Source organism: Mus musculus, chromosome 10 (genome assembly GCF_000001635.26).
Source record: "Mus musculus strain C57BL/6J chromosome 10, GRCm38.p6 C57BL/6J".
In the NCBI taxonomy this organism is placed as follows: Eukaryota; Metazoa; Chordata; class Mammalia; order Rodentia; family Muridae; genus Mus; species Mus musculus.
This window is the reverse complement of record NC_000076.6, coordinates 52,032,385-52,320,742: the sequence shown is the minus strand read 5'-3', so window position 1 is coordinate 52,320,742 and position 288,358 is coordinate 52,032,385. Positions and strand designations below refer to the sequence as shown.

Below are 288,358 nucleotides of genomic sequence, written 5' to 3'. Positions count from 1 at the left end.
TGGCTAGCCTTGAATCTCAGCACCCTGGAAAGGCAGATTTACTTAGGAACACTGTGCAGTAGGCTAAGCCCTTTCCTTAGAGAAGGTGGTCCCTCAGGATGCAGCTGGGATCCACGCAGGCCCCAGGACACTAGGCTGCCCTACCTCTCAAGGAAAGTCTAAGAAAGCAGGCTGCAGCTGCTAAAGTCAGATGTTTGCTTGCATAAATGGGCCACCATTGCTAGCAATCACCTATCCTGGAGTGCTTTACATGTTTCAAGTAATTTCATTTCTTCCAGGAGACAAAGCGGTAAAAATGCTTTTACTTTATCAAAAAGGAAAGAGCCACAACAACCAACGAGGTTTTTAAACAGACCTGCTGCTTACAGCGTCAGATAATCAAATACACTGAGAAACACAGGCTACCGCTATACAAATCCCGTGTTTTCTCCTTAAGCCCTGTGTAGAAAACAAACACCGCAAACTTCGTAATGTTAATTCGTGTTAAATATAACTGTACAAATTGCACATTTTACAGCACAGCATCACAGTTAAGACAAATGAGAAAAGTCCCCTTGTTCTAGCACAACAGAAACCAACTGGCTCTGCAGGAAGGGTTGGAACTAAACCAGCTGCACAGTTCTGTAAACAGTAAGTGAGGTCGTCTCTAGGATCCTGAAGAGTCACACATGCACGCTTGCACATTTCTTCCAGTGACTCGCAGCGGTGCGCGCTCAGTACCACAGCAGGTTTCTTTCACATTGGGTTCACAAAAGAGCAGTCATGGCCGTCTGGTTGAGGGGCGCAAGACCGTTTCTGGGTGCCGAATAACCATCATCTCCCCCGGAAGTCATCTGTGACTGAGAGGCTGGGTCTCTGCTGTCCAAGAAGCTGCTAGCAGCAGGCTTGTCATAGCCACCACCCACAGGCTTGGGGCTTGCTGGCCTCTGATAGCTTTCAACCTGGGTGGCTCCTGTAGCAGGAGGAAAGCCTCCAGAGGAATGGGAGTGTTTGTGAGTGGGCCTGGGCCCAGGGACTCGGTAGCCGCTCTGTGTGGAGAAGGTGTGAGCTCGCAGCAGGTGCCGCTCCACGATAGGTGTGGCATACTCAGGTTCTGAGTGCGTCAAAGGCAGTGCGTACTCATGGCGGCCCGGGCGGTGAGGACAGTCATAGTGGCCGCTGGCCTCAGTGTTCACTCTGACCTCCTCAGTGTCTGTGTCCATGGGTCGGAAGGTAGAGCCCTTTCTCGCGACTGTGCCTGTGCCAATCATGAGAGGCTGCTGATAATCTGAAACCAAATGGACATCATTAGTGCACCAGTTGAGAGCCAGGCAGGCGGTCGCTGCAGCGCATGCTTTCCCTTCCACTCCATCTCCATTGGTGACTAAAGCATCTCAGGGTCCATGAGACATATGAAATGCAAGTCAGATGCTGCAGTTGGGTCTTAAAACCCCCATAATATCGCCTGCTTCAGGAAGCCGCCAAGGGCCATAAGACCTCGGAGACTGGATTGATTTGGTCTAGAGAAAATGTTTTGTAGAGGAGGGGCATTTACTTACAGATGGTCTTGTTATGCAACCCCAACTAGACTTGAACTTGTGGTTTTTCTGCCTCTAAGCCTTTGGTGTCCAGGGCTGACCACAGACATGCAACTCCATGCCCAGTTTAGGGGTGACTTTTAGTTGGTGCTGGGATTATAGGTGTTGGCTATTAGGCCTGGCTAGGAGTGACTTTCAAAATTTGGAGGTGGAGAAAAATCCAAAGAGGGTGTGATGACCACCTTTGTGTCAACTTGACTACATCTAGAATTAATAAAACACAAATGGCTGGGCACATGTGTAAGGAATTTTTTTTCTTAATTACATTAAATCATTTGAAGTGTTAAGATGGATTTCTAATCTAGTTCTACGCCTTTAGTTGGCAGTCTATATAAAGGATATGGAAGAAGAAGGCTTGCTCTCTCTTTGCCTGTTTGCCCCAGCCAGCAAATCCATGCCTTCGCTGGCTGTAGAGTCTGTTTCTTTGGAATTCTGCACAATACTGAAAGCCAGCTGAGACATCTACCCTCAAGGACTGAACAATTACTGGAGTCTTGGACTTTCCATTGGTAGATAAGACATTGTTGACTATCTTCATTCTAATAAATTCTTTTCCTACACAGAGAGAGAGAGAGAGAGACTGAGAGAGAGCTTATTCTATAAATTCTGTTACTCTACAGAACCCTGACTAATACAGAGGAGAAAGAACTATGAAGACAGTTTGATGTGGCAAGAGAATTAGGGGATATGGATAGTTAAATGGATATGAGAGATAAGCAATAGGTAGTGATGGGCATTCAGATAATGCAATCATTGTTAAGACTGAAACAATTCAAGTCTTTTTTGCAATGAGGTAGTCAGATTACAACAGGAAACAAAGTAGAGGGGCACCAAGTGACTTCCCTCAAATCACACAGCTGCCAGGCAGTGGAGTCAGGACTGGAAGCGTTTCTAGCTTGTGTTAGCCATCTGTCTTAGTCAGGGTTTCTATTCCTGCACAAACATCATGACCAAGAAGCAACGTGGGGAGGAAAGGATTTATTCAGCTTACACTTCCATACTGCTGTTTATCACCAAGGAAGTCAGGACTGGAACTCAAGCAGGTCAGGACGCAGGAGCTAATGCAGAGGCCATGGAGGGATGTTACTTACTGGCTTGCTTCCCCTGGCTTGCTCAGCCTGCTTTCTTATAGAACCCAAGACTACCAGCCCAGAGATGGTCCCACCCATAAGAGGCCTTTCCCCCTTGATCACTAATTGAGAAAATGCCCCACAGTTGAATCTCATGGAGGCATTTCCTCAACTGAAGCTCCTTTCTTTGTGATAACTCCAGCTGTGTCAAGTTGACACAAAACTAGCCGGTACACCACCTGTTAGATCATGGGGAGTGTGGAAATCTCACTCACAACCTACATACAAGCTGTCTAAGGTTGCCCTGGGGGCAAGCTTAAGAAGACTGACAGTCAGGAAATAAAGCTGGAAGAGAGACATACTGATGCTTTCTCAAAGATACTGACCCATTGTGACCCTGACTCTAACTCCCTCCCCTCAAAGACAGGACATGTATTCATTCATCACTCAATTAGTCTTTCTTGTCTCTCATTCCCAGTACTTTAATAAAAACCTGAGTAGCAAACATGAATTAAGAGCTTCCTCCCAGCACTTGGGAGGCAGGGGCAAGCGGATGGATCTCTGTGAGTTTGAGGCCAGCCAGGTCTACAACTCGAGTTCCAGGATAGCCAACGCTACACAAAGAAACCCTGTCTGGAAAAAAAACCGACCAAACAAAACAACAACAATAAAAAGTTTGCAGAGACTAGCAGTGCTGTGGGGCCCTCATTATTCATCATTATATGCCCTGAAGGTGTGGTCAGCTCAGGTGAAGGGACCATTGACTAATATCTTTGTGTTAGCTTGAAACTCTTCCGAGAGTACTGGATGGGGGGCAGAGGGAATAGAGGAGCACACTTCTGCTATAATAAAGTATCTTACTTAGCCTCACTGCTGTTCCGATTCATGTCTCCCACAAGCAGAACCTCCTTAGAGCACTGCTGTCCCTGGGTTATGACACTCACCTGCCATATCACTAGTGATGAGATCCAACTTTTGTGTCATCTCTTTTTCATTGTCATAGCTGATGGTAAATTCCGTCGACTGATGCCTGGCAAAGGGATATTTAATCTGCTTCCAACAGCCTGAAATCAAGAGAATATGAAAGCAGGCATCAGGCATGTAATTCACATACCCATGTGCTCTTCTTTGGTATGTCAGAAGTCAGTCTCTTGCAGGATGCTGACAAACCCACAGTCACAGCTCTTTGGTTGTGTGCAGAGCACAGCATGATAAGTCAGGCCCTTCAATACACACATTACCCATCGCTTTATTTTTTTGAAATAGGGTCTCTTTATATATCCCCGGCTACCCTGGAACTCATTATGCAGGCTAGGCTAGCCTTGATCTCAAGGAAATTTTCCTGCTTCTGCTTTTTGAGTGCAAGGATTAAAGGTTACACCACCATGCCTGGCTCCCACTGATGGACAAGCGGCTCGGTGGTTAAGAGCATAGGCTGCTCTTCCAGGACTCCATTTTGTCTTCTAGCACCCACACGGCAGGTCACAACCATCTGTAACTCCAGTCCCAGAGAATTCAACACCCTCTTCCTGACCATGTGGACACCAGGCAGGGACATAATTCACAGACGTACATTCAGGCAGACAAAACAACCACACACATAATTAAATAAATTTCAAAAAAGTGGATGTAGCTGGGTGTGGGAAATATTAAAAAATGAGCCCACCAACTCTCTGTGAGGAGAGAGAAGGACAGAGGAGGGAGGAAGAGGTGGAAGGAAGATGGAGCAGAAACATGTGGCTTGGAGAAACTGCAAGTTATATGGGATCTCATAGATGGGAAATAGGGTAGTATAGTGGTAGATCTGCCCAATCTAGGCGGGTAGCTTGTATTCATATCAACTGGGTTGTGATTTCTTTAACCGGGCTTTTTGGGTTTGAGATTTACCACAACAGTAGCTTCCAAGCCCTGGAATCATCTGGGCACATTTCCTGTAGGCCCAGCCTTTCCTCAGCATCTTCAGGCCACTGTATTTTCTGGGAAACTGAGGAATGGACCAGGTAGAGTCCATGCGTTTGTTTTGAAGAATTTTTAAGACTCAGGTCAGTAGTATTCACCTGCAATCCCAGGGGATTAAACTCGGGGGCCATCTCCCTAGCCCTGACTGTATTATTTTGATTCTGAGACTAGAACCCAGGCCAAGCATATGTTCAGCTCACAGACAGGGCTGACGTCACTCCTCAATGACAGTGTAGTAATCTAAGTTCCAGTACACATACACAAATGAACAGCACAAAATTTAAACAGGATAAGGCTCATGCTAAATACAGATGTGGCGGCATGAAAACTCGGAAGCAGAATATAAACTAGATACGATAAATTTCTTCCTTGTAGCTTTGCTAATTCAAAGGGAAAGAAAATTATCTTTTTCAAACCAGACAGTAGTCTCCTCTTACCTACAGCTTATGTTCCAAAAACAAAAGGGACCATGGCTCAAAAATATTAAATAGGAAAATTCCAGAAGCAATTCCTGTTTTAGCTGCATGCTGTCCTCGCACAGGAACCATATGAACCATCCTCCTGTCGGGTTCTCTGTCTGCTACCCTCCTGGAAGGTTAGTGTTCCCGACAACTGGACAGAATCTACACTCAGCCGGAAAAATGGGCATGCGATGGTGGCAACTATCTTGACTGTATTAACTAAGGTGGATTTGCATACCCAGCCAACATGGTAGCATCCTTTTCCTGCCTGGGAGCCTGACCTGGAGAAGGGGAACTGGGCAGCAGTCTGCATTCATCCCCCTGTGTCTTCCCATCGAGGATGCAGTGTGACCAACCAGCTTGCTTCAAGCTCCTGCCATCTTTACCATCCACCACCAAGGACTAGACCTTGCACTCTGAGTATAAACAGTCCCTCTTCTTTAAGTTGCTTTCTTTCAGATTAGTTTATCACAGCAAGAGGAAAAGAAAGTGAAACACTCCCCTTTAGTCACTTTATGATGCACTCAAAGCAAAACAATGGCTATGTGGCCATTCTACTCAATACAGTTGTCCTGTTTTGCATTTTTTAAAAAAAAATCCCTCACCATGTCTAATACATAAACGACATTTTTTCAGGGCTAGGCATATAAAGACTTTATGTACATGGTTTAGTTCTAGTTACAGTCTTGAGCAGTCCTTAGTGTCTTGGGTCATCACTTACAGATAAAGGGATCACAGAACCCAGGATCTTGTACGTATTAGACAAGTGGTCTACCATTAAGCTAGGCAGCACCCGTCCTACAAAATTGACAGACCTCAGATGTACTGGCTAGTTTTGTGTCAACTTGACACAGCTGGAGTTATCACAGAAAAAGAAGATTCAGTTGGGGAAATGCCTTCATGAGATCCAACTCTAAGGCATTTTCTCAATTAGTGATCAAGAGGGAAAGGCCCCTTGTGGGTGGGACCATCTCTGGGCTGGTAATCTTGGGTTCTATAAGAGAGCAGGCTGAGCAAGCCAGGAGAAGCAAGCCAGTAAGTAACATCCCTCCATGGCCTCTGCATCAGCTCCTGCTTTCTGACCTGCTTGAGTTCCAGTCCTGACTTCCTTGGTAATGAACAGCAGTATGGAAGTGTTAAGCCGAATAAACCCTTTCCTCCCCAACTTGTTTCTTGGTCATGATGTTTGTGCAGGAATAGAAACCCTGACTAAGACATTGGACTTTCCCCCTGAAGACAGAATAAAACCGTAGATGGAGTTTTTAACCAACCTGTTTTCTGAGCGTCAGCTGACACATATGGATTTCCTTTCTTTTTCCTCCTGTCAAGGCAAAACAAAGCTCTACTGAATATTCGTCAGCCAATTTGTCTGCCTGTGACCTCATATAATACGAAGATCACAAGTACTTACCTCATAGGTGGTTCTGAAAGCGGAATTTGCTAGACACTGTCATATGCTTAAAAAGCTCTGTGTGTGCGCGCCTATGTGTGTGTATGATCATATGTAAATATATCTTATAAGTAAGGTCACATATGTTCATTGAGAGAATGAATACTAATTTTATTTTGTATATTAGAAAGCAATGCATTATTGCTTGATTTTTCTCAATGGCTCAGAAAAACAATAAAATCCTTAAGTAATTTGTAAGGATAATTTTTATATTCCTTTTTTGTTTTTGTTTTTGTTTTTATGAGACAGGGTTTCTCTGTGTAGCCCTGGCTGTCCTGGAACTCACTCTGTAGACCAGGCTGGCCTCAAACTCAGAAATCCGCTTGTCTCTGCCTCCTGATATTCCATTTTTTATAAAGTATAAGTTATAGGTGCCTTTAAAAGCAATTAACATTATCAGTTATGTTGAAAGTATACAATGATTCAACATTCTAGTCATACTAATGTATATACTTATACGTTCTAAAGCTTTTTAAATTGTAAAAGGAGAACCTGAGAATATTTCTTATTTTTTTGTTTAAATCTAATTTCTATCATTTGTCATAATAATAAAAATAGCATATAGAGTAATGAAAAAGATTCAGTGCCTATCATAGTGAATGTCTTTGTTCCAAGAGAAAACAGCCACATCAGACATTGCTAAGCCATGGTGGGAGCCAAACCCAGGTGCTAGATCTTCTTTCTAATACAGTCTCTACTGGGTGGGGGAAAAGGGAGATTTCACAGGGAACATGTCAGCTCCCAGATGTTGGTCCAGCAGTGCTCATATGGAAGCCAGAGAATGTAGTGCTGCATAATTCCTATGTTATCATCTGGACCAAAATTGCTTGTAAATATCAACATTTCATCTCCAAAGAAGGCGTGCTGCTTCTTTAACACATATGTACCAGAGGAGTAAACCTTTGAGGTTTATGAATGTTAGTTATGATCATTCCACTTGGTGGAAAAGCACCCCTGGGTTTGTCTATAAGCATGTGCCTAGATAGGAAGATCCATCCAAGTCGAGAATGGTACCATTTCCTGGGATGGGGTTTTGGAGCAAATAAAATGAGAATGTGTTAAATGGCAGCATTCCTCTCTTCTTGATTCCTGCAGATCCTGACATCCTACAGATGTGATGTGAGCAGCTACATCACACTCTTGCTACTGTCCTCCCTAACTGTGATGGGCAGATTGGGCAGACTGTATGTCTTCAAACTGTGAGCCCAAACAAACCCTTCTTCCCTTCCTTAAGAAGCTTTTGTCAGAGTAATGAGAAAAGTCAACTAATAAACCACTTATGTATATAATTAGAGAAAAATTGAAAAAGTTTAAATTCACATACTTTCTACAGATTGCAAAGATCCCCATTCCAGTCAGAAGGAGGGCGATGAAGATCACTGATGGAATCGCCACAGTTGTAATATTCATTCCTAGAGGAGAAAGCCACCGTTATAACACAAATATCACATAACTCACAAACATATACAAAACTCAGCTTCAGAGCTGAGTTTAGTGGTGTACAATATTAGGCCCAGCAGCCGGGCGTGGTGGCGCATGCCTTTAATCCCAGCACTTGGGAGGCAGAGGCAGGCGGATTTCTGAGCTCAAGGCCAGCCTGGTCTACACAGTGAGTTCCAAGACAGCCAGAGCTACACAGAGAAACCCTGTCTCAAAAAACCAAAAAAAAAAAAAAAAAATATTAGGCCCAGCACTTGGGAGGCAGAGACAAGAGGATCTATGTGAATTCTAGGTCAGCCAAAGATACAGGGATACACACAGTGAGATGCTATCTTTTTTTTTTTTTTGGTTTTTCGAGACAGGGTTTCTCTGTGTAGCCCTGGCTGTCCTGGAACTCACTTTGTAGACCAGGCTGGCCTCAAACTCAGAAATCTGCCTGCCTCTGCCTCGCAAGTGCTGGGATCAAAGGTGTGCGCCACCACCTCCCAGCAAGATGCTATCTTAAAACAAACAAACAAACAAACAATAACAACAACAAAAAACAAAATAAGCAAAACTGCTTTGTGCACAGAGAAAATGAATACATGTTTGCCTATGATGTTACAAAGTAAAGTCTGAGCTAAGTTTGGAACAAAGTCATTCCTCTACCCTAAAATGGCAGCCTTTGTTCCATGTTCCTCAGGATTAGCTCTTACTCTGAGCTTCTTGCTGGGTTCAAGTGAATTCCCCAAATCAGAATTAGACTGGTCAAGGGAGGAAGCTGCACATGGTGGGGTGAGGCTCTTGGGCTCAGGTCCACAGCTTGTGTGTGTGTGTTGGGGGTGGGGGGACATAAGGGTGGTTGACAGATAACTGTTACCAAGGCTGGGAAGCTGTGAGGTTCTCATTGTCCAAGCTGTGGTACATTAACTGAAGAGGAAGTTCTGCCTCAAGTTCTGAAGTTCTCAAGCAGCGTTTTACTCTGCTACAGAGAACGCCATGCTTCTCCACTACTCTTTCTGCGTCAAATGAAGAGGCGCTCCTGACCCAGAAGAGGCTCCTGGCTGTATAAACTATTAACAAATGGAGGATATCATTCTGCATCTCTCTTTGTGACCCTTGGGAAGAAAATAAAGGACAATTAGAAGTGAAAATGTCTGCTGGACTTGGTGATGCATGCCTTTGATCCCGGCACTGGATGGCCACAGGCAGGTGGATCTTTGTGAGTTTGAGGCCAGCCTGATTTACATATCTCTTTCCAGGCTACTTAGGGTGCCTCAAAGGACTACATAGTCTTGGGGTTTGGGAGCCTAAATTCTCACTGTAGACTTTAAAACAATAAACTTATAAAAAGCACCATCCTTACCTGGGGTTGTAAAAAGAAATCGCTTTTCCGACAAAGAACCACTGAAACAAAGAAGACAAACAGGAGGCGTGTGAGAGAGGGGCTTTGATAGATACTGGAAGCCAGCACAGCATAGCTTCATATACCTGCCACCACCCTGTGCAGCAAGGATCACAATCCTGATGCCTTTCTCCTACCATTTATACCAGCATCTTAAGGGTCAGCTAACTCAAAAAATAAATGACATAAATTAAAAAGCAAAACAACAACAACAAAAAAAACAGGTGACAAAGGTCGGACTCTGAGGCCTGACCTTTTCTAATAGTATGCATTAATTAAATGCATTTAACCATGACATTCTCACACACATACACAAGGTTACTTCATATTTACTCTTCATCATCCTCATTCCAAACTCTCCAAGGCTTCTCTGAGTAAAGCCATCCATCCTAGTGTTTTTTCTGTTACTGTGACAAACAAGCATCTGGAGGGGAAAAGGTTTGCTTCACTTCATAACTCTTCAGACTCCATCACCAAGTCAAGGGAAGAACTAAAGACAAAAAGCTGGAGGCAAGGAGTAATGCAGAGGACACGCAGGAATGCTGCTTACTGGCTTGCTCAGCCTGCTTACTACACCAGGAAGGACCATCTGCCCAGGGCTGGCACAGTCCAGTTGGCTGGGCCATCCCATATCAGTCACCAATCAAGAAAATCCATCACAGTCATGCCCACAAGCCAATTTGATAGAGGCAATTCAACTGAAGTCCCCTCTCCCATGCTGTTACCCTTAATCTTGTTATGTAGCCTGGGCTTTCTGAGTCCTCACTATACAGGTGAAGCTTTGCATAATCCTCTTGTGTTCCAGCTTTATCTTCCTGGGACTCCCTAATCTTGCTGAATATGATGATCTGTCGGTCCATTCCCCTGCAAACACCTCAAGTTCATCCGGAACAGAATTCCTTGGTATGTACCATCTTCTTTATCCATTCATCTCTGATGGACATCTAGTATGAGTCCATCCATATATTGGGAGTAAATATGGACAGGCAGGAATCTCTGTGATATGCCGGTAAAAGGCCTTGGTTATATACATCCAAGCATGGTATAACAGGGGTGTGGAGGAGGAGTCTTAGAGTTTTTTTTTTTCCCTTCAAACTGAATATTTGTATTGATTACTTGGGAATTTCACATCATGCACCTCAGTGTCACTTACTTCCTTTTTGAGAACCCTCAGGAAAAGGAACATACTGTTGGGACTAAATTTACAATTCCTCACGATCCTCTCTTTTATCTGATAGTTTCTTTTTTCTTTCTCCTGATGTCCCAACATAAAGGACTACACAAGCTCGCATCAACCATGAACACTTAGGCTTGCTCTCACGGCCAGGAGACACTATAATAATTACTTTTATCTTTTTGTTGTCAATCAGAGAGCATAAGTGTGGAAGGGTTAACTTTTGAACATGAAGATATGGGTCTCAAGAGCTGCTCAGTTGATAATGGGTCAATTGAGAGATCCCTGAAACCCACGCCTACAAACTGTCCTCTGACTTCCACATGAATGCTGTGGCGTGTGCATGCACATGCATGCACGCACACACTCACTCTTAAAATGTAATAAAACAAAATTTTCATCCAAAAGCACAGACCCGAGGGATAGATGGTTCTGCTAATGACTCTCTGCCTGACTTTCCTCCACTCTCAGCTGGCTTCTGATGACCACTTCACACTGTTCAACTAACTAAATGGGACAGAGTCACACTAAGAGTAGACAGACCTTCTTAAAAGCTACCACCTAGGGGAGGACAGGGCTCTGAGGTATCCACAGTGAGGTAAACAAATTCCATTAAATTACAGGAATAAGAAGCCTCCCCCGGGACTCCAGAGACAGACAGTCTGGAACAATCTGAGGTAAACACAAAGGAAAGGCTTTCCCTTCTGATGGTCAGCGCCTCCTCACCCTCGTCCTCGTCCTCCTCGGGATGAGGTCAGTCCTTCTTCCTGATTCCATTCTGGCCTACTCAAACTGAGGAAGTGGTCTGACCCCTGGATGAATCCCAGCAGAGTCTGGCTATTTCCTTTAGGGACCCCTTCTTCCTCAGCTGCAACACTTCCTTCAGTGTTGTTTTTCCTGAGTACCAAGCCATCGTGTGTGGGAACAGAAGTTCAATGACCGCAAGTTCGTTGGTTCCCCAAGGGCAAAACATCACAGATAAAAACAGCTGCTCCCTGAAGATCTGGGATCTACACAAGTAGAGGGGGCTGGTTTCACACACAGTTGACTCCCTGTTCAGAACAAGGACCAGGGAGAAATCACAAGAGCCAGGGGGAAGTACAGTCCTTGCTATAATTCTGGGCTTTCTACTCCCACCAAAATCAAAAAACAAGAAAATTAGGTCAAATAACTACATGATATACCGCCAATTCCCTATAAGCTGCTAATCATTTACATTTAGGTACATCTTTGGTATGCAAATTTAACTTCAAGTTAATTCAAAATTATATTTATTCATTAACTGTAACTGCTACATAGCTAATTGAGAGAATGAAACCTACTTTTTAAAATTCAACTGTTTTCATGTTTTTTTTCTTCAGTCTTCCAGAGTTTGAGGTAGATATGTACGTAAAAATATATGTATGGACAGGAGAGATGAAAGATGGCTCAGTGGTTAAGAGCACTTGCTGTTCCAGGGAAACAGCGTTCAATTCCCAGAAACGACATAGTAGACCACAACCTTCTGTAACTTTAATTTTAGGTGATCCACTGACTTCTGACCTCTTTGGCCATGAGGCATTTACATGGTGCACATACGTGCATGCAAGCAAAATACTCATATACATAAAAAATGGGATAAAATGCCCCAGTACAGGGGAACGCCAGGGTCAAGAAGTCGAGTGGGTGGATAGGGGAGTGGGGGGAGGGTATGGGGGACTTTTGGGATAGCATTGGAAATGTAAATGAAGAAAATACCTAATTAAAAAAATAGGATAAAAATCTTAAGCATATATAGTTTATGTATACACATATGAATTAGCTGAGTGTGGTGGTACACACCTTTAATCTCATCGCTCAGGAGGCAAAGGCAGGCAGATCTCTTTGAGTTCAAGATCAGCCTGGTCTACATAACAAGTTCCAAGCCAGGACTACATAGGGAAACTGTTAAAAAAGAAAGGAAAAGGAAAAGGAAAAGGAAAAGGAAAAGGAAAAGGAAAAGGAAAAGGAAAAGGAAAAGGGAAGGAAGTATGGAAAAGAAAAGGAAGAAAGAAAACGTGTATATATGGTATAATTTCATTTGTTTCAGTGATGACATCAGAAGCAGCCTGCTGAGCATGGTGATACTTGCCTGTAACCCTAAAAGCTTGGGAAGAGGAAATAGGAGTTCAAGGCTAGCCTGGCTAATAGTAAGCTGCAGGATAGAATAGGCTGAGACCCTTTCTTAAAACAAAACAAGGACTGGAGAGATGGCTCAATGGTTTAGAGCACTGATGCTCTTCTAAAGGTCCTGAGTTCAAATCCCAGCAACCACATGGTGGCTTACAACCATCTGTAATGAGATCTGATGCCTTTTTCTGGGGTGACTGAAGATAGCTACAGTGTACTTACATATAACAAATCTTAAAAAAAACAAATCCTGCCGGGTGTGTGTGTGTGTGTGTGTGTGTGTGTGTGTGTGTGTGTGTGTGTATATGTAGCAAATGGGACCTCATGGTGGGCGGGGCGGGGAATACTGAATCTAAGTCCTCGTGCAGTGTACAGCACACACCCTATCCTCAGTGGACAGTCTTTTGTGTATCGCATCCCTCAGGGCTTGCAACTGTCTCTCCAACTCTTAGATCAGAACACTTCTATTAGCAACCACTTCCACCCCAAATGGGAGATGGTTTTCTTCTTTCTCCCTCAGCCTCTTACCAGCCAGCACATATGGTTACAAACACAACAAGCTAACAGTCATGTCTACTCCTCTCTGGCATTTTTTTCTCAGCCTCTGACTCTGTCTCCCCTAAGCTTTGTTCCTCCCTTTGGCCATTATCCATGACTATCACATTTCCATATGTCACATAACCATCTTCTCCCCTAACCCCAGGTGCTCCTTAAAAACCCTACTCCCAAGAGCCTGGGCCAAGCCCCGAACCTGGAAAAGAATTTTAGACTCAGTTTTTACTGTAATTTCTGGAGTGAATTTTTTTTCTTTTGTTTAAAATAATGTAGACTGCATTTTTCTGTAAAAGCAATGTTGTTGGCTCACACCTTTGTTAAACTATAATACATTTATGTACTTTCTTAAAATGACATCAGATTCAAAAAACCCTGTGCTAATTTGAGAAACTATCCACTATTGATAAAGTCCACCTCTTACCCCAGGTTTTACGATACTGGGTCTGGGTATATACAGCTCAGGCTAGCCTAGAATTCACAATTCTCTGACTTTATATGCCCAAGTGCTGGGATACCATACATGCTTGTAATAGGCTTCCTACCAAGCAAGATAGTCCATACTCTTATAAGGATTGTCTTAGTCAGGGTTATTATTGTTGTGATGATACATCATGACCAAAAGCAAGTTGGGGAGAAAAAGATTTATTTGGCTTATACTCCACATCACTCTTCATCATCATGGGAAGTCAGCATCATGGGAAGTCAGTACAGGAAATCAAGCAGGGCAGGAACCTGAAAGCAGGAGCTAATGCAGAGGCCATGGAGGCTCAACCTATTTTCTAACAGAACCTAGGACTACCAGCCAAGGGACGGCCCCACCTACAACAGGCTGGGCCCTCCCATGTCAATTACTAATTAAGAAGATGCCCCATAGGCTTGCCTACAGCACCATCTTATGGAGACATTTCCTCTTCCTCCTCCTCCTCCTCTTCCTCCTAAGGATTATTTATTTTATGTATAGGAGTACACAGTAGCTGCCTTCAGAAGAGGGTATCGGATCCCATTACAAATGGTTGTGAATCACCATGTGGTTGCTAGGAATTGAACTCAGGACCTCTGGAAGATCAAGTCAGTAATCTTAACCACTGAGTCATCTCTCCAGCCCCTGGAGACATTTTCTTAATGGCGGTTCCCTCCTCTCAGGTGACTAGCTTGTGTCAAGTGACATCCAGTGCAAGGATGGAATAATGAGATAATAGTCTTGAGTTTCCTGTGTGCAAGAGAGGTCTGGGATGCTAGGGGAGTGGCTGGGAAGTTGAGAACGTGTGCAGCATACACAGAGCTCTGGATTTGATCTTCAGCATTGAATAAACTGGGTGTGCACTTGCAATCCCAGAACTTTAGCGGCAGTGGAAGGATCATGTGTTCACAGTCAGCAGAGAACAATAATTACAAATGGGACTAGGGTAAAATAGTAAGGCTAAAGACTGCCATGTAGAAGAGAATCCTGATTGATCTCCTACATAGGGATCACAAAGTGTGTGCCGCTTCTGTCCTGAGCCTCATCTTTGGGACTAAAACTGTGGAAACTTGTTCAAAACACAATCACAGTAAAAGGAAACATCTGCAGGGACCTATAGAGTACAGGGGAGAACTGGTAGGGGTGGCTGGGAATGATGGTAATGGGTTAGGGGAAGACCTGGAGTTTCCAGGCGCACGTCTTCCTCACTAACTACCTATCTTCAAGGAGCCTCCTTCTCCACACTGATTACTGCCTCTCAGGTGTGTGGGCATCTGCAACTTGGAGCCGCCTATGTTATTAAGCTTTATTAGCAGTTCTGCACAGAAGGATATCAGAATGTAGACAAAGCTTAGTGTGCAATGTTTAAATCAATTTACATATCCCAGCCCCATGAAGCAAACCGAGACAACTATCACACTAAGATGTTAACAGATAATAAAAGCCACTGCTATCTATCTATCTATCTATCTATCTATCTATCTACCTACCTAGTATCTATGTATGAACACATGTATGCATCTATCTATCTATCTACCTAGTATCTATGTATGAACACATGTATGCATCTATCTATCTATCTATCTATCTACCTAGTATCTATGTATGAACACATGTATGCATCTGTCTGTCTGTCTGTCTGTCTGTCTGTCTGTCTATCATCTATTGCAGGCCCCTTTCTACTCTCAAAAATGGTCTCTAGGAATCCTTGAGGGTGGGGAGCACTCAGTGGTTCTAGGAATTTTTCAGTTCCCTGTACCCTCAGTATTAGGTAAAATTGGAGATAACTTCAGTAATTTACTGAAACTACAAAAAGCCAAAAGGAATAAGCATTTATTTTCTCCCGCAGGTGCAGCTGGGACTGCAAGAAATCTCCCACACCAGGGCTCAGGCGTCTGCCATTTTAACTCACGTGCCTACACAACCAGAAAGCTCTCTTGATACCACATTTATTTCCCACATAAAGACAAATGCCGTTGAAACTCGCACATTTTAAAGGGTTTGTTTATTTTCTTTTTAAAGAAAACACATAAGTGTTTTGCCTTAATGTATGTGCACCACTTGTATGCCTGGTGCCTGAAGAAGAGACCTTAGAATTAGAACTCTCATCACAGATGGTTGTGAGCTACCAGCATGGTGCTGGGCATAGAACTTGGGTCCACTGGGAGAGCAACAAGTACTCTTAAGAGCTGAGTCATCTTGGTAGCCCCCATATATCACAAGTATTTTCTCGGCCGTCTGCCACTTGGCATTATATCCCTGTTGTCCTTTCAAAACTGCAGGCGGATTGATTAATTACGGGCCTCAGGGCTTTCTCCTCTCAGAACACAAGCCAAGTACTTACTGCCGGGAGAGCACGCCATTGGCCAGGAGTCCTTCATAGTGACTTATCCCTTTGCTCTGAAGCAAGTTGATGTGGCCACCTAGTTCATCTGTGATGATCCCTGCGTGGATGGCAGCTTTGCACAATAAAGAGGTCTGAAACAGAGTGACATGATTATTTCAGCACTCACCTGTTTAAAACAAAGCTGGACTTTTCTATTTTCTACTTTTGTTTGTTGGGGGGGGGGTGTTCATTTGTTTGTTTCTTTTTGTTGTTGTTCTTTAGAGACAGAGTCTCATTATTTAGTGCTGGTTATCCTGGCACTCACTACATAGACAAGGCTGGCTTTGAACTCACAGATCTGCCTATCTCTATCTCTGGAGTGCTGGGATTAGAAACATATTCACTGTGTTTTCCATTTTTGATTGCTTAGTCATTTACAGTAGTCCTCTGCCCCCATGAATAACGTCTCTAGCATTATTATGTTAACTCCTAGCTGCCAAATCTGAACCGTGTCAAGGAGTTTGCCTTGTTCTGCCACAGTTCCTGAGGCCCTGCTAACTGACATGCATGTTAGTGACATGCACAAGGACTCTTCAGCGCCTCATGAGCAATTTCAGACTAGCAGAGCCAAAGAGCTCATCTGTCAAAACCGCTCACATGCTCATACGTCACTGAGCTCAGGGTAGGTTGCTATGCAGAAAAAGATAATAGGGTTTGTCTCTTAGACTTGGTTTACAAACAGACAGTCTTAAACAAGGTGGAAAGCAATCTGGGTAGTATTCAACGTACTGCAACTTCACGCTAATTCTTTGATTTGGTACAACATCAAAACCAAGATGGCTGACAGTTGCTACATGGAACAGCAAGTTCCATGTGGAATGATCCAACAAACAATCAAACAAACGAAATCTCAGCATTCATGTCACTTTCTGAATCCTTGCCTTCAGTGAGCCCAAAAGCCGGTGACTGCTGGGCTAGCTGCTCGTGGGAGCCTTCAGACCCAGCTATATGCTGTTTAGGCGAATTCGGCAAAAGCAAGATCCAGAGGCTGGCTCTGATTAAGACAGGTTAGGGGGTGACACTGGCTCTGAAGAGAAGTTATGGAATGTCAAGACTGTGAGGTGACCAGGTCCAAAGGTCCGCAGAAAAAAATGTGGATGGGAAGACAATAGACAGACTTGGCATTTGAGCCAAGAAGCAATTCTAGATAAAGTTGAGCTGTGTGCTCTGCATCTTCCATTTAGCTAATTCCAAATCCAAGAGGACAGAGGGTTATGCTGTGTCTTAATCACTGGACCTAAGTAGTTTTCTAGGTTCATGAGAACATTGATTACCTGAGTCTCAATTCGAATGTTTCCTCAAATCTAAGTTACAACACATGCAGAAGCAATGGACGGTATTTGTAACCAGTTATCTGGGGGTTGCAGTAACACCAAGGAATTCTGTGACTTTTTTTTTTCTTTTTCATTTTCCTTCTTTCTTTCTTTCTTTTTTTGTTTGTTTGTTTGTTTGTTTGTTTGTTTGTTTTTTCGAGACAGGGTTTCTCTGTATTGCCCTGGCTGTCCTGGAACTCACTTTGTAGACCAGCCTGGCCTCGAACTCAGAAATTCACCTGCCTCTGCCTCCCGAGTGCTGGGACTAAAGGCATGCGCCACTACGCCCGGCTGTTTTTAATTTCTCTTAAGAGATTTCATATTTCCCACCTAAGATCTGGCAACGGAAGTCAGTTCTGCAATAAGTTATGTCATCGTTACAAACAGAACATACAAAGAAAGCGAAGCCCAAAAGAGATGCTGACAATACTGTCCCCTTTGGGAATAGGGGACCTAGGACAATCTTGTCCTCTAGAAGGAGACAAAGGAAGATGGCCGATAGTGGAGACACATCTTTCTTTTGAAAAAAACTTCCTGGAATCTGCCTTCTGTAGGAAGCTTTCTCTACGGTGAAAAACACTGGTAACCGCAGCAATTATGAAATGGAAGCACTCGGATTCAAGGCGATTTCCAGCTATTTAGCAGCTTCCAGACCAATCCAGATTACATGAGACTCTGTCTCATCAAACAAAACAGGATTGGGGGATGCTCAGCTGATCAAGCATTTGCTGAGCCAGTGTATGAACCTGAGCCTTCAGATCCCTAGAGCCTATGTAAACCCAAGACATTGCAGTGTCTGTAATCCCAGCATGCCTAGGGTGGGAAGGGAAGCAGAAATAAGATGCCTGGAAAGCTAGCTGAAGAGACTACCTCAAACAAGGTGAAAGTCAAGGGCAGACTTGAGGTTGTCCTTTGTTTCTCTTTGACCTTCAAGTGTGCATTGTAACACACACACACACTCCATACCCCTCTCCCCATAAAGTCAGTGGGAGGACTGGAGAGATGCTATTTCAGAAGACCTAGGTTCAATTCCCAGCACCCACATGACAGCTAACAGCCACTTGTAACTCCAGGTCCAGAGGATCCAAAGTTCTCTTCTAGTCTATGCAGGTACTGTACTCACGTCATGCACAATATATATGTAAGCAAAATATTCATACATGTAAACTTTTTTTAAGTCTCAAAAAGTAAAAAAAAAAAAAAAAATTAAAAACGGGTAGGAAAATGGAGGTGAGATGGTCTAGTACGTAAAGGATCTGCCACCAAATCTATGACCTGAGGGCAAACCCCAGGAGCCAATGAGAGACTCATCTCTTGTCAGTGTTTTCTGAACTCTAAACTCTCACTGTGTGCAGTGCGACTCTCAGTGGTGGTTTGAATGAAAATGGCCCCCATAGGCTCAGATATTTGAATTTTTGGTCTGCAATTGGTGCAACAGTTGGGGAAGGAATAGGAAGCGTGGCTTTGTTGAAAGGGGTGTGCCATAGGGCAGGGCTTTGAGGTTTCAAAGGCCCACCCACACCATTTTTAACTAGATCTTTCTCTACCTCAAGGTTGCTGGCACAAAATGTAAACTCTTAGCTAGCATGCCTGCCCATCACCACACTCCCCGCCATGATGGTCGTGAACTGCAAGCGAACCCCCAGTTTAATACTTTCTTTTATAAGTTGCCTTGGTCATGTTGTCTCATCACAGAAATAGAAAACTATGATATCCCCCCATAATAATAAATGAATACTTTATATAAATAAATACAATAAAATTATTTTAAAAGGGACTATATATATATATAGCACAGAAGTGGAGCACTTGGCAAAACCAAAGTTCAATTCACAGCCCCATTTGCACAAAATTTTAAATAATTAATTAAAATTATTGATATAGGGCTGGTGAGATGGCTCAGCGGGTAAGAGCACCCAACTGCTCTTCTGAAGGTCCTGAGTTCAAGTCCCAGCAACCACAGGGTGGCTCACAACCATCCGTAAGGAGATCTGACTGGTGTGTCTGAAGACAGCTTCAGTGTACTTACATATAATAAATAAATAAATATTTTTTTAAATTATTGATATAATTATTAAATTATAAATAAAAATTATTAATAAAAATACAGTTTGCACTCTCACGAGTCTACCTTCTTTCTTTCTTTCTTTTTTTGTTTTTGGGTTTTTTTTGGGGGGGGGGGTTCAAGACAGGGTTTCTCTGTGTAGCCCTGGCTGTCCTGGAACTCACTCTGTAGACCAGGCTGGCTTTGAACTCAGAAATCCGCCTGCCTCTGCCTCCCAAGTGCTAGGATTAAAGGCATGCGCCACCACTGCCCAGCTGAGTCTACTTCCATTAAAAAGCTCTCTTTGTGATAATACACACCTATAACCCCAACATTTGGGAAGTAGAGATAGGAGGGCCAAGAGTTCAAGATCAGCCTCAGCTACATATCCAGATTGAGGTCACCCTGGGTTGTATATGACTGTATCAGAAAACCTTTCCATGGCTAGGAATCTAGTCCATGGAGGAGCTTGCTCAGAAGGTTTCTGTTCCGGACATGAAGTCATTTCTCTGTTCTGGCTTATTTTCCTAAATCAACTGGACAGCAGCAAGGGTAGACTAGCCTCTCTAGATTATGTGGTATCCACTCTGGATGTCTGCCACCTTCTGGTTCTAAGGTCCACATAGACCTGTTCCCTCCCCACCCCCACACCCCCCCTCACCCCCCATGCCCCAGAATAGATGCAAATTAGTTGTGGTCTACTGATCAGATATTCCAACTGCTTAGAAGAGTTTCTTCCACAGAATTCTACCAGTAATGAAGTGAACATTCCAGGAGCCATGTGCTCTACAGAACTTGCTGTGACGGACAGAGTAGATAGAGGACATTGAGCAACAATGTCCATCACAAAATATTCTGGTTTACCCATGGTCCAGACTCCTATTAAGTAAGATTTGAACTGTAGGTTGATTTCCCTATATTTAATGCAGAGCATGGGATACATATTCATGAGACTAGCCACCAGATCTGTCCATTCAATTATTCTGGTTAATAACCTTCTCCACAATTATTTCTTTATTAAAATAAAAAAGACTTCCTCATCCTACAATTGAAACATAATTCATGCTTATGAGTGTGTTTTTCTCCCCTGGTATCAAGTTTAAAAATTCAACTTCATTAAATCTGATTAAAACAACAACAACAACAACCTCCCCTTTGAACAACTAATGGTTTGATTTCCTTGGTAGTCTGCAGTGCAGATGTGGCACAGTCTAAGTCAAATGCATTATGGGCAAACTATATTACCAGTGTATGTTGATTAGTGATTTGCCTTAGACAATATTCATTAATTAACTCAGCTGAAACAACAGCATTATAATTCCTGAAGGAGCTAGGGGAATACATACACATTTTTATTCTTTAATTTTTAAATGTATATTTATGTCTATATACTATTTGCATATATTTAGGAAATATGAAAATCACTCTCATCACTGTCCAGTTGACAAGAGAGTTTCAGTTTCAAAGTTGGCCTGGGCTACACAGAGAATTCAGCATCCACTTGAGCTATAGAATCAAACACTAACCACCTCCCCCCCAAAAAAAACAAAAACCACCATTTACCACACTGAGCTGACTATGCCACAAAAGTCCACCAAACACAGCAGTATGAAGACTCACAGGGTTGTACAGATGATCAAATCATACCAGCACTGTAGCATTTTCTTAACATTCCCCTAAAGAAATGTCAACAGACTGTCAAAAGTATTAACAATGCTTTAACCAAAATAGATACAAAAGTAACCATTCCGGGGACTGGAGAGGTGGCTCAGTGGTTATAGTGCTTCTTGCTCTGGAAGAGGCCCAGAGTTCAATTCCCAGAGCTCCAGCATGGCCTTGATAGGGACAGAATGACACAGTTCCTTGAGGGCCTCAACAAGTGTCATGGCTGCGGTGGGAGTAGTAAGGCTTGTTTGTATAATATTGTACACATTTTACATTTCTCCTCAAAGGAATGTCCTCTCAGTTAACAGTAATGACTCTGTAATAATCAGAGATAGTCAGGAAGGGGAAGATGTGGCTAGCACATCAGCAAAATAGTAAATGCTGGGACTTTCAGAATAGCCGTTAAGGCTGTCTGTGTAAGAGAACTCAAACACATGAGTACAAAAATATCTAATTTCTCAGGGCTGGAGAGATGGCTCAGCAGTTAAGAGCACTGGCTGCTCTTCCAGATATCCTGAGTTCAATTCCAGCAACCATATGGTGGCCCACAACCATCTGTAATGGGATCTGATGCCTTCTTCCGGTATGTCTGAAGACAGATATACATAAAATAAATAAGTAAAGTATATAATCTATCTATCTATCTATCTATCTATCTATCTATCTATCTATCTATCTATCTATCTATGGCATTGGGCTATGCACAGCAGCTGAACCCTGGGACCCAGTGGTGATAATTTACCTACATGGGACTGAAGGAGTTCTCTCATGTCTCCTGGAACTCTGGCTCCTGTCTAAGTTACTGCCCTCCCTGCTCAGCCCCCACAAGAGAAGCAGGGCTAGAAGTCAAGCTTCTGACCTTCAGGCTAAACTCCTTCCCAGTTACCTAGCAACAGTAAAGATAACCCACACCATATGAGGGGCTGTTTGGCCCCTCCTTGCTCCTTTGTTCTCTAGCTCTTCCTCTCCTCTCCTCTCCTCTCCTCTCCTCTCCTCTCCTCTCCTCTCCTCTCCTCTCCTCTCCTCTCCTCTCCTCTCCTCTCCTCTCCTCTCCTCTCCTCCCCTCCCCTCCCCTCTCCTCTCCTCTCCTCTCCTCTCTCCTCTCACTCTCTAGCAGTTCTTCTTTCTCTCTCTTTTCTACCTTCTCTCTTTCCCCCAGCCTTTCTATAATAAAGCTCTAAAACCATAGACTGTCTGTGCTCATCCAGGCCTGCTGTGCTTGGAGGATGGGATAGGCTTTCTCCTAAGGAGCTGTTTCTAATCTCCGGATGGAAGGCCTTCCTGTGCTCCAGCTAAAGTTCGCTGCGCTCACTCTCACCTGTGTGGGAACCTCTCTTCCCTATGCCTTTTCTCCCATAACCCCAGGGCTACATGGTGTAACCCTGGGGCCCCTTTTGGTTTCGAGGGCTGCCCCTTGTCTACCCCCCCCCCTCGTGGAGTGGGTCAGAGGCTTGGATGCCCACCCCAGGCTGAGTGGAAAGCGTAAGGCAGCCCTCCCGCATCTGCCTGTCCAGAGCATAGGTGGAACTCTGACCGGATGTGGGCTATCCTCCCTGCCCCCTCTTTCCCCTGGGCCCCTTTTTAGTTCATATATATATACCATGTAAGATATAAGGATGCAATATGAATTCTGTAAGGAGATTCAAAGATCTATAGGAACAGAGGCAGCTTCGCTGTGAGGCAACTTGTCAGAAAGATACTGAGGAAGGAGATAAAGAGCTTTAGGGAGTGGTGATCTAAGGAGATCTTTCCCAGCTAGGTTTTTGTTTATGCTTACAAGGGCAGGCAGACTCCTGAGTTCAGGGTCAACCGGTAACAGAGCAAAGTTAGGCTCAGTCATGGTGGAAATGGTAGTTTTAGGGCAGGGTCCCACCCAGTTAGTTTATCATCTAGGGTTCACAGAGTCAGGAAGATCTCTGAATCCTTTAGCAGTGCTAAAAAAAAAAAAGTGTGCATGGTGGCGCATGCCTTTAGTCCCAGCACTTGAGAGGTAGAGGTCGGCGAATTTGAAGCCAGCCTGTTCTATAGAGTGAGTTCCAGGACAGCCAAGGCTATACAGAGAAACCCTGTCTCGAAAAATAAACAAAAAACAAAACAAAACAAAAAAGGTGCTGTGTCTCCTAAAAATCAAAGGGCTGGGTCTCAGAATGCTGGTTCAATGTTAATCAAAAGGATACCTGGAGTAAATGACTGGATTGATAGGTAAAATAAAAGACTGGGTTCAAGATCTGCAAGAGATGAGAATTTTTAAAATAGCAAGAGAGAACTGCTTGGAGAACAGGCATGAACAGAACATAGAGAGCGAGCTGTCTGGACATCTCCGAGGGGAGCAGAGCATAGAGGAAGCAATCTGGAAAGCCATCTCAACAGAACATAGGTCATCAGCTTGGACCCACGACTTGATCTCAAGTCATTTGTTTAGCCATTCCCAGACACCCCTTCCTCAGAACCCCTCTCCAAGGCTGGTCCTTGGCACTTCAGCTCCAGGGGGATCTGACACCCTCTTTTGGAGCACCTGTACACATGTGCAAATATGTACACATAAATGTATATATAAATATAAAGTAAAAAAAAATCTAAAAATAGAATAAGCATTTAGCTTGCAGTTAATAAAATTTAACTAACAATGCCAGTAAGGTGCATTAAGTAAAGCATGTGCTGAAATGGCAAGATGGGAAGTTATAAAACACAGTCTAGGGAGAAGGAGGCAAGAGAGTTGCAAGTTCAAAGCCAGCCTGGGCTACTCGGGGAATTGAATGTCTTCTCCAACTACAAAATAAAACACTATCTTAAAGAAACAAAACAAAAGAAACAAAATGAAATAAATTTAATCACCAGTCACGTGGCTTGTCCCTATGTGCTTCATCACAGTTCCTAAAGTCTTTATATTGGTGTATTTGTAACATTTTTTATAATCCTATAGACATTTTAGGAAATATGAAAGGTAAATTGTAACTATGTAGAAACACCTATTACTCATTTTTCCCTAGCTTTTTTGGGGGGTGCTTATCTCACCCCCTCTTTTTTTTGCCTAGTCCAAGACTATACTTTTAATTTTTCATATTTCTTCAATATTTTTTATTTTTGAGATTATAGTCACATAATTTCTCCTTTCCTTTTCTTCCCTCCAAATCTTCCCCTATACCCCTCTTTGCTGTATTTCAGATTTGTGTCCTTTCTTTTCATTAATGATTTGTGTGTGTGTATTTACCTGCTCATTCTGTATAATGGTATTCATGGTTCTTGTCAGGGCTGATCACTTAGAGTCGACTAATCAATTGGTGTGTTCTACCCCGGAGAAGAATATTTCTCTTGCTCTCAGTTTCCTGTATGTCTTTGTGCAAGGCTGAAGTCTCCTGGGCTTGCCGGGTCCATTTGGGGGCGTCTACTGTTGTTCTTGTTTAGCTCATGTTTGGACAGTTCCTTGAATACTTTTTGAGCATAATTAATTTGTAAAATGAATTAGTTAAGGGCAGCAAGATGTCCCAGTCCTAAAGGTCCACCAAGCTGCCAAGGGTTTACTGAAGCTCAGTGGTGGTTTGAATAAGAATTGCCTCAAAAGGCTCATTTGAATGTTTTAATCACCAGGGAGTGGTACTGTTTGAAAGGATTAGGAAGTGTGGTCTTGTAGGAAGTTTGTCCAAAGCCCAAGCCAAGCCCAGTCTCTTTCTTTCTCTCTCTCCATCTCTCTCAGCTTCTACTCCAGCACCATGCTTGCCACCATTCTCCCCACCATGATGATAAAACCCTCTAAAACTGTAAGCAAACCCTAATTACATGCTTTTCTTTTCTAAGAGTTGCCTTGGCCATGGTGTCTCTTCACTACAATAGAACAGTGATTAAGATAAATTCAATCTCTGGAATCCATAAAGTGAAGAGAAAATCAGCTTCCATAAGCTGTCTTCTGACCATCACTTGTATCATGATAAAGAGTGCCCCACCACACAAAGGAAATAATAATAATAATAATAATAATAATAATAATAATAATAATAATAATAAATTAGTTAAGTGATATATACCATTGAAAAGCAGATATACCCCACTACCAGAAAGGTAGAAAGGTCAGCAACAGGATGGTGGACCTCATGGCCTACATGGCCTCCAAAGAGTAAGAAACCCTGGACCATCCACCCCAGCAAGGACACTGAGAGCAAGAGAGAGGCCCTTAGTTGCTGAGGAGTCCCTGTCCCAACTCCGGCCCCCAACACTGAGCATCTCTCTCACAATTTCCATTCCAGAACCCCATAATAACAGGAGGGGCCTAGGGAGCTCTCCCTACTCTCTTGAATACTATCAATAAGTTTGCTGTACACCCCCCCCACACACACACACCCCAAAAATAAGGAAGGAAGGAAGGAAGGAAGGAAGGAAGGAAGGAAGGGAGGGAGGGAGGGAGGGAGGGAGGGAGGGAGGGAGGGAGGGAGAGGGAGAGGGAGAGGGAGAGGGAGGGAGAGAGAGAGAAAGAGAGGAAGGGAGGGGAGGGGAGGGGAGGGGAGGGGAGGGGAGGGGAGGGGAGGGGAGGGGAGGGGAGGGGAGGGAAGGGAAGGAAAGGAAAGGAAAGGAAAGGAAAGGAAAGGAAAGGAAAGGAAAGGAAAGGAAAGGAAAGGAAAGGAAAGGAAAGGAAAGGAAAGAGGTGAAAAGGTGGCGAAGGAAAACTGTCCTGTGGTCAGAACTTAAGGAGAAGCCCAAAGCCCACACTGCCTTGGGCTTTGAAAACAGCCACTTGAAACTGCAAACAGAAATAGAATGGATGCCTACATTGTCAGTTGAGGCAGACCCCAGAATCTTAAGGACTCAAAAAGGCCCTTTTAAGTTCTTCACATACAGCTTCTGAATTCCATTCTGTCCCCATCCCATTGGCAGCGCCACGCACACATTCTATCACCAACAACTGCTTGTAACATCTACATATTTCTCTAAATAACATACTGTACTCTATGCTATTTAATTATTCCTTTTATGCAGCTGAAATGGGCATCTCTATATTTATCCAGGGATCCTGCTGCTTTTTAGGGCCACACAAAATGAAGCAATGCCTTTTCTGTGATGATACCTTTAAGATCACATATTCTCAACAAACTATGTAATCCCCCAGCACTTGGAAGATGGAAACAGGAAGAAGACCAGGAGCCTGGGGCTACAAAGGATTCTATCACAAACAAACAAACTCAAAGATACAATCTCCCTCAAGTCTGAATCCTTCTACTTCACTGACTCCACAAGTAATTAGTTTTCCAGATTTTGTTTTGTTGATGTACAGGATGCTCTAGTTTTGCAAAGAACCTTCCAAAAAAGATTTGTTATATCAAATGTACTTCCTAAGAGGAAGCTGCCATGGAGTAGATTCTAAAATAACCCCAAGGATCTGCCTTCTGGTAATCCCCCTGGTAGACAGGAAGCTGTGACATTCTATTAATAATTCATAGAACACGGCAAAAAGGTGGGACGTCACACCTCTCCACTCTATCTCATATGAGTATGAGATGCCTTCGCTCATGATTCTCTCTTGCTGGCTTCAGGGACATGTGCAGCCATGTTAGGAGGACACATGGCAAGAATGGAAGCACCACCAGCCAAGATCCAAGAATTCAAGGCTTTCTGTCCAGTGACCCTCAAGTAGTTGAATGTGCGAGCTTAGAAGCTGGCCTGTCACTAGAGGAGCCACAGAGGGGCTGTAGCTCCAGCTGACATTTCAGCTCTATCCTTATGAGATCCTGAAGTGGGAGCCCAGTCAAACCCTGCTCAGATTCCTAATCCACAGAAGCTAGAGATGGGCCAGCAAGGTGGCTCAGTAGATAAAAGGCTTGTGTGGCAAGTGCAACCACCTGAGTTTGATCCCTGGGTCTCATCATGGAAAGAAAGAATGAATTCCTGAAACTGTTCTCTGACATCCACACTGCAAACAATTACCTGTATGCACAGGAACACACAACACACACAGAACACACACAAAATGTATTTTAAAGAAAAGAAAAGAAAAGAAAAGAAAAGAAAAGAAAAGAAAAGAAAGCTTGATATTGTGTTGTATGTCTCTGATCCCAGCAACCAGGAAACAGAAATAAGCAGATTTGGTCTATAGAGAGTTCCAGATCTGCCAGGTCTACCAGGTGAGACCCTGTCTCCCAATATATAAACATATAAATATAAAAAGACAACTGGGGATAACAGATGAGGTTGCTTCAGCCATGGGGCAGGGCACATTGTTATGCAGCTGCTAAGTATCTAACAGATAAGGGGAAGATACTAACCAGACTTCTGTAAAGAGATAAACTTTCAAAAGCCAACAGTGGCCAGGCATCATGACACTCCCCTTTAATCCCAGCACTTGGGAAGCAGAGGCAGACAATCTGTGAGTTCCCGCAATCCCTCCCAGGAGAACAATAAAATCTTCCCACTGACAGGGAAGAAACTCCATTTCAACCTTTGTCTTCTAGTTAATTTCCTGGAATCATTGAGGAATAGCTTCTCTACTTTTTTTTTTTTAAAGAAAGATAGGCAAGATAAATATCCTGTGTCCAATTTATAAATGAAAGAAATACAGAAAAGAGGAAACAAAAAGCAAAATCAGGATGTGCTAGAAGAAAAAAACAAAATAAAATGTGAAGAACAGCCTACAACAAGATTACAGTGGAGTTGTCTCTCCTGCCAGAGGCAGCTTTTCCATCTCTACAGTGTATGTGAGAGAGACAGTTCTCTTATTTATTTATTTATTTATTTATTTATTTATTTATATTAGATATTTTCTTCATTTACATTTCAAATGCTATCCCCTTTCCCAGTTTCCTCTCCAAAAGTCCCCCCACCCCACATTGATGGCCAACTAGGCCATCCTCTGCCGCATATGCAAACTAGAGACACAAGCTCTGGGGGGTACTGGTTAGTTCATATTGTTATTCCTCCTATAGGGTTGCAGACCCCTTCAGCTCCTTCATTGGGAGCCCTGTGATCCACCCAACAGATGACTGTGAGCATCCACTTCTGTATTTGCCAGGCCCTGGTAGAGCCTCACAAGAGACAGCTATATCAGGGACCTGTCAGAAAAATCTCCATGCATGAAGATATGTCAGTAATGAACTACAGATGCTTCACATCCTAACTAAATCAAGCCAACTCTTTCAACAGTCAAATGCAAATTCAACTATTTTAAATGGTAATATAAGCAGAGTGTGTGTGTGTGTGTGAGAGAGAGAGAGAGAGAGAGAGAGAGACGGAGAGAGACAGAGAGAGAGAGAGAGAGAGAGAGAGAGAGAGAGAGAGAAACCTGTAAGTAGAAACAAATAGTGGATTACATATTAGGAGACAGGACAAACAGATTAGGAAAATAATCTTCTGGGCTTTATTTTTTTCTGGGAAATATATATATTTTCCAGATAGTCCTCTTAGACATAAAAATAGAGGTGGGTGGGCAGAAGTAAAGCAGATGGCTTTCTTCTGTGATGTGACCAGTAATGTCACTAGCTCTATATAGAAGACAACTGCAGTACTATAGAACTAATGCTACCAGAACTACTACGGCTTGTTAATACTAGCAAGATGACTCCTGGATGACAAACTTGTCACCTGATGATGACAAGTATGCCCAGTAGCTCCAAACTGAGAGAAAAGAGAACTCTGACTCTACAGAGCTACAGAGTTGTTCTCTGACCTCCATGTGTGCCACATCTACATATGCACATCACACATACACACACACACACACACATGCTCGCTCGCATGTAAAAGAAAAAGATGAAAGAGAAAGAGAGAGAGGATGAATGTTTAAGTATATAAGTATAATAAGTATACAAATCTATGGCCTTTTGTAGAAATTGGACAGGTGTTTGTTTGGATCTCAAGTCTCACGTGTTTTTTTTTGGGGGGGGGGTTGTTTTTGGTTTTTTGAGACAGGGTTTCTCTGTATAGTCCTGGCTGTCCTGGAACTCACTTTGTAGACCAGGCTGGCCTCGAACTCAGAAATCTGCCTGCCTCTGCCTCCCGAGTGCTGGGATTAAAGGCATGCGACACTATGCCTGGCTAAGTCTTATGTGTTAATAAAACCTAATGTCCAGCCCGTAGCACTATTAGGACATGGGAGAACCTTTAGGAGGTGTGGCCTTATGGGGATAAATTAGATCACTAAGAATGCGCCATTGAAAGGGGCCATGGAATGCCCTCTTCCCTTTCTCAGTGGTCTTCCCAGTGGTCCTTGGGCTCCACCTCAGACCCAGCAGCAAGCAGGCTGGACTGAAACTCTCAAATGTGAAATGAAAACCAACTTCTATACTTTTACTGTAGATTTCTCTCAGGAATTCATTACAGGAAGAAAATGCTGAACAATACAACAGAATAATACTTTTTTTTTTCCGAGACAGGGTTTCTCTGTGTAGCCCTGGCTGTCCTGGAACTCACTCTGTAGACCAGGCTGGCCTCGAACTCAGAAATTCGCCTGCCTCTGCCTCCCAAGTGCTGGGATTAAAGGTGTGTGCCACCACCGCCCGGCCAGAATAATACTTCTTAAGTGCTAAAAATATCTCTGTCTTTTACTTCTACTACTCCTATTTGGAAATGCTGGAAGTAAAAATGAGTGAGTACATAGATAACTTTGATTTCAAAATTATTGCATTTTACTGTCTCATAAAATAGCAAAGCATATATCTGTGTGGAGTTCTGTATCCTGTTTCACTTGATTTTACAATTAATTCAGGCAAAGCAAGCAACACTACTTCTTTGATATCACCCTTAGTTACTTACATCTCTGTAACCATCTTTTGTATTCCCAGAAATATCTCCTGCTATGTCTCTACAGCCAGCTGGGCAGAATTTGCTGGAAAAAAAAATGATATGGTATCAAATTACATTGAAAGAAGAAAAGCACTAAACTACACTTCAATTTAATTTCCGACACACACACACACACACACACACACACACACACACACACACACACACACAGATATAAAAGAAAAAGGATGGATCCTGAGTTCAAGGAAGGAGAGAGAGAGAGAGAGAGAGAGAGAGAGAGAGAGAGAGAGAGAGGAATGAATAAGTAAGTATATAATCTATGGCTTTTTGTTGAAGTTGGGCAGGGGTTTGGATCTAAAGGCTCTACAGTTAATAAAAACAAATTCCCTGACCATGGCCCTATTAGCACATGGTAATTCTGGAAATAAAAATGAATGCATAGGCAACTTTGAGTTTTTTCCTCCTCTGTCATAATATAGGCAAATAATATCTTGCTTTAAAGACAAATGAGAAACTTGAGTAAAGAAACACAAACTGATCTAAAATGCTAACCGGGAAAGAAGTTTTACACAATGGTTATTTGCTTTCTGTAAGGATTTATCATGTGTAAAGTATTAAAGCTGCTTCCCTAATACACTTGGATTCTAAGGTGCCTAAGAAATATTTTTAAGGTAAAAGGAAAATTTACCTAAATAATATTACCTTATCCATATTAAAGGAAATGTTTAAAATATTTGGATGGATAAAAAGAAGAAAAAAAAAGCAACACTAGTAAACTCTCTCTTGGAGCACAATTTTGGTGTTCATGTACTACAATACCTTGTTATCTAAACTATAATGCAGAAACAAAACAGAAGTCATATTTATAAATTTAAATATTCTAGTATCTATATTAGGAAAAGTAAAAAGAAACAGGTAAAATTCATAATATACATTTAACACAATATACCTAAATTCTGTTAATTCCCACTTATATTGAAAAAAAAAAAAAACCAAGAATCAAGGAGAAAGTTTAACTTTGTTTTTTTTCCTAGTACTGAGAATATATTTTACATCTGTAGTACACTTCCCCTTGGACTTGCCATAGTTCAAGTACACAGTCACCAGGGTTACTGTAACAGATACTACTGGTGCAGGTAAAAATAAATGACCCTTACACTGAAGAAGAATGCTTTAAAATTAGGGTTTAGTCAGGTCCCATCATACAAGCCTGTAATCCCAACAAATCAAAAGGCTGAGACAAGAGGGTCATATGTTCAAGGACAAGTTTGGCCCACATTTATCATGTATACACAGGTATACACATATATATACATACAGATAAATGCATAATAAAATAGGGCTCAATTTATTTAATTTGTCTTTCAAGAAGCTTTCCAGGAACCCATCACGATGGTAATGTGATTGAAGGGTGTGGTGGTTTGAATATGCTTGGCTCAAGGAGTGGCACTATTAGGAGGTGTGGCCTTGCTGGAGAAAGTGTGTCACTGTGGGGGTAGGCTTTAAGAGACCTTCCTCCTAGCTATCTGGGAGTCAGTCTTCTATTGGCCTTCAGATTAAGATGTAGAACTCTCCTGGATGCTGCCGTTCTCCCACCATGATGAAAATGAACTGAACCTCTGAACCAGTAAATCAGCCCCAATTAAACGTTGTCCTTATAAGAGCTGCCTTGGTCATGGTGTCTCTTACAGCAATGGACACCCTAACTAAGACAAAGGGTCTCAATCTAGACGCTGGGTGACTTACTTGGCTCAGACCAAGGTTAGCTAGCTGAGACCCTGAACACAGCATATAAACTCCCTGTGGTTCAGTCTCTTCTCTCTCTAGTATCTTGAAGCATCAACATATCAAAGACAGCTACTTATACCTTTGAAAACACACACACACACACACACACACACACACACACACACACACACACACACACAGAGCCAATGTATAAAAACATTGACAGCTTTGAAGATGAACATTGTATGTCCCTGTTTCTATATGACTTGACAACCTTCCTTCCTTCCTTCCTTCCTTCCTTCCTTCCTTCCTTCCTTCTATTATAATCATATCATTTCTTCCTTCCCTTTCTTTCCTCCAGCCTCCTATATGCCCCTCCTCCTTGGTCTCTTTCAAATTCATGGCCTCTTTTTTCATTAATTGTTGTTACCTATGTGTACATACATATATTCCTAAATATATACATACAACCTGCATGGCCTTACCACTCCTACTTGTATATATGTTTTCAGTGTTGACCACTTGGTATGAGGTGATGAGTGGTTGCTCTCAGACTCCTCCCTCCCTCAGCTGCCTTTAGTCTCTGAGTAGGTTGAGGCCTGTTTACTCCTTTTATGTGACAGATTCCAAAGTAGCAGTTTTTTTTTTTTTTTTTTTCTCCCTTCCATTCACTTTCCTCTCACTGCTTAGAAAATTACCATGTAATGACAACTAATTATCAGACGACCCAAATAAATGTTTCATGGTTCTTTCCTAGGGCCTTCGTGGCAGTAGTAATCAAGGAACCGAGAAATAAAAAACAACCTCCTACAGGCTCACAGGTCCTTGAGAGAAGAATTGCTTAGTGCCAGATGAGCCTCTGAATTCAGACAGTTTAGGATTGCAGGAAACTGAAATGGTGCCAATGATGGTTATAATATAAGACCCCCCATGGAGCCCATGCATGTTAATCAAGGGCTGTAACACCTCACATGGAATGCATGAATAGTTATAGTTAAGTAAAATGCAGAAAGACTAAATAGCCTCCTGCTAATGTCAAATGAATTGACAATCAAATGAGTAACAAAGAACGCCCAAAGGTTTCTGTATTCCAGAACTATGGGTGAGAGGTGTGGGCCTGCATCAGTGGCCATACTAAAGCACTGCAAAATGGCTGGCCTACATAAATTGGAACTAATCTGTCACCATAATGTCACACAGTATCTTTGAATACATTGTCCTTTCCTACGATTCCCAGGGCCCTATCACCAGTGCACTGGAAACATGTGGCTGATAAAACTCTAGTGGCCATTAGCCTCTGTATTCATGGGCTGAACCATGACCTTACAAAGCAACATTTACTTTCATATACTTGGATTTCTCATGTTCCTTAAATACACTTAATATTAGCTAATATGGAAACTGATCCTGCACATCAAACACTCACATTGAGAATGTCCAAATATCTGAGTTAGGGACGTGAGCTCTTAAATCTAGCTCCCTGAGCACACTTAGTGGAGTGACTTAGTGGTTTTGAGCCTCCATTTTCATGACGTAACAGAAGCAACCTTCTGGGAATGCTAAAATATCAAAAGAGCTACTTATGTGCGTGGTATAGAGAGCTGCACAGGCCATTAAGAAAGTACTCTATAAAGTTACAGGTTTTTGTCATTGCTATTGGCATTGACTTCTAGACAGAAATTGCCCGCTGGAGGTGTTTTCATCCCCTAGAAAACATGAGGCATTGTGTACAGACAGTTGTGTTTGTTACAACTGGCATGTGGACAGTAAAACCCAGGGACGGAAGGCATTCTCCAATGCTTAGGATGGCCCTACATAATAAAGAATTGCTGAAAGACCATCCCTATGATTAGGAGTTCCGTCTAGACCACATCACTTCCTTGATGGCTGAGGAGGAAATACATATCAGCAATTAAGTAGACTCAAGGTTAAGGTCAAGATGAACTAACAACCCATATCCTTATTCTTCATAGGCTTTTCTTTAGGGTAAAAGACAAAAACCCCTATGAAAGGATTATACACCTTATTTCCAAATACCAACCAGGGAAAAAGTATACTCCAGACTCAACTGTGACTCATTATAATATAGCAGAACTAAGGGATTAGAAAACTATGGACCAAGTCCTCCTCCTCCTCCTTTTCTTCTTCATCATCGTGTGTATGTGCATGTGTGTGTGCGTGTGTGTGTGTGTGTGTGTGTGTGTGTTTCATACAGCCCAGCCCAGGCTCACTACTGAGCATCTTGCCTCCAGTTCTCAATGACTAGGACAATACAGGTGTGCACCACCACACTCAGTCTGCACCATCCCCACTCTCCTGCTTTATTAAATGCTATTTTGAATTTACACACTTAAATCATGTGTATAAGTGGGTATTTTTGTATGGGTACGGGTATGAGCACATGATTATGGGTGCCCAAGGAGGTCAGAATAGAGCCTTAGATCTCTTGGTGCTGGAGTTACCAATTAGTCGTGAGCTTCCTGACGTGGGACCTAGTGGGACCTAAAAACCAAATTCAGGTCTTCTGCAAAAGCAGTGTGCATTCCTGACTGCTGAGCCATATCTGCAGCTTGGGATTGTTCATATAAACAAATCTTTATAATGCTGACTTATTTGTTTTTATCGTCTACCTTTGCTTTTTTGCTTCAACCACAACAGAGATTGCATGAGTCAGGGCAATAGGGACTTTTGGCCTATTAAAAACTACAGTTATTTGCAGTGCAAAGGGTTTGCAGATTCTGCCTTTTGGGAACATCTCAAATATTCCTTATTGTTATACATGAATAATTTAGTACACATATTTACCTGTATTTTTCCTCGAAATAATGGCTGCCTCGTTCCAAACAGGTTATTAAATCTATTACAAATAAAGAGAAGTACAATGAGCAGGGGAGTGGAAAACAGGCCACCTGTTTCTAAATATTTCTTTTCAGTTAAAAAAAGAAAACCTTGAAAGCATTACCATGTTATTTGAATTTTCTTGTCTACACATAAATAAAATCGGGGATTATAGTCTCCAGAGTTTAATCAGTTTCTTTCTTATTTCCTATCACCATTGAGGAGTTTTCAGTGCTACTGTCTAGAGAACAATAACAAAAATCTACTTCTAACTGTAATACTATACACCTACAGGTTTCTTTCTTTTTTTTCAAAAAAGATTTATTTATTATTATACATAAGTACACTGTAGCTGACTTCAGACTCATCAGATCTCATTATGGGTGGTTGTGAGCCACCATGTGGTTACTGGGATTTGAACTCAGGACATTCAGAAGAACAGTCAAGTGCTCTTACCCGCTGAGCCACACCTCCAGGTTTCATGTGCACAATATGCTTAACAGGAGAAATACCATTAAAAATCTTATCACAGTTCATGGAAAACATTCCCAGGAACATTTTTTTCTCCCCTTCCCCCCTTTTTTTTGGACAGAGTCTGAGGTAGCCCAGGCTAGTCCTGGTCTGACCATACAGGTCACTATGTAGCTGAGGTAGCCCAGGCTAGTCCTGGTCTGACCATACAGGTCACTATGTAGCTGAGGTAGCCCAGGCTAGTCCTGGTCTGACCATACAGGTCACTATGTAGCTGAGGATGACCTTGAGATGCTCTCTCTGGTCCTCTCAGTTCTCCTCCCTGAGTGCTGGGATTACAGGTTTGTGCCACTACAACTGGATTTTTGTGGTTCTGGAGACAGAGCCCAGGCTCCACCAATAGTGACATACTCAGCTGCCCAGAACATTTTAATTTAGCCAGTGGCATTCGGGTGACACAGGGACAGTTTAACTACAACACCGACATGGTAATCACTGTTGATCAACAATCAATCAGGAGCTAGCACCTAAAAAGGAAGGTCCTTACAGCGGAACATATTTAGTTAAACTGGCAAAATAGTTCCCCAAATAGCCCATATTCTCGGCAATAGCTCTTTCTTCTTCATAAACCAACCAACCAACCAACCTTCCTTCTCTCTCTCTCTCTCTCTCTCTCTCTCTCTCTCTCTCTCTTCCTTCCTTCCTTCCTCTCTCTCTTTCTTTCTTTTCTTATTTATTTATCTATCTATTTTATTTATGAGTACATTATAGCTGTCTTTAGACACACCAGTAGAGGGCATCAGATTCCACTACAGATTGTGGTGAACTACCATGTGATTTGAACTCAGGGACCTCTGGAAGAGCAGTTGGAGCTCTTAACAGCTGAGCCATCTCTCCAGCCTTTTCATGAATGTTTCTTAAGGAGCAAAATAAGGTGAACACAAGCCACAATTGCCTTCATATGAGTGGCACGTCCCCTTTCAGACATAATTCTTCCAAAGCTGACTGGCGGCAGGAACACAGGGCATCTTGTGACTCTGGATAGGCACGGAGCGGGTGGCAGGGTGATGACTCTGCCCCTGGAGGCTGAGGAAGGAGCTGGCAGTTTCCCTCTCACCAGGGCCCCATTCTTTCCCAACTGTGGTCAGGGTGTCACGTGACCCTACGGTGTCTCTAAGCTGGTGTGTGACGTGGGTGAGGTAACTAGTTAAAACGTTTGCTTCTTAAGCAAGGAAGGACACTAGGGCAGGGCTTCAGAGAAGCCAGATCACACCAAGATTGGGAAGATTTCCCCAGAGATGGGGTACTCAAGGATCATAGTAAACAAGATTCATTCCATCCCATACACATCATGGGATCCATTCACCATAGGTTCTAAAAGAATGCAGTACCAACTACTTACAAAGCTGTTCCCCTCTGTCCTCAGGCCCTTTCCTCTCCTCTTCCCACAAGACAGGGTTTTACTATATAGCCCCGGCTGGCCTGAAACTCATATGTAGACCAGCCTGCCCCTGGCTCTGGAATGCTGGGATTAAAGATATGGGCCTCTGTGCCCAACTTGTTCTCATGTTTTACTGTTGTGTCTGAGATCACAATTATGCCCAGAGGAAGAGATAAGGAGCAGAAGGCAGATAGGCTGGATGATTTTTCTGTTGTACCTGGATGGTCACTGCTGGCGTAGGTCAGCAGAAAGCCCCGGCCAGAAATGTGAGATCCACTCTTGAAGAGGACAGTCACTTCGTTTGAGTTCAGCCGGAGTTCTTTGGGAACAGCCCAACTCCCACAATATGGACCTGGAAACAAAGCACGCGTCGGGTACATTTGAAAACTTACAAAGAACAGAGGATTTTCTTTCAGAGAACAGATATGCCCTATAACACATACAAAATTTTAAATTCTTATCCATCTGGAATTTTGTTTGACGGAGACCAATCTGTAAACCTGATTGGACAGCTAAGCCTGGGGTGGAACAGCCTACCCACCCCAGACAAGCAATAGTTTAGAAGTTGCTCACTATGAACAACCCAGCAAATAGGAAAACCTAACAGAACAGATGTCAAAGACACTAAGAAATAATTTATCAGAGAACATACTCTGGGATCCTCCTAAGAAACGGATTCAAAGAAGGTTTCTGATGAAAATATATTGCAGAATGCAAAATGATTGGGTGGTTAGATGGCTTGGCTCAGCAGGTAAAGGTCCTTGTCACCAAGCCTTAGGAATGGTGCCCATGTGGTGGGAGGAGAAGGCAAACTCCTCTAACACCCGTAATGTACAGAGAGTTCTGTGGCATGCATGTACCCACACACATACAAATAAATAAATGTAGCCAGGCAGTGGTGGTGCACACCTTTAATCCCAGCACTCTGGAGACAGAGGCAGGCATATTTCTGAGTTTGAGGCCAGCCTGGTCTACAAAGTTCCAGGATAGCCAGGGCTACACAGAGAAATCCTGTCTCAAAAACCAAAACCAACCAACCAACCAACCAACCAACCAACCAACCAACCAAAACAAAACAAAAATCTCCCAAAACAAAAACAAAAACCAAAAAAAGAAACCTGATTATAAAGCTGTTTCTAGACACCAGGCATGGTGGTGCATGCCTTTAATCCCAGCACTTGGGAGGCAGAGGCAGGCGGATTTCTGAGTTCGAGGCCAGCCAGGTCTACAAAGTGAGTTACAGGACAGCCAGGGCTATACAGAGAAAACCCTGTCTTGAAAAACCAAAACCAAACAACAACAACAAACAACAACAACAAAAAATTTCTAGAGAAAACTGCTTGAAAAGCAATAACAACATTGGTAAATTTTAAAGAGAATACATAGACTAAGCATAAAACAGAAGCTAAAACCCTTCCTACAATGATTTAAATAAAGTCCAATGAAACACTGCATTCCATAGAGTGCATGTGGAGGTCAAAGGATTTTTGGACTTGGTTCTGTGACTACTGGGAACATACTCAGGTTGTTGGGACTGACAACAAGAACCTTACCTATACAGCCATTTTGTTAGCTCCCCAAGCAAGTTTTTTTTTTTTTTTTTTTTTTTTTTTTTTTCTCCCTTTGTTGTGAGACAGTCTCATTGCATAGTCTTGGTTGACCTGGAACTCACTATGTAGACCAGGTTGGCCTACAACTCGGAGAACCATCTGTCCCCGCATCCTTGGTGCTGGGACTAAAGGCATCTACCACCACGCCCAGTTCCACAAGCAGGTTTTGGAGAGAGATTCTTCACCAGTTTCTCTAAGAACACTAGAGAGGCAGCCAATAGCAACAGCTACAACAATCAGACTAAGTAGGAAGAGGTTTCGAAAGAAATGACCACTCTCACTCAGTAGGAATCAAACCTCATTGGATCAAATGATCTTATTCAATAGATCAAAAACCCAAGTAATCAACGTCCTGACCTGGGATGTGTGTGGTAAGTGTGTATGTGCAAGTGTAGGCACATGTGTGCCTGTGCATAGGGAGAGAAAGCAGAGGCCAACCTTGGGTGTCTTCCTCCACTGCACAACTTATGTGCATGCCTGGTACCTGCAGAGGCCAAAAACGGGTTTTGGATCTCCTAGGACTGGAGTTACGGATGTTTGTGAGCTGTCATATGGGTTCTGTGAACCGAACTTGGTGCACTGCAGAGTCCTCTTAACAGATAAGCCATCTCGAAGGCCCTGTAATATTAAGTTTTTGAAACAATCCCTCACTGAACCTGGCGTATGTGGATTTTGGCTGGGTTGTGTGGCTAATGAGCTGCAGTGCCTCATTTTATTTAGGTACTGGAAATCAGAACTCAGGTCTTGATGTTTGTAGGAGGCAATCTGCTACCTGAGCCATCTTCCCAGCTTCCACTTCGGCCTTTGGAAACCCTCATCATACGTCAATAGTTCCCCAATGTAACTTAGAATAGCTCATATACTAAGAGCCATGCAAGTGCTTCTTCTATAAATAAATAAATAAAATGCATATCTTCTCTTTAGACTGTGTCCACAGAGCAAGACGGTCTTGTGTTTGCTTCTTCATTTCTGGCAGAATGCAATTATTGCTTGTGTTGAAATGTTCTTCTATTTACCACAATTTGTAAAAAGCTAAACCCCAATAAAATGTCACTTGGACCATTCCTGAAATATATTCACTTTAAATACAGTAGAAAAGAAGTGAACTGTGCCAAAGTAAGAAAATGATTGTATAATACAGCTGGTTCATGACTGAAATCTTGAGAAACACTTGAGGAGGCAGAAGGGTTTGTAATTCAAAGGTAGCTTGGGCTGCATGCTAGGGGCATGTCTCAGAAACCTAAGGGCTGGGCATGTATGTAACTCAGTGCTAAAATGCTTGCCTAGCATGTGCAAGCCTGGCATGATGGCTAATAATGATTAGCCACTAACTTGGCAGAAGCTAGAATCCCTTAAAAGGCAAGTCTCTGGGTGAACCTATAAGAAACTATCTAGGTCAGCCTCTGGATATAGCTGAGGGAGTATCTTGATTAGGTTGAGATGGAAGACTCACCCTAAAGCTGGATAGCACCCACTCCTTGGCCTTGAGTCCTGGACTACACAGAGGTTTCCTGAGCATAAAAGACCCGTCATTTTCTGCTTCCTAACATCAAATGCAACTTGACCAGCTCCCTCAAGCTCCTGCTGCCAGCATTTCCCTGTCTTGATAAACTGTATCCTTGAACAGTAAGCCAAAGTCAAACTTATCTCCCTTAAGTTGCTTTCATCAGAGAATCTTCCCAGAGTAAGACAAAAGTAGCTAATAGACCCAGCAAGCACAAATGTTATAAATTAAAAGTTTTACAAATTTTAACACTGTATTATGAATATTAAAGACAGGCAATTTAATCTGTTGTCCTTGTTAGGGTCTTCTTGCCAGGGTAAAACAGTGACCAAAACCTAGTTGGGGAGAAAAGGGTTTATTTTATCTTACAAGTTAGAGTCCCCTGTCAAACAGAGATCATGGAAGGATGGTGCTTGCTGACTTATATTCCCCATGGCTTGCACAGCTTGCTTTCTTATACACCCAGTTTACCTGCCCCGAAGCCGCACCACCCATAGTAGGCTGGGCCCTCCCCCACTGATATTAGTCAAGGAAACTGGCCACAGACCAATCTGGTAGGCAGTTCCCTGAGTTCTCTCTTCCCAGGTGACTCTAGTTTTGTTGACAGAAATTAACCAGCACAATAATGAAGTATCATAGGCCTCTCTGTAGGTGAAAGAAAGCCAGTCATAGGCTGAGCATAACCTTCCCAGTTTGTTTTACGGTTTTGTAAAGCACTTGCCCTTTGCAGAGAGGTTAGTATATAAGCATATACGCCAAATAGTAAAAAGAATATAACTTAGAGCAGTTAATAAGCTAGGATCTTTTTCTACCCGAGTTTCTGTTTGAGCACTCCTCTCCAATTGTGTTAAGTACTAAGTCTCTTCCTAACTTTCCACAGCTTCCGAATGAATTCTGATTAAAACCTGGGTAAACGAATGTAAATTGGTAACACAAAAGAACTCAATTTCCCCCTTTCCAAGTTCTCAGAATTGCAAATGTTGCAAAACTTCAGGCTTATCTCACAAATAGGTAAGAATATGGGTCACTACACAAATTTGTACAATATATGATTCCCTAAATGCCAAATACATCGGGTAAGTTCTCTCTGGTTTTATCCTGCCAAGCACACAGACATTTCTAGGAAAAGTTTAAAGAAAGCCAAGGCTGCCACTGCCCTTTAGTGACCCTGATGCCCAACACCAGTCTATCTCAGGCTTAACAGCATGCCACAAAAGGATACATCCTCAGGGGAGTATGAGAAACCTGTATCAGTGTCCTGTAGAATGGCTTTCCTTATTTCCTTTGTAGCTTCAGTGTGAGTGAGCCTTTGTTCGGGATGGGGATGAGACTGGAGCCCTGACTGCATTGCAGCCTGTTGGGCAAGGCACCCAAATTATCACCTGTCCCAAAGCTTGATAGATTATTTAGCCATAGATTCCTTTCCTCAGACTAGAAGCTGTATAAACGGATGACACGTCCATCCAAGGTATAGTTAAGTGGAAGGTTTTCACTGTAGATATGAGGGAGAAAATAGTCAGAGGCATCTGAAAGAGTCCAGAGCAGAATAATGGACTGAACATGGCCACGAGAGGAGAGTAGGGAAAGAGCAAGACATGAAGAGAAAGAGTGGACCAAGAGCAGGAGACAAAAAGGAGGGAGCACAGGTGAAACAGCAGGGTTATAAGTGAGAAGGCTAGGCTGACTCCATGTCAGGTTTCAAATTGGCAGTAAAGAAGACTAAGCCTAAATCTGTTTCCACGAACTGGGCAACACCCGGCAAGTCCAGGCCTCAGAAGCTGGCCCACCAACTGACTTGAGGCAAGGACAATGGGTCAGCAGCAGTTTCCAGACTTCCTCAGCAGCAGTTTCCAGACCTCCATAGCAAGTTCCCAGCCCCACACTCAGGTACTGAAATGCCCATGAGATGGACCCAATAGATTAACATAGAGGGCACCTACCCCAGAATTCCCTAATGTGCTTTAAATCCGGCCTGCAAACTCACCTGGTTGTCTCTATTATGGTAGTGGAAGACCCCAACAGGCTGGACTTCTGCAGGATTAAACACTCTCTGCGTTTGCATACTATTTGAGTCTGGGCTATCATTCTTCCTCGAATCATGGACCCTTACATAAGGAGAATGGATAGCTGGGTGAGGGAAGCTGGAGGAAGTTTGGAAGGGGTGAGACAGGCTGAGAAAAGCCAGGATGCTAGCAAGCTCACAGACATGTCTACCAGGTACTTGGGATTCTGAGGGAGCCTGGAAGCCAGCATGAGCTTTGGTATGCTAATCCCTTACTTCCTTCTTCTAGGGAAAGGGGAAATGGCTCAGTTGGTAGATGGGAATCAGCTTCAATGGAACTGCAGCGTCTGGAGGAAGATGGAGTTTCCTCTGGACCCAACAGAAACGGTTTTCCTATTGTCAAAAGGGAAGAGATATCCAATGGGAACTAGTAACAAACCCTGGCTGCTCAAGCAAAGTTCTGTTTTCAGCCAGGCTCTTTCAAGGATGCTAACCCACTCCCTCCACAGTGTGTTACTGAAGGACTGGGGCCTCGCATGGGCTAGGCAAGAGCTCTACTCTTTGGGTTATATATCTCTAGTCCTCTTTCGTGGTGTGCACGTGTCCTTCCTCCTGCACAGATGAAGATTCACACCAGGCTGAAAGGACGAAGGGGGGGGGGGTACGGACAGGAAGGGGTGGGCGTGCAGGATCCCAGTCCAGGTGGAAGTTAGTGCCAGGGAGGAGAGAAGGCCTTCTCGAAGGACTTTAAATGAAATAGATGATTTCTCTTGGATGATCTTAGCTTGTGCACATACCTTTATGTGGGGTGAGCTTCTATATGTATTCACTTTATTTGGAGTGGACAAGGGCTACAGATGAACCTTGGAGAGTGGGAAGGAGTTTTCAGAGGGGATGAAATCATTGGCTGGGGTTAAAGTGCTGTGAATGCTTAGTTTGCATGGAGAGGCATTCCAGGAATCCCAGGTACTTGCTAGGCCGGCTTTTATCAGCAAAGTAGTTGAACTTGAACTTGTAGGTTCGCCAAGGACTATTTGACCTTCCCCAAGTACAGGGTGTGGGTGCTCCGGTCCCCAGACAAGGTCAGAGAAGGGGAAGCCTTGCAGGTAAAATTCATTCCCCATTTTGCGCTGAGCGCAGAGGAGCCATCTGGACTTGGTAGAGGATGACCTTAATTATCAGGGCTTTCCCACAGTCTTTTCACTGTTTATTTTATGACTAGCTTGCTCGACTGGCTGTCGTTAGCATTTTGTCTAAGCTCCGCCCCACAGTTACCTGGCAAGTGCCAGACATGCCTGACTCACTATAAAAGGGGCGGCTTGCTCTTTCCTCACTTTCTTTCTTTTTCTTTCTCTCTCTCTCTCTCTCTCTCTTTTTTTTTTTTTTTTTTTTGTTTGTTTGTTTGTTTTTCGAGACAGGGTTTCTTTGTATAGCCCTGGCTGTCCTGGAACTCACTTTGTAGACCAGGCTTGCCTCGAACTCAGAAATCCGCCTGCCTCTTCCTCTGCCTCCAGAGTGCTGGGAGTAAAGAAGTTCGCCACCACGCCCAGCTCCTCACTCTCTTGCTTTTGCTCTTTTCCTGCTCTGTCCCTCTCTCCCCATTCTCTCCCCGCTGTCCTTCCACATGTTCGTGGCCCGTGGCTGGTATCTCAGGGGGTAGGGATGATAAAGCATGGGCCAGCAGAGGCATCCCCTTCCCCTACACCATACCTTGCCTCCTCCAAACATATCCCTGGCTTCTTTTTCTTTTTTATAAAACACAACACTTGGGGCTAGAGAGATGACTTAGCAGTAAAGAGCACTGACTGCTCTTCCAGAGGTCCTGAGTTCAATCCCCAGCAACCACATGGTGGCTCACAACCATTTGTAATGAGTTCTGATGCCCTCTTCTGGTGGGTCTGAAGACAGCTACAGTGCATTCACAAACATAAATAAGTCTTAAAAAATAACCACAACACTTACTGTATCTACTTTAGAGTTGTGTGTGTGTGTGTGTGTGTGTGTGTGTGTGACCTCATATAATATAAGCTGATCTTGAATTCACGATGTAGCCAAGAATGATATTATGGACTAAGGACCTCAGCTAGAATAAGTTAGACATTCCTCCTTTAAAAAAACAAAATCCTCAAAAGAAGCCATGTTGAAGGCAGGCATATTGGCACATGCACCTGTAGTCTCAGGACTTGGGAGACGAGGCAGGAAGATAAGAAGTTCAAGGCTCTCTTTAGCAATTTGTAAACCAGAATGAGCTACTACATGAGGCCCTATCTCAGAAAACAAAACACAAGAAAATGGAAGCCATGTTGAATGACTGACTTGCAACATTTTGGCTTGAATAAGTACATTCAATGTTCACAAAACTCAGTTGATTTCTCAGTGGAAGAAATTGTCACATTCATTTTCAGTGAAAGGGTTTCTAAAGTTCACAGAGAATCACAGAGAAGCAGGAAGCCCTAGGCCCCTCTCAGCTCTAGGTCACCTCCATCTCAGAACTTTGAGTTGGAAAGTAGCAGGCAGTCTGCTCCAGGACTTAACCCATGGAAAGAAAAGGGGGCAGTCCCAAGCCCTAGAATATTCATTAGAGGAGGCTTTGCATCCTGAATCAAGAGGTCGAGAAATTTGGGAAGGGAGACAGCTCTGTACAAAAGGGCTTGAAGATCGTAACTATCTGTGGGAAAAGGGGGCAGGAATTGTCCTTCATTTGGGGACTTCTTTCTTCGTATTTATTTCATGAGTATGAGTGTTTACCTGCATGTATGTATGTACATGATTGTACATGGTGTATGCCTGGTGACTGCACAGGGATCAGAAGACTGATGGTTGTAAGCCACATGCATGCTGTGAGCCAAGCCCAGGTCTTCTGCAAGAGCAGTATGTGCTCTTAATTGCTAAGCCATCTGTTAGGAGCAGCCACATTCCAGAACTAGGTAGGTGCACCTTCTATCTGCCTTCAGTGATTCAATATCCTCAAAGCCATCAAATTGGACACATTTCCACTATCACCAACAAGTCAAGTTGTGTACCCCTTATAAAGCTCCAGCCATCACAGCTGGTCCTCTGTCCCTTGTTCCACTAAGAGGCAGCCTTCTCCCCCAGTCCCCAAGAAATCTCCTGCATGTAAGGGTCTGTTTCATGGTATGATGTTTATGGTGTTTTTAGGCCTACCTATAGCCTCAAAAATCCTAATACCATCTCTCCAGCCCCTCGGTTGGGGACTTTAACAAGCACTATCTCATGCCAAACAACACTCAGACATTTGGACTCTTCTGTGCTGGTGCCTTTTCTGTGGAACAGTTCAACAAATGTTTTGCTTTTGCACATCTTTTAAATTCATCATTATTACAGAATGGGGGAAGGGTCTTATTTCTCATGTCCAAGCCCGGCCCTGCTGTTAAGTGTTGCTTGACTGCTCTTCACTGAGTAGTTTCCACTTGATGTTTAAGAGGAGGTTCTCCTATTCTTAAGCATTTGAAAAAGTAAAATTTTACTGTCAACACAAATGAGAGTTCAATAGCTTCTCATTTTTGACCATCTTATTATACCACTTAATTTGGCTGTATTGGTTATACTCTGTCTCAGGCAGTGTTCTTTGACTGGCAAACTTGTTTCCATTTCAAAGTCAGGCTGAGCCCTACATTTCTAAAATTGGGGCAAACACTTTCTAAGGATGTCTGGTTCTTGGCCAACAGTGTTGTGCATGTCACAGCACTGAAACCCAGCATCTAAGTCCTTTGTTACTGCCTGCTTCCTCCCTTCTCCCTCCCTCTTTCTTTTTGCTTTCTGAGTCTGGGTCCCACGTAGCATTGTCTGGCCTAGAACTTATTGTGTAGCTTCGGAAGCTCTAAAACTTCCTGCCTTCACATCCCCAGTGTGAGTACAAGTGTGCTCCCCCACACCCAGCCCAGCGATGCTAAGGAAGCATTCGAACAACCAAAACACCTCCCTAGCCCCATAACCTCTACTCTTATCTGTGGGTCAAGTTTCTTCTTATGTTTCAATCACAAGTCTCCAACTGACTGGGACAGGACATTAAGTGGGTAGGCAGAACAATCGGGGAAGAAATCATTTTTTACTTCCCGTAGTAATTGGCAGCCATGAATCGCGGAAGAGCTATTTAGTGATACTAAATAAATAGTACAGCATTGTAGCATCTGTCAGCAGACTTGAAAGCAAGTCCTCGCAGACCACGACAGCAGGAGCTTCCTATCTTTAGTGCATCCCTGGTCTGCTACATCCGCAGCTGGAAAGAAAACCCTTTATTTCTGTGCATGAACAAAACAGAGCGGTGCTATCAACTGCCTGCTCCAGGCCAACCTGGAATCCGGGCTTTGGCATCTGTGCAGCTCTTCTCCACAGACTGCCCTATCCTTGCAGAACTAGAAACAGTCCCAGCTCGTTTCGGGTGGGTATGTGGTTTTGATTTTGGAGCTCAAAGACTAAGTTGCTGGCTATCTTATGGGTGAAAGGGCCCCCCTGAACCACATTAAGAATGCAGTCCCTTCCTTCCCCCTCTAAAGCCAGTGTCAATGGGAAAAAAAAAAAAAACCAAAAAAAAAAAAAAAACACGGGCACCAAATCAAGACCTACCTTCTTTGAGGCTTGTCACAAATTAAAAGGAACAAGAGAGATGCCTCCTCAAACCCCACATTAGCCACACAGAGCCCCTTCTGAACTACATATATAATTTTCAGGACAGATAAGAACATGCCTGGTGGGGCTCAGTGGCCTTCCCTGGGAACACCACTGGCAAGGCTAGCCACTTGGCACACTGTCAGCTGCCAGGAAAGTGGTACCCAGCGTGGTCCAGCTTTGTGCTGAAGGGCGCATTGATGAGACAATCACCAGAAATACTGAAGCTGTACTTAGATTTCTGCCCATTTCTCATTTTGGTTTTCAATGCAGTCAAATAGCAGGGTTTGTCCAGGCTCACTAATTGCAGTAAGGTCATTGTACAAAATTATAGAATTTTCAGAGCCATTTTCTTTGAAAAGGAGAATTAGCATGAAAAAGAGACAGTCCTGAGTTGTGCCATTAAAACCAAAGTCAAAGAACAATGTAAGCGGTGCCCCCTGGTGAAATTTTGGTCTCTGATACACAGACAAGAATCAGTTAACACAGGACAAATGAGCCAGACAGATTCCTAGACAAAGGTGCAGCTTTCTTTCCTTGGGGTTCAGGGATGCGAGAGTGAAGACTTGCCACCGAGATCAGCGCAGCACCCTACCAAGCCATCCTTTACAAAGGGTGGCAATGGAATCACTGTTTCCAGGGAAGTAGCTTTTCCTCCCAGGAGGCTATGCTTATGTTAATGAATACCAGAGGGGAACGTTTAAGCAAATCCAGCCTTTTATATGCTGGAAATTCTTTTCAAGGTTCTGTGTTTTTAACTTCCAAAAGTTTAAGAATTTTACTTTTTTACTCCTGTGGGTCCAAAAGGAGAACTATTTGTAAAACAGTGGCTTCTGAGTTTTTTTTTTTTTCTCTCTTTAGAAGTAAAACCAAAAATCAAGAATAATAATGACAAGATGCTATTGTAGTATGCTAAATCCCGGACACTTAGCAATTTTATGTATTTAAAAAAAAAAAAAGACAGTTCCTACTTTTTCCATTTATCTTGTTTTTAGTGTCTTATAAACATGAACAGATAATGTAATGATACATGTAACTCATTGATAATGATTAAAAATATAGCCGGGCGTGGTGGCGCACGACTTTAATCCCAGCACTCGGGAGGCAGAGGTAGGTGGATTTCTGAGTTCGAGGCCAGCCTGGTCTACAAAGTGAGTTCCAGGACAGCCAGGGCTATAGAGAAACCCTGTCTCGAAAACCAAACAAACAAACAAACAAACAAACAAAAAAACCAACCAAACAAACAAACAAAAATATATATATGTATGTATATATATATTGGGGGTGGAGATACAGGAAATGGAGACCGATCTGTGAACTTCTTGATTTCCTATGGCTCAAAGCACTGAGCAAAACAGGAATCCTCCAACTGATTACTGTTTCCTTTCACCACAGACCACCCTGGCTTCTCAGAGTAATCCTACCAGTCAGCTCTGTGACTCATTTCTCAAGCAACCTTGTTTGGTCCTAGGATGTCCTCATGAAGATTCCCCTTGAAGTGCCATTTCCTCCAGCAAGAGACACACAGATGAGTCACAAGCTGGGGGTGTAACACACAAGGCAAGAGCTCAGATGGCCTTTGTCACACTGAACTGGGATGGTATGGTGCCTAATTAAGAGCACACTTGTAGGGTCAGCTGTTTCACTTGAATCTTAAGTGCTAGGCGAATTTTAAGCAGATTTCTTGAGCTTCCTCCTTGATCTTCCTTATGCACAGTGGTAAGCTACAGAATCCATGTTATAGAGTTATTCAGGAGAGAATTGGGATCAAGGAGGTTCTGAGTCCTAAACACACACAGCTAGGTGTTGGGCCACATGTATCGCTTATCCTGTTTATAGATTTCCACACTGAAAGTGAGCAGAAAACCAAGCTGTTAAGTTTCAAACAGGGATAAGCTGCTGAGGTGCCTATTTAACATCTCACAATTGTCTCTCCCTGCCTCTCCCCTCCCCCCTCCATTCATCTCTGCCTCCTTATCTTCAAGGAGACTCCTTCAACCTCATCCTCTAAGACTGGAGAACTCATGGGAACTGTTCCCGAATAAACCTGTTTTTATACTTTTTGTTTGGCTTGAATTGGCCTATTAAACGTTGGTGGAAAACCCTATTAGAAGGTTCTCTTAAATGAGGATATCTGCAGACAGTAAAGTCCAGATGGGATTCCCTTTGGTGTGAATACAGTGTCATTCAAATTTCTCTTCTGTAAGAAGTCAGCTTTATGTATTTGCTGAAAAATCAAAACTACATGTAAACATGGTTTGAGCAACTGGAATGGCAGGGCTAAGCTAAACACTCAAGGATAAGAAAGGATGGCTAAAGGGTACCCCCTCACTCAAGACATTCACTCCCCAACACCTCTGGTAAAGGTGAAATAATTGTCCAAATCTGAAATAGGTGTCTGCTAAAGGTTCAGAGCAGAGTGCAGAGGGAGAGACCGGAGCTGCGGGACATCAGAGATCTTTCTATAACAGGGGATCCTTGACTGAGAATTTGATAGGTGTAGGGCGTGAGTGTGTGAGTGTGTGTGTGTGTGTGTGTATGTGTGTGTGTGTGAGAGAGAGAGAGAGAGAGAGAGAGGGAGAGAGAGAGAGAGAGAGAGAGAGCACAGAGACAGGAAAGCCAGGGGAAGAGACATCAACAAATATAAAGGGCACAAAGTTGTATGAAGTGATGAGTGTCTTGGTTATGAGATGGATTTCCTGAGTTTGCGGAGGCTGACACAGGACAGTCTTGGCTTGGCAAGCAATTTCAGGAAGGACAGACTGCAGGAAGACAGGTAGCCAGCCCCCCACCCTGCAACAAGTTCCTCATTCCCAAGCCCTTCATCCCACCCTATAAAGGCTCCTAGTCGGCTTCTTTTGGGAGGGAGGGGGGGTTCGAGACAGGGTTTCTCTGTGTAGCCCTGGCTGGCCTCGAACTCAGAAATCCACCTGCCTCTGCCTCCCAAGTGCTGGGATGAAAGGCTTGCGCCACCACAGCCCGGCCCTAGTCTGCTTTTTACCTAGGCAGATTCTTAAATTTCCCGGAAACTCCCCGACTCCCCTTGCTGCCCTGCCCCTTCCTGTGTCTACTAATTATCACAGTCTTGTCTGCTTGTCTGTTGAAGGTTGGACTCTTATCTTTTTCTGCCTTGTCTTTTTACAATGCCTCAGAAGTCTAACATGATGCGTTTAGGGGGAAAACATAGGGATAGGGATAGGGGTGAGGTTTGGAGATAAGGCTACACAGAAGACTGGAGAGTAAAAAGCCTGAATTCCACACTACCATGTTTCTGCAGATGCTAGAATACAATGATTGATAACTGATTGATTGACTGATTGATTTTTAGGTTTTGAGACAGGGTTTCTCTGTGTAGTGCTGGCTGGCCTGGAACTCAGTCTATAGACCAGGCTGTCCTGGAACTCAGAAATCCATCTGTGTCTCCCTCCCAAGAATTGCTGGCATTAAAGTCGTGTGCCACCATGCTTTGCACAAAACACAGTTTTTAAAATTAAAAAAAATTATGACAACATCTAACATTATTTGAATGGCTTAGACAACAGTGGGAGTTGGCAAGGAAAGAAGAGAGTCGATTAGTTTTTCAAGAAGGAACACAGGTTGATTCTCCCCTAAGTGCTTGGGACCAAGTTGTCTGAGGCTGGGAAGGCATCTGCATCCTACTATTTGCCTGGATTCCGAGTGGGTTGCTCATTCCTCCTCTATGTTTCAAGGTCAATGTATTCATTTCCAGAACTGGCCCTGCTATCTGACTTGAGTCTCTACTGTTTTATAAGCATAAATAAAATGAACATAAGACGAGATGTTTTTCTAAAGCTTTCTTCTAAAAAGTCTTCCCCTTCCATCTCCACAGTTCTATTTGGAAAACAACACATACTGGTTATTGGAAGAAATCTTGTATGAAATACCCCAGAATTGGGAGACATATGCCACTTACAGACCCTGATGTTGAAAAGTGCTATAAAGATGTCTTCTAAAGATTACAATCTATTGATTTATTTTATTTTTCTGTTCCCTTGCTTTTTGAGACAGGATTTTATAGTCCACAATGGCCTCAATCTCCTTTTGTAGCTGAGGATGACCTTGAAGTCCAAGTCTCTAGCCTCTACTTCAAGTCCCAGGATTAAGAGCAAGCACAAACCGGGCGTGGCGGCTCACGCCTTTAATCCCAGCACTTGGGAGGCAGAGGCAGGTGGATTTCTGAGTTCTAGGCCAGCCTGGTCTACAAAGTGAGTTCCAGGATAGCCAGGGCTATAGAGAGAAATTCTGTCTCGAAAAACAAAAACAAAACAAAACAACAACAAAAAAGAGCAAGCACAAGACACCAAGACTACTTTAGAGAGCAGTACTTGTTAGCATTTTGTCTAAGCTCCACCCCACAGTTACCTGGCAACAGCCAGGTGTGCCTGACTCACTATAAAAGGGGCTGCTTGACCTCTTGTTCTTGCTCCTGCTCTGTTTTCTTGCCCCTTCCTCACCTCTCTCCCCATCAGCTCCTTTTCACGTGCTCATGGCCAGCCTCTATTTCTCTACTTCTCTTCTCTTCTCTCTCTCTCTGCCTCTACTACCCTCTTAACTCCCCTCTCCATGCCCTGAATAAACTCTATTCTATACTATACCATCATGTCCCTCAGGCGGAAGGATGGACTCAAGGAGGCACCCTCTTCCCCACACCTCACCACACCTCCACCAAACATATTCCCCTCTCTTTATCCTTTTATAAACACATCAGTACTATGCCAAGTGTGGTGGCTCTTGAATGTAAATCAGAGAACTGGGGAGACTGAGGCAGTAGGATTGCTGAGTTCAAAACCAGCTTGAGCTACACAGTTAATTCCAGGCTAGCTTGATTTACAGTGAGGCTCTGTCTCAAGACAGACAGTGATGGTTAAAAATGCAGTATCTGAATTTAATCACAAGGGACATCAAAGCAACCTAAACTCACAGGCCCTGTACAAAATAACTGGGTAGCACTAGTCAAACTGCACAAAAGACAAACACAGACAGAGGAACTATTCTTGATTATAGGAGACCAGGGAGCCACAGCAGCTAAATGCTCCCCAATCTAGATGAGAAGAGGGACATTATCCATCATTTCTCCTTCCTTCCTCTTCAGACAGGCTCTCACTATATAAGTCTGTCTGGATTGGAACTGGCCATGAAGACACCAGGCTGTCTTGATTTCTTAATCACAGCTGATTCTTCAGCTCCAGCTGATCAGTATTGATTAACCCAGCAAAGCAAAATTTCACTTTAGTGGGCGATGGTCTCTTAACTCACAGTTCTAAGTCACAGAGCTCTGCCTGGTCTCTGCTTCTGAGTGCTGGGATTCAGCACATACAACAGTGTGCCTGTTTTGTCCTCGTGTCTCAGTTAACTGTTGCAATTTTTCACTATTTCAAAGGCATTTAAAAAGGTCTCTCTCTCTTTTTAAAGATTTATTATATGTAAGTACACTGTAGTTGTTTTTCAGACACTCCAGAAGAGGGTGTCAGATCTCGTACGGATGGTTGTGAGTCATCATGTGGTTGCTGGGATTGAACTCAGGACCTTCGGAAGAGCAGTCAGTGCTCTTAACCACTGAGCCATCTCTCCAGCCTGCAGGGTCAGTCTCTTAACACAGCAACAGACAATACCGTGCTACTTTGCTATTTTGTCAACTTGACACAGCCACAGTTATCTAAGAAGTGGGAACCATTTCTCAGAAAAAAATGTCAAGATAAAACTGACTTGTAGAAGCCAGGCAGTGGTGTTGCATGCCTCTAATCCCAGCACTTGAGAAGCAAAGACAGGAGGATCTCTATGAGATCGAGGCCAGCATGGTCTACAAAGTAAGTTCCAGGACAGCCAAGGCTACACAAAGAAACCCAATCTTGAAAACAACAACAAAAACTGACTTGTAGAAAATTCTGTGGGGACATTTCCTTAATTAGTAGCTGATATGTAAGGACCCAGCCCATTTTCAATGGTTACACCCAAGGCCAGATGGTCCTATTATGTATAAAAAATTAGGCTGAGCAAGCCAGTTCCTGCCTTGGGTTCCTGTACTGACTGTTTTGAGTGAGGGAATGTGACCTGAGAGTTTTAAGGCGAAATAAACCCTTTCTTCCCTAAGCTGCTTTTGGTCTTTTTTTTTTTTTTTTTTTTTTTTGTAAACTCACATCAATAGAAATCCTAAGACAGAATTGGTATGAGGTTCATGGGATATCGCTGTGACAGACCAACCATGTTTTGGGAAGAACTATGGAAGAACTTCAGAACATTGGATTGGAAAAGCCATGGAGTCTTCATAGCTTAATGAGCTTAGAAGACAAGAACATTGAGAGATATGCAGATGACAGAGACCTGGCTTGTGAAGTTTCAGAAGGAAGTTTGAGAGTACCTTGAAGTCTCTTTCAGGGACACTTGACATTAAATTAATAATCTGTGATTCCGGTCAGCGGGGATGGAAGAACTGGCTGTGATTAACAAGAGACAACAACCACTAAAGTGAAACTCTGCTTTGCTGGGATGATTGGTACTGATGAGCTGGCGCTAAAGAATCAGGTGGGATTAGGAAATCTTTGGGTAATGTTTCTACTGGGCCAGAATACAGAAGCTTAGGGCCAGAGTCATGACTGTATCTTGTGCTGGCAGCTTAACTTCTTTTTCTTTCTTTTTTAAGATTTATTTATTTATTTATTTATTTATTATATGTAAGTACACTGTAGCTGTCTTCAGACACTCCAGAAGAGGGCGTCAGATCTTGTTACGGAGGATGGTTTTGAGCCACCATGTGGTTGCTGGGATTTGAACTCAGGACCTTTGGAAGAGCAGTCAGTGCTCTTACCCGCTGAGCCATCTCACGAGCCTGGCAGCTTAACTTCTAATGTATAGAGAGTTTCCCAGGTGGTACTGGTTTTAAAGGCATGACGGGGTCATGATGAGAAGTTGAGGCTTGGCATCAAGTGGCAGGCGTTCCTGAAGGGAGTCCAGGAGAGGCTGTTAGTGAAGGTACAGCCCAGTTGTAAGAGAGACCCAGAATCTGAGATGCCAGTTCCATGGAATGGATCATCAAGAACAGCAGATCACAAAGAACAGCTGTGGAGTAATATCAGCTTGAGCCTAGGAGGCAAGCTGTGTGTGCTGCAGAGAGTGGGGCAGGAGAAGTGGCCCAGGCCCTTTGGAGACTAGAGGACAGTGATTGGATGGCAGGCATCAAGCACTTTCCTCTTTACACTGTTGGACTTTGGTTTTGATTTGATTTGATTGTGACTGTGAACCCTTGAAATAAGGTGTTTAACCTAGTTTTTATTTGTTTTATAAGAATGTAAGGAGAATTTTGGTTTCTTTAAAAAACATACAGATATGTTTTCATTTTAATCCCAGGTGTGGGATATAGAGCTGCTTCAGATTGTCCAGAGTAGTTGACCTTAAGGGACATGATTTTGCCCAGCTGCAGTTTGTGCAGTTGTGTGATGTTTGGAATTCCGAGAGCTTTTTACAGAGTATATAAATGCTAGGGCCCCAAGAGACTGTGTGTGTGTGTGTGTGTGTGTGTGTGTGTGTGTGTGTGTGTGTGTGTGTGTGTGTGTGATGTTGTTGGTCTGTGAGCTCAAGTCCACTCCACCGCTGGACAAGGCTTCTTTAGGGAGTCTGAACTCTGGGAGTGTGACTCCTTATTCCATGCCAAAGCCAGACTGGGTGCTGGGCTATAGGGAGGCACTAAGACAGCGCTTTGGGGGTGGGAAAGTGCAGTCTTAGGGGTGTGGAAGCTGGAGCTGGCTCAGGGGTCTCCAGGCCTGCGACAAGGCCAAGGCCATGGGGAGTTCTCAGACTCTTGGACGGAGTTCGGGACTGAGGGCTGAGGACAGCATCTAGCCAGGGCTAGGGGGAAAGCAGAACTCTGGCTTGTCCTAGTGGTGATTGTCCTTAGCATGGCAGAGGAAGGCTTGGTGGCGGTTGTGGCTGGGAGCACAGAGAGGCCTTCTACAGGAGAATTAAGCTGTGGATCTGTAGTCGAATGCCTTTTCCATGGCTCCCCACATGTTCATGGCAGAAAATGGATGCATTTAATACACCCTACCCACTTCTCATGGTGGATCTGAGATTAAATACCTTTTGCAGGGAGGACTGGCTGAGAAGGGAAGCTTACTGGCTAAAGCCCTCTGGGCCTCTAGGTACCTCACTAGCATGGAGAACTCTGTTTGGGTCTATGTAACCATAGGACATGTTTCTTTTATGTGAGGAGCACAGCAAGTGTTTCAAGTCAGGAATCTGGCAAGGAGGAGCAGGGAGCTGTCTAAGTCTCGGGGAGCTGTCTAAGTCTCAGGTGTGTGCCCACAAGTGTCTGGGTCTTAACCAGCTCTAGCTTACCAAACTTCCTGGCATGTTTTTACATCCCCCATTGGTCAAGGTTTGTTAAGTACTCATGTGCAAAGAAACAAGAAGAATAGATACCCTGAAGGTGGAGATCAAACTTGCCCCAAGGAGCTCAATGTCTTTAATCAGCAGGAAGAAGTTAATTGATGTCACCCGCCTTTCCAACTCCTGACTTGATTCAGGAATCTTTTCTATCATTTTTATTTCTCTTGCCTAGTGTTAAAGGATTGAAAGGGTGGAAGAAAAAGTATATATCTGTGTACCATGTGCATGAAGAGGCCAAAAGAAGGAGTCAGATCTCCTGGTACTAGAATTACAGATGGTTATGAACTATATCCTGTGGCTTCTGGGACTTGAACCCATGTCATCTGGAAGAATAATCAATGTTCTTAACTGAGACATCTCTCCAGCACCAGATTATTTTAGAGAGACTTTGAACTTTTAAAGAGACTTTGGATTTTTTTTTAAAAGAGTCAACTTTTAAAGTATTTACATTTTTAAAGACTGTGGGACTTTTAAACATTGGAATATTTTATATTATTAGGGACAAATGGGAAGGGAAAGGTTATAAATGAACAGTGATGTGTTCGTGTGTCAGGGTGAAAGGGGAACAGTTGTCCTGGTTAGTTTTTTTGTCAACTTGACTGTGGTGGTTTGAATATGCTTGGCCCATGTGAAGTGGCACTATTAGGATATGTGGCCTTGTTGGAGTAGTTGTGGCTTTGTTGTAGGAAGTGCATCACTTTGGGGGTGTGCTTTGAAGCTCCGCGCAGTGGGAAAGAGACCCTCCTAGCTGCAGGGGCGAAAGTTTGTTCCTGGCTTCCTTTGGATGAAGATGTAAAATTCTCAGCCCCTTCAGCGCCATGCCTGCCTAGATGCTGCTGTGAGTCCTGCCATGATGATAATAGACTAAACCTCAGAACCGATAAGCCAGTATCAATTAAATGTTGTCCTTTATAAGAGTTGCCTCAGTCATGGTATCTGTTCACTGCAATGAAACCCTAAGTAAGACACTAACAGAAACTATAATCATTTGAGGAGAACCACAATTGAGAAAATGCCTCCATAAAACTGGTGTGTAGGAAAGTCTGTGGGGGATTTTCCTTAATTAATGATTGATGTAGGAGGTGCCAGCCTACTGCGGGTGGCTGTGTGGTCCTGAGCTATATAAAACAGCAGGCTGAACAAGTCATGGAGAGCAAGCATTCCTTTCTGGCCTCTCTGCTCCAACTCTTGCCTTGAGTTCCTTCCCTGACTTCCCTAAGTAAGGAAATGTGACCTGAGAGTTATGCAGAAATAAACCTTTCTTCCCCAAGGTTGCTTTTTGGCCATGGTATTTTATCACAGCAATAGAAACCTAAATAAATACAAATACCTTCTAACTGATGACTGAACTGGAGGATCAGCCATAGTCATAACACACCCCACCTTGTCTGCATAGGTCTTTTAACAGCAACAATCTCCAGTGTGTATCTGAAAAATTCCTCTAAGATGGAGGGGGTGTATTCACACTCATTGACAGTTCATCTTGTTGCAAAGAACATGGTGCCCCCCCCCCAACATTGGTGTGTGTGTGTGTGCCTGCCATCGAGAACTGCATTCCTGAGTGTAAGAGGTGGAGAGTTTAGAAGCCAGAGGTTGATGTTGAGATGTCTTTCCTTGATCACTTTTACACCTTCCTCAAGTTCATTGAGTTATACTGGGTGGCCATCCAGTTCCTCAGGAACCCCGGCTGTCTCCACCATACTGGGGTTACAGGCATTGCCTCCATGCCTGCCTTTTACATGGGTTCAGGGGATCCAAACTCAAGCCTATAAATTGCTTGTGTGGCAATTACTTTACCTACCAAGCCATCTTCCCAACGTTCTAAAGAATGTTAAAAATGCCCAAGGTATGATTCAAGCAATGAACCATCAAAAGTTAACTGCCCACTAATGAATCCTGTCCAGTTTGAGCACATTCACAATAGCTAATGTGAGCGCATCCCAAGAATGTGGACTCTTGGCATAGTTGGCCAACACCCATGCCAGAAAATGTTACTCTCTTTCAAAACATTAACCCCACATTCAAAATACCAACTACTATAAATCGTAATGTTCATTACCAGTGAGTTTTAACAATTAGATGGCCAATGAAAGGTACTGAACTGTTTGCACTCAAAGGACCCAGCCGTTTCTGTCACACACGAACCTGTTAGAGCTGACATCTTTCAGAACTGCAGGAGTCATTCCAGAACATGTGGCCCCTACTGAATGTACTTCTGTGGCCATTCTCAAACACGGCTATGGGTCTCTGGGACCCTGTGGTCACACAGCTGCAGAAGCCTTGAACCTTCCCAGGGATGGAGCAACAGGACACAGAACTGGCCCTTGCCTAGGCTCGTGTTTCTGCCATCTCTTCCTGCATTCCCAGGGGAAGTTCAAACTGACCCGGGGTCTATTTTAACTCAGCTAAAGCATATGCCTGGCCAGTGGCTTCCATCAAAGGGAATCTTTAAAGCAGCCACAAAAGAACACTTAACGTTGCTAACTAAATTACTACTTATTCCTTGTGTTTTAGACAAAATCACTGCACAGCGTACTAATGGGCTGCTCCAGCTCAGAAGACAGGGCTCATGCAGCCCAAGGCAGCCTTGAACTGAGTATGTACAGAAGGATGGCCTGATCCTACTACTGCCACCTCCCGAGTACTAGATTACAGACCTGTGCTGCTCTATGCCGCACCCTCACCCCCCACCTCCCATTCACTGGCTTTGAATGATAGAGGGAAGAACAATAGATAACTGTGTCTTTGAGCCACAAAAATATAGAAACAAATTTTTCTCTCAGCCCTTAATGATCTAATTGTGTAGTCCTGATCATGCTACCGAATCTCAGTGTGAATCCATTTATCTGTCGAATAAGAAATTAATAAGAGCTACCCAAGGGTGCGTGTGTGCATCTTAGAAAATGAGTCAGGGCTGCTTATGCCCAACACATTGAATATGCTCATTTTTATGAACACAAATCCTGTTTGTAAAAGACAAATACAACTTTATAAAGAAAACAACTTTATAAAGAGTAATAATTATCTTTTATCACTATATCAAATCAGAATTCAGTACCCATTTCTCAGTAAAGAACCCACATCTTAAAAATTTCAAAACAACCTAGGGCTGGAGATGTAGCTCAATTGGTAAAGTGCTTACCCAGCATGCATGAATCCCTAGAGTTGATCCCTATAACCCCACTGCTCCACAGTCAATGAAATGGATGGATTATCCTTGGCTGCAATAAATTAAAGAGCAGTCTGTACTACAGGAGATCCTGCTGTCTCAAGTGAAAAAAAAAAAAAAAGTCAGGAATCTAAACATGTAGATGACAAGATTTGTTCAAGATTTTTGTCTTTGGCTTCCAATTATCTAACTCGAAGGCGTCTCATGGGGCTTAGGATCAAAAAGCCACCAGGATGGTGGATTAGCTACTTTGCTGTTGCTGTGATTGCTGACAGAAGCAACTTAAAGGAGAAAGGGTTCCTTCTCGCTCACAGCTGAAGCTAAGTGGAGTGGCAGGCAGCTGGTCACATTGCATCCGCAGTCTGGAATCAGACAGGGATAAATGCTTATGCTTGTTTTTTTTTTTAATTTATTTTTTATTTTTTTTATAAATTCAGTGTGTAGTTTGGTAAATTTTCCCACCGCAAGGAATTTTCATGCCCAGAAATTTGTCACCAAGGTGATTCTATATTCTGTAAAAGTTGACCATCAATATCAACCACCAGAGATGATTATCTCAGGCATAATCGGAGTGCCATAGCACAAGAAACTGAATTTCAAAGGTTATTTAGGAAAACTCCCTTTATGCAGTTGTCCCTTCCCCTGTTCTTCCCTCACTTCCTCTGTGTCTCTGCTCAGATGTTTGCATACTGGAAGGGCCCACCTGACCACCCCACTGACATTATCATAAACCAGGCTCCTCCAGCTATAGGACTCCATCTTTTTCTTTCTTACAATCTGTCTCGTTAAAAATGCATTGTCTTTTCTCCAGGGGTAATCTCCATGAGAGGAATTTTGTTTGTTCACAGAATATAACCCAGTTCTTCACAGAATGTCTAAATCACAGTCGTTACTCCCTAAGTACTGGCCAAATAAAGGAATGTGTATGTTTTAGGCAAACGCTACATTTCTGATTCAGTTTTCAGCAAGGGAGAAATTGAAGAGAATCTTCTGAGACACATGGGGCAGACATATAGTATCTCCTTAATGGTTAAGCTTTCCAAGCAAGTGCATCTAAGTTAGCCTGCATGCAAGTTACCCTGAGAGTTTACACAAATCAAGGCTCTCTTACAGATCGCCAGGCTATGAAGCTAACCCAACACACTTCCTCCCATCTCAGTTCTTCCATGCTTACAGATCCCCCACACCCCTTCCTTACCATACTGATCTGTTGCACTGCTGAAGAGGAGATAGTCAGAAGCGCAGGTCTTGGACTCAATGTTCAAATCTCCCAACCTCAGAATAAGTCTCTTCCCCTTTGGGACTGTGATGATCTTTTCACACACAGTGTAATTGGGGTAAGTCCCTGGATAATTCTTAGATGTCATTGTGCCACTGTCCTGAGAGGTCACTATGTGCCCACAGCCATCACCTGGTAAAGAAGAAAGAACACAAGATGTAACTGTCTCCTACAAGAGCAACACTCTTTGTCTTGAGTGTTTCATTTCGGTTTTTTGTTTTGTTTGTTTTGTTTGTTTTGTTTTGTTTTTCCTGAGGGAAGGAAGGGCTAAACAACAAAGCCAGAGCATGAATCATGGAGTATCTCATTTAAAACTATTCCATCATTGGTCCCTGGTTTCATCTAATGAACTCAGTGGGTCTCATGCTCTGAATTAAATGCAGACCTTAAGAAACACAATTTGAAGCTGGGCAGTGGTGGTGCATGCCTTTAGTCCCAGCACTTGGGAGGCAGAGTCAGGCGGATTTTTGAGTTCAAGGCCAGCCTGGTCTATGGAGTGAGTTCCAGGACAGCCAGGGCTACACAGAGAAACCCTGTCTCGAAAAAACAAAACAAAACAAAACAAAAGAAACACAATTTGTTTTCTGGTTGTCTACCCTATTCAAAAGACCCTGGCCTTTTGCCACACATTTGTCAAGCCACTCTAAATCCAATGAATAATAATTTATAACTTACTTCAGAGTGATGCTGATGGGTGAAAGATGCTCCTGATAAAATTTATACTAATACAGAATGGATTTTGTTTAGATGCAAGGCTCTTAACTGAGCATTCTAGCTGGATACTGTTGGGGACTTACAGTGGGCAAGTGTCTCTCTCCTCCCATTCTCCTCCCCACACTCTCCATGTGCTCATGGCTGGCCTCTACTTCTCTATTCTTCTACTCTCTATCTCTCTCTGCCTTTCTCTGCCTCTACTACCCTCTTAACTTCCCTCCCCATGCCCTGATTAAACTTTATTCTATACTCTGTCAGGTCAGGTCAGTCGGTCATGTGGTTGGTCCCTCAGGGGGAAGGGATGCCCCAAAATGGATCAGCAGAGGCACCTCCTTCCCCCACACCTCAACACACATCACCCAAACATATTCCTCTCCCTCTTTATCTTTTTATAAACACATCAGGTACAAGACTACAGTTGACCTGAACTGGTATTTTATAGCACATTTGTAGGGTAAATGAAGTGCTTCACTAATGCTATGCATATTAAGGAAAATATTAGTTATTTCCTGACATATGGGTTTTGCCAGGTGCCTTTGTCTCCTGCTGGAGTGGAACTAAGACTCGGGCACTTATCTGACTTAAAAGCAAAACTCATCATCTTCAAAACAGCAAAATCTTGATAGCCATGATAAGCTCTACCTGCTCTGCTCTTCCAGTGTGATATAAAGGAAATATGGGGATTGATTCTAGAACCTTCCCTTCCCTCCACTCCCTTCCTTTTATCAATTAACCGACAGATTGCACCAGCTGATATAACCAAATGCATGACACCAGTATCTAAGGCCTCAGGAACCAAGCCAGCTGCAAGGTGAATAGATTGCATTTGGGCGACACAACAGCTGAAGTTGTGGAGCTCAAAAGAAAATCAATTTTAAGAGTGCTGCATAACTCCAGAGTTTATCTATCTTAGGAGCGAGCCTACAGTGGAGGCCAGAAGGAGGGCCTGACACGCAGATTGGTTTCATTGGAATAACACATGAATCCGTGCCACCAAAAAAATGTTAGAGTGTGAAGATGAAGAAAAAAAAAACCACCATTGAACCTGGAGGTCTAGGAAGGTGAGCTGGTGAGTAACAGAGCTACAGAACTTTCTAAGTATGGAGCACATGAGAGTAGATGACTAACCAGGTAACATACACACACACACTTGGGGAGTTGGGGCTGCAGGGTCATGAATTCAAGGCCAACTTGAGCTATACAGTGAGTTCAAAGCCAATGTGGGCTATAGATTATGACTGTCTCAAAGCACAAACACAAATAAAGAACAGGTATTAGAAAAAAATGAGCATCCTAGCTGGATACTGCTGGGCACTTACAGTGGGCAAGGGTTTGAGGAGTGATGAGAATGCGAAGCTACAGGTTAACACCTCGTGGTTCACATAGCCACACAGAGGAGAGAGGAGGAGACAAAAGGATAGTTTTGTATCCAAGTGACTGGAAGGCTGAGGCAGCCAGGAAGGCAAACACAACGTATCATTTTGGTGGTCAGCTTTGGAGTGATTGCTAAATTATCTGGGTTCTTGAGCAGCTGCGAGGATAAAACTGAAAATTATACTTGAGAGAGGTGTATTATACAAAAGCATATAGTAAATCGCGCTTTGATTTAACATTTGAATTATTTGCCTGCTTTCAAAGGTTTTAATGGAAAACATGCCAATCACATGATTTTATAATGTGTATATTCTCACAGGTCTAGAGAAATAATTACTCTCCCTTTAAAGGGGGTCAGCACCCTAGTCCCCCACCACCCAAGACCCCCACTACTCATTTTTATTCATTAACCTTACCTTTGTGGGTTGATTTTGAGCACACAGAAAAGTAACGAGCGTAGGAACAAACAACCAATCATAATGAACTAAATTCAACTAAACTTGTCAGCTACCGAGAAGCAGCCTAGCCAACCATTTGAATGCTCAAGCTTTCCATGTCGAAGAGGAGAGGAGAGGGGAGGGGAGGGGAGGGGAGGGGAGGGGAGGGGAGGGGAGGGGAGGGGAGGGGAGGGGAGGGGAGAGGAGAGGAGAGAGAGAAGGGCTGTTAGGAAGGCTCTGTGTAAAAGCACTGACTCCCCAAGGCTGTCACACACACACACACACACACACACACACACACACACACACACACACAGAGGGGACACTTTATATACACATAACAGGAAGAAGTTCTTAAATAATAATTAAAAAAGGAAGAAAATACCATTTTTTACAGACATCTACTGATTTATGTAGGGCCGAAATGACATGCGGTTTGCCTTAAATTCTTAGAAGTCTAAGATTTGCCTTAAATTCTTCACCCAAAAGGGAAGAGGCAGGATGAATGAAAAGATGGATGCTGTGACTGGCTGGGAAGCTCACACAGCGCTTCCCAGAAAGAAGCGATCAAAGTGACTGCGATGGAGCTCAGCGGTACAGTGCTTGTCCCTTGGCTCTGAGCTCAAACCCCAGCACACTTTAACAGAAAATGTAATAAAGTCGATGTTTAAGAAAACCAATAAAATCAAAGTTTTATGATTAAATTTCACAGAAGTGTTGGAGTTGATCTCCCCAGGAGAGAGCTGAAGCAGGCTTGAGTAGTGGTGACAGCCAGAATGAACTGCCACCTGCCTAACTTCAAAGCAGACAGGAGAAAAAGACCGAGGAAGCATTACCACAGGGCATCTGTCTGCTCTTCAAAAGCTTCCGAAAGAAAATGTTTCTCTTTTCCTTCCTTTGAACTGGAACTTAATTGCCAAGGCACCGGATGACCCCAGACAGAAACTGCCTTCCCACTACACAGTATTTATCTCGTAGTGGTCCCTTTACTATAGGCCTAATGTCTGGCTACCAGTCACAGAAGCTGCTGCACTGGGAAAATGACCAACCATTCCCTTAGAAGAATTTACAAAATAAAACCGACTGGGGCTGGGAGTTCAAGGCCAGCCACAGCTACCTAACAAGTTTAAGCCAGCCTGGGCTCGAAATAGAAGATGGGAAAGAAAGATGTTAAGATGAGGTGAGAAAGGGAGTTAGGAGTAGATACGAGCAAAGAATAAACAAAAAAATATCCTTTAGCATTTTTTTCCTTCTTCCTGATCATGGCTAAAAGATGACCCAAAACAAACAACAAGACCCAGCATGTAAGGACCATAGATAGCTCCTGTAGCTGACTCTTGCTAAGTGCACCCTGTACAAGCACAGGAACAGGGGCCATTACAAAGGTCATGGTTGGAGCATAGAGGGCGCAGCCCTAAGCATCTTTGCTGCTTCTGTGCTACCCAGGCTCTGCAGCAGCTTTCATTACTCCACATAGCAGGATGGTCTCCAAGGACCTGCTGGTGGTAGCCCACAACTGCCACCAAAGCCCATGAAAAGAGCTGGTTACCTATGGCTGGAAGAATTATATTCTGGAAAAAAATAAAAATAAAAATTACACTCGATGAAAAAAAAATCACGGCTGGGTGTAGGTGCCATATACCTTTAATCCCAGCACTGGGAGAGAGGCAGAGACAGCTGAAGTTCTGTGTGAATTCGGGGCAAGCCTGGTCTATAGATGCATTCCAGCCAGCCAGGGCTAATAGAGAGACCCTATCTCAAAATAAAAATAAGTAAAAATTACTTATTTATTTCTTTACTTGTGGAGATGTGCTTGCTGCAGGACATGTGTGGTGATCAGAAGATAATTCTCCATCGTCAGTTTTCTCCCTCCACCACGTAGGTTCCAGGAATTAAATTTAGGCTGTCAGCCTTGGTGGCAGGCTTCTGTACTTGGCCAAGTTATTTCATTAGAACTTTCAAAGTGACCTGTACACAGAAGTACATCCTCTCTCTGGACACTTAGAAACAATGCTCTTTAAAAAGAGGAAGAGTTAAGGGCTGACAAGATAGCTTGTTGTGTAAAGGTGTCTACCCTACTGCCAAGACTGAGGTTTGATGATGGGAGAGAACCAATTCCCTCAAGTTATCCTCTCACCTTATAAGGACCATCAGTACTTAGGAAGTGGAAGCAAAAGGACCAGGAGTTCTAGGTCACCCTTGGCTATATAGCGAGTTTGAGGGAGTTTTGTCTCAAAAGTATGTGTGTATCTGTGTGTATTTGTATATACAATATATAATATGATTGTATAGCATAAGTTTCCAAGTATTTTTAATTTATTTATTATTCATTTATCTTCTTACTTTTTTTTGGGGGGGGTGGTCAAGACAGGGTTTCTCTGTATAGCCCTGGCTATCCTGGAACTCACTTTGTAGACCAGGCTGGCATCGAGCTCAGAAATCTGCCTGCCTCTGCCTCCTGAGCGCTGGGATTAAAGGCGTGCGCCACCACGCCCAGCACTCTTCTTACATTTTTTTACAATAACATATTTATTGGTTGTGCTCACATGGCATGGCACATGTCGTGGTGTTGAGATCATAGAACAACTTTAGGGAGTTCTTTCCTTCTACCATTTGGAATCCGAGAATCAAACTCACATCCTTACGCTTAGCAGCCTTTACCGAGCCACCTCATTGGAACCTCATCTATTTTAATGTGAACACATCTAAATCAGGAAAGTAATATGAAAAGTCCAAATTCAATCGATTTCCTTGTAACAGTTAAGTCTACTTTAGCATGAGCCAAATAGTATAGGTGGCAAAATCGCTCCATAAACCAGTAAGCTAAGATGTCATTCATTACAAGTTCATGCCATGGCTAGGAAGGATGACGCTCTCTTGCTTCAAGGCGTTCATAGTCACCAGGGAGATATTAACAAGACATTTTTCTTTTGAGTCAGAGTTTTACACATCTTAGACTAAACCTGAACTCACTGTAGAGCTGAGGATGGTCTTGAACTATCATCCTCCTGCCTCTACCTCCTCCCAGTGCTGAGATTATAGGTATGCACTTTGTGCATGCTAGGTAAGCCTGCTGCCAACTGAGCTGCACCAGCCTTACCCAGTAATGCTTGAGTAAAGCTGTGAGTTCAAAGCCATAGATGCAGACTTAACATCTCTCTATCCTACCTAGGGCTAAGAGCAGTGGATATAACTTTTCATCATCAGCACAAGTTATTCAGGAAGAAGTATTTTCTAAATAAGCTGAACCCTAGATCCTTGTCTACAGGATCCTTTTATTTAGTCTATTCTAGTTCCTCCCCACAGGAAAGGAAGACAGTAACTTCCTTAAACAGCTTCTTCCCTTTTGGTAAGAAACATGTTTCACAAACAGAAAAGCAAAATAGGAGACACCTGTGGATCAGATCTACAATACTAAAAAAAGAGAAGGAGGTAGGATTAAGAAGAAAACTTGGTGGCTAGGGAGATAACTCAATCAATATAGAGCTTGCTGTGCAACCACAAGGCCCTGAGTTCAGATTCCATGCACCCAGCTAAAGCTGGCTATGGTAGCTCTTATCTGCAATCCCAGTGTTGGGTGGATCCCTAGACTTCAATGGTGATTTCCCTATGCTATGACCCCTCAATTCAGTTCCTTATGTTTTGGTGACCCCCAACCATAAAACAATTTTCTTTGTTACTTAATAATTACAATTTTATTGCTCTTATGAATCATAATGTAAATATCTGTGTTTTCCAATGGTCATAGGTGACCCACCATCCCCTCCCCCCAAGGGGTAGCAACCCATGGTTGAGAACTGCTGAATGGATGAGCTTCAAGTTCAGTGAGAGAACCAGTCTCAAACAATCAGGGGTCTGACACTATACACTTGTCAAAAGCCCATGAACAGAGAATCATAAGCCTAAGCCTTCAGGCAAGGGTAAGAGGGTTGGCGAACACTATTGACACTCTACTAAATTGACAGCTTGTCAAATTGCTTTCTAAATGCTTAGAAAGTATAGATGCGTGCTGCTCTCAGCTTTGGTGACAGAGGCCTCTTTTTTGCAGTGGGCAGTGTCTAAAGTGCTGAGAATAAGTGTTTGTTTCATGCCCACTCTGAAAGGATCATCTATTTCACTACCCCCAGGGTTCAGGGAACAAAGTGAAAGAGGGAAAGGAAAGAATGTAAGAGCCAGAGGATGGCCAGGAATTCTGCAAAAGGCTGTTTCTAGACAGGACATGGCTGTTACAGTCATGAACTCACATCTCTGATTACCTGTTGTGGTCGTTTGAATGCGTTTGACCCCCATAGATTCATAGGGAGAGGCACTACTAGGAGGTGTGGCCTTATTGGAAGAAGTATGTCACTGAATAGTCCAGCTTTGAGGGCTCCAATGGTCAGGCTCCGCCCAGAGTGGATAAGAGTCTCCTCCTGGCTGCTTTCTAATAAAGATGGAGAACTCTGCTCCATCTCCAGCCCCATGTTGGCCTGTGTGTTGCCATGCTTCCCACCATGATGATAATGGACTAAACCGCTAAAACTGTAAGCCAGCTCCAATTCAATGTTGTCCTTTAGAAGAGTTGCCACGGTCATGATGTCTTTTCACAGTAATAAAACCCAAACTAAGTCAGAAGTACAAGTTCTACACAAGATGGAGTTAATCAGCATTCCAGTATGGGTAGCAGAGAGGCTTGTGAGGCCCCTTGGATAAGGAGCTACTGGCAAATGATGGCTGCTAGGGGAAGGGGAACCATTTTTCTTCAGTGATATAACCCTGGTAAGAAGCCTATGGTGCACTACATAACGGCCCTCCCCACATATACATACTTATGCAAGCTACTCCAATTAAAGTTAGTGGGACACACACACAACACACACATATGCACATGGAGTGAGAAAGAAAAAGGGGGGATTCCAGAAAGCAGGAGGGAGATGAACGGGTAATGGGGATGAATACAATCAAAGCAAAAGTAAAAAATTGTCAAGAAATATGTAGCCGGGCAGTGGTGGCACACACCTTTAATCCCAGCACTTGGGAGGCAGAGGCAGGTGGATTTCTGAGTTCGAGGCCAGCCTGGTCTACAGAGTGAGTTCCAGGACAGCCAGGGCTATACAGAGAAACCCTGTCTCAAAAAACCAAAAAGAAAAAAAAAAGAAAGAAAGAAATGAATATGTATCTTTACAAAAGGTGGAAGCATGACATAGACATTTAGTTTGCACATATACATGCACATAAGTGCACATGCATTCATATGCACACACATGAATATATACTACACATATAGGCATAGAAAGCTTTTCATGACTTTGTACTTGTGGAAGAATTATTTGGGTAATGGAGAATGAATATTGCACAAACACTTTCAGATCGATTATTTAGTAGTTCCTAGACTAAAACCAGAAGCCTATTCGATTATGACCCAAATAGATTTATCACAACCCAGGTACACACACACATGTACATAAACCATACAACAAACTTTATCGATCCAATTCTTCCAGTAGATGTAATCTGCTGTCCTGCTTCCCACTTGGCAACTCACTAAAAGCATACTGGCTTTGGCTCCTGAACCTGCATTACTGATGAGTTCCAACCAGTAATTTGGGAAAGCGCGCTCAGAAATACTGTGAGACGGAAACCACGTCTAGAGACATGAGTTCATTATGGCTCCATCTGGGCTCCTCTAATATTCAAGTTACGACAGGTCTTCTCATACACAATCACCCGTGTGTGGGTGTGAGAAAACTGCTTCCCACGTCTGAGATCAAACGAGCTCTTGATGGCTGCAATCTTTTCAACCACAAAGGCGAGCTTGCAATCATTACCACGCTCTTTGTCTGGTGGTGTGGCGGCCAGATTCCCAAGGTATCACTAATTCTGCTGTGAGCCAGACTCTTATAAGCATTGCTGCTGTACAACTGTGCTCAACTGCACTTTATGCACTGCCAGGAGAAATGGAGAAACGAGACTAGCAAGAACCATAGCGCTTCTCAACCTATGTGTTGTTACCCATCGGAGGCGGTCGACTGACCCGTCCTCACAGCTTGCCTCAGATCACTGGAAAACACAGATATTTACATTATGATTCATAACAGTAACAAAATTACAGCTATGAAGTAGCGACGAAAATACTTTTATGGCTAGGGGTCACCATGGCGTGAGGAACTACATTAAGGGGTTGCACCATGAGGAAGGTTGAGAACCACTGGCTTAGCAGGTAAAGGTGCCTGAGGCAAAAGCCTGATAAGCTGAGGCTAATCCCCAGAACTCAGGTAAAAATGGAAGGACAAGACTCCACAAAGCTGCCTTCTGATAGCCACAAACTTGTGGATGGCAGGACACACCCCTCTCTGGCAATAACAATACTTAAAATCTTTTTTTATTTTTTAATTTTTAAGAAATAGAAGAACAAAGGCAGAAGTGCTTAAGTGGCCACATGGGAATAAAAAAGTTTAAAAAAAAAGTTGTGACCATAAAACAGAATGGTTACCGAGTCTTTAGTTTTTCTGAGCAGAAATGGGTGCTGTTATTACTATACTGAAAGACATCACAGCTATTGGCTAGAAAACCTGTGACCGGGTTCTTCTGAACTGTTTGGTAAGTCTCTCCGATCTTATTCTTACCACAGATGAAACTGATGCTAATATTCTGAGGCAGTCATACTACCTTGTTTTGTTTCGGCGGCTTAAAAACATTTGAATAAACGGGATTCATCAAGTGTCCCCTCTGTGGCTACTGCCCTCCAACAGTGCTTAGCTTCCAGTCCTTTGGAAGTGTCTTACCCTCCTTTCCAGAGTGAACCCAAATCCAATGAGTTCTTGATGCAGGAGTATAAAGATTTGGCCACAATTGGAAAAAATTTCATATGACTATCCCAGCTGCAAAATTCCCCTGGGATCAGTCACAGCATGGCCAAACTTCTTCCCAATCCTTCCCAGGAAAGCCAAAATCATGGTTCCACAAATTCCTTCTGCTAACCTTACATCCGCTTCCCAGTGGTGGTTGCCTCTCTCCTCTTATTTACATTTTAGAAACTTAGGTCCTGGTTCACTGCTGCTGAAAGCTGCTGTAAGATCTTAAGAATGGGTTACTAATGAACAGAGTCCTCATAGGGATGAGTTTTGTTTTCTGACTCTCTTTTCTTCTACCACAGGCCCAAATAGCCCTTCAGTCTTGGGCTTTGAATCCTACTGAGTGGTAAGTGAAAGCAATTTACTTTCTTTATGTATTAAAAACATGGGGGAAGAGGAGGGCCTAAAGAGGCTGGAAATGGAGCACAGCTAGTAGAGAGAGTTTGCCTAGGCATGAAGTCCCAGGTTCTCTTCCCAGCACCACATAAAACAAACAAATGGACAAACAAACAAAAGCCAGTATCTATGTCAAATGCCTGTAGTCCTAGCACACCAGACACCTGTGGTTACACAGTGAGCTTGAAGACTGCCTGGCTACACCACACTGTACCAACACCAAACAAGCAAAACAATTAAAATATCTTCCCATAGAAATGATCAAAAGCAAACTGTATCAATAGAAAGATTCACTGGACATACACCATGCAAAAACAAGCAAAGCATTTCCAGGCCCATAAAGCACTCCCAACTGCCATCCGTGGTCTACATTTCTGATATTTACAAGACCAGTGCTCTAACCCCTGAGCTATAGGGCCACCATTTCTGATATTTAAAGAGCTTCGAGTTATGGACCACACCCTTAAAACCCTACAAATAAAGCCAGCAGCAACTCCAGCCCCGGTCACTCTCCAGTCTCTACTCCTTAGGTTAAAGGCGAGTGATGTGAGGGTGGAGGAGAGCTGTCTTCTTAGTTCCCATTTGGTTCCCTTCTTAACACACAAAGGACTTTGTTTAAAAGAAAAATTATGGGCTGGAGCGATGGCTCAGTGGTTAAGAGCACTGACTGTTCTTCTGAAGGTCCTGACTTCAAATCCCAGCAACCACATGGTGGCTCACAACAGTCCATAATGAGACCTGATGCCCTCTTCTGGGGTGTCTGAAGACAGCTACAGTGTACTTACATATAATAAATAAATAAACTTTTTTTAAAAAGGAAAGAAAAATTATATCAGATGTCATTCCCACAGCCTACTCCTAAAAATAATTTTCTTTAAATTTTCAAAAATATTGAGCTGGCGAGATGGCTCAGAGGTTAAGAACACTTGCTGCTCTTCCAGAAGACCTGGGTTTCAATCCTAGCCCCCAAATAGCAGTTCACAACTGTTTATAATTCCATTTCCACCGTCACACTGTGATGCAGGCAAAATACCAATGTGCATTTTATATATTAAATACATGCTTTTTAAAGAATCTTAAAATATTATTGTGTGTGTGTGTATCCATGTTCAAATGTTTTGGGGGTCAGAGCATGTCATGGTGTGTGTGTACAGAGCAAAGGACAAACTCAGTGGAGTTGACTCTATCCATCCACAGTTCATACAGTTTCAGGTTGGCAGGATTGGCCGCAAGCATCATTTACTCACAGAGCCATCTTCCTGGCCCATTATTTTTTTTAAAATTTCTTTTGTTTTATGAGATTATAATATAATTACACCATTTCCCTCTTCTTTTCTTTTCTTTTCTTTTCTTTTCTTTTCTTTTCTTTCTTTCCTTCCTTCCTTTTTTCCTTCCTTCCTTTTTTCCTTCCTTCCTTGTTTGTTTGTTTGTTTGTTTGTTTCGAGACAGAGTTTCTCTGTAAAGCCCTGGCTGGCTGTCCTGGAACTCACGCTGTAGACCAGGCTGGCCTCGAACTCAGAAATCTGCCTGCCTCTGCCTCCCAGATGCTGGGATTAAAGGCATGCGCCACCACTGCCTGGATCATTTCCCTTTTCTACCTCCAAACCCTCCCATTGCTCTTTCCAATTCATTAACTTTTTTTGGTCTATAGTTGCTACACACATAATGTGTATACATAGATATCCCTAAACACATAAACACCGCCCGTTCAGTCTGCACAATGCCGTTTGCTCCTGTGTCTTCAGGGCTGGCCTTTTGTTAAGCAGTTGGTCTGCTCTTCCTTGGGGAAAGCTGTTTCTCCTACTCTCAAGATTCCTTAGTTACCTGAAGTTCTTTGTGTAGGGTTGAGGACTCCTAAGCTCTACCAACCAGTGTTAGCATGTTTATTTGTGTTCCTGTTCAGCTCAAGTTTAGGCAGCCATGTTGGTGAGCTTTATGGATGCCTATAATTATTTTTTAAAGCAACAACTGCCTTTGTTTATAAAGGTGATAAAAATCTAACACCTAAGGGAGCTTGCTGTTTTTTAAAAGGCAAACAAATACATGTGTCTCAAATCTCATGCTAAGTAACTTAAAATACCCAGGCAATTGTTTGCATTAAATTTACCATTAATAAGTAAAAATAAAATCATATTTTCAAAAAAAATTACAAAATATCTTTATTACAGCATATCCAAGAAGCTTACGTAGTGTCATTAAGTCAGTAGCATCCACTAACCAATGCCAGGCTGGGAAGGTGGCTTTACCCAGGGGGAGAGCAGAGGAAAAACACAAATGACTTGATGTCTTTGATTGCATTGATCAACACCAGAATGCCAACAAGTGCAACTACCATTGCAGGTATTTTCTCATTGAAAATGCAAGTTGGGTGTGGCGATGCTTGCGTTTAATTAACCCCAGCACTTGGCAGGCAGAGACAAGAGAATTTAAGGCCAGCCTGATATACAGAGCGAGTTCCAGCACAGCCAGAGATATACAGAAAAACACTGTAGAAGCAACACCACCCCCCCCACACACACACACTTCCCAGTACTTATCTAATGCCTAATTGATGCCAAGTTAGCATATCCGCAAAGTACTAGTATCTCTGGTTCTAGTATTTGGGACATTTTTTTTAAAAAGATTTATTTATTTATATGTAAGTACACTGTAGCTGTCTTCAGACATTCCAGAAGAGGGAGTCAGATCTCGTTACGGATGGTTGTGAGCCACCATGTGGTTGCTGGGATTTGAACTCCGGACCTTCGGAAGAGCAGTCTGGAAGAGCAGTCGGGTGCTCTTACCCACTGAGCCATCTCACCAGCCCTATTTGGGACATTTACATGGAGGTCATACTACCATCTCTGAAGAGTACAAGGCCAGACTGTGTATCAAAACAAAACAAAAATCAGTGTAGCAACAGCCATACATTGAGAAGTCAGGCTGGGTGTGCATGGCAGCACATATATGTAATCCCAGCACTGAGATAAACTAGCTTGCAGAATCCCACCTTCTGCTTTACCACACACATGAAAAGGCTCTAACAGTGCTCAGGGAAGCACTGATGGGCACAGGAGCCTGCAGTAGTTCCCAGTGAACACTTTCTTCATTGAACATCTCGGGGACCAGAATTCTGCAGAATACACTGGTGACCTCCTGGATGAGGCTCTCACACTGAGACGGGCAGAGAGATGCCATAATGTGGCTTCTGGGGTTAAAGGTCCAGTGTGGAAAAGTGAACTTTTGGTCTTTAAGAGTTCTAACAATGATAAAAATTGAACTATGTGTATTGGTATCAGGACCTCCAAAACCTGTGACATCACATAGGCAGGACATAGCTGGAAAGATCGGTGATCTTGCAGAGAACCTGAGTTCTGTTCCCAGCTCCCACATGGCTGCTCACAACTGTCTGTAACTCCAGTGTGAGGAGATCTGATGCCTAGATGTGTATTCTAGTCTGTAGATCTGTTGCCAAGGCAACAGCCACCATATTCCCAGAATCCATTTGGCCCACCTCCCATCTTTACCTGTTATGTCATCACCCATATATAAAGACCCCTCTGATCTATTTCTCTCTTCTCCCTTTCTCTTTCTGTGGCCACCTTGCCCCACCCCCTCTCCCAATAAACCTCTTACACATGGAACTGCTTTGGCCTGGTGTGCTATGTTTAGATGCAAGCTGCTATTGTAACACATCAATGTGATGTGACATTCAAAAGCAAGACTTTTCCTACTGATGTTACTAAGTTACAAGTCTTTGGAAACATTCGCCAAAGTTAAAAAAGTAATAAAGTGCAAGAAGTTTCTTAGTTTTATGGATGAAATTAAAAGAAAACAACTTTTGTTTGGCCAAAAAAACAACAACAATAACAAAAACAAAAAAAAAACCCAACCAAAAAACAAACAAACAAAAAACCCAAACCCTTTATCTTATGCATATGAATGTTTTGCTTGCATGTATGTACGTGCACCACATCTATTCCTGATGCCTGTAGAGTCCAGAAGAGGGCATCAGATCTCCTCAGACTTGGAGTTACAGACAGTTGTGAGCAGCCATGTGGGAGCTGGGAACAGAACTCAGGTTCTCTGCAAGATCACCGATCTTTCCAGCTCCCAAAAACAACTGTTGTCTCTACACTGCATAGTCTCAGAGTAAAAAAGTCAAGGAAAAGAGGCAGCTAATTTTACAAATATTACAGATCATTGATGTAATGTTAAACCTGCTGTTGCTTCAGTTGAGGACTAATTAAGGAATCTTGACCAGATGTGATGAAATGGGCCTGTAACTTAACACTTATGAAGCTAAAGGAGGATTGAGAGTTCAAGGCCAGCCTGAAAAACAACTGGAGGAGGAGGAGGAGGGGAGGAAGAAAGGGTAGGGGAGGAGGAGGAAGAGGAGGAAGAGGAGGAAGAGGAGGAGGAAGAGGAGGAGGAGGAGGAGAAAAGCAGGCAGGAAGACAGGCAGGCAAGCAAGCAGCATATAAGTATGCTGGGGATGTGGCTTAGTGGGCATAGTGAAGCATGCAGAGCCCCTGGGTCAGTCCCCAAAACTGCATAAATGGGTATGGTGGACAGGGACTCACATATACAACCTCAGTTCTTGAATCAAGAATATTAGGATGTCCAGGTTCCAGACTATGTTGGCTATGTAGTGAGTTCCAGGAGATTTCTAGATACATGAGATCCTACATCCAAAAATAAGTAAATAAATAACTAAATGGGGGGGTGTCTCTGGAACATGCTTTATTTTTCCTTTTTTATTATTTATTGTGACTATAGGTGAAAGTCAAAGAAAAGCTTGTGGGGATTGGTTCTGTCCTTCTACCAAGTAGGTCCCAGGTATTTAGTTGCTCAGACTTGGTAGCAAGTACCCACTGTTTAGCTCACAGCTCAAGAATATGCATGCTTTCTAATGTTGATTTTTTTTATATACCAAATAAGATACCAAAAAGTGTTTCAGTGACTTTTTCTGATGAATTTAGGTATCCAAATATTACCAAGCACAGAGCTACTCTGGATTACAGAGATTTTAAGTGTCTACATTTATCTTTCACACATGCAAGTGATATTCATTTTGTATTTATAATTTTCAAAAAATAAGTTAAAAAGCTGGGTGCAGTGCTGATAGCTGCAACTCTGTCCAGCACTTGAGGGTTGTCTTAGTTAGGGGTTGATTGCTGTGAAGAGACACCATGACCAAGGCAACTCTTGTAAATAGGAAACACTTCATTGGGGCTGGCTTCAGAGGTTTAGTCCATTACTATCAGGGTGGGAAGCATGGCAGCATGCAGGCAGACACGCTGCTGAAGAAGGAGCTTTAAGAGTTCTGTATTTTGATCCACAGGCTGCAGAAGGGATACTGGGCATAGTTTGAGCATAGGGAATCCAAAGCCTTCCCCCACAGTTACAAGCTTACTCCAACAAGGCCACATCTCCTCATAGTGCCACTCCCCATGGGCCAAGCATTCAATCACAAGAGAGCCATATCTATTCAAACACACATAACAACACAGGATATACAGGATTACTTTACCAAAACATAGGGAAGGAGCATAGTGAGCCCCCTCTTTCAATTACATCTTCACCAGCCTTCTGTTTACAATGCTTTCCATCACTGCTTGCCTATCCTGAAAGTTGCTCTGCAAACCAGGCTGACCTTGAACTCAGATCTGCTGGCCTCAGCCTCCAGATAGCTAGAATTAAAGCGTGTATCACCACACCCTGACCTCAACTGTTCTTTAATTCCTTTTCAATGGAAGGAATCTTGGCTCGGCGGGGTCTTTCCAGGAGGTCACCACTCCCTTTATTCTATTTCTTAAGCTATTTATCTCCTTGAACAAAGCACTATTCCACTTTTGGGTGCCCCCTATCTTCTCAATCTATATTTTGTACTTTTCCTTGCTCAGTTTGCTCCTTTTCATCAAAATGTTTTTCATAAAAGTGAACAGTAGTAACCACAGTACAGGGTCTTTAGTAGGCTGTTTAGAGATTTCCTTTGCCAATGGAGATAACCTAAATCTCTTCACGTTAGCCACAGGCACACTTCAAACAAGGACAAAAAGCAGCCACGTTCTCCACCAAACTATCACAAGAACATTCTCTAAGGCATATACTAAAATTCTTTTCCTCTGGAACCTCTAGAGCCAGGTCCCCACAGTTCAAATCACCCTTAGCATCACTGTCTTCCATGACTCTACTAGTATAGTCCATTAGGCAATGCTTAAAACATTCCACTGCTTTCCTAACCCATAGCACCCAAGCGCACACTCCTCCAAACAAAAGCATGGTCAGGCCTATCAAGACACCACCCCAGTCCCTGGTACCCACTTAGTTACAGTCTTATTGCTGTGAAAAGACACCATGACCAAGGCATATTTTATAAAGGAGAAGAACATTTCACTGGGACTGGCTAAGTTCCCTTGGGGAGGTTCAGTTCATTATCATCACGGTGGGAAGTATGGGGGGCATGCAGGTAGACATGGTGCTGAAGGAACTGAGAGTTCTACATCCTTATCTGAAAGCAGCAGAAGGGGACTGAGTGCCACACTGGGTGTAGTAGCTTGAGCATAGGAGACCTCAAAGCCCACCTCCACAGTGACACACTTACTCCAACAAGGCCACACTTCCAATTAGTACCAGTCCCTATAGGCCAAGCATCAAACACATGAGTGTACAGGGTCCACACCTATTCGAAACCATCACAGTACGTGTAGACACAGGAGGATCAGGGGCTCAAGGCCATCTTCAGTTACACAGTAAATTAAAGGTCAGCCTGGACTACATGAGACCCTGTGTCAAAAGACTATGTAGAGCCATTGAGATGGCTCAGGGGGTACAGGTGCTTTGCTGGGCAAACCTGATCTCTGAGAACTGGATCTTTGGAACCCATGTAAAGGAGGAATGCGAGAAACAATTCCACAAAGTTGTCATCTGTCTTCCTTCAGGCCTCCCCTTCCCAACCATAAAAAATAAATACAAAAGCCGGGCGTGGTGGCGCACGCCTTTAATCCCAGCACTTGGGAGGCAGAGGCGGGCGGAGTTCTGAGTTCGAGGCCAGCCTGGTCTACAAAGTGAGTTCCAGGACAGCCAGAGCTACACAGAGAAACCCTGTCTCAAAAAACCAAAAAAATAAAAAAATTAAAATAAATAAATAAATAAATACAAAGTTTTAGAACAGCAACAAAATTAATAAGAGCAAAAAGAGAAATAGTGGGGGAGGGGGGACAATCACAAAAAGAATAGTGTAGGGGCCCTTGCCAAGAACCAGAATTTACCATGTAAATTCTAAAAGATGACAGAATATTCTAAGGATGCTATGCTATAAGTCATTTTAATCTTTGTGACAAATCCTGTTGATAGACAATGATGGTTCACTTCAGATGCATAGACATACAACAAGTAATATGTCAAATATCCAACTATACACTCCATAATCTCAAGACTACTTCCAACAAAACTCAGATGAAGCCCCCAAGACCCTCTTTACCACAGATCCCTCCCATCGCCAGTATTTGGTGTGTGAGGTAGCTGAAGTTTTGACCAGCATAACTGAGCCCATGCGACTGACAGAATATGAACCCAGTTTGACTCCAAGACCGCAGAACAGAATCACTGTACCTTGCAGCCACCTTTGCCTAAACTGCCTAAGTTAACTGTGAGTAACTGGAAAGAGGTTTAAGAGGCTGCCCAGGCTCCCAGTCAAGGATTCAAGTTCATGTCACATTTTGTAATTTGCAGTTGCATTCTGGGTCTTAAAATGGAAACAAGCAGCCAGGCCTGTAGCCCACACCCACCATCTAAGCACCTGGGAGGCTTAGGGAAAAGGATTGCCATTAAGTTTGTGGACAGCCTAGACTACATACTAAGTTCTACCCTAGCCTGGGCTACACTAAGAGGCTGGAGCTCAAAACAAACCAAAACAAACAAACAAAAAAAATCAAACCAAACCTGACAGACAAAAAACAAAAAAAACCAAAAAACAAAAAAACCCTGTGGAGAAAATAGTCATGTTTAATTCAGGGTTTCTTATCAAAATTACATGAGAAATTATTACCCTTCCTTTTTAATTATTCAAGTCCTCTTTCCTAGATGAGTCAGGAAATTGTCTACTGAGAAGCATTACGTCACCTCCAACAGAGGTCCTGCACTTTGCTTCCAATCATGTGGTCCCTGAAAGGTGCTCTGAAATGATGGGCTTGTGGGTTAGGGCACTATCCCTCGTGGGTTAGGGCACTATCCCTCGTGGGTTAGGGCACTATCCCTCGTGGGTTAGGGCACTATCCCTCGTGGGTTAGGGCACTATCCCTCGTGGGTTAGGGCACTATCCCTCGTGGGTTAGGGCACTATCCCTCAAGCTTCAGCCCTGACAGTCACCTGGAGAGCTTGCTAAAGCTCAGGCTTTGGAAATTTTACATCTTGAAACATTGTTTGTAAGAATTATCCAGCTGACCCTGCCAAATGCGCTCAGAGAAGGAAGAAGAAACTTAAAGAGTACTCGATATTAATAGGGATTTGAAATGAATCTTTTAAAAATGAAAAGTAGCTAGGCAGTGGTGGCGTATGCCTTTAATCCCAGCACTTGGGAGGCAGAGGCAGGCAGATTTCTGAGTTCGAGGCCAGCCTGGTCTACAGAGTGAGTTCCAGGACAGCCAGGGCTACACAGAGAAACCCTGTCTCGAAAAAAAAAAAAAAAAAAGTATTTGAATTACCAGTCTGGTGTAGCTTTATCCTCAATTTCTATCCCTAAACTTGGAACACAGTATTGTCAACTTGCTAATACTTGTTTTGACTCTGAATATGTGATGTGTAAATCAAACAAAACACAAACACCAGGATCTAAGGTCCAGAGCCACTCTGCTACCCATGAATGTCAACTATGGGAAAAAAAAAAAAAAGGATGTGACTGTTTGTCTGAGCAGACATAAATAACGTGTACAGGGAAAGCAATCAGTGTTGCCTGACCAGAGAACAGCCTATCAGTGGGAGACACAGAGAATCTAATAGGGTATAAAGCACAAGGCTCGAGGGGAAAATAAGCCTTACAACACATTCCTGAGAATGTGCTGTCATTCCACAGTCCCGAAAACTGCATGGCCTTTGTGTATTCTGTAATCTGAATTTATCACAGTGTCACAGAAGCAAACGGTTAGCTATTAATTAGGATTTTCTAGAGTCAACGTGATTACCCTTAAGAGAATGCCAAGGCTGCTCACTTAAAGCTTGGTTACACAAATTACTCTCTGGCTTCGGGTTCCTCCAAAACTTCTTTAGGCAGCTCTCCCCTGGGCACAAGCATACAATGGCTTCCTTGTGTTGAGTAGGGACCATGTGAAGGCATTTGGGATTGTTAGCAATGTCCCTGCATCGCTTTTTACACACACAAAGAACATATGCCCAAGATAAAGGACTCCATCTTTCTAAATCTCAGTTCCTTTTATTATAAGCTTTCAAAATTACTGTAATTGAATTAGGTTGAAAAAAAAAAAAAACCCAAAGCTGTTGAATCAGGATACAGGAGGGATGCACACCTGTAATCTCAGCACCCAGAAGGCTATAGAACCGTGGCAGGTTGAAGGCCAATGAGGCCTACAGAGCAGACCCTGTTTCAAAATAACAAAAAGGGCCAGCCTGGAGAAACATGCTGGAAATCCTGGCACTGAAGTGGAAGCAAGAAAATCAAGACTTAAGGTCACCCATGACCACATGACCAATTCAAGGCCAGCCTGAGATACATGGGGCTCTATAAAAAGGCTAATCATTTTATTGTTCTTCATAAATATTTTTTATTTGCACTTTGTTCCACCTAATATTTAACAAAAATGAACACTAGACAATGCAACTCCATGAGAAATGTCACTAATGCCTAGTTATTACCCTCACATGACCTCACATGTGCACACATCTATGGTTCTTGGGGGAGCCACTAGTTCACCTGCCCTATTCCCAGAGTGGCAAGCGCCTAATTCACAGCAGCTCTCCCGCTGTTGCCTAAAAGACGGCTCTGAAACCTCAGAACGTTCAGAGTTGAACTTTGCTATTTTCTTGAACACAGACATGGTGGTTGTGGAACGGATGGATCTGCAGTGTCTATCAAAGCTGGCTGTTGGAGGCTTGGTCCCCAGTGCAGCAGATGAGCTCCTGTGAACGGCTTAGAAGATAAGGGCTCTGGCCTCATCAATGGATTGATCCATGAGAGAACTCATAGATTAATGATCTACTGGAAATGGCAGGAACTTTAAGAGGTGAGGTCTGAAGGACGCAGGCTCCTGGGCCTTGCTTTCACAGGGTGTTATGGTGCCCCTGGTTCCTCGCTCGTTTGTTTCTGCCTCCTGACTGCACTGTAAGCATGTCTGCTTCACCACACAATCCTAAATTCTGCCTTGTTACAAGCCCATCAAACTACCCAGTGGGTTAACCTGAGACTGAAACATTTAAAACCACGAGCCAAAGTAAATCTTCCTCATTTAAGTTCTTCCTCTCTCGTCTCCTGCTGGAGTGGTGGGGGGCTGGCACACAAGTGTTTCTTTCCTAAGGCTGTACAGACAGCACCATATACTAAATAATGCTATTGAAAATACCTTTGTGAATTTCATTCTTTCCCGCTTCCTTCCAAACCTCAGCTGAGGTAGAGTAACTGCCCCAGCCAGGCACTGACCCCGGAAATAGTTATCTGGAGCAGTTATCTGCCAGAGTCTGTACCAGGTACTGTGGTAAAATACTCAGACTTGGACTTATGAATGTGAGTGACTTCTCCAGCCAGTCCTTCACCCCTGGACAACTCAGCCTCTTCAATCTTCACTCCCTCTTAAAAGAAATCACAAGTCTTGCTTGGATCTGGATTCAAGTGAACCAGGCCTCAGGGGTTCAACTTCATTTCTATTCTGAGTTTTACACACACACACACACACACACACACACACACACACACACATACACACACCCATCAAATAAGTGTCCCCTACCACACAAGACAAGCAACCACATAGTTTTAAACATATACAAAACAAGAAATTAATATCTGGAAGATAACATCAATGGAAGTCTTCCACTGTAGGAATTACTTCATAGTCTAATTTTTAAGAATCGTCCTAGTCTCTAACAGTATTTAGCCTTTCACCCTCAGTGCCAGACTTCTCACACTTGAGCAAGTTCTTTTTCATTTATTTTTGTGTGTGTACATCAAGGAGAGCAGGCCATGCTTGCCTTGTTGTACATGCGGAAGCCAGAGAACAACTAGTTCTCTCCTTCCACCATGTGGATCCCAAGGATGGAACTTGGGTTGTCATGCTTGGTGGCAAGCAAATTTACTAGCCAAGCCATCTCACCAGCCTGGGTTCTATTAAATCCTTACTCTGAGACCATTTACCCACTACTAACAACTATTGATTCAAACAATCTCATTATTTTTCTGTGTTTGGGTTTTGATTCTCAACCAGTCAGTCTGGGACCTCAGCAAGAGGCAGGTATATGATTCTACCACTTTCTCACCCCATCCTCAGTGAGCTCAAAGCCCTACTGAGCATGTTCCAGGTACTGTTCAACATACAACCTTCTCCTGGACCTTACAGTCCAGTAGGAGGAAAGACACACACATTAATAAAAATGTAAATGGTACACTGTACTTGAAGAAGGCAAGTGCTCTAAATAAAAAAGGATGGAGGAAGGGGATATGCGGCTCTGGGAATGGGCTAGGGCTTCCAGTATGTGGTGGTTTGAATATGCTTGGCCCATGGGAAGTGACACTATTAGAAAGTACGACTTTACTAGAGGAAGTGTGTCACTGTAGGGGTGGCTTTGAAGGTCTCATTCTATGCCCAGGCTCCTCCCAGAGTGGAAGACAGTCTTCTGGCTGCCTTTGAATCAAGACATAGAACTAACTCTCAAATCCTCCAGCCCCAGGCCTGCATGGATGCTGCCATGCTTCTAGCCTTGATGATAATGGACTGATCCTCAGAACCTGGAGGTCAGTTCTAATTAAATGTTTGTCCTTTATAAGAGTTGCCTTGGTCATGGTGTCTGTTCACAGCAATGGAAACCCTAACTAGGACACAGAGGTTGGGAAAGTCCATACTGATGGTAACTTCTAAATCGAAGGGCAGGAGCCATGGGGATACTTGAGGCTCCCAGTTGCAAGCAAAGAGAACAAACAGTGCATGCAAAGGCTCTGAGGTAGAAGGGGCCTGGCATCTTGGAAAAGCAGAAAGAGAGTCAACTAGTGAAGCTAGACAGACTAGAGTATAGATAGGGAAACACAGCAGAAGAAGGACGAGAAAGCTTGATTAACTGTCAGGTTAACAATACAGACAGGAACAAGAATAAAAGGACCATGCCTTTAATCCCAGCACTTGGGAGGCAGAGGCAGGCGGATTTCTGAGTTCGAGGCCAGCCTGGTCTACAAAGTAAGTTCCATGACAGCCAGGGCTATGCAGAGAAACCCTGTCTCGAAAAAGAAAAAAAGAAAAAAAAGAAAGAAAGAAAGGAAGGAAGGAAGGAAGGAAGGAAGGAAGAAAGAAAGAAAGAAAGAAAGAAAGAAAGAAAGAAAGAAAGAATAAAAGCACTAAAAGAAAGGAAGGAAGGAAGGAAGGAAGAAAGAAAGAAAGAAAGAAAGAAAGAAAGAAAGAAAGAAAGAGAAAGAAAGAAAGAAAGAAAGAAAGAGAAAGAAAGAAAGAAAGAGGAAAAGAAAGAATAAAAGCACCTAGTGAGCACTGAGGCCCTGGCTGTGTGTGGAATGCAGTGTCTAGTAGGCATTACCTTCGAGATAAAGCAACCAACCCCCCTAACAAGGACAAAGTGGGCTCACAACTTTCATTAAAGCTTTAGGATCTTTAGAAAGATCAGTCCAAACCTCTGCAAGGTGCGCGTCTCTAAAGACTTTGTTGTTCCTACCTTAACAAAACTAAAATGTCTGTGATTAATTCATTTCCCTATGCATCTTAAAAATACATGAGGGCTAAATGTGGGGGCACCTGCCGGTGATCCCAGCACATGTTCTACAGAGGGAGTTACAGGCAAGCAAGGGCTTACAGAGTGAGCCCTTGTCTCAAAACAAAACAATCCCACAAAAAGCAAACAAACAAAATATATATAACAACAACAATACCCAGCGGTAGTGGTACATGCCTCTATTTCCAGCTCTTGTAAGATAGAGACAGGGGGATCAAGAGTTTAAGGCCATTTTTACCTAACAAGGGAGTTCAAGCCTGCATTACAAAACAAACAAACAAACAACAACAAAAACAAAAGTCAAGCAAAACTCAAAGAAATGCACCCAATAAATGATAAGAAGTCTAACTTTCCAAATGTGGGTTTTTCATAATTTTTAATTCTACTTTATACCACAAAGTTAACAAGTTCAAATTATGAAAAATTACCAAAGTGTGTGAAAGATTATTCAGGGTTCAAGTCCTGCTGTAAGGACATCCTGTGACTTGCTGGCTGGCTTCTTGAACATGGCTACTTTTGTTCCCAGATCTGAGGTACAGCTATGTTTCTGAATACTGCAAATCATTTGTTTAACCAGTGCCAAGAGCTTTGGGTAGATTGTTCTGCTGACACATTCTTTTCTGTGCTGTGCCTGCATGTCAAAGGCATCTTTACATACAAAACTAAGCATGCCAAGGGAGCTGGGCTTGGTAAACACAATTATTGAGGTGAAGCAACAGGTGGTACTTGTATAAAAAACTGTATTAATCTTGCTTTTGCTCTCTTTCTGCTAATTAGGAAATGATTTGAAAGTATCTCTGAAACACAAGGAGATTGTTCAGTTCAACTCAGAAATATTCATAGAGTGCCTCTATTAGATGCTTACGACAAGGATGACAGGGAAGGGAACTTAGCCTGCAGAGCTGGCTGAGCCTGGGGGATTGGGAGCTGTCCCCTGGACAGGTAAGATTCAGAAATGTCAGCATGAAGGCATGATGGTGCAGAAGGTGCCAGAATAAACTTGTACTTACTTTTTTAAAAAAGCCACTTCCCTAAAACATCAAATACCAGCAGGTCACATGTCTACTCAAATGAAAATTACTGACGAAGATTAGACAATAACCATACAACAGCAATGAATCTTGAGTTGGCCGTGCCATTTGTAAGCATCCCAAAGTAACAACTGCTCGCCTCCATTTTTGCCAGTAATTAAATCACCAGGGAGAAATCAGTACCCGCCCCGCCCCCCATATGCACATACTTTTGGTGAATCGGGATTTTCAGATTTCATCGCAACAATCAAGGGCATTTTGGAAAGAAATGTAAGAGCCGGAAAATGGGGAAGAGTTTTATGAAATACTGTCTTCTGATCATACCATGCATGTCACAGTCAAGAACTCAGAGTAGCCGTGGCAACCCTGCAAAAGACCTGCACTAGAGTGAGTCAGGAATCGTTCTGGGTTAGATAATAGAGAGGCTTCACCCCTAGTTAAGGAACAGTCGGCAGGTGGATGGGGGGGGGGGGGGGAGGAGTCATTTTTCCTCAGTGGTGTATGTGCTAGTAAACTGCACATGTTCCAGTAAAGCCTACAGCCATACTCACCCAGGCAACACTAAACTCGGTGGATTCAAACGAACACGTTAGCTACAAGGGGACTTGCTGGGGGGGAGAGGACAGAGTTAGTAAGAAAGGACGATGGGGGTGGAAATGATCAAAATACAAGACATACCTGTATGAAATCGTCAAAGCATAAGTTCAGAATGCCTTTAAAAAAAGGGCATTTTACTCTCTAGAACTGAGATAATAAGGCTGGACTAAATCCAAGCATCCAGATTGATGCAATCAATCAATACAAATCAATACAAATGAGCAATTTATCTGTCATATTGTTCAAAAATTTAAAAATCACTTGAAACAATTTATGGGAGTACAGACCCTCAGGAGATTGAGTCCCAGTGAACAGGCAAAAGAAAGGGATTGGTGCTGGAGAAGGTCGGATTTTAAGAAACTGAGTAAAAGCAGCCGTCATATAAAAGAATCAGAGCAGCGCCAGGAGGCCACCAGACCCTGATACAAAGAGCTTTGAATAATATCATTGACTAGCATCACAAGTAACTTAGGTGGAAACATGGTGTGGTGGCCCGTGCCTGTAATGCTAGCATGTAGTGGCAGTCCGAGGCAAAAAGATCAACCACAAATCTGAGGCCAGCCAGAGCTATAAAGCCAAACCTGGGCCACACAACCAAACCCCTGGGTGGTTCTTTGTTTTGTTTGTTTTATATTTTCTTTAAAAGGTGCAAGTCAATACGATTAGGGAGCTCCAGATGCAAAGCTTCCAGGGATATTGGCAGCCAGGCAGATCCAGGAGACTGTGGACCCAACCAGGAAGCCCCACACTCCAGGAGCAAAGGTCCAAGTCAACGTTGAGCATTGAGAGCAATGATTTCATACCTGACACTGTCCAACTGTGGTGGCTTGAATAAAAATGGCCCCATAGGCTCATAGGGAGGTGTGGTCTTGGAGGAAGAGGTGTATCACTAAGGAGTAGGTTTTGGGGTCTCAGAATCTCAAGTCAGTTCACTCAGCTCCTTCTCCAGCACCATGTTTGCTGGCACACTACCATGTTTCATGTCATAGACAAAACCTCTGAACCAGCCCAAATGAAGTGTTTTCCTTTATAAGAGTTGCTGTGGTCATGGTATCTCTCCACAGCAATAGAAACCCAAACTAAGACACCAACCCCATAACTTAGACCCTGAAGCAAATCCCTAGACCTAAAGTCTGTACATTTACGAACACTTGAAAACCCGTCCTACCATGTACTCCGGAAGACCACAGCTGTGAAAACGCCTTTAAAACTTATAGAAGCCATATGTGATAGTGCAGGCTGCAATCCTAGCACTTGGCAGATGGAGCAGGAGGATTAGGATAGGAGCTGAAAGATCATTCTTGGTTACATAGCAAGTGTGGGAATAGCCTTGTTACATAATGAACCCTAGGCCATTCTGGGCACAGAGTGAGTGAGACCTTGCCTCAAAAACAAAAAACAGGGCAGATAAGATGTAAAGGGGTTTGCTGCCAGAGGGGTTTGTGGACCTGAGTTTGATCCCTAGAGTCCACTTGGTGGAAGGATTCCTGCAAGTTGTCCTCTTATCTCCACACATATGCACACAGTACACAGACAATAAAAAAATGAGAGTTTAAAGAAAATCAGCCTAACAATACTCTTTCGGTAAATATCCCAAACTTAAGTTTTACCTTGGGTGTGTGAATTCCCATACTTGTTTATGTAATCCAGACTAGCCTTAAATTGGAGGCAATCCTCCTGCCTCTGTTTCCAAAGTGCCTCAGCTAGTGGTGAGTGAGTGCTCATTTATTTTAAAGTCCCCAATACATAGGATGTTCCACGCTAAACCTAATGGCAGCACCGTCCATCAGTCAAAGGCAACAAGGTCTAAAATCTGAAGCTGGCTAAGAATCTAAACAACCATCTTCTGAAGTCCTCCCTTAGCCCAGGCTAGCCTTTTCACGTGGTGGACCTGCTGTGAGGCGGACTCACAGACTACAAAGCCAAGCGCCTTTCCACCACTACAATACCATCTTCAGAGGCTGAGGAAAGAGCATCAGGCATCCAGGCTAAACAGAGAGTTTGAAGCAGGAAGTCTGCAAAAGATCCTGTCTCAAACAAATAAACAAAAAGCAAGGAAGGAATATAGAAAGGAAAAAAAAATAATAATGAGCTGTGGCAGTTAAGAGACGCTATAGCTCCTGCAGAGGACCGGAGTTCAGTTCTGAGCATCCAAAGCAGGTGGTCACAACTGATTCTAGTCACAGGGGGCTTCTGGGCACTCACATGCCCATACCCACATTCCAAAACATAATCTAAAACAAAGTAAAAAAAAAAAAAAAAACCTTTAAGAATAGGCAGAAGCCAGAAACAAAACAACCAACTGAGCTGGATACAGTGGCACTCCCAGCACTTGGGAAGCATGAAGAGGTTTGCTATGAATTCAAGAGTGGTGTCTCAAACCGCAAATATTAATAATAACAAGAAATTCAATAAAAATATGTAAAATGGGGTTGCAAGGATGTCTCAGAGGTTAAAAGCACATACTGTTCTTTCAGGCTCACTTCTGCCTGTAGCTGCAGGTCCAAGAGACTAGTTGCTTATGGTCTCGGTGGGTATCTGCACTCAACGTGTACATCTCAACCCACACACAAATACACATCACTAAAACTAAATTTTCTTTAAAACCCACACCAAATAAATGTAGAATGTTACAGTTTCAAATATCGACTTGAGAAAGTGTCTTCAGTTATTAAGACATCCAATGACTGGAATATAGTTTGGTTGTTGAAAGGCTTGCCTTGCACAAGTTCCCGAGCGCCGCCAAAACTCAAACAAAACAGCATGTTTATAAAGCATTCATAAAACCTTACACAGTGCAATTCTAACACACGTTAGACTGTGTTACCGTAACTCTAAACAAAATAACTTCACTTTTTTTTAATGCTATCAACTTGCTGAATGTTTGGGTGAACGAATACATTGTTCAATGAAAAAAAAAAAATCCAGCGATGAGTTTAGCTTCGATTTCTGTTCCCCCAGAAAGCATAGCGGGGGCGGGGGCGGTATTCAAGTATTCTGCATAAACTCACTGCCATTAATTAACCCCAGTTACAGAGGAGCAAAGGCAGGAGGAGAGGAACAAAACCCGAAAAGGGTGGGGGGTGGGGGGGAGAACCCACAGAAAGGTGGCTCGTCCTATCCAAGGAGAACTAATTAAAGCAGATTAATGGAGTAGGGCCATGTAGGGCTGGGAAACCAGTTTCCTGCCTTAATCTGGTGGTCTGAGAGAAAATTCGGTGGCGCTGGAAGCCAAAGATCAGCTACCGAGGAAAAGCAGCCTGGGCCGCAGTCGACTCGCTCAAATACCCTTGAGGGACCAGAGTCGCAAGGTTCCAACTCCGATCACCACCGGACACGCGTGAGGCAACGGGGGCCCTGTTTGCAGTCGGCTCCGGGGCAGCCTCGCAGAAGAACCCCCTCTTGCAGGCAGAGACTAGGAGCTGGCGGGGCAACGCCGGGCGAGCACCCGGGGCCAGGCCACTCGCACCCGCCGGGAAGGGTCGGGAAATCTGGGAACTAAGTGGCCGGCCGGGCGGGGACACCGCGAAGGCAGCCGGGGAACAGGCGCCAAGCTGCCGGGCTCGTTTATGGGGGGGAAGGAAAGAGTATCGGGGCGCGATCCGAAATGCACCCTCTGACTTCAATCCATCCCCCGCCTGGCGGAGACCGCCCGCCTCTCGCCAGGCTCCCCCGAGGCCCACAACACAGCCCTCCCGGAGCCCCGAGTCCCCCACTCACCCAGCTCCTCCGCCTGCAACCGGAGCGGAGCACACACGGCGAACAGCAGCGCCAGGACACTCGGCCCACCAGCCCCGGTCCCCATGGTCCCGCCGGACTCCAGACCCGCAGGATCGGCCTCCCGGCCCGGCTCTACACTGCCGCTGCCCGCCTAGGGCAGCCTCCTTCGCGGCCCGGCCCGGCGCGGCGCGGGCACACGGCACAGATCCCTCTGGGCGGCCCGCGCCCGCGAGAGGGCGTGTCCTCCCCGCCCTGCCCCGCCCCGCCCCGCCCCCTCCCCGGGGTGATCAGCCGCACCACCGGTCTCCCAAGGGGGGCGCCCAGTTTCCCCCTCACCCCACCCCGCCCCCGCGCCACCTGCCCGGATTCACTAGAAAATGAAAATCAAAAATTCACCTGGCACGCAGGCTCGCCAGAGCCCGGGGGTTCACCGAGACTCCGCCCCTCTGGCAGTTTGTCAGCTCTACCCTAGAGCTGGTCTGCCAAGGCTATGCAAGGCATCTGAAATCTGATGGGATGATGGCAGTTCAAGTCCATTCATTCATTCATTCATTCATTCTCTCTCTCTCTCCATCTCTCTCTCTCTCTCTCTTCATTCATTCCGTTGTTTAACTCAACTTTCTACGCGGCTGGGTGCTTAAATTCACTCGGCATTTGCAGAGCTTAGAAATAATCGCTCACTACAAACTGCAGTCTGTAACATGGACAGTATATTTGGAGCACATTTGGAGAGATCTAATTGGATGGTGAAAAGGCAGCTGGGAGCAAAGCGAGAGTAAAAGACAGAGAGCTGAGTTCGTGCCCAGGTTGTTCAGAGGATTAAAGGGCGGGAAGGGGCCAGTTGGAGCTGAAGCTCAGTAGACAGGTGGGTGCCTGGCCAGATGTGGGAAAAGACGTGCAGAGTAGGACCAGTAAGAGATATGTAAACTGCAGAGTCCCCAGAGCAGTCTGGAAAACTTCAGACTGAGCAATGTTTGAGGCGCTCTCTGAGGTGGTGGGAAAGTCTTGAGATTAGGTTCGATGGACCGCGGAGGAGTTTAGAGCCCATTACTGGGTCGTTCAATTGGAGTCCTGGTCGTCAAATTGAACAGAGAAACGGTTAATACTCGTTTTAAGGACTGTCACCTTTAGGTCCCCCCCGTGACTTTCCTCTGCGTGGCCACAACCTTAGCTCTAACTCACACACCACCTCGTGGCCTCTGGGAATTATTACATCTAGAGTGCGTCGGGGTGGGGTGGTCTCGGCAGCTGAGGAAGATCAGACCCTCCAAGGCCAAGTGACCTTTGGAATTTTCTCCAACTCCAAGCCTAAGCTGACAGGTAGGATAACTTTTTGCCTTAAAAATGTTTTGTTGTTTTGAGATTGAGGTTTATCGTCTGTGTTCTGAGGGCTTCTCTTGTCTTCCTGGCTGGTATTGAGTAGTTTGCTAAGTAGCCGGAGGCTGACCTTGGAACTCCTGAACCTTCTTCCCCCACCTCTGAGATAGGGGAATACAGGCAGGCCTTCATATCCTGCCTGGTTTACACTTTAACTTTTGAGATTCCAAGTGTGATTTGGCAGTGGACTTTGCACCTTCCTTTATGGCAACCTCAGAGGAAAGACTTACAGCTTTCCAACTGAGCCTTTCTTAGATCTGAGTGTAGAGCCAGTCTCTGACTGGGACACATTCGCTTGCCTTCATGTTAACTCTTCCCCAGTTGTCATAGAGAGGAAATAAATATGTATATGTCCTGGCTGGTTTTGTGTCAACTTGACACAGCTGGAGTTATCACAGAGAAAGGAGCTTCAGTTGAGGAAATGCCTCCATGAGATCCAACTGGAAGGCATCTTCTCAATTAGTGATCAAGGGGGAAAGGCCCCTTGTGGGTGGGACCATCTCTGGGCTGGTAGTCTTGGCTTCCATAAGAAAGCAGGCTGAGCAAGCCAGGAGAAACAAGCAAGCCAGCAAAGAACATCCCTCCATGGCCTCTGCATCAGCTCCTGCTTCCTGACCTGCTTGAGTTCCAGTCCTGACTTCTTTCAGTGATGAACAGCAGTATGGAAGTGTAAGCCGAATAAACCCTTTCCTCCCCCAACTTGCTTCTTGGTCATGATGTTTGTGCAGGAATAGAAACCCTGACTAAGACAGTATATAAAGATCGGGAGTGTAAAGGATGTACTTAAACAGTAGGCTTATCTTCAAATCAAAAGTAAATATACTTTTATGAAAATACTGAGTATCTTCATACACACCGTAAAAATTTACCTCAATAAGGAAACATTTGCTAGCTTCACCTTCTTTTCTTTCAAAAAATATTTTTTTTATTTTTTATTTTTTTATTTGGGACAGAACCTAACTATGCAGCTCTGGCTGCCCTGGAACTTACAGATATCCACCTGCCTCTGTTTTCCAGGTGCTAAGATTAATTTGGCTACCAAAACCGACGGTTTTTTTTTTTTCTTTTTTGTTCATTTTTTATCTTTTTAAATATTTTTACTAGGTATTTTCCTCATTTACATTTCCAATGCTATCCCAATATCCCAAAAGTCCCCCATACCCTCCCCCTCACTCCCCTACCCACCTACTCCCACTTTTTGGCCCTGGCGTTCCCCTGTACTAGGGCATATAAAGTTTGCATGACCAATGGGCCTCTCTTTCCAGTGATGGCCGACTAGGCTATCTTTTGATACATATGCAGCTAGAGACAAGAGCTCCGGGGTACTGGTTAGTTCATATTGTTGTTCCACCTATAGGGTTGCAGTTCCCTTTAGCTCCTTGGGTATTCTCTAGCTCCTCCATTGGGGGCCCTGTGATCCATAGCTGACTGTGAGCATCCACTCCTGTGTTTGCTAGGCCCCGGCATAGTCTCACAAGAGACAGCCATATCTGGGTCCTTTCAGCAAAATCTTGCTAGTGTATGCAATGGTGTCAATGTTGGAGGCTGATTATGGGATGGATTCCTGGATATGGCAGTCTCTAGATGGTCCATCCTTTTGTCTCAGCTCCAAACTTTGTCTCTGTAACTCCTTCGATGGGTGATTGTTTCAAATTCTAAGAAGGGGCAAAGTGTCCACACTTTGGTCTTCCTTCTTGAGTTTCATGTATTTCAAAAATTGTATCTTATATCTTGGATATTCTAAGTTTCTGGGCTAATATCCACTTATCAGTGAGAACATATCATTTGAGTTCTTTTGTGATTAGGTTACCTCACTCAGGATGATGCCCTCCAGGTCCAACCATTTGCCTAGGAATTTCATAAATTCATTCTTTTTAATAGCTGAGTAGTACTCCATTGTGTAAATGTACCACATTTTCTGTATCCATTCCTCTGTTGAGGGGCATCTGGGTTCTTTCCAGCTTCTGGCTATTATAAATAAGGCTGCTATGAACATAGTGGATCATGTGTCTTTCTTACCGGTTGGAACATTTTCTGGATATATGCCCAGGAGAGGTATTGCAGGATCCTCTGGTAGTACTATGTCCAATTTTCTAAGGAACCACCAGACTGATTTCCAGAGTGATTGTTACAAGCTTGCAATCCCACCAACAATGGAGGAGTCCAAAACAGACTTTTAATTAAAATTTTTAAATCACATTTTTATCTGTTGTGTGTGTCTGTGTGGGTCCACACACGTGGAAGAGAGTGGAAGAGAGGGATGTTTGTAAGAGTTCCTTCTGTCTTTCCACTTTGCAGGACCCTAGGCTTGAACTCGGGTTAGTCTTGCTTGACAGCTGAGCCGTCCCTCTGTCCAATGTCCTTCTCTTAAGTTCATTTCTAAGAAAGTGAATTTGGACAACTCCTGGCTGCCTCTAGCAAGTTTAGCTCTGAGAGCCATGAACGACGACAAGCAAAGATGACCAGGAGCATTGTTGACCACTGAGGAATCCATTGAGTCATGGGAGCCCTGGTGACCTCTTTCATCTCAGTCGATACTTTGATAGGAATAGTTTTATCTTTCTATATTGAAATCCTCAGCCAGATACAGGAAAAGATTGAGAATCTGGAGGCGGGGAGGACCCACGGTCTTCCATTATACCATCCTTTTCTCAAACATGAAGAAAGATTTCTCTACAAAAAACCCCCACAAAGGTCAGTAGGTAAAGATGCGGCAGGACCAAAGTTGAACTACTGGAACCCACATAATGGAAGGAGAGCCAACTCCCACAAGCTAAGAGAAAAAACAGTAGCCATAAGTAGGATACAGGCTTGGGACTCCAACATTCTAGGAGATGAGGTAGGACTTCACTGACAGCCTGGGCTATAGAGTGATGATATGCCTCTGAGAAAAAGCAGGCAAAGCTAGGCGAGGTGACACATGTTTGCAGTCCCAGCAATTAAGATGCACAAAGGCAAACTCATGCCAGAAAATGAAAATAAATCCTTCTGAATGCATTTTTATTTTTAACGGAACCTCACAAGGCAATGCATAGCTGAAAACAAAAACAAATAAACAAATAAACCTCTTTCATACAATAGAAATAACTTTGAGTATTAAGTGCATAATCTGATCTCAACATTGACCATGCCAGGACAGGGAGGAATGACCCAGACTTAGCTCAGCAGGATGGGCTACCAAATGTAAATGTATAAAAACTATTATATTTTCCTATATAATGACACAAAGAAGCATTGCTAAACTAATATATCAAGCCACAAATTCTTACATCAAGCGAATGTGCCTGTTTTAATCTTAAGATTTCACCTAGTGGGCTGGAGAGGTGGCTCAGTGGTTAAGAGGACTGACTGTTCTTCTGAAGGCCCTGAGTTCAAATCCCAGCAACCACATGGTGGTTCACAACCATCCATAATGAGATCTGTCATCCTCTGCTGGAGCGTCTGAAGACAGCTATAGTGTACTTACATATAATAAAATAAATAAATCTTAAATTTCTATTCATCTTAAAAAAAGATTTCATCTCGCTTTTTTTAAAGATTTATTTTATTTATATGAAAACACTGTAGCTGTCTTCAGACACCAGAAGAGAGCATCAGATCCCATTACAGATGTTTGTGAGCTGCCATGTGGTTGCTGGGAATTGAACTCAGGACCTTTGGAAGCACAGCCAGTGCTCTTAACCGCTGAGCCATCTCTCTAGCCCTCCCCTAGATTAAAAAAAAAGATTTTGGATTATTTATTTTTATTTTCTGTGTATGAGCCTTTTGTGTTCATGTATACATGTATGTACAGTGTGTGCAAGCCTGATGCCTAAGGATGGCCATAAGAGTGGTCAGATCCTCTGGAACTGGAGTTCCAATAGCTGTGAGTTGCCATGTGGTTGCTGGGATTTGAACTCAGGGCCTTCAGAAGAACAGTCAGTGCTCTTAACCGCTGAGCTCATGTGCTCATGTGCTCTGAATTGGGGTCTTCTGTAAGAGCAGCATGTGCTCTTAACCATCACCCCTTCTCTCCAGACTTTTGACTTTTTGCTGTTGTTCTCCTAGACAGAGTTTCTCTCTGTAGCCCTGGCTGTCCTGGGACTTACTCTGTTGATCAGGCTGATCTCAAATTCAGAGATCTACCTGCCGGTCTCTGCCTCCCAAGTGCTGGAATTAAAAGATGCACCACCATATCTGGTTTCATTTTGACTTTGTTTTTTAAATCTAAGGTATTATAACCCAACTAAGTTTCTCTAAGGGAAACACTATTCACCTGGATGAGTCCCACAGTAAGGTAGAAAGCAGTCATAGGGAGGGGTCTCTCATCAATGATTGACATACCAATCCCTCTAGTTACCATCCACTGTTCATTTTGCATATCTTATCGCAATGTATGCTTGTTTTCATTAGCCCTTATATTACAACAAATAGTGGCAGATAAAATCCTACCTTGTTTGTGTATATAGTATATATGCCTTAGCTTGCTTTAATAAGAGAAATTAAATAGAAATGTAAACCTAATATGTTTCTAAAGTAAGTAGAAAACTTCAAAATGGATTTTGGTTCAGTCTGACGACCTAGTAAATTTTATCCTTAAACTAGAGTGACCCTGAGATATAAAATGGAAATGACCATGAAGATGAGATCCGAGATATAAAATGTAAACTGTACAGGCATCTGTCTCCTGCTACCAAGCATGGACAGAAATAAGGTCTTTTTTGTTGTTGTTGTTGTTGTTTTTGTTTTCTGTTTTTTTGAGACAGGGTTTCTTTGTATAGCCCTGGCTGTCCTGGAACTCACTTTGTAGACCAGGCTGGCCTTGAACTCAGAAATCTGCCTGCCTCTGCCTCTGGCTGTGCTGGGATTAAAGGCATGTGCCGCCACGTCCGGCTCAGAAATAAGGTCTTCCTGTTGTGATTTTGAGATAGGATCCTCTCTAGTTTGTGCTTGACTTACATGTTAGCTTGCTATACATCCAAGGACAGCCTTGAATTCTTGATCCTCTTGAGTGCTAAACCTATAGGCATGCATTACCTCACCCAGCTTCCCTGTTGCTTAAAAAACAGAACAACTTGTTGCTGATAGTTATTGGGAAGCCATGGTGTCTATGTCTGGAAAGAATTCTCGAATACTATAGCTTGTGGTGAGAAAATACTGGCCTCAAATGTCCTTTCTCAGCCTAGACACTAGATTTTTAGTTCTGCAGCTGTTCTCTCTACTATGCATCATATACATATATGTTTAGCACTCAGGAGGGTCAAGAGCTCAAAACCATCCTTGGATATATGGCAAGCTAACATGTATGGCCACACACACACACACACACACACACACACACACACATTGCCTCTTACTTTCACAGGATAAACAATCCACATTGTGCACTGTAGGGTCCAGACCCATGTTATAAGGCTTCAAGCAACTGTTCTGCTTACCCAGTAAGTCATCTCGGTGACCCTAAAGATCTATATTTTTATGTTTGGGGAGGGGGTGGTGCTTACCTACAATTTTAGCACTTAACTGGTAGAGGTTGGGAGATCAGTATGTAAGGTCATGACTATTCCAAGGTCTGGTTGAGGAGAAGGTTTCTATTGTAGGTATGAGGGAGAGTACAGCCAGAGGTATCTGGAGGACTTTAGAGTAGGGGGAGGAATTAGTAGATTAAACATAGCCAGCAGACTGAACCTGGCCATTGGGGTGAGAGGAGGAGCAAGAGAGGAAGAAGAAAGGAACAAGGGAAATTGAAAAAGAGGACGGAGAGAGGGCTGTCTTAGTTACGGTTTCTATTGCTATGAAAAGACACCCCTCTAGAATGTACCAGAGACCTGGGAGGTGAGAGATGAAATGCTCTAGAGTGGGGAGGTGTAACTTGTGGAGTCCACATCCAGTAGAAAGACAGGGCATCAAGTGGAGGGATGGGGTTGCCATCCCACAGTCAAAAACACTGACTCAGAATAGTTCCTGTCTGAAAGAACTGCAGGAGGAGGGCTATCCTGTAGGAAGACCAGCAGTCTCAACTAACCTGGACCCCTGAGATCTCTCAGACACCGAGCCACCAACCAGGCAGTATACACCAGATGATATGAGGCCCCCAACACATATACAGCAGAGGACTGCCTGGTCTGACCTCAATCAGAGAAGATGCACCTAACCCTCGAGAGACTTGGTGCCCCAGGGAATGGGGAGGTCTGGTGGGGTAGAGGTGGAGACATAGTCTTGGAGACCAGGGATGGGGGGAGGTATGGAATAAGAAACTGTCAGAGAGTAGACAGGGAGGGGAATAAACACTGGATTGTTAAAAAAAAGATTAAAGAATTAAAAAAAATAAAAAAAATTAAAAGCAAAGCACATACACATATACACACACACAAATGCATGGTATGTAAACATTCAAATAAACACATTGACCACATTGCTACTGTTGCCTACAGGGAAAAGAGAGAGCAGAAAGGCTATGGAGAATGCACAAATAATTAAGGAGTGGCCTTATGTGCATACTGATCGTCTGCCTTTCCATGAGGTGGTTACTCAGCCTTGGTACTGAAGGTAATTAAAGGGGGAAGAGAAGAAGCCAAATGGAACCTGGGTGATTAGAAACCGAAAGCTGGGCAGTCCCTGTAAAGAATGGCTGAGAAGCAAGACCAGCGAGAGGCACTTGACACATGTGCAGTGAAAGATCCTGACAGAATGTAAAAGGTCACAGAAGCCCTGAAATTGGCAAAATAGATTTCATTGCTAGCAGAACTAGCTTCACTGATTTAGAAAAATAGAGGTGCACAATGCTCTGGTCACTCCTAGAACTCGTGTGTCTGCCAATGTTTTGACCATTCCTTGACCCATGTGTGTGCCCACTGATGAAGCCCATTGCCAGGTGTTTGTGATATTGGTTGCTGGGGAAGAGTTGGAAAATCTCCCCAGCAACCACAGTCGGGCCAATCCTGAGTTGCTACACCTGCACCAGACTTTTTCCTTGTACCCCTCCCATACCCATTTCTTGAGAATAGACATTGTTTAGATCTGAAAATCCCCTACTCCCCAATTCTCCCCCCCCCCGAGGGCCTATAAAAACTGAGACCTCTTTTCCCTCGTGGTAGACTCCTCTACCCCTGTGTGGGATATGAGTCGTCCCCAGAGCTCTGGCTTTCCCCGAATAAAACCTCATGTGGTTTGCATCAAGCTTGGTCTCTTGTGAGTTCTTGGGTGTCCACTATTGTCCTGAGGCCTGAGCAGGGGGCTCCTCTTGGAGTCTTTCAGCAGCTCTCAGCTCACCCTCCCTGGAAACAAGCTCTCAGCATCGGGATCTACTTGAACTCAAGAGTTACCAAGAATCAGGAGGGTACATCATGCCGGTAGTTTAGCAAGTAACCCCACTAGGTCCTATGTTTCAGGCAGAGATTCACTACTGTCAGAATAAGCACACAGACCACAATGAGAGTTGAAGAGAGGAGATATTACCAGTGGACCAAAGCCAGGCAAGCTCCTGAAAGAGTTCGATCCCTGGTCCATGTTTGTTTGTTTGTTTGTTTGTTTGTTTTTTCGAGACAGGGTTTCTCTGTGTAGTCCTGGCTGTCCTGGAACTCACTCTGTAGACAAGGCTGGCATCAAACTCAGAAATCTGCCTGCCTCTGCCTCCCAAGTGCTGGGATTAAAGGTGTGCGCCACTACGCCCGGCTCCCTGGTCCATTTTTATATTCTCATTTGTACTCTAAAACCACAAGGTGGGCAGGCAAGCAAGCAAGCTTTTATAGAAGCATACATGCCAGTTAGCAGATTGTTAAGGGCAATGCCACACTGTTTCAGCTTTTCCTTCAAGTCATTCTGTTCCAGGTAGCAAATCAAGTCATGCTTGGCAAACAGGCAGTACAAGCAGCACTTTAAGTAAATTACTAAAAAAAAATCGGTATCTAAACTCGGTGTTTTCTACATGTTTCTATTACATCACTAGGAGTAGCCTCATCCTCTCTCTGAGAGGGTCTCCAGTTTCCCAGGTAGTCTCAAACTTGTTAAGTAGCAGAGAATGATTGAACTTCTAATCCTCCTGACTTTCTGATCGCTGTGATGGGAGTTTACTCGAAGACATTATTTTACTGGTCAAATTGCTTAGCACTGGGTAAGGAAAATAAGAACTGTTTATGAGGAACATCAAATTCATTGGGGTGCACAGCCACAGGGCAGAGATAGCCTGGAGTTTATGTCCATCCTGGACAGCCAGTTTCCCCACTGTCTTACCTGTCTGGATCAAAGTACTGCCTGGTCTTAGCAGAAAGCATGATATGGGGTGAGTGGTAAAGGTCATATTCTCACACCCCCAAAAGCAGGAAAGCAGTTGCTGGTGCCTCTTATCAGGACTGCTAACTGGGGTTTGTGGCTTATGTGTAAAATTCAGTTTACAGATCAAGCAAGCCAATTATCTAGGTTTCCCCAGCTATTTTTAATTTTTATTATGTGACTAAGATTGTATGATACTAGACAAATAAAAGGGGCACTGGGGGCATGCTGGAAACCTGGGGACAAAGGCCAAGGAAGAAATCAGTGAGGGCTAAAGAGTCCTGAAACCCCATAGCAATCACGGAGGACCTCCGTGGCTCATGACTGATGTCCACTCAATGTATTTGACTCATTATATTCTTAATACACTGCCCCTTGCTTATGTGCTTGCTTACTGATTGGCTGATTGAGAACAAGTCTCGTGTTTTCTACACTGGCCCCAAACTCACTATATAGCCGAGAATGACTATAAATTCCAGATCCTCCTGTGGTACCTCTCATCTGCTGAGACTGCAGTCACGGCCTCTGTTACTGCGCTTCTAGTAACCGAGCCCAGGGCTTCCTGCCTGCTAAGAAAGCATTTTGCCAACTGAAATACACCTCCAGTACCTGCAGATAATGGAATGTAGGTTTGCTTGTTTTACTTCTCAGCTTTGGGGCTTGAACCTGGGGACTTTACTTTAAACATGCTAGGCAAGTCTACCACTGGACTACATCACAGTATATTTTCATAGCCAGTTACAGGCATGCACCACCACACCCAGTTTATGCACTGCTGAAGACTGAACACAGGACCACATGTGGTGCATCAGGTAAGCATTCTACCAAGCAAGCCGCATTCTCAGGCAGATGTATTTGGAACATTAATCTCATGTAGCCTAACCTGGCTAACTTGCTATGTAGGTGAGGGTAGTCTTGAATTCCTGATCTTTCTGACTCTACCTCCCAGTTCCTGGGATTATGGGTATGAGCCACTCTGACAGCCTTAGGCTGTTAATAATTTTTTTAAGAAATTAGACTAAAATGATATTTGAAATGGTTAACTTCAGGTATTTAAGAATTCACACATAATATCTGATTTAATTTTATTTAAGTATATCTTAGCAATAGAGCTGAGCCCATTTATTATGGTAGTGTTCAAATTGTCTTTCTATTGCTAAGGTAAATTATTGATCAAAATTACCTTAGGGAGTTGTCTTAGTCACTGTTCTATCGCTGTGAAGACACACTACCATGACCATGACAACTCCTATAAAGGAAAGTATTTAATTGGGGCTTGCTTACAATTTCAGAGGTTTAGTCCATTATCAGCATAGTGGAATATAGGCAGACATAGTGCTGGAGGAGCTGAGAGAGAGAGAGAGAGAGAGAGAGAGAGAGAGAGAGAGATACTGGGCCTGGCTTGAGCATTTGGAACCCCAATACCCACCCCCCAGTGACACAGTTCCTCCAACACAGCTGAACCTATTCCAACAAGGCCAGACCTCATCTGTGTCAAGTAGCTCCACTCTCTAATCATCAAGCAATCAAATCAATGAGCCTGTGGAGGGTCATTCTCATTTTAACAACTGCAGGAGGAAAGGGTTTATTTGACTTATAGTTCTGTGTCACAGTCCATCACTGAAGGAAGTTAGGGCAGGAACTCAGGCATGAACCGAAGTGCAGATCCTGGAGAGCAGAGAAAGCTGCTTCCTGGCTTGTTCCCTGGCTTGCTCAGGTCGCTTTCTTAGCAGTCCAGCACCTTTCTTTCCAGTGGGGAATCACTCACAACACAGTGGGCTCTTCCACAACCATCATTAATCAAGAAAATATCACACAGACACTCCTGCAGGCCAGTCTGATGGAGGCAATTTGTCTACTGAGGCTCTCTCTTCTTAGGTGACTCTACTTTGTGTTATTCTGACTAAAATTTAACAGCACAGTGGTCTGCTTTCAAGTTCACTACTCAGTCCAGACTGACTTCCAACACTCCATCTTCTCGTGTATAGGGACTGAGGGAGCCTTAAAGCTAGAACAGTTTGTTTTGGAGACTGGGTTTCTATGTAAAACAGTCTTAGCTCTCCTGAAACTTGCTTCCTAGACCAGACTGGCCTCAAATAGACATCCATCTGCCTCTGCCTTCCAAGTGTTGGGTTCAAAGGCATGCAGAGCTACGGCCGGTTTTAGTGTAGATTTTGATATGCAATATGGTATGCATGTCAATGGAGCCATGTTTTTTTGTTTGTTTTTGTTTGTTTGATTGATTGATTGTTTTTTGCTAGAGACAAGGAAAATTACTCCTTTTGGAGACAGAAACTGGTTTTACAAGTTCCTGAAGAATACTGGCTTTTTATAGACAGAATAAAGAAATCCTTTTATAGTCCAGTTTGAGCTCATTTCTGGATATGTGGACTGCCTGAGACCTAACACAAATCATCTTTAACTCTAGTTTCAGGGGATCTGATGCCTCTTCTGACCTCCGTAACCACCAGGTGTGTGTATGGTGTACACACACACACATGCAGACAAAACACACCTATAAAAGAAATAAATCTTAAAAGTTAAAAAAGATGTATCTTTACTGTGAACCATTATACTGAAGCTCTTATTGAATATACAGAATGCCAAAAATTTTATGACATATGCATTTTATTTACTTATTTTTCCAAGACAGGATCTCTATTCATCCCTAGCTGTATGGAACTCACTGCATAGACTTACTCAGAGATCTCTGCCTCTGCCTCTGCCTCTGCCTCTGCCTCTGCCTCTGCCTCTGCCTCTGCCTCTGCCTCTGCCTCTGCCTCTGCCTCTGCCTCTGCCTCTGCCTATGCCTATGCCTATGCCTCTGCAGTTCAGGAATTAGATGTATTAAATGTATGTGTCACTGTATCCCACATATATGTATTTATATTATCCAAGTATAGCCTTCTGCCAGAAGAAACCAAGATAAGTAGGAATGTGCAATAAAGTTATGTCATATATGTCACAGGTTTACAAACATTTTTCCATCTTAGAATTATAACTCTTTTTCCCCCCTTGAGACAGAGTCCCACTATTTAGCCCTGGCTGGCTTGGAACTCCCTATGTAGAAGACAAGGTTGGCCTCATCTGCCTGCCGCTGCTTCCTGAGTGCTGGGGTGAAATGTGTGTACCACCATACCTGGCTTATAGTAATGTTTTGATTTTGTTTCGTTTTTCTTGACAGAGGGTCTCTCTCTCACTCTGTAGCTCAGGCTGGACATGAGCTCAGATGCTAGAAGTACAGGTATTGTGTGAACTGTCACCCCAAATTGCACACATACGGGGGTGAGAGGGCTTAGCTGGTAAAGGTGCTTGCCACCAAGCCTGAGTTTCTGTGTTTGATCCTGGGAACCTACATGAAAGAAAGAGAGAACCAACTCCTCCAATTTGTCTGTGATCTCCATGCACAAAGCCCACTGTAGCACCTTCACCAACCCACATTAAATAAGCTAATGTAATAAAGACTATTAAAAACCAAAACCACAGGGCTGGAGAATGGGCACAGGTTACCCACTTTCAGGAGACCTAGTACCCACTTTAGGCAGCTTTCTCTAGCTTCAGGGGATCCAACACCCTCTTGAGTCTCTGAAGGTACACACGTACACACACACACACACACACAGAGAGAGAGAGAGAGAGAGACAGAGAGAGAGAGAGAGAGAGAGAGAGAGAGATACACACATATACACACACCATATAGTCCTAAGGCAAATACAAACACATATATAAAAATTATAACAATAGGGCTGGAGAGTTGGTTCAGTGGCTAAGAGCATTGACTATTCCTCTAAAGGTTGAATTTAATTACTAGCCACTCCATGGTGGCTCACAATCATCTCTAATGGGATCTGATGCCCTCTTCTGCTGTGTCTGAAGACAGGGACAGTGTACTAACATACATAAAATAAATAAATCTTAAACAACAACAACAACAACAACAAGATGTGTGTCATCACCACCTGGTGAGGCACATTTAAAAAAATTATCAAAATAAATCTTAAAAAAGCAAATCCCAAATCATCCCTACATAGACACACAATGACTCACACAAAGAACCAACTGACTTTCTGCTCCCCTCCCCTTTTGGGACGGGGCAACTCAGGCAGGGATTGCAGGTGTAAGCCACCACACCACGATTTACTTCTTTCTAATACCTTTCGCTAAGGTAACCATTGTTATGTTTGGCGTGAGTTCTTCCAGCAAGTTCAAAATATGGCTTTGAGTTTTACTTTAGGAGCATTGCTAATTAAGTGTAATTATTGTATCATGGGTGTGCTGACCATCATACAAATAAAAACTTAAAGACAGATACAATTTGGTTTAAAATTTGTGGTGAGTATAAACTTGGAGTTGCTATGAATGGGCTCTTTGATTTCATTCCTTTGCACAAGAAAAGCTGGTTGGACTGGTTTTTCTTCGCTGTATACAGCATTCCTGGCACAGTTCGTCTTTCCCAAAATTCTTATCTACCTTGCGAAAACATTCTTTGTATTAACTCTTTATTTTTGCTGGGCAGTTCTAGGGAAAATAACTTTATTATATTTCTCTTTGCAGGAAAAAGGCCAACCCATATGGGTATCTTGTTGCTCTGATGTGATGGAAGCAAAAGCCATCTCTAACAAGTTAGGAAACACTTGTCATTTTAAACCTAATTATTATGTAGCATATATATATGATACTTTCATGTATATACATCATTACATTTTGCTCATTCTTTTTTACCCATTGCCATCTTCCATTCCTCCTTGCCCCTCCTGGTACTCTTTCTCTCTCTCTTTCTCTCTCTTTCTCTCTCTTTCTTTCTTTCTCTCTTTCTTTCTTTCTTTCTTTCTTTCTTTCTTTCTTTCTTTCTTTCTTTCTTTCTTTCTTTCCTTCCTTCCTTCCTTCCTTCCTTCCTTCCTTCCTTCCTCTTCTTTCTTTCTTTCTTTCTTTCTTTCTTTCTTTCTCTCTCTTTCTTTCTTCCTTTCTTTTTTTCTTTAAGATTTATTTGTTTATTTTATGTATATGAGTACACTGTAGCTGTACAGATGGTTGGTTGTGAGCCACCATGTGGTTGTTGGAATTTGAACTCAGGATCTTCAGAAGAGCAGTCAGTGCTCTTAACCACTGAGCCATCTCTCCAGCCCCCCTGGTACCTTTTCTTAATAGTCTTCCTCCCGTTCTCATCTCTCTCTCTCTCTCATACACACACAGTGTCATATATGTATGAGACATATATATGTCTTATGTCATATATATAAGTATACACGTATACTTAATGTCTTTAGATGTAGAACTGCATGTGAGATAAAACATACAGTGTTTTCTTTCTTCTCCCCATTGTCTGCTCTTGTTTCTTTCTGTCCCCTTTCTTCCCCAGACGTGGTCCCCTTTGGTCTTCATGCCATATATATTGGAACATGAGAAGCTGTAGAAATGGACATTTAAAATATCAAAACAAGCCTGGTGTGGTAGCTCACACATGCAATCCCAGTACTCTGACGGCTACCACAGGAGGACTGCTTTGAGCTTGAGTCCAGCCTGAAGATTTTAACCTGGTTCTGCTTCCTGGCTACAAAGGGACCCCCTGGTCTCCTGCTCCTGTTGGTGCCTCCTATGCCAGCATAGTATATGTCCCTTTGAATGGGACTCACAGTTAAAGACATTACACTGGGTCTCTGAAGAAACTTTGCAATTAAAAAAAAAAAAAAACTGGAAAAAAAACCTCACCAAAATTCAGTGGTGAATGCTTGAGGAAATGGCTGGGAGTGGAGCATGAGGTCTCACTTCTTGGTCACCCTTTTCTCTGACTGTCGACAAGCATTGTGACCAGTTGGCTTCCTGATTCTCTTGCCCCGTCCTTCCTGCCATGATGAGATGTAATCACACTCTGCCCCCACATAAATGTAAGCCAGAATAATCTCTTTCTGGCTTCAATCACCTTCTGTCAGGTATTTCGTTACAGGAAGAAGAAAGAAAGGCGCGTATGGAAGTGTCCTTTAGAGGAGATGCAAACTGTCTGGGCAAATAAAAATCTCCAAACATATTTCCTCCTAACAATAAAAGGAACTTGAATTTGTAAGCCAAATAGTGTGGTGCACGTCCGTAATCCTAGCCCCTAACACCTCCTACCCCCCCCTCCCCCCCAGGCTGTGGTAGAGAGATCAGCAATTCAAGGCCAGCAGGCTGAACCCAGTGAGTTCTAAGTTGATCTGGCAAAAAAACGTGAGAAGTGCCACACAAAACACAATCAAACCAAACCAAGTCAGAAGCACAAAGCAACTAACAGAAAACTCATACTCTCTCCTGGCTTCCTAGATTAGGGATTCGTTGTCTCTGTTCTTGGATTTATTTCTACGATGCTGTGAGAAACGTCTGAGTCCAGGCAGGCAAACACAAGCTGCTATGAGGAACTGTAGAGATGTGGAGAGGAAAGCAGGTGGCAGCACAAGGAGGCAGCAGGCCAGGCGCCTTCTATTCCACAGCCATTGTGAGCCCCGTGGAAAAGCAAAACAGCACAAGCCTTTCCTGCACGGTTCAGATGGGGTCTTTGCAGGAAAGGCTGAACAGTGCAGAGTGCATGGCACTAACACCCAGTTTATATGGTGCTGGATGGATGCCACGAGATTGTGCATGCTAGACAAACACTACCAATCAAGCTATCTCCCAGCCATTTAATTAATTAATTAATTAATTAATTAGAAATCAGGGTCATGTGCTGGGATGTATAGGCATTTACAACCTAAATATCCTATTTTGGTATGTATATATTTGTATAGCTTATATATTTGTATCCTATATATAATATATATATTTGTATCCTATCTGGGATGTAGAGGCATGCACATCCATGCCTGTGTTAAGTGAAAGGAGAGGTAAGTACTTACATTACACAACATGTCATGAGCCTGTGCAGTACAAAATATACATTTTTTTGTGACAAAAGGCTGAAAATATTTAGTTTTGTGATTTTAAGACTTCTATCGTTCTGTCAGAAAAATAACCTTTATGATGTTTTTATAAAAGACTTGAGTCAATTACAGCCATTGAAAAGTTTGTTCAAACTTCCCTGTCTTTTCTTGACCGGAGAGTCTGGAGACAGGACAGTAGTTCTGGAATAGGAGGAAGTCATTGCTCTCATGGGCAGTTGGCGACCACCATGAGAGAACACATAGGTGACCCAAAGATGTTTCTATTAGTTGTGCTTCACCTGCAGTCGGTGGAAAGCTTTGGGTCTGGGGAGTGCTACACTGCCACCGTGTGGAGCAGAGGCTTTCAGCGTGAGCAAGGTCGCCTGCTGCATAGCTAGTACTAGAAATTTACACAAGATGTACTCTAAAGCAAGAACATATGAAAATACCATGTATTTCCAGTTAGGCAAGAATTAAGATAATGATTGCTTTCTGTTAAATGAAGGTATGTAAAATAATAGTTACCTTGTGAGTCAGTCTCTTGGAACATTTGCTTGAATGAGAACCGTAAAGCTCATGGAGGAAAGAAGTGGATTTCTATTTTCTTCTGCACTAAGTCCCAATAGAGGATGACCACATGTTTCATTTTGTTTGTAATTAAATGTCTTCCCCAGGACCCCTCATGTGGGTACTGAGAGAGCTCCCGGCAATTGGAGCCTGATCATTCTCCTTAAGTCAAAAATAGGTATTGCTGTATGAGGCAGGGATTCAGAGCTCTTCTGTTTCTAACAGTTTGTTACAGACATAAGGGAGCTTACATAGAGTTAGAACAATAGGGCGATTTGAGGCATTAGCTGCAATCTAACGTGGGGTTTGGTGGCTCATTTGCACTTGGGGGATAGCAGTAAGAGGATCAGGAGTTCAAGGATGGCCTCAGCTACATAGAGAGTTCAGGGCCAGCCTTAGACTACAGAAAAGCCTGTCTCAAAATAAAACTAAAAGCAAAACAAAACAAACACCAAGAAGTTGATGGATCTAATGTTATTAGCAGCATGCTAAACTGTAACCAAATATCTCTCAATCATTGAGTAGACAATTGGAGGTGGCATATTCACATTGAAGAATATTGTCAGGGCTGGGGACACACTTCAGCACTATAACGTTTGCCAACATAAATATGGCTCTAGGTTCAATCCTCAGAACCAAAGAAAATGAAAGGAAAAAATATTTCAACAATAAAATGCAATGAAGTTTCAAGCATGAGTACTTTATGAAAGAACCTTAAATATTTTATACTAGTGGCTGGAGAAATGGCTCAGTGGTTATGAGCACTTACTGGCTGTTATTCCAGAGCACTTGGGTTCGATTCCCAGTGTCCTCATGGTGGATCCTAAACATCCATAAGTCTAGCTCCAGGGAATCTGACACTCTCTTCTGGCCTCATTGGGGACAGGAATGCAAGTGATGCACAAATACACATGTGTCTCCCCTGTCCCCACCAGTCATTGTGTACCAGTGGTCTCAGGATGCTGAGGAGCTGAGGAGCTGAGGAGCAGGGTCTCAGGTGGTAGAGAGTTAAAGCTCAGGTAAACTGTTTCAGAGGGCAGCACATCGATTGATATAGTGGGGCAAGTTTATACAGTTCGGGGACAGGGGCAGGACAAGGGAGGAAGTGCCCCACTGGGCCCAGGAAAATTCCAAGCTTATCAGCTAGATTAGTAGACTGGCAGGTCACATGATTTCTGAGAATCCAGTTCTCTGGTGTGAAAACAGAAGTTTAACTAACTTTATCATGAAGTGGCCTTTGTTTCTACAGGTTTGAGTAGGTCCAAGCCTGATTTGGGTATGAAGTAGCCCCACTCCTGTCACACTCTCTGAGAAGTGTCTATGGTATGTTCATTGTCCTACCATAATCCCTCATTTAGCTTAGGAGCCCAACACTGGTCACAACATCTGGTCAAAATACCAAAACACTCACACAATAAATTAACATAAAAAAAAACCCAGTATACTCAGTGGAAGAAGCCAGGCACAAAAGACCACACATTATACAGTTAATTTATATGGAATATCTACATTAGATATATCCATACTGTTTACCAAGGACTGGTGGAGAGGGAATGAGCTGTGTTGGTTAATAGGAATCCATTTCTGTTTGGATGATGGAAATATTCCAGAATTTGATAATAGCACTTGTCATATAACCCTGTAAATATACTAAACATCACCAGACAGTACACATTAAATAAGAGAACTGTGTTGTTTATGAATTATATCTGGAGAAAGGGGTTTGAAAGTGAATAGATACTGGCCATTATGCTCCCCCTGTGGCCGACTGTGAGCAAGAGGGAAGCTTCAAAGGAAGCAGAATATAAGAATAAAACTTACACATCAAAGTTTCTACAACTGCCTCTAAGTCTGTTAGCTTAGAGACATTTGAAGAGAGAAGAGATGATGATTGATGATGATAATGACCATTAATGATGATGATAATTAATGATCGTTGATGATGAAGAACAATCCAACTCAGTATGGTAGCACATCCTTTTAATTCAGCACTTGGGAGTTACAGGATTGGGAATTTAGTGATTCCTCTTGAGCTCATAGTGAGTTTAAGGCCTGGCTTAGCAAAATAAAATTATGTCTTAGAAAAAAAACAAACAAAACCAACAAATAAAGATAATAACAAAACAACAACAACAAAACTAACAAAACCAACCAACCAACAAACTAAATCTGAAAAGATAAAACCCAAACCAACTGAGTAGGCACTTGTCTGGAATCCCAGAATTTGGGAGGTTGAGGGAAGGAGGAGGAGGAGGAGGAGGAGTTCAAAGCTAATCTGGGCTATAAAGCAATACTCTGTCCCACAAAGAAAGAAATACAATAGCCCATACCTGTAATATTAGCTCTTGGAAGTACAGGCAGGAAAATCAAGGCCATCCTTGGATATATAGCAAGCTCACCACCAGCCTGACACATATGACTTCTGTTTCAAAAAACCAAAGAAAAGAAAAACGGAGATAAAAGAGAATGAAGAAAGAAAAAATGGAAAGGAAAGAAAGACACTCAGATAATAATAAATTGGCCAAACAAGCAAACAATGGAACAAGGCTTTGAGTAGACATTTCTGTGAATGCAGATATAAAACCAACTAAAATGGAGTATCAATGACTAGGATGGCTGATATACTTTGTTTTTTTTTTTTTATTTATTTTTATTATATAGAAGTACAGTGTAGCTGTCTTCAGACACTCCAGAGGAGGGAGTCAGATCTCATTACGGATGGTTGTGAGCCACCATGTGGTTGCTGGGATTTGAACTCAGAACCTTCGGAAGAGCAGTCAGTGCTCTTAACCGCTAAGCCATCTCTCCAGCCCCCATACTTTGTTTTATAGACACTATATATAATACTGAGACACAAACCATAGTGCTATGGCTAGGGTACTATGGTTAAGTAGAAGTGTTTAGTATCTGAACCAAAGTTTACCAATAAATAAATAAGGTCCTGTGCATCTGATGTTTAATTAGGACTCATCTAGTGATAGAGAAACAAGTCAAGAGAAAACAATTGACTTCTGAATGGGGGCAAACACTCTTATATGTATACACACACACACACACACACACACACACACACACACCTTTTTTTTCTTTTTGAGAAACTATCTATCCTTGGCAGGACTTGAACTCACAGAAATCCACCAGCCTCTGTCTCCAGAGTGCTGAGATTGACGGCTTGGACCACTACACCTGGCTGTGTGTGTGTGTGTGTGTGTGTGTGTGTGTGTGTGTGTGAAAGGTCTCATTTAGCTTAGGCTGGTCTTAAACTTGATATATAGTAATTTAATTTCCCAAAGGCAGTGATTATGATCAATGATCTCCACATCTGACTTATTTGTGTGTGTGTGTGTGTGTGTGTGTGTGTGTGTGTGTGTGTGTGTATAAGATTTTATCACATTGTGGAATACCTAAAAATATACAACAAAGTGCAGAAACTTAAACTTAACCTCTGACACAAAACATGACAGTGGTAGGCTTATGAAATATATTTGTTGAATGAGCCATTTTCCATTTTGAGTTTTCTTTCCATTTTGATTTCAGAGACTGGCAAATTGCAATGTCAAACTCAACAGTCCTCTGCGATTCTAGGACTTCTTTTCTTAGATCACAGCCTCTACTCAACCAACACCCACTTCCATTTTTCATCTGCCCTGCTCAGGCTAGTACAGATTTTCAGAAATAGTCTATTATTGCTCTAGCAGCATAAAATATGTATAATAAAAAGAATCTTTTGGGTTTGCAGAGGTAGTTCAGCATGTAGCATGCACAAAGCCGCAGCACCACAAAACTAGCTGTGAGGGTGCACACTCTTATCTAAGAACTCAAGAGGATCAGAAGGTCAAGATCATCTTCAGCTACAGAGAAAATTAGAGGCCAACATTGGCTATGTGAGATCGAGAGAGAGAGAGAGAGAGAGAGAGAGAGAGAGAGAGAGAGAGGGAGGGAGAGAGAGAGAGGGAGGGAGGGAGGGAGGGAGGGTGGGAGGGAGGGAGAGAGAGGGAGGGAGGGAGGGAGAGAGACTTTCTTCTTTGAATGTAAACTCTAAGCCAAATATTTTAATTATTTATATACAAAACTAGAAAACGTTGTGTCCACAAGTGCATGCACACACATCCTATCACATCACACCAAATGTATGCAGTGCTGTGCATACAGAACCCAGGGCCCCATATATACTATACAACACCCTACCAAAGAAGCTGCATCCTTACTCCCAACATTAAATGTTCACCTACACTATTTACAGTGAAAGTCAAGCTATGGTAGCCTTTCCGGGCTTGGATCTTGCTGTATAAACCTTGTTTTTCCCTGACTTTGTGGCCTGTGCTACATGAGACCCTGACTCAAACAAAAAGGTCTGTGCCAACCTAGAACTCACAAAGTCACTAGAACCACTGTGAGTTATGAGTGATTTCAAAAGAAAGGAATTAAACTTGGTTATACAAAAATTAAGAAGTCGTATCTTTGTAAAATCTCCATTGCAGACCTCTTCTCTCTCCATGAGAACCAAATAACCCTATTAAAACAATGAGGTACAGAGCTATTGTATTAGTCAGGGTTCTCTAGAGTCACAGAACTTATGGATAGTCTCTAGATAATAAAGGAATTTATTGATGACTTACAGTCGGCAGCTCAATTCCCAACAATCGTTCAGTCACAGCTGTGAATGGAAGTCCAAGGATCTAGCAGTTACTCAGTCTCACGCAGCAAGCAGGCGAAGGAGCAGGAGCAAGAGCAAGAGCTAGAGCTAGACTCCCTTCTTCCAATGTCCTTATATTGTCTCCAGCAGAAGGTGTAGCCCAGATTAAAGGTGTGTTCCACCACACCTTTAATCCCAGATGAAAGGCGTAGCCCAGATTAAAGGTGTGTTCCTTAAACTCGGAGATTCAATCTTCTGGAATCCATAGCCACTATGGCTCAAGATCTTCAAACCAAGATCCAGATAAGGATCTCCAAGCCTCCAGATAAGGGTCACTGGTGAGCCTTCCAATTCCGGATTGTAGTCATTCCAAATATAGTCAAGTTGACAACCAGGAATAACCACTACAATCCACCCCTTGTCAACTTGACACAAATAATATCTCATGTTCACATGAAACAATAACAAGGTTGTAAATACGCCTAACATGATATAACTATTCCTCGTACAATCGCAAACGCATTTGTAAATTTACAATGGGCATTCATATTACTTTATAATCCTCGTTTCTGCAACTGGTTACGTGGCCTTAATTGGTATTTATAACTACCTTCCTCTACTACCCATTCTGTATTTCCTTCTCCTTCAGCCAGCACCTCAGCAGGTCTTGGCTCTTTTCCTGGAGGATTGACCCATACCTTCATTCCTGATGGGTCTGCATCCTTTGTCATCCTGCTTGGATTAGGCTGTTGTAGTTTCCCATTGACTTTAATCACAGGACATGGTAGTACTAAGAGACGCCCTAAGGGATCTCCTACACTCCAGACATAATCTTGCTTACCACCATTGTGAAGAGGTAATCCAATTTCCCCATGGTAATCTGGATCTATCACCCCTCCTAACACTGTTATTCCTTTTTTAGCCTGTTGGTTTAAGGGCATTAGAAGCCCAAAATGACCAGGGGGAAGTCTGAGCTTCCAGTTCAATGGAATGTTTGTTGTAGCTCCTGGTAGGAGCATTCCCCTCTCTGGAGCCAAAACTTCTAGGCCAGCAGAACCTAGAGTTATGGGGACAGGAAGCAAAAATTTTCCTAGAGGGTCACTAGGAGTGATAGTAAGTGGAACTATTCCTTTTTCCACCCCTTGATTCCTGGACCCATGAATCCTGGCTATGGGTGAAACTGTACCATATATCGAGCGCTGATTCAAAGCATATACTGCCTTCTGAAGAACTCTGCCCCAACCTTCCAAGCTGTTACCACCTAATTGGCACTGTAACTGCGTCTTCAAAAGGCCATTCCATCTTTCTATCAGACCAGCTGCTTCAGGATGATGGGGAATGTGGTAAGACCAGTGAATTCCATGATCGTGGGCCCACTGTCTTACTTCTCTGGCTGTGAAATGAGTTCCTTGGTCAGAAGCAATACTGTGTGGAATACCATGACGATAGATAAGGCATTCTGTCAGTCCGTGAATGGTGGTTTTAGCAGAGGCATTACGTGCAGGAAAGGCAAATCCATAACCAGAATAAGTATCTACTCCAGTAAGAACAAAACGCTGTCCTTTCCATGAAGGAAGTGGTCCAATGTAGTCAACCTGCCACCAGGTTGCTGGCTGGTCACCTCGAGGAATGGTGCCATATCTGGGGCTCAGTGTTGGTTTCTGCTGTTGGCAGATCTGGCAATCAGCAGCAGCTGTAGCCAGGTCAGCCTTGGTGAGTGGAAGCCCATGTTGCTGAGCCCAAGCATAACCTCCATCTCGACCACCATGGCCACTTTGTTCATGTGCCCATTGAGCAATGACAGGGATGGCTGGGGAGAGAGGCTGATTGTCCACAGAACGGGTCATCTTATCCACTTGATTATTGAACTCCTCCTCAGCTGAAGTCACCTTTTGGTGAGCATTTACATGGGACACAAATATCTTCACATCCTTTGCCCATTTGGAGAGATCTATCCACATACTTCTTCCCCAGATGTCTTTCTCACCAATTTTCCAATTGTGATCTTTCCAAGTCCCTGACCATCCAGCCAATCCATTGGCTACAGCCCATGAGTCAGTGAACAGTCGTACATCTGGCAATTTCTTCTTACAAACAAACTGTAATACCATGTGTACTGCCCGAAGTTCTGCCCACTGTGAAGATTTCCCTTCACCTGTGTCTTTCAAGGTTGTCCCAGAAAGGGGTTGTAATGCTGCAGCTGTCCACTTCTGGGTGGTACCTGCATAACGTGCAGAGCCATCAGTAAACCAGGCTCTAGTCTTCTCCTCTTCGGTCAGTTGATCATAGGGAACACCCCATGAGGCTATAGGTGCATGCTTGGCAGCAGATGGCATTGTAACAGGAGTAGAAACCATAGGCATTTGAGCAACTTCTTCATGTAACTTGCTTGTGCCTTCAGGACCTGCTCTGGCCCGATCACGTATATACCACTTCCATTTGATAATAGACTGCTGCTGTGCACGTCCCACTTTATGACTTGCAGGGTCTGATAGTACCCAGCTCATGATGGGTAGTTCAGGTCGCATAGTGACTTGGTGTCCTATTGTCAGACGTTCAGTTTCCACTAAGGCCCAATAGCAGGCCAAGAGCTGTTTTTCAAAGGGAGAATAGTTGTCTGCCGATGATGGTAGAGCTTTGCTCCAAAATCCCAAAGGTCTTTTCTGTGATTCACCTACAGGGGCCTGCCAGAGGCTCCAAACAGCATCTCTATCAGCCACAGACACCTCAAGTACCATCGGATCTGCTGGGTCATATGGTCCAAGTGGTAGAGCAGCCTGCACAGCAGCCTGGACCTGTTGAAGGGCCTTCTCCTGTTCCAGGCCCCACACAAAGCTAGCAGCTTTCCGAGTCACTTGGTAAATAGGCCTAAGTAACACACCCAAGTGAGGGATGTGTTGTCTCCAGAATCCAAATAGACCCACTAAACGTTGTGCTTCTTTCTTGGTTGTAGGAGGGGCCAGGTGCAATAACTTATCTTTCACCTTAGAAGGAATATCTCTGCATGCCCCACACCACTGGACTCCTAAGAATTTCACTGAGGTAGATGGTCCTTGAATTTTGGTTGGATTTATTTCCCATCCTCTGATACGCATATGTGTTACCAATGAGTCCAAAGTGGTTGCTACTTCCTGCTCACTTGGTCCAATCAGCATAATGTCATCAATATAGTGCACCAATGTGATATTTTGTGGAAGATCCAAACGATCAAGATCCCTTCTAACTAAATTATGACACAGGGCAGGAGAGTTAATATATCCTTGAGGCAAAACTGTGAAGGTATACTGTTGGCCTTGCCAACTGAAAGCAAATTGCTTCTGGTGGTCCTTATGGACAGGTACTGAGAAGAAGGCATTTGCCAGATCAATAGCCGCATACCAGGTGCCAGGAGATGTGTTAATTTGCTCAAGTAACGAAACTACATCTGGTACAGCAGCTGCAATTGGAGTTACTACTTGATTTAGTTTTCGATAATCAACTGTCATTCTCCATGATCCATCTGTTTTCTGCACTGGCCAGATAGGAGAGTTAAACGGAGATGTAGTGGGAACCACCACCCCTGCATCTTTCAAGTCCTTGATAGTGGCAGTAATTTCTGCAATTCCTCCAGGAATACGATACTGTTTTTGATTCACTATTTTCTTTGGCAGAGGCAACTCTAAAGGCTTCCATTTGGCCTTTCCAACCATAATAGCCCTCACTCTACAGTTCAGGGAACCAATATGAGAATTCTGCCAATTTCTGAGTATATCTATCCCAATTATACATTCTGGAACTGGGGAAATCACCACAGGATGTGTCCGGGGACCTACTGGACCTACTGTGAGTCGGACATCAGTCAAAACTCCATTAATCACCTGCCCTCCATAAGCCCCTACTTTAACTGGAGGGCCACAATGTTTCTTGGGATCCCCTGGGATCAGTGTCAACTCAGAACCAGTATCCAGCAGACCCCGAAAAGTCTGATTATTTCCTTTTCCCCAATGTACAGTTACCCTTGTAAAAGGCCGTAGGTCCCTCTGGGGAAGAACTGGAGAAAGGGTAACAGCAAAACCTTTGAGTGTCTTATCAAGATCCTTCCTCAGAGGAACCTGGCCACCCCTTCATTCAAGGGGTTCTGGATCTGCAAACTGTCTCAAGTCTGGAAATTGACTCACTGGCCGAGATTGCTGTTTACCACGATCTAATGTAGCCTTTCTTTCATTTGGCTGTTTACCACGATCTAATGTAGCCTTTCTTTCATTTGTTTGAGAATTTTTCTGCTTATACAGATCAAACAAATATGCAGTAGGCTTCCTATGTATTTCATTCCTGGAAACACCATGATTGGTTAGCCAGTACCAAAGGTCCAACCGAGTCATGCCATTATAAATTTCACCTCTCCTGTGCTGACCATTACTGGGTATGTTATTATAAACATTCTTTTGTCTACGCTGTCCATTATAATAACTAGAATCACCTTGTCTCGGGCGATTCAATGCTGCCACCTGGCCCTTGTTACCTCGGAATCCAACTAAACCCAGTGAATTTAATTCATCTAATTGAGCAGAAGCATCTCCAATGCTAAGATCTGGCACAAGGAAAAGGGAAAGAACAAAACCCTTCAAATGTGCTGGTGCCCCTCTCACCAATTTGCGTCTTATAGAGCTGGTGAAAGGCATATCTTCTGGACCTTCCCATTGTGGACAATTATGCTTTACACAATATATCCACTCTAGCATTGCAATTTCCCTAAGTCTTAAAATCCCTTCATCAACACTAAGCCACGGAATATCAGGCATCTCCAAGTCATTTCTAGTAGGCCATCTTTTGATAAACACCTCAGCCAACCATTCAAACAAACTTTTGACACCTTTTTTAACTATGCGAGCTTCCGTATTAAACCTAGAATCTCTACTCAGAGGACCCATGTCAATAAACTCAGCCTGCTCTAGTTTTATGTTCCTTCCACCCTTATCCCACACCCTTAAAATCCATTCCCACACATATTCACCAGGTTTTTGCTTGAATGAATTAGCAAACTCATTAAGCTCCTTAGTAGTGTAGCGAATTTCCTCATGGACTACACTTTCTACCTCCCCTCTAGGAGCCTGTTTTGCTTTGAGTCTGGTTACAGGTCTAGAAGAAACTATTGGTGGGCCGTGAGCAGACTCTGCAAAATTAATTTCCTCATGTGGGGAAGGCATTATTTCAAGAGGTGGGGCTGAGGGTACTACTTCCTCAGGTGGGGCAAACCCTTGAGAATCTGAGGATTCAAAATTCTCAGCTTCAACATGGTCTTCCCACACATCCCCATCCCATGTTGTAGGATCCCATTCTTTGCCAATTAGAGCCCTTACTTTAACTGTCGACACACTCTGAGGCTGAGACTTGAATTTTCGCTGTAGTTCAGCCAACCTTACAATGAGAGTTTCTGTTTGATTTTCTGCAACTTGAGCTCTATTGCTACAAGAGAGAAGATTCTCCTCAAGGACACACTTAGCAACTTTTAGATCGTTTACTTGTGTCTGGAGCCTTTCGATTTTATCACACAACTCCTTCCTTTCATTCATCATTTTTTCCACAGATACTAAGAGCAGCCAGCCTGTAAAATCATTTTTCGATTTTTTCCCCATCTTGTAGAAAGCTTTGTGCACTGAATCACCTAATTCATTAAGAAAATCAAGGGCATTAGCTTCTTTAAGTTCGGAATATAGTTTCAACCATGGGTCTTCAAAATTCTCTGAGCTCCCAGGAGGGAGAGAATCTGGAGAGGTTTCAATAGTTGAAAGTGCTGGTGGATCAACAAGCCAATTCCAGAATTTTAAAAGATTCATCCTTGTACTTCTGTTACTCTAGAACCACTCCTGGTACCAACTTCTGTATTAGTCAGGGTTCTCTAGAGTCACAGAACTTATGGATAGTCTCTAGATAATAAAGGAATTTATTGATGACTTACAGTCGGCAGCTCAATTCCCAACAATCGTTCAGTCACAGCTGTGAATGGAAGTCCAAGGATCTAGCAGTTACTCAGTCTCACGCAGCAAGCAGGCGAAGGAGCAGGAGCAAGAGCAAGAGCTAGAGCTAGACTCCCTTCTTCCAATGTCCTTATATTGTCTCCAGCAGAAGGTGTAGCCCAGATTAAAGGTGTGTTCCACCACACCTTTAATCCCAGATGAAAGGCGTAGCCCAGATTAAAGGTGTGTTCCTTAAACTCGGAGATTCAATCTTCTGGAATCCATAGCCACTATGGCTCAAGATCTTCAAACCAAGATCCAGATAAGGATCTCCAAGCCTCCAGATAAGGGTCACTGGTGAGCCTTCCAATTCCGGATTGTAGTCATTCCAAATATAGTCAAGTTGACAACCAGGAATAACCACTACAGCTATATAAAGAATTTTCAACTGAGGAATACCAAATGACTGAGACACACCTAAAAAAATGTTCAACATCCTTAGTCATCAGGGAAATGCAAATCAAAACAACCCTGAGATTCTATTTCACATCAGTCAGAATGGCCAAGATGAAAAACTCAGGTGACAGCAGATGCTGGCAAGGATGTGAAGAAAGAGGAACACTCCTCCATTGCAAGTTGATACAACCACTCTGGAAACCAGTCTGGCAGTTGCTTAGAAAATTGGACATAGTATTACCCAAGGACCCAGTTATAACACTCCTGGGCATATACTCAAAAGATGCTTCAACATATAACTGGGACACATGCTCCACTATGTTCATAGCAGTCTTATTTATAATAGCCAGAAGCTGGAAAGAATCCAGATGTCCTTTAACAGAGGAATGGATACAGAAAATGTGGTACATTTACACAATAAAGTACTACTCAACTATTAAAAACAATTACTTCATAAAATTCTTAGGCAAATGGATGCAACTAGAAAATACCATCCTGAGTGAGGTAACCCAATCACAAAAGAACACACATGATATGCACTCACTGATAAGCGGATATTAGTCCATAATCTTGAAATACCCAAGATAGAATTCACAGATTACATGAAGCTCAAGAAGAAGGAAGACCAAGTGCGGATACTTTGGTCCTTCTTAGAAGGGGGAACAAAATACCCATGGAAGGAGATACAGAGACAAAGTGGGGAGCAGGGACTGAAGGAAAGGCCATTCAAAGACTGCCCCACCTAGGGATCCATCCCATATACAGTTACCAAACCCAGACACTATGTGGATGCCAAGAAGTGCCTGCTGAATATAGCTGTCTCCTGAGAGGCTGTGCCGAAACATGACAAATACTGAGGTGGATGCTCACAGCCAACTATTGGACTGAGCATGGGGCCTCTAGCCCCAAAGGAGGAGCTAGAGAAAGGACTGAATGATCTGAAGAGGAATAACAATATCAACCAATCAGATCCCCCAAGAGCTCCCAGGGACTAAACCACCAACCAAAGAATACACATGAAGAGACCCATGGCTTCAGCCCCAGATGTAGCAGAGGATGGACTTGTCGGTCATCACTGGGAGGAGAGGCCCTTGGTCCTGTAAAGGCTTAATGCTCCAGTGTAGGGGAACGCCAGGCTGGGGAAGTAGGAACGGGTGTGTGATGGGGGAACACCCTCATAAAAGCAGGGGGAGGGAGGATGGAATAGGGTGCTTTCATAGGGGAAACTGGGAAAGGGGACAACATTTGAAATGTAATAAAGAAAAAGAAAATATCTAATAAAAATTTTAAAAAAGAAAAAAAATTAAAGAGCTGTAATAGATGCTCAAAGGCAGTTTACTTCTGGTCCCGGGCATGTAACAGGCTGGCTAGTCAGCTTTCTTAACATTGCTGTGGCTAAAGCCCAGATTCTCTGGCTTTGCTCTTGACTGCATTTGTTCTGTTGCCTGTGAACTAACCTAATCTATAAGAAGTGTATTGGAACAGGAAAGTAAACATTGCATTGTTCTATGGTAGAAGGGTTTTGCAAGCATTGTGCATTGTGAAATTTCATTGTTTCTAAGAGGACTGAATTGAAGCTTTGTCTCAACCCTGGCAAATGGTGGCAAGTTCAGATAAAGGAACGGAAGGAAGACATGCAGGTCTTTTCTAAATCTGGTTGCTGTCCTAGCTCTTCTATGTACAGGACTTGTATCATTGCAAAGGCTTTAGGACTGTAAAATACAGCGCTTTGCTCTCATTTGCTGGCGCTTTTCATTTCTAAGTAGTCCAAGGGCTCTCAGGAAAGTATGAGTATTGAGATCCCTTCTCCAACTATAAATAGCTAAAGAAAACAATGCCAGGTCTTTATTTGAGCAACAGAAAAAGGTAAAGCAGGAGACAAGAGGAGTAAAGTACATGACACCAACTAACACTGTGTTCTACTGCCTGCATTTGAACTTGGAGAACTATCTCTGGATTCATTAAAAAACTGAACACCGGATACTACATTTTTTCTTCCCAGAAACAAAAACTATAATGGGAGTACTTTTCCTCAATTTTAACAAATGTGTTAACATTTTTATATAGACATCACGTGGTTTGGCCTTATAAAAAGATGAATGAGCCAGGCATGGTGGCGCATGCCTTTAGTCCCAGCACTTGGGAGGCAGAGGCAGGCAGATTTTTGAGTTCGAGGCCAGTCTGGTCTACAGAGTGAGTTCCAGGACAGCCAGGGCGATACAGAGAAACCCTGACTCTAAAAAACCCAACCCCCCCAAAAAAGATGAAGGGGTGAATGAAGAATGACTCTAAGGTTCCATCTCACACCTGTCAGAATGGCTAAGATAAAAAACTCAAGTGACAGCTGATGCTGCCGAGGGTGTGGGAGTGAAAATTTGTACAACCACTCTGGATCATTTTGGTGGTTGTCTTAGGGTTTCTATTCCTGCATAAACATCATGACCAAGAAGCAAGTTGGGGAGGAAAGGGTTTATTCAGCTTACACTTCCACATTGCTGTTTATCACCAAAGGCAGTCAGGACTGGAACTCAAGCAGGTCAGGAAGCAGGAGCTGATGCAGAGGCCATGGAGGGATGTTCCTTACTGGCTTGCTTCCCCTGGCTTGCTCAGCTTGCTTTCTTATAGAACCCAAGACTACCAGCCCAGGGATGGCACCACCCACAAGGGGCCCTTCACCCTTGATCACGGATTGAGAAAATGCGGATGGATCTCATGGAGGCATTTCCTCAACTGAAGCTCCTTTCTCTGTGATAACTCCAGCTTCTGTCAAGTTGACACAAAACCAGCCAGTACACTGGTTTTTCAGAAAGTTAGGAATAGTTCTATCTCAAGTCCTGGGCATATGCTCCACCATACTACAAGGACAATTGCTCAGTTAGGTTCATAGTGGCTTAATTTGTAATAGCCAGAAACTGGAAACTATGTCTTTCAACTGAAGAGTGGACAAAGAAAATGTGGTTCATTTATACAATGAGATACTACTCAGCTATTAAAAACAAGGACATCAAGAAGTTTGCAGGCAAAAGGACATGCATGGTATGTACTCACTTATAAGTTGATATTAACCATAAAGTACAGGATAACCACACTATATTCAAGAGGACCCAAAGAAGCAAAACAAGAAGGAAGGCCTAAGGATGGATGCTTGAATTTCACTCAGAAAGGAAAATAAAATAGGTATTGTAGGTAGGTGGAGGGAAGTAACTGGGTAGGAGAGGGAATGGGAACAGGAACAGAGTCTGGTGGGTGAGAGTGGGTATCAGATGTAGGGAGAGCCAGGAGAGAGGGCTGGGAGAGTGAATGGAAATTGGTGGCAAATGTGGGGCAGATTTTGAGAATGTGCCAGAGACCTGGGATGGGAGAGATTCCAGAGAGTCTATAAAGGTGACTCTAGCTGAGACTCCTAGCAGTGGGAGATATGGAGCCCGATGTGGCCACCTCCTGTAGCTAAGCAGGACTACCAGTGAAGGAATAAGGACAATAACCCACCCACAAAATCTTTAACCCAAAATTTGTCTTGCCCACAAGAAGCACAGGGACAAAGATGAAGCAGAGACTATCGAATGGCTGGTCGAAGTTGAGACCCATCCCATGGACAAGACTCAACCCCTGACATGATTAATGATGTTCTGTTATGCTTGCAGAAAGAGCCTAGCATAACTGTCCTCTGAGAGGCTCCACCCTCCCTGAAACAGATTGAGGGAACCACAGTTGAACATCAGGTGGAGCTTGGGGAGTCTTGAGAAAGAGTTGAGGATAGAACTGATCTAGGCTGGAGTGTCAAGAAGATCTACAGAGTCAACTAACTTAGATCCATGGGGGCTCACAGAGACTAAACCACCAACCAAAGAGTATGCAGGGGCTGGACGTAAGCCCCCTACACATTTGTAGCAGGTGGGTAGCTTGGTCTTTATGTGGGACCCCCTAACAATTGAAGCAGAGGCAGCCTTTGACTCAGTTACTTCACATTGGATCCCTTCCCCTACCTGGACTGCCTGGTTGGGCCTCAGTGGAGAGGTTGTGCTTAGTTATGCTTGGACTAGATGTCCCAGGCTGGGGTGGTAACCAAGGGCTTCCCTTTCTCTGAGGTGAAAGAGAGATGGTAGTGGGGGTGGGATTTGTAAGAGTGGGACTGAGTGTAGAGGTGAGAGTGGTGGCTGCTACCGGCATGTAAAGTGAATAAATAAATTAATAAAAAAGTAAAAAACAAAAAAGAATATTTATGACCAGGCTTGGTGGTACACTGTAAGGCCAGGATAATCACTACAGTGAGACCCTGTCTAAAATATTTATTGCAACACCCAACACTATGGTAGATTGACATATTTATAAGAAAAGTCTCATGTATTATGAGTTTTACAGGAATATATGTCCAAACTACATTAGAAAAACTAATAGATAGATAAATGTTTACACAGACAGACCATGAACTCTTAACACACATGACTTCAGGTGCTATAATTTTTAAGAACAGAAATCTGAACTATTCTTATTTTTCTTATTTCTAGATAAACATTAGTATGCAGTTTTTTGTTTTGTTTTGTTTTGTTTTGTTTCGTTTTGTTTTGAGACAAGCTTTACATAACTCAGGGTAGCCTCAAACTCACTATGGAGTTGAGGGTGACCTTGAACCTGGGATTGTCTTAGGACTGGAGTCATGAGCTACCACACCTATCTTGTAAATCACTGTTTTTTAGTTTAGTTTTTGAGTCTGTAATAAATGTTCATGGTACAAAATTAGACAATTATGAATGAGGCAAGACCTCACTCTCTGTTCTTGGTTATTCACATACATTATGGTAACTAACCTTGGAAATGTGTTATTGGGGAACTGTTTTTTTTGTGTGTAATTGAAACTTTTGTATATCAGAACTATGAAAATGATGACTACTTTTGTGGTGGCCAACTGTATTTTCCAGAAGTAGAACAATAATTGCTAACTTAGGTTTTTCTGGAATCTTGTCTCTCCCATATCAATAAGACAGGGGACAGGGGCATAATTTCTCTCTTCCAGAATCTAGGCAGGTTTGTAACTCTGGTAACTAGTAGAATGCAGCAAATGTGACCCCATGATTTCTTTCTCTTCTCTTCTCTTCTCTTCTCTTCTCTTCTCTTCTCTTCTCTTCTCTTCTCTTCTCTTCTCTCCTCTCCTCTTCTCCTTCCTCACCCTCTCTTCCTTCCTTCCTTCCTTCCTTCCTTCCTTCCTTCCTTCCTTCCTTCCTTCCTTCCTTTCTTTCTTTCTTTCTTTCTTTCTTTCTTTCTTTCTTTCTTTCTTTCTTTCTTTTACTTATTTATTTATTTTTTGAGACAGGGTTTCTCTGTATAGCCCTGGCTGTCCTGGAACTCACTTTGTAGACCAGGCTGGCCTCGAACTCAGAAATCCACCTGCCTCTGCCTCCCAAGTGCTGGGATTAAAGGCGTTCGACACCACTGCGCGGCTTGTTCTTTCTTTCTTTTTCTTTCTTTTTTTTTTTCCATTTTTTATTAGGTATTTAGCTCATTTACATTTCCAATGCTATACCAAAAGTCCCCCATACCCACCCACCCCCACTCCCCTGCCCACCCACTCCCCCTTTTTGGCCCTGGTGTTCCCCTGTACTGGGGCATATAAAGTTTGCAAGTCCAATGGGCCTCTCTTTCCAGTGATGGCCGACTAGGCCATCTTTTGATATATATGCAGCTAGAGTCAAGAGCTCCGGGGTACTGGTTAGTTCATAATGTTGTTCCACCTATAGGGTTGCAGATCCCTTTAGCTCCTTGGCTACTTTCTCTAGCTCCTCCATTGGGAGCCCTGTGATCCATCCATTAGCTAACTGTGAGCATCCACTTCTGTGTTTGCTAGGCCCCGGCATAGTCTCACAAGAGACAGCTACATCTGGGTCCTTTCAATAAAATCTTGCTAGTGTATGCAATGGTGTCAGCTTTGGATGCTGATTATGGGGTGGATCCCTGGATATGGCAGTCTCTACATGGTCCATCCTTTCATCTCAGCTCCAAACTTTGTCTCTGTAACTCCTTCCATGGGTGTTTTTTTTCCCAATTCTAAGGAGGGGCATAGTGTCCACACTTCAGTCTTCATTCTTCTTGAGTTTCATGTGTTTAGCAAATTGTATCTTATATCTTGGGTATCCTAGGTTTGGGGCTAATATCCACTTATCAGTGAGTACATATTGTGTGAGTTTCTTTGTGAATGTGTTACCTCACTCAGGATGATGCCCTCCGGGTCCATCCATTTGGCTAGGAATTTCATAAATTCATTCTTTTTAATAGCTGAGTAGTACTCCATTGTGTAGATGTACCACATTTTCTGTATCCATTCCTCTGTTGAGGGGCATCTGGGTTCTTTCCAGCTTCTGGCTATTATAAATAAGGCTGCTATGAACATAGTGGAGAATGTGTCCTTCTTACCCATTGGGGCATCTTCTGGATATAGCCCAGGAGAGGTATTGCTGGATCCTCCAGTAGTACTATGTCCAATTTTCTGAGGAACCGCCAGACTGATTTCCAGAGTGGTTGTACAAGCCTGCAATCCCACCAACAATGGAGGAGTGTTCCTCTTTCTCCACATCCTCGCCAGCATCTGCTGTCACCTGAATTTTTGATCTTAGCCATTCTGACTGGTGTGAGGTGGATTGTTCTTTCTTTCTTTCTTTCTTTCTTTCTTTCTTTCTTTCTTTCTTTCTTTCTTTCTTTCTTTCTTTCTTTCTTTCTTTCTTTCTTTCTTTCTTCCTTCCTTCCTTCCTTCCTTCCTTCCTTCCTTCCTTCCTCCTGTCCTTCCTTTCTTCTTCTTCTTCTTCTTCTTCTTCTTCTTCTTCTTCTTCTTCTTCTTCTTCTTCTTCTTCTTCTTCTTCTTCTTCTTCTTCTTCTCCTTCTTCTCCACCACCTCCTCCTCCTCCTCCTCCTCCTCCTCCTCCTCCTCCTCCTTCTTCTTCTTCTTCTTCTTCTTCTTCTTCTTCTTTCTCCTCCTCCTCCTTTTTTTTAAAGATTTGTCTATTTATTATATGCAAATACACTGTAGCTGTCTTCAGACACACCAGAAGAGGGCATCAGATATCATTATGGATGTTTGTGAGCCACCATGTGGTTGCTGGGATTTGAACTCTGGACCTTCGGAAAGCAGTCAGTGCTCTTAACCGCTGAGCCATCTCTTTAGCCTGACCCCATAATTTCTAAAGACAGAACAGCTCATGATTTCACACACACACACACAGACACACAGACACACACACATTATTTTTTAAAGACAGGTGTTTTTGCTATGCTGTCTGCTGTCTTAGAACTTGTATACCAGGCTAGCCTTAATCTCAGAGGTCCACCTGTTTCTACCACCCTAATACTGGGATTAAAGGTGTGCACTATTACTGCCCAGCTCCATATATATATATATATATATAGAGAGAGAGAGAGAGAGAGAGAGAGCCTAGGTAACCTCAAAGTCACCATGCAGTCAAAGCTAGCATTGAATTCCTGATCTTCTTGCCTCCAAATCCTTAGCTCTGGGATTATGGGCCAGTGCCACCATGCTTATTTTTTCCTTTTTTTATTTTCTCTCCTCCCCCTTTTCTCCCTCCTCCTCTCCCTCCTCCTCTTATTCCTCCTCCCCCTCCTCCTCCCCCTCTTCCTCCTCCCCTCCTCCTCTTCTTCTCCTTTTTCCTCCCCCTCCTCCCCCCCTTCTCCCCCCTCCCCCTCCTCCTCCTCCCCCTCCTTCTCATCCTTTTGTTCCTGGTTACATATCTCTGCTTAGTCTTGTATTCACTGTGCAGCACATACTGGCACAAAATTTGAGGCAATACTCCCCTGCCTCAGCCTCCCAAGTTCTGAAATTATATGCTGTACCACCAAGCCTGGCTGATTTTCCTTGATGTGATTAAAATGCAGCAAATATCTTTAAACACACATGTTCTTACACTCTTGTGAATGTATGTGCTCAAGAGATTACAAAACCTAGAGCAAACATGCAAACTTCAAATTACAGCAATTTTTCATATACTACCACTAGTCAAATAAAAGAATGTCTTAAGTTTTCAGGCCACATTTGGTGGCCTATTCTGTTAGTGAAGTAAAAGTTACAAGAATTGCCTATGCTATCAAGACAAAAGGTATTGGGGTCCAAGTGAAGGAAATTAAAGATTTATGTATTTTAATTTCATTCTATGAATATTTTGCCTGCATGCATGTATGTGTACCACATGTATGCAGTGCCCATGGAGACCAGAAGAGGGCATCAGGTCCCATAAAACTGGAGTTACAGATAGTTTGAGCCATTGCATGGGAGCTGTGTACAGAACCTTTACAAGAGCTTCAGGTACTCTTAACCCCTGAGCCTTCTCTCTGTGTCCACCACCAAACAAAGATTATGATTTTAATTTGTAAGAGGAAAAAAATTACTTTCTGCAGAAAGATGTTCAGAGTCCTATGATCAAGAAACAGAGTAGCTCTATATTTTATTCTTTACTCTGTATTTCTGAAAGCACAGCAGACTAACAAAGAACATGTGGGCAGCAGGGGGAAGACTTTTAAGAAAATGAAATTTTCGGGGTTAAGTATTTGGTTAGTCAATATCCATTCATGTTTTATTGTAGTCAGTGTTAACATTTACCAAAAAGACACGTAACTGCAGACAAATCCTCATGTCTGTGCCACTGAGAACATGGGTCCTGGGCTAAAGGTTAAATGATATTTGCTATTGTTGATTGAAGACAAGAAGGCAGCTCATTTGGCACTTCAGATTGTTGTTAAAGAAAACACTCTTAGGTTGGTAGGATGGCACAGTGAGTAAAAGCACTTACTGTCAAGTTTGATGACCTGAGTTCAACCCCTGGAACCTGAGTGGTTGAAGGAGAGAAGCAATTACCACAGTTGTTCTCTGATCTCTACACACTCACTGTGGCACATGTGTACTTATAGACAGGCACACATATACTAAATATAATACTAGCATTAATAATGACAATAATTATACTAAAACCACTACCACACACTTGAAATATGGACACAGGAGAATTAAAAATTCAAGGGTGGGTCTGGGTGTAGTGGGGCATACCTTTTGTCCTAGCACTTGGGAAGCAGAGGCAAGTGTATATCTGAGTTCAAGGCCAGGCTAGTCTACAAAATGAGTTTCAGGACAGTGAGGTCTGCACAGAGATATCCTGTCTTGAAGAAACAAGAAAAAATATTCAAGTTTAGACCAGGCATGGTGGTGCATACCTCTAATCCCAACATTTGAGAGAAAGAGGCAGGTGGATCTCTCTGAGTTTGAGGTCAGCTTGGTCTACACGGTGAGTTCTAGATCAGTCAGGACTACATAGTAAGGCCCTGTCTCAAAGAAATGAAGAAGAAGAAGAAGGAGAAGAAGAAGAAGAAGAAGAAGAAGGAGGAGGAGGAGGAGGAGGAGGAGGAGGAGGAGGAGGAGGAGGAGGAGGAGGAGGAGAAAGAGGAGGAGGAGAAGAAGAAGAAAAACAAAGAAGAAGAAGAAGAAAAACAAAGAAGAAGAAGAAGAAGAAAAACAAAGAAGAAGAAGAAGAAGAAAAAGAAAAAGGAGGAGGAGGAGGACAACTACAACCACAACAACAATAACAAGAAGGGTCATGGTAGTGGTGGTGGTGGTGGGGTGGTGCTGATGGTGGAGGAGAGATGGCTCAGAGTTAAAGAGATGGCTCTTCCAGAGGCCCTCAGTTCAATTTCCAGCAATATGGTAGCTCATAACCATCTGCTAATAAGACCTGGTGCCCTCTTCTGGCACACAGGTGTGCATGTAGGCATAGCACTACATAATAAATAAATCTTAAAAACAATATGGAAGAGGCAGAAGGAGCAGAGTTCAAAGTTATCCTCAACTACAGAGAGACTTGAAGTCTAACCTGGGCATAGAAAATTCTGTCTGTGGCGTGGGGGATGGTGGAGAGAAACTGGAGTCAGTCTATCCAGAGTGACTGAATCCTGCAGCTTGCTGATTTTAAATTCTTTGTTGTAGCTTCAGGTGAACTTTGGCTGAGTGATAGACCCATGGAGATTTTGTATCATATTTTCTTCCCAAGGTGCTACACTTGTAAGTATCTTAGTTCTCTATGGTGCTTGGTTTCTGTCTCAATAGACCTGATAAGGCAGTATTTTAGTTAATATGTAGTCAAATTCTGAGAGTTCTTTAACAAACTTCCTTGTCTTGAACTTGCCCTTAGAGAACATGTCTAGTTTTCAGCTTCTTTTGCTCTTTGAAAAAAAAAAGTGTTTGGTTTCAAAGCATTCCTATTTTCTTCTCTAGCTCATTGCATACTACTAAAGCTTCTAATTTTTAAAACAGTTATGAGATACGGTTTGCTAAGCATGCATAGTCAAAACCCAATTTCCTGCATAGCTCAGTCAACCTCAAAGAAGTGCGGTGGCTGACCGACCTAAGTGTCCTGTGTCAGGATTGTGTGGCCTGGCTCGCTGGAAAGCAATCTAAGTTTCTCCTGTTTATTTAGCATGTGTAGAGCTCTTCCTGGATCTAACTTTTAGCCAGGGAATGTCTTTTGTTATGGGAGCAAAAGGAAGCTAAACTATAAAATAGCCTTGCTGCGATGTTCTGGGCTATCTAAGATCCAAAGGTCTAAACTAATCCAAAGGCCTCAATATTCTTTTTAAAGAGAGAATGATATTCTAACATTGCGAAAGAAAACAGAAAACCTACTTGTCACACTTGCAACTGAAGTATGAAGCCTAAAGAGTTCTTAAAGCAAGGTGGAGCTATGAGGACCCCAGCTGTGTAGGAAGCCAGCCCTCCTGAGGATGAAGAACATCTGCTGGCTCACCCTGAAACTTGTGAAGTTTGTGGTCCTTGGGTGCATCATATGGATTTCTGTGGCACAGAGTACAGTTCTGAGCAGCTGCCTAACGTCCTGTGTAACTAACCTGGTAAGTTTCACCGACTTTTGTCTTTGCAGAGATTAGGATATGAATCCCACTTGCAACTGACAGGTTCGTTTTCTTTTCATGACAAGGTCGCAAAGAAAACTGCTTATTGTCTCTCCCTTCCCCCCAAACCCCCCAAAGAAGGAGAATATATAGCTTCAAAATGTAAGGAAGGATATTTTATTTAATTATTATCAAATTCTAGATTTTTCAGCGGGGGGGTATGGGAGGCCTTAAATGGAATCAGATTTTACAAACTACTCAGTAATTTATTATAAAATAATTAATATTTGTTTAAAATATAAACTAGAATTTTGGTACACTTTGTTGGTACTATGGATGGATCGCTGACTAGGAAGCAGATGCAGAGGCCAGGTACAACATTTTGTGTCAAAAGACAGGATTATTTATGTCTCTTTATTTCTTCCTAAGAATTCCTCAGGTTGACTAATCAGTTTTGACATGAACATTTTTCTTTCTTATTGTGGTCCTTTTTGTCTGTATTGTATGATATTGCCTCACTTGTATGATAGTGACTTGGGTGTGCTTACTTGTATATTTTATGTTCCTAAATTAAGTTGAAAAACCAAAGGCTGTACCAGGAAGACATGCCTTGTTCCTATCTAAGGGTTAAATAACATGATAGATTAGGTATGCCATTTTGTACCCTTATTATAAAGTAACAAAGTGTCTAACACCGTACTCATCCTTAAGCTAACATATTGGAGGTAGAGGTCTCTGGCAGATTAGAAAAAGGTGTTACACACATCCGTTTTAAGTAAAGCAGTAGATTGTTGCTTGGGCAAACTGTAGATGGTAGCAATTTAGAAAGAGTTTACAAAGGTCTTAGCCAAGATCTCACTGCTTTGGATGCAGACAGGTTTGCTTTGCGTTTTTGTAGTTATGTTACAAACTTGCAAATAGAAGCAAGTATTGTGAGAGAAGCTGAGGCAGGGGGGCAGGAATGTCATGCCAGCCTAGCCTATAGGAGCTGTATGAGAATAGGCTCTTCTACCCTAAAAAAGACCTCTTCATTCACTTCCGGAGAAGTCAATGGATACACACACACACACACACACACACTCCTTCCCCCACCATATGGTTTATATGATTAAACAGGAAAAAATGAAGGAAGACTGGTGGTCCCTCTGTTAACCCTTGATATTTTTCTCAAACATATCTTGGTATGTATGTTGTGTGTATATATAATTTTATTTTGAGACAGAGGTTCACTTTGTAGTCAAAGTTGGCCCCCAAATCCTGGCAATCCTCATCCTCCAGTCTGCCTCAGATTAGAATTACAATAGCAAGCTACTATGGCTGGCTTAAACATATTTATAATTTTACATAAAACCATTTCATTTTACCTTATATTATAGATTTCCCTTTATATCCTGAAGGTCTTTGGAAATAAGCTCTTTAACATATTTAGAGAGCTCTGTTAAGAGCCTGTACCACTGCAGGATATCCATTTCCTTACTCTTGAAACTGATTTTGATTATTTTTCAAAACTGCAGTCTTCATTTTGCTTTGAGTTCTCCTTATTGTTCTCTGTGTGTGGGCTCCATGCCCTCAGGGTTTGGTAGCCCAGACAGTTCCTTTGTTGAGCTGCCTTCCGTTCACCACCTACAGCAGAGGGCACAGGCCCTGAGGTGGCCATTGCAAGAGACACAGTCTGCTGGTTTGACCAGTAAATGTAATAAAGTGTTCTAAACTGAGCCTCCCACTCAGGTTTGGGAGGGGCAGCAGTAGGTGGATGGACAAATGAACGTAGCCACGAAGCATGAGACACTTAGTATTCTCTGCCGTCCTTTTTAATGTGGACATTTGCTGTGAAGAGCATCTTTGATGTCAGGATTTTGATAGGTGGCTGATATGAAGGCAGTTTCTGTTTTTTATTTAAACACGAAACACATTCTTGAATAAAAGAATGTTAGGATTAAGTCAAGCATGGTGATTCTTGCAGTCAGGAAGCAGATGCAGAATCAGGACAGGTTTGAAGTCAGTCTGGGCTACAGAGTGAGCTCCAGGATAGACTTGTCTACAGAGTAAGACAGACAGTGACCACAACAAGCCAACCGCAGAAAATAATGCTAGAATTGCTGGGGAAAGCACAAGCCTGAGTTCTGTGTTTGAGTAGAGGGAATTTTGTGTTCACTGAGAGACTCTATGTGTGAGCTCAATATATTAATGGCCTTATACTTGAATTCTAGACGCCGTGTGCTCCAGGGAAACAAATAGTGAATCTTCTTAAGACTATTAATATTATGAGATGGCTTATAAAATAGAATCAATCAACCAATCAATCAGTCAGTCAGTCACTCAAACAACCCTCCCCCAAAATTCATAGTCAAATTAAGTTGTAGAAGTGCATTTTGCTGGAGATCCTCAGGGCGCAGCAGAAAATTAAAGGCTTAGTTTTATCACAATTTTCTCAGTTATAGAAATGATTTAATAACTGAGGACCAAGTTCAGGACTTAGCAGTTCTATTTAGTAGACTTCCTGGAAATCTGTGTTACCCCAACTCTGCAGTGATTGCTGCTGGAAACTCAACAAGGTCAATACGATGTGACCAGTGCCCTCGTGATCATTGCAGTACGGCGACATGGCAATGGTGTGCTCACTAGACACGTGATCAAACCACGTATTGTATTATGGTTTCACAGTTTTGATGAATTAGAGAATAATAATGATACAGTTTAAAATGTACTAATCAAGGACCAACTAAAAGACTATTAGAAAATACAAGCTTCAGGAGGCTGCTCTGCTTAAAGAAATCATGTGCAAATATCAATAACTTTTTTTGTATGTCTACATAAAACACTTAAAAACAACAGAAACAAGATAACTGGGCTGAAGTGCATGCGGGATTTCTTTTCCTTTCTTTCTCTCTCTCTCTCTCTCTCTCTCTCTCTCTCTCTCTCTCTCTCTCTTTTTCTTTTTTTCTTTCTTTCTGATTTATTTATTATATGTAAGTACACTGTAGCTGTCTTCAGACACCCCAGAAAGCCACCATGTGGTTGCTGGGATTTGAACTCCAGACCTTCAGAAGAGCAGTCGGGTGCTCTTACCCACTGAGCCATCTCATAAGACCCTCAAGCTTGTTTCTTTTTTCTTTTCTTTTTTCTTTTTTTTTTTGCTTTCTTTTTTTTTTTTTTTTAATTATCCACATGGAATTTATTTTGATGCATTGATATAGGATGCATCTGTATTTTCCCATTTTCCTCCTGATTTTTTAAAAATTTTTTTTATTAGGTATTTTCCTCATTTACATTTTCAATGCTATCCCAAAGGTCCCCCATATCCACCCCCCCAATCCCCTACCCACCCACTCCCCCTTTTTGGCCCTGGCGTTCCCCTGTACTGGGGCATCTAAAGTTGGCAAGTCCAATGGGCCTCTCTTTGCAGTGCTGGCCGACTAGGCCATCTTTTGATGCATATGCAGCTAGAGAAAAGAGCTCCGGGGTACTGGTTAGTTCATATTATTGTTCCACCTATAGGGTTGCAGTTCCCTTTAGCTCCTTGGGTAATATCTCTAGCTCCTGCATTGGGGGCCGTGTGACCCATCCAATAGCTGACTGTGATCATCCACTTCTGTATTTGCTAGGCCCCGGCATAGTCTCACAAGAGAGAGCTATATCTGGGTCCTTTCAGCAAAATTTTGCTAGTGTGTGCAATGGTGTCAGCGTTTGGAAGCTGATTATGGGATGGATCCCTGCATATGGCTATCACTAGATGGTCCATCTTTTTGTCACAGCTCCAAATTTTGTCTCTGTAACTCCTTCCATGGGTGTTTTGTTCCCATTTCTAGGAAGGGGTAAAGTGTCCACACTTTGGTCTTCCTTCTTCTTGAATTTCATGCGTTTAGCAAGTTGTATCTTATATCTTGGGTATCCTAAGTTTCTGGGCTAATATCCACTTATCAGTGAGTACATATTGTATGAGTTCCTTTGTGATTGGGTTACCTCACTCAGGATGATGCCCTCCAGGTCCATCCATTTGCCTAGGAATTTCATAAATTCATTTTTTTAATAGCTGAGTAGTATTCCATTGTGTAAATGTACCACATCTTAACCTAGGCTTTAACCCAGGCTCAAACTCAGCCTAAACCCAGGCTGCAGGGCTCACAACTACCTCTAACTCCAGCACCAGGGAACTCTGATTCCTCGAGCCTGTGAGCATCTGTACTCAAGTGCACACTAGAATCCCACCTCCATAATTTAAAATAATAAAAAACAAATCTTAGTAAGATAACAGAGTAACCCCCAAATTCTGTGCAACATCTAGAAATTTGCATAGTTTGTTTTCATGTAGAAATAGATTGGCCAGTAAAATGGAAAATAATCCAAATCTAAAACTATGTATATAAGGGGTAAGGATAAAGTTGACAGTTCATCCTTTATTGCCTTTTTTTCCTATCTATCTATCTATCTATCTATCTATCTATCTATCTATCTATCTATCTATCTATTCATTCACTTTACATCCAGATCACAACCCTCCTTTCTTCCCAGTCCTTCCTCCCAAGAGACTCCCTCCATCCCTCTCCTGTTGACCTCTGAAAAGGGGGAGGTCCATCCTGGGGAAACCAATCAATCCTGGTGCTTCAAATCACTGTAGGACTTCCTCCCCAACTGAGGCCAGACAAGACAGGCCAATTAGGGAATAGAATTAGAGTAAGCCCCACTCCAGTAGTTGGGGGACTTTTATGAAGACCAAGCTGCACTTCTGTTACATATGCGGGGCAGTAGTTCCAGCCCTTGTATGCTCTTCAGTTGGTACTCACTGTTGGTACTCTGGGAGCCCCAAGTGTCCATGATCTGTTGATGATCATGTTGATTCTGTTGGTCTTATTTAGGAGTCCTTATCTGCCTCTGACCCCCATTACCCCGGATTCCTCATTCTTTCCTCCAACTCTTCCACAAGACTTCCAGAGTTCTGTCTAGTGTTTGGCTGTGGGTCACTGCATCTGTTTTGGTTAGCTGCTGGATGGAGCATCTCATACTAGGCTCCTGTATGTAATCTAGGCTGACAGATACAAACATAGCCTAAGGTTCCAGGGTAATTAAAATAGGAAGGCTAGCCAACAATGTGTCCAAAAATATTGTTCAGTACATTTCCCAACAAATTGGAAGGGGCTGATAATGCATTTATTTAAGACGGTCTCACATAGAGTACCTGTGTATTCAGGCCAGCAGTGACAAATATAGCTGCCAACAATGTCTTCACATGTAGCATTATTATGACAAGTCTTTGACCAGCAAAGAGGCATCAAGGTCTCACAGTGTGTCCTTGGGAATCCACACCCTGTGCAGTCATGGTAGTAGTTATTTCTTCCACACACACATAAACCTCCATGGAGACATGGCTGACTGGCACATTCATTAAAGTTGAGTGCACAGTGGTGCACAGTCACTAAAGTAAGCCCCAAGAGCACCTGACATGTGGCACCATATGGACACCATGGGGAGCCACAGTCATCAATTTCCAACTCACAGGTCACACCACAATACACTTGTGGACAAGCATGTGTATCTTCCTATCTCATTGACACATACAGTCTCATTCACGCTGGGATCAGAAGTCTGACAACTCCTTCTTTGTTGTTTTTAAGACAAAATCTTTTAAGTAATTGTTTAAATATATATATATATATATATATGTACATATGTATATGTACATATATATATAAATATAAAATGAGAGAAACACACACACACACACACACACACACACACACACACACACACAGAGAGAGAGAGAGAGAGAGAGAGAGAGAGAGAGAGAGAGAGAGAGAGAGAGAGAGATCAGGCTTTTTTCCCCAGACTCTGGGATTCCCCTGCTTCTCCCTCCCAAGTTCTGGGATTACAGCTGCATGATACAATGTCTAGCTTTGTAGATAAAGATTCAAACTAACATAACTACACCATTTAGTTTTTGACATGGGGTATCATATAAGCTGGGTTTTGAACTCCCTATGTAGTTAGACTACCTTGAGCACTCAATCCTCCAGATGCCCTGTTAAAAAAAATAAAATCCCTCTATTATCACCAGGTGCAAATAACTTCTAGGAGCTATAAAAAGGGTGTGATTAAAATACAAAGCAAACAAATAAAAAAAAACACATGACTTTGTTTCATTAAATAGTAGACAAATTTATAAGGGAAAATGCCAAAAAAAAAAAAAAACAAAAAACAAAAAAAAAAAAAACCAACAACAACAACAACAAAAAAACCCTATGAGTTCCTAGGAATGCCTACTGTAGCATGTAGTTTTTTGCTACCCTGCTTTAAGCTCTGGGCAAACCTTGCTACCAGCTCTACCCAGGTTCCCTCAGATCCATGGATGAAACACTCTCTCTCTCTCTCTCTCTCTCTCTCTCTCTCTCTCTCTCTCTAGCTTATTTTTGATATGCTTTATCTCAATGGTCAGGCTCTTCTAAGCCTCTCTCAGTTAACCTGCCCTTCTTTTCACTCCAAGCTCAACACCTCTAACTCAACTCTCACTTCAGTTTCTCATTTATCTTCTTCTTGTTCAGCCCCCTAACTCTGCCCTCATCTTAATTACGTTTCTAATCTTTCTCCTGCTACCCCAGGCCCAAGCAGAGAAGCAGCCAATGGCCACTCTGATCTCACATGGGTGATGGCTCTGTGTCCCTCTGAAGAATGGTGAATACTTTTCTCCTCCTCTGTGCCTACTAGCCTGCCTGTGGGAAAACTGCAAGTCCTGTCTATTCTGCCCAGCTCAATGGTCACGAGCATCCCTATTGATCGCTCAAGAACCAACTGGGGAACAGGACCTTCAGTGTTCACATGCAGATCCCCTATCAAAACATCAGAACCACCCCCTACAGCCTACAATGGGGCTATAGAAGTGGGTTTAGGTTAAGAGCATTTGTTCTTGTAAGGACCAGGGTTCAAGTCCCATAAATCCATGGTGGCTCACAACTATCTGTAGTCCTAGAATTAAGTGATCATCAGGTGTGCATATGGTAGACATGCATGAATTCAGGAAAAACGTTCAAATTCACATAGTAAGATAAATAAATCTTTAGAAAGAAAAACCTAAAACAAATCCAGCCAGTTTAACTATTTAAAACTTCAATTATTCTGTTTATTAGGAAAATAGACAGAAAATGATAAAAAGAAAATTCCAGTGTGAAAAAAGGTATTGCAAGTGATATATAAAATTTTTGATTAGTTTTCCATTGGATATACACAAAAGCACTTAAAATAGGAAAAGGATAACCACAAAAGGAGTTTTAGGGTTAGTGTGATGACTAAGTGGGCAAAGAAACTTGCAGCCAAGCCTAGTGATCTAGGTTCAATCCCTAGGACCCATATGGTAGAACCAGAGAACCCACTCTTGCAAGTTGCTCCACGACTGTCACATCTGGTGACATGCTCAAGCCACCTCCCAATAAATATAATAATTATAAACTGCTAAAATGCATGTGATAATAGTTAACCTCAGGTCAAGCAAAGAACTGGAAAGGAAAAAAACCAATAAATTATTTCTGCTATTAACTTGGTAAAGATATGAGTATTTATGAAAAAATGCTCATGGTTAACAAAAGTGTGGGTAAGGTAGGGTCAGCATTCACTATTGATTAAGAGGTAAATTATAACTTTTTAGAAAACAATTTATTAATAAATATCAAAGATGGTTATTTTTAGCCCTGAACATCAAGAAACTTATTTGGAATTATTGCATAACTAATCAGGAGTCTATGTGAAAGGCATATAGCAAGTTTGCACCAGGTGAGAATAGATACTTAAAAGCCTGTACTGAATTATAATTTTTATTTAACAAAAGGTTTAGAGATAGGGTTTCTTAGGGTAGCCCTGGCTGTCTTGGAATTCATCCTGTGTACCAGTCTGGCCTCAAACTCAGAGTCCCTTGCCTCTGACCCCCAAGTGCTAGAACTGAGAGTATATACCACCATCATCTGGCTAAAATTCTTAAATATTTAAATTTATATGTTCATATTTGGCAGCTGTGGTTGAACCTTGAGCCTTGCATATGACAAGCTAGTGCTGTACCACTGACTCACGCACCAATTCTACTTTTCAACTGATATATAAAAACATTAAAAAATTGTATTATAGTAGTGTATTACTTGATTGAATTTTCTCAGAATGTTATGAGTTTAACCTTTTTTGATTCTTTTTTTTTCCCTTTTTTTGTGGAGAAGTTATTCTTTTTTAATTACTTATTTTTTATCTCATATGCCTTGGTGTTTTGCCTGCATGTGTATCTGAGTGAAGATGGAGTTAAAGACAGTGATAAGTTGACATGTGGTTGCTGGGAATTGAACCCAGGTCTTTTGGAAGATCAGTCAGTGTTTTCAGATCAGGTGCTCAATCGGAGCACCGTTGAGACATTTCTCCAGTCCATAGTGTTTTGTGTGTGTGTGTGTGTGTGTGTGTGTGTGTGTGTGTGTGTGTGTGTGTGTGTGTAATGAGTCAGAGTCTCATTCTCTGGCCTGGAATTTGAATCAGCCCTCTTGTCTTAGATATCTGAATGCTGGAATTATAGCTCTGAAGCACTGTAAGTGGTTTATGTATCAGTTATTCTTATTCATGAAATGAGAAATACTAAGTCAAGCATTTCTCTTAAGGAGCAAGTATATGTTAAAATGAGTTTAAATGCAGAGCAGGCTGCTCAGTTCCATTAGCGAGGGAGGAAGTTAAGAATTTGATTAGTTCCAGCTCAGATGCCAGAGTAGAGAAGGATGTTCGTAGGAGTAGGTGTTGCAACAGTCAAGAGTATCTGTGATGTGGGACAAGGTTTGTGTGTTGGAGGGAGATAACTGGAGCAACTAGAGCTTTGCAGTGAGAGCTGAGATCCAAAGTTAGGAGAAAGGGGTCCATGGTGTTCACAGAGAAAACAGCTTGCCTGCATCTTCGAAATCGGAGCACAAGCAGTTTACCAAACCTCTCTGGACGTTTCTAGGTTCTCTAGTGGTAATTTCAGCCATGGACATTGGCACTGACCCTTGAGCCTGTATAGCCACAGACTCAGACATGGCCTTCAGCAGCAGCTCAGGCTGGGATCTTACCATGGCCCCAGGTGGCAGAGCTGACCACTCATAACAGGCTACTCCTTTCCACCCTCAAATCTCTAGTTCTATCTCTTCATAATGCTCAAGCTGTTCCACTTCTTTTGCTCTCCCATCTGACCACCACATACTCACACATTGTGGTGGCTCCCACTACAGGCTGGCCAGAGAGCTGGGTGACAGCCTCCATCTGAGCTGTGTGGTGTGGGCAAGTGGGTGTCTTTGGGCCATCTCTGCCAAAGGCTGGAAGGTTGGTTTTGGGGGGTGGGGTGGGGCATGGTGGTCCACAAGTCTCAGTCTTCCTCCTTCCATGCTGGGCTGCCTGGATTTGATTTCATTTGATTTTTATAAGTCCTAGGGAGGGCTGGTGAGATGGCTCAGTGGGTAAGAGCACCCGACTGCTCTTCTGAAGGTCCGGAGTTCAAATCCCAGCAACCACATGGTGGCTCACAACCATCCGTAATGAGATCTGACTCTCTCTTCTGGAGTGTCTGAAGACAGCTACAGTGTACTTGTGTATAATAAATAAATAAATCTTTAAAAAAAAAGTCCTAGGGACAGAACAACTTTGTCCACCAAGCTAGGCATCAACTTAGGATGAATAAAGGACTGCCATATGCTCTGCCCTTGACTGATACAGGAACACCACCACCACCAAGGTGTCTCTGTGACCATTGCCAGGGGGGAGGAATATGCTCTTGACACATTTTTTACATATATCTATTGAACAGTAGTTACACACCAGGGACTATTCCAAGTCTAGGAAATTAAGACTGAAATGTATGAAAGGAGTGAGTTTACTGTTAGCTTAGCAATGGGCTGTGCCCTGTGATGAAACGGTGTCCCATGGCCACACTGGATGCCTAAACCATGCTTCCATCCTTGGGACTTTTTGTCCTCTCCTGTGAGATATTTATGGAACTGGAAGCCAAGGATGCCACTATGCTCCGTGTTGTATTAATTACTTCTCCAATTCAGTGGTTCATATCAATAAACCTTTTGGTTTTTGTTGTTTTGTTTTTTTGAGATATGGTCTCACTGTAATCTTGCCTGACCTTAGAACTTAGTACCAGGATGTCCTTGAACTCAAAGAGATCCACCTCCCACGGCTTTCTGAGTGCTGGTATCAAAGGTATGTGCCATCACTCCCAGAATAGCAAACTTTTTTAAAAAATAATTTTTAATATTTTGAGGCTATAATGTAATCACCCCATTTCCCTGTTTTCTTTCCTCCCCCAAACCCTCCTGTGAACCCTGTCCTTTGTTCTCTTTAAAATCCATGGTGTTTTTCTCTTACTGTTGTAATATGTGTATACACATTTGTATTATATATGTGTATATAGAGAAATAATATATAAATATTATACATATTCATAAATACAGAAACACAATTTGCTCAGTCCATATAATGTAATGTGTATTCATATGTTTTCAGGTTATCCATTTGGCATTGGATAACCAACTGTATGCTCTTCCCTGGGGAAGACTATTTCTTCCCACTTTCAGCATTCCTTAGTTGCCTGTTGTTCTTTATTTTAGATTGAGGCATTGTAGGCTTTCTCCTTCAGCAAATTCTCAAAGGGAAATGGTGTGGCAAACCTATAATATCTGGACTCAGAAGGTGAGGCAGTTGGACTGAGGTTCTAGACAAGGCTAGGGTACATGGTGAAACACTGTTTCACCAAATAGAACCAAACCAACTCAAACCAAATCATGGAGATTCTGATCAGAACCAACCAGTACTAGAAATGTCCATGTAGGTTGCCTCTGCCTGTGGTTTGTACAAGTCTATAGAGCAGAGCATGAATGAAAAGTAACTTATATTCATGGGACACCATGCCAGTACTGACTTCAGCATTATGGGCCAGAACTGCTATCCTTTATTCTCTTCCTGTAGATGAAGGACTCCATTCAAAGAAGGACCATGAAAATGGGCAAATTACACTCCCCCTCCAATTCCTTTTGTTTTTCTTATACCACCACCGTCACCACCACCATCACCACCAACAACAAAATAAACAAAAACTCAACCTTACACTAACCAACCAACCAACCAACCAACCAACCAACCATTGGAAACTTCTTGCATAGCAAACACAAGGCTCTTGATTTGATTGCCAGCACTGGAAAAACCATATCAAACTAAACTAAACCAAACCAAAACCAAAACCAAAACCAAAACCAAAACCAAAACCAAAACCAAAACCAAAACCAAAGCCCAAAACAACTAAACTCAATCATGTCTTGACCCAGTATACTCTTTTGGAGGTCATTTTATGCTACATGACACCTTATTTCCCAAACCAGGACGATAAAACAAGATGAAACAGAAACTTCCTCTTAAAAAGTATTTGTTATTTTAAATTGTTTGTAAGTGTGTGAATGTCTTTGTGTGGGTACCTGCATGTGGATGCAAGTATCTGTGGAGGCTAGAAGAAGATATTAGATCCCATGAGGATGGAATTATAGGTGGTAGTGAGCAGCCTGATGTGGGTAATGGGAACTAAACTCAAGTCCTCTGTTACATGGCAGTCTTAGCCACTGAGCTGTCTCTCTAACCCAAACAAGTGCCCTTTCCTTCCTTTCTTTTTTTTTAAACTTTTTATTTATTTTATTATTATTTTATGTGTATGGATGCTCTGCCTGTTTATTTGTCTTTGCACCATGTGCATGCCTAGTGCCTGCAGAGGCCAGAAGAGGGCATCGGATTCCAAGGATCTGGAATCACTAGTCATTGTGAGCTACCATGTAGGTGCTCACATTGAAGTTCATGTTTTCTGAAAGAGCAAGTACCCTTAACTGTGGAGCCATCTCTCCAGCCCTATGCCTTCTTAAAAATTTCAAATATGTGAGAAAGGAAGCGAGAAATCGTGTTTGTTTTGTTTGTTTGTTTGCTTGCATTTTCAAGGCAGGGTTTCTCTGCGAAGCCCTGGCTGTTCTGAAACTTACTTTGTAGACCAGGCTGGTCTCAAACTCAGATCCACTTGGCTCTGCCTCCCACGTGCTGGGATTAAAGGCATGCACTATGACTGCCTGGCTGATAATTTATGTTTTATTAAATATGACATTCCAAATTTGTGGAATTACTCAGTAACCTAAGTTACTGGGTAATAAAAAAAGCAGGAAAATTGAAGCTAGTTCTTTTTCTAATTCAGGAAAGCTAATCCACAGGCCCACTTAACTTGCCATGACACCTTGTTGTCCTTTCAGATCCATGCTCTCCTGCCCACCCACACAGATGCTGCAGAATTTCTAGGTACTACATACGTGATTTGCTCTAGATTAGATGACTTGAAAACACTTGGTGAGCTAGAGAGATGGCTCAGCGGTTGAGAGCACTGACTGCTTTTCTGAAGGTCCTGACTCCAAATCCCAGCAACCACATGGTGGCTCACAACCATCTGTAATGAGATCTGATGCCCTCTTCTGGGGTGTCTGGAGACAGCTACAGTGTACTTAGATATAATAATAAATAAATCAGAGCTAGAGAAAGTAACCAAGGAGCTAAAGGGATCTGCAACCCTATAGGTGGAACAACAATATGAACTAACCAGTACTCCCCAGAGCTTGTGTCTCTAGCTGCATATGTATCAGAAGATGGCCTAGTCGGCCATCAGTGGAAAGAGAGGCCTATTGGTCGTGCAAACTTTATATGCCCCAGTACAGGGGAACGCCAGGGCCAAGAAGTGGGAGTGGGTGGGTGGGGGAGTGGGTGGGGGACTTTTGGGATAGCATTGGAAATGTAAATGAAATAAATACCTAATTAAAAAAACAAAGTAAAAAAAAAGTAAGAAAGAAAACACTTGGCAAATCACTCTACTACTGGGAAACAAATGAGAAGAACACCATTCAGGTAGATTTTTAAAAATCGTAATGGTGCATTGGTAGGGTATCTATGGTATTGATAATACTGATGGTGTTGTGTTTATTATTCCTTCATCATTGCAGGGCAGGCAGCTTGACAGTGGCACACGGTACAATCTGAGTGAGGCGGTGAGTAAATTATTCCTATTGTCAAGAACTTTCAGTTTATGTTGGTCAAAATAAAAGGAATATTGGTCTGTTTTATTACAATAAGAGTAAATGCTAAAGTCTCACTTACGCATGTTTGGTGAGAAAAGGTCTATTGAAAACAGTGAGAAGCCTGAATTATAGAATTCATTAAAAAATGAAGCGTGTTAAAGTAGAAACAAAGCAAAGGACTAACACAGATTCATGATTTTTGCCTACACAGCTGGATGACTTGGGAAAAATGACTTAATGTTTTATCATTTGACGATAAGAGGTTGGGCTATACAGTTCTTGTATCTTTCAGCTTTTTTATGTTTTGTGGCTTTATTACTTTTCTGCATGTAGATTCACTTACCCAACAAATGTTTATTGACTCAACGTATGTATGTGGCAGGCACTGGGCTAGGCCTGAGTTTGATGAAACCACAAATCTTTCAGACACATGCATAAAACCATGAACAAGAAAACATAGCAGTGTTATTATCATGGGACAGATAAGAGGTCACCTCACTTGCCTGTGAGACCTTCGGACTGAAATAGGAAGAGCTTTCCAGTACAAAGATTTTTATACTTTTCTCCGCTTGAGATCCTAACTCTGAGGAGATTTCATACGATCTTGCTGTATATGGGAGAAATGATGTAAATCTTAATTGGAGATGGCTCAGTGGGAATAGGTGCTGGCCACTGACTTGACCAGCTGAGTTCAATTCCCTAGAGCCACATGGCTGGAAAAGAAGAACCTGTAGGTGAGCACTGGGAACTGAACCAAATCATGTGCAAGAGCAGCAAATACTCTCAACCATTGAACCCTTTCTCTAGCCCTTTAGTTAAATATTTGATTCTATAAGACAGTTATTTTAGAGAAAGAAAATGTATCTGGGATCCTGATTTAGGCAACACTAACATGCAAATGGGAGAATGTGTGGGCTTGAGGAACTCAGTGTGTCCCAGGCTGACTCTGTAGGGGGACTCAGGCACAGGTGTCTAATGAGAGAGCCCATGGCATAGACAAAGTGAGAGCCATGAACCATCTGTGCAATAGGAGACCAGGACAGTCATGAGATGACATTTGAGAGCAGCTTTGGGGTAAAAGCAGGCAGAATTTAACAGACTCAGATGGTCTACCTGGTAGTTTTGACATTTTGCCTTGTTGTAATCCCTGGTTTTGAGTCTTGCTGGTTGTAAGGGTATGCTTAATGTTTTACCCTCCTGGACTTTACCTGCTGCCATGGACAGGGTATTGGGTGTTCCTGGGGTCTCATCTGACCAGGGCTTGGGTGTTCTTGGGATCTCATCTGGTCAGGGCTTACCTTCACTCTGCTTCCCTGGCAGCTTGCAATGAACCACACTGTGCTCTGGCCTGTCTGCAGATATGCAGCTCTGATTAAAAGTCAGTCTCGCTCAAATCCTTGAAGGGCCTTAGCATTTTCAGTAGAGTTCTATTTCTAAGATACAACCTGGTACTTTTCACTACTACAGACTTTCAAGGGACAAGGAAGTCTTATTTCTTCCTTCACACCCGTGTCTCCTTTCTTGTAGTGCATCCATGGATGTCAGTTTTGGAACTCTGTAGATCAGGAAACGTGTGCTTTAAAGTGTGTAAGTATTACTTATTGTTACATTTTTAAAGACGGGTTCTTATGTAGCCCAGGCTGGCCTCAAACTCATATGTAGCTAAGGATAACATTATCTGTCTGATCTACCTCCAGAGTGCTGGGATTACCGTCATGTACCACCACGTCAGCTATGTGGTTACTAGAGATTGAACCTGAGTCAGCATTCGACCAACTGAACCACACCTACCTTCCTAATAGCTTTTTCAAATTATAGATATGGCATTTTAAAAGGACGTTAGAGATGGTTTTAGCAACCCAGGTCTGTGATCCAGTCACTCCAGAGGCAGAAGCAGGAGAATGCCTTGATATTTGAACCCAGCCTGGAAAACAAACATTATGACTAATAAAAGACTAATTCTCCACTTATACACTATCATTTTCTTGTCTTGCCAACCTCAGTTATAAAAGTTATTTATGTGCATTCCCACTTGTAACTTTGTACATTACAGAATACAATTTTGCAAATGGAGGAACATTTGTCATCGGGTCTGAGTTATTCTTATTACAATTTGCAACTTATTTGTCTGGTTGTGTCTAGTTATCTGGTCTATGTAATTTATACCACTATGTGAGTTCCTCCAGGGTAGAAAGCATCATTTTTAGATCATGTCTGCTCCATTGACCAGAGTGGAACACAAAGCAGGTACTAACTCTTGCTGAGTGCATGAGTGGGAATACCATTTGTGTCCAGGCAATCATCCAGGAAGCTACCAATGAGGACAGAAGAACTGCTGGCTTTGTTAGCTAGAGCTATTGATGGCTTTCAACTCAGTCTGTCTCCCTTGAGCTGCAGCTGCCTTCCAGTGTGCTGAGAGTTTTCTAGTAGATAACCCACTTTATTATTCCTAGTGATGCAAACATCATAATTTTTTGAGCTATTAACACAGTGGCCTCTCTCTCTCTCTCTCTCTCTCTCTCTCTCTCTCTCTCTCGGCAAGGTCTCCATATGCTCTTGAATTTGAGACCCTCCTCCATCAGCCTCACATGCTGGAATTACGGGCATGTGCCACCATGCCCACATGAAATCTTATTTGTTGGTCTTACTGTTGATTAATGCTGTTGGGAAAAAATTCCGTTGGAGGAAATGCACAGCTGACTTACAAAGTTACCTGTGATGTTCAGGACCTTCCATAACTTTTCTTTCTTTCTGCTTTTTTTCTTTTCTGTGCAGAATGACACCTACGCCACCATTTGTGAGGTGAGTTCACAATCACTTGCAAATATGTTCAAACCCAAGTCTGTATTCTTAATTCTGCAAAAGGCTATTAAAGGAAGATGAAGAAATTTTCAGTCACAAATCTATTTATTTGTTTATTTCTTTCTATGGAAAGGGTTTAATGGGGGGTCTAATCCCATTTTGGCACAGACATTTCCTGTTTTCTATATCTTTGTGTATATGTAAGTTTTTATTACTACACATGTACATATATACAAATTCATATGCATATATATATGTATTCACATACACACATAAATATGTATGTACACATACACATATACACACACATATATATACATATACACACACACACACCCATATATACCTTGTATATATATTTGTATGTATATATATATATGCATATATATATATATATACACAAACACACACATACATATATGTATATAAAGTCATCCCTCAGTGCCCAAGGGGGACTGGTTCCAGTAACTCTCAAAATTCACAGATTCTTTCATATTAAAATCCCTCAATGAAAATGCATTAGTATATGAATTATGACCTGTGTACATCTCACATCTTTAATTTTTAATAATTAATTCAATAGAAATAGCTCATACCTCTCCTCCCTCCTCCATACTTTAGAGACAATATCTCATGTAGACTAGACTGACCTCAAACACTCTCTGTAGCTAAGGATAACAATGTCCTCCAGGGCTTCCTGCCTCTACTGCCAATGGTGTTATGGGCCTGGGCCTCCATGTTCAGTTCAATTAGTATTTTAGGCTGGACTGTTTATGAAATTAAGACAAAAGAAGGGCATGCACACTTTAAGTATATGCACACAGTTTGGCTAAGATACAATTATAAATGTTTTTGCTGCTCAGTTGGCCAAATTTGCATAATATACAGAAACTTATAACCCAAGTACAAGGACAAACTGTATCTTCAATCTAATATAGGAGATTATAATTTCTAGTGTTGAACAAAGGGGAGGCTGGGCCTGACAGGGAAGAAAGAATGCACTCTGGGATATCTCTGCTGGGAGAATTTTCTTATAACATTTTTAAAATGTATTTATTTATTTATTTATTAAGTGTTTATGTTGGATAGGTGGATGTGTTCATGCATGTGTGTGGAAATCAGAGGACAATTTTCAGGGGCCATGCTCCCCTTCTGCCACGTGAGTTCTGGGTTGGAAATCAGCTTGTCAATTTTGCCACAATCTCCTTAAATCACTGAGGCATCTTTTTCCAACCACAGAGTACTCTGCCATACATATTATATCACATTAAATGAGACCTGTTAGGCCAGGTGTGGTGGTGTACATCTGTATTATGTGCACTTAGAAGGTAGAGGCAGGAGGATCATCCAATCCAGAAATAAAACTAAAGAACAGAAAACAAAAACAAAAACAAAAAACCTAAGACAACATTTGAATTCCATCCCTTGTATTAGCCAAAATCCATTGCCAACACCTTGAATCACGTTTTCCTCTGCTGACCTGCAAAGAAGTGCTATTACTTTTCAGTTTTAAACCTGGTTATGGGATGGTAAGATGGCTCAGAGAGTAAAGGAACTTGCTGCCAAATCTCATGGCTTGAGTTTGATACCAGGAAGCCACATGGTGAAAGGAGAGAATTGACTCTTGTAAATTGTCCTCTGATCTTTATACTTAGCCCATGACATGAGCTTCCACCACAATGAGTAAATAAACAAACAAGTAAATAAAATAATAAAAGCATTGTGTTCTGCTTAGATGCCTGGAACCAGAGCTGAAACTATGCTACCTTGCCTGCAGCAGGATGTGTGTGATTACCCCTAAATAAACATTAAGGCATAAATAATCCTTTCTAACAGGAAGTAAAGTTATACACTGGGGCTTTAAATACTCAGTAGTCAGTGTCTATGCAGTATCACAGTGACTTTCCCTGCCAGTGGGTAGAGTTGGGGTTTAATTGACATGAAACAGAGTGAGAAATTTGTCCCAAAAGTGAACAGATGAGGATCTCCCCTGATGAGATGGAAAAACCTAATTCCCTCAGAATCCTGTTATATGATTAAAGCAAAATTCCTGTTAAATGACAGCCATTAGGAAGACTGTGCCAGTCAGGGAAACCAAGGACAGTCTCACATGTCAGTCATTGTGCTTCATGGTGGTCCATGCTTATATAATGTGATTCTTTTCTCCATGAGAGTTTTAATTCAGTTATCCATACTTTTTGGGTATCAAGAACCATCATCATGAATGTTTCCAGCACAGGAGGTTTATATTATGTAGTCCTTGGAGGTAAAGCTTAGAAATGATAACTTTGCAGAATAGAACCTAGAAAATGATGGTGCCAAGTGAGCCACAACATTGTCGATCATGCTCACAGTCAGCTATTGGATGGATCACAGGGCCTTCAATGGAGGAGCTAGAGAAAATACCCAAGGAGCTAAAGGGATCTGCAACCCTATAGGTGGAACAACAATATGAACTAACCAGTACCTCCCGGAGCTCGTGTCTCTAGCTGCATATGTATCAGAAGATGGCCTAGTGGGCCATCAGTGGAAAGAGAGGCCCATTGGTCTTGCAAACTATATATGCCTCAGTAAAGGGGAATGCCAGGGCCAAGAAGTGGGAGTAGGGGGAGGAGGGGAGTGGGGGGGAGGGTATGGGGGACTTTTGGGATAGCATTGGAAATGTAAATGAAGAACATACCTAATTAAAAAAAACATAAACTGTACCTATGATAGCATCTTAAACTTTTGATAGAGGGTAAATGCAGACTTCCTTATTTCTCTAAGCCTTTTTTGTGGCTTCTTATTGACATTTGACAGCCTCATTGTCCCCCTGTCTGACCCAACCTGAGTCCCTTTCCCCACGTTCTCTTGTGCCAGACACAATGGCTTCAACTCTTCTTTAAATGTAGGTGGCTGCCCTTCCTGAAACTGGAGGTCTCTTTAACCCACAAACACCATCACAACCCCTGCTCCGTCTAATTGCTCAAGTCTTAGTTGAGCATCACCTCTGTACTGTTCCAGCTGATCACACTAAAAGAAGTTTCCTAGTTGCACCCTGTGGCTTTGATCTTGCTTCTTGTTCCTGTTGCCCTGACACAGGCCGGTACCACTCTCAGCCACATTCCTTTTACATTATCCGAAGTGTTTGCTTTAAACTTGTCATTCATTTATTTTACATCCCTTTCTAAGACAATGTAAATTCCACAAAGGTAGAGAACTAGGTTGTTTGCTTCCATGTTCTTATAGTCAAGAACAATACTTGGGACAGAAAAGTGATACGATAAATATTCTTGAGTGAAAGAAAGATCTTGCTGGGCGTGGTGGCGCACGCCTTTAATCCCTGCACTTGGGAGGCAGAGGCAGGCGGATTTCTGAGTTCGAGGCCAGCCTGGTCTACAAAGTGAGTTCCAGGACAGAGAAACCCTGTCTCCAAAAACCAAAAAAAAAAACCAAAAAAAAAAAAAAAAAAACAAAAAACAAAACCTCTGAGCCAGTCTGGGAAGCCGAGGGATAATACAGATGGTCTCACTACCGTGGGAAAATGATATTGAGGATAGACTCGAATATGGCAGGTGGATGAAGTCCTTGGGCAGAAGAGTGTTGGCAGCCCAGTATCCTGGAATAGGTAGGTATAAAATCAGTGATTCTCAACCTGTGGGGCATATCAAATATCTTGCATATCAGATACATATATTATGATTTAATATATAACAGTAGCAAAATTACAGTTACAAAGAAGCAATAAAATAATTTGCAGTTGGGGAGGGTCACTACAACTACAACATGAGGAACTGAACTAAAGACTCCCATCATCAGGAAGGCTGAACATGGTCTAGAAGCTCTGGCTTAGTTCTGAGCAGTGTGAACTTCTTTGAAACAACCACCTCTATGCTTGCCCCAAGCACCACAGGCTTTAGAAATGCTGGCTGCCCTCATCAGAACGTCTGATGTTGCTGCTCTGCCTTTGTGATTGGAGCAGCATTGCTGACAGTTTTGCCTCCACTGAAGATAATGTTTAAACTCTCAGACTGATGGAAAGTTTATTCTATATTTCCCCCTGAGAAAAATATGCAGGAAAAACAGGGTCACAATTTCCTTTTTAACCAGGATTGCCTATATTTCCATGTAATATTCATTTCTAAACAAAGTCCCTTGCTTCTTGGAAAAAAAAAATCTCATTCTATAGAATGCTTCTGTTGCCCAGTAGTTTGTACTTCCTTCATCCTGGGTAACTATGTTAAATGAGCTTTACTCAAATCTCTAAAGGGGATGTGACAAATAACTGAACCTTAAAGTTAAACAATCCCAAGCCCAAAGCGCAGTGTTTGAATTAATCTTTAACTAAGTAAGCCCAGGCTTATCAGGCCCTACTTCCTTTCAACGCACAGTTCAAACATCTTCAAGTTAATATTTGCGTGTTACAGCTCTTCTTTTCAGGGCAGGTGCATTGTGCCATGGTTTCTACCATCATCCTGACAGCAGGCTGGTCCTGGTATTGCAATTATAAACTGGAGGACACCAGGAAGATTGAGCACAGCTTCTCTGGAGTTTTACGATGTGTGCTTTCCCTGCCTGGTTTTCCTTTCTCTGAAGCTAAGGGTGAAACATCTCAAGCTGTGGGCAATTTGGGTTGCAGTCCTCAAATATGTACCCTGCCTTTTGCTTTAATGAGATAAGGTGTCCATTGTCATTAGGTTGTTGGAGACCTTAAAAGTTAGCATTGATATGAGATATTCATTAGAATGTTGAGTATTGTATAATTAGTAGTCAATTTTTAATTTTAAGAGTAGTAGGGAAAATAGTACTAATAGAAAATTAAATGCGTTATCTTGGGTTGGAATTCTAGTTTTCCAGATCATCAAAGCTTTGACCAAAATAGTAAAATTAAATTGGACTATTAAGTTTAACATTTTTGTTTGTTTTTGTTTTGTTTTCCTCAAACTATAGAATGGCAGAGCCATGGAATGAATTCAGTAGATCAGGAGTTACCTTAAGCAAAATGAAAACAGAACAAAACGCTGACACCATTGCATACACTAGCAATATTTTGCTGAAAGGACCCTGATATAGCTGTCTCTTGGGAGGCTATGCCGGGGCCTAGCAAACACAGAAGTGGATGCTCACAGTTAGCTATTGGATGGATCACAGGGCCTTCAATGGAGGAGCTAGAGAAAATACCCAAGGAGCTAAAGGGATCTGCAACCCTATAGGTGGAACAACAATATGAACTAACCAGTACCTCCCGGAGCTCGTGTCTCTAGCTGCATATGTATCAGAAGATGGCCTAGTCGGCCATCAGTGGAAAGAGAGGCCCATTGGTCATGCAAACTTTATATGTCTCAGTATAGGGAAACGCCAGGGCCAAGAAGTGGGAGTGGGTGGGTAAGGGAGTGGGGGGGAGGGTATGGGAGACTTTTGGGATAGCACTGGAAATATAAATGAAGAAAATACCTAATTAAAAAAATATAAGGCACTCATCAAGATTTCTTTTTCGTCTTTTTTTTCTGCGCTGGCCCAAAGATTTATTGATTGTTATATTTAAGTATACTGAAGCTGTCTTCAGACACACCAGAAGAGGGTGTCAGATCTCATTACAGAAGGTTGTGAGCCATCATGTGGATGCTGAGATTTGAACTGAGGACCTCCAGAAGAGCAGTCAGTGCTCTTAACCGCTGAGCTATCTCTCCAGCCGGCAAGGTTTCTTCTTGGAATGAGGAAAATGTTCTAAAATCACATTGTGTCCATGATGACACAATTTTGGAAATTACTAAAAACCCGCCAAAACTACTGTGTGCCTTAAATGTTTGTGCTCTTTCTCATTCTTTTTTTTCCTCTGTGTTTGAGACAGATTCCTATATACCATAGGCTCCCCCAAACTTTTTGAGTAGCTAAGGATGGCCTTGAACTCCTGCCTCTACCTGGAAAGGGCTAGGAGTACAGGTGCTTGCCACCTTACTTCACTTATAAAGTTAGAGAAGGGATTTAGGATACTGGTATTAGTTGAAGCTTATCAGCGAAAATGGCACCTAGACTGAACTGTCCCATGCCACCTGTCTTCCACAGAGGGAGTCCTGTGAGGTCGGCTGCAGCAATGCGGAGGGTAGCTACGAAGAGGAAGTGCTGGGTAAGAAAACACAACTGATAATCTCTGCCACCTGGGACTTATTCCTATGTAAAGCTAAGGAGCACCTGCCAAAACACCAACAGTCCTGCATCTCAATAGCATAGAAAAATATTTGTCTATGAGACGTGTGTGGCTCTCACCTATAGTACCAGCACCCAGAAGGCTGAGGTAGAATGACTGCAGCAAGTTTAAGGTCAGCCTGGGCTACAGAGTGACATCCTGTCTCAAAAACTAAGAACTATCTCCACCAATATTTGTATATGAAAACGTTCTTTCATTTCAAATACTAAGGCCATGCTGATGAAGAGCCAGTAGCCTCTTGTAGATAAAATACAGGAAATGGGAAACATGATTGACACTAAGGGCAGTACTTTGTCTTCAACATCAGTAGGTCTATGTACCTGTCTATCTATCTATCTATCTATCTATCCATCATCTGTCCATCCATCCATCCATCTACTCATTCATCCATATATTTAAGATAAGGTCTCAGTGCCCAAATTGCCTTGGGTTTAATCTGTAGCTAAGGGAGACCTTGAACTCATAATCCTCCTGCCTCTACTTCTTTTCTCCTGGGACTAATATACCACTGTACTCAGTTTTATGGGGTTTTTGGGATCAAATTGAAGGTTTTTGTGCATGCTGGACAAGCACTCTAATGATGAGCTACATGCCCAGCCCAATCCCTGTTATCCTAATGAGGGCATTACATCCCAAACAGACTTACTCTCAAGGAAGACTGCCATTTTGATGAGCTGAAGGGTTTAGGATATTTTATTTAATAGGAAATACATTGTTCAGTTAATAGTTATTCAATGAAGAACTTACCATGTAACTCAGAAAAGGCAGTAGGAATTTGTGAGTGTATAGAAGCTATGCCTCCCAGGGCTGGATTTGGAATGGGTGGGAGGCTTGTGTTTGTATGTGTGTGTGTGTGTGTGTGTGTGTGTGTGTGTGTGTGTGTGTGTGTAAATAAATGGCTTTGTCCAAATGCACTGATTCTCCAATGATGTCTGAAGGGCCAGATGTTTGGTAAGTCAAGCCTGGATGTTCCATAAGCTGTCATTTTTCTCTCAGAGGCTTGTGTTTACCCCACTGGCTGTTGGGAATTGGGAGGAGAGTGTTGCTTGCTGTCCCAATATACTCTGCCCTTTAGTGTCTCATAAATGAAAGAGATAATGATACCCTGCATTTCTGTAAAGGGGTAGAGCGGGGCATTTCTTTTTCATCTTTGTTGTGAAGGTTAGCTATAGATAAAATCTGTATTCCTGATTTCCAAATGGTACACAGAAGCTGGGGTTGCAGGAAAGTTCTAGTCCTGAGGATACATGGTGAGTGACCATCTACTGAATGCTGTTGGTACTGCTCCTCAGGCATGGTTCATGGCATAACAGTAGATCCCACTGTACTCTTTCTATGATGTCATAGTTAATAAGGTTGAGACTTTGGGTGCTATCTAATGTAACAAAAAGTTTTATAAAAAACTAAGTGAAAGACAAGACTCAATTATGACAATACTTAATTAGATTACCACATCAGAAGTTATGAAGTGTTCAAGGGGCAAATGATTGTCATTAACATCCAGTAACTTTTATTTAAGGTTGAAGTAAATACGTAACTTGGCCCTTTAAAATGTATGCTATTTAAACTTTCTAAATTACATTTTTTAGTTTTAAAAAGATTTGTTATATTTAATTATGTGTGAGTTTGTGCACATGAATAAAAGTGCCCATGGAGACCAGAAGATCAGATCCTCTGGTGTTGGAGATAACATCTAGCTGTGAGCCATTAGATTTGGGTGCTGGGAACTGAACTCAGGTCCTCTGCAAGATTATCAAGTGTTCCTAACCACTGAGCCACCTCTTCAGTCCCTGTGTTGTGTGTGTGTTCGTGCCCTAGCATGCTTGTGGAGAGTAGAGAACAACTTGTAGGAGCTGGTTCTTTCCTTTCATTGTTCATGTGCTGTGAACTGAACTAGGCTGGTCAGACTCAGCAGCAAGCGGCCTTACCCTCTATGCCATGTTGGCAAGCTCTTTTTGCTGCCTTGTTGTTTGTTCTAAGAGAAGACTCACCTGTAGCTTAGGCTGGTCTGAAACTTATTGTGTAGCTGGGCCTTAGACTTGCAATCTTCAGCCTGACTGAACTTCCTGAGTGCTGAGATTATAGCTATGAGTCACCAGTCCTGGCAAATGTGCCACTGTTTCAAGAATCTGCTAAGTTGTTAGGACACACACAGTTCTGGAATCACAATGTTTAATAGATCAAATGGTTAGATAATGCATTTGTTTCAAAGAACTATGAACAATTTACTAAAATCAAGAATGTCAGAACTGAAAAAGGTGTAAATCTGATTCACAACTTATTAAAATATTTTATAATTATATTAGCAACTTAGTTACATAAAATTTCCAGAATATAAGATAATCAACTTTTTGCTTAAATTTCTCATCTGCTTCCAATCTGTGCAATATGGCTTGAATGATGTGTCAAGACTAGGTAAAGGGTGTTTAATTGTCCACACACCTAGGTCTGTCTGTAAGTAAATGGGGCCCCAAAAAGGAGACTGGTCAGTCTCAGAACACTGTTGCATGCCTGTGATAAAAAGAGAAAGACTACCTTGAATATAACTTATTGCTCAAGTGTGTTATTGAGCAGGCGAGACCTGGACAGAACAGGCACACCCATCCACAGGAGCGAATAGTGACTGAAATGCTGTTTCCCTCCCAGAAAGCACAGAACTTCCTACAGCACCCTTTGCATCTTCCATTGGAAGTCATGGTGTGACATTACGCTGGAACCCTGCCAACATCTCTGGAGTCAAATACATAATTCAATGGAAATATGCCCAACTTCCAGGAAGCTGGACTTTCACGGAGGTATGCAGAGCTACTTCCTTATCTAAACAAAGACATTTTGTCCTTAAATTATTCAAAGCTTCAAAATATCATGCCTTCCTCACCTGCGGTTTTGGTTTGCAAAACATCAGTTGCCTGTGCTTAACTATATCTTAAAATGTTTAAATGGAAAATTATTTGAAAAAAATTAAAAGATTGAAGACAGTTGTGGTGGAATAGGCATATAAACCCGTCACTTGGTGGGCTGAAGGTTATGAGTTTGAGGCCAATCTGGGCTACGTAGAAAGTTTCAGGCTAGGCTGAACTTCAAATTAAACACCGCGTAAAAACAAAAAACAAACAAACAAATAAACAAACAAAACCAAAGGCAATGCAAGCAAGCAAGTGAACTACTACAACAACAAACTAAAACCCACCAATGCCTCCACCACCACTAAAATAAGACTGAAGTCTTAAGTCACATGATAATGTGCATAATGAAATATCAGGTCATCTTGCTCTACCACATTAGAAAGTCAGTCATCTTTTGGCATTGATTAGACCACCACTGTGAAGGTTATTAAATTGACTGTCACAATACTTCTATTATGGTGCCTGTATGTAGGGTTTGGTACTATCTGGAGTTGCAAGCTTCCATTGGGGGATTGGGGAAATATCTCCTGTGGATAAAGGAAATGACTTATTGAAATTAATGTATTCCAGCACAGATCAAGAATTGTGGTTGGATTAAGTGAAACTTAATTTCTGCTATTCTAGAAAAAGTGTCTATTCTATAACTATAATTCCTTCAGCAGAGCATCATAGAGCCACTTATGCTATTGATCACTATCTGCCCTGCCTTTAGAAGGGATTCCAGCTAGGCAGGAGGGCGATTCTCACAGGAGTGTGTTAGAAATGTAGGGTATGGCAACCTTTCAGGATGGTCACTTTCAGGAAAGCATGAGCAAGTTCAGAGAAAAATTCACCCAAGATACCAAATATAGTAACATGGTAATATGCAAGTCCTTAGGTTAAGTGGTGAATGACTGAAACCTTAGCTTGCCCATTTTGAGGAAGGGGAAGATGGTGTGCATAATGCCAACTGATGTTTGAAAGCTCAGCTCCTGGTCCGTTTCACACCCAGAAGGATCTGGGCAGCCCCATCTCCAATGACACACCTGTCTTCCTCAAGTTAACCTGAACACCATGTCCCAGTGGGACATGGTGATTGGACACATGTTGACTTTTATCTTATCTGGCTCTAGACCGTGTCCAAGCTCTCATACACGGTGGAACCCCTGCATCCATTCACAGAATATATTTTTCGAGTGGTTTGGATCTTCACAGCCCAACTGCATCTTTATTCCCCACCAAGTCCCAGTTACAGGACTCATCCTTATGGAGGTAGGCATGTGTATGTCACTTGTGACATAAGGACATTATTCTGAAGCTTTGGTTTCATTTATTTTTGTTTTAAGCAACGAAAGATATTGAATCCTTTGGTATTCCATTTGGTCATTGAGCTCTTAACTGTGTGCCTGGCAACATTTACAACTCTTTAGTGATCAAAACAATGACCCCTGCTCTTGTTGAGTCCACATTTTCTTCGAAGGGAAATATGGTCATGACTAAACACGTAAGGGGTACTGGTTAGTTATTGTTAACTTGATACAAACTAGAATCACTAGGAAGAGGAATCTCAATTGAAGAACTGCGTTCATTAGATTGGTTTGTGGCAGCATTTTCTTGATTAATGATTGATGTGGGAGGGACCAGCCTACTGTGGCTGATGCCACCCCTGGGTGAATGGTCCTGGGTTGTATAAGAAAGCAGAGTGAGTAAGCCAAGGGGAGCAAGTCAGTAAGCAGCACTTTTAAGCTTCAGTTCATGCCTTGAGTTCCTACCCTGTTTCTGCTTTGTGGTCGACTGTAACTGTGAGGCAAAATAAACCAGTTCTTCCCCAAAATACTTTTGGTCACTGTTTTTTTTTTTTTTTTTTTTTTTTTTTTTTTTTTTAATCAGTGTTTTGGGGTTTTAATAGAAACCCAAACTAACACTGCAATTGATATTAGAGAGTAGACTCTTGCTGTGACAGACCTGAAAAGAGAAACTATATCAGTGTGTTGGAGTGTACGAGACATTCACTTCTGGGGCAAAGGAGGATCTGTATGTTTTACTTCGATCTGCAGCTTTTCAAGCATGGCCCTAGCCCAGTATCTGATCTTAGGTTCTCAGAGGAAATGTCAGAGAATAACCAGTAGAGGTGGTCACAGAGTCCCTGAGACCTAATTATCAAAGGACACTCACCAAGGAAGGAGACATGCCCCTACCTAATTTCATCAGGTTGTCAGCTCTAGTTATACCTTCTGCTGCTGAGAAAGCCACAGTGATATGCAGATACTCATGTTCATACCTATGGCCTTATATTCTCTTTGGTCATAAGAATTATATGATTTTAGTTGGTATTAGTGCCCCCTTTCCTTGGGTTATTCCAAAGAAAACCCTGTCCCCAACCAATAGGAGTGTGTATAAGACAGATTATTACTTTCGAAAGAGACAACGTGTGTGTGTGTGTGTGTGTGTGTGTGTGATACATTTGGATAACAATCTTATCTTGCTGTGTGGTTGGTTTTTAACTTGCTTGAAATGGATCAGATCAAAGATGGATGTTGACCTTAATGAGTTGCTGTTGCAGTCCTGATTCTAACTTAGTGAGAGGTTGTTTCTTTCCTCTTCACATGGGTGACTGAGTACAGAGAGGTAAGGAGAAACACAAAGATATTTGTGTCTGCTAATGATAAGTGTGAAGAGTTTGGGAGGAATTGTGTCAGAGGACGGCTATGAAACTTATGGAAAGGTCTTCTAAAGACAATCCGGTGCGATGGATGAGCTGTCTCACTCCTGCTACCTCTAGTTCAACAACAGTGGGCAGAACATTTGACAAAAATGTTCAGAAGGAGAGAACTCTACTCAAGATCAAAGACATTAAAACACCATTCTGTGGAGAGAGCAGATAAAAGAATATTCAATGGTGCTAAAGTATAATTAGTAGTGGAGACATGGAACAGAGTTGGGCAGGCAACCCATTTGTTGGTCTTTCTTCTAGAAGCGTATAGAGTCTGTGAGCAAATGATTCATCATTTAACTCACATTCCCTTCATCTACAGCAAGGGTGGAGTGTGAGCGAGTCTGTAAGTTGGGGTTCCCAGGGACTTTGGAGGGCTGTAAAGGAGGTATCATCTAGACTGTCAGGGCAGATAGTAGCACAAGCAAAGTAGATTCTTCCAGTTCCTGTTTATCTGAAACACATTTTCATCTGGACCTAGTCAGGCCATAGTTCATGGAGGAAAAAGCCCCATGACTTGCCTTGGTCATCTTGCGTCAGTTATTGACTCTCTTTTGTGCAGATTCTCATCTTCTAATGTGCTTCCCACTCACCATTCACTTACATCTCCAGAGGTTTTTGACAGCTCTTTGTCTAGAAGATAGATTCTATTCGAGTCTCTGATACTGTATTATTTCATGAGTTAAAATTGAGGAAATGCAACAGTCTTATATAGTTCAGTCCTTACCTTGTATGATTTAGAGAGCAAGAATTTCAGTTTGGAATTTCTAGTCTCATCCCTCGGTCATATTTTCAGTATTAATCAAAAGATCTTATTTCTTTCAACCTTTGAAAACATTTTTTTCATTATTCTAGTCTAAGAGCATAGCAATCCGCACCTTGTACCCTCACCATATCTCTCATTATCTCTCTAGTTCCAGAAACTGCACCTCTCATCCTGAACATGGAAAGCTGGAGCCCTGATACTGTGGAGGTCAGCTGGGCTCCACCTCATTTCCCAGGTGGACCTATTTTGGGTTATAATTTAAGGCTCATCAGTAAAAATCAAAAATTAGATTCAGGGACACAGAGAACCAGTTTCCAGTTTTATTCTACTCTACCAAACACCACCTACAGGTAAGAGATAAACAGAGAACTAACACCAGCCTTAATGAAGTCATGATGATGATTTAAGAAATCTGGCTAAAAATCAGTTAAGTGTATTTAGAGATGTGCCACTGACCCCATTCCATTGTGTTGAGGTTGTACTTTTTCTCAAATTTACATGTGTGTTAGATCACACAATTCTAAGCAGAAATGTTTTCAATATATCAGAGGATCTTTATAAATATGAGGCAATAATAACATATATACCATGGATGTTTATTTATATTTGTTTATTTAATCAAACATGTAAAAAATTAGGAGGTAAAATCCTGTTAGTGGCATTTTTTTATTAACCACTGAGGATTATTTTATTATTGTTAGCCTTCTGGCATTTACTAAGATTTCTTTAAACAAAGGGAGAAATGGAGGTCATGCAGATAGCAGAGCTCAGCTTTTGACCCCAGTGACCCTGAACTGTTCCATGGGGAATGCAAACAAGGTTGTGATTGATGGTCTCTGGGTGCTGAGCAGTGACACTGAGTAACTAGATCTATGCACTACCACAGGATCTTTAAATAGAATCTCTGTTGCCCCTATATTTATCTCATGTTCACAACATGCCATGTGAAACACATCTCTCCAAATTGTTTTTGGAATAGGTTTTCTATCGCAGCAGTCAATGAAGTTGGTGAGGGGCCAGAAGCAGAATCTACAGTTACCACTCCATCCCCATCAGGTATGGTCTAGGCATCTCCTTTCTGTTACATAGGGATAAATGTTGACTGTGGTAAAGGTCAGAGTTCAAAGGTCATATGGAAGACCTCAAGATCCCTTGGCTTCATGCATGCTCTTGTTTTGGTACCTGATAATTTTTAATTTTATATTATTCTTTATATTTGATAAATAGGTTAGATAGACAGTTGATATTAGAATTTTGAGATTTTGAAAAATAGAATGAAAGAAGTAAGTATTTTAAGAAAGATGGCTTCAAATTCTTGGTTTTAGTTTAAACTAATAGTCATGGTAATTTGTATTTACAAATTGAGGAGTTACATATAAAATTTCTTATCTTGACGTTGCTTCACATGTGTATTGTTACATCAGACATTTTCCCAGCCTCCTTAAATGTTTTAAGTATACATAAATATTAAGAATTTAAATATTAACTTTTTGAAAATTCAGCCTGTGGATTTATTTTTTGTAAGTATTCCTTTTTGGTTGTTGTTTTTAAACAATTATCTTGAGAGGTTGTAAACTACTGGTACTTATAGGAGCAACTGCTTTCGAAGAAGCACTAGATAATTTTTGGTAGAAATGAGTTAGAGTCTTGACTAACTCAAGGATGAAAAAATCCCTTTAGTCTGTTCTCTACTTTCATCAAAACTCCATCTGTTGAATTGACTACCCCTTGCTCCAATCTGCATACAACACTGCCAGTGGTATTAGATGTCACTTATTATCAGCCAATGTTTTTTGGCTGTTCCTAGACTCTAGGAAAAGAGAGGTATTCCTGTCATGCATGAAGCATGTCCAAAGGAAAAGTTAAATATAGAGCAAGGTTAAGGTTACGGTGTGATTATTGCTTACCGTTTATTAATTGTCGGGAAAGTGTCTATCACTCACGGACCTTGCATCGGTTTCCAGTTGAGCAGGATATCAGAGTTCTGTAGCCTTCACATTTTATTTCAAGACTTTTCTCGTGCTTGAAACACCTTTAACATAGCTCGAGTTATGTAACAACCCACTTTGGTTGAGGCTGGATTACACCTACTGAGAAATTTATCTTGACTGGGAATAATGATTTAACCTCTATTGGAACAAGGATGTAAAGATGGTGTAATATGTCACATGACATGGTCACATAGTCCTACTTGACTGTCATCATATTTCCTACTGCCAGCCATGGATTTATGAAGATTATGTCACAGATGCAATACCTCTAAAATAACTCCAGAAAATTTAGTTAGTCTTTTAAAAAAGTGCTATCTTCCTTTTGAGAAAGTACTAAGACTTTCTGTGTTGGTTTGTGTGTGGTTGGTCAGTCTGCCTATAAATTATATTTTTTCAGTTCAAGAAGAAGAACAATGGCTCTTTTTATCCAGAAAAACTTCTCTAAGAAAGAGGTCTTTGAAGTACTTAGTAGATGAAGCACATTGCCTTTGGTCAGATGCTATACACCATAATATTACAGGTCAGTCTAACAGAATCACGTCTCTTTACTATGAAAAGACATATTTGGAATTTCTTGAAGAAAACTTCAGGAATAGTGGAATATTAAAAGTTGCACTTAGCCAGGTGTGGTGGTGCACACCTTTAATCTCAGCACTTGGGAGGCGGAGGCAGGCAAATTTCTGAGTTCAAGGCTAGCCTGGTCTAGAGTGAGTTCCAGGACAGTAAGGGCTACACAGAGAAACCCTGTCTTAACTCCCCCTAACCCCCCAAAAAGTTGCTCTTAGATCCCAGAGCTAGGTATGATTCACCTGTTTCTGAGTTGTTGATCTTTCCCATCTTGCCTTAGAAACATAGCCATGCATGGATGGGGGAGGGTTCAAAAGATCTTCTATCTGAGAGGAGATATTGACAAATGCTGGCTGCTGGGAGATGTCTAATTCTTCCATGACCTGAGAGGCTGCCCATATGCCAAGGTGGCTTCATACTGATGCATATACTAGCGACACTATATGGACAAAGAGGGCTTGAAAAAGAATACACACTGGAAGAGTGGTTGGGATAGAGGAAGAATTAGAGGGGAGTGAATGAGGGATGGATTTGATCCAAAGACATTTATGAAACTCTCAAACAATACAACAATATCCAAAAATGCTTTTGTGTCTGGGGATATAGCCCAGATATAGCAAATGCAAACTTGTCTGACTGAGGCCTTAGAGAACTTATGCACAAAACAAATAACCCTTCATCAAATCTGCTGTACTCCAAAGTTTTCCAGTGTTTCTAGAATTTACCCCCTTGAATATTTGCGGTCTATACTATTGTAAACTCTTCTAGTATTTTTATGGACGTTATGAAAATGCCCAACATATTTACACATATTAATTGTATGTAGTAGAAGAATTTAGAAGAATTTTTAGATTATAAGAATTTCTATTTGACTTTAACGAGTATTAAAGGCAAGTTTGCTTTAGTCTAAGTCTAACCACCTGGATGTACTTGTTTTACTCTTCTAGGAATATCAGTCTATGCTCAGCAGCAAGTGGTTTATTTTTCAGAAGGAACTGTCATCTGGATGAAGGGGGCTGCCAACATGTCTGATGTGTCTGACCTGAGAATTTTTTACCAAGGCTCAGGTCTAGTGTCTTCTATCTCCATAGACTGGCTGTACCAAAGGATGTATTTCATCATGGATAAACTGGTTAGTCGGAGGGAATATGACTAGTTATCAATACTAACAAGCATATCTGCTGGTTTGTCTCACTGGTTACTAACTTCAGATACTAGATTAGCAACAAATAATGGACTTAATTTAAAAAATGGTCTACCTTTGACATAGCGGGAGCCAGTTCTGGTTAACTATTAAGTCATCATTATTTGTGGCTTTTCATAGTTACAAGTTTTTATTAACGATAATTTATCTTGCTTGGTATCACTGTGTGAGACTGTCCAACATGGGCAAAGTCCACTGTAAGCATCTTTAGTTACATGGTAACCTGGGTTTATTTTAGTAGGTCTCTGGAAATATGTCAGCACTGAAGTTTTTGAGAAGAGGCTCTTCCAGCTTTCATTTTATAAGTGTGTGTTTATTGCAACGAACAAAGGCAACCACTCTACCTGAAGTCCAGAAGCTTGTAGTATAAAGCACATTTTAGAAATAATTGAGTACCTCCATAAACAAAGAAAAACATACATATTATTGTACTACTAGAATATAAGCTGATTAGAACATAAGATACAATGTTCCTTTTGTTTTGTTTTGTTTTTCATACTGACAATTTTTGTACAGCTGGCCCACTATCCATGATCTTCCTTCCTCAGCCTCCTCAGCTTTGGGATTACAGCTATGCACCAATTAAATTATCCTTTAAATGCCTTTTTTTATAAAAAGTACATTGTTATCATCACAATTCCAAGTATTGAACTGCTCAGGAAATACTTGGTGGCTAAGATGAATGTAGCCAGACATTAATCCTATTGGTGTATTTTTTGTTTGCTAGGTATATGTCTGTGAATTAAAGAATTGCTCAAATTTAGAGGAAATCACTCCCTTCTCTCTTATTGCACCTCAGAAAGTTGTGGTTGACTCCTACAATGGGTAAGTGTTGTAAGCCTTGTAAACACGAGGTCTTTTCCCCTGGCAAAAGTCTCTGGGATCTCTCTTGTGATCAGAACACTGTATCACCCAATGAGTCCGCTTGGGTGCCTCAGTTGAGGTCAGTTTAATTAAAATTGTGTTCAGATTTGGTGTCTTCCTCTTCTAGAGCAAACTACAACTACATGTTAATGACCTTTTGTTAGAGACCTTGGGACCATGACTCTAGTCCAAGATTTGACTTTACTGTATGATGGGAATCAGTAGCTCATTGCTCTCTTTAACAGCCACTATGAGAAGCTACTTCATTAAGTGCCTCTGGAGCTGATCCACACAGCTTTTTCATCTCTTGGTCTGGCTCATACATCTATCAAGAGGCTGCCTTAATAAGTAGGCTGCTAAACATCCATCCTCCTGTCATAGGATTTGATGGTTGAGAACAGGTCCACATTTCAAGTAGAAGACCCCTTTTCTCTGAGGTGAAAAATGAAAGAGACAGCAAACAAACAAACAAACAAACAAACAAACAAACTCCTCACACATTTGGGCTCAGCTGTGCTGCTCAGTTGCAGTGGAATTCCCTAGCAAGCATGTCTGTCTCATGACAAGCTGTATCATCCTGAGAAGGAAATGAAGATACTTCATGTATGTTAAATGTTCATGAGTGTGCTTTGGTAAAAATATAGAAAGTTATTTTGGGGGTTATTTCTTAAATATGGCCAAATAACAACAAACTCTTTACTAATAAGCATGTCCAATGTAAGATTCAGTATTTTTCTTTATTGTGGGAATAAATTGGCTTTTATTTTGAATGAAATAAAACCCACAGAACTTATTTCTTTCTTACATTGACATTCTCAGAAAAAAAGGTTGCTCACTGTTCAAGTCAAGCTTTCCTACCCATATTCTTGAAAACTTTAGAAATTTCTTGTGTGTGTTCTGTGTGTACACTTTTGTGTGTGTATGTGAGAGTGCACGTGATGAATGCATGCCACAGGAAGCATATGGAAGGGCACTTGTGTGGAGGTCAGATGACGACCTCTAGTGTTAGTCCTCAGTCAGACAAGTATCCTGTTCTCTGTTCACCAGCTGGCCTGTGAACTTCCAGGGATTCCCAAGACTTTCTCTCCCATCTTGCCTTAGGAACAAAGACATGTTCCTGCCGCAGGCTTTATTTGGGTTCTGGCTATTCAAACAAAGATCCCTGGGCAGCAAGCACATTTACCCACTGAGCAATCTCTCTATCCCTGGAAATCTATTTTTTGTTTTAGGTTTTAATTCCCGAATTATATAAAAAAAAATTGAGCTTCTGATTCTCCTGCCTCCATCTCCCTAGATCTAGGATTTCACGTGTGGACCATGATGCCTAGCTTCATGAGGGACTGGGTATTGAACTCAGGCCTTCATGCATGCTAGGTAAGCAACTCACTAAGTGAGCCACATCTCTAACCCAAATTATAGATTTATAAACCAAACCAAACCAAAGAAATAACTCCCCAAACACTGTGTTATAGGATAAGCCCTGTGGACTTTCTAGATATTTTTAAATAATTTTTTTGAGACAGATTCTCAATGTAGCCCTGGATGGGCTGGTACTCATTATATAGGCCAAGTTGGCCTTATGGATGCCTGCCCCCATCTGCCTCCAGACTGCTAGAGTTAAAGGCATGAACCACCACAATCAACTCCCGATTAAAAAAAAATCACTTCACTGTAATGAATGTATTATACTGCAGTGAGTCTACAAATAAAAGCATCGTACAGTTAGATCAAGGAAACCTACCACTCAAACACTTGCCCAGTACCAGGGTCTACCCTGCTCTGAACTATACAGATATGATGGCTACTCTGAGTGGTGGAGCGTCATGAAGGGTTTTATACTTCCACTATCAATCGCATCTTTATTTGCTTACTCAGCACAAAAAGTAAAGCTATGACAGATTTGAAACTAGAAATATATATATGCATATGTATATATGTATATATATGATTCATGTGTCCTTTTGACCACATTTTATCCTCCTTCATATCATGATGCTACCCTTTCTTAGACTCCTTTTGAAATGTCAAACTGCACCTACACTTAGAGCTGTTTATGCATCTGCATGTACACAGTAGGCTAGGATCCACATATGAGGGAGAACGGGTGATGTTTTTCTGTCTGGGTTTGGGTAACTCAGTTTCTATACCCATCCATTTTCCTACAAATTTCATGGCTTCATTTTTTTTATATAACTGAATATTATTACTAAAAATGTTAAAAATATTCCATTTGTTATGTGTCCCATATTTTTATTATCCATTCTAGACTGGTTTCATTTCCTTGCTATGACAAGCAGCACAGTAATAAACACAGAAACAACAATCTCTGTGGTAAGCTATGGGATTCTCTGCGATATATGCCCAGGAGTGGAATAGGTGGATTATGTGGTACTTCTGTTTTTAACTTTAAAATTGTAAATGTAAACTGATTTCCATAATGACTGTGCTAATTTGCTTGTTCACTGCAGTGAATAAGTGTTCCTTTTTTTGCGTACCCTCTTCAATATTTGTTGTCAGATTTCTTGATGACAGCCATTCAGACTGTGGTAAGGTGACGTCTCAAAGTAGTGGTAATTTGCATTTCTCTCATTGCTAGAGAACCTAGACACTTTTTTTGTTTTGGTTTGTTTTGTTTTTTTCCAGACAGGGTTTCTCTCTGTAGCCCTGGCTGTCCTGGAACTCACTCTGTAGACCAGGTTGGCCTCGAACTCAGAAATCCGCCTGTCTCTGCCTCCCAAGTGCCGGGATTAAAGGCGTGCGCCACCACTGCCCGGCTGAAGCTAGACACTTTTAAAAATAGTTATTGGCCGTTTGTGCTTCTTTTGAAAACTATCTATTGAACTCATTCTCCTATTTATTGATTGGCAGTTCTATTTCCTTAGTATTTGGTTTCTGCAATTTTTTTATAAATTCTTGATTTTTATTCCCTTTTCTGAAATGTGGCTGGTTAAAATTTTCTTCCATCCTATGGGATGTTAACTTGTTCTGTTGATAGTATAATTTGCTGTGCATACATTTTAAAACCATGTAGTCCTGTCTACTGATACTTGGGGCTAGTTCCTATTCTGTCTAGAAAGTTCTTCTCTACCCATGTCTCGAAGAATATTGTTTTCTTCTAGCACTTTCGATTTTTTTATTTTTCCAATTTTTAATAGATATTTTCTTTATTTACAATTCAAATGCTATCCCGAAAGTCCCATATACATTCCGTCTGCCCTGATCCCCTACCCACCCACTCCTGCTTCCTGGCCCTGGCATTCCCCTGGGGCATATAATCTTTGCAAGACCAAGGGCCTCTCCTCCCAATGATGGCTGACTAGGCCATCTTCTGCTATATATGCAGCTAGAGACACGAGCTCTGGGGGTACTGGTTAGTTCATATTGTTGTTCCACCTATAGGGTTGCAGACCCCTTTAGCTCCTTGGTACTCCTGAATGCACCCAGTATCGTCTAGTCCAATTCTGATTTCTCTCATTTGTGAGGGTCTAAGAGCATATGGAATGGATGGAATGCTCTGTTGTTGGTAGTTACAGAACATAAGTCATTTTGTGGATAATGAACTTCACTCACCAAATCAGCCTTCCTAGGACAGCACATTGAGATAATCAGTGGCTCCTATTTCCTATTAGAATAACGTGGATTTGTGCGTAGATTTTGAAGTGTGGTCTGAAACGATCATCATGATAATTAGAATTTATACCAATTTGTTTGTACCTAACTTGTTTCTAGGCTCTTTCTCCCAATAATCATTTTATCCTGAGGTAGGTCCCTTTGTAGACAGGGAAGTTGGGACACAAGTTGATCCAGCAATCATCTAAGCTACTTTGCAGTGAACCAGGATAAGTTCTGCTGGATCAGGCCCTGCCTTCTGATCTTCTTCTAACTTGACAGGACAGTTTCTATAAAAATCAGCACATACCTTTCAGCACGTTTGTGGTCTTATAGGAGATGCAACATGTGCAGTGGTTTGCAACTGTCCTGGCATTCACGGTGCTGTCCTTCATGCAATTAGTTTTGCACCATTGCATCATATCCTTGAGGAGTTTCAACTTAACAAGAAATCTTAACCTATCCCTTTATCCTACACTTTGCGTCCCTCTCCCCCTTCTGGTCTCTTCTTCTCACTCTCCTTTCTTCTTCCTGCTTTTCTTTCCTCTTCCTGTAGTGATTCAGCTTGAAGCTCTGCTTTTTTCTCTGCCACAGTCCAAGGACTGGGCTTCTTTAACCCAGGCTGCTTTTCTGTTAAGTTTCTTTAGATACATTGAACAAGTTTTGAATTTTGTAGGGTAGACAATCAAGAACCATTCCTTTTGTCCGATACCATTTTCTGTTGAGGCAATCAACCTGAACTTATAATTCAAAGTGAGCTTGTATCTCAGGGTTTTACCTTAGGCTAGAATGTAAGCACAGTTTTAAAGATCTGGGAAGATCAGTAAGAGGAATAAGAGTGGACTGAGTAACAAGAAGAAAAAAATGGCTTAATAGTTGTGATGCAAGTTGGAATGTAACAAGACATTCAGTTATGATAAGATATATTAAACTGTATGAACTTGCTAGCATCTATTTCTCTCTCTCTCTCTCTCTCTCTCTCTCTCTCTCTCTCTCTCTCTCTCTCTCTCTCTCTCTCACTCTTTTCGAGACAGGCTTTCTCTGTATAGCCCTGGCTGTCCTGGAACTCACTTTGTAGACCAGGCTGGCCTCGAACTCAGAAATTCGCTTACCTCTGCCTCCCAAGTGCTAGGATTAAAGGCATGTGCCACCACCCCCGGCCAAGCATCTATTTTCATGATCACAAATTCTAAATCAGCTATCAATTAGTAATTTTACATACCAGTTAAATTAAAAAATAGCTAATTTTTTTGTGTATGAGTGTTTTGCTTACCTATGTGTCTGTGCAGCAATTATATGCCTGTTTTTTGAGGAGGCCAGAATAAGGGTGTCATATCTCTTACACCTGAAGCTATTGATGGTAACTTTGTGATGCTTAGAGTTGAACCCAGGTCCTCTAGAAGAGCAGTAAGTACTCTTAATTGCTGAACCATCTTCCTAGCTCCATTGGTTAAAAATTTACGCTGATGTTTGATTTTCTGTTAAATATTGAGCCATGTGTTTTCTTTTTCCATGTTAAAAGATTACCTGCTCATTGCTATGAGGATAGACCTCACATAGCATATGCATCTTCAAAATGTATTTATTTTATTTTCATGTGTATATGTATGTGTGCATTTGAGTACAGGTGCCTTCTGGTGCCTTCAGAGGTTATGGGTCTCATATCCCCTGGAGTTACAGACTGTTGTGAGCCTGTACCCTGTTGTACCCTGATAGGGGTACTGGGACTAGAACTCCAGTCCTCTGAAAGCACAGAAAGTGCTCTTAACCACTGAGACACCTCTTTAGCCCTTTGGACATACATCTTTAAGTATCCTGTTGGCTTCCATCTCTTGATAGTTGGGTGGCCCTGCTCAGCATCTTTGTCAGTACTTGTTGGGTACTTCTTTACTGTTTATAAAATGAAACACTTGTATTTGCCTGACTCACTTATAGACAGATACTGTCAAAAGCTTAGAACACTTGAGATACAAAGTAGTTCTGTTAATTGTAGCAAAATACAAATGGCTTACATTTTTTCTTTTCTTTTTTGCTATTTATCATTGTCAATGCATGAGAAAATTTATTGTCAGAATTTGACTTAAGAATTTGGATAGTCTAGCTGGGCGTGGTGGCGCACGCGTTTAATCCCAGAACTTGGGAGGCAGAGGCAGGCGGATTTCTGAGTTCGAGACCAACCTGGTCTACAAAGTGAGTTCCAGGACAGCCAGGGCTACAGAGAAACCCGGTCTCGAAAAACAAAAAATCAACAACAAAAAATTTAATTTGGATAGTCTAGTGGAAATGTGTTTAGAAATGTGTGTGTGTGTGTGTGTGTGTGTGTGTGTGCACTTGTCTGGTGACTAAAGGTCAAAGCTGGGTGCCCTCTTCTATCACATTCTGTTTTGTGAGCCAGGGTCTCTTACTGAGCCCACAGCTTGGCATCTTCTGGTAGGCTGTTTGCCAATGAGCCTCCAGGATTTACATCTCCACTCTCACTGGAGTTTCTGATGTACACAGCTGAGGTTGGCTTTCCCATGACTTCTGGGAATCCACATTCAGCTCTTCATGCTTACCTGGGAGTGCTTGACTCACTCAGCCATCTCTCCAGCCCTAGCTATGTGATTTTTACATAATAGGCTTACCTCTAACATCTTTAGAGATACTTTTTAATTTTAACTCTGATTCTTCAGAAAGTCCCTAAAAGTTCATCATAAAACAGGATAGAGTTCTCAACTTCCTACTGTCATCAGTAGGGCTTATGTCCAGCTCTGACCTTTGTCATTTTGCCCCTTGGGAAGTCCTGGGATACATGGTACTGGTTGAGCACAGCAATTATCCCAGAAGGTTACAAAGCCACCCTTGTGCTGACTTATATCAGGTGTTTTTTGTCTCTCTGTCAGGTACCTCTTTTATCTCCTGAGAGACGGCATCTACAGAGTCAATCTCCCTTTGCCATCTGGCAGGGACACCAAAGCTGTGCGTATTGTGGAGAGTGGCACATTAAAGGACTTTGCAGTAAAGCCCCAATCCAAGCGAATCATTTACTTCAATGACACCATGCAACTCTTCATGTCAACGTTTCTGGATGGCTCTGCCTTCCACCGGGTCCTGCCTTGGGTCCCCCTTGTGACTGTGAAGAGCTTTGCTTGTGAAAACAATGACTTCCTCATCACAGATGGCAAGGCCATTTTTCAGCAGGACTCCCTGTCTTTCAATGAATTCATCGTGGGATGTGACCTGAGTCACATAGAAGAGTTTGGGTTTGGTAACTTGGTCATCTTTGGCTCCTCTGTCCAGTCATACCCTCTGCCAGGACATCCACAGGAGGTCTCAGTGCTGTTTGGTTCTCGAGAGGCCCTTATTCAGTGGACGCCTCCTGCTCTCGCCATAGGAGCCAGTGAGCACTTATCTTGCATTTATTGTTAGACTTGTAGTAGGAGGGTCTTTATACGCCATGGGCAGACCACAAAAGAATAGCCCATCCACTTTTGGACATATGAGATGTACTGACTTCCTAGTTTGGTGACTAGCCAGGTGGATATAGACTCAGGCTTGGGGCTTGCATGAATTTCAGCCATTTCCTCACAGCTTTCTAAACTTGACTCTCCATCTCTGGATAGACATAATGCATATGGTAGGAAGCAAGTAGTCTCTGGAACATTTTAGAAAAAAAAAAGGTGGCTTAGGAGTTTATTTCTGGAAAGAGACAACATGACCATGACAACTCTTATAAAGGAAATACTTAATTGGGGATGACTTACCATTCAGAGGTTTAGTGCATTATCATCATGGTGGGAAGCATGGTGGTATACAGGTAGATTTGTTGCTAGAGAGGTAGTTGAGAGTTCTATATTCAGATGGACAAGGCAGCAGGAAGAGACAGTGAGCCACCAGGCTTGGTTTGAGCTTCTGAAACTGCAAAGCCCACCCCTAGTGACATATTTCCTCCAAAAAGGCCACACCTCCAATAATACCAGTCCCTATGAGTCTATGGGGGGACATTTTCATTTTTTTCATTAATTTACTTATTTATTCACTTTACATCCTGGTCACTCCCCCCTCCGAGTTCCCCCCTCGCACAGCCCCTTTCCAGCCCCTCCTCTTCTTGTCTGAGAAGGGGGAGCGTCCCTCTGGGTAAGAACCCACTCCAGCATATCAAGTCACTGCAGACACTGCAGGATAAGCATGTCCTTTCCCACAAAGCAGCTCAGTAAGGGAACAGGATTCACAGGCAAGCAACAGGGTCAGAGACAGCCCTGCTCCAGTTGTTGGGAAGTTCATATAAAGACCAAGCTGGTGTGTGTGTGTGTGTAAGGCTAGGTGTAGCCCATGTATGCTTTTGGATGATGGTTTAGTCTCTGGGGAGCCTATGGAGGTCATTTTCATTCAGACCACCACAAAGGGCAAATGATTTCAGCTTTGTGAATGGATAGTCTCTGTCTTTTATTTATTTTTCATTGTTTTTTTTAATTAGGTATTTTCTTCATTTACATTTCCAATGCTACCCCAAAAGTCCCCCAAACCTTCCCCCACTCCCCCTCCCCCCAACTCCCACTTCTTGGCCACGGTGTTCCCCTGTACTGGGGCATATAAAGTTTGCAAGTCCAATGGGCCTCTCTTTCCAGTGATGGCCGACTAGGCCATCTTCTGATACATATGCAGCTAGAGACATGAGCTCCGGGGGTACTGGTTAGTTCATATTGTTGTTCCACCTATAGGGTTGCAGTTCCCTTTAGCTCCTTGGGTACTTTCTCTAGCTCCTCCATTGGGGGCCCTGTGATCCATCCAATAGCTGACTGTGAGCATTCACTTATGTGTTTGCTAGGCCCCGGCCTCCCAAGAGACAGCTATATCTGGGCCCTTTCAGCAAAACCTTGCTAGTGTGTGCAATGGTGTCAGCGTTTGGAAGCTGATTACTTTTTTTTTTTTTTTTTTTTTTTTAAAGGGATGAGCATACTTCTTTTCGATTCTCTTTCTTTTTTTCCTGGATTTCTTTATTTTTTCATTTTATGTTTCTTTTTTTTTATTAGATATTTTCTTTATTTACATTTCAAATGTTATCCTCTTTCCTGGTTTCCCCTCCAAAACCCCCCTATTCCATCCCTTCCCCTGCTTACCAACCCACCCACTCCAGCTTCCTGGCCCTGGCATTCCCCTACACATTCCCCTTGGAGCCTTTACAGGACCAAGCATCTCTCCTCCCCTTGATGACTGACAAGGCAATCTTCTGCTACTTATGTGGCTGGAGCCATGGGTCCTTCCTTGTGTACTCTTTGGTTGGTGATTTAGTACCTGGGAGCTCTGGGGGTACTGGTTGGTTCATACTGTTGTTGGGGTTGCAAACCCCTTCAGCTCCTTGGGTCCTTTCTCTAGTTCCTCCAATGAGGACCCTGTGCTCAGTCCAATGGTTAGCTGAAAGCATCCACCTCTGTATTTGTCAGGCACTGGTAGAGACAGCTATATCAGGCTCCTGTCAGCAGGCACTTGCTGGCATCCACAAAAGTGTCTAGGTTTGGTGACATATATGGGATGGATCCGTAGGTGAGGGTGTCTCTGGATGGCCTTTCCTTCAGTCTCTGCTTCACACTTTGTCTCTGAATTCTTCCCATGGGTATTGTGTTCCCCCTTCTAAGAAAGACCGGAGTATCCACACTTTGGTCTTCCGTCTTCTTGAGCTTCATTCAGTCTGTGGATTGTGTCTTGGGTGTTTTGAGCATCCGGGCTAATATCCACTTACCAGGGAATGCATACCATGTGTGTTCTTTTGTGATTGGGTTACATCACTCAGGATGGTATTTTCTAGTTCCATCTATTTGCCTAAGAATTTCATAAATTCATTGTTTTTAATAGCTGAGTAGTACTTTATTGTGTAAATGTAACATATTTTCTGTATCCATTCCTCTGTTAAAAAACATATGGGTTCTTTCCAGCTTCTGGCTATTATAAATAAGGCTGTTATGAACATAGTGGAGCATGTGTCCTTATTACATATTGGAGCATCTTCTGGGAGCCCAGGAGTGGTATAACTGGGTCCTTAGGTAGTACTATGTCCAATATTCTGAGGAACTGCCAGACTGATTTCCAGAGTGGTTGTACCAGTTTGTAGTCCCACCAGCATTGGAGGAGTGTTCCTCTTTCTCCACATCCTCACCAGCATCTGCTGTTACCTGAGTTTTTGATCTTAGCCATTCTGACTGGTGTTAGGTGGAATCTCAGGGTTGTTTTGATCTGATGACTAAGGATGGTGAACATTTCTTTAGGTGCTTCTCAGCCATTTGGTATTCCTTAGTTGTGAATTCTTTGTTTAGCTCTGTATCCCATTTTTAATAGGGTTATTTGATTCTCTGGAGTCTAACTTCTTGAGTTCTTTGTATATATTGGATGTAGGGTTGGTAAAGATCTTTTCCCAATCTGTTGGTTGCCGTTTTGTCCTATTGACAGTGTCCTTTGCCTTACAGTAACTTTGCAATTTTATGAGGTCCCATTTGTCAGTTCTTGATCTTAGAGCATAAGTTATTGGTGTTCTGTTCAGGAAATTTTCCACTGTACCCATGTCATCGAGGTTCTTCCCCACTTTCTCTTCTATTAGTTTCGGTGTCTCTGGTTTTATGTGGAGTTCTTTGACCCACTGAGACTTGAACTTTGTACAAGGAGATAAGAATGGGCCAATTTGCATTCTTCTACACGCTAACTGCCTGTTGAACCAGCACTATTTTTTGAAAATGCTGTCTCTTTTTCTACTGGATGGTTTTAGCTCCTTCAAGTGACCATAGGTGTGTGGGTTCATTTCTGGGTCTTCAATTCTATTCCATTGGTCTATCTGCCTGTCACTGTACCAATACCATGCAATATTTTTTTAAATCACAATTTCTCTGTAGTACAGCATGAGGTCAGGCATGGTGATTTCACCAGAAGTTCGATTTCTTTTTATTGTTGAGAATAGTTTTCTCTATCCTAGGTTTTTGTTATTCCAGATGAATTTGCAAATTTCTCTTTCTAACTCTATGAAGAATTGAGTTGGAATGTTGATAAAGGTTGCATTGAATCTGTAGATTGCTTTTGGCAAGATGGCCATTTAAAAAAATATTAATCCTGCCAATCCATGAGCATGGGAGATCTTTCCATCTTCTGAGATCTTTGATTTCTTTCTTCAGAGACTTGAAGTTCTTGTAATATAGATCTTTCATTTGCTTAATTAGAGTCACACCAAGGTATTTTATATTATTTGTGACGATTGTGAAAGGTGTTGTTTCCCTAATATCTTTCCCAGCCTGTTTGTCCTTTGAGAAGAGAAAGGCCACTGATTTGTTTGAGTTAATTTTATATCCAGCTACTTCACTGAAGTTGTTTATTAGGTTTAGGAGTTCTCTGGTGGAATTTTTGGGGTCTTTATCATATTATATCATCTGCAAATAGTGATATTTTGACTTCTTCCTTTCCAATTGGTATCCTTTTGATCTCCTTTTGTTGTCTAATTGCTCTGGCTAGGACTTTAAGTACTATATTGAATAGGTAGGGAGAGAGTGGGCAGCCTTGTCTAATCCCTGATTTTAGTGGGATTGCTTCAAGTTTCTCTCCATTTAGTTTGATGTTGGCTACTGGTTTGCTGTATATTGATTTTACTATGTTTAGGTATGGGACTAGAATTCCTGTTCTTTCCAAGATTTTTATCATGAAGGGGTGTTGGATTTTGTCAAATGCTTTCTCAGCATCTAATGATATGATCATATGGGTTTTTTGTTTGAGTTTGTTTATATAGTGAATTATGTTAATTGATTTCCATATATTGAACTATCCCTGCATCCCTGTGGTGAAGTCTACTTGATCATGATGGATGATAGTTTTGGTGTGTTCTTGGATTTGGTTAGCAAGAATTTTATTGAGTATTTTTGCATCGATAGTCATAAGGGAAATTGGTCTGAAGTTCTCTTTCTTTGTTGGGTCTTTGTGTGGTTTAGGTATCAGAGTAATTGTGGCTTAATAGAATGAGTTGGCTAGAGTTCCTTCTGTTTCTATTTTGTGGAATAGTTTGAATGGTATTGGAATTAGGTCTTCTTAGAAGGTCTGATAGAACTTTGCACTAAACTCATCTGGTCCTGGCCTTTTTGTTTTTGTTTTTGTTTTTTGTTTTTTTTTTTTTTTTTGATGGGAGACTATTAATGACTGCTTCTATTTCTTTAGGGAATATGGGATCATTTATCTGATCCTGATTTAACTTTCGTACCTGGTATCTGTCTAGAAAATTGTCCATTTCATCCAGATTTTCCAGTTTTGTTGAGTATAGGCTTTTGTAGTAGGAACTGGTGATTTTTTCGAATTTCCTTGGTTTCTGTTGTTATATCTCCCTTTTCATTTCTGATTTTGTCAATTTTCGTAATGTCTCTGTGCCCTCTGGTTAGTCTGGCTAAGAGTTTATCTATGTTTTTGATTTTCTTAAAGAACCAGCTCCCGGTTTTGTTGATTCTTTGTATAGTTCTTTTTCTTTCTACTTAGTTGATTTCAGCCCTAAGTTTGATTATTTCCTACCATCTACTTCTCTTGGGTGAATTTGCTTCTTTTGTTATAGAGCTTTCAGTTGTGCTGTCAAGCTGCTAGTGTGTGCTCTGTCCAGTTTCTTTTTTGGAGGCACTCAGAACTATGACTTTTCCTCTTAGTACTGCTTTCATTGTGTCCCATAAGTTTGGGTATGTTGTATCTTCATTTTTATTAAATTATAAAAAGTCTTTAATTTCTTTCTTAATTTCTTCCTTGACCAAGTTATCATTGAGTAGAGGGCTGTTCATTTTCCATGTGTGTGTGTGCTTTCTGTTGTTTTTGTTACTATTGAAAACCAGCCTTAATCTGTAGTGATCTGATAGGAGGCACAGGGTTATTTCAATCTTCTGGTATCTGTTGAGGTCTGATTTGTGACCAATTATATGGTCAGTTTTGGAGGATGTACCATGAGGTGCTAAAAAGAAGGTATATTCTTTTGATTTAGGATGAAATGTTCTATAGATATCTTTTAAATCCATTTGGCCCAAAACTTCTGTTAGTTTCACTCTGTCTCTGTTTAGTTTGTGTTTCCCTGATCTGTCTATTGATGAGAGTGGGGTGTTGAAGTCCCCCACAATTATTGTGTGAGGTGCAATGTGTGGTTTTAGCTTTAATAAAGTTTCTTTTATGAATGTGGTTGCCCTTGCATTTGGAGCATAGAAGTTCAGAATTGAGAGTTCTCCTTGGTAAATTTTTCCTTTGATGAATATGAAGTGTCTTTCCTTATCTTTTTTGATGACTTTCGGTTGAAAGTCTTTTATTCTGTATTACAATGGCTACTCCCACTTGTTTCTTGGGGTCATTTGCTTGGAAATTTTTTTTCCAGCCCTTTACTCTGAGGTAGTGTTTGTCTTTAATACTGAGGTGCATTTCCTGTATACAGCAAAATGCTGGGTCCTGTTTACGTATCCAGTTTTAGTTTTTATTTTTTTATTGTGGAATTAAGTCCATTGATATTAAGAGATATTAATCAATAGTGATTGTTGCTCCCTGTAATTATTGATGTTATCTTTATGTTTGTGTGGTTATCTTCTTTTGGGTTTGTTGAAAGATTACTTTTTTGCTTTTTATAGAGTATAGTTTTCCTCCTTTTGATGGCATTTTCTTTTTTTTAATTTAATTTAATTTTATTTTTTTTCCATTTTTTATTAGGTATTTAGCTCATTTACATTTCCAGTGCTATACCAAAAGTCCCCCATACCCACCCACCCCCACTCCCCTACCCACCCACTCCCCCTTTTTGGCCCTGGCGTTCCCCTGTACTGGGACATATAAAGTTTGCGTGTCCAATGGGCCTCTCTTTCCAGTGATGGCCGACTAGGCCATCTTTTGATACATATGCAGCTAGAGTCAAGAGCTCCAGGGTACTGGTTAGTTCATAATGTTGTTCCACCTATAGGGTTGCAGATCCCTTTAGCTCCTTGGGTACTTTCTCTAGCTCCTCCATTGGGAGCCCTGTGATCCATCCATTAGCTGACTGTGAGCATCCACTTCTGTGTTTGCTAGGCCCCGGCATAGTCTCACAAGAGACAGCTACATCTGGGTCCTTTCGATAAAATCTTGCTAGTATATGTAATGGTGTCATCGTTTGGATGCTGATTATGGGGTGGATCCCTGGATATGGCAGTCTCTACATGGTCCATCCTTTCATCTCAGCTCCAAACTTTGTCTCTGTAACTCCTTCCATGGGTGTTTTGTTCCCAATTCTAAGGAGGGGCATAGTGTCCACACTTCAGTCTTCATTCTTCTTGAGTTTCATGTGTTTAGCAAATTGTATCTTATATCTTGGGTATCCTAGGTTTGGGGCTAATATCCACTTATCAGTGAGTACATATTGTGTGAGTTCCTTTGTGAATGTGTTACCTCACTCAGGATGATGCCCTCCAGGTCCATCCATTTGGCTAGGAATTTCATAAATTCATTCTTTTTAATAGCTGAGTAGTACTCCATTGTGTAGATGTACCACATTTTCTGTATCCATTCCTCTGTTGAGGGGCATCTGGGTTCTTTCCAGCTTCTGGCTATTATAAATAAGGCTGCTATGAACATAGTGGAGCATGTGTCCTTCTTACCAGTTGGGGCATCTTCTGGATATATGCCCAGGAGAGGTATTGCTGGATCCTGTGGTAGTACTATGTCCAATTTTCTGAGGAACCGCCAGACTGATTTCCAGAGTGGTTGTACAAGCCTGCAATCCCACCAACAATGGAGGAGTGTTCCTCTTTCTCCACATCCTCGCCAGCATCTGCTGTCACCTGAATTTTTGATCTTAGCCATTCTGAATGGTGTGAGGTGGAATCTCAGGGTTGTTTTGATTTGCATTTCCCTGATGATTAAGGATGTTGAACATTTTTTCAGGTGCTTCTCTGCCATTCGGTATTCCTCAGGTGAGAATTCTTTGTTCAGTTCTGAGCCCCATTTTTTAATGGGGTTATTTGATTTTCTGAAGTCCACCTTCTTGAGTTCTTTATATATGTTGGATATTAGTCCCCTATCTGATTTATGATAGGTAAAGATCCTTTCCCAATCTGTTGGTGGTCTTTTTGTCTTATTGACGGTGTCTTTTGCCTTGCAGAAACTTTGGAGTTTCATTAGGTCCCATTTGTGAATTCTCGATCTTACACCTGGTGCTATTTGTGTATTGGTTTCTGTCATCACTGCTAAACTTCGTGTTGCTGTGGACCAGCAACTATAGACCAGCCATAAATGGATAGCCAAAGCTGTGTTTGAGCATAACTTTCCTGACTGAAATAGGCAGTGAACACCTTTGCCCTGAGAACTACCTTTTGCCAGCCTCTGATCCATCAGGCAGTAATATTTAGTAAACTTTGACTATTTTTTACTTTATGATAAACTGAATGTGCCTATCTGCTACATACCTCCAAAAATAGCTGAGAATGAGGGCTGGAGATGTAGTTCAGGGTGCTTGCCTACCATGTACCAAGCCCTGAGTTCAATTCCCAGCAATGCATAACCTGGATGTGGTGATACACCTGTATGTAATTGAGGAGGTAGAACTAGGAATGTTAGAAGTTCAAGGTCATCCTCAGCTATGTAGGAAGCTCGAGGCTAGCTTGGGATACATGAGGGTACCTCTTCCTTCTCCTCCTCCTGATTTTTCACACACACATTGAGAATGAATTGGCAGGTTGTATCCACCCCCCCCCCCCAAGTTGATTTCACCTCTTGTAATCATGTTAGAGTTGTTTATTATTATTATTATTATTATTATTATTATTATTATGATTATTATTTTAAATTAAGGTCCTGGTTATACCTGGTAGTGTTATTGAGAATCCCTCCAATATGTAGGGTGACACTCTTGGCTGGGGTTGGTGACACACATTTATAATCTTAGTCCTTGAGAGGTTGATGCAGGAAGGTTTATAAATTCACAGCAAGCCTGGGCTACATGGTGAAATCCAAACTCAAAACTGTTTTTAAAAGTTTTACACTCTCACAGCCTTACTTGCTGGAAATACTGTCTGCTTCCATAAAGCTAAGTGAGTGGCCTGGGAGGAACTGGCATGGCCATCACCTTTACTATCACACTGACCCAGTTAGTACAACAAGCATGACTTCTAATTGCTCTGCATTTGAGATAGGTAACTGGCCAGTTTTGAGACTTCCTTGGTCTGTCCTTATGGTGCTGTTCTGGACAATGACATTATTTAACTCTTTAGGTCCTTCCGCCTGGCAGAACTGGACTTATGAAGTCAAAGTTTATTCCCAGGACATCCTTGAAATCACTCAAGTTTTCTCGAACATAAGCGGGACCATGCTTAATGTACCCGAACTGCAGAGTTCTACAAAGTACACTGTCTCTGTGAGAGCAAGTTCTCCTAAAGGCCCAGGCCCCTGGTCAGCACCATCAGTGGGTACCACCTTGGTACCAGGTAAGAAGAGGGTATGGGTCTAGAAAGTGATCTGAACAGTAAAGGGTTTGGCCTGAGTGTCTCTTACAGTTTCTTGCTTCAAATGTTACCAAGAGATAAGAATGAACAGTGTTGATCTCTTGAGGGTGAATCTTCAGTCTGAGAGCGGGAATCAAATAAACCACTGTGAATATTTGTCTTTCTTATCTAATATCTCATATACTTCAAGACAGATCTGAAGAAATCTTATTTACTTCTTCACTGATTTTTTCTTAGTTTAGTCATCTATTATGTCTTGTAGAAGTTGAAGGGTCTATGAATAACACCAAATTTCACTATCTCAGCTGGAAGAAATGGTTTTTACACACACACACACACACACACACACACACACACACACACACACACACACACACTCATCATAATTGCTTCTGGATTCTCTAAACAAAATAGTAGAAAAAAGTCATGGTGGGTAGGGAGGGTGGCTGTGATGATAGTGAAGTGACCACAGGTCTCTGGTATGCCACTATGAATCACTCTTATAGAGGTAGCATAAGTGTGTATTCCTCTTTATACTACATTTCAAATATTTATGTAAAAATAAGAATAAAATGTAACAGGATAGATGATTCTACTAAACAAATGTAATCGCTTGTGTTATTTTGTAATCTTTTCCCAAACTGTTGACATTTTATGCTTAAAAAAAGTATGCTATAGTTGGGAGTGTTGGCACACAGTTTTAATCACAGCACATGGGAAGCAGAGGCAAGCAGATCTCTATGAATTTGATGCCAGCCTGGTGCCACAGAGAAAAACCCTGCCTTTAAAAAAAACAGTATGCTTTATGTGATTTGTTGTTGTTGTTGTTAATTTCTTTTTATTTTACCATATAGCTACTGAACCACCATTCATCATGGCTGTGAAAGAAGATGGGCTCTGGAGCAAACCACTCTGTAGTTTTGGTCCAGGAGAATTCCTGTCCTCTGATGTAGGAAACGTGTCAGGTAGACACCCTCCCTTACCCAGGTGTAAGGTCCTACTCTGGTTCCTTGTCAGGTGACTCAGCAAAGAAATAACTGAGTTCTGGCTACCTGGGCAACGATGACTCAAGGATTTTGCCAGAACTATTGTTAAGAAAGTGGCAGCTGTGTGTGTATGGGGTGGAGTGGGGTGGGGTGTGGGGGTGTGGGGGCTGGAGAGGTGGCTCATCAGTTTAGGGCACTGAGGTCCTGGGTTAGGGTTAGGGTTAGGGTTAGGGTTAGGGTTAGGGTTAGGGTTAGGGTTAGGGTTAGGGTGAGCAATCACATGGTGGTTCACAACCATCTGTAATGGGATCTGGTGCCCTCTTCTGGTGTATCTGGAGACAGCTAGCTACAGTGTACTCATATAAATGAAATAAATATATCTAAAAAAAAAGTGACAGCTCTTAGGTAGGGATGTTATTTATTGTGTTGGCTTCAGAAGGGCTTTGATAGGTGCTCATGAGTTTCAATGTATCAATATTGTCCCTTAAGAGCCATCTGTTTTGTTCTGCTAAGACATTTTTTCTTAAATGATTTACAGACTAGAAACAGGAAGATTGCTGCATAACATTTTAAACAGTGTATTGGGAAAAACTGCTGACGAGGAGGACTCTGAGGTTACAACAGGGCACTATTGTTAGAAGTGTTCTTTCTAAAGTGGTGAGACAATAATCTTGCTTGAAGATGATCTCTTCTATAGTTACCTTCTTATTTTATATTTTGACTTCTTCCTTAAGCTGACAACAGCATTTCCACCCAACAGTGAGCTGGACTAAGGAGGTCAGCGTGAAGCTAGTGGAAAGAGTGTGACCTGGAGGTGTTTGCAAACTTGGTTCCTTCTCTTTGATCTTTAAGGCTTCAGACAGAGCAGACAGTCTCATGGGATCTAAGAAAATGCTAACTTCCCATCACTGTTTTGGGAGTCATATTAGATCACAAAGTACCTCAGACAACATCAGACAGATGATCTGTGTGGTTTTGTTCCTCTTCTGGGTTCCAGGGGTTGAGATTTGGGGCTTATTTTACTGAAATATTCTTTTTAGTGTGTGTGAGACAGGTTCTCACCATGAAGCCCTGGTTGACTTGGGACATGCTATATAGAATAGGCTGGTCTCAAATATGCAGCCATATAACTGCCTCTGCCTCCCAAGGCCTGACTGCACCACCACAACCAGCCCTTACTGAAATATTCTTGACAAACCCCTAAGTTCTCACCAATAGTTATGCCAATACTAGAGTTTACAAGCATCAGGGTGATTGACTCATTCCACTTCTATTTCACACATGGAGATAAGTGCGATTTGTTTGTCTTTGCTTTGAGATATGGATTGGTACAACAACAGCCTCTACTACAGTGACACAAAAGGCAACGTTTATGTGCGGCCTCTGAATGGGATGGATATCTCAGAGAATTATCACATACCCAGCATTGTAGGAGCTGGGGCTTTGGCCTTTGAATGGCTGGGTCACTTTCTCTACTGGGCTGGGAAGACATATGTGGTAAGTCAGAGCCTGGCATCTTGGGTGCTCTAAAGTAAATGCCTGCCCATTTCAGTGACTTGCATGCCATCGAGCCATTTCTCCAGGCCTGGGAACTAGTACTTTAAGATTAAAAAAGTACAGTGCCTTGAATGTAATAGTACTCAATAATTATAAGAATTAAAATCAGGAAAATATGTAGTAAAGAGGAGCAAGGAGAAGGCTTATCATCTATAAAGACATGTATATTCCTCTCAGTCTAAGTAAATTCTCTCTCTCTCCCTCCTCCTCCTCCTCCTCCTCCTCCTCCTCCTCCTCCTCCTCCTCCTCCTCCTCCTCCTCCTCCTCCTCTTCTTCTTCTTCTTCTTCTTCTTCTTCTTCTTCTTCTTTTCCTTCTCCTCCTCCTCCTCCTGGTGGTTCATGGTGGTAAAGAGCTTAGTGCGTGCTGGACAATGCTCTTCCATTGAGCTCCAGTCCCAGCCCCAATCAAATACCAAAATTGTCACTTTCATGTAGTACATTACTTTAATCACACACAGATGCCATCCCAAAGCCAGATGGATCTCTGATTTCAGGCCAGTCTGGTATGAGATCTAGGTCAGCCATGGTGCTACCTAGAGAGACTCTGAAAAAAATAAGAAGGTGTTCATAGATATTCTGACTGGATATATAATTATGAAAACTGAATGTTTTAACTCAACTTACTTCTCTTAGGCATGAAAATAAACAAGTTCTATGGAGATATTTTGCCATGTCTGCCATCATTTCCAAAGTCTTAGCCAGCACCACAGAACGCTGATGACTATCTGTGGTTGAATGAGTAAATGAGCATATGAATGAGGGAGAGAACTTACTAATGATTGACTGGATTTCACCATTCAGAAGTGATGATGCCATTTCAAAAGAATTATCTGGCAATATTGTCATGTATTCTAGATCCAAAGGCAGTCTGTGTTGACGGGACACACGGACATTGTGACTCATGTGAAGCTGTTGGTGAATGACATGGCTGTGGATTCAGTTGGTGGCTATCTCTATTGGACAACACTCTACTCAGTTGAAAGCACCAGACTCAATGGAGAAAGTTCTCTTGTACTACAGGCTCAGCCCTGGCTCTCTGGAAAAAAGGTGACAAAATAAAAATAGGATGCAATTATTTCATGACACTAAGTGGTCATTCTATAGTTGTGACAGTGCTGCCACCACTTACTTTAGTTGAGATAGAATTAGAATAAGATCACCGTTAGAATAAGATCACAGTATGACTAGTATTTCCCTACACCTTATATGGGGGGTCAGAACTGATTAATTATTCAATTCAGATATAAAACAGAGATTTTTGTAGTTTGCCTTGTCCTGAGTGGGTTCACAGCGGGCAGCGTTTTAATGTTAATACATGCATGCAATGCACTCTGATTCCTCCTTTATGTATTTCTCTCACATCCCTGTCAATCCCCACTCATTTCTACCAGTCACTTTCTTCGGTTCATGGCTTCTGGGTTTGTTCAGTGACTGATTTACTTTAACCAGGACCATTGGTGTGATCATTGGATTGGAGCTATGTATTGAAGCCAAGTGGGGTCACGAGTGGCTCCACAACTAAAGGCAATGTTCTTTCTCTTCCCAAATCTATAGAAGCCAATAGTTCAACAGTGAGGGTTAGGGACCCCTGAGTTCCTCCTCCATATGTGCCTGTTGAAGGGCACATTCTTGTGTGGACTGAATGAAGGTATCCTTAGTTGTTCATGAGTCCAATAGCTATATCTCACCCAGAAGACATCATTTGATAGCTCTTGGTTCTATCTTCAAGCTTTTGAATTCTTTCTACCTGCATTCTGAAATGCTACTGAGCCTTAGGGGACATTGAATACATGTCTTGTAAAGGACTCTGAGCAATCATCTCTAACTTATTTTTAACTCCTTGGGCAGCCATGAGTCTCTACATTTGCCATTGTTTGTAGGCTTAGAATTTTCAAAACCTACTTTAATTAGCATTTTTAAATCTACCTTTTAGCCCACCAACAAGAGGTAGCAGAGAAAGAAGGTTAGTAGGAAAAGGGGGTTGTGGAATTGCTTAGAAGTTGTACTTTGGGACTCGAGACTCGAGCCCCGGGCTACCTTGCCAGCAGAGTCTTGCCCAACACCCGCAAGGGTCCACACGGGACTCCCCACGGGACCCTAAGACCTCTGGTGAGTGGATCACAGTGCCTGCCCCAATCCAATCGCGCGGAACTTGAGACTGCGGTACATAGGGAAGCAGGCTACCCGGGCCTGATCTGGGGCACAAGTCCCTTCCGCTCGACTCGAGACTCGAGCCCCGGGCTACCTTGCCAGCAGAGTCTTGCCCAACACCCACAAGGGTCCACACGGGACTCCCCACGGGACCCTAAGACCTCTGGTGAGTGGACCACAGTGCCTGCCCCAATCCAATCGCGCGGAACTTGAGACTGCGGTACATAGGGAAGCAGGCTACCCGGGCCTGATCTGGGGCACAAGTCCCTTCCGCTCGACTCGAGACTCGAGCCCCGGGCTACCTTGCCAGCAGAGTCTTGCCCAACACCCGCAAGGGCCCACACGGGACTCCCCACGGGACCCTAAGACCTCTGGTGAGTGGAACACAGCGCCTACCCCAATCCAATCGCATGGAACTTGAGACTGCGGTACATAGGGAAGCAGGCTATCCGGGCTTGACTGGGGCACAAACCCCTTCCACTCCACTCGAGCCCCGGCTACCTTGCCAGCTGAGTCGCCTGACACCCGCAAGGGCCCACACAAGATTCCACACGTGATCCTAAGACCTCTAGTGAGTGGAACACAACTTCTGCCAGGAGTCTGGTTCGAACACCAGATATCTGGGTACCTGCCTTGCAAGAAGAGAGCTTGCCTGCAGAGAATACTCTGCCCACTGAAACTAAGGAGAGTGCTACCCTCCAGGTCTGCTCATAGAGGCTAACAGAGTCACCTGAAGAACAAGCTCTTAACAGTGACAACTAAAACAGCTAGCTTCAGAGATTACCAGATGGCGAAAGGCAAACGTAAGAATCCTACTAACAGAAATCAAGACCACTCACCATCATCAGAACGCAGCACTCCCACCCCACCTAGTCCTGGGCACTCCAACACAACCGAAAATCTAGACCCAGATTTAAAAACATTTCTCATGATGATGATAGAGGACATCAAGAAGGACTTTCATAAGTCACTTAAAGATTTACAGGAGAGCACTGCTAAAGAGTTACAGGCTCTTAAAGAAAAGCAGGAAAACACAGCCAAACAGGTGATGGAAATGAACAAAACCATACTAGAACTAAAAGGGGAAGTAGACACAATAAAGAAAACCCAAAGCGAGGCAACGCTGGAGATAGAAACCCTAGGAAAGAGATCTGGAACCATAGATGCGAGCATCAGCAACAGAATACAAGAAATGGAAGAGAGAATCTCAGGTGCAGAAGATTCCATAGAGAACATCGACACAACAGTCAAAGAAAATACAAAATGCAAAAGGATCCTAACTCAAAACATCCAGGTAATCCAGGACACAATGAGAAGACCAAACCTACGGATAATAGGAATTGATGAGAATGAAGATTTTCAACTTAAAGGGCCAGCTAATATCTTCAACAAAATAATAGAAGAAAACTTCCCAAACATAAAAAAAGAGATGCCCATGATCATACAAGAAGCATACAGAACTCCAAATAGACTGGACCAGAAAAGAAATTCCTCCCGACACATAATAATCAGAACAACAAATGCACTAAATAAAGATAGAATATTAAAAGCAGTAAGGGAGAAAGGTCAAGTAACATATAAAGGAAGGCCTATCAGAATTACACCAGACTTTTCACCAGAGACTATGAAAGCCAGAAGAGCCTGGACAGATGTTATACAGACACTAAGAGAACACAAATGCCAGCCCAGGCTACTATACCCGGCCAAACTCTCAATTACCATAGATGGAGAAACCAAAGTATTCCACGACAAAACCAAGTTCACACAATATCTTTCCACGAATCCAGCCCTTCAAAGGATAATAACAGAAAAGAAGCAATACAAGGACGGAAATCACGCCCTAGAACAACCAAGAAACTAATCATTCAACAAACCAAAAAGAAGACAGCCACAAGAACAGAATGCCAACTCTAACAACAAAAATAAAAGGGAGCAACAATTACTTTTCCTTAATATCTCTTAATATCAATGGACTCAATTCCCCAATAAAAAGACATAGACTAACAGACTGGCTACACAAACAGGACCCAACATTCTGCTGCTTACAGGAAACCCATCTCAGGGAAAAAGACAGACACTACCTCAGAGTGAAAGGCTGGAAAACAATTTTCCAAGCAAATGGACTGAAGAAACAAGCTGGAGTAGCCATTTTAATATCGGATAAAATCGACTTCCAACCCAAAGTTATCAAAAAAGACAAGGAGGGACACTTCATACTCATCAAAGGTAAAATCCTCCAAGAGGAACTCTCAATTCTGAATATCTACGCACCAAATGCAAGGGCAGCCACATTCATTAGAGACACTTTAGTAAAGCTCAAAGCATACATTGCACCTCACACAATAATAGTGGGAGACTTCAACACACCACTTTCTTCAAAGGACAGATCGTGGAAACAGAAACTAAACAGGGACACAGTGAAACTAACAGAAGTGATGAAACAAATGGACTTAACAGATATCTACAGAACATTTTATCCTAAAACAAAAGGATATACCTTCTTCTCAGCACCTCATGGGACCTTCTCCAAAATTGACCATATAATTGGTCACAAAACAGGCCTCAATAGATACAAAAATATTGAAATTGTCCCATGTATCCTATCAGACCACCATGGCCTAAGACTGATCTTCAATAACAACATAAATAATGGAAAGCCAACATTCACGTGGAAACTGAATAACACTCTTCTCAATGATACCTTGGTCAAGGAAGGAATAAAGAAAGAAATTAAAGACTTTTTAGAGTTTAATGAAAATGAAGCCACAACGTACCCAAACCTATGGGACACAATGAAAGCATTTCTAAGAGGGAAACTCATAGCGCTGAGTGCCTCCAAGAAGAAACGGGAGACAGCACATACTAGCAGCTTCACAACACATCTAAAAGCCCTAGAAAAAAAGGAAGCAAATTCACCCAAGAGGAGTAGACGGCAGGAAATAATCAAACTCAGGGGTGAAATCAACCAAGTGGAAACAAGAAGAACTATTCAAAGAATTAACCAAACGAGGAGTTGGTTCTTTGAGAAAATCAACAAGATAGACAAACCCTTAGCCAGACTCACTAGAGGGCACAGGGAAAGCATTCTAATTGACAAAATCAGAACTGAAAAGGGAGACATAACAACAGATCCTGAAGAAATCCAAAACACCATCAGATCCTTCTACAAAAGGCTATACTCAACAAAACTGGAAAACCTGGACGAAATGGACAAATTTCTGGACAGATACCAGGTACCAAAGTTGAATCAGGATCAAGTTGACCATCTAAACAGTCCCATATCACCTAAAGAAATAGAAGCAGTTATTAATAGTCTCCCAACCAAAAAAAGCCCAGGACCAGACGGGTTTAGTGCAGAGTTCTATCAGACCTTCAAAGAAGATCTAATTCCAATTCTGCACAAACTATTTCACAAAATAGAAGTAGAAGGTACTCTACCCAACTCATTTTATGAAGCCACTATTACTCTGATACCTAAACCACAGAAAGATCCAACAAAGATAGAGAACTTCAGACCAATTTCTCTTATGAATATCGATGCAAAAATCCTCAATAAAATTCTCGCTAACCGAATCCAAGAACACATTAAAGCAATCATCCATCCTGACCAAGTAGGTTTTATTCCAGGGATGCAGGGATGGTTTAATATACGAAAATCCATCAATGTAATCCACTATATAAACAAACTCAAAGACAAAAACCACATGATCATCTCGTTAGATGCAGAAAAAGCATTTGACAAGATCCAACACCCATTCATGATAAAAGTCTTGGAAAGATCAGGAATTCAAGGCCCATACCTAAACATGATAAAAGCAATCTACAGCAAACCAGTAGCCAACATCAAAGTAAATGGAGAGAAGCTGGAAGCAATCCCACTAAAATCAGGGACTAGACAAGGCTGCCCACTTTCTCCCTACCTTTTCAACATAGTACTTGAAGTATTAGCCAGAGCAATTCGACAACAAAAGGAGATCAAGGGGATACAAATTGGAAAAGAGGAAGTCAAAATATCACTTTTTGCAGATGATATGATAGTATATATAAGTGACCCTAAAAATTCTACCAGAGAACTCCTTAACCTGATAAACAGCTTCGGTGAAGTAGCTGGATATAAAATAAACTCAAACAAGTCAATGGCCTTTCTCTATACAAAGAATAAACAGGCTGAGAAAGAAATTAGGGAAACAACACCCTTCTCAATAGTCACAAATAATATAAAATATCTTGGCGTGACTCTAACTAAGGAGGTGAAAGATCTGTATGATAAAAACTTCAAATCTCTGAAGAAAGAAATTAAAGAAGATCTCAGAAGATGGAAAGATCTCCCATGCTCATGGATTGGCAGGATCAACATTGTAAAAATGGCTATCTTGCCAAAAGCAATCTACAGATTCAATGCAATCCCCATCAAAATTCCAACTCAATTCTTCAACGAATTGGAAGGAGCAATTTGCAAATTTGTCTGGAATAACAAAAAACCTAGGATAGCAAAAAGTCTTCTCAAGGATAAAAGAACTTCTGGCGGAATCACCATGCCAGACCTAAAGCTTTACTACAGAGCAATTGTGATAAAAACTGCATGGTACTGGTATAGAGACAGACAAGTAGACCAATGGAATAGAATTGAAGATCCAGAAATGAACCCACACACCTATGGTCACTTGATCTTCGACAAGGGAGCTAAAACCATCCAGTGGAAGAAAGACAGCATTTTCAACAATTGGTGCTGGCACAACTGTTTGTTATCGTGTAGAAGAATGCGAATCGATCCATACTTATCTCCTTGTACTAAGGTCAAATCTAAGTGGATCAAGGAACTTCACATAAAACCAGAGACACTGAAACTTATAGAGGAGAAAGTGGGGAAAAGCCTTGAAGATATGGGCACAGGGGAAAAATTCCTGAACAGAACAGCAATGGCTTGTGCTGTAAGATCGAGAATCGACAAATGGGACCTAATGAAACTCCAAAGTTTCTGCAAGGCAAAAGACACCGTCAATAAGACAAAAAGACCACCAACAGATTGGGAAAGGATCTTTACCTATCCTAAATCAGATAGGGGACTAATATCCAACATATATAAAGAACTCAAGAAGGTGGACTTCAGAAAATCAAATAACTCCATTAAAAAATGGGGCTCAGAACTGAACAAAGAATTCTCACCTGAGGAATACCGAATGGCAGAGAAGCACTTGAAAAAATGTTCAACATCCTTAATCATCAGGGAAATGCAAATCAAAACAACCCTGAGATTCCACCTCACACCAGTCAGAATGGCTAAGATCAAAAATTCAGGTGACAGCAGATGCTGGCGAGGATGTGGAGAAAGAGGAACACTCCTCCATTGTTGGTGGGAGTGCAGGCTTGTACAACCACTCTGGAAATCAGTCTGGCGGTTCCTCAGAAAACTGGACATAGTACTACCGGAGGATCCAGCAATACCTCTCCTGGGCATATATCCAGAAGATGCCCCAACAGGTAAGAAGGACACATGCTCCACTATGTTCATAGCAGCCTTATTTATAATAGCCAGAAGCTGGAAAGAACCTAGATGCCCCTCAACAGAGGAATGGATACAGAAAATGTGGTACATCTACACAATGGAGTACTACTCAGCTATTAAAAAGAATGAATTTATGAAATTCCTAGCCAAATGGATGGACCTGGAGGGCATCATCCTGAGTGAGGTAACACATTCACAAAGAAACTCACACAATATGTATTCACTGATAAGTGGATATTAGCCCCAAACCTAGGATACCCAAGATATAAGATATAATTTGCTAAACACATGAAACTCAAGAAGAATGAAGACTGAAGTGTGGACACTATGCCCCTCCTTAGATTTGAGAACAAAACACCCATGGAAGGAGTTACAGAGACAATGTTTGGAGCTGAGATGAAAGGATGGACCATGTAGAGACTGCCATATCCAGGGATCCACCCCATAATCAGCATCCAAACGCTGACACCATTGCATACACTAGCAAGATTTTATTGAAAGGACGCAGATGTAGCTGTCTCTTGTGAGACTATGCCGGGGCCCAGCAAACACAGAAGTGGATGCTCACAGTCAGCTAATGGATGGATCATAGGGCTCCCAATGGAGGAGCTAGAGAAAGTAGCCAAGGAGCTAAAGGGATCTGCAACCCTATAGGTGGAACAACATTATGAGCTAACCAGTACCCCGGAGCTCTTGACTCTAGCTGCATATATATCAAAAGATGGCCTAGTCGGCCATCACTGGAAAGAGAGGCCCATTGGACTTGCAAACTTTATATGCCCCAGTACAGGGGAATACCAGGGCCAAAAAGGGGGAGTGGGTGGGCAGGGGAGTGGGGGTGGGTGGATATGGGGGACTTTTGGTATAGCATTGGAAATGTAAATGAGTTAAATACCTAATAAAAAATGGAAAAAAAAATAAAAAATAAAAATCTGATGTAGGAAAAAAAAAAAAAAAAAAGAAGTTGTACTTTGGGTAGTCCAGTCAAACACCAAACACAAATCAGCAGCAGCACTTGATCTAGCAGAAACTGCCAGGCTCCATCCACCAAATTTGCATGAGTCATTGGAAGCTGCAAGAGTAAGAATACCACAGGCCAATTGGAAATAAATAAAGACCAGGGAAGCATTGATTGCAAGGCATCCTCTCACTGTCTGTGGGGTTATATTTATATTCTTTCTAGACATTATGATCCCTCCCAAGTGTTTGCTCCAGCAAAACATGCCCTCTAACATGTCTTCTTCAGCAAAACATCCTCTCACAAGACAGCTTTCAAAAAAATATCACATGGAACAACTGAGTTTCCAAGGAAACCAGAAATTCTACTTCAGTTGTTGTTGTTGTTTTATTAACTGTTTAAAAGTATACTTTCCCCCCTTTTTTTATTATATATTTTCTACTTCAATTGTTAACAGGAAAGAGACTTCTGTGGTTAAGGCTGAAAGTTTCTTTTATTTATAGATATAAACATAGATATTTAGAAGGCAACTTGATGCTATGTCAATTATGCTAAACAACAGTATTTATTTCTTCCTCTAGGTTCTAATGATTGCCCTGACATAGGTTTTAATGAGGTCCCCAGTACAGGGCATGGATTGCTCCTGTGGAGTGAGCCTCAAATCCAGTCATCAAGTTGGTTACCCCCTGTCCTTTAGTAATAGTGTTACTATTGCACAAGTGGACACACATTGCTCAGCAAGTTGTTCTTATAGTTGCTAGGGTTCAAATGAGGTAAGGCTGTTAATGACTTTTTCTCTAAATAGCTTGCAAAAACCTTCCTGGACTCTGAAAGCTAGCCTTGAGGGAGAAAGCTTCCAGCTTAGTTCCAGCTTGGTTTTCCTGTGCATACAGCCAAGATATGTGTTATCTTCAGCAACAGCGTCTTATAATCTGGTTCTTTTCACTTTATCTTTAGAGACAAAATTTCCTCACGGAGCCTTGAGGTCATTAGTTCAGCCGGGCTGCCTGGGTAATAAACTCCAGTGCTCTACCTGTCTCTGGTTCCCTAGCACTGCCATTGTAGATAAGCACTGACTCACCCTAGCATGGAGGCATGGAGGCACGGAGGCAAAGGATCTGAACTCAGGTCATGTACAGCATGTAGTTCACCAATGGTGCCATCTCCTCAGCTTGCTTCTGTGAATTTTGAACTGATACTGTTTTTCACTGGGCAAATCCCTCTATATAGCTCCCTGACTTTCCTTCATGCCACTTGTGGACTGATCACAGACACAAGCTGCTTCCAATCAGCAGATATAGGAAAACAGTCACCTAATTATCTGTAGAAAGACACAATTATATAATTCAAAGAAGGAGATCCTGTAACTTTTTTTTTTCATATTTGACAAATTTAACTTAGAGCATTAGACTTGCATATTAGTTTATATCAGCTTTTTCTAGATGTGATAATTGTTACAGAGACATATGGGACACAGTCTAGCTTTATTTAGACATGGAAACTTGGAGAGACACACAGGAATGAGACTGGCCCAACATCTGGGATTTAGTTATCATTTTTTGATACTTTGTTGCATTTGGGCAAAGACTTACAGGATCCCTTGTTAAAACGGGAGGGGGGGGGTTGTTTCTTAGTTTAGAAATCTCTAGTGTGTTTTATTATAAATAGACAAAGATCTGAAGTTGAGCTTCACCTCAGCACCACAGGCAAAGCCAGGCACAGAGGCATGTGGCTGTACCCTTAGCACTAGGGGAAGGCACAGACAAGTGGATCCTGGACTTGCTGGCCAGCCAGAGGATGAGCTACAGGTGTAGTGAGAGACCCTATTTTAAAAATTAAGGTAGAGCTCTTACTCTTGCCTCTCTCTCTATTGCCTCTTTCACTCTTGCTCCCTGTCTCTCCCCATTCCCTTCCCCCCTCTACCCACATGGTCTTGTCCAGCCTCTACTTCTCTACTCTCTCCCTCTCTCTGCCTTCTGCCTCTACTACCCTCTTAACCACCCCCCGCCCCGCCTCCATGCCCTGAATAAACTCTATTCTATACTAAAAAAAAAAAAAAAAAAAAAAAAAAAAGAAAGGTAGAGAGTGACTGAAGAAGGCATCCAACATTGACATCTGGCCAACACACACACTTGTGCACATATACACGTACTACACACAAGAAATTAAAATAAAATAAGCAAAAAAAAATTTCAGGTTAATTGAAAAAACAAAAACAAAAACAAAAATAAAACAATCCCCAACACATCTGGAATCAGCAAGAAGCAAAAGCAGGACTCCATTTTAAAACCTGGAAAGCGTTCTTCACCTAGAGAAGGCATCAGTAGAGTTCTCTGGCAGACAGATTGGTCTGTGGTTGCACAACAAGCGAAGGTCCTCTGGTCAGGTACTTTACGATGCTTCCTTTGTAAAAGGGTAAACTGTCAGGAAGTGTTTTTTAGTTCTTGGACATTTTATTGAGTTCTTTTAAGGTTTCCAGTGATTCATGATTTTTTCTTTTTCTTTTCTGGCTCCTCTCTTCTTCCTCTCTTTCCCTTCAGCCCTTGCTATTCTTCCTCACCTCACCTTTATTTCCTCTTCATTAATGGGTCTCACACTGGCCTTTGACTCCTGTTAGTCCTACTTTCACTCTCCAAGTATTGGGATCATGGATCTTTCCCATCCCACCTGGCTTTCATCATTATTTAGAGCTTCTGTGTTTGTTTCTTTATTTATTAATTAATTCATTTATTTATTTAAGAACTGTTGTATCTTGCTAAGGATGAAGTCACCATTTTAACCCTTTTCGATGCCTCTGGGCTTCTATGTATGCTATGGACACCTCCACTATTCTCAGCTATTTGAAACACAACTATAAAAGCCAAAGAAAGCAACAAACAACAGAAAGATCCCTTCAATAGTTTCTTCTGTCTCATGAACTCTATTTCCTAGAACAAACAGTATTTCCTCAGGGCCCACCTAAACAGATATGAAACTAAGATGTGGGTCTCAATAAGAAGACAAAGAAAAAGTTATAATGGGTACTTTTCACATTTTACCTAGAAATGAGGCTTTATATACACTTGTTTATCTAATTACAACATATGAACACTCTACACGTATACATCTTTATAAACTGTGTGTCAGAATACTTTTGGATGCAATCAACAGAAAATACATTAGTTATTTTTAGGGTTTTTTGTTTGTTTGTTTGTTTGTTTTTGAGAAGGAATAGAGTCTCACATAGATTAGGCTAGCTTTCAATTCTCTATGAAGTAGAGGCTGTCCTTGAACTCCTGGTCTTATGACCTCCACTTTCTGAGTACTGGAATTACACTCATTCGACCCTGTGGCAAACTGGAATTATGTGTGTGTGTGTGTGGGGGGGGGCGTTAAGGCATCCTTGAGGTTCAGTATCACCCCCAGGGATCATAATATGATAGGGCACGACCTAGTAATTGAGATAAAATTTCTATTGTTCAGTATTCTTTTTATTTTTGCAGCATATAGGATTGAACAGATGTTTTCAAATATGCTAGACAAGTACTCTACAACTGAGCTATGTCCTCAGGCTTGGCTCACTTTCTTGCCTTATTCTCTGTTCAGGTTATTGCTCTAACACTAGACCTCAGTGATGGGCTCCTGTATTGGCTGGTGCAGGACAATCAGTGTATTCATCTGTACACAGCTGTTCTTCGAGGATGGAGGTAAGATGATCCCTGGAAGGCTGGAAGAGAATGTCCTGCCTTTCTAAATAGGTCTTTTTATTTCTTGTGAAAGCCCTGATGAAAGGAGATAGGCTTCATCTATACACAGAATTTTTTGTATTATGCTCATTTTTATAAAGAGTCAAATGAGCGGTTTAATTCTTTGTATTCAGGCTTACCCTTTTGCTTAAGTATCAACTTATACCAATAGCAAGTCCATTCATTCACAAAGCAGCATGGGCATAATCATGAGGGCATGCAGGCTTTTTCCCCCTTGTTGTTGGTTCTATGTGAACTAGGTTTCAGGTGAGATGACTGAGTGAAGTTATTGTGTAGATCAGAAGGATGCTTTCCCAGGCCAGTGTCTATTTTGTGTATCTGTGGATTGGGGTTCTTATAAATGTTAGAGTGGAGCCATTCATCCTGGGTAAACTCCCGAAAATTCTTTGGGCTTTGGCCATCTGCTTCTCCAACATCCCCCAATAGACTTTCTTTAAAAAAATAAAAAAAGAAAAAAAAACTTGTAATTGTGCTGTCCCTAGTGTTGGGTTATTGTAAGTCCTTGGTTATTCCAAGATCTCTGTCTCCATTCATATGGCCTCATTGAGCCTTTTGAAGAAATAGCAATTTTTTCCTCCTTTTTTTTTTTTTTTTTTTGTTGTTGTTGTGGCTTTCTTTCTCGATGGCAACTTTTTCCCAAGGCCTGCAAGAACTTAGCACTAGGTCTTTCTTCTGTGACTGCAAGTGTTATGGACACATAAGAAAAACTACATGTAAACAATTTAAGTTGTGATGTTAGTGTTACCCAAACCACAAGGATTTGTTGAAGCCTGAAACTTTTGTATATTCTTGTAATATATACATAACATACATATACGTGTATGTATATAATTATTAATAATGACGAAATTTGGTAACTTAAGAAAAACATTTAAAATCAATTTATATGAAAGTAAGTAAACATGTTGAAAGTTGCTGCAAATTTCTTTTTTGCTTATGTGTTCACAGACATGCATGTATTTAGAAGTACATAATTTGATGAGTGCTTGTATCTCCCAGTCCTCCCTCCCAGTCCAGATGCACACTCATTGGTATTATGTCTTAACAGTGGTGGGGATGCTACCATCACAGAGTTTGCAGCCTGGAGTACTTCTGAAATCTCCCAGAATGCACTGATGTACTACAGTGGTAGACTCTTCTGGATCAATGGATTTAGGATCATTACAGCACAGGAAATAGGTCAGAGAACCAGTGTGTCTGTTTCGGAGCCAGCGAAATTCAATCAGTTCACAATTATACAGACATCTCTCAAGCCTCTGCCAGGTACAATATTTTATCCATACCTATTACTTTCATGCTTCTCTTCAATAGGTATTCTGATAGATACTTTCTCTTGTTCAACATAACTCTTAAGAAAAAAAGTATATAGTATTATTAAAATATCAGTATTTTTATTTGTATATAGCAAATTTAATCTTAAACAAATTATTGCCTGCAAAAATTAAAAACAACTTTAAAGATACTTTAAAAGGAATGGAAAAATTTGACATTTATTTGTTTGGAGACAAGGTCTTGAGTAGCCAAGATTGACGTAGGATTCATTTTGTATCTGAGACTGTCCTTAAAGTTCTGATTTAAACTTAAATCTCTCTGCTTCCACCTTCTGGCGAGATTACAGGCATGCACCACCAAGCCTGGTTTTAATTTTAGGTGTTAGCAATTTCTGCTGGGTTTCCATGATTCTGTGCTTATTTTTCTTACCATTTCTTTCTTTTTCATTCCACAGGAAACTTTTCCTCTACTCCCAAGGTTATCCCAGATCCTGTTCAGGAGTCTTCATTTCGAATTGAAGGACACACTTCAAGTTTCCAAATCCTGTGGAATGAGCCCCCTGCGGTGGACTGGGGCATCGTTTTCTACAGTGTGGAATTTAGCACTCATTCCAAGGTCTGTTGCTGGTTTAGTGCTATTTCCCAAAGGACCTTCCTCATCTTGTAGCAGTGTACATGGGATTTGTACAGCTAGCCAAGCACACCTCTTTGGTTGTTTTGCCACAGCATGTGGTTAACTAAGCACACCCCCACAAGAACACATGAGAGCACCCATGAGAACCCATGTGCAGCAGCCTCTGCTCTCTGCTAATTACAGTTCTGGCTCAGGTTTAACTGGTTTTTCTCAGAACCATAACAATGCTCAAAATTTGCATGTCCAAGATTTCAAGTCTTGATTTTAGGAGTAAACTAAAATTTAGAAATTTTTGTTAGTGATGAGTACAAAAGTTAATATTTTTTTTCCTCTCAAAACGCTTTGTGCTTTTATTTTAGTTCCTGATTATTGAACAACAGTCTTTACCTATTTTTACTGTGGAAGGACTGGAGCCCTATACCTTATTTAATCTTTCTGTCACTCCTTATACCTACTGGGGAAAGGGCCAAAAAACATCTCTATCATTTCGTGCACCTGAATCAGGTAAGTTTAAAAAAGAAAATTAAAACAATAATAAGACACAAGTCTTTTTTTTCTCTACCTGGTCTTGAATGGATAGTCAGTACTAGTTAAAATAACTTTCCCTTTTATAGAATTGTATCGGTTCAATACTTTTTGACTTCTTGGAGATTAGAATAGTATAATCAAAATAAACCCTTAAATATATTCCAAAGATGAATAGTTGAAAGATTAAGAACTGTTTTTTTTTTCTGTACTGTACTAATATTTAAAAGGTAAAAACAAGTTTCAGGAAGGTCTCTGAAGCATTCTCCTAGGTGGATGGGCTCTGAAGACCAGCAGGTATTAACAACGCTGGCAACTCAGGGTTCTGAGCATAAGATGCCGGCATCCAGATTTTGTGCTTCTTGGAAATATATTTGAAAAAAAGAACAGCAGCCTTATCCTCAAAGACGTATATCACTTTGAAGTATACCAAGCATACCTGCAGGCACCACACTAATATTAAAAGTTTTTACCACCTATGTTTGATCCCACACAGCTTAGTACACAAGACAGTGGTTAGAATCTTGTCTGTGGAAGTGATAGAGGAAGCCCACTAGAGGCGTGCGACAAATAGCTACTGAGTGGCAAGAACCTAATTCAGAGTTTCTACTGGAGTTTCATTAATCTCATTGAAGGTATTTTTTGGCAAATACTCGTTAGTGATTGTATCATACTAATTGAACTTCTATAAAATTCTGGTAGAGGACCCAGCAAGTAGTAAGAGCTCAGTAGACAGATTCATTCAGAAGTGAATTTTTTATGGCATGATTTATTCAATAATATTTATCAATGAATCTCATAACAGGAACATAGTGGAAAATGGGCAGTATTCTGCCCCAGGAAACATTTGGACCAAGGTAGGCTTTAACATTGTCTTGGGCTTCCAGCTTTGGTAGTGCAGTTCTTTGAACATGAACTTGATTGTATCCCTGAGGGGATCCCCTAGAAGCCTATGACATCTGACAGATACTGAGAGCAGTGTGGAAGAATAAAGGGATTTGGCCCAAACCTCAGAATATTTTCGAAACAGCAAAATTTTCAGGCTCACTGATCTTTATTAAGCACTTATATGCCACTTCAATACTAGATCTGGGAAACTCTTAAGTAAGGAATAAGAATAGTTTGTTTTTATGGAGTGTGGAAATGAATATATTTGCTTCTAGTATAATAGAAACGAGGCCATGATAACCAAATTGAGAAGCATGGCCTATAGCAGTCAAATAATGCTATGAAATCATCAACTCTGTCAACATACCTCAAGTATTCCTAGAAGAGGGAGATGTACATGAATTGATGTGTTCGCAAAGGTCTTTCAGTGCAGAAACTTTAGCTGGATTGTTAGAGATGGTGTGAGAAGAGATAGGTTTTAATTACTGTTAGTTCATTATCATCATAGCAGGGAGCATAGTGACCCACAGGTAGGCATAGCCCTGAATTTGAAAGCTCTATGTCCTGATTCATGGGCATTATGGAGAGAAAGAGATACTGGGCCTGACATGGGCTTTTGAAACCTCAAAGGCCACCACCCTCCCCCTCTCCACAGGACACACTTTTTTCAACAAGGCCACACCTTCTAATTCTAGAAGGCATTCTACTAGGCATTGTTCTAATTCTACCAGGCATTCAAGAATATAAGCTTATCAGGGCTATTGTTATCCAAAGTACTTCAAGGTATCATATGATAAGAGATGTATAGTATAAAAGGAGCTGCAGATAGAATAGAGGTGTGAGTGATGGATATTAGGAAGCAATGAGACAGGAAACAGAGAAGGTGTGAGGCCTTGCCAAGGACTTACAAGACAGAAAGGGATATTTGGAATAGAAAGACCTGGGAAAGCATGGCTTGGTTCAACTCTAGCATAGCTAATGGTGGAATGCCTAAGCTATACTCTTTGGATATCTGTCAGTCATTTCCACCACTTTCTGCTTCCTTTAGGGTTAGCATAATGAAGGCCAGAACCCATATATGCTGTAGTTTACCTCCTGAACTGGGTGAAGGGTAGTTATAATAGTTGCTGCCCCTCCTAATAATTAACATCAGTTAAACTGCTCTATTAGGGTGACAGTGGATGTTATGCTTTCTTGGGGATAACCAGTCAACTTTCATCTGTTTGGGGCACAGATGGGAAAGATGAGCTTGAATAGAAGTAGTAAGAGGACATTGGGTAGGGTATAAGGACATCTTTAGATAAGGACAGTAGTAAGGACATCATAAAGACTTGTGGAAATATCAAGATGGGCTTCTGAAGAAAACTGTAGGTTACTCTAAGCAGAGCCTTAAGCATGAGAGCAATGAACTTTAATTTTCTGGAATGAGAAATGCTTTTTGCCAAGATGGCCATACCATGATCATGGGGTATAAAATTCAGCCTTGTGGTATATCTCCCCTGTCTATCTGTGTGCCTACTTTTCAGTTCCATCAGCACCAGAAAACCCCAGAATATTTATATTGTCAAGCGGAAGATACACCAAGAAGAATGAAGTTGTGGTAGAGTTCAGGTGGAATAAACCTAAGCATGAAAATGGAGTGCTAACCAAATTTGAAATCTTCTATCACATATCTAAACAAAGTGGCACAAATAGATCAACTGAAGACTGGATGTCTGCCAGTGTTATACCCCCAGTGATGTCTTTTCAACTTGAGGCTGTGAGTCCTGAGTATACTGTTGCCTTCCAGGTATGAGAGAGAAAGCAAGGATAAACACCTTTTTTGATTTGAGAATTTATTTTCATTATTTTAAATCATGTTCTTGCATTTCTGCTTGTATATATGTACATGCATGTGGAGATGCCTATAGAGGCCAGAGACATTGGGTCCCTGAAACAGTAGTTACAGGTAGTTGTGAATCCCCTTATGAGTATTGGGAACTGAATTTGGGTCCCTGAGAGAGCAATAATTGCTCTTCATTGTCTCCCCAGCTCCTAGGTTTTATAATCTTGATTTTTTTTTTCCTGTTGGGAGTCTAGCATTTAATGGCAGAGCCGTCTTTCCAGACCTGTGATATGAATTTTAACAGTGTAATAATGGGTGGCTAATTAAACAACTGGACTAAGACTTCCTATCTTGGGCTGGTGGTGGTGGTCCACCACTGGGGAGACAGTGGAAGAGGGATTTCTGTGAGTCCAAAGCAAGCTTGATCTACTAAGTGAAGGACTACACAGAGAAACCCTGTCCCAAAAAACCAGAAACCAAACCAAACCAAACCAAACCAAACCAAACCAAACCAAACCAAACCAAACCAAACCAGAATTCCTCCATTGTTAATTATTTAATTCCACTGTGAGCAGAGAAATCAAGTGGTCAAGCATACATAGGGCAAGGAGCACAGTTTAAGTAAAGGATGTTTTGACAATGGTCTTGCACTCAGAGTACTGTGTTTGAGTACTCATAGGCTATTTACCATGATCAATAATTTTGTACTCATTATCACAATTGATCCCTGGATCTGTCAGCTAAATCCCAAGGCTGCATGACTAGGCAATGACATGCCACAGAACCCTGATCCAATCTCTATTCCTACGGTAGTTATGTGGATCCAAGTAGAATGTATGTGAAATGCATACTTGCTTTGAATTATAAGGAGGCTTGATTATTTTCTCCTTCTAAGCTTCCTTTTAGGAAGTATAGTCAGTTTAGCTTACCATAATTCATATGGTTTTATGTCTGTTAACTATCTTATATAACCTGATCTTGGAAAGAGTTGAATACCTTGTATTTATTTAAAAATATTTAATCGATGACTAAACATTATAGATGGTTCAGGTGTGATGACTATTGATTAGGGAAGGATTGACACAATCAAATTAATCAACCCATGAGAACACCTGTGTTACATAATAATTACCCAGACCTTTCCCATGCAATGGAGATATTTACCATTCTTCCCTTTTGTTTTTTTTTTGTTTTGTTTTGTTTTGTTTTGTTTTGTTGTTGTTGTTGTTTTTGAGACAGGGTTTCTCTGTATAGCCCTGGCTGTCCTGGAACTCACTTTGTAGACCAGCCTGGCCTCGAACTCAGAAATCCGCCTGCCTCTGCCTCCCAAGTGCTGGGATTAAAGGCATGCACCACCACGGCCTGACTTTCACTTTTTAAAAAATATTTTCTCCCTCAGTTATTTATTACAATATACTTAGATGTTAACAATGACTTCAAACTATAATGTATATTAAGTGTATATAATTAATATTGTATAATTTATCAGTCATAGAATTTACTGCTAATGAGAATATCTAGGAATATATTTTTAATTTTTTCTTCCTTTTTTATTCTTTAGGTTAGAGTCTTCACATCCAAAGGGCCAGGGCCATTTTCTGATATAGTGATGTCTAAAACATCAGGTATTTGTTATCTAAAAATCTGTAAATGATAATTTCAAAGTATACATTTTTGATTGGTATGTTTAGGAGTAGGAATGGCAGCTCTGGATTTAAAGGTAAAGTCAGATAAAATACTGTTTTCTCACACCGAAGTAGCTTGAGGAAACTTAGGGTCAGAGGTCCTAAGAGTTTCTGTTAAGCCTGATGTGTTAGACAAACCTGAAGTGGCCCATGGATTTTCAACATGGCTGGAGGTTTCTATTTTCTTCTTCTTCTTCTTCTTCTTCTTCTTCTTCTTCTTCTTCTTCTTCTTCTTCTTCTTCTTCTTCTTCTTCTTCTTCTTCTTCTTCTTCTTCTTCTTCTTCTTCTTCTTCTTCTCCTTCTCCTCCTCCTCCTCCTCCTCCTCCTCCTCCTCCTCCTCCTCCTCCTTCCTTTTTAATTGTTTATTTATTTTTATTTATGTGAATACATTGTAAGTGTCTTCAGACAGACCAGAAGAGGGCATCAGAGCACATTACAGATGGTTGTGAGCCACCATGTGGTTGCTGGGAATTGAACTCAGGACCTCTGGAAGAGCAGTCAGTGCTCATAACCACTGAGTCATCTCTCCAGCCCCTGAAGCTTGTTTCTTACGTGTACTGTCTGTTTTTCCCTTGCAGAAATCAAGCCATGTCCGTATCTCATATCTCTTCTCGGCAATAAGATCGTGTTTCTAGACATGGATCAAAATCAAGTTTTGTGGACATTTTCCCTGGAGGGAGACGTCAGCACAGTGGGGTACACAACAGACGATGAAATGGGGTATTTCGCTCAAGGAGACACGCTCTTCCTTCTGAATTTGCGTAATCATTCCAGTTCCAAGGTATTTCCTTTTGTGATTCCTTTGAAGTGAAGGATGTAACTAAAATGGTTGGCCAGTGGGGGAGCCTTCAAGATTAGAATGACTGAAATAGCAACTCAATGTGTGGTCATTTAGCCATTCATAAATAGAGAAAGGGTTTGTGCATGTGTCAGGCAGGACTGGCTATTGGGTTTAAGGACCAGTTTTTGCTTCTGGCGCTACTGAGGATGATAGCTTCTTTTAGAACAAGTATCTGAGAGAATCAACCTAAAGAGAAAAGAGAATGGTTTCTTTTGACTCAGTTTTAGAAGCTTCATCTGTAATCCTCTGGCCTTGTCGCTTTGAGCCTGTAGTGAGGATGCACTTCATGATAGATAGTGCCTCGCCCAGACAGTTCAGCTGCTCATCTCTTATTCAAGAGAGGACAGAAAGAAAGAGACCAGGATTCCACAGTCCCATAACCAGTGACCCCAAGACTCCTCACAAAGCACCCCCTCTAAAGGCTCACCTCTTCCCAGTAGCTGCAAGGTTTGGACTATGTCTTCAACACATAGGCTTGGGGGGTGGAGGTGGACCTTCTAGATCTGAACTCTACTAGGAGATAAAACATTACAGTCCTTGCTCTTCACAAAGAGCAAATCCACGGGCCACTTCAGGTTTGTCTAACATGTCAGGCTCAACAAAAACTCTTAGGACCTCTGATCCTAAGTCTCTTCAAACTACTTTGGTGTGAGAAAAAAGTATTTTATCTGATTTTAACTTTAAACCCAGAGCTGCCATTCCTATTCCTAAACATACCAATCAAAACTGTATACTTTTAAATCATCATTTACAGATTTTTAGATATCAAATACCTGATATTTTAGACATCACACTTCCTCTAACCCTAGGAGGCAGTTCTGCACAATGACTAAGATGGTGTGCTTTAGAGTATGATTTCATGGGACGTATGTATACCTATACTGCTTATGAGAGTGAGGCCATAGTGTATTGACTCTCTAAGTGATATCTGATCTTTGCGTTCTCATGGAGATCAAATGAGGAGATCAATTAAGACATCAGGTGTTAATTGATGGTCAGTTGTCAAGCACAGCATCTGATCTGTGGTAGCCATTCGCTAAATATGAATTAATATCAAAGAGAGAGTAGTGTAACTGCTATGCAGAGAGCAAGGTAGGGTGGAATTACAGCCCAGGTTAATGTGGTGCTCTGTAGATAGCAGAAATCTGTTTTGCATAAAGATGAGCCAGCAAAAGGTGGGGGGAAAGCAGCAGAAGGAGCTCCAGAGCAAAGGCAGGGAACAGGGAGCCACACATGCCTGCGAGCTGTAAGGAAAGGGAATCTGGAGTGTAGGTGTGGGTTAGGGTGATAAAGCAGGGGGATGGGTGGGATAATGGTCAGCTGTCAATCTAGAAGCTAATAGTAAGTTATTAAAGACACCTAGTGACTCATTTACTGGTCAAATTGTGTTTTTAAAAACTTTTAAAATTTATTTTCATATATATGTATATATATACATATTTTTTGTTTTGAGATAGTGTCTCACATAGAACAGGGTGGCCCTCAAATGAATTATGTAGCTGAACCTGACATTGAACTTCTGATTCACTTTCTTCCACCTGTTTAGAGCTGGCCTTCCACATATACGCTACTACTTCCAGCTTTAATTATGTTTAAGAATGTTCTCTCTCTCAACAGTGGGAGTCATAGCAACCCAGGAGTTAGGTGACAGTCAAGGAGGTGAGAATTAAGACGCCAATCTGGGGAGGGATTTCTAAAGAGACTAGCTCTCCATATAGTGATATGAGAAGAAAATAAAGGGGGAGCCATATGTATACAGAATGACTTCTTGGGTTAAATTGGGCATCTTTAACAATACAGAGTACAAGAGAAAAAGAGCTTTGAGGTAGGGTGATTGGTTTTTATTTTTGGAGTACCTCACTAGGAGATTTCATTAGGCCATTTGATATTTGAGTCCCTAATTGAACAAAGCATCATATCTGAAGATGAGGGGTTTTAACCCTGGTATTCAGATCAGAGCTGAAGCCAAGTGACTAAAATAATCTAGGGGCAATATACAGCATGAGAAAATGGCATGTGGTATAGTTGTCACAACATAGAATGAGTGAGGCTTGGGGGTTATAGACAGGTTCAATGGGTAATGATATGAACAGCTAAGGAAGTGTGCAAATGGATGACTACTCTTTTGGGCTGACTCCCCTCTCCCCATGTTAAGCTTTTCCAGGATGCACTGGTTTCTGACATTAGAGTTATTGCTGTTGATTGGATTGCAAGGCACCTCTACTTTGCTCTGAAAGCATCACAAAACGGAACACAGATATTCAATGTTGACCTTGAACACAAGGTGAAATCCCCCAGGGAGGTGAAGACTTGCAAAGCACATACAACAATAATTTCTTTCTCTATATATCCCCTCTTGAGGTATGAGCATCTTTATTGCAATGAAAGAGATATAGATTTTAATGTGATATCTTTGCTCAATATTAGAAGCTAACAATGGTAAACTAAGGTGCTTATGTTTTGTTTTGTAGAGGGTATCACATAGTGCATACTGACATTGAACTGGCTGTGTAGCCGTTAATGACCAGAACTCTCTCTCCATCTTCCTGTTTTAGCTGCTGGGAGCTGGGATTACATGGTTGGGAGCTGCATTAAATTATAATAAATAATTCTGAGCCAAGATTGGTGGTCCATATGTGTCATACCAATTACTCAGAAGCCAGAAGCAGGAGCATTGTGGGTTCGAGGCCAACTACAGTGATTTTGTGAGACTCCTTAACTCAAAATGCAGAAAATAGGAGTAAGAAGTAAGGCTCAGAGATAGAATTCTCATCTAGACTCCAGGCTTAATCTCTAACATACACCTTTTGATCCCACAACTATCAGTTAAGGTTATAATCTTAATGCATGTTGAAAATTTGACTAACCCACAGGATAATTAGCAGAAAAAAAGGTATAACAAATTTTTATATCAGTGAATTTTATAACAGTGGCAGGTGGTAAAGACAAGATGTAGATGTGATCAAGACAGGATGAACTGCATAGGAGGCCAGGAGCTATGGTCCAGTGAAAGCTCTTCTGGCTCTGCCTATCTTCATAAAATTCATATTTTCATAATATAGTCTTAAGACTATATTATTAATCAACTGAGTATCAATTTTTCCAGCTTGGAAAGGATGTTTTTAATTGTACCACAAGCATGGACATGGGCTATTTGGAAACTAAGTTGTTTATTGGCATTAAGAAACAGAAATAGACACCAGTTCTTGCTGGAGCTTGGGGAAGGAAGTTATCTCCGTTAGGCTCTGAGGGAAGAGCTTGCACCAGGTAGATGCTGTGCCATCAGCATGGGCTAAAGAGACCCCAACAAGATGTGGGACAGAATGTCCTGATAAGTCTTCTTCATGCACACCTACTGGGAGGAGGACGACAAGAAGCACCCCAACTTTTAGGTCAACTTTGCTGAGTTCTAAAAGAAATTGCAGGAGAGATAGAAGACCATGTCTGCAAAGGAAAAGTCAAAGTTTGAAGATCTGGCCAAGAGCAATAATGCTCGTTATGACAGGGAGATGAAGGATTACATTCCTCCCAATGGTGTTAAGAAAGGAAAGAAAAAAAGATCCTAATGTCCCCAAAAGACTATCATTTGCTTTTCTTCTGGTTTTGTTCTGAATATTGACCAAGGATTAAGAGTCAGTATCCAGTATTTGGAGATACTGCAAAGAAACTGGGAGGGACATGGTCTGAACAATCTGCCAAAGATAAATAACTGTATGAGGAGAAAGCAGCTAAACTAAAGGAGAAGTATGAAAAGGATATTGCTGCAAATCATGCCAAGGGCAAAGGTGAAACAAGAAAAAATGGGTCCTGGTAGGCTAACAGGCTCAAAAAAGAAAAATGAACTGTAAGCCAAGATATGCTTACTCCTGGAGGCCTTCACCTGGGAAAGGATGGTCCCGCTTCCCTTCTTTGCTTGAGGGAGAGGGAGGGGGAGGGGGAGAGGAAGAGGGAGAGGAAGAAGGAGAGGAAGAAGAGGATGACAAAGATAAGGAGGAGGAAGATGAGGATAAGGAGGAAGAAGATGAAGATAAAGAATAAATGGCTGTCCTAAAATGTGTGGCGTGTGTGTGAGATCAGGCAACTATTATGATAATGTAGAAATTCAAGTACATCTCAATATTAGCTTCAGTATAAAAATTGTACAGATTTTATTATGGTGATCACATTCTTTGTAGAGAAATACTTTTGACAAAAAGAGCTTATAGCTTTTTCAGGGGTTACAATGTACAGTTAGATTTAAAGCTGTTGATGTTGAATGCTTCTAAATATTTAAGTTTCTTTAATTTCTTATGGTAGCAAAACAAACTTAAAAGGAATTTGTACTGACAGTAAAAATCTTTTAAGATGTGTTTTTTTTGTTTTAAAATTTGTAACAAAATAATGCATATTTAAAGGAGAAACAGAAACAGGGTGGAAAAGGGCATACTGAAAATATGAAAGTAAGTTTAGAACTTATAGATATAAATGACCACTGAAGGTGCTCAAACTACAAGTCTAACATGATTAGAGCCTAGGCCTTTGCCTGTAACACATTATTATTATTATTATTTTAATCACTGGGCAACACTGAATTGGACTGCCTGTGACCTTCTCTATTTCAGAAGGAAGTTATTTGATGTTTGGATGTGCTTACTCCCAAGGCTGCACTTGTCTTCTCGTTATTATGCATGGTTGACCTTCATTAGAAAGAAATATTTGAAGTGTCACGTTTTTCTTCATTAAATTAAAGGGATGTTTTCCTTCTTCCCAATAGTCGCTTGTATTGGACAGAAGTTTCAGATCTGGGCCATCAGATGTTCTACTGCAATATTAGCAATCACACCTCGCAACATGTTCTACAACCCAAGGCTTCAAACCAACATGGAAGGAGTCAATGTTCTTGTAATGTGACAGAATCTGAGTTAAGTGGGGCAATGACTGTGGATACCTCTGACCCAGACAGACCATGGATATACTTTACCAAAAGGCAAGAGATCTGGGCCATGGATCTGGAAGGATGTCAGTGTTGGAAAGTCATCATGGTACCTACTATCCCTGGTAATGTGCTGATGCATTCATATCTTTTCTTCTTTTTGATAGGTTCCATGTAACCCAAGGTGGCCAGAAATTCACTCAATAGCCAAGGATGCCTTTGAACTTCTGATCTTTCTCCCTCTACCTCCCAAGAGCTTGGATTATAGATATGTGTCATCAGGTTTAGTTTTATGACGTGCTGGCTGTCAAATACAGTGGTGTGTGTTAGGCAATCTCAGCTGAGCTATATCCTCAGCATGTATATCCTCATTTATAACGGCAGCCTCTCTTGTCCATTAGAAAGAGCTAGCAGGGGTTGGGGAGATGGGTCAGTTAGTAAAGCACTTGCTGTATAAAACCGAGGACCTCAGTTTTAATCACTAACCGAGGACCTGAGTTTTAATCACTAACCGAGGACCTGAGTTTTAATCACTAGTACCCACATTAAAAAGCAGGTGGTGATGCACACCTGTAATCCCAGTAACCAGGAGGTAGAGACAGGAAGATCTCTATGTCTGTGAGAATTGATGAACTCTGGGTTTATAAATTTTGATCGTACAAATAGCAATTTAAATGATAATCTTAGCTTGACATGGTGGCACATACTTTTAATCCTACTACTTGGGAGGCAGAAACAGGCAGATCTCTGTGAGTTTGAGGACAGCCTGGTCTACATAGTGAGTCCAAAACAGCCAGCCATGGCTAAATAGAAAAATCCTGTATAAAACAACAACAACAACAACAACAAAAACAACAAAAACAAACCAGACCAAAATAAAACAAAACAAAAACCAAATTATAATCTTAATCCTCACTGAATTTGACTAGTCTAAAGATGGGCTATTTACTAGAAAGAAACCCATAGCAAATTGACCTCTAGCCTCTGCATATGCACACAAGTGCATCCATACGGATGTGCTCACACTCATGCATACATATAGACGCATAAATGCATACACATATGTATATACCATAAGAGGTCACAAAACAAACAAACAAACAAACAAACAAACAAACAAATAATCAAATAAAACAAAACAGATAAAAAGGAGGATTATTGCGGTTTGGATAAATTGATCAATCTGTAGAACATTTTTTTTTCAAGCATGAGGACCTGAGCTTGGGTTTCTAGTGCACAATGACACAAGCCTGTAATCTGCAGTAGCATGATTGGGGGCAGAGGCAGAAGCAGAGAGGCAGAGAGGCAGAGAGGCAGAGAGGCAGAGAGGCAGAGAGGCAGAGAGGCAGAGAGGCAGAGAGGCAGAGAGGCAGAGAGGCAGAGAGGCAGAGAGGCAGAGAGGCAGAGAGGCAGAGAGGCAGAGAGGCAGAGAGAGAGGCAGAGAGGCAGAGAGGCAGAGAGAGAGGCAGAGAGGCAGAGAGGAAGAGAGGCAGAGAGGAAGAGAGGCAGAGAGGAAGAGAGGCAGAGAGAGAGGCAGAGAGGCAGAGAGAGAGAGGCAGAGAAAGAGGCAGAGAGGCAGAGAAAGAGGCAGAGAGGCAGAGAGAGAGGCAGAGAGGCAGAGAGAGAGGCAGAGAGGCAGAGAGAGAGGCAGAGAGGCAGAGGCAGAGGAGGCAGAGGAGGCAGAGGAGGCAGAGGAGGCAGAGGAGGCAGAGGAGGCAGAGGAGGCAGAGGAGGCAGAGGAGGCAGAGGAGGCAGAGGAGGCAGAGGAGGCAGAGGAGGCAGAGGAGGCAGAGGCAGAGGCAGAGGCAGAGGCAGAGGCAGAGGCAGAGGCAGAGGCAGAGGCAGAGGCAGAGGCAGAGGCAGAGGCAGAGGCGTCATTGGAAGCTCATCAGTCAGCTAATATAAGCTATTTGGTCATGGTCCAGACCAAAGGAACTGACAGTGCCATTTGTTTACTCTGACTTCACTAAGTCTAAAAAAAGTGAGACAACATTGTTGAGCCAAATGGCATAAAATATGTTTTGTTTTCTAATGTTGAAAGGTTTAAAACTTAGCAGTTTTCTTAGCAAAAAAGTAACTTCATACATTATTTAGAGCAGAAAACTTAAGGTGCCTAATTTTATGTTATTTTGTTTAATTCTTTATCTTTTAATTTTTTTCCTTTGTGTTTTGAATAAAGCAGGAAAAAGAATCATTAGCTTAACAGTGGATGGGGAGTTTATATATTGGATCATGAAAACAAAGGATGATGCCCAAATTTATCAAGCAAAGAAGGGAAGCGGGGCCATCCTTTCCCAAGTGAAGGCCTCCAGGAGTAAGCATATCTTGGCTTACAGTTCTGCTCTGCAGCCTTTTCCAGGTAACAGTGTCGCCCACACAGCATGCTTGTTCCCTTCCAAGGCTGTCTGTTCCTCCAGTCTCTGTATTAGGCTCTCATTTCACCCCACCTTCTGTCAGGCCTGCCTGTTGCTTACTCTGTTTCACAAATGCACACAGCTTGGACTGCAGTAGGCAGCATTTAGACATGGGAGCCTATGACCTGCTCTGTGCACTTGTCCTCTATCTCTTCTTTCTGGTTTAGGCCTTTTAGTAGTGTCAAAAGCATTGCATAAAACCTGTGCTCTCTTGCAAGGTTAAATTAATTACTGCGTTTATTAATCTATTATGTATTATGTATTACATAGATTAAGTAGACTGCCTTGGAAGACATATTAAAAGAAGTTCTTTGCAAGGAAGGAAAATGATTTGGGTCAGAATCTCAGATCTATGTTATGATGGAGGAGTTTCAGAGAAATGAGTAGTAGAGGAAAACAGGAATGATTGTTTTTCTTAGTTGTTTTAAATGTAAGGTTGTTGACATTACTAGCAACAGTGATTTTATGCGTGTGTGTGTGTGTGCACGCGTGTGTGTGCATATGTTTTTATAGCTACCACACTTGTCTTTCAACGTGGACAGGAAATAAAGAGCACATTGGAGAGAACCGGACAGCTTCTGGGACGGGCGGAAGCACAGAGCTGCTGAGGCAGCAACCTGGGCGGGCCGCAGACAACCGGCCACCATCCGGACCAGAGGACAGGTGTCCGCCTGGCTTGGGAGGCAGCCTCAGCCTCAGCAGCAGCGGTCGCCATCTTGGTTCCGGGACTCAGCAGAACTTAGGAAATTAGTCTGAACAGGTTAGAGGGTGCGCCAGAGAACCGGACAGCTTCTGGGACGGGCAGAAGCACAGAGCCGCTGAGGCAGCAGCCTGGGCGGGCCGCAGACAACCGGCCACCATCCGGACCAGAGGACAGGTGTCCGCCTGGCTCGGGAGACGGCCTCAGCCTCAGGAGCAGCGGTCACCATCTTGGTTCCAGGACTCCCTGGAACTTAGGATTTTAGTCTGCACAGGTGAGAGTCTGCACCACAGAAGCTGACAGCTTCTGGGAACTGCCAAAGCAACACAGCTTCTGAGAGAGGCCCTGTTTTGGGCCTTCTTCTTCGACCAGGAGGAGGTCCAACAACAAGATATCTGCGCACCTTCCCTGTAAGAGAGCTTGCCAGCAGAGAGTGCTCTGAGCACTGAAACTCAGAGGAGAGAATCTGTCTCCCAGGTCTGCTGAGAGACGGTAACAGAATCACCAGAAGAACAATCTCTAAACAGAGTCAACTATAACTACTAACTCCAGAGATTACCAGATAGCGAAAGGTAAACGTAGGAATCCTACTAACAGGAACCAAGACCACTCACCATCATCAGAACCCAGCACTCCCACTTCGCCCAGTCCAGGGCACCCCAACACACCCGAAAACCTAGACCTAGATTTAAAAGCATATCTCATGATGATGGTAGAGGACATTAAGAAGGACTTTAATAAATCACTTAAAGAAATACAGGAGAACACTGCTAAAGAGTTACAAGTCCTTAAAGAAAAACAGGAAAACACAATCAAACAGGTAGAAGTCCTTACAGAAAAAGAGGAAAAAACATACAAACAGGTGATGGAAATGAACAAAACCATACTAGACCTAAAAAGGGAAGTAGAAACAATAAAGAAAACTCAAAGTGAGGCAACACTGGAGATAGAAACCCTAGGAAAGAAATCTGGAACCATAGATTTGAGCATCAGCAACAGAATACAAGAGATGGAAGAGAGAATCTCAGGTGCAGAAGATTCCATAGAGAACATCGGCACGACAATCAAAGAAAATGGAAAATGCAAAAAGATCCTAACTCAAAATATCCAGGAAATCCAGGACACAATGAGAAGACCAAACCTACGGATAATAGGAGTGGATGAGAATGAAGATTTTCAACTCAAAGGACCAGCAAACATCTTCAACAAAATTATTGAAGAAAACTTCCCAAATATAAAGAAAGAGATACCTATGAACATACAAGAAGCCTACAGAACTCCAAATAGACTGGACCAGAAAAGAAATTCCTCCCGACACATAATAATCAGAACAACAAATGCACTAAATAAAGATAGAATACTAAAAGCGGTAAGGGAAAAAGGTCAAGTAACATACAAAGGCAAGCCTATCAGAATTACACCAGATTTTTCACCAGAGACTATGAAAGCCAGAAGAGCCTGGACAGATGTTATACAGACACTAAGAGAACACAAATTCCAGCCCAGGCTACTATACCCAGCCAAACTCTCAATTACCATAGATGGAGAAACCAAAGTATTCCACGACAAAACCAAATTCTCACATTATCTCTTCACGAATCCAGCCCTTCAAAGGTTAATAACAGAAAAAAACCAATACAAGAACGGGAACAATGCCCTAGAAAAAACAAGAAGGTAATCCCTCAACAAACCTAAAAGAAGACAGCCACAAGAACAGAATGCCAACTTTAACAACAAAAATAACAGGAAGCAACAATTACTTTTCCTTAATATCTCTTAACATCAATGGTCTCAACTCCCCAATAAAAAGACATAGACTAACAAACTGGCTACACAAACAAGACCCAACATTTTGCTGTTTACAGGAGACACATCTCAGAGAAAAAGATAGACACTACCTCAGAATAAAAGGTTGGAAAACAATTTTCCAAGCAAATGGTATGAAGAAACAAGCTGGAGTAGCCATCCTAATATCTGATAAGATTGACTTCCAACCCAAAGTCATCAAAAAAGACAAGGAGGGGCACTTTGTTCTCATCAAAGGTAAAATCCTCCAAGAGGAACTCTCAATTCTGAATATCTATGCGCCAAATACAAGGGCAGCCACATTCATTAAAGAAACTTTAGTAAAGCTCAAAGCACACATTGCACCTCACGCAATAATAGTGGGAGACTTCAACACACCACTTTCACCAATGGACAGATCATGGAAACAGAAACTAAACAGGGACACACTGAAACTAACAGAAGTGATGAAACAAATGGATCTGACAGATATCTACAGAACATTTTATCCTAAAACAAAAGGATATACCTTCTTCTCAGCACCTCATGGTACCTTCTCCAAAATTGACCACATAATAGGTCACAAAACAGGCCTCAACAGATTCAAAAATATTGAAATTGTCCCATGTATCCTATCAGATCACCATGCACTAAGGCTGAACTTCAATAACAAAAAAAAATAACAGAAAGCCAACACTCACGTGGAAACTGAACAACACTCTTCTCAATGATACCTTGGTCAAGGAAGGAATAAAGAAAGAAATTAAAGACTTTTTAGAGTTTAATGAAAATGAAGCCACAACGTACCCAAACCTTTGGGACACAATGAAAGCATTTCTAAGAGGGAAACTCATAGCTCTGAGTGCCTCCATGAAGAAACGGGAGAGAGCACATACTAGCAGCTTGACAACACATCTAAAAGCTCTAGAAAAAAAGGAAGCAAATTCACCCAAGAGGAGTAGAGGGCAGGAAATAATCAAACTCAGGGGTGAAATCAACCAAGTGGAAACAAGAAGAACTATTCAAAGAATTAACCAAACGAGGAGTTGGTTCTTTGAGAAAATCAACAAGATAGATAAACCCTTAGCTAGACTCACTAGAGGGCACAGAGACAAAATCCTAATTAACAAAATCAGAACTGAAAAGGGAGACATAACAACAGATCCTGAAGAAATCCAAAACACCATCAGATCCTTCTACAAAAGGCTATACTCAACAAAACTGGAAAACCTGGACGAAATGGACAAATTTCTGGACAGATACCAGGTACCAAAGTTGAATCAGGATCAAGTTGACCTTCTAAACAGTCCCATATCCCCTAAAGAAATAGAAGCAGTTATAAATAGTCTCCCAGCCAAAAAAAGCCCAGGACCAGACGGGTTTAGTGCAGAGTTCTATCAGACCTTCAAAGAAGATCTAATTCCAGTTCTGCACAAACTTTTTCACAAGATAGAAGTAGAAAGTACTCTACCCAACTCATTTTATGAAGCCACTATTACTCTGATACCTAAACCACAGAAAGATCCAACAAAGATAGAGAACTTCAGACCAATTTCTCTTATGAATATCGATGCAAAAATCCTCAATAAAATTCTCGCTAACCGAATCCAAGAACACATTAAAGCAATCATCCATCCTGACCAAGTAGGTTTTATTCCAGGGATGCAGGGATGGTTTAATATACGAAAATCCATCAATGTAATCCACTATATAAACAAACTCAAAGACAAAAACCACATGATCATCTCGTTGGATGCAGAAAAAGCATTTGACAAGATCCAACACCCATTCATGATAAAAGTTCTGGAAAGATCAGGAATTCAAGGCCCATACCTAAACATGATAAAAGCAATCTACAGCAAACCAGTAGCCAACATCAAAGTAAATGGAGAGAAGCTGGAAGCAATCCCACTAAAATCAGGGACTAGACAAGGCTGCCCACTTTCTCCCTACCTTTTCAACATAGTACTTGAAGTATTAGCCAGAGCAATTCGACAACAAAAGGAGATCAAGGGGATACAAATTGGAAAGTAGGAAGTCAAAATATCACTTTTTGCAGATGATATGATAGTATATATAAGTGACCCTAAAAATTCCACCAGAGAACTCCTAAACCTGATAAACAGCTTCGGTGAAGTAGCTGGATATAAAATTAACTCAAACAAGTCAATGGCCTTTCTCTACACAAAGAATAAACAGGCTGAGAAAGAAATTAGGGAAACAACACCCTTCTCAATAGTCACAAATAATATAAAATATCTCGGCGTGACTCTAACTAAGGAAGTGAAAGATCTGTATGATAAAAACTTCAAGTCTCTGAAGAAAGAAATTAAAGAAGATCTCAGAAGATGGAAAGATCTCCCATGCTCATGGATTGGCAGGATCAATATTGTAAAAATGGCTATCTTGCCAAAAGCAATCTACAGATTCAATGCAATCCCCATCAAAATTCCAACTCAATTCTTCAACGAATTAGAAGGAGCAATTTGCAAATTCATCTGGAATAACAAAAAACCTAGGATAGCAAAAACTCTTCTCAAGGATAAAAGAACCTCTGGTGGAATCACCATGCCTGACCTAAAGCTTTACTACAGAGCAATTGTGGTAAAAACTGCATGGTACTGGTATAGAGACAGACAAGTAGACCAATGGAATAGAATTGAAGACCCAGAAATGAACCCACACACCTATGGTCACTTGATCTTCGACAAGGGAGCTAAAACCATCCAGTGGAAGAAAGACAGCATTTTCAACAAATGGTGCTGGCACAACTGGTTGTTATCATGTAGAAGAATGCGAATCGATCCATACTTATCTCCTTGTACTAAGGTCAAATCTAAATGGATCAAAGAACTTCACATAAAACCAGAGACACTGAAACTTATAGAGGAGAAAGTGGGGAAAAGCCTTGAAGATATGGGCACAGGGGAAAAATTCCTGAACAGAACAGCAATGGCTTGTGCTGTAAGATCGAGAATTGACAAATGGGACCTAATGAAACTCCAAAGTTTCTGCAAGGCAAAAGACACCGTCAATAAGACAAAGAGACCACCAACAGATTGGGAAAAGATCTTTACCTATCCTAAATCAGATAGGGGACTAATATCCAATATATATAAAGAACTCAAGAAGGTGGACTTCAGAAAATCAAAAAACCCCATTAAAAAATGGGGCTCAGAACTGAACAAAGAATTCTCACCTGAGGAATACCGAATGGCAGAGAAGCACCTGAAAAAATGTTCAACATCCTTAATCATCAGGGAAATGCAAATCAAAACAACCCTGAGATTCCACCTCACACCAGTCAGAATGTCTAAGATCAAAAATTCAGGTGACAGCAGATGCTGGCGAGGATGTGGAGAAAGAGGAACACTCCTCCATTGTTGGTGGGATTGCAGGCTTGTACAACCACTCTGGAAATCCGTCTGGCGGTTCCTCAGAAAATTGGACATAGTACTACCGGAGGATCCAGCAATACCTCTCCTGGGCATATATCCAGAAGATGCCCCAACTGGTAAGAAGGACACATGCTCCACTATGTTCATAGCAGCCTTATTTATAATAGCCAGAAGCTGGAAAGAACCCAGATGCCCCTCAACAGAGGAATGGATACAGAAAATGTGGTACATCTACACAATGGAGTACTACTCAGCTATTAAAAAGAATGAATTTATGAAATTCCTAGCCAAATGGATGGACCTGGAGGGCATCATCCTGAGTGAGGTAACACATTCACAAAGGAACTCACACAATATGTACTCACTGATAAGTGGATATTAGCCCAAAACCTAGGATACCCAAGATATAAGATACAATTTCCTAAACACATGAAACTCAAGAAAAATGAAGACTGAAGTGTGGACACTATGCCCCTCCTTAGAAGTGGGAACAAAACACCCTTGGAAGGAGTTACAGAGACAAAGTTTGGAGCTGAGATGAAAGGATGGACCATGTAGGGACTGCCTTATCCAGGGATCCACCCCATAATCAGCATCCAAACGCTGACACCATTGCATACACTAGCAAGATTTTATCGAAAGGACCCAGATGTAGCTGTCTCTTGTGAGACTATGCCGGGGCCTAGCAAACACAGAAGTGGATCCCCACAGTCAGCTAATGGATGGATTACAGGGCTCCCAATGGAGGAGCTAGAGAAAGTACTCAAGGAGCTAAAGGGATCTGCAACCCTATAGGTGGATCAACATTATGAACTAACCAGTACCCCGGAGCTCTTGACTCTAGCTGCATATGTATCAAAAGATGGCCTAGTCGGCCATCACTGGAAAGAGAGGCCCATTGGACACACAAACTTTATATGCCCCAGAACAGGGGAACGCCAGGGCCAAAAAGGGGGAGTGGGCGGGTAGGGGAGTGGGGGTGGGTGGGTATGGGGGACTTTTGGTATAGCATTGGAAATGTAAATGAGCTAAATACCTAATAAAAAATGGAAAGAAAAAAAAAGAGCACATTGACTGAGGAGGGAGAAATAACACAGTGTTCATTTTCAGATGTCATGAACAATTACACAGAAAATCTGGAAAATATGGCAAAAACATTTCTCTCAAAACTAGCAAGTGATCTGTCAAGTCTGTAGAATGCTGAAAATTTAATTTTTTTCAGCAACAAACCAGTCAAATTTGCAATAAAGTAAGACTATTTGTATTGTCATCTCCCCAAATGAAATACTTGTATATAAGTCTAATGAAATATGTACAAACCGTATATGACAAGTTCTACCAAATTCTGGTGGGAGTACTAAAAAGAAGTGAATGTTTACAGAGACTACATTCATGGATATAAAGTCAAGATGCTGCCTCTCCCTAATTTGATCTGTCAGTTCAATGCAGTCTTTCAGCATCCAGGAAACGATCTCGTGGATATTGAGAAGCACATTGTAATGTTTATGTGAAGATTAAAAAAGAAACTAACATAATATCAAAGGAAAAGTGTAATGTCAATAGGTATGAGCTAACCTGAACTCTTTATACAAAGTTATAGTTATCAAGGCCCTAAGGCATTGAAAGACAGTGAATATAGCTAAACAAACAATAGTGTAAGTAGACAGCTTGGAGACAGACCCTCATAAATATAGTCAAGGTAATCTTTTACAGAGGGATAAAAGGAATATAATGGTGAAAGGAGAATATTTCTAACAAGTTAAGTTAGAAAGAAAACCTTTTAATCAACCCCCAAATTAGCTAATGGTGAATTAGAAACCTAAAGGTTTATATTTGGATTAAAAAAAAAAAAAGAAAGGAGCCATGAAATTGTAAAAAGATGTGGAGAAAACACGCAATCATAGAAATCAGTGAAAGAGACCAAATTGAAAAGATCACCTCACCTATTATATGATTACAGCTGCATGGCATTCTGCAAATGCAGAAATCACAGCCACAGTGTGTTGCTTGGTTTTGTCAAACTTGACACCAACTAGAGTCACCTGGGAAGAAAGAACATCCATTGGGGAATTATCTCCATCAGACTGGCCTATGGGTCATCATCTTTTTCTTATTTTATGGAAAATAGTTTTTTTCTCATATAGTATATCCTGATTACTATTTCCCCTTCATCTACTTTTGTCTACCACCTGGACCCACCCCCTTTTCTCTTTCTCAGTATGTTCTTAGCTGCTATTTGATGTATGAGGGTCCAGCCCACTGTGGGTGACCACATCCCTAGGCAGATGGGTCTGGGAGAAAAAGGAAGCCAGAGAGCAAGCCAGAAGAAGCAAGGCAACAAGCAGTGTCCCTTTTTCAGTCTCTTGCTTCAGTTCCTGTTGTGGCTTCCCCAAATAACAAGCACTCAAATAACTAGCAAGTGATCTGTCAAGTCTGTAGAATGCTTCAAGGGTACACCTTTGAAGCCAAATAACTCTTTCTTTTCCAAGTTGGTTTTGGCAAGCATTTTTCATAGCAGCTAAGAGGCAAACTAGATCAGGTAGTAATGAAATCAGTGTTAGCTAGGAGTTGAGGGGAAAAGGGATATGTAGGTGGAACACAGAGTGTGTTTAAGGTAGTGAAATGCCTCTGTAGGATAACGTTAAGTGTGGGACCATGCCATAGGGCATTTTCTAAATCATCAAACATACAGAACAACAGAAAAGCCTGATATACACTATGCTCTTTTGGTAATAACATTTTCCAGTGGGCTCATTGACTATAGGGGGGGATTATTGGTAATGAGGGAGTCTATGCATTAATTGGGACATGTATGTGAGAGCTCTCCAACTTCATATCAATTTTATTGTGAACTCCAAACTGCACTAGAAAAAATTGTTGATTAAGAAAAGAAAATGCTAGTCCTTTGCCTGCGAGCATAGCAGAATATCATTAATAGTGTCAAGGACTGGCTCTCTCCCATGGAATGGGTCTCAAGTTGGACGAGTCATTGGTTGGTCATTTCTTCAATCTCTATTCCATCTTTATCCCTTTACATCCTGTAGGCAGGATAAATTTTGGGTTGAAGGTTTGTGGATCAGTCAGTGTCCACCCTCCACTGGAAGTCCTGCCTGATGACAGGAGGTGGCCACTTGATTAGGGTTTGGTGGCCTACAATTGGAATATAAAGTGAATATATAAATGAACTAATGGAAAAGTGGTTATAAATATGCGGACAATTAGTAAAATAACTCAATTAAGGACTCCACCAAAACAATGAAATATTTAAAAAAATTAAATTTTGTCTGCATGATAATTATATGTTCTGAATTACATAGTAATTGTAATTGGGCTTTGTAAGTCAAACAGAAGAGCAAATTTTAGCACAAAGTAGTACAGTGTAAGTTTGTGGTTAAACAAGGAAATAAAGCAACCAATGTGCATGGGGGGGTGGGGGGAGGAATGAAAACAAGATGCAGACTCTGTTTGATGTTGAATAACAGCCCCAACATATACCTAACAGAAAATGTTCTAAGGGAGGCAGAAACTCATTACAGTCTAAGATGTTCTCATTAGTGTGGAGGGAAGCGTCCCCTTTACCAAGCGCTAGGTCCATTTGGGAAGAGTGCTTTACCTCCATCTGCTGGAGACTCTAGGCAATTACTAGTTTCTTTGCTCCTGAAATAGCATGTTCAAAATGTAAAGGGTTTGAAAGATGGAACAATCACTAGATGGTCCATCCTTTCGTCACAGCTCCAAATTTTGTCTCTGTAACTCCTTCTATGCAGGGATCCATCCCATAATCAGCTTTCAAATGCTGACACCATTGCATACACTAGCAAGATTTCGCTGAAAGGACCCAGATATAGCTCTCTCTTGTGAGACTATGCCGGGGCCTAGCAAACACAGAAGTGGATGATCACAGTCAGCTATTGGATGGGTCACACAGCCCCTAATGGAGGAGCTAGAGAAATTACCCAAGGAGCTAAAGGGAACTGCAACCCTATAGGTGGAACAACAATATGAACTAACCAGTACCCGGGAGCTCTTGTCTTTAGCTGCATATGTATCAAAAGATGGCCTAGTCGGCCATCACTGCAAAGAGAGGCCCATTGGACTTGCAAACTTTATATGCCCCAGTACAGGGGAACGCCAGGGCCGAAAAGGGGGAGTGGGTGGGTAGGGGATTGGGGGGGTGGGTATGGGGGACCTTTGGGATAGCATTGAAAATGTAAACGAGGAAAATACCTAATTAAAAAAAAAAGAAAGATGGAACAGTAGAAGGGAGACGGTGTGTGTGTGTGTGTGTGTGTGTGTGTGTGTGTGTGGTGTGGTGTGTGTGTGGTTTGTGTGGTGTGTGTGTGGTGTGTGTGTGGTGTGTGTGTGTGGTGTGTGTGGTGTGTGTGGTGTGTGTGGTGTGTGTGGTATGGACAGGAAGTGAAATTTTTCCTTCAGTACCTACCAAATGACATTTCTAACATTTCAATATATCTGCCATTTTAGTTGAATAAAAACACATAACATCACTCTTTAATTTTTTGAATTAAATTTTTTGTCCCATTTTCCCTAATATAAGGATCCCATTGTTTATTTAGACTAGAATTCAGCACAAATGAATAGCATCATGTAACTGAAGAGTGGCCCGTCCTGTATCATTAGTGAAATTATCTTTCTCCAAATCCTCAGGCCTTCCCAGTGTCCTCAAAGTTAGAATCACGGGTTCTTTGTTCACTCCCTTTTCTCAGGAATCAAAGGTGTAGGTCTAGGCGAGCATGCTTTGCTCACTTTGGAGTCCATAACTGGAATCTCCACATTAGGGTCATTTCGCAACAGCTTATGATCTATGATAATAGATAACATTCATTTGAAGTGTGGAGCGCTAGGAAGTAGAATGATACATAAATATTTGTGCATTAGATAACTTTCTGTAGAAGAACTGGAGTCACCTTCTCAGAGAAGTGGAGGCGTGGGACCAATCAAGTATTTGGTGCTTAGACATCCCTCTCTTAAGTCTCTTGTTAGATGCAAGGGGTGCATTTATAGTTTGCAAAGCACCAGTTAGGAAAAACTGTAGCTAAAATGTGTCACTCTAACTTCCGGAACTCTGAGCAAGTTCAGTCTGAGATTCCGAAGCTCCACATTCCACTGCTGGATAAGCAATAAAGCATCAAACTAAAAATGAATGTATCCAGTGTCATGGTGGAAGAAAGCAAGTCTGTGATGGGGACACAGAAGTAATGCTCTCCCCTGCATTAGAGCATGGTCAGGGCTTCCCTGAAGATATGATGTATGGAGAAGATCATTCCAGACTGTGGAGGGAGCCTGCACCAGGGTGCAGACTGGTAGAAACCTAGCTAGCTTGCAGACAGTGCAATGTGAGCAGAATAAAATACAATTTTGCAGAGTCAAGAGACAAGACAGAACAGTGGACAGGAGACGTAATTTTTAAACTCCAGTAGACAATTGGTCAAGGAGTGGGTATAGAGTTGTTAGGTTTCAGATAAAATCGCATTTGCCAGTGGTTGGCATCGTTGTATAACGATGATGTGTTTTAGAAGACAGCTTACGTAGTACTTATCAGGTGAGTGGATCAGAATTATAGTCAGCTGCATGTGACAGAGACATGATTTTAGCGGCATCAGTGATGTGGTGGTTAGTGTATGTCAACCTGACCCATGTTCGAGTCACCACGGATGAGGAAGCTTTAATCAGACAGATTGGCATGTGGATGTACCTATGGGGCATTTTCTTGATGGATGATTGACGTAGCAGGGCCCGGCCCACTATAGGTGATGCCTTCCCTGGGTGGGTGGTCCTGGACTGTAGAGGAAAGGAGGCTGAGCAGGGTATGAGGAGCAAACAAGTAAGCAGTGCTTCTGCCTGGCCTCAGGGCCAGTTCCTGCTTCCAGAGTCCGTTCCTGACTTGGATTCCCTCACTGACAGATTGCAAAGTCTGTAAAGTAGAAATAAACCCCCTTTCCCTCAAAATTGGTTTTTAATAGGTGTTTTATTACAGCAACAGAACAGCAAACTAATACAGAAATTGGCAGCCTTTTCTAGGCCATACCCCTAGAAAATACCCCTGTAGTCCCCTCCAAAAAAAGCCTGCCAATTTGTCAATTTGTCCACTCTGCTGGTTAGTTTATGTCAACTTAACACAATGCCACCTAGAAGAAGGAACCTTAACTGAGGAACTGTCTCCATAAGACTGAGTGGTGGCCATGCCTGTGAGGTGTTTTCTCCCTTAGTGATTGTTGTAGAAAGGTTTAGCCCACTGTGGGAAGTGCTACCCCTGGGCAGGTGGTCCTGGGCTATACAAGAAAGTAGACTGAGCTACCCACAAGGCTCAAGCCACTAAGCGGTATTAATACATGGAGTTTGCTTTCAAGCCCTGCCTCCATGCTTCTGTTTTGGTTTCCCTTGATTGTGGACTATAAGCTGTAAGCTGAAATAAATCTCTTCCATTTCACAGATTGCTCTTGATCAATGTTTTCTCACAGAAGCAGCCACAAACTAGAAGAAAGGAAACCTTCACTGTGGTGTGCCACTGTGAGGGCTAGAGCACACAGCCCTTTCTATCCCTACTGTAGTCTATGTGGCTACTGCTCCCTCAGTGTATGTTCAGGGTGTGACATATCTGGTTGCGTGTTATACATAGGTACTCTATCATGCCACTAGGACCTTGATTTCTGTTTTCCCTATATGTTTGTTCTTGTTTTTTGACACATGGTCTGTCTAGGTACTTGAAGTTAGTCTTAAACCCATTATGGCATTCAAGCTGACATCAAGCTCTTTTTTATTTTAATGTATTTATTAGAACATATTAATTGTACATAAAATGGGTTCATTATGGCAGTTTCACACACGTACATAACATACTTTGATCATACCCACCCATTTCCTTCTCCTAGTCTTTCACTCTTTCTCATATTCTTCCTCTTCATCTTGCCACCCTTCTACTATTTCATATAATTTTAAAAAGTTTTTATTTTCTCTCTCTCTCTCTCTCTCTCTCTCTCTCTCTCTCTCTCTCTCTCTCTCTCTCTCTCTGTGTGTGTGTGTGTGTGTGTGAATGCAGGTTTATGCTTGTCATGATGCATCTGTAAAGGTCAGAGGACAATTTTTAGGAGTCCTTTCTGTTCTTCTTGGATTCAAGGGATCTAACTCAGGTTGCCAGGTTTGTAGGAAGTGCCCTTATCCACTATGCCATCTTGCCAGACCCCTTACCGTATTTTTCTACTTACCTGTCTTTTATTTTTTTGTAAACCAATGGATTTCATTAGCATTATTTACAGTTGAATGCATCAGAATTTGTTTATAGAAGCATGTATACTTATCAGTGACCCTATCACCAAAGAAAATATCTCTTTATCACCAACCGTTATTTGTATATAAATCTTTATAGAGACTCTATGAGTCTTTCCCACTTTAATGACAGGGTGTCAACACATCACATTTTGTGGTGATGTGTTGCAGTTGGTCACAGCTACCGTGAATTTAAGAGTGCAATAACATGTCATACACAAATGTTACCATTAAACCTTTGAGCCTCTGCCTCCCAAGTGCTATTATTACAAGCATGTGCACCATGGCTGCTAGCCTCAAACTTTGCTAACATGTCTTCTAGTAAGTTCTTACAAGATTGCTCCTGCCCCTAGCGATATGGTGGCTGCATCTTAGATAGGGAGACAGTGAGAGTCAGGGATACCTTACAGAATATTTGCCCTTCATTATCAGTGAGGCAAATGCCACCCTGGAGGGTTCACAGGGTAGACGCTGACCAAGATTGTGCAACTGAACTTTAGAAAATGAGTTTCCTCTGGGTATTCTATGCTAAACATCAGATAGATGTGACTGTAGAGAAAATGGAGGAGTGCACTGGGGAGGATCCAGGATAGTGTGCTAAAGCCAGGGTCTCAAAGTAGACACAATATCAAAAGCATTTCATATTTATCATTGCAATCTAAAGTTCTGTGTACTCCACAAATTTGTTTCTAACATTTGCTGTTACCCTTGTTAGATAAACTTACTATTCCTTCTTTTTTTTCTTATTATTTTAGATAAAGCATATCTGTCTCTAGCTTCAGATATGGTAGAAGCAACTATATTATATGCCACCAACACCAGCCTCACACTCAAATTACCTCCAGTCAAGACAAACCTCACGTGGCATGGTATTACCCACCCCACGTCAACATACCTGATTTACTATATGGAAGCTAATAGGGCAAACAGCTCTGACAGGAGACACAAAATGCTGGTAAGCCTAGAGCTGGCTGCTTTTGTCTTTTTACAATGTTCTTACTTGATGTAAACCTTTCAACCATGTTTTTGGTCAAAGATACTTTAAGCTTTGTTTTAAAACTTCTTCTAGCCAATGACTGATCAAAGCATACTAGTTTCTAGCCTTCTTGCCTGAGAGTAAGCTAAACATTAGGAAAACTTATTAACACTAGCTATGGGTTGTCATGGTAACTGTTTCTTGCAGGTCCTGAGAGGACAAAGTTTATTCCCCTCCCTAATTGTCCCCAAGAGTTATAGAGCTTGTTCTTATGACCTAGTCATTAAATGGAATAGCCAAAGATCGACTCAGGCAGGGAGAATGTGACTATTTTGCTTCCTTTTATAACATTTATCTAATATAAAATATAAATTATATTTTTGTATACTTGTTCTGTGTTGTGATATGTACTCTATGGACTCCATCTGCTTGTTATCTGTCATTGTTTTCCTAGATGTGTGGAATAGTAGACATGCAGTAGACAGTGCACTTATTGTTTTTCTCTGTCTCTCTGAGACATCATTTTACTCTATAGTCCGAACTGGCAGGAAACTAGCCCCATAGGCCAGGTTGGTCTTGTGTTTACTGTGGGATATCTTGCCTCTGGTGTAATATATGACATTACAGGCATATATCACCGTGCCTAGATGTAGTTATTTCTTGGGTGGATGAGTTGCCTCTATTCACTTCAATACCAGTATGTTTGGTTGCCATTTGGTCATTAGGGTAACAGACTCATCTGTGTTCAATATTTTTCTTTGTAATTGTTTTATTTAACCAATTTAAAGAATGGTAATTAATCATCAGCTTTGGGCAACAGACACTGTGTGTTATCATAAAGTGTACACTATGCTGAATAAGCTATGTTATAGTGCAGGACACTTTTGGTATTAGACCAACTATAGTTTCCTGTCTGTAAAATGATTAAGACAAGTGAAAGTCAGGTACTCTTAGCCTTGGCTTCACACAAGACCACCCAGTCAGGATTGCCAAGAGTGGCACCAAAGCACATGTTCAGAAACCTTCTTGGAGTTTTGTTTTTAAATATTTTTATTAGGTATTTTCCTCATTTACATTTCCAATGCTATCCCAAAAGTCCCCCATACCCTCCCCCCCATTCCCCTACCCACCCACTCCCACTTTTTGGCTCTGGCATTCCCCTGTACTGGGGCATATAAAGTTTGCATGAAAGCACAGGCAGCATTGAGAAACAGAGCCCCCAGGATGTTGTTCAGTCCATTAGACTTGATTTCTGAGGATATTTAACAGCATTTATTTGATCTTTCATTATGTTCACACAAGTTTGCAAACTGACAGTCCCACATTGTGAGGCAATGAGAATGAAGTGCTGTCTCTCTTCGGGATCTCACTGCCTTGTGTGGTGAGACATTCCACATTTGCTGAGGAGGGTTGCCTGCTAATCATCTGTCGCTAATTCATGGAGACTGTAAACAAGTCAAGTCTGTTAGATTAAGACAGTAGTATCACTAACAGTGGTTTGTATGAAATACAAGAATCAAATACTTAATGAAAAATTCAATGACAGGAATCACAGGAGAATGTAGCCCGGATTGAAGGTCTGCAGCCATTTTCAATGTACATGATTCAGATAGCTGTGAAGAACTATTATTCAGAGCCTTTAGAACATTTACCTCTTGGAAAAGAGATTCAAGGACAAACTAAAAGTGGAGGTGAGCTATGGGCTGCTGTGGGTTTCTAGTGTGGAATTCTATGTGTGATGCCCATGTCTCTATTTTTTATCTGAATGCTAAGTAATCACCATTATGGGGGTGAAACATTAAAGTTCAGTAAGAACTGTTTTTTGTTTTTAAAAAAGATTTATTTACTTATTTTATGTATATGAGTACACTGTAGCTTGCACAGATGGTTGTGAGCCTTCACGTGGTTGTTGGAAATTGAATTTTAGGACCTCTGCTCACTCTGGTCAACCCTGCTCGCTCTGGTTGGCCCCACTCACTTAGTCCCTGCTTGCTTTGGCCCAAAGATTTATTTATTATTATACATAAGTATACTGTAGCTGTCTTCAGACGCTCCAGAAGAGGACATCAGATCTCATTACAGGTGGTGGTGAGCCACCATGTGGTTGCTGGGATTTGAAGTCAGACCCTTCAGAAGAACAGTCAGTGCTCTTACCCGCTGAGCCATCTTGCCAGCCCCTCAATAAGAGCTGTTAACTCTGGGGAAACACTTGAGAGACTTGATTCTGGCTTGCACTCTTGACAGAATAGAGTCCAGCAAAGCACAATGTAACTAGAAGGGAAGACATCAAAATGTAGATGGACCAAGGAGCACATGCTTTGGTCCTGCCAGGCAGTGTCACTCTCCTCCCATGTAACCAGAGGTTTCTGCACATGTGGCAGGATAGGAAAAACAAGATATAATGTGAAATATGCCCAGTGCCCTTGGGCTTAAACTAATGCAGCCTTACAGTCTTGGAAATAGTAGAATGAGAATCCAAAGGCTGGAAATCATTTCTTTCAGCTGTTTTTGATGGTTGTCACAAAGCCGTCTCAAATTTCATAGTTCATCACTGCCTGTAGACTTGAGCTGGGGTCAGAGAATGATTTGGTCATTAGGCAAAAATAGACAACATCTTTTCAGGCAGCCTGCTCACTTCCCATTATGTAAGTGGCCAACTTTCCTTTGGACCTCTGTAACTCGTTCTCTTCACATGACAGCACTGTTCCTCAACTGACTCTCTTGCCTCTTTCCACCACCTAGCACTGTTGCAATGTTCCTTATCCTTCGATGCTATTTATTTCAGTGCCTGGGGCAGTTTGTCATATCAACGCAACTGTGTTGTCGGACACCAGTCTCCATGTATTCTGGACAGAATCCCATAAGCCAAACGGACCAAAAGAGTCAGTCCGCTATCAGCTGGTTATGTCATACCTGGCTCCCATTCCTGAGACTCCTCTAAGACAGGGTGAATTTCCAAGTGCCAAGCTTTCTCTGCTCATCACTAAACTATCTGGTGGACAGCTCTATGTGATGAAGGTATTGAGTGTCCTGGGCACTTTTTAAAAATTAATTGGTTATTTTATTTATTTACACTTTAAATGTTGTCCCCCTTCCAGGTCTTCCCTCTACAAATTCCCCATCCCATCCCCCTCCCTGTTGCCTCTAAGAGGGTGCTCCCCCACCCACCTACCTACCTCACTCCTCTAGCATCCCCCAATGCTGGGGCATCAAGCCTCTACAGGACCAAGGGCTTTCCCTCCCACTGATGCCAGATAAGGCCATCCTCTGCTATGTAGCTGGAGCCATAGACCCATCCATGTATACTCTTTGATTGGTAGTTTAGCCCCTGGGAGCTCTGGGGGGTCTGGTTAGTTGATAGCATTTTTTCTATGGGTTTTCAATTCTCTTTAGCTCCTTCAATTCTTCCCCTCACTCTTATGTTGGGGTCCCCAGGTTCAGTCCGATGGTTGGTTGTAAATATCGTCATCTCTCTTAGTGAGATGCTTGCAGAGCCTCTCAGAGGTCAGCCATGCCCGGCTCTAGTATGCGAGTACTTCTTGGTATCAGCAATAGTATCTGGGTTTGGTGTCTGCAGATGGGATGGATCCCAAGGTGGGGTGGTCTCTGCTTCAGTTTTGTCCCTGTGTTTCCTTTAGACAGGGACAATTCTGGGTTAAAATTTTTGAGATGGGTGGGTGGCCCTATCCCTCAACTTGGGGCCATGCCTATCTACTAGAGGTGGTCTCTCAGCTAATGTCATTCCCGTTGGGTCCTGGGAACCACTTGCTTCCCTGTTGTCTGGGACTTTCGAGAGGTTCCCCACTCCACAACCCTCCCCCATTCTCCATCCTCTTCTGTTACATATGTCTTTTCATCCTCCTGACCCTCTGGACATTTCTCCTGTTTCTTCCCATGCTGATCCTGCTCCCTCCTTTCCCCTGTCCATCCTCTCTCCCTCTCCGGTACCTCCCTCCCTCTCTCTACCTACCTGTCCTGGGCATATTCAAGATCATATTCTGAAAGGACCAAGATGTTTCTTTTTATTTTATTTTATTTTAAAACTTCTTTTTATTAGAAATTTTCTTTATATACATTTCAAATGCTATCCCGAAAGTTCCCTATACCCTCCCCCCGCCCTGCTCCCCTACACCCACTACTCCCACTTCTTGGCCCTGGCATTCTCCTGTACTGGGGCATATAAAGTTTGCAATACCAAGGGGCCTCTCTTCCCAATGATGGCCAACTATGCCATCTTCAGCTATGTGCAGCTACAGATACAAGCTCTGGGGGTACTGGTTAGTTCATATTGTTGTTCCACCTATAGGGTTGCAAACCCCTTCAGCTCCTTGTGTGCTTTCTCTAGCTTCTCCATTGGGGGTCCTGTGTTCCATCCAAAAGATGACTGTGAGCATCCACTTCTGTATTTGCCAGGCACTGGCATAGCCTCATATGAGACAGCTATACCAGGGTCCCTTCAGCAAAATCTTTCTCGCATATGCAATAGTGTCTGGGTTTGGTGGCTGATTATGGGATGGATCCCCGGGTGGGGTAGTCTTTGGATAGTCTATCCTTTTGTCATAGCTCCAAACTTTGTCTCTGTAACTCCTTTCATGAGTATTTTGTTCCCTATTCTAAGGAGGAATGAAGTATCCACCCGTTGGTTTTCCCTCTTCTTGATTTTCTTGTGTTTTGCAAATTGTATCTTGCGTACTCTAAGTTTCTGTGCTAATATCCACTTATCAGTGAGTGCTTATCTAATGACTTCTTTTGTGATTGGGTTACCTCACTAAGGATGATATCCTCCAGATATATCCATTTGTCCAAGAATTTCATAAATTCATTGTTTTTAATAGCTGAGTAGTACTCTGTTGTGTAAATGTACCACATTTTCTGTATTCATTCCTCTATTGAGGGACATCTGGGTTCTTTCCAGCTTCTGGCTATTATAAATAAGGCTGCTATGAGCATAGTGGAGCATATGTTCTTATTACCAGTTAGAACATCTTCTGGGTATATGCCCAGGAGAGGTATTGATGGATCTTCTGGTAGTATTATGTCCAATTTTCTGAGGAACTGCCAGACTGACTTCCAGAGTGGTTGTACAAGCTTGCAATCCCACCAGCAATGGAGGAGTGTTCCTCTTTCTCCACATCCTTGCCAGCATCTGCTGTCACCTGAATTTTTGATCTTAGCCATTCTGACTGGTGTGAGGTGGAATCTCAAGGTTGTTTTTTATTTGCATTTCCCTGATGATTAAAGATGTTGAACATTTTTTTCAGGTGCTTTTCAACCATTCCTCAGTTGAGAATTCTTTTTTTAGCTCTGTACCCCATTTTCTAATGGGGTTATTTGAATTTCTGGAGTCCAGCTTTTTTATCTCTTTGTATATATTGGATATTAGTCCCACCAAGATGCTTCTAATTGCCATATTCAAGATCATGTTCTGAGAAGACTAAGCTGAGCCTATTTATTTATTTGTTTGTTTATTCATTTATTTTAACAAAAAGGTTCTGGCGTGCCACCCTGAGGAAATGTGGTGTACTGAGAGTCATCCTGTCAGTGTCAACATGTTTGACACACCAGAGAAACCCTCTGCCTTGGTTCCAGAGAACACTAGTCTGCAGTTAGATTGGAAGGCTCGATCAAACGTTAACCTCACCGGATTTTGGTTTGAACTCCAGAAGGTAGAGTTTTGTTGCAAATCCTTGTTTTATGATCTGCAATAAGCTGGAAAGATTTTTTTTTGTATGTATGACTAGAATGTTCTCTTGTATAAATCAACAGTGCTTGCCAACATTTATTGCCTCAGATTGGCATGAGAAGCAGTAAATTATGCAGGTAAAGTTTTATCCAAAATAGCATCCAAAGCTCAGTTGGCTCTGAAGAGATGACAGTGTGGTTCAAGGGTAAACGTGTTTATTGTCAAGCCTGAGGTCTTCATTTTGATCCACAGGACCCACAAAGAAGAAGGAGAGAACCTGTTCTCACAAATTTCCCTCTGATTTCTCGACACAAGTCTCGGCACATGTGTTTCTCCACTCCTACCTCCTCCCACATTAAATAAATGTAATAAAAGTCTGACTTTCAGAAGACTCATATAGGGGCTGGGGCTATAGCTCAGGACTTAAGATCACTAACTATATTCCAGAGGACCCAATTCAATTCCCACATGGCTACTCACAACTGTCCCAGGGGATCTGACTCTGTCTTTTGGCCTTCAAAGAGAATCAGGAACATACATACAAGGTGCATAGACATAGATTCAGGCCAACCACCCCTACACATAAAATTATAAGAACTGTGTAAGCCATCCTACTAATATTATATTAAACAAAATATTAATTGTTAATAAACTCAATTTATATGTTTTCACCTTTAAAATCCATAACAATTGGGTGTTTTCTATGAAAAAATATAGTAAACCAACAAGCAAAAAGCCAAAACCTAGTTTGGAAGTGTGCTTTCAACATTTAAGTAGGGCACAGCCACAGAAGAGAATGAAGAGTGAAGCCGCTTTATTCCCAAACAGTTTGCTGTGAATACATGAAGTTTAAAATATTTCTTTATTCAGAATTCCTCATGATTTATTAAATTAACACCCAAACAGACGTTTAAGGTGTCAGTTAACTGGACTCTGTACAGGAAATTCATGCTGGCTTTCAGAGTGGTGCACCAAGAGTAGATTATTAAGATTTTGTAATTGCTGTTCACCCTTCTTACCAGTGCTTAGCTGTGCACATGTCTGCACGTTGACAGGCTTATGTTGAGACATTTGTAAAGTCTGCTTAAGACCATCTTGTTTTCGAGTTGTTTAAAGCAAAATAGAACTGTAGAGATCTAACTTTAAAAAAAAAGTCAAATTGTTTTCTTTTTGCATACTTGTTTTTTAAAACAAAATTTTAATTGATTATTTAATAATTTAATACATGACTGTTATATATTTTGGTAGCATTCACACCATTCCCTTTTCTTACCTCCTCTCACTTACTCTTGACAGTTTCATACACGGATATTTCCTATTTTGACCTCATCTTTCTGCCATTCCTTCCTCTTTGGAAACCCCTTTCCAAAACATCCTTCTTCTACTTTCATGTTTATCTTCGTAACCAGCAGAGTTTAAGCAGAGTTACTTTCTTGTACACGGTGTGGAGCTATTTACCTGTGTCTCTACCCTTGAAGAAAAAGAACTCCTTTCCCCAAGCAGCCATTAATTATCAAGAGCTCATCAGCTAGTGGAGGGATCCCAAGTGTCCCTTCCCTATCTGTACTCAAGCATTGACAGTGATCTTGTTCTTATCCATATTCCTTCTACTGCCCTCTGTGTTTGTCCCCTCCTCTCTCCAACAGTAGCCCCTCTGCTTTTATGTCACATACATTCCACTGCTTTCTTAAAGTCTCCCCCTCCCAGCTCATGTTCCCTTTTCTCTTTGTGGGTTTTTAAAATGTACTATATATTTTTGTGATTTCTGCTCTTTTTGGATAAGAGTGAGGAAATAGAGGATCAAGTATTGAGTATTGAATATGTAGCTTTTTTTCCTTTTTTTGTACGGAAACTGTTTCAGTGATTTGCCTATTTGAAATGATGACTTTATAAAAATAAGGCTAAATTGGAGATTGGAGGATTGTTCTCTTTTGGACTTTCTTAGATAATCTTAGTTCAGTTCAGTGTAAAGTCAAAGGGAGAGGAGATACTCCTGTTGCTTCTCAGATCGGAGAAGATGCGAGGGATAACAATAGGTAGGTATCTCATTGTCTTAATGAGAAGACACAGACTGAGATAGATACTATAGTGAGTCAAATGCCACCAGTTGGGACATTCCTGCAAAGAAGAGTCCTGGAACTGATACACCCCTAGAACAGTCCTACTTGGGTGATGTCCATGGAAGGAAGGAACACGAGTCATTAACTCAACTGTCCCACTCCTCAAAGTCAAGGGAGGACAGCAGACAGGGCCCTCCTGTTCCAGTTCTCATGACTTCAAGGACGTGTGTTCACAGCTACACTTTCTCTGTCCCCCTATTTTTTCAGTAAAGATTCATAATAGGCCACATTTAGAAAGCCTTGAGTCTACTTGAGTGTGTGGTAATGCACACTTTTAATTACAGCATGTGGGAGGAGGAGGTAGGAGGATCATGAGTTTGAGACCATCCTGGACTGCACACAGCATGATTCTAGTTTTGAAAAACTACATCATGAAGCTGACAGTAGTCCTTTCTGTGTGTATGTGGCCATTTGTAGTCCAGATGCAGGAGCAGAATGGGAGGCTCTGTCTCTGGACAGTGGATAGATGACTTTCAGCTGGTAGATCCATCCCTTTTGAGCAACTTGAACTTGTCTCTTAATTACAAGATTGTTGGTAATGATCCCATAAATCTACTTTGAGACTCTTGGAGAATGAACAGTGAAGGGAGATAGAGACCCTTTTAATTAAGCTTTTCTTTATAAATGTAAGACCAACATGGTAATATTTGGCATTGTGACACAATTTCCATGTCTGCAAAATAAAGACATAAGCTGAGGATTTATTTATTTGTTTTGAGTCAAGGTCTTATCCAGTCTACACTATTCTTGAATTTTTATATAGCCAAAGGTAAACTTTGACCTTGAACTTCTGATTCTTCCTTCTGTCCCATCTTCTGCATGCTAGGATTAAGGTGTACACCACCACATCTGGACTGGGATGTTCAGGAGGGACCAGAGCATTATTATTTTTCATTTCTTCCCCTATCCAAGAAGCAACAATAGCATCCCTTTCCCTTGACTTTACACTGAACTGCATTAGGGTTACTTAAGGAAGTCCAAAAGAGAACAATCCTTCAATCTCTCCAGTGTAGCCTTATTTTTATAAGGTCACCATTTCAAAGAAGCAAATCATTAAAATAGTTTCAGTGTAAAAAAAAAATGTGGTAGGCACTTTAACAACTTAGCCACACCCCCAGAACCCAAGCTATATATATTTTAAATCTGTATCCTGAATTACATAGATTTTTAAAAAATACCGAAAACTTGTATACAAGCAGAACATATCCCATTAGGGGAAAATAAGTTTACTTCAGCTTGTTTTCAAAGAAGTCTATTAAAGTGTGTTTTTCCACTTCATTTTTTTTGTCTTCTACTGAAATTATATATTTCTGAAGTTTTGATCTATAAGATGCTATAGGCTAGATGCTGTCCAAAACTGCACAGACAGCCATTCAATCTCTCCGGGGTAGTTTTTACCCCTGCCCTTGTTAGCTTCTAACAAAGGGATGGTTCCACCTTCCTGTGATTTTTTTTCTGGGATAGCCCACTAGAGCTGCCAAGTTGGTGGTCTGCCCAGAACATTCACTACTGTGGTGAGGCCAATAGGCTGCCAGTTTTCCAGCAAGTGCTCCCGATTACCGTCTCACCTGCATTTTAGGAGCCCTGCTGATGCTGTAGACTACTGAGTTCCCCAGTCCAGTCACTAAAGGTAATTTATACACCATTTCCTATCCTTAAGAAGGCAGGATCGTAGTTAAAGATTTTAGCTGGAAGTAAAATCTGTCTCTGTCTCTGTCTCTGTCTCTGTCTCTGTCTCTCTCTCTCTCTCTCTCTCTCTCTCTTTCTCTCTCTCTCTCTCACACACACACACACACACATTCAGTTTGAATACACATTGCATTGAATGGACTGCTTCATTAAGCCATTTCATTCCGTGTCAGTGGGATTGTCATATTCATGAGTTCAGTGCAGACAGTGCCTTGAATAACATTTTGGCTGCTTACTATTTTATTCACTCTTATCTCTCTAGACCCCCCCCCCCCATTTTTGATAATATGGTGATCTACCTCCTGAAATTGCAATAGAAGATATTCCTAACTTTAAGAGAAACTAGTATAAAGTGCCTATTTGATGATATGATATGACTTCATGAGGGCTGAATGAAAAAGGAGATGTAGAGGAAAGGTTATTTATGGAAACTGACCTTAGGAGACACTACCAAGGAAAAGACACTAAGAACTCATGACAAAATGCCATAGCCGTTGTCTTTCCTATTTGTATACAAAAGCAAAAAAACAATAAAACAACAACAAAAAATCCACTCAACATTGTCTAGTAAATAATTTTAAAGGACCTAAATAGAAAGATTTAAAAACTTATTTTATTCACATACATTCCAAATGTTGCCCCCTCAGAGTACTCTCTCCCAAAGTTTGTCACCCTAACCCCCCTCCCATTTGTCTCTGAGAGGGTGCTATCCCCGCCATATCCCCCTTCCCTGGGGCATCAAGTCTCTGCAAGATCAGGTGCATCTTCTCCCACTGAGAACAGACAAGGCAGTCCTCTGTAACATATGTATATATATAGAGAGAGCAGCATGCCTCAGCTCTGAAACTTCTCCTTTGAGCAGACCCAGGGATGCTCATTTCAGTTAAAAGGGGCCATTCATCTAATTATAACCTGACATAAGAAACAAGGGGGCCATGTGTGAAGAGTGTAATTATTGGAACTAAACAGTGTAAAGAAGGTCTTACTTTTAATGTAAATAAATTTATTTAAGTTTTACTCAAGTTCTATATCCAAGAGTTTCTGAAAAGAAAAAAAAACTTAGCTATCCTTCTTTTTCTAGTGGAAATATAATGAGTTTTACCATGTCAAAGCTTCATGCAGCCAAGGTCCAGTTTATGTCTGTAACATCACAGATCTACAACCTTACACCTCCTATAACATTCGAGTGGTGGTGGTCTATACGACAGGAGAAAATAGCTCCTCCATTCCAGAGAGTTTCAAGACAAAAGGTAGGTATTAGCATATATTGTTAGCATGTATTATGTTAGCATATATGTGTAATGCAAACATCTCTGCTATTTTACCTCTCTCAATTCTACCAATTACACTTTATTTTTTTAACACTACATATTATTTATTTATTTAATTCCCCCTTTCTAGATATATATATTTTTTATTACGTATTTTCCTCAATTACATTTCCAATGCTATCCCAAAAGTCTCCCACACCCTCCCCCCCCCCACACTCCCCTGCCCACCCATTCCCATTTTTTGGCCCTGGCGTTCCCCTGTACTGGGGCATATAAAGTTTGCGTGTCCAATGGGCCTCTCTTTCCAGTGATGGCCGACTAGGCCATCTTTTGATACATACGCAGCTAGAGTCAAGAGCTCCGGGGTACTGGTTAGTTCATAATGTTGTACCTACAGGGTTGCAGATCTCTTTAGCTCCTTGGATACTTTCTCTAGCTCCTCCATTGGGGGCCCTGTGATCCATCCAATAGTTGACTGTGAGCATCCACTTCTGTGTTTGCTAGGCCCCGGCCTAGTCTCACAAGAGACATCTATATCACAGTCCTTGCAACAAACACTTGCTAGTGTATGCAATGGTGTCATCGTTTGGAGGCTAATTATGGGATGGATCCCTGGATATGGCAGTCTCTAGATGGTCCATCCTTTTGTCTCAGCTCCAAACTTTGTCTCTGTAACTCCTTCCATGGGTGATTGTTTCCAATTCTAAGAAGGGGCAAAGTGTCCACACTTTGGTCTTCGTTTTTCTTCAGTTTCATGTGTTTTGCAAATTGTACCTTGTATCTCGCTATACTAAGTTTCTGGGCTAATATCCACTTATCAGTGAGTACATATCATTTGAGTTCTTTTGTGATTGTGTTACCTCACTCAGGATGATGCCCTCCAGGTCCAACCATTTGCCTAGGAATTTCATAAATTTATTCTTTTTAATAGCTGAGTAGTACTCCATTGTGTAAATGTACCACATTTTTTGTATCCATTCCTCTGTTGAGAGGCATCTGGGTTCTTTCCAGCTTCTGGCTATTATAAATAAGGCTGCTATGAACATAGTGGAGCATGTGTCCTTCTTACCAGTTGGGACATCTTCTGGATATATGCCCAGGAGAGGTATTGCTGGATCCTCCGGTAGTACTATGTCCAATTTTCTGAGGAACCGCCAGACTGATTTCCAGAGTGGTTGTACAAGCTTGCAATCCCACCAACAATGGAGGAGTGTTCCTCTTTCTCCACATCCTCGCCAGCATCTGCTGTCACCTGAATTTTTGATCTTAGCCATTCTGACTGGTGTGAGGTGGAATCTCAGGGTTGTTTTGATTTGCATTTCTCTGATGATTAAGGATTTTGAACATTTTTTCAGGTGCTTCAGAAGCACAAATTTCTAAAAAAAAAACTATTTTTCATTTATGTATGTTAGTGTTTTATCTGAGTCTATATATGTGTACCTGCTTGTCTACCTAGTGACATTACCAGGTTCCAATGTTAGACAGGAGAGGCTGTTGGATCTCCTAGAACTGTAGTTATAGATGCCTATGAGTCACCATGTGGAACCTGGGAACAGAAACTGTGTCCTCTACATGACTAGCAACTACCCTTAACCTCTAAGCCATCTCTATTGACCCTCAAATGTTTTCCTGAGAGTCATCACTAGGTCTGTAGCATAGGTGAATTAATTGAAGAGTCAGGAGTCGTTACAAGAAGGAAAAAGAACATACTGGCTAGGGTTTGTAGGATCCTGAGATGGGCAAAACTATTTCTTCTTTCAGTTTTCTGATATCCTCTCTAGCTATTGTTTTTCAGCAAGAACTATATAAAATAGAGTAACTGGATGCCCCAGAAATACATATAAAATAAAGTTTATAGTCCAAATGATAAAATGAAGAAACAAATGGGGCTGGAAAGATGGCTCAGTGGATAAGAGCATTGGCTGCTCTTCTAGAGGTCCTGAGTTCAATTTCCAGCAACCGCATGGTGGCTCACAATCATGTGTAATGGGATTGAATGCCCTCTTTTGGTGTGTCTGAAGACAGTTACAGCATACTCACATACATAAAATAAATAAATCTTAAATAAGCAAACAAAAACAAACCAAACAAAGCCCTACAATCTATTTGATTAAGATTCTGAACACCGCCGAGTAGTGGTGGCGCATGCCTATAATCCCAGTACTTGGGAGGCAGAGGCAGGTGGATTTCTGAGTTCAAGGCCAGCCTGGTCTACAGAGTGAGTTCCAGGACAGCCAGGGCTACACAGTTTGAAACCCTGTCTCAAAAAAAAAAAAAAAAAAAAAAGATTCTGAACACCATAACTCCAGGTTGATTCCTGAAAAAGTAGAGGGCAAAGGTTCCAAAGTATGACTGTTTTAAAATTTGCATTTATCACTTATTACTAACTATCCAACCCATCATTAATGAAAGGTTCATATAGTCACATAAAACTATGTGCTTCAGGGCTGGGAAGACAGCTCTAGCAGAAAAGTGCTTGCCAGGTAAGTGTGAGGTTCTGGGTTCAGTTCCCAGAACTCACACCAAACATCTGGATGTGGTAGAGTACTTGTAACCCCAGTGCTATGGCAGGTGGACACAAGTAGATCTCTGGGACTCCTTGAGCAGCCAACCCAGCCCAGTGAGCACTAAACCAATGAGTGATTCTCTCAAAAATGTAATGTGGGTGATAACTGAAGACCAAAACTTGAGGTTGACCTCTGGCTTCCATATAAATAAGCACATGTAAACACACACACACACACACACACACACACACACACACACACACACACACATACACACACACACACACACACACCCCTTCTCTATCAGAATATTTCTTTAATACATTTATCATCTTCAGCATATTCCAGAGAAAGATAACTAATGCAGAATACTTTGTACTTCTAACGTATCAGTCAATTCTTTCTTTGTCCCCATAAAGCCGGAGTCCCAAGCAAACCAGGTATTCCTAAATTACTAGAAGGGAGTAAAAATTCCATCCAGTGGGAAAAAGCTGAAGATAATGGGAGCAGATTGATGTACTACACCCTTGAGGTCAGGTACGTGTCAATTTGTGTCCTTGAGGTCAGATATGTATCTACAGGGGCCTTATGTGTCACAAGAACTAAAACAGTTACAAGGTGGTCAAAAGCAATAATTCTGTCCATGATTCAGTACATTTATATAGAAAAATGAATCTTTAAGGATTTTCGTATATTTCATGATGGTCTTTGCCCATTCCCTAAAGTCAGCCTTGACCTTCTTAATTACAAAGCACACCATGTCACTCTCAGAAATCTGCAACTGCTCATTCAAACTTCACGGAAACCGCTCCCTCGGAGTTTATGCAACCGATGTTTATTTAATATCCACTCTGCTTAAGAAGCGGGGCTGTTTAGTCCATATTGTTGTTCCTCCTATGGGGCTGCAAAGCTCTTTAGTGCCTTGGGTCCAGTACTCCCAGAGCTCCCAGGGACTAAACCTTCAACCAAAGAGTATACATGATGGGACTCATGGCTCCAGCAGCATGTGTAGCTGAGGATGGCCTTGTTATCATCAATGGGAGGAGAGGCCCTTGGTCCTGTGAAGGTTCTATGCCCCAGTATAGGGGAACGCCAGGACCAGGAAGTAGGTGTGGGTGGGTTGGTGAGCGGGGGTGGGGAGGGGGAGGGAATAGGTGGTTTTCGGAGGGGAAACCAGGAAAGGGGATAACATTTGAAATGTAAATAAAGAAGATATCTAATAAAAGAAAAAAAGAAGAAGGTGAGTTGACTTTTGGTGTCAGACAATGAGTGCATGTAAACTGATAAATTTAGTTTTAGCAAAGTTGGATTCTCTCAGATGAAAAGTGGCAGAAAGATAGGTATTCCTTTTTCAGAATCTGAAAGGAGGAGACAGCTGAAATGATGCGAAGTCAACAGGTCTGTGGGTTTGTCTTTCTGATGTCAACAGATGAGTGTGTTTCCAAAGACTGAGAATGCGCTGTCGCCTAAAACCAGCAGCTGAGAAGCACGTGTACCCTCAGACCCAGCCAGTTTACAGAGTTCAGTGAGGGAACTGGCCCAGAAGGACTGACCTGGTGCCAGCTCAAGGGGAGAAATCCAAATTCCAAAGACACTCCCCTCACGGGACTATGAAGCCATCTTTAAGAGGCTCCAAGGACAGAAGTCACTCCCATAATTATAGTCCTGGCAACTTGAGCTCTAGGTCTATTTTTGCTTCGCCTTTACTCTGGCATCCCCAGAACCTCAGAAAATTTCCTGCTCATGTTAGGAAATTCTTTAGGTTACATTTTTAGTTACAATTGTGAAGAAATAATTTGTCACTGTTTTTTTATACATGGTAGAATACGTTTATGAACTATCTTGGTGGTCTTTGGCTACAATGGTGTGCAACATCCAGGCCAGGACTTTATCCTTGCTGGGATTCCTTAGTGTGCTCCCCTCAGTAAGATCCTAAATGTGTTATTTTACCTAAATGGCTTGCATACCCTTGCCATGCAGCTCATTATTGGTATCATAATATCGACACTATAGGACAGGAGGAAGTGTTGTCATATGATTATCTCTAAGTCATAGCTTCAGAAAGGACGCTCTAGTTAAACTCTACACTTTTTTTTTTTACCCCCCCTGCCACCTCCACTCATACATACTGATAATTTTGGTGGCTGAACTATCTGTCTATACACCAGCTTATTAAGGATTACTGCTCTTGCAATTCTAAATTCTACATTTTATCTAAAGATGGCATAAGTAAATTACAAGTGACACAGGAGACTGAAAAATTAAAAAAAAAATAAGCCAAGTATGGTATTCACACCTGTAATCCAAGAACTCAGAAGGGAAGGACTGGAGGATCATGTGTTCAAGGACATCCTGGCTGCAGAAATAGTTCTGTTTAAAAAAAAAAACAACCAACCAACCAACCAACCAACCAACCAACCAATCAAACAAGCAAAAAGACTAGGGAGATGGCTCAGTGGATAAGAGTTCTTACTGAGAAAACATAAGGACTTGAGTTTGAATCTTCAGACCCCACATAAAAAGCAGGTGTGGCTGTGTGCATGCCTATAACACTGTCCCTGTGACAGGTAGAGACAGCTTTACTGGGGCTTGCTGGATTTTAATCTACCTTCAGGTTTAGTGACAGACCCTGTCACAAGGGAATAAGGCAGAAAGTGATAGTGTAGAACACCCCCCAATGTCTTCCTATGGCCTGGACTATCATGCAGGGCTGTATACACACATGCATGTATATACCATACATGCATGCAGAAAAGAAAAGATTAAAAACAGAAAAGGCAAAAGTGCAAATTTTTGAGCCCCAAACTGTGAAGTACTTATGTGTTTGGAGATTAGCAACTTCCTGCATTTTAAACAGCAGGAATGGGGTCACTAACTTTCTCTGTTCGTGGGTTTAGTTGGTTTGCTCACGAATCACTAAGACTTTAATAAACATGCTGTGTTCTGCAGCGAATCATGCAGCAGGGGTAAGGTCAAGGGTCAAGTGTGTAGTAAGTGACTAGAAATAACCCCATAGTGTTTTATGTACTGTCGGTGTCTATTCATCTACTGTTTCTTCTGCAGAAAAGGCATTTCAAATGACTCACAGAACCAGAGTTCAAGGTGGAAGGTGGTGTTTAATGGGTCCTGCAGTAGCATTTGCACATGGAGATCAAAAAACCTAAAAGGAACATTTCAGTTCAGAGCAGTTGCTGCAAATGAAATTGGACTTGGAGAATATAGTGAAATCAGTGAAGACATTACATTAGTGGAAGGTATGTCAACATATCTGTCTGTACACTAATTTATTACATAAATATTTAGTGCCAAAGATAGATACATACTTATTAGCAACAAATATGAACAGATGAGGTGGATGAATAACCAACGACACAAGCTACTGAATGGTTCAGTTTACCTGGTGTATTTCTTCTTAAAATTTCATTTTTAAAATTTTGATTTCTTTTGCTTCTATTGAGATGATGTTTTTCTGTGTAACAGCTCTGGCTGTCCAGGAATTCACTTTGCAGCCCAGGCTGGTCTTGAACTCTTGAGAGCTGGAATTAAAGGCATGTGCCACCATGCCTAGCTTTAAAACATCATTCTTATCTTATCACTTCTCAGCAGTAGGTGGCCATTCCCGACCATCTACCACCACCCCAATTCCATGCTCTTACACAGACTTCCAAGAGTGTCTATTATCTGCCCTCTGTCTTTTCGGCCATACGTAGTATCTACTTTCTACTGTTCTCTTTTACCCGAGAGACTTAGAACAACTCTGTGTCTTTCTTTCTTTCTTTCTTTCTTTCTTTCTTTCTTTCTTTCTTTCTTTCTTTCTTTCTTTCTTTCTTTCTTTCTTTCTTTCTTTCTTTCTTCCTTCCTTCCTTCCTTCCTTCCTTCCTTCCTTCCTTTCTTTCTTTCTTTCTCAAAATTTTTTGGATATTTTCTTCATTTACATTTCAAATGCTATCCCGAAAGTCCCCTATACCCTTCCCCTTCCCTGCTCCCCTACCCGCCCACTCCCACTTCTTGGCCCTGGCATTTCCCTGTACTGGGGCATATAAAATTTGCAAGTGTGTCTTTCTTATCTACCTGTTCCATCGAATCCCACCTTAGCTTGTACATTGTATTTCTTAACATCTATGTAGTAAAAACAAAAGAAAACCAACCAACCAACAAACAAAAACCCTGACCAGAATCAGCTTGGTGATTTAAGAGTTTATAATTAGGTTGTACGGCTCAGGTTATGGTACACAAAGAAGGGAAGGTAAGTCAGGAACTCAAGACGGGAAGCCAGAGGTAGGAATTGAAGCAGAAGCCACACAGAAAAGCAACTGGATTGCTTGCCTCTGAGCTCACATCTGGGTTCACACTTCCTTATGAATCCTGGGTTCAGCTGCCTGGGGTTGTTGGTATCAGAGTGAGCTAGGTCATCCTCCATTCATCAGAAAAAAAATGCCCCCATAGAAATACCCATGGACATCTGGGTGAGGCAATTCTTTAATTGGAGGTCCCTCTTCTTGGGTGTGTCAAGTAGACAACAAAAGTAATCAGGACTTAGAGGCTGGAAACTTGAGTGACACATTTGCTTTTTCTCTCTTTTTAGTCAACAACTTCAACTGATTTCAATTGATGTCAATTCCTCTTTTTAAAAATATCACATTTACTTCTTTGCTTATGTGCACAGGTGGACATTTGCCTGCCATACTAATATATGTGCAGGTAGAAAACAACTTTTAATTGTTGGTTCTCTCTTTCTATGTGGGTCACAGGGATCAAAGTCCAATTGTTAGACTTGGTGGCAAACACCTTTACTTGATAACCCAGCTTGCTGGCCCATCATCTTAATTTCTCGTTGATGAATTCTCACATCTCTATTTCCACATTGGCTTTTTTGGTTTAAGATATACTTTCTTGTCTGTGCGCTCAGCGTAACCACACTGCTGACAGTTTAGCTCATGCACAAGAGGATACTTAGCCCATCTTTGAGTAATGTGAAATGACTCCACTTACTGATTTCACTGTGGCATGTGAAGCCTCCTAGAACCTGTCCCCACCTCTATGTGATCAATGTTCCTAGCATTTGTTCCTGTGACAAAAACCATCAGACTTAGCAAGTGTCTTTACCCACTGAGTCATCTTGATGGTGCAGAAGCTTTATGTGAAATGTATGTATAAAATGCAAATAATTTATTTTTGCCTTAAGTATATCAATTATGCAGGACAATGGGCTCATTTAAGTTAGGCCTTGAAATTAAAGGCTAGTGACTAGAAAGGGAATCTCCATAGTAGAAGAAGAAAATCATTTCCCACAGTTTGCTGACCTCCAAATTCATGTCCTGGCAGTCAAGTACATGTACATACACATACATGCAACACATACACACAAACACATAGGTAAATAAATGCAATATAAGAAATTTAAAATGTCCAGGAGAGCTTGCTCAACAGTTTAGAATACTTGCTCTGGCAGAGGACCTGGGTTTGAATCTTATCACCCACATGGTGGCTCATAGCTATCTGTAACTCCAGACTCACCCGGGGATTTGATGTCCTCTTCTGACGTCCACAGAAACATCATGCACATGGTACACATATATACATTCCTACACATAAAAGACAAAACTGCCATTATATGTATTCATATTATAGTCAGTCTTGGCTAGATAATTTCTGAAAAGACCCGAGGAGTAAATGGTTTAGGTTTCACAAGTTACATCTGCTCTCTGTAGCTGCCCTTCTTCTTTCTCTTCCTCCTCCTCTTCTTCTTTTCACTTCTTCTCTTATCTTCTTTCTAAAATTTTTTTTTAAATGTAAAATGTATTCTTAGCTCATTGGAAGTTTTAAAAAGTGACACCAGGTTTGTCCCACAGGCTGGGGTTGGCCAAGCTGGGGCCTGTATGCTTGTTCCCTCTGTTAAACAGCATACCACCAAAGAGGCTCACCTACATTTTCATGTTGGTATTCCTTAGATTAGTGGCTACAGAATGAAATGGGTTTGGAGATCTAATGGAACATAATAAGTATCAGCTACTTTTAATACATGAGGGTAAAGATTTCTTTGTTCCAAATTCCTTAAACGGATCATCATATTTGGTTTGTTGTTGTTGTTGTTGGTGGTGGTCATCATAAAGTAGACTGGTTGGCTGTGGTTCAGTGAGATGATAGTGACATAAAAAGGGGGGAAGCAGCAACTTAGATTTTGGCTGGGTACAGACTCTCCACGTTGTTAATTGCAGACTGCCAACTGCTGAGCAACTAGCTCATAGAAACTTCAGAGGAGCAGGCTCCTGCTGGCTTGTGTGTGTGTGTGTGTGCAGGCGTGCGTGCTTGTGAATAAATGGGACAATTTGGCTTTTTGTGTGAATTAATTTTTTTTCAAACTTCTATCTTTAGATGGTGTTTGGATAACAGAAACAAGTTTTATACTTACTATCATAGTTGGGATATTTCTGGTTGCTACAGTCCCACTGACCTTTGGTGAGTATCATAAATTTTACAAGCAGGTAATAAGTTGTTTATTAGATCATACTGACTGATTTATCTTTCAGATTATCTAATTTACTACATGAAACATGACCTTATTAAATAAGTTCATAAAGTTCACACTATTGTCCTTGGCTGTCTTTTCATAGCCACTAACTTCTATTTTTTTTTGTTTTGTTTTTTGTTTTTGTTTTGATGAAGGAATGTGTTAGTTTTCGTTCACATAAAGGTTTATTTTGCCTCACAGTTTTGAAGGCACTGGTTAATGAGCAAGTGTCCTTGTTGCTTTGGGTGTATGGCAGCCCCTCATGGCAGGAGTGTGATGTAGTAATGTCCACATCTCACAGCTAGGAACAGAAGAGAAGGAGAATGGAGCTGGGGTCCCATCATCATCTCCAAGAGTGTGTTCCTCATACAAGAAGTCCTCCCTCCCAATTAGGCCCTAACTTCTGTATCCCAAAGCTGTTAAGCTGAGAGCTAGGCTTTAACATGTGCACCTTTGAAGAATATTCTGGACATAAACCATACCATGGGGCAACTGTCTCATAGCGAATACACCAGAGTATACAATATAATGAGATATAACTATTTGTGAAGACACTCTATTTTAGTTTGCTGTAAAACAGTGTTTGTTTCTGATTGGCTATCTCAAGTGTTCTGTGACTTGTAGGTTAGAATATAAATAAAAGTAACCATAGATACAAAGACAGTGTAGGATTAATAGGAGTCCAGTGTGAGTCACTGGTTGGGATAGCTTTGGTCCCCAAGCAGACAGTTCAGTTTGGAATGAATGGGGCCTCTCACAGGAGACCCATTTCTGGCCTGTAGGACTCCCTCTTGCTGTCTGATGAGTGACAGGCTTACTTCAAGTCCCTGTTCACTTACAAAAAATCAAAAAGCAGCAGAGTTAGGTCAGATAGCTATTTCCTCTAATTTATTTTATGTTAATATGTTGTTATTCCTTAAAGCACTCCCACTTTTTAATATTTATTTTAATTATGATAAAAAACACAGAAAACCCAAAATAGATTATGAAAAGTTGGGCCTGGAGGGATATCACTGTGATCACACATTCTGGCTTAATCCTGTTGTGTAATAAATGTTGACACATCACATTTGTTCAATTGCCCACGTTTCTTGGTTTGGGTTATAAGATATATTAGCTTTCCACCTACTGTTGATACTGAGAGTGCTCCATTACCCAGAATTACAGGAAGGGTGTGATACCAGAAAAGAAATTCTAGCACATATTCAGAAAGTTGTGGCTTATTGTATTTATGAGAGAAAGTTACAAGGGTAAGGCAAAGGAAAAGCTACAAATACAAGGTTGAGTTCTCTCTTTCTAAATAAATAAATAAATAAATAAATAAATAAATAAAGCTACTATTTAATTAATTTTCCCAGTCATTATTTTTTCTCCAGAGTGTTTGGAGGTAAAAGGTCTCAGACAACACTGTGAACCTGAACTGAGGTTTCATTTTAAAAAAAAATCCACCCAGCCATTTTCTGAGTGGGAAACCAGAGACGGACCTGGCTACAGAATCCATCAACCTGGCCAGTATGAATTAAAGCTTGCTTCAAACTTGGAAAAAAAATCCACCCAGACATCACATGTGACTCCTTCAGTTAGGAGGGGTAGCTAATCTTTTGTGCAGAGCCTGCTAGGATTTTAACTTGTGGTTCCAGGGAGTCTGCACATGGCACAGCTGATGCCTCCAGAGTTTCATGTCTGACTGTGGTATATTTGGCAGTTGGCATACAGGCTTGTCTGCTTGTCTGCTTTCCTCTGGGAGGCATGTTACACGAGGAAAACTTCATCTCACCTTTGCTTGCTTATTTCTCCATCACCACTGCTTCAGCCATGACTCTCGTGGATGAAGATGAGATCATTTCAATGTCTTGTGTGCTTTCGAGACATCCCGCAGATCTCTGATATTCTCAGGACATGAAGGTCTTTATTGTGTTTGGAATTTGTAGACTTTGGGTGGAGCTAAGCTAACTCAGTTTTTCCTTTTGTTGGTGGCATATATGGTTTTACCAGTAGGAATGTGTGAGTGCATGAGCAAAGACTAAGTTATTAAAATAACGAAAAGTAGCAATTCTTTAGGAATGGCATTGTGCTGAGGGCTCTGTAAAATTGAAACAAAGGCTTAAAAGTAAGTCCTGGTAGTCTATGAGAGGCCATATCTGATATGCAGCATGAACCTCATGTCAGGAAAAGAAGTTACAAACTCTACTCAGTGACTCCTGGGGCTCATCCTTTAATAATGGAGGTAAGACATACATGTTTGAGAAGACACATCAGGATGTTGTGACATGAGATGTGGGTTACAGTGACATGGAGGAGCACTGACAGCCACAGTTGGACTTTTAGGGTTTTTGGCAAAAGACAAGCAGATTAGCCCAAGAGTGAGGCAATGTCTCTCAATGAGGATGCCTGGATAAAAGTGTGTGATGCTTTGAAACGTGTGTTTTTAAAGGTGCTGGGAGCCTTCCTGTGCAGTCTCCCTAGATGGAATGCTATCGAGTAAAACTCTATTGTCTCAGATATGCAAAGAACTATGAAAAAAGGTTGACTTTTAAACATTGATTTTGGGGTGGGAAGCAGAGCTGCCTAACATGTAGAATAGGCTGGTTTGGAATTTGTGCTCCTGCTGCCTCAACCTCCCAAGGACTCAGATTCTGGGTGAGCACCCCATGCAAAAGTTAAAATTTTTAATAATCACTTTCAAAGCATTTTTGCTGATCTTGATGCCTGTATCAATATATAACACACATAGGTAGTCTTACTGACAAAATTGTATTTTAATCTTTCTCAAAGAATTTTTTTATCATTATAGAAACTGAACATGATGTAGAAAGGGGGAAATACAAGTCACTCATGGTTCTCCAAGTAGACAGGGCCAATGCTGCTGCTTATTACAGAAGTTTTCTCCATATATATATCTGAACAACAGATATATATATTCTTTTGTACATATTTCTGTCTCTGCATTGCAGTGAAAAAGTATTATAGAATACTTTGAACAGGGCTGAGCTTTCATTTTGAGGAGGCCACCCAACTCTGGGAAAGCTAAACATTTCAAAGGGGGTATACGTGTTTCATGTGTCTGCATACGAGCATGTGTGCTTATGTGTGTACATGTACCTACATGTTCACGTGAGTGTACATGTGTGTGTACACATGTGTATATGTGTATGTATGTATGTATGTGCGGAGGCCAGGGGTCAATGTCAAAAGTCTTTTTCTATCCCCATCCACTGAACTTTTTGAGACAGTCTGTCACTGAGCTGGAGCTCACTGATCATCTAGGCTGGCTGTCTAGCGGAACCCCGAGATCTGCCTGTCTGTGACGTCTATCTCCAACACTGGGGTTATAGATGTGTGGTACATACTCCGGGTTTCAGTGGGTGCTGGGGATCCAAATCTGGGTCCCTGTGCTTGTGCAGTAAGTGCTTTGTTCACTGAGCCATCTCCCCAGCATACACATGTCTGCCTTACACATCACATTGAAGATGGTTTGCACTTGATCTTAGCCAGAGGGCTGAGAAGAGAGAAACGTGCCATTGTGTTGGAAGTGTTCCTTCAGATCTACCGGGGTGTGATGGCAATGTCTGGATGCACAGGCTGTTTTCATTAATAATTATTTTGCAAGTTTTAAAACTTAGTTTGGTTTTAACTTACAGGTAATTTTGAGAAGTACATTCTAATGATATGCTTCAAAGTTTACTTGCAGTTGTAAGGGATATAGTTAATTCTGTGATTAAAAGCATATGACTTTTGTGGCTGCTGTATGGAATTTTACCCAGACTTAATTTAAAGAAATTTATTACAGGAATGTTTTAAAATCAAACTGGTATTCTGCCAACAGTGTTTAGACACATTTGTGTGCTTAAAACACACTTCCATTTCTTAAGGGGGAAAAAAAGCCATATATTACTTAATAAATTGTCTGTTTTCTTTGTAGTCTGGCATAGAAGCTTGAAAAGTCACAAAGCTTCCAAGGAAGGCCTCTCGGTTCTCAACGACAACGACAAAGAGTTGGCTGAGCTTCGAGGTCTGGCGGCTGGAGTGGGACTGGCCAATGCCTGCTACGCAGTACAGTATGTGGCCCAGGCCATCTTCTTGGATCACATAGGCAGAGCATAGGCCCAGTGACAAGGGTGTCCACATATTCCCACATTTGCCAGGGATTTTCAGGTGTTGCTGTCGGTAACATTTGCTTCTAGTCTCAGATGTGGTTTGGGACAAAATGGTGAACTCTGTGGCTATCCCATAAGAAAAATAGAGACAAATCCATTGTCTCCCATTGTTTCATTTTGATTCAAAAACCAACCTAAGAAGGAGAAATTATTGTGAAAAGAATGAGTGGTAACGTAATTAATTGAACTGGCAATAGAGACTGAGGAAAGAAAGGGCTGGCATGTATCTCACTGTTCCACCGTAGGGGCTGATCACTCACAGTGTCTCTTTAAGGCCGATGAGTTTGAAACCTTCATTATAATTAAGGAAAATAAGTATTTCTCTGCATGAGATACTATGTCAGACTCTTTGTAAAATGAATCCTATGGTCATAGGTCTTGCTTTCTGAAATCCACAAAACAGGATTTATTTATTTTTATTAATTAGTTATTTTATTCATTTGCATCCCACATGCTGTCCCCCTCACGATTCCCCTTTCAGACTTCTTCCCCAATCCTCCTTCCTCTTGTCCTCTGAGAGGGCACCCCTGCACCGCAAAGTAGAATTTAAAGTAGATACAGACGTGAATCAGATCAGCTCTTCCGAGGTGGTTTTTTTGTTGTTTTTAGAAAACACTGTGAATCTGATATTTAAGTTTCTTCCTGGGCCTGGAGAGATGGTTCGGTAGTTAAGAGCATTGTCTGCCCTTCCAGAGGACCAGAGTTCAATTCCTAGTGCCTATTATGCCAGCTTACAACTGTCTGTAACTCTAGTTCCAGGGGACCAGACACCCTCACACAGGCATACATGCTGGCACAGCACCAATTGATGCACATAAAATACAAATAAATAAATCACTTAAAAAAAAGGATTCTTGCAAAACAAAACAAAACAAAACAAAAACCTCAACCAGTACTTAATTTAGATTACGTACCAACAGCACAATCTTCCCAGGTGTAGACTGGACTTTTGAAGGCTAAAGTGGTGGTGGCGGAGGAGCTGATTTTTGGTTATAGTAAATCCTGTTTGGCATGAGAGCAGGTATGTGAGACAGATGAAGTGAGTACTTCAAGGGCCCAGCTGCTTCTGTTGCTATTTTCTTCGTCTGCAGTAGCTTTTCCCTGGATCTGCAACCTAGAGCATTTTATAACTCCACGTTTTGAGAGGAGCAGCTGCAATAGAAGCCTTGGGGTAGCCTTCACCTTCCTGTTTCTATAGAAATGTCAGTGTCCAGGAAAGTCTATCAGCTCCGTGTAGAAGCTGATAAAGTAGGAAAGTGTTGGAGCACAGACCTCCTCACTACCCTATTCGAATGTGCAGTGCCGCCAAGCCAAGCACCAAGATCTCCCGATCTCTTTCCAAATACAAACATGCAAACTTTAGGCCCTTGGGGAGAACAAACATACTCTTTTTTTATTATTAGATATTTTCTTCATTTACATTTCAAATGTTATCCCCTCCGAAAATCCCCTATCCTCTCCCCCCTCTATTCTTCTCCTCCTGAGAAGGAGCCCCAGTCCCCAGCCCAAGGGGCAGGTATCTGACTTCCAGCACTTACAAAGGTAGAGAGGTTTCCACCCTGTGTCCTCTATTTCTTGCCTCACCCCCCTCTCTACCCAGTACCCTCACAACCCACTCATTCCTGCTTCCTGGCCCAGGCGTTCCCCTATACTGGGGCATAGAACCTTCACAGGACCAAGGGCCTCTCCTCGCACTGATGACCGACTAGGCCATCGTCTGTTACATATGCAGCTAGAGCCTTGAGTCCCTCCATGTGTTTTCTTTGATTTACAGTACTGTTCCAACCCAAGAAGAGATTGAAAATCTTCCTGCCTTCCCTCGGGAGAAGCTGAGCCTGCGTCTTTTGTTGGGAAGTGGAGCTTTTGGAGAAGTGTATGAAGGCACAGCTATAGACATCCTAGGCGTGGGAAGTGGAGAAATCAAAGTGGCAGTGAAGGTAATGTGACTCTCCAGACCCCGTCACAGATCTGACTATGTAAACATTCAGAACTACTGGTTGAAAAGAAGTCTTCTAGCACAGTTAACAAGATGCGCTGCGTGTCTCACAACAGAGTTTCCATCTGCTTACTAATAATGAGAAAAATGAGAAACATTTAAGGTGATGAATATGCTAGTAATCTGGATTTGTCCATTACCTAATGGACATATAAATCATACAAAAAATCATACAAATAGTTTGTCAACTAAAAATATAGGGTAAATCTGGGGCTGGCAAGTGGACTCACTGGTTAAGAGTGCTTGTTGCTGCTCTTACAGAGGACTTGGGTTTTGTTCCCAGAACTTACATAGTGGTTACAATTACCCATCTGTAACTTCTGGTCCAGGGGGTCCCAACACCCTCTTCTGACCTCCAATGGCACCAGGCACACATGAGGTACATATACATACATGCAGACAATATGTACACACACACACACACACACACACACACACACACACACACACTAAAATAAATGAACATTTAAAAAATAAGACAAAATATAAAGAAGAATGTAGAAACCTGTCACCAGCTACAAAAGCAAACTTTCCCATTATTCTTTCCCATTTCTTACATAGGCTTTGGAAAAAGAAAATATATTCAGGCTTTAGGCTACTACTAAGGCTATTAATTAGGTAAGACCTGGCGGAGTTTTCTTTCTCATTGAGAATACTCTGAGAGGGGGATCGATTTGTAGAATCCTTGCCTAGTACTTTAAGAGCACCAAGTTTGAGTCCCATTACTGCATAAAACAAGGTGTGCTATGCATGCTTATATTCCCAAGAATACAGAGGAAGAAGCAAGAGCAATAGAAGTTCATGGTCATGTGTGGCTACATATGGATTCAGAGGCCAGCCTGAGCTGCATGAGATAGCATCTCAAAACAACAAAAAGAATCTATTTCACATTAACTAGAACTGTACAAAACATTCTTAAGGAATCAGGCTAGAACTTGGAATATTTTCTCAAACTTGCTAGCCATGTGGTCTCTGTTGCAACTAGTGAATTTTCACCCTGGAGCTCAATCAACTTCAGTAAATATGTAAACAAATGAGTTTTTTCCACTAAACTTTACTTATAACCATTGAAATCTGAATTTCCTATGTCATGAGATAGTATTCTCTTTCTGATTTTCCCAACCCTTTAAGAGCATAGAGGCTGATCTCAGTCTCTGTGTTGTATGGACATAGTTGACAGAACATAGAGGCTGTTATAGACATAGGTTCCAGACTGCACCTGCACACAGGCTGTGGTTGCCACAATACATTTGATGCATTTTTTTAGGGAAATACTACATAGACTCTCATATTTTGATATCATTTCCTTTTGATAGAGGACTGAACAATCTTATATAATTAAATATCATGATCACTACTTAATAGCAATTTCTGCTTTAAGGATGGCTAATCTATGTTGGTAAAATTCTCTCCATTTCCAAATTATAGACTTGAAAATTCCTTTAACTTCCTCTGGTCTGAGCCCATTAAGTACATATTCATTTTCTTATGTGTTGAGATAACTACTGGCCAGCACTTGTGCCAAGTGAGTGTTGCCATTTCTGAAATCTTTTTCTACTTTATTCTTGCTTTCTGCTTCATAAGGACAGGGTGAGTGCCAAGAGTTAGGAAGGCATCATCTTTGTATTAGGACCAGGGAGAGGAGGTAGGGTACTTTATGTGTATTGTTCAGAAGTTTGCTATAAACCTCTCCACCACACCAGTTTCTCTCTTTTGTTTTGTTGCCTGGAACTGAAACTTAATGGCAAAGGGATTGGAGAACCAGCTTAGGATGACCTCCCGTGAGTTATGACGAGAGATTGGAGACTTTTGGAATAGATTCTCACAATTAACTTACATGTATTGACTAGTAACAGGCAACTTTCCTCAAAAAAAAAAAAAAAACTACAAAGAACTAGGGAGTGATTTCAACTAAGGTGGGAAAGTAGTCACTGAGAAGAAAATCTGAAAATATGCTAACACATTGATGCCCAAATTAGTGGGTCTTTAAATTTTTTTATATAGTTCCATATATGGAGAGAGGGCTCAACCATTAAGAGCACTGGCTACTCTTCTAGGAGATGTGGTTTTGATGGTCAGAACTCATATGGCATCTCACAACTATTTGTCATTCCAATCCCAGGGGATCCGATGATCTCGGCTGAATTCCATAGGCACTGTGCACTTGTGCTGTACCAACATACCTATAGGCAAGAGTCATACACATAAAATAAATAGAAAATATAGTAATTAAAATCCCACAAAATAAGAAACATTGATTTTTCAGAGGGAACTCACATTATTGCTTTTCAACCCCTTACCTAGTTCACTGAGATAGTCTTGATTAAACAGTAGCAAGAGTGGTAGTTTTAGAAACCACATACAGTATCAATAGGTTAGCACAGATCATATTGCATGCTATATCTGTTATCTAGTTCTAGATCTCAGAGTAGATATTGCAAAAAAGAAAGAAAGAAAGAAAGAAAGAAAACAAAAACAACCACACACACACACACACACACACACACACACAACAACAAAGAAAATGAAACAAGCAACAAAAAAAGTAAAACAAAATCTTGACTCCACTAAGCCACTGGGCTCCCAGTGTCTGACTTCTGACTTGCCTCCATTTCTCACAGACCTTGAAGAAAGGTTCAACAGACCAGGAGAAGATTGAGTTCCTGAAGGAGGCGCACCTGATGAGGTATGGCATAGCTCATGCAGTGATTTTCTCTGACAAGTATGGATACAAAGATTTCCTTTCTCTTTGCATTTTTAACACCACAAATGACCTAGTAACAATCAGATCGTCCTGAAAATAAATGTGGACAAAAAACTTTAAAAGGAAACACATCTGTAGCATTAAATATCTCATAGAAGCCAATCTTCAGAGCCTGGGTAGGCAGTTCTCAGGCAAATGGTCTTCCCATCTCTCATCTTCAATTAAACAAATTCTGAAGCTCTTTTGCTTTTACAATGTGCCAAATTCTTAATGAGGTCAAGCAGACCCAGAAAGAATGTTCTTTTATGTGTTCTGAATATGTCTTGCCTAGAACTGGTCAGCAAGGTTCCAGCAGGTGGCAGTCATGAGAACTACTCAAGGACATCTTAAGGAGAAGCAGCAGGCAGAGGCTCATGGAAAGTCAAGCTGGGTCCTCTAGTTAGACTGGGCCTTACTCATTCTGGTGTCTTCACAACCCAGAGGCCCAAACCTGAGGATCTGAGTTGTTTCCCTGAAAGGGAAAGGACATTTGACAAAATTGTGATGACACAGACATGCTTTCACCTATCTCTTGAAGAAGGCTATTAGTCAAAATTGCTTTCTTTCCCCATCATAAAACCCATATGGTGAGAAACATTATTTTTTTATAAACCCCTTCTATTCTACTCAGATGCACTGGCCACTAGGGGTTGCCATGTTCTCTCCTTAAGGCCAGCACATGGCACATAGGCAAGCTTTTTCTTCTTAAAAATCAGTGAGGGCTTTGAAAGGATGCTCTGGGTAAAGAACTGCTCTGTTCCATGAAGACCTCAGCTGGGACCACTATCACTGCCATGCCATCTGCCTTGTGTCTTTTCACCTTCCAGCAAGTTTAATCACCCCAACATTCTGAAGCAGCTGGGAGTCTGTCTGTTAGGCGAACCCCAGTACATTATTCTGGAACTGATGGAAGGGGGAGACCTTCTAAGCTATCTGCGCAAAGCTCGGGGGACAACGGTAAGTAGGCGGTGGCACCTGTGGTATTGGCTTCCTAAAGCAAATCACTAGAACTTTCTGTTGATTTTCTTCAAGTTCAATGCACAGTAGTTTTAGCTGGTGGAAGATACTTTGAAGGCAGCTATAGAAAGAAAGTGCACGTTTTCTTCCTATTAGATTAGGGTAATTAGAACCCTGAGCTAATACCGGAGTCTGGTTTTAGTACTTAATGAGAAAACAAATCTCTTATAAACAGAAGGGCACCCTACCCCCAGCACAGGAACCATGTGGAATTTCTCTGTCTATCCCCAACATATATTTCCATTGTTAAAGTCTACCAACCTTTGCCTTTGGATGGAGCTGCTGTCCTTGATCTTGCTGGGATCAGGGATAGCTTGCCATCTTCAGGACAATAGAGCTATTTACATTTTCCTTTGTCACATTTTGCCCCTCTTATTGAAAGTAGATTTTTTTCTCATATTGTATATCCTGAGTATAGTTTCCTGTCTCTCTATAACCCCCAGTCCTTCCCTTACTATCCTCCCCAGATCCACACCATTTCTGTCTTTCATTAGAAAACAAACAGGCTTCTAAGGGATTATAATATAATATAATAAGATAAAGCAACAACTATCAGATTAGAACTGGACAAAACAAACAGGAGGAACCATTCTTACCCCGCACCCCCCAATGGCATGAGAATCATTCAGAGACCCACATTCAGGAATCCCATTAAAAAAAATTCTATATGCAAATGATCTGTAGTGTAAAAAGTGGTAAAAATGTATAGACAAAATAAAAATTAAGATAAAATAGAATAAAAGCCCTGGGAAGACAACATGAGACAAGAAACCTCCAAAGATGTGTATGACCTCAGTAGAGGTTGGTGGCTTTCTGTCGCCCATTTTCTCTCAGCCACTTATTGTTAGTCTATTTTCCCAGTGAGAAAACTTTCATTTTCTGTTTTCTTAAGATTTATTTATTATTACATGTAAGTACACTGTAGCTGTCTTCAGACATACCAGAAGAGGGCATCAGATCTCATTATGGATGGTTGTGAGCCATCATGTGGTTGCTAGGATTTGAACTCAGGACCGTCGGAAGAGCAGTCAGTGCTCTTACCCAGTAAACCATCTCTGCAGCCTGAAAACTTTCATTTTCAAGCAGTTATTTGTTGGGAGCCGCCCTCACATTTGCCATTATAAGATGGCGCTGACAGCTGTGTTCTAAGTGGTAAACATAATCTGCACACGTGCAGGGGCAGTTTTCCCGCCATGTGTTCTGTGATGACAACTGGGCCGATGGGCTGCAGCCAATCAGGGAGTAATACGTCCTAGGCGGAGGATAATTCTCCTTAAAAGGGACGGGGTTTTGCCATTTTTTTTTCTCTCTCTTGCTTTCTTGTTCTTTCTCTTGCTTTCTTGTTCTTTCTCTTGCTTTCTTGTTCTTGTTCTTTTTCTCTCTCTTGCTCTTGTTTTCTCATTCTTTCTCTCTCTCTTGTTCTTGCTTTTTCTCTCTCTTGCTCTTGCTTTCTTGTTCTTGTTCCTTTTCTCTCTCTTGCTCTCTTGCTCTCTTGCTCTCTGGCTCCTGAAAATGTAAGCAATAAAGCTTTGCCGCAGAAGATTCCGGTTTGCTGCGTTCTTTCCTGGCCGGTCGTGAACGCGGGTAAGAGTTATCAATTGGAGATAGCTTCTGGGTTAGGGATAGAGGCTTATGTCTACTTCCCCTTTCAGCTCTATGGCCTATATCTGACGCAGATCCATGCAGGCCCTGTACATGCTGCCATGGCCTCTGTGACTTCATGTGTGCATCAGTCCTGTTGATTTGTACGTCTTGTTTCTTGGTGTCCTCCAATGGATGTCTTTTGGTATTTGCCTGTTTTCTCCAATGCTCTGCCTATGCTGGTACCCTGTGTTTTTCATTTTGAAGGGAAATCTATGCACTTTCTAAAATGGAAGAGACTTTAACACAGACTTCCTCACACACCTGCCTCACCGCCCCTACCATCACACAGGAGGGATTTTTCCCGTGTTATCCAATGGTTACTGGACTTTCCCACATCTCAGCATCTGGGTTTACATCTGTATGAGGTTTCGACATTACATGCAGTGGAGAGAGCCAAGCATTATGATTGGAGGACTTGATTTCATTTTCCTCATCTGTGGGCTAGTTCATAAGCACTGTTTGATGTTTTCCTCGTCATTTGCTCTCTGATGGAATTGTAACATAGAATGTTACAATAGAATACATAGAATTGTAACACAGAATAACATTGTAACTCAGCACTTTAGTTTATTTCTTCAACACTTCCTCCATATAGGCAGTGGTGGTGCTTGCTCCAGGATAACCATGGTTTGCTATCCTAGGACTTACTGCACTCTCATTTTGGAAGACAAGATGCTGTTGGGTGCTGTGTCCCATATGACAATACCACACATGCGTCATCCTTTTGTGCTTACTCACTTGTGACCAGTCATGGCCATACAGGAGTTCTCAGAAGCACTATGCTAGAATCAGCAGCATGGATAACTTTCTTGTCTCTGATGTTTTGCTGGGATGGCAGCATAAATATTAACAGCAGTGAGGCCCTGAAATGGTTGCTTAGTTTTTTTACTTTGGGACAGTCAGCTCTCTTACCCATGAAATGAAGGATTGAAAAAAACACTTCCTATTTCATTTTATTTATTTTTTTTTAAGTTTTGGTGTTTTAGGATCATACTGAGATGAAAAACATGAAATAATTATGTAAAAGGAAACATGATGTTTTCCAAATGCAGTCAAATTTACCAACTTCTCTTTGGGTTGTAATGGTAGAACAGCGGAGAGTGTGACTTTTACTCTAAAGGAACTTTTCACATGGCATTTTATTAATAAATATCAAATGGAAAATTTCAAAGTTCTTGCAGGTAGGCCATAGTTATACATTGTCTGTGTCTTTCTATGCCATTCATGTAAGGGAGGAAACAGAAAAAGCAAGTACCATGGAATACATTGCTGGACCATGGAGGAAGGAGTGTAATTTTCAGTTGGGGAAAGCTGAGGTGGCTATACATTTGCTACCTGGAAGACTTAGTGTGTTTTGGAGAAAACCAAGGCAGGAGATGTAAGAGTAACAAACACTTCCTCATTGAATGATTACCATTTGCAGGGATAGACCTTCATTAAGCTTTAATATGACTCGAGAGTTCAGCAAGGTACAAGTGGCAGGTGATGGCAGCATCTAATGTTAAGGGGGCAAATATAGGGTGGGGGTTGGGGTACTCCAACATGTTATAAGGGATAAGAGACATGGTTAGGGATTCAGGCAGGCAGCATCTTGGAAATTGTATTAGAAGGGTGCTCGTACCCAGCATGAAGTTTAAGAGTCATAAAGTGTTTACAAGTAAAGTGGGTTTTGCTCACAGGGTTTTGTTCACACAATAGCTCGTCAACCAGTCAGGATATCTGACAGGATTCAGACATAGGCTGTGACATAAGTATATCATGGATCCAATTTAGAAGGGGTATTAATTATTCAGTGCTTGCTATATATAAGCTATGTTACATATCTCATTTTCAATCTTGAAAGGTCAGTTGAATGAATACTAAATTCATTTTAGATATAAGAAAATTGCCTTCTTACTTAATTTAAGCAAATTCAAGGAATTAGTAGTAGAACTTTATTTCAAATCTACAGATATAGTATTCGTATATTTTCTGCCTGAGCTTTTGAAATCCAAATAAAGACTCCTTTAGAACAGCAGGATATAGTTGGTGAATCAGCCATGGGTAGAGAAGAGCCATGGGGTCAAGGCAGTATTCTGTCCTAGAATATGAAGATGTCCTCCACTTTTGTGACATGAGCAAAGCAATGGGGCAGCCCTTGGCAGCACCTTTGCATGAGTAACTGACAGACTGTAAGACTGTGTGAGGTTGGGAGTCATGGGAGATGCTCAGTGAGAGGTGTGGGCAATATCAAGAATAAGCGTCTTTTCTAGTGAGGAAAGAATAGGTTGGAGAAAAGAGGAGGGTTAAAAAAAAAAAGCAGATGTAAGGAAGGGCAAACAGTTGAAAAGACTAAAGTGCCGCTTCTGAGATGAGAAGCAAAGGGAAAATTAATGGGCATAGAGAGAGTCTGATGCAGTCTGGGGCTGCCATGAGGCTGTGCCCAACATCTGATAATCGGCTCTACAGGAAGTGAGGCAAACCAGGAAGCTAATGAAAAGACAAGATGCTGGACATGTGGGAAGTCTTTGGATGCATCAGATTAGGGATGATAAAGGCCTGAACCAAGGTAATTGCAGGGATATGGAAAGGCTCAATGTATGACTGTGGCCCCCAGGCAGCAACTTTGAATTTTCACCATGTGCTACTAATAAAAATTTGACTGGTTTTGTTTTCCACTAGAATTCCTTGCAATGAGTATGAGCTTCTCTATATTTGTGATGGCTGTTATAGATAAAAAATAATCTAGAAAGATGATATTTCTAATAATTTACTTGGGGGGGTATCTTATGAAGAACAATCTTATTGTCCTGACTAAAATATTCAAAAGGGATTAAACCAATCATTAATCTAGCTAGCATGGGTTATTAATTTTAAGTTTATTGATAATTCTATAAGATCAGATACCATTCATTTATTAAGCACTTATTGTATGTTAGCAATATTATATGCCTTATTTTAAATCTTGTAAAGTCCATTGTACTAGACCCATTTTACATACAAGTAAAGTGCTTAATTAATAAGAAAACTTAATTAATAAGAAAACGTATGGCAGAACTAGATTTCAAATTTACAAATATAGCTTGCTGCCAGGTATGTTTGTATGTTTTTCTCTTGAGTTCTTGTAACCATAAAAAATTTCTTTAGCGCATCATATACGAGTGTGCATACTCACATATGCATATGTATTCATATATATTCATACGTATGTGCATGGACTTTATGCCAGGCAAAAAATTACATATAATGTTTCCTCTATCTCTTATAGTTTCATGGTCCTTCACTCACCTTGCTTGACCTTGTAGAGCTGTGTGTAGATATTTCAAAAGGCTGCGTCTACTTGGAGCAGATGCACTTCATTCACAGGTACTATGAGATTCTAGATATTCAAAGCTATTGGGTAGTCACGTGACAACCATGTGTAGTTTGGGAAGCCCACACTAGAGAGCTAAACACATTCATTACAAAGCAGCAGTATTATAGTAGAGAGTCTCTGTACTAGTTACTTTTCTCATTGCTGTGAGAAAAGCAATGTCCAACAAATGTAACTTAAGGAAGAGAGAGAAGGCTTATTTTACTTATATTTTGAGGGAACGGTCCATCATGGTATGAGAGTCATGGCATCAGGGGTGTGTGGTGGCTGGTCACATCAAGTCTGTATTCAGGAAGAGGAGGGGAATGCATGTTGGTCCTTACATGACATGCTCTTTTTTATTTAATCTTGAACTGTACCGTATAGCTGTCCACAATTAGAGTGGGTTTCTTCCCCCTCAACCTACCCAATATGGAAACCCCCTTACAGACATGCCCAGAGTTCTATTTACTAAGTGATTCTGAATCTTATCAAATTGTCAATCAATATTAATCATCAGGTGTCTCCCTTCTTTCCAGACCTTCTAGCCTTGTATGATCTCTGGAATATTTGTTTATCATTATCAAATGTAACTTCTATTTTAGGGATCTGGCAGCTCGGAATTGCCTTGTATCAGTGAAAGACTACACCAGTCCTCGGGTAGTCAAGATTGGTGACTTTGGATTGGCAAGAGAAATCTATAAAAATGATTATTATAGAAAGAGAGGGGAAGGCCTGCTTCCTGTTCGGTGGATGGCTCCTGAAAACTTGATGGACGGAATCTTCACTTCTCAGTCTGATGTATGGTGAGCTAAATAGGACACAGAAAAACAGGGACAAAACCTGTTAAATATCAGGATGTCTATCTGGTTTTGTTCTTGTTTTTAAATTGTATTTTATTTAGTCTCTCTGTCTTTCTCTCTCTCTCTCTCTCTCCCTCTCTCTCTGATATGTGTATATGTGTGTGTAGGGAGCTCTCTCTCTCTCTCTCTCTCTGATATGTGTATATGTGTGTGTGTAGGGAGCTCTCTCTCTCTCTGATATGTGTATATGTGTGTGTAGGGAGCTCTCTCTCTCTGATATGTGTATATGTGTGTAGGGAGCTCTCTCTCTCTCTCTCTGATATGTGTATATGTGTGTGTAGGGAGCTCTCTCTCTCTCCTCTCTCTCTGATATGTGTATATGTGTGTGTAGGGAGCTCTCTCTCTCTCTCTCTCTCTCTCTCTCTCTCTCTCTCTCCCTCCCTCATGTGTATATGTGTGTGTAGGGAGCTCTCTCTCTCTCTCTCTCTCTCTCTCTCTCTCCCTCCCTCCCTCCCTCATGTGTATATGTGTGTGTAGGGAGGTTTAGTGACTCACCTGAGGCTAGTGGTCCAGGATAACTATTATGGATCTCAGATCCTTTGCACCGCTCTCTCAATTCTTTCATAATGGATCTTAAATTCTACACGAAATAGACTCATTTATTTCAAGCATTTTGCTATTCGCGAAAGGTGTAGATATTTGTAGCTATGGTGTATACAAAAGTATTTATATTGGCAGAAGTCGTACTTAATAACGTTTATGTGCCCCTAATACCTCCTGCAGGGGATGCGTCATCCCTAGTTTATAAATAGACTTGAAGCGTGGATCATGAACACATGTAGGATACTGGGGGAGTTGGGTCTTGAGACTTTGAGTTTTGCTTATTGGTTCCCAGCTTTTGATTTGAGCTGCTAAAAGTTTGTAGATTTGTTCAGTGAATTTTAAGCCACAGGAGAAATTGTGTAGGAGAAACTTTATCCTCAGCAATCTGTTTTCATTTATGACTTTCTTCTCCGTGTTTGTCATCATTTTATCCTCTTCACATTCAGGGCTGGGGGAGGAAATGGTGACAAGCTCTCCTGCTCACCTCCCTGCATGTGCTTTTGTGCGCTTGTATCTCTGTGTACGTGTGCGCCTGTGCTGTACGGATGTCTGGCTCTTGGTGTGTGTGCCACCACCCCAAGCCTTTTTATCATCTTTGAAATGTGGTCCATCCACAGTGTCTTTCTTGTTCCACTTTTTTCTTAATATCAACCTCCTTTTAAGTCTCCTATTTGCTTTTTATAAGGCCAATAATGCCAATCACAAAGTAGCCCCTGTAGCCCCAGGAATAATGATGTTGGAGAAGCTACTGTAAACCCGATGTTTGTAATAAATATAATTAAAGAGAACCCTTTAACTTCCTAGGTCCTTTGGAATTTTGGTGTGGGAGATTTTAACTCTCGGTCATCAACCTTATCCAGCGCATTCCAACCTTGATGTTTTAAACTATGTGCAAGCAGGAGGGAGACTGGAGCCACCAAGAAATTGTCCTGATGATCTGTAAGTTAATTATGTTAACGTAAGCACCCCCAAAACAGAAACATGTGCATATGTAGTCTTAGGGCTCCCTGGTATGGCTTGTTAAAAGAAAACCTGGGATTTATATATTTGTACATCCCACATAAAATATAAACTGAGGGTGGGATTTAATTTACTCAATACATTATGGCTTTTAAAAATATATATGTGCTGATTACACTTCAATACATATTTTTTGAGAGTATAATATATCTGTAGTCATAGTAAGTAAATTTAAATAAATATGATCTCTCCATGTGTGCATGTGTGTGTATACATAATTCTTCATTTTACTTTGAGAGTCTTTATTTGGATACTATCTTAATCTTTGCCTTAAAATAGTGTATTACATAAAAATATATTAGTTAAAAGTCCAGTTGTCTTTTTGATATAGCTTACGCTGATCAATGAGATATAGTATTACTAAAAATTGTATAGACAGATTTGTTTATACACTTAACCCAAAATTACTGTGACATACAGTAACACACAACTATAATTTAATGTTGTACCACACAATAAATTGGTCAAACTAATTCTGGCCACTACTGAGTTCTAATAGTAACCTCTCAAGTGTGAGTGATTTGAGCTTGATTACAAAAGAAAACTAATTCAGTTATGCTGAATACATATTCACTTCCCACAGACAATAGCAACAAAAATATCAAGCCTTGTAGCTTTTTCCAAAGGGTGTTTTACCCAAAAGATTAATAAAAAAACAAACACACAAAAACCCCAACAAATAATGAGGAAGTATTACACATACATTGCCATGCCAAACATCATGTATACACAGAGATCTTCACGCCAGGGCCACAGCTTTTGTACATCTTGGAATGTACTCTGGATGAGATGGTAGAGGCAGCAGTCAGATGGCGAGCCAACAAGTAATAAAGTGCTAAACTGTGTGGTACAGACAAATGCAAAAGGAATTAGCAGTATGCGGATGCACACCATGGTTGCACTGCCTTGACTGTGCTGTGTTATTTCGAGGACTATTTAGACTTGAGCCAAGGAATGATTAAGAGCTGGGCACCTTGGTTGGCTGTGGTACTGGGGGATGTTTCTGCATTATTTCAGGCTTCCACCTAAAAGATATAATTTATCACAAGTTGCTGATTCAGCCTTTAGACCCTTCAGACATATACACACTTGGCCACATTTGACAGCAGCACCTTAAACTGAATTCTGAGTCTTTTGGGGGGATAATGGGGAAAAATCTTTAACTTAAATAAATTATACTATACATTTAATTTAGAACTGGGGGGGGGTGAGTATGCTCAAACATTCAATAAATTTTAATTACACAGTTGGAAAATTAATCACTATTTTCTACCTCTTACTCATATTTCAAACACTCAGAAATTCATTCTAGAATTTTAATTACACAATGTGTTCCTTATGCTCTTATAATTGTGTCTTTGACATTATTACCTCCCACCAGAAGTATGCAACATGTCTTATCATAATCATGAAATACTTTTGGATATGCTTTTAAGAAATAGATTATTGAATTATACTTTTCTCCTGTGTTCATTTATTTTTTTGGATGATGGATCTGAGGACAAATTGGTCTGTTGTATCTCAGATTTTGCTATATTCAAAAGTATTAAAATTCAGGGGGAAGGAGTACTAGAATGTTCTTATTAGGAGTCTGGGGGAAAGATGATATTTTGTGTATTCTCAATAGAATACATTATTGACCTATTTTTTCCCTTTTTTAAAAATCAAAAACAGATTCTTTTTCAGATGATACATTCTGGTTATGATTCCCCTTCCCCAGTTCCTCCCAGATTATTTCAACTCCCCACCCATCCAAATCCATACCTTTTTGATTTCTCTCATTAGAAACAAACAGATGTAATAATGAAATAAGACAAAATAAAAACAAAATAAACTGATCGGGCCAAAACAAATGAACACGAAGCATCCTTCAAAGAAAAGCACAAGAGACATAAATACATTCAGAGGCACACACGCACAGCAAATACAGAAATCTCATAGAAACCATAATATATAGGCAAAATACCTGTAGGGAAATAAAAAGCCAAAGCATTATGGGAAAAAGTAAAACAAACAAGCAAAACCCTCCAAAAATACCATTGAGTGTTGATGTAATTTTTATATATACTTTCTTGAAACCAAGATTGCTCATTGGTGGTTTTGAAATTAATTTGAACATCATTTAAAAAGCGAGAAATACTTCCAACTTTGTGACTCTGCAAAACACTGGGAAGAGTTCAGCTGCCACGGAAACAAGCTGTACTGGGAAGTAGAGCCCTTGTGCCATTCAATCCGGCCATGGCCTTAAGTTGTCATGATAAAGATTAACTACTCTCCTTGGAGCCCAGGAGGAACTAAGTTTTATTTGAAGTATGTCTCTGAGATCACAGGCCCAGCTTAGAGGCTGAAGGTCTGTGCTGAGCTACGTTGCAACTTCCATACACCACCTAATACTCAGCACCTGGATAATTCCTGGGGCAGGTGAGCTCTGATACCCTGCTCTCCTCAGCTATTGCTGGAATGTGGAGTTCAGAGCATTCCTGTATTCTGTTTGGAGGCTCAGGTGTACAGAGGAAAGACCAGTCAATGGTGTTCTCTTCAGATTTTACTGTGAACAACCACCACACCGTTCCTGTGAAGAAATAGGATCAAAGGGAAATTCTGCTGTAAGGAAGAGCTTTTTGGGGCCCTGTGATGGACACTTCACAGTGACAGACTTGTTGCTGAGACCCTCAGATGTAGGACATAACAATGGCAGGCTGTGGAGTTGTAACATTATTTCGACTCTTAAAAATAACCAACTCAATTCCAAGTCTCTCGAGGATTGAACACAATGAAAAGAGGGATTCTTGAAGTTTGTATTTTATGTGTCTTATTTAAATAGTTACAGACACTTGCCTGCTTAAATGTAAAAGATGCTGACATTTTCCTCTGTCTAACTTCAATGACTGTGAATCCAAGGACTTTAATATGCATGAAGAGTAATACTGAACACAGCTAACGAGTCTCATGCTATTTTGGAACAAAACAAAACAAAAGCAAAGAAGTAAAGAAGATCAAAGGGTCACACTAGTGAGCGGAAGGATTTGAAGCCCAGGACTTAGTCAATTGAATTACTCCAAGTATAGTTGGTACTCTCCTAGAGTTAGAACAAGCATCCCACACAAATTTAAACAAACCCAAGAAATAGCAAAGGCATCTAGGACAATGCACTTGGGTATTTGTTACTGTGCCATTAGAGGTGTGTAATGTACAGTACTAAGCAATGACGTGAATATTGGAAAGAAGACTCCCCCAGCCACAGCTGTAATTGTTAATTTACTTGAAAGACCCAAGTAAAGCTTTCTTAGGATTGATTATTCAATTCTCAAAAGCCTCTTCATTTCACCCCCTTGCCAGTTTATTGCTATTTGAGTCCACATTCTTTACTTTTAGATGTTGCAGCTTTATGTAATTCCTCTCTCCTTACTCTACGTCTGTCTCTGCCTCCTGGGACAGACGGTCCTTGTATATCATGTTTTGTCATCTAGAAGGTTAAGAGTGATGACTAAGGCAAGTTAAAAGCCTGCCTAGATAAAAACATTAAACATATCTATGTAAAGAAATTATATAGATAAAATAAGGGGCACCCCTTCTGGAGCTCAGAGTAGGTGTGTGGGTGATGGGCCAGTAACTGTCAGCCCTGGGGATGGCTGCCTTCACTCTCTTTCCTTCCTCTTCCTTCCACACCTACAAGTAGTGTCCATTAAGTAGGTTGCAGAGAGGCTAAAACTTTGTAACTGAAGCGCAACGGCTTGACATATTTTATCAGTATCTGGGCAATCATCTCCCTATTTTCAGAAATGCTACCTCAAGAATTACCCCATTTTCTCATCTTAATTCTTATGAAAATGTTTAGATTAGCTATCCAGATTATGTTTTAATTATGCCTTAGGATCCACAATCTGGTATCAATTATAATCTTATCTATAATGGTCTATCTGTAAATCAATGAGTGCTGCTGTGCACCTACAAGGCACAGATTATAAAAGAGGAGGTGATAGATTTCATCGTTCAGTTCTTCCTCAGATATGATTCTAACATAATAAAAATAAAGCCAAGTCTTGCATTCTGCAGCCAGAATATCCATCCCTTGAAGGCACCAGCACAGCCCATAGAAAACATCCAGTGTGGTTTTCTCACAATACCCTGACACTTAGCACTAACGTGGATGTCTACATGTCTAGAAATGAAATAAATTCAAGTGGAGTTTTTATTATAATGTATTCAAGACTGCATTATAGTTCCTAAAATAAATACTTAAATAAATACCTATGTTGACTTGTGGGTAATTGCCATCTAGTGCTTGAATATAATTCTGTTCCAGTTGCATTGTCAATGACTTAGTTCAAATTATAATGTTTCTTAGTCTTTACTCAGTAGCTTCCACTTGGCTCCTGTGCAGCCCAATCACCATATGTCAGCTGGAATGGCCCTTTAAAGGTGTGTTGTGTGTTCTTTAAGACCTCCAATAGCTCCTTTCTTGGTTTTTGAGACCTGCTGGATCCTGCTTCCCCTTCTAATGCTGTTTCACTCTCCTCCACCTCTACAATTGCACTTCAGCTATTCTGGCCTTCTTTCAGATGATAAAATATACCGAGCTCTTTCCAAATTTAGGACTTTTCACATGCATCTTGTACTGCCTGATGTCTGCACATACCCTGCTCCAATGACTAGCATGTTCTCTCTCTACACGTTCATAGGCTTAAAAGGCATCCTTGCAGAAGGGCCCTCGGAGGAACCCGCCGGAAATATTCCCATCTATTAGAGCATGTGTTTACTTTCTTTTGTACTTTTTGAAGCACATGACACAATTTGAATTATACATATTGCCTATTGATGTGGTAGTGGTAATACTTTTAAATACTTTTAAATACTTCTCAGTTTATATTTATTTATCCACTCCTCTGTTCATCCTTATTTGCTTCATATTTCTGAAAATTAAAAAGAAAGAAAGGAAGGAAAGAAGGAAGGAAGGAAGAAAGAAAGAAAGAAAGAAAGAAAGAAAGGAAGGAAGGAAGGAAGAAAGAAAGAAAGAAAGAAAGAAAGAAAGAAAGGAAGGAAGGAAGAAAGAAAGAAAGAAAAGGAGAGGAGAGGAGAGGAGAAGAAAGGAAAGGAAAGGAAAGGAAAGGAAAGGAAAGGAAAGGAAAGGAAAAGAAAGGGAAATCGTGTACTTGGTAATAGTGTCTTCTAGATATGACAGGGAAGCTATAACCATGGAATCTTAACAATATCCTTGCCTAAACAGGAACTGCTCAATTGGATTTGTGAACATGGACTTAAATTTTTTTCTAAGGTCCTACCTCTGGATGAAGAGCTACAGGAATCAATAGCTAGTGAGGGGCAGAATCAGCTTTTTCCAGTGATGAGCCCTTCAGTCTCAAATGCTCAGCTCTAAACACATGTACACGTGCACAGTGTTAAATGAACTTTGTAGGTATGTGTGATTCTACATGTGTGTAACAATAAAAATTTAAAAGAATAATTAAAATTTTATTGTATGCAATAAAATTTTATTGTATATGATAAAATGACAATTTAAATTTAAAATAAAAAATTAAAAAGCAAAGGTTGTAAAATTGTTGAGAAGGAGTGGGGAGCATGGGAGGAGCTGGGGGAAGGGATGGAAATGGTGTACACATGGTGCTCATGCATGAAGTTCTCAAAAATAACTAAATGTTTGAAAAGTTATGTATTAGTCAGGGTTCTCTAGAGTCACAGAACTTATGGATAATTTCTAAATAGTAAAGGAATTTATTGATGACTTACAGTCGGCAGCCCAATTCCCAACAATGGTTCAGTCGCAGCTGTGAATGGAAGTCCAAGGATCTAGCAGTTACTCAGTCTCACGCAGCAAGCAGGCGAAGGAGCAAGAGCAAGAGCTAGACTCCCTTCTTCCAATGTCCTTATATTGTCTCCAGCAAAAGGTGTAGCCCAGATTAAAGGTGTGTTCCACCACACCTTTAATCCCAGATGAAAGGCATAGCCCAGATTAAAGGTGTGTTCCTTAACTCGGAGATTCAATCTTCTGGAATCCATAGCCACTATGGCTCAAGATCTTCAAACCAAGATCCAGATAAGGATCTCCAAGCCTCCAGATAAGGGTCACTGGTGAGCCTTCCAATTCCGGATTGTAGTTCATTCCAAATATTGTCAAGTTGACAACCAGGAATAGCCACTACAATCCACCCCTTGTCAACTTGACACAAATAATATCTCATGTTCACATGAAACAATAACAAGGTTGTAAATACGCCTAACATGATATAACTATCCCTCGTACAATCGCAAACGCATTAGTAAATTTACAATGGGCATTCATATTACTTTATAATCCTCGTTTCTGCAACTGGTTACGTGGCCTTAATTGGTATTTATAACTACCTTCCTCTACTACCCATTCTGTATTTCCTTCTCCTTCAGCCAGCACCTCAGCAGGTCTTGGCTCTTTTCCTGGAGGATTGACCCATACCTTCATTCCTGATGGGTCTGCGTCCTTTGTCATCCTGCTTGGATTAGGCTGTTGTAGTTTCCCATTGACTTTAATCACAGGACATGGTAGTACTAAGAGACGCCCTAAGGGATCTCCTGCACTCCAGACATAATCTTGCTTACCACCATTGTGAAGAGGTAATCCAATTTCCCCATGGTAATCTGGATCTATCACCCCTCCTAACACTGTTATTCCTTTTTTAGCCTGTTGGTTTAAGGGCATTAGAAGCCCAAAATGACCAGGGGGAAGTCTGAGCTTCCAGTTCAATGAAATGTTTGTTGTAGCTCCTGGTAGGAGCACTCCCCTCTCTGGAGCCAAAACTTCTAAGCCAGCAGAACCTAGAGTTATGGGGACAGGAAGCAAAAATTTTCCTAGAGGGTCACTAGGAGTGATAGTAAGTGGAACTATTCCGTTTTCCACCCCTTGATTCCTGGACCCATGAATCCTGGCTATGGGTGAAACTGTACCATATATCGAGCGCTGATTCAAAGCATATACTGCCTTCTGAAGAACTCTGCCCCAGCCTTCCAAGCTGTTACCACCTAATTGGCGCTGTAACTGCGTCTTCAAAAGGCCATTCCATCTTTCTATCAGCCCAGCTGCTTCAGGATGATGGGGAATGTGGTAAGACCAGTGAATTCCATGATCGTGAGCCCACTGTCGTACTTCTCTGGCTGTGAAATGAGTTCCTTGGTCAGAAGCAATACTGTGTGGAATACCATGACGATAGATAAGGCATTCTGTCAGTCCGTGAATGGTGGTTTTAGCAGAGGCATTACGTGCAGGAAAGGCAAATCCATAACCAGAATAAGTATCTACTCCAGTAAGAACAAAACGCTGTCCTTTCCATGAAGGAAGTGGTCCAATGTAGTCAACCTGCCACCAGGTTGCTGGCTGGTCACCTCGAGGAATGGTGCCATATCTGGGGCTCAGTGTTGGTTTCTGCTGTTGGCAGATCTGGCAATCAGCAGCAGCTGTAGCCAGGTCAGCTTTGGTGAGTGGAAGCCCGTGTTGCTGAGCCCAAGCATAACCTCCATCTCGACCACCATGGCCACTTTGTTCATGTGCCCATTGAGCAATGACAGGGATGGCTGGGGAGAGAGGCTGACTGTCCACAGAACGGGTCATCTTATCCACTTGATTATTGAACTCCTCCTCCGCTGAAGTCATCTTTTGGTGAGCATTTACATGGGACACAAATATCTTCACATCCTTTGCCCATTTGGAGAGGTCTATCCACATACTTCTTCCCCAGATGTCTTTCTCACCAATTTTCCAATTGTGATCTTTCCAAGTGCCTGACCATCCAGCCAATCCATTGGCTACAGCCCATGAGTCAGTGAATAATCGTACATCTGGCCATTTCTTCTTACAAACAAACTGTAATACCATGTGTACTGCCCGAAGTTCTGCCCACTGTGAAGATTTTCCTTCACCTGTGTCTTTCAGGGTTGTCCCAGAAAGGGGTTGTAATGCTGCAGCTGTCCACTTCTGGGTAGTGCCTGCATAACGTGCAGAGCCATCAGTAAACCAGGCTCTAGTCTTCTCCTCTTCGGTCAGTTGATCATAGGGAACACCCCATGAGGCTATAGGCGCATGCTTGGCAGCAGATGGCATTGTAACAGGAGTAGAAACCATAGGCATTTGAGCAACTTCTTCATGTAACTTGCTTGTGCCTTCAGGACCTGCTCTGGCCCGATCACGTATATACCACTTCCATTTGATAATAGACTGCTGCTGTGCACGTCCCACTTTATGATTTGCAGGGTCTGATAGTACCCAGCTCATGATGGGTAGTTCAGGTCGCATAGTAACTTGGTGTCCTATTGTCAAACGTTCAGTTTCCACTAAGGCCCAATAGCAGGCCAAGAGCTGTTTTTCAAAGGGAGAATAGTTGTCTGCAGATGATGGTAGAGCTTTGCTCCAAAATCCCAAAGGTCTTTTCTGTGATTCACCTACAGGGGCCTGCCAGAGGCTCCAAACAGCATCTCTATCAGCCACAGACACCTCAAGTACCATCGGGTCTGCTGGGTCATATGGTCCAAGTGGTAGAGCAGCCTGCACAGCAGCCTGGACCTGTTGAAGGGCCTTCTCCTGTTCCAGGCCCCACACAAAGCTAGCAGCTTTCCGAGTCACTTGGTAAATAGGCCTAAGTAACACACCCAAGTGAGGGATGTGTTGTCTCCAGAATCCAAATAGGCCCACTAAACGTTGTGCTTCTTTCTTGGTTGTAGGAGGGGCCAGGTGCAATAACTTATCTTTCACCTTAGAAGGAATATCTCTGCATGCTCCACACCACTGGACTCCTAAGAATTTCACTGAGGTAGATGGTCCTTGAATTTTGGTTGGATTTATTTCCCATCCTCTGATACGCATATGTGTTACCAATGAGTCCAAAGTGGTAGCTACTTCCTGCTCACTTGGTCCAATCAGCATAATATCATCAATATAGTGCACCAATGTGATATTTTGTGGAAGATCCAAACGATCAAGATCCCTTCTAACTAAATTATGACACAGGGCAGGAGAGTTAATATATCCTTGAGGCAAAACTGTGAAGGTATACTGTTGGCCTTGCCAACTGAAAGCAAATTGCTTCTGGTGGTCCTTATGGACAGGTACTGAGAAGAAGGCATTTGCCAGATCAATAGCCGCATACCAGGTGCCAGGAGATGTGTTAATTTGCTCAAGTAATGAAACTACATCTGGTACAGCAGCTGCAATTGGAGTTACCACCTGATTTAGTTTTCGATAATCAACTGTCATTCTCCATGATCCATCTGTTTTCTGCACTGGCCAGATAGGAGAGTTAAATGGAGATGTGGTGGGAACCACCACCCCTGCATCTTTCAAGTCCTTGATAGTGGCAGTAATTTCTGCAATTCCTCCAGGAATACGATACTGTTTTTGATTCACTATTTTCTTTGGCAGAGGCAACTCTAAAGGCTTCCATTTGGCCTTTCCAACCATAATAGCCCTCACTCTACAGTTCAGGGAACCAATATGAGAATTCTGCCAATTTCTGAGTATATCTATCCCAATTATACATTCTGGAACTGGGGAAATCACCACAGGATGTGTCCGGGGACCTACTGGACCTACTGTGAGTCGGACATCAGTCAAAACTCCATTAATCACCTGCCCTCCATAAGCCCCTACTTTAACTGGAGGGCCACAATGTTTCTTGGGATCCCCTGGGATCAGTGTCAACTCAGAACCAGTATCCAGCAGACCCCGAAAAGTCTGATTATTTCCTTTTCCCCAGTGTACAGTTACCCTTGTAAAAGGCCGTAGGTCCCTCTGGGGAAGAACTGGAGAAAGGGTAACAGCAAAACCTTTGAGTGTCTTATCAAGATCCTTCCTCAGAGGAACCTGGCCACCCCTTCATTCAAGGGGTTCCGGATCTGCAAACTGTCTCAAGTCTGGAAATTGATTCACTGGCCGAGATTGCTGTTTACCACGATCTAATGTAGCCTTTCTTTCATTTGTTTGAGAATTTTTCTGCTTATACAGATCAAACAAATATGCAGTAGGCTTCCTATGTATTTCATTCCTGGAAACACCATGATTGATTAGCCAGTACCAAAGGTCCAAGCGAGTCATGCCATTATAAATTTCACCTCTCCTGTGCTGACCATGACTGGGTATGTTATTATAAACATTCTTTTGTCTACGCTGTCCATTATAATAACTAGGATCACCTTGTCTCCGGCGATTCAATGCTGCCACCTGGCCCTTGTTACCTCGGGATCCAACTAAACCCAGTGAATTTAATTCATCTAATTGAGCAGAAGCATCTCCAATGCTAAGATCTGGCACAAGGAAAAGGGAAAGAACAAAACCCTTCAAATGTGCTGGTGCCCCTCTCACCAATTTGCGTCTTATAGAGCTGGTGAAAGGCATATCTTCTGGACCTTCCCATTGTGGACAATTATGCTTTACACAATATATCCACTCTAGCATTGCAATTTCCCTAAGTCTTAAAATCCCTTCATCAACACTAAGCCACGGAATATCAGGCATCTCCAAGTCATTTCCAGTAGGCCATCTTTTGATAAACACCTCAGCCAACCATTCAAACAAACTTTTGACACCTTTTTTAACTATGTGAGCTTCCGTATTAAACCTAGAATCTCTACTCAGAGGACCCATGTCAATAAACTCAGCCTGCTCTAGTTTTATGTTCCTTCCACCCTTATCCCACACCCTTAAAATCCATTCCCACACATATTCACCAGGTTTCTGCTTGAATGAATTAGCAAACTCATTAAGCTCCTTAGTAGTGTAGCGAATTTCCTCATGGACTATACTTTCTACCTCCCCTCTAGGAGCCTGTTTTGCTTTGAGTCTGGTTACAGGTCTAGAAGAAACTATTGGTGGGCCGTGAGCAGACTCTGCAAAATTAATTTCCTCATGTGGGGAAGGCATTATTTCAAGAGGTGGGGCTGAGGGTACTACTTCCTCAGGTGGGGCAAACCCTTGAGAATCTGAGGATTCAAAATTCTCAGCTTCAACATGGTCTTCCCACACATCCCCGTCCCATGTTGTAGGATCCCATTCTTTGCCAATTAGAGCCCTTACTTTAACTGTCGACACACTCTGAGGCTGAGACTTGAATTTTCTCTGTAGTTCAGCCAACCTTACAATGAGAGTTTCTGTTTGATTTTCTGCAACTTGAGCTCTATTGCTACAAGAGAGAAGATTCTCCTCAAGGACACACTTAGCAACTTTTAGATCGTTTACTTGTGTCTGGAGCCTTTCGATTTTATCACACAACTCCTTCCTTTCATTCATCATTTTTTCCACAGATACTAAGAGCAGCCAGCCAGTAAAATCATTTTTCGATTTTTTCCCCATCTTGTAGAAAGCTTTGTGCACTGAATCACCTAATTCATTAAGAAAATCAAGGGCATTAGCTTCTTTAAGTTCGGAATATAGTTTCAACCATGGGTCTTCAAAATTCTCTGAGCTCCCAGGAGGGAGAGAATCTGGAGAGGTTTCAATATTTGAAAGTGCTGGTGGATCAACAAGCCAATTCCAGTATTTTAAAAGATTCATCCTTGTACTTCTGTTACTCTAGAACCACTCCTGGTACCAACTTCTGTATTAGTCAGGGTTCTCTAGAGTCACAGAACTTATGGATAATTTCTAAATAGTAAAGGAATTTATTGATGACTTACAGTCGGCAGCCCAATTCCCAACAATGGTTCAGTCGCAGCTGTGAATGGAAGTCCAAGGATCTAGCAGTTACTCAGTCTCACGCAGCAAGCAGGCGAAGGAGCAAGAGCAAGAGCTAGACTCCCTTCTTCCAATGTCCTTATATTGTCTCCAGCAAAAGGTGTAGCCCAGATTAAAGGTGTGTTCCACCACACCTTTAATCCCAGATGAAAGGCATAGCCCAGATTAAAGGTGTGTTCCTTAACTCGGAGATTCAATCTTCTGGAATCCATAGCCACTATGGCTCAAGATCTTCAAACCAAGATCCAGATAAGGATCTCCAAGCCTCCAGATAAGGGTCACTGGTGAGCCTTCCAATTCCGGATTGTAGTTCATTCCAAATATTGTCAAGTTGACAACCAGGAATAGCCACTACAAGTTAGTAGCTCAGAAAACCAATGATGGAAGTCACAGAGCGGACTAGAGTCCCTTAGCCTCTTATTAACACATAAAATACCAGTCTGAGCCACTGAAACAGTGATAACAATTACACTGTTAAAGGAAGGAGCAGACGCCTCATTGCTTGTAAGTTTTGGACTAGTGTGGGAAGAAGAGGACTTCATAGAACTTCAAGGCCAGGAACAATACCACTGCTTTCCCTTTTCAGGGATGAGCCAGAGAGCACTGAGCAAATAATCTCCCATTTTGAACATGTGGACACTGATCTTTGTTAAGAAGGTAAAATGGCGTATCAGACAGAGAAAATCAAGTTTACACTTCAAGACTTCCTTTGCTCCCCATATGCTATGAACTCTTTGTTCAGAGTTAGATAATTAGACAGGTAGCCTCATGTGGGGATCCGGCAGAAATAAGTGTGGTTTTCCTGATATTTGTCTACAGTTCCAAGATATGACAGAGTCATAGAGAAGCCTGAGGCTAGAGACGACAAACATCCTGCCCAAGGGGGAAGATCCCAGACATTCAGTGGAGCTACCAGCGTCTGTAGTTGTAGATGCATACAGGGTGGATGATCAATCCGGGAGGTTAGGAAGGATCGCTCATGGTGCCGCTACACAGCAATATGCACACATCTTTCTTTCCTGGCAGACACCCTGTTACTATTTGGAAAAAGGGTAAAGGGGGTGGGACTAGCCCAGAAATGAAACAAAGTAATTTATTATAGAAAAATGTGACCATTATTTAAGAAGATGTTTTAGAGAGATGGACTGAACTAGATTGTATAGTACACTATCTTAAATGGCGCTATTATCTTCTTTTAGGTGAGAACTCTGTAAAAGATGTAACTAGAGACAATATTTAGAGAGTTACCTTCCTTGCCCCCCTTCATTTGAGTTGCAGTGTGATAAATTGTCACTCTTTTTCATTTAATACACATGTCACCTATAAAGATAGGAGCCATACTTGTTGAAACCCTAGCTCCAAATGTTATGCTGGTGTAAAATAACGTGTCTAATAAATCTACGACAAGTCAATGGATATATGCTGTAATAAGTGCTGTATGGGAAAGGCAAATCAGTCAACCTGCTATGTATGTCTGGTGAATTGAGAGTGTCCGGATTCATCTTTGAAGTGTATGAAGAATAGCCCTGAGCCCAAATCTGGGTTCCTTCTCTCTTCTAATGGACATCTATGTAGACCTTTGATTTTGTTTTGTTGTTCTGTGAAGTTACAAAAACAAACCCTCTGCTTCTTCAACAGGTTTTCCTTGATGTGCTAAGTAAACATTTCTAAGCATCTATATACACACCTGTTAATGTAGATTTATTACCACTGAGATAATGTGCAACATTTTTATTGAACATGGAGAGCTGGATACAACTCTGGCTCTCTAACATGTCCTTCTGAGGATTATCAGTAGCAACATTCTGTCATCATGTACTTTTCCATCTTTACCCACATGTCCAGGTGGAATTTAATGTCCCAATGCTGGGCTCAAGAACCTGACCAAAGACCCACTTTCCATAACATTCAAAACCAGCTTCAGTTATTCAGAAATGTTTTCTTAAACAATGTTTCTCATTGTGGAGAAGCAGCTCCCACCGGTGGAGTCATCAACAAAGGCTTTGAAGGTGAGCTCGGTTCTCCCCAGTTTTACAGTGTTTCTCCCAAGGTTACAATGAACTCTACACAGCAGGTACTTTAGGGTAGGTAATAATAATAATATGCACCATTATGTTGTTTGTTGGGTACCTCTTTGGAAAATGCCTTGTATTGTGTATTAAAATTAAAGAAAGAGATCATTGCTTGTCTAAGGTAGTAAAAAGTAGAGTTTTCATAGTAGGCTGTTTCCCTTCAGTCTGTTCATGGCCTCCCTGCCCTTCATCAGTTGTATTTCAACTGCAGAGTTGAGCTTAGATAATTATAGACTCTCTGTTTATGACATCATCATTGGCCTCTTCGGGGCTTCTGCCTTATTTTGTTTATCTCTTTAGTTGGGTTGTCTCCATATTCTTCTCTGGTTCTACTTCCTCCATTCCCCACCCCCACCTCCTGCCAAGCAACCATTCTAATTACTTTAATGAATATCTTTCTATTTGTATGTTTTCCGGAAAATATGTAGTTTGGTATGCATGAATATGAAGGACTGGCACCACAAGTTGGTGGGCATGGATAGGAGATAACAGAAAAGGAAGAGGAAAACCCGAAGGTAGTATTGTCATGGAAACTCAGAGTACTAGTGAAGGAAGAAGTGGGTGAATTCTACAGAAATAGCCACTCTTCCAGAAGTTACAGTTGATCTGTATTTTATTATTTATTTAATTATTGTAATTTTTTTGAGGCAGTCCCTTATATAGCCCAAGCCAGCCTCACACTCACTATGTAACTGAGGATAGCTTTTGTCTTAATTAGTGTTTCTATTGCTGGGAAGAGACTCCATGGCCATGATAGTGGCATGCATGCATATATGTTGCTGAAAAAAAATAGCTGAAAGTCTATATCAGATCCAAGGCAGCAGGAAGAGAACTGTCACACTAGGCTTGAATATCTGAGACCTCAAAGCCCAACCCCTAGAGACACACCTCCTTCAGCAAAGCCACACTTACTCCAATGAAGCCTCACCTCCTAAAAGTGCCACTCACTATGGACCTATGAGGGCCATTTTTGCTAAAGCCACCACAACTTTGATCTATGAACCTTCTTGTCGCACCTCAAGAGTATTAAGAGTACAAGTGTGCTGGGCTCTACTTGCAATATATTTTAAAAATTCATGTCTTTACTCATGGGATCTTTCCTACCTGGTGTATTAAATGTATTTTATAAAAAAAACACAAGGATGCTCCAGTAGGCCTGAGAGGTTATTTTTTTCTAAGGCTCTACTAGAAATTTCCATAGACCTATTAACAGTTGACCTGTGAGGCTAAGGGAGGAAGCAAATGATGCTGACATCAATGTATCTTCACACGTGCTCTGGGTTATGCCACAATGAAGGGTTGAACAGCCAGGTAGAACAGAAGAGCTTATTCTGACTGCTGGCTAGAAATCACGCACCGTTTTGGTTTGATTATACCTGACCGATTTGGATACTATTTTGTGTTGTCAGAGAGGATTGAAATTCTAAAAATGAGCAATAAAGTCCAATGTACTAGCCCATGCCTAAAATCCCAGCACTCAGTAGGCAAAGGTCTTATCACAATTTCAAAGGCAGCTGCATCTACATAGGGGGTTCCAGGAAAGCCATGGATGCATAGTGAGACCTTGTTTCCAGAAAAAATGAAACCAATAGATATCATTAATAAAATCAGAGAAGTAGACAGTGGACATAAGCAAGTGGAATAATGAGGTAGGAATCTTTAACAGTCAAACTATAATGATTTAAAAACTAATCTGGGCTGATAGAAATCTAACTGTAGTAAAAGAGAAATCATTTTTCTGCTGTTTGAAGTTAAAGAATGGAAAGAAGTTGGGAATCACTAGAATATTTGACAGTCAAGATTATGATTGAAGAATAGAGGCAGGAACAAGAGAAGAAACAGTGAAGAGTGATGTTTGCACATTTGCAAAGATATAAATGCTGAAGCAGTTTCTATAAGACAAACTGAATGTAATCATTATTTATAATTTGAGAGAAATAATTTATTGCTTTGCAGACTAATGAGCATATTTAACACAGCATCAAAGGTGTTTGTTATCATTGTGGGAGACATAACAAAAAAAAAAAAAACAAGAAAGTCACTGGAAGGGCTTTTTCCATTTCTCAAAAATGAAGCACTGTAGGATTACAGCAATAATATAGCAGAAACGGCATGTCTATGATTTGGTCTTACTGACCTAATGGGGGAGAAGGAGTTGGAAGGGGGAGGTGAGAGGGACAGGCACACACACACACACACACACACACACACACACACACACACACACAGAGAGAGAGAGAGAGAGAGAGAGAGACTTAGTAACATATCTGGGCACCTAGTAAAAATACCCCAGTGACTTCATCCCAACATTTGTGTAAACATCACCTCACCAGCTCAAAGAGTTCTACAGGAAACAAATCTCAATGCCCTGTGCTGTTCTAAACATAGCCAGTCAGCCGGCATATGTCTCGCCTCTAAATACCCTGTCTTACTCGGAAGTCTTTATTTTAATATTTCCCTTCCAAAGAGGTTCCTGAGTGCCTGCCACCTTTGTTCAGGATATCTGCCTTAGCTTTGATCTGTAGGTTTTGGAGTGAATACTTTTTGAAAAGAAGTATCAAAACAACCTTCCCCATCACCACCATCTCTCCAGAGCTCTTTATGCAACAAGATGTATTAATTGCTAAAAGCTTGCCAGGGTCAAGTTACTAAATATTGCTGCCAGCACTCTGAACCGATGAAGTAGGTAGTTAATGGTTTTTCTTAGGCACACAGAAGTATAATCTGCAAAAAGAAATTTATTTGTTTAATATAAGTAATTTTTTTTACTCCCTCAAACTCATCAAAACAAAATAATTAAAGTTATGCTTGGTGGAAGCACTCCAATACATTACTGAATGGATTAAACGAATGTCAATGAAGCAGCTAACAAGAGTGGAGAGGTGTAAGCTGTAGGGGTAACCCATGTAATTTCTCTAAGCCTCTTAAGACTATCTTAATGAGGAGCAACTCGATTGGAGCTGCTGAATGACTCAATGCTAAATATATTATTTCTTGAAGATTTCTATTGCTATTATTATAGAAAGTTTTTTAATGTCTGTAGTATATACTATCAATTCACATAGTTAGTAGAAATTGGGTTGTCCCTTGGCACTCAGAATCTAGGTGTTAGGCAAACTTGGCATCTCATGAAGGGTCCACTGTTCTCACACAGCATGGAAATTCAATCCATCCCTCAGAGAGACACAACAGGACACAAACTCATTTTAGCTGGATGGCCTTAAGCATATTATTGAACTTCTTTGTTCCTTATCTTCCTCATCTGTTAAATTCAGACTACCTAATCAATAAGGAAAAAAATGAGTTAAGACATACCTATGGCTTAGAATGTTACTCAGTGCATAATAAGGGCTCTATAAAGGTTAACTTGAACAATAATCAATATAACTACTAATATACTTCATGTCACCTTCCTCCTCCTTTACCTTGCCACCCAACTGATCCAGGTGTGCATTCTTTCCCTTGTGTGCACTGTTGAAGATGACCAGCCACATCGGATTCCTATTGTTCCTTCACTGAGCACACTCCTGACTCTCAAGCCTTGCTCTCTGGTCCTTCTCAATGCTCTTAGAGTAACCATTCACCTGAGCCAATACAGGGCTAAAAGAGGATGCAGGCCTAGTGGCACAGTCCGATTATCCCTGAATTTGGTAGGAGGCTGATGCAGAAGGGCGATGAGTTCAAGTCTTGCCTGGGAAACTCAGGACAACCCTGTCTGAAAACCTTACAGAACAACAGGGACATACTTTAGTGGTAGATGACTCAGGCAGCATGATTAAGGCCCTAGGATCAATCTCCTTACTGTGGCAAAGAAGAAAAAGACAAAACAAAACAAAATGGAAGAACTATGGACACTGTTCTTATTTAATCTGCATGTCTGCTAGAACCTTACCTCATTCATGGGTACTTTGTGACCGCTATTTAAAATGGCAGCTCATTCCCATGCTGTTATTCTCTAGGTCCTTTCTTTGTCCACTGCTCTCCATAGTCTATTGGTTCACTGTCCATCTCTTTCCATCTGAAGGTAAATTCTAAAAAGCAACATCTCTGTATTACAGATAAGCAGTGCATGCCTTATTTCTGGTAGACTATGTAATATCTTATGCATTATCTTAACAAGCAATGCCTGGCATGAGGCTCCTAACCTTCCTCACAAGGCAGTGACCTGCTTCACCTGTTTCTCATGTCTGCAGTATCACAGCATTTTATATAGTCTTTTACATAATTGCACATCAGCACCTACAGTGACATGTCCACTTCTAGAATGCTGTAGTCTAAAGGACAGGGAGCAGGTGCTATTTATTTTTCTCTTTGTAACATTTAGCCATTCACATAAGATACTGTCAAGCAAATTACATATATATATATATATATATGTAATTATATATATATATCCCAGTTCATATACATATAATAATATATACTATTATTACAAACAAAAGAAGTCAGGTAGACATTGCAATAACTTCTATACTCTCTCACAGGTGAAGATGATGAAATGGTCACTTTGAACTCAGATGACACGATGCCAGTTGCCTTGATGGAAACCAAGAACCAAGAAGGATTAAATTATATGGTGCTTGCCACAAAATGTAGCCAAGGTGAAGGAAGTTATGAGGGTCCTCTAGGCCCTAAGGAACTTGGGTCATGTGATCTGAAGAAAGACAAGAAGCAACCACAGGCAGACAAAGATTTCTGCCAGGAACCACAGGTGGCTTATGGCTCTCCTGGCCTGTCTGAAGGCCTGAATTATGCCTGTCTTGCTCACAGTGAACATGGAGATGTGTCTGAATAATAGTGTCTCGTAGGAAATACAGCACTGAGATCAACATCGTGTTAAGTTACTTGCAGAAAAGAATAAAGTTGTGGTGGCAGTTGACTCTGAATTGACACAGTGAAGTTCCTAAGTTCTGATCTTGGTTCCAAGAGCCATTTGGTTTCACTCAGTGTTCTCTTTACCTAACCTTCAGTGGATTATCAGAGGAACCTTTGCATACCTGGATATCCCTAAGACAAATCCTAAGTCTCGGAAGAAAACATCGCTGTTCCTCTCTTCTGAAGTCCTTTACTTCAGAGTACTGCCCACCCTGATGTCTGCGGTGCAGTAAAAACATCTTTGCCAAGTGGGCAGTGACAGGAATAGGTCCATGCAAGGCTGTGCGTGGGGGTGGAGTGGGAGTCTGCTGAGGACCACCTGAACTGCAGATTACCTTAAAGAGGATGCAGGAAACAATTAGAGACACATACAGGAGGGGCCAGCTCATGTGCCATGAGGAATCATCTGTCACGCTATTATTCCAATAAAATATCCCCTTTAATCATCACCGTAAACCCTTTTGTATTTTGGAAGCTTGGATGAACAGCTTTAGGCATAGCAAAAATGGGACCATGAAAATCTCTGGATCTCAAACTTTGACATTTTTGTGGTCTTTAGGTGGCATACAAATTATCTTGTGATTTAAAAAAATGATTTTTAATCTATTTTTTATTTTGTGTGTGTGAGCGTTTGCCTGCTGGAGGGGAGTGTTGGAGCTCCGAGAACTGGAGTTACAGGTGGCTGTGAGGTGCCACAGTGAGTTATGGGAACTGACCTGCATCCCCCTGGAAGAACAGACAGCTCACCGAACCCCTGACCGTACTCAGCTCCTGTCTTGTGATTTTTATGCCACCATGAAAACTGGTGTAAGGATTGTTTGGGAGAAGACACTGGGATGTAGCTCAACAAAGAGCATTTGACTAGCGTGAATGAACCCCGTGGTTGTCTCCAGCACCACACACACATGCGCTCACACTCACTCATCATTGTTTCTTGTCAGACCTATTTTATACTAAAAATCTAGAGTAAATAATCCTTAAAATCAGATGTAAGTGACTGTACACTTTTAATTCAAACCGTGTAATTTTTATCACCTGCATAGAATAATAAACAATTACATGAGGACAATTGAAACAATCAATGCTCAGGAAAACGCTTTGCTTAGGAACAAGTTTCCCTTTACAGTTACACATTTACATCTTAGGCTTTGAGTGGTGCAGTAGCCAGACCTATGTTCCTAGCCCATGTGTTCTTTGGTTGCCATTTATAGGCTACCTGCTGATTGTAACATTTACTAAAAATGACTGTAGAAGATCACAAATCTGCTTCCATCCTTGACAATCTTTAACTTGCCTGGAGCCTGAAAACTTACCTAGGAGACTGGCTGAACATGAACACAGAGAAATGAGTGTCCTAATTTGGGGATGGACAGCCCCAGCGTTAAGGTACGGAATTTGTGTTCACTTTGTCACACACCCAATTCTCCCTTGACCAAGGCAGAATATTTCCTCTCTGCCCATGGGAGCCTCTGGTGGAAAGCTATCTTTCCTTTTACCAGTTCAGGACATGAGACCCTTCCCTGAATTGAAGAATTCTATACTACTCTCAGAGTGGGAACTCAGTCATGTTCCCTCTCTCAGAATGTCCTGCAGGAACAAGGCAAACAATACTTTCCTCGATCCATGCACCCAGCCTGCTCCCTCAGAGCACATGGCAGCAGAGACAGCAGAGAGAATCTGCCTTGGCAGTTGGGACAGGCAGCCTGGACTGGTTGTGCTGGCAGCACCTCACTGCTTCTTGCTCTATGACCTCCCGTTCTTCCTGGGACTCTGCCTGCCCTATGGCCTCCAAACCCTTTCAGTAAATACTATGAAGTCAAAGTTCTGTTACCTGTAGCTTGGGATTCATTCATTCAGCTCCATAGATCTCTGTTTTGGAAAATGTGAATTTTTTTTTTTAAATTAGACTTGCCTTCTAATACATTTTCACTACAAATTGGACAGTAGAGAATCCACAGCTCTCTGTGGGGGAATAGGCAGTACAGTTTTTCTGTTTCAGCTTAGTATAAGTCAGCAGTCTCCATTCATGATAGATTCTCCCTGAGTTGGCTTACTTTTTGAAGTTGGTCAGGGATACATGGTACCTGAACCCAGTGACATATGTCACTATTCCCAGGTTTCATTGTATTCAACCAGAAGAATTAAGGAGCTAAACATACCTTCTCAACATGAGTGTAAATACATATTTTGTGGTATGTCTATCCAGGTTCTTATTTTTAGTATATATAAAAATGAAACATACATGTAATGTTAGTTAGGGATCATGTCATGTTTTCATATACACCCACATGCATACTGCCCTCTATATTTGTTCTCTCATGTGATCTTATCTTTATACCTAGAGTAATTGTGGTGCTCTCTCTCAGTTTCATTTACTTGGTATTATTACAGGCTTCCCTCTCATGTCATTGAAAATTCATCATAGATGTTTCTAATGGTTGCCTAAAATTCCTTAGGAAGCATTACTGTAATTGCTTGCTCCTTTGAAGACACATACATTCGGCTGTCAATCATTCATTCAGTGAACAATTTTTGAGTGTCCAGCAGGTGTTTTCTGGGAGGGAGTAACACAGAGAGGTCTCTGTCTCTGCAGACATGATCTATTGACATTCTAATTAGAGGAGGGGGTGACGTAATCAACAGAAAACAGCGACAGCTGACAGCAAACACGGTAGGTCACAGCGTCACAGGCTCCAGATGTCACACACTCAGTGATGGGAGTACTGTTGAGAAAATTCTAAAACAAACAGTGGGGAATATTTGGAGGGTCCCCCTACCCCAAAAAAGACTTTGACTTGCCAGACCCCTTCTGATCCCTCTGAATGTGTAAGTCCCCTATCCAAAGTAATGGCACAGTCTTTTAGGGCAAGATAGGAAAGAGGCCTGCCTCTTCCTTCCTAGCCACCCACTCACCTGACTGCAGGTGAAACACTGGAATTAAATCCCAGCAGAGCTCGATGCACAATGTGCTGCATCTGAAGAAGGGAGTTCTAAGGGCTATCCAATTCGTGCTGGTAGTTGCTAGGGAACCGTAGGCTTATATTTTTCAAAATCTACTTGAATAAGGGTTCTTAAACACTTCAACCTCCCTTATAGCCCACTGACCAAATATGGTTAGTATGGTAGGAAGATGGCTAATAGAATGAGGGGGATGTGGACTTGTTTAGAAGTAGTTCTTTGGGGGTGATTCCAGTCTTCATTGTCAGCAGTCTAGTGCACTAGCAAAACACCAAACAGGAATCAGTAGTGGCTCAATCAAGAAGAAACTGCAAAGCTCTGCTCAGATTGGCATGAGTCTGCTGAAGTGGCAAGAAGCAGCTAGAACACCACTAGAAGTTCTTTGGTGCACTTCTGTCTATGAAGTCACAACAAGAGAAGATCAGTGAAGAAAGTAAGGTGAACTAATGCAATCGTGTTGTCATCAAAGACTAGCATCAGCAAAGCCCAACGAAGACCAGCAAGGAGAACCATGCCAGAGCATTGGATATACTTACACTCTTTTCAAATATCACATCCTATCAAGCAAAACATCACATGTCCTTTTAACAGACAGTCTCCAGAAAAATACCCTGTGTCTGTTCTCAGTAAAACATCCGCTCATAAGACAGCTTCCAGGAAAACACCACACAACACAACTTAGTTTCCAATGAAGTCAAGAATTCCCACTTCACGGAATTGTAGGGAGCAAGGAAAGTCTTAAGTGGATGTTAACTGTTGACACAGCATAGCCATATCAAAGACCCAAGTACCTTACACCCATGGGTCTTGAAAAGTCTTCCCAAGGTGAGGCTTAGAGGGAACCCAAAGCTTTCCTCTGGTCTGTTTGTAGATGTTGACCTTGTATGCTAAAAATGTCCACTATAGCTCTCCTCTCCACACATTCAATGAGACTCCTCTGCTACAGTGGCTGCTCCTACTGAGAGTCCTAAACTGCCTCCTTGTTCAGCTCTCTATAAAAATCCCTGCATCCTTGTTTATCTGTATGGAAAAACTGTGCGACCTCGGTTAGCTGTAAGCAGTAACCCCACCTCCTAGTTATGTAAACAAAAACAAAACCCCCAAACAAGCTGAGTTTCCTGGGTGCTGCGGCTTTTCCATCGGAGAGTCCAGATCATGTAATCTCAGCTTTCTAGTTTAGGTATCTGTGGGTCTATCATTTCTTTATTGTTGCCCCTAGTTAGGATTCTAGGACCCAAGTCAAGCAAGGATTTGGCATGGGACATTAGAATTATTTTCTAAAGTTGCTTGATTATGGTAAGACTGTACAAGCAGAAATTCATTCACTGGGTGAGATTTTTCCATGAGCTGAACATGAATTTCATGACCTGGATGAAGATCCAAGATGAGCTACATGTGTGACCTTGGAAGTCTGAAGCCAATGACAGTAAACTTAATGTTACAAACTTGAGACAGAAGATTTTTAGAGTAAGCATTAAATGCCATGTTACAACTATATACGGGAGCAGAGACATCAGCATTTGAATAACGCAAAGATAATCTTACACAGTGCACAAAACATTATGCCTATACCAGGAAATGCTAATAAGAGGGACAACTCTGCAAGCATCATCAACATGTTCAGTGATAAGCTACATCTGCAGATCATAGCTGATGGCAAGAGACAGCATCCCAGAGTTTGTGCTGCTAATAATATCCATGGGCATGATGCAGGCTTGTAGTGATAGTGACCAGATGGTTCTACCTGACCGTAAGGAGCCATGGGACTCCTTTGAGCATGATGCTAGAGAAGCAAAGAGATTTGCTCATAAAAGGCTATTAAATGGTTTAAAAAGCATATTGGCCCTAGGGCAGAATAGGGCAGGTGGTATTTAACATCTCCACTTAGTGAAAGTCTACTAAGCAGTGTTCTTCAGAGAAATATAATTTTTAAAAATACTATTTTTTTATGTAACATGTACAGATGTAAAAGTTTGATTGAAAATGGCCCTCGTACGCCTTCTCAAAAGAGAAGGGGATAGGGGTATGGGGGAAGGACGTGTGTGAGGGGATACTGGGAGGAGAGGAAGTATGATATTGGGTTGTAAGGGGAATAAATAAATAAATTTAATAAAAGAAAATTAAAGAAAATGGGCCCCATTGATCCACAGGAAGTGGTACTGTTAGGAGGTGTGGCTTTGTTGGAGTAGGTGCGACTTTCTTGGAGGAAGTGTGTCCCTGGGGGTGGCTTGAGGTTTTGAACCAGATCCAGTTTTCCTCTCTCTTACTGCTGCCTTTGGATCCAGCTATCTCTCCAATACCATGTTGGCCTGTGTTCTGCCATTATAACAATGGGCTACCTCTAAACTGAAAGCCAACCCCAAGTAAATATTTCCCTTGAAAAAAGTTGCCATGGTCATGACATCTAGTCACAGCAAAACTAGTCATACCCTAACTAAGACAGTGAGCATTTGCTCACAAGTATGTATGTGTGACTGGTACCCATGGAGGTTAGAAAAGGGCATTGGATTTCCTGGAACTAGAGTTACAGGTGGTTGAAAGTCACCATATAGGTGCTGGGAATTGAACTCGGGTCCTCTGGAAGAGCAGCCAGTGATCTTAACCACTGTGCCATCTCTCCAGCCGGAGCAGTCTAACTTAAAAGGATAAATAGATGGGAAAAGATTTGACAATTTTATATCTATTGTGTTTTTTCATCACATCATTTATTTATTTGTATTTGGAGATGTATGGACATGCACATACTACAGCACATGTGTGGAGGTCAGAGGTCAACTTGTGAGAGTTGGTTCTCTCCCTCTCTCCTTCTATGTATGTCCCAGCAATCAGTCTCCGGTTGTCAGGCTCAGCAGCGATTTTACCTGCTAAAAAGTCATTTTATAGCCTTAGTGTTCTGGTCATACCCATCCCTATTCCTCCAGTGTATCCCCCTCCCACTCTCTATGGACCCCTCCCAGCAAGATCCCAAGTCAATACTGTAATGACTTCTTTTCTCCTTACCTGTGACCCCCTTAGATACCACGATGGTTGATCTTAGTTGTCAACTACATTGAGTTGGAGGCAAACTAAGAGACATGCCTCTGGGCATCCCTGAGAGAGTATTTCTTGGAGGGATTAACCCTGAGAGAGTATTTCCTGGAGGGATTAACTCTAGATGGAGGTCTCATACCTTAGTGAACAGCACCTTCTGGTGGTAGACCAGACAAAAAGTGTCTGAGGGAAAAGCAGGAATGCTTTTGCCTGCCCACCTTTGCTCCTTGCTAGCAAGTGCATCTAATACATAATTGCTGCTGCTACCACTCTTCACTGATACCAGAGTCCAGCTTCTTAGGGTTTCCAATGGAGCCTGACAACTAGCCAGTTTCTAGGAGTCTCCCAGGCCTGCAGTTCAGCTGCTGAGGCACCTGTCCTTGTGGAATGAGCCTCTGTGGGTCTCAGCCCTCCAGCATGCACGCAGCCACTGATGGACTACCCATATATGTACTGCATAAGCTTGCCTTCCCCTTTGCTGTTCCACTTCTACCTTGATCTCTCTCTCTCTCCCCACAAGAGAAGATTTATTTCTAAAATATTTTATTTTACAACTTCATATCTGTAATATTTTAATTACATTTCATTTATTTATTAGAGAAAGAGAGGGGAGTCTGTACATGAGATATTTATCTTGCTGAATCTGACTTATTTCATTGAACATGATTTCTATCCAGCTCCATTCATTTTCCTGCAAATGATATAATTTCCTTCTCCTTATAGCTGAACAACACTCTGTGGAGGATGTGTACCATGTTTTCTTTATCTGCTGGTGTGCACCTTGGCTGGTTCTGTATCCTGTTGAGTTGTGTGGTAATGAAGGTGGATGTGCGAGTGTCTCCTGGTGTCATGGCTCAGCTGTCTTCAGGTATACCAGAGAGTTATGACTCTATCGTTTGGCTGTTTTCCTTGTAATTTTCTGTGGGTCTTATATGCTGATAGCCACACTGGTTACATATGTTTATAAGTTTACTTACATTCCCATTGGCAGTGTAAGAGTATTTCTCATTCCCCACATTCCAGCCAACATCTGTTGTTTGTGAAGACAGTCATTCTGATTGTTGGTGAGGTGGAATGGCCATAAAGCTGGGCTTTGCTAGTTGTTTTTGTTGTTGTTAAGACTGAGTTTTGGGCTAGAGAGAAGGCTGGTCTTATCTCAGTGGTTAAGAACCTGGTCCCCCCTACCATATTGACAGCTTGGTCCTCATGCGTGACATCTAAAAACATGAGCAAAGGCTGTCTCTGACTCAGTTGCCTGACTCTGGACTCCTTTTTCCTAGCTGGAAAGCCTTGCCTAGCCTCAATAGAAGAAGATACAACCAGTCCTATTGCAAATTCATACTTAGGTATAGGGGTAGGGGTTGGGTTTCAAGTTGGTGTTGGGTTTGGGTTTTGGGTAGGGCTAGGAACAGGCAGGGGTGTGGGTTGGGGTTGGAGTTAGGGTAGGGGTTGGGATAGACGTAGGGACAATGTTAGGGATAGGGGTTGTAGCAAGATTAAGGGTAAGGGTGGATGTAAATGTAACAGTAAAGGCAAGTTTAAAGGTTAGGGTTAGGTTTAGGGGTAAGCCTCCATGGGAGGCCCTTCTTTCTCTGAGGAGAAAGAGAGGAGGTATAAGGGGAGGGGAAAGGAGAGGCAGGGATTGTGAGGAGAAAATGGAAGGGAAGCAGGAAAAATCCTCTGCTCAGGATGTAAAGTAAATTAAGCAATTTATTAATTAATTAATGAAAAAAAAAAAAACACTTGTTTCTGCAGAGGACTTGGGTTCAGTTCCTAGCATGTATAGTTGCTCACTAGATGTAAGTCTGATTCCTGGGGAACTGATGCTCCCTCGTGACTTCCCTGGGTACCAAGCATGCACAAAATACATGCATGCATACACACACACACACACACACACACACACACGCACACGCACACACACACACACACAGGCAGGCAGAATACACACAAAACAACCTTTAAAAGAAGCAAGGTCTCTGTAACAGAGGCTGGCTTTGAATTCCTGACCCTCCTTCTCTACCTCCCAAGTTCTGGGATTATAGGTGTGCATTACCATGACTACCTGATGTTATTTTAATGTACATTTCCCTGTTGGGTAAAGATTAACTTTTTTTTCAAATATTTATTGGACATTTCTTCTTCTGAGGACCTGGTGTCCAATTCATTTGCCTACGTGTTGACCAGATGATTTTGTTTTTATTGTTCAGTGTTTGGCATTCCTTATAAATTCCAGATAATCATCCCCTGTCAGATATGTGGTCGGTGAAGATTTTCTTCCATTCTGCAGCCCCTCTTCTCCCTCCGGTGATGGTTTCTTGCACGGTGCAGGAGCCTTCTAATTTCCTGCACTCTTGTCCGTCAGTTCTTTGCAGTATTTCCGGAACCATTAGACTCCTTTTTAGAAGTGGTTTCCCTATGTCTCCTCTGGCAGTTTTGAGTCTTCTATTAGGGGCTTTGATGCATTTGGAAATGATTTTGGTACAGGGTGAGAGATAATAAAGTTTTCTTGTGTGTGTTATTTTGGCTTTTTAAACACCGGAAATAGTGCAGCCTGTGTTGTATAAAGGGAATGATCCCAGAGAGAAGGAGAACAAAGATGCATGAAAAGGAGGTACTGCTAAAGTGATGTCTTTGAGTAAAAGACACAGGGTCTGCCTGCATATGGGACAAAAGGATATTTGACACTATTTGGCTCCTCCCAAGTGTGACAGGCTCTCCTGGCTCCTTGCAATAAGAGGGTTTCCTTTACTGAAGCAAAATTTCATATTTTCTCCCCTACCTTTTAAAAAACTTGTCCCCCAAATCTCAGGTCAAGCTAGATTTTAAAATTTGTTTGTTCATAATTAAATGGAATATTTTAATGCAACAACTTGGTTTTTTGCAATAGTTGATGGTACTTGTTCAAGGTGGTAACATCAAGGTTAGGGGGAAAAACGTTAGGAGTCAACAGTGAGCAAGAAGACTGACTGCAGCAGTGTGCCAGCCTCCTCAATCCTGAATTAGAGATGATGTCATTAGTTAAGAGCCAAATAGACAGCACAGATGAATGACAGCAGGAGTTTCCACAAGGGTGTGGTAGCTCATTGTGGTCTAGGATGGAGACAGGCTTTGTGGAAGAGGAAAACCTTAAATGTTTGAAACAAGCTGTGGATAAGTGAGACATGAGCATGAGGGTTTTTTTTTTTTTTTTTTTTTTTTTTTAAATATGATGGCGTGGAAGCTTACAAACCCTTCTGTGAGATTTAAGGGTATACTGCTCTCATCCAGGGCAGTAGACAGCTGTAACAATTATGTTTTGATAGTCTAGTGATTTCTGAGGTGATATGTGATGGTGAACTTATACCCTATCAAATACAAGGAGATGATATCTTTTTAAAGCTCTGCAGCATATTCCAACAGACACAAAGGAACAGACAGTGCCGAGGATAGAGCACACACCAGAAGATAACATGCAAGGCATTTATATATGTCTCCATCTCCCAAGTGCTGAAATTGCATGGATGTGTGCCACCATGGTTTATATGGTGCTGGGCATGGAAAACAGAGCTCTGGATATGCTAGGCAAGCCCTCTACCAACTGAGCAACACCCTCAGCCCATAGTCACCTTTACAGTTTATTCTAGTTAGAATGTATGTAATTGAGTTCCAGTTAGAAATCCTTCTGATTAAGGGGGTGACAAAATTAAATGCTTGTACCAACCTCACAAAAGTGTATTTGGAAGCCTCATAATTTGAGAATGTAAATACTGTGAAGTCGATGATTAAAAAGCATGGACTGTCTTCCTAGTGCTGCTATCCCGCAGAGCCGCAGAGCTAGTGGCACCTGTGAGTTTTGCCTCATTCTCTTAAGACAGAACATCTATATTAACTGGTGGTACAGGTGTATATCACAACTGTAAAATGTTGCTCATTTTTCCTTTTTTGCTTTTATTACATTTTATATCACAAGAAAACCAGGAGAGATAGCAATGTTCCTTGTTGAGTTTTTAAATGCCTTGGTCATGTTTATAATGATATGATTCTTAAATGCCTAATGACCAACTCCACATTTTCAATGAAAAGAGAGTTATCACTTTTGGTTATTGGCTAAATAGTTTCAGGTTGTTAGGTATAGAATCATGAATGATTTTTCTGGCTAATACAAATTGAACATAATTTATTTCAGTTATTGGCTGGTGAGTTTATGCTCTCCTGAAAACTGGGAGAAGATAACATATTTCTTCCTCCTCAGGATGTGGACCCATTTTCCTTATCTTTTCTACTTCATTTACTTTGTTTGTTTCATTTTGCTTTTCAAGATAGGGTTTTTCTGTGTAGCCATGGCAGTTCTGGAACTCACTCTGTAGAGCAGGCTGGCCTTGAACTCAGAGATCTGCCTGCCTCTGCCCTCATGTGCTGGGATTAAAGACTCCACCACTGCTTGGCTGAAGAATGTGTTTTTAAAAGACATTCTTGAACAAGGAAAAAACAATTGATAGGCTTATAATGTGTTTCTTATCCAAACTTTCCTGTCAATGTCACCGTCTGAAAAAAAATTATGATGTCGACAAGAAAACCAGGCAGAATTGCCCTAATGACAGTGCACGTCTTAGGCAGTATTTTCAAAGGCACCAAGGTATTCTGTAAAATAGCAGGCACAGTGGGGAAAATAATTTATATGATACCTGTGCAAAAATATGCCATTGCTTTCTGGGAAGGATTATCAACTGAGAAAAATGCAGAAAGAAAAAGGAATGAGACTATACTTAGCACAACAAGGAGCAATAACAAAAAGTCAATTGGTTTTGTTTTCCAGCTCACTCTTCAGTAATATCGTTTTTGGCACTGGGCCGATGAATTGGTTTTAAAGACAAGGTCAAGGCTGTGTGTGAGAACTGAGTTTGTGACACGTTTGTCAACAATTCCTATCATAAGTGTTATTTCTACCAAGTGTTAGCTTCAAAGCTTAAGAGCCTTGGCCTTTTTCTCTCTTGAATGAAACTACTTTTGTTTGAAGTATTCTAACGAGGCTTTCGAATGATAAAGTCAACAAAAACATTTCCTATTAGTAAATACAGAGTGTGAGAAGTATAAGTGCCAACATAAATGTTGAAAAAATTTGCTAATTAGTAACTAGAATATTAGTAATCCAATTATTAACACAGAATCAAATAATAGTTTTGGTTTTAAAATTCAGTGTACCTTTACTGTCAATTTCCTTTGTGTAAGGATAATTGTATATATTAATTTATATATTTTTGACAGAAAGTAGAAATAATCATGAAAAGAATGGGCTGGGAAAAATGGCTCATCAGTTAAGAGCACTTATTGCTCTTACAGAGGACCCAGGTTTGATCCCCAGCAACACATACATGGTGGCTCACAGCACCCATGACTCTAGTTCTAGGAGATCCAATACCCTCTTTTGACCTCTGTGGGTACTAATCATGCATGTGGTGGCCATGCATATATGCCTTGCAAAACAATGTAAAGTAAGAGAAATCTGTTTGCACAGTTTGAAGTGTCAAAGGTAGAGTTTCCTAAGAAATGATGAAAACAAAACAAAACAGAAAACATGTTTAGGGAAAAGAATGAAATTCTAGCAAAGTGAAAACATTTGTCTGGATACCTTAGCTAAAGGAGGCTCTTTTTTTTTTTTTTTTTTTTTTTTTTTTAACCAGCACATGGAAAACCTTGCAGAAATATTATGGTCTGAAGAAAAACTAATATTCTAGTGAAAATGTTAGCTTTTGTTTGATTTGAGTTTCAAATACACAGTAATATGCTCTTTGAAAGTAATGGATATTTGAGTCAATTGGATATTTAGGCATGCATGTGTAACTCTAAAGATTAAATACAAATTCTTTGGCAAAAACATTTGATTATTTTCCTGATGGGATGTGTGTCTATGGGAAAGTGAACTTGGCTCAAGAGAGTTACCTTCTGAGGTCAGTGCCAGTCTGTCTGGATGCAGTGCAGGGCTTGGAGATCACAGCCAGAAACAACTGAGAGTCCTTCTGGGAGGCTGCCTTGCCTTTTTAGGCAATGAGGGTCTCTCTGTGTTTAGGGTAACATGATTGACAGCTCCACTCCAGCTCCAATTAGCACTCTACAATTTATTGGCTTCTGCTTTCAGATTATGTGCTAACTTCACAAATATTTCAACCATGGAAACAGCAGCTATCAAGTTTCTGTTTTCTGATCCAGCCCATTGGGGCTACAGTGAAACACAAGGAAATAATGGTACAGAGAGAATTATCATTTGTGTCTGTACCTGTCTGACAGCAAGAGGACTCTGGTTTCTTCTTGTGGTTGAGGTGTGTGTGTGTGTGTGTGTGTGTGTGTGTGTGTGTATAGTGTGATGTGTGGACAAATAGGTTCTTCTGTGATGATTCAGGGATACACTTTTTGTATTACCGGTCTTCATTTATAGATGATGGGGAAGAGCCAGTTTTAGAAAATACTAAAATCATTTGCTCTTGTGAATACCGTGTCTATTACTCACAAATGGCAACTGTACTAACGACGCTGTCATTGTAATTCCAGACTTTAGGAATATATGTTAATATGTAAGTTTCTAGCAAGGAGAAATAGAACATGGGTGAAAAGAGTTTGATAATCAACTATAAACCACTTGGGTATGTAACCGTCAACAAATGAATTAAAGCGATATTCTTTTTTTTTAATTTTTAATATTTTTATGACATATTTTCCTCAATTACATTTCCAATGCTATCCCAAAAGTCCCCCATACCCTCCCCCCCCCATATCCCTACCCACCCATTCCCATTTTTTTGGCCCTGGCGTTCCCCTGTACTGGGGCATATAAAGTTTGTGTGTCCAATGGGCCTCTCTTTCCAGTGATGGCCGACTAGGCCATCTTTTGATACATATGCAGCTAGAGTCCAGAGCTCCAGGGTGCTGGTTAGTTCATAATGTTGTTCAACCTATAGGGTTGCAGATCCCTTAAAGCGATATTCTAAGTTTACCTTACTTTTCAGTTTTGTTTAGAGTCTTTCAAATGTCTTTCCATTTTTCTCTCATGCTGTGACCTCATTGTATGAATTATGTTGAAAATGCATTCTCTGGAAATGATACTGATGTGTAAAGCTACTGTCCTCTTCCCTGTCCCGGTCCCTCTGATTCAGTGAGTGTCTAATAAAGAGTTTGTTTGTTTTCTATCATGGGATATGCTCGAATGCCTTTACATACGTGCCGCTTCTGAATCTAAGCACAATGGAAGTTAAAATAGCATAAGAAATAAATAGTTTCTTCCTCAGAAGCAAAGTGGCACAGAAAATGAAGCATCCATTCAGAGCAAGGGGCCAGAGCAGCCTTTAACCAGGGAGTGTGAGTCCAGTCACCCACCAGCTCCCAACTAAGCTGGGAATCAATCATGTCAGAATATGCCACACGTTGAAATAGAACTTCAAAGGGGAAATGAGACAGGCTAGCAACTCCTTTTCAGCTGAGGAATAGAGCAGATAGAGTTCCTCTAGCTGGCTGAATGCATTCTCAGCCAGAGGGCAATGGCAGGAGGATTACTTGGTGGTGGACAGCAGTCTCTCCCCTTTTCATCAC

General features: G+C 41.7%; 2 protein-coding genes and 2 pseudogenes across 12 annotated transcripts in view; 2 read left to right on the top strand and 2 right to left on the bottom strand.

The window, feature by feature from the left end:
* Dcbld1 (discoidin, CUB and LCCL domain containing 1) overlaps positions 1-87,165 on the bottom strand; it is an 87,801-nt gene extending 636 nt beyond the window's left edge. The window contains exons 1-11 of one of the 5 annotated variants that reach the window (NM_025705.4): positions 86,908-87,124; positions 58,804-59,016; positions 36,506-36,640; positions 34,344-34,395; positions 29,820-29,892; positions 16,023-16,156; positions 9,303-9,343; positions 7,842-7,929; positions 6,339-6,388; positions 3,592-3,711; positions 1-1,267 (exon numbers count right to left, since the gene is read on the bottom strand). The exon at positions 1-1,267 is cut by the window's left edge and continues 636 nt beyond it. In NM_025705.4, the coding sequence (NP_079981.2) occupies positions 747-1,267; positions 3,592-3,711; positions 6,339-6,388; positions 7,842-7,929; positions 9,303-9,343; positions 16,023-16,156; positions 29,820-29,892; positions 34,344-34,395; positions 36,506-36,640; positions 58,804-59,016; positions 86,908-86,992 (1,512 nt within the window). In that variant the 5' untranslated portion in view covers positions 86,993-87,124 and the 3' untranslated portion in view covers positions 1-746. Of the gene's footprint in view, positions 1,268-3,591; positions 3,712-6,338; positions 6,389-7,841; positions 7,930-9,302; positions 9,344-16,022; positions 16,157-29,819; positions 29,893-34,343; positions 34,396-36,505; positions 36,641-58,803; positions 59,017-86,907 lie in introns of all 5 variants that reach the window. The other 4 variants (XM_011243196.2, XM_030245220.1, NM_001347444.1 and 1 more) reach the window with 4 other exon arrangements.
* Positions 87,166-125,344: 38,179 nt separating this feature from the next.
* Positions 125,345-275,880, top strand: Ros1 (Ros1 proto-oncogene). 7 transcript variants are annotated; one of them, XM_011243147.2, is made up of 44 exons: positions 125,345-125,912; positions 138,920-138,964; positions 140,522-140,581; positions 141,770-141,796; positions 147,842-147,902; positions 150,630-150,778; positions 152,002-152,140; positions 154,496-154,697; positions 155,327-155,403; positions 156,736-156,858; positions 157,853-158,037; positions 158,837-158,934; positions 165,465-165,961; positions 174,783-174,995; positions 175,868-175,978; positions 177,318-177,496; positions 178,412-178,603; positions 189,757-189,857; positions 190,966-191,180; positions 191,644-191,804; positions 192,182-192,326; positions 194,762-195,024; positions 196,622-196,685; positions 197,324-197,526; positions 199,742-199,947; positions 202,340-202,623; positions 204,678-204,857; positions 218,835-219,034; positions 220,602-220,746; positions 221,841-222,073; positions 224,545-224,721; positions 229,629-229,797; positions 232,745-232,862; positions 235,389-235,579; positions 238,701-238,784; positions 242,759-242,894; positions 244,768-244,930; positions 247,611-247,675; positions 248,560-248,689; positions 253,641-253,738; positions 254,330-254,530; positions 255,935-256,069; positions 269,706-269,869; positions 274,417-275,879. In XM_011243147.2, exons 1-44 carry the CDS (start codon positions 125,787-125,789, stop codon positions 274,725-274,727), a joined length of 7,026 nt encoding a protein of 2,341 aa, XP_011241449.1. In that variant the 5' UTR covers positions 125,345-125,786; the 3' UTR covers positions 274,728-275,879. The 7 variants fall into 7 exon arrangements, with proteins under 7 accessions (XP_011241449.1, XP_017169344.1, XP_017169345.1 ...); NM_011282.2 differs by having other exon boundaries at positions 125,499-125,912; positions 204,681-204,857; positions 274,417-274,817; XM_017313856.1 differs by lacking the exon at positions 269,706-269,869 and having other exon boundaries at positions 125,346-125,912; positions 274,417-274,471.
* On the bottom strand, positions 130,876-131,495 carry Gm18513 (predicted gene, 18513; annotated as a pseudogene).
* Positions 200,874-201,624, top strand: Gm20630 (annotated as a pseudogene).
* Positions 275,881-288,358: the final 12,478 nt, after the last annotated feature.

Coding starts and splice junctions, on each gene's coding strand:
- Ros1 (XM_011243147.2), top strand. CDS start 125,787: ATGAAGAACATCTGCTGGCTCACCCTGAAACTTGTGAAGTTTGTGGTC. Junction 147,903..150,629: donor CTACGAAGAGGAAGTGCTGG/GTAAGAAAACAC, acceptor TTTCCCTCCCAG/AAAGCACAGAACTTCCTACA. Junction 191,805..192,181: donor AATTTAGCACTCATTCCAAG/GTCTGTTGCTGG, acceptor CTTTTATTTTAG/TTCCTGATTATTGAACAACA.